The sequence below is a fragment of the Pleurodeles waltl genome, chromosome 12, assembly GCF_031143425.1.
Source record: "Pleurodeles waltl isolate 20211129_DDA chromosome 12, aPleWal1.hap1.20221129, whole genome shotgun sequence".
Taxonomy (NCBI): domain Eukaryota; kingdom Metazoa; phylum Chordata; class Amphibia; order Caudata; family Salamandridae; genus Pleurodeles; species Pleurodeles waltl.
In genome coordinates this window covers 672,063,711-672,352,068 of record NC_090451.1, presented here as the reverse complement: position 1 = coordinate 672,352,068, position 288,358 = coordinate 672,063,711, and the positions used below count along the sequence as shown (strand labels likewise).

Here is a 288,358-nt window from a genome sequence, read left to right as displayed (position 1 = left end):
CTGACGTTGAATGGGAATGTCAATTCATGAAGACAACTCTGTCAAACCATATGTTGATAAAAGAGCATGCTTGTAAGTTCACAAACTTCCTTGGTCCTTTGTTTGTGCTTGGCTTGTTGGCCAGATTCTAGTATGGTATACGGGTTGTAGTTCACTATGGCTGACGTCACTGGAAGCCTTCATCAGGCCCACAATGGGCATCATTAAACCACAGAGCTCAAGCCTTGGCCATGCCAATCATTCTCTTCAAATACTTGTTACCAAAGATGTATGCCCAATTACAAATGGTCACCTTTGGGTCATGGTTGTGACCCGCAAGAAATAAGTAAACATAGTGGCTAGGACCATTGACATACCCTTAACCCCATGCCCTCGTGAGAGGTACCTCTCCTTAACTGCTTACTTGCAAATGTTCTGAGATGTTACCAATTAACCCACTAATACATCATTTATTGTCAGTCCTCCACTTAACACAAACCTTAACGTCACAGGAAAAGAGATTTTAATTAGCCTAAAAGTGTCCTGTAATTTAATTAATTTCTCTTGAATTACTTGAATTAAGATGCCTGTAACAGCAGAATAGACCCACTCCAACCTATATTCGCCCCAGACTGTTATAAATGGTTTTTATTGTATGTAAATTACACCTACTAAAATACACAATCAGTCTGGGAAATGAAAGCAAATTACACTCCTTTTTTTTTATTGTCCAATAATCATTTCAGTAGCCTGAAGCACAATGGTATAGGCAAGCACGTCTTACATCCCAGTTCTGTGCATGATAAAATATCTACTAGGGAAAATAGTCTCTTTAGGAACAAACCAACAGAGAGAAAGGGAGTACGCTTACAGAAAGCATACACTCTTGGAGAAGTGCACTCTGACCAATATAGCGAACCGAAACTCAAGTCTTACGGATCAGACTCACATAGGTTTGATAGAAGGTAACGAGGCCCAACCCTTCACTCATACCAATAGATGTGAAGAAAAGTAGTTACATACTGAGAGACTCACAAAAGAAATCCCCAAATACCATAGAAATGGTATTAGCTGCATCATTCACCATCTTAAAAAAAAGCTGCATCATTTACAGAGCCATTACAACCAGCAGCCTGGCTTATCTTGCAGACAAATTTACTATCTCTGGTGGTTTTCGGCATACCTGCAACCAGGACACCGTCAGACTGCAGACTATAGAAAAATCATGGAGGCTGACTGTTTCGGTCTATGCAGCCAGGATCTCATGTAACATCCCCATGTCCATCAGGATCACCCACACATTGCTCCAATGTAGGAAAGAGCTGAAGAAGCACTCTTTAAAGAACACTTCATTGCAATGCATTACAGTCCACGACCTGGCTACCTCTCCTATCACTTGTTGACTTTAAGCTGGATATCGACCTTGTTCAGTGCCCTGCTGCCTATTGGCTAGGTTCACTCTATGAAAATGCCACATACCTATATACATACGTGTATATACACATACATATATTGTAATGTAAGGTGACACAAAATAAAAACAATTGCAATTCGATCTTGGTTATTCCTCTCATGGATGCTGAAGCCTGGTCATGCAGGCTAGGTAATTTCAATGTTATGAGTCTACCAAAGATACTAAAAGGATATGTGTCCCGGGACAGCAATGGTATCGGGTCTTTGGTTGAGGACAGATCTGTAACTAGCTTTTTACCAGCCCTGTAATTATGTTTCACTCCTTGCCCTAAACTAGAAATACATCAAAGGTGCCATGAAGGTATCTGATTTCTGACCACTGAAAAGAATACTTCAAAGAATAGGGTTAATTAAAATGCACAAGTCTTATTCACCTGAGAAGGCATGTATTCGGTGGTGCTGAGGAGACAGAATGAACCTATACCTTTACATGTGCAAAGAAATTCCTTTATTTTCTATGTCATAGAAGCAAAGGAAAAAAACACAGCATTTTAACACGGAGAAGAGATGCTATTAAGTGGTGAATTCAATGAGAGGTTAAGGAGTCTGTGTCAGCAGGACTCACGCCACCTCTGGAAGGCAAATTTTGCTTCCTGTTCTGTCTGGTCATTGCCAATTCTAATGCTAGGCCTGATTAGTACATGCACTTTCATGAGTGGGCTACCAGCTAACCAAATGTACAAACAAACAAAAAAAATACGTTTTCATTAAAAAAGAAAGTCCAGATTTATGGGGTGTCACACAGTTCGTGAAGTGGGGAGAAATGCGTTGATCTGGACGTGAGTGATGTATAGTATATCTACGCTTGTGAAATGCAATGATACCAAAAACACTGCTGAGTCTTCCATCCTATATGGACCTTTCATTCCAAATAGTCATAGTGCTGGTCGTAGGCAGGTGAAAATACCCATGTGGTGGACGAGTTATGATTTGTCCTAAACTGAAATATTGAGTTTACCCATCTACGTTTCACAGAGTGTATAACGTGCTCTGTATTGTGTTTTGGTCTTCTCCTGCCATTTGATTTCACTTGTTCTGTCTCTTTTTTTGCTTTTGACGTGAGTTCTTACTCATAATTTATGTGCAGAATAGTGTGTGTGTATGGTTATTCCTTTCCACTCCAAGCAGAATTTGAGGACTCAACGTCACCAGTTGCGGATCTGGAATGTTGTGGTGTCATCTAGGAACTCTGGATGGAAAAGATTCCACTGGGTGGCAGCAGTGGCATAGCGTGGGGGGTGCAGGGGGGGCCGGCCGCACCGGGCGCAACATCTTGGAAGAGACTAGAGTGCTAAAATCCACGGGTTAGGGGCGCAAATTACTTGCCTTGCCCCGGGTTAGGGGGCGCAAATTACTTGCCTTGCCCCGGGTGCTGACAACCCACGCTACGCCACTGGGTGGCAGTTGGGTGGCAGTTGGGCTGTGGAGCTGCCCTGTGCTCGTTGTTGTTGGAGTTTTCCTGGTAAATATCACTGGGACTTACCTGGAGTTGTTGCGTCTTCTTTCAGGTGCGATGTCACGACAAGACTTATTTTTCATCCTCAGACTTTGAACCACAGAAAGAGAAAGAAAGGAAAAAAGGTAGAAAGACGAAGAGAAAGTTAAGAAAACAGTAACAACGGGGTGTAGCGTGGTCAGTAGGATTGGGGAGGGTGAGATTCAGATTTTCCAACAATCACGCTGCCATTTAATGTTAAAATACATTATACGTCAAGGAGGGTGCATTAGAGGGCCTTAACGTGTAGCAGAAAGGGAGAGGGATGCGGTTTGGTGGGGGTACTAAGTGAGAGAAAATAGAATATTTGGTACGATAACAAACATATTTGAAGACATTGAAAACAAAGAGGGGGAGTGAGCGTGTGTGCGCGTTTTTGTCTGTGTGTGTGTACAAATATGACACACACCTGATCAAATCCAACTGAAATTACTTGCACCCAGATATTTACCAGAAAATAAATATATAAGGGGGGGGGAACCCCCCTCCCCGAGCTACACCCCTAAAATTGAGAAAACAGGAAGAGAAAGATTAGAAACAGTGACAAACTGATAAAGCAGGGAGTGAGATGATCCAGGACAAAGATCTGGGGGCTGGAAGAAAGACGCATGACATGGTATCCTTCATCCCTAGATATCCATGGCGTTGGCAGCCGTGGTGAGAATCGTCTAATAAAAACATGGGGCCTTCACATTGTCTTTTTTTATATATATATTCTTTTTACAAAATGGCAAGTGCTCTGTGGACACGCTGGAAGAAAGAAAACATATTAGTTATTTTTAGACACCTGAACCCAAGTTTGGCATGGGTATTTTTCTCATCGCCAGCCTACTGGGCATGATTAATAATTCACCTGCAGAGGCAGTCAGGAAGTAGCGAAAAGACTAAGATATATAGATATATAAATATGCAGATATTACAGCCCCCAGGCCTTGCGCGTGGTTGTGGCCTTGAGAGGAATTTAACTGCACGGAGAACAAAACACATTTACAATCTACCAAGGACCAGTGGCTACAGAATGGGGTCCTGACCCCCGACGGTGTTTGTGTAACTTACATTCCCCTGGAATCCCTACAGGACATCCATCCTCCCAAGGCCTGCTCCCTTCTGTGCAGAGTCCACCTGCTACGAGCGCCTCCGACAGCCCCCGAAGTGTCTTGTGACTGACTGCAACCAAATTAGCCCTTCTCGAGCATTGGCGGGCGCGCTGGGCTCGGAGGCAGAGCCTGGAGTCTCCGACACCAGGGCACGTGCCAGGGAAGAGGCCCGCCCTGGAGCTGTCAGCAGCAGGACACGTGAGGGTCCTCGTGCCAACAGCACAGCAGACACCCTCCTTGCCATCTAATTAGGACGCACTTGGGATAAAGTTTAACCCTAAGGTAACGGCAACCTTTTTACCCCCTATTGTCGTTTTCTGGGGACCATTTTTAAAATAATGATAAAAAAAGCTAGCTGCTGGTCACGTTAGACGACCTGCTTCTGTGTGTCGACGTCTGTGGCGTTTATGTTGGATAAAGTCCTTGGGTGGTATACAACATTGGTTCACGGTCCCACCCAACTTTCTACTTGTGTGAAAGGCACTTGTGTGCCACAGACTTTAATGTACCTCCCCATAGTTTAACTTCTAAAAAAATAAGCTCTGGTATCAAAAGAAGGGACATGTGTGATCCCAGATTTAGGCACTACTACTAAAATCGACAGCACTGCATAAAGGGTCAAAACTTACACAGCTGCGTAATCACTAAAAGCCACCGGCAATGCAGCGGTGTAACATTAGTCCCTGCAGCCCCAAGCATCCCCGGGGATGAAGGGGGACCTGGGAACACTACACCGGGTGGCGGGCCACCTGGCCCAAGAGCCCTTGACTTGGTCCAGAGGGTAGGGCCCCCTCCATGTACTTTGCAGGAACCCCCTCATGTACTTTGCAGTGGGGCCCCCAAGTTTTGTTACTCCTCTGGGGCACTTATGTCTTTGCCACCGCTCGTGCACAAAGTGGGTTGTATGTGATGCTGAGCATTGTGCGATGGTGCAAGGGTGAGCAAGCACTGTCTTGCATGAGATTGATCCTCAGGGACAACGCAGTACACATTTCTGCGTTTAGACAACCTACCATGGGTTAATCACGCTGTAGCGGTAACTTCATGAAACCACACAAATTGTGCATAGGAAATTGACATGAGCTTCCTTTTATCATTGTTTACACCCGCTTTCACCTAAATGCAACTCTGCCTTCGAATCCTAAGGGTGTTTGCACTTTTGCGCCCCATTGCTTTTCCTTTGCATAGGTTGAAAATGCTGCAGATAACTCAGAAGCTTTGCTGTGCACTCGTATCAACATTTTAGGTTGACAGGAATTGATTGACTCTGACATTTGCGCTGATCTGTGTCACACAATCTTGTGCTCAAAAGATCAGTTAATGTGGACCTTACTGTAGAGTTTCTTGTGTAATGAACATATCCCGGTGCATAATGCACTATGTTGATATAGCACATCAAATCAATTAGTTCCTTAGTTATTGTATTCAATTGTGCTATTGAAACCAGAGATCACCAATAATTCATTCAATCATGGTTTATTTGTATTTCATATATGGCCAAACTTTTTGAGTGCATTTTGTAATATATAACATTTTCTTGGAATGTCTGTTTTTCACGGCTGTCTCTGAATACCACGTATTTCAGGGATGACCAACCCTACTTCCCAAGACATTATTCCTAGGTTGAGTAAAGAATAAAACAACCAAATAACTGCTTTTTCTCCTGACTCGGGACCGTCACAGCAATGTATGTCTTTCTTCATTATTGCTGTGATTCAGTTGTGTATTTAGTGGCCACCATATATGAATGGAGTTCTCTGTATATAACATGAACTTCCATAGTGATGTCCAAACTTTCAGCAATCTTGATGTAGCTGCAGACATCAGAAAGCTGAGTGGAGAAAATGCTAAGATGAAGTTGCAGTGGTTGCATCTTTTTCTGGTAGCAGTATTGGTGGTCCTCAAGAGATTAATTACTTTTTAAAGGCCCAATCACTCTGGTTTCTTAATGTGAAAGTCTCAAACTTGGGGACTGATTCTTTTGCCCCAGTGATGGATTCTAGTTACAAGTGGTTTCAGCACAGCTCGGTTCAAGAGCACAGCATATAGTCACTTCCAATAGTTTGCTGGGATTTAAATTCAACAGCATTCTCCAGACACAGGGCTGGGTTTCCACAGGGATGGCAATACACATAGAAATGTCCAGCAACAACTGGTTGAGAAATGATGTTCCAGATAGGCCACAGAAAAAGGAGAGAAGTTCCACAGCTCTCAAAAAGCTTCCATAACCGGACATGGGCATCTGCTGCCGTTGGGTGGGAAAGATCCTTGGGGCAGGACTCTTAGAGGCAGCTTTGTGGACCCATACTCCCACCCTAAGCCACATCCCTCCTCTGCCAGGCATGCAGGAATTCTTCTCTGGAACAAGGAGGAAGTTTTTTCTTAATTTATTCCAGGTGGTCCACAGCTGGCAGTGGGATGAACACTATATTAATATAATTCAGTCTATGTGTGGAACGTTGCGTGTCCTTGCTTAAGGCTCTATCAATTAGGCTTTAGATTTGTCTGTGATATTTATGGAGGTGAGCAGAAATAAAGTTGATGCCCTGTCATAGTCCATAGTGCATGCACCCTAGCTCTCTCTTTCTGACACTTTACTATCAATAGCATTTGGACAGGAGTGTGGCTGCCATCACCAGAGTTCTTAACAGTTTTACTACCCACTTTCTCTGGGTAATTGCGCGCTTTACTCCTTTACCATCACCAGTTGCTTCTCTCACACCCATCACCATGGACTGTAGTGTGCGACTCTTCTTTCTGAGGGTATCATCTGATTCCTGTAACAGGTTTGTGATGCCACATGAATCTTTGTTGATGGAAGCCCACACAAGAGGGCTGCATCTGAGCTAATAACTCTTCTACAGTCTCTGCACTGGAAGGTTTTTCTTTCAAAAGCATTTGACTTGGCCAGTCACATGCCAAACCTGAAAACTAGGCAAGTGGTAAAATGATTGCTCAGTACTATTTCAACAAAAAGCTGGGGTCACAGCCACTAGAGGGACCTGCAAGCTACTACAGCATGTTGTAATGGTCAATGCATTGCAGTGCCCACTGGGTAAAGGCATGCGTGGTAAAGACATGTGTGGTATTAACCCATATGCGTCAGCACATTATTGTAGGAAGCTGTAAGGTGGTGATTAGCCCTAGTGCCACCAGGCCAGGCGGATCCTGAACAAGAGCCTCGGGAGCCAGGGTATCTGGTGCGTGTACTCCACCGTCCTGTTGTCCTTCCTTCAGCACAACGGCCAGCAGGTGACTGTCCTGGTAGCAGGGCATGACCATCATCTAGAGCCGGTTGCCTCTCCCTTGTTTTCAATAGCGCCTGAACAGCTCAAGTTCTAGTAAAGAACATTTGAAGGTTTTTCTGACTAATCTTGGCACGGGCGAGTTTGGGAAGTTGATGCTGAAAGCGTGCTATTCATTCTCTCGCTCTGAAGCACCACCTCAGAAATAAGCAGAGTTTGACTAAACAAATAAATACCCAAGTGTTTTGCTGGATATTGAAGGCGAGGGCTGCTTTCTGTTTCCAGCAGCATGACTCACTGCAAGAGACTTTCACAAGAGCTTCCGCCTTCCCCTCAGCACCACATGTAATCATCGCTGTGGGCGCCTCAGGATAGACAGCAGCAGCTGCTCTGAGTCAAAGCACCAAGAGGGCCACGGCTTACGAGTCAAAGGAAGCTCAGAGAAAGAGCAAGCACTAAATATAACCAGGAATAAAAAATTCAAGTTGTAGTCGAACATCTGATTCCCAGCTGGTTCTGGAGCAATACAAGGCAATGGTGCTCATTCTGAGTGGCCCTTTAATTCTGCCAGTAACTCCAACCCCATGAAAATACCGGGCACAGTTTACCAGTAACTCTTGGCACAGGACTTACCGTGAGATTAAACGAAGACTTAGGGTCTTATGGGGAAATCAGTCATTCCATGTTTGATTGCACAGTGATATATATATTTCTCCCTGGAGCTTTCAGCATCTGAAACTTTCAGGTTAAAATAAATACATCCACCATGTTTTTCTTTACTGTGGATCATAATTACTCGCCCCATCAGAAATAAGAGGCCACTCATAACAAAAACAAAATGTGAGAGGCTGAGGTGGAAGATGAAACCTGTAAGCAGCAAAGGTAACCCACAACAACAGGGGCAGGAGATGACACAATTACATTTTCTCAGTGGGGAACAAGGATCCTGGCACCAGCCCTGTACATTTTTTCTAGTCTCTGTGAATACTGCAGGCCTGAACAATGACACGGTGAGGTGCATTTTTCAGAGTGCCTAGGCAACTGCATACGTCTCATACACAAATGCTAATAGACAACAGGAACAATCTCCTTTCCAACAATTAATGGCTTGTGTTCTCATTTGAGATGGTTTGTTATTGCGCCGTTTGTCATCTAGGGACTACTAAATCCTTCTGAACCTATTTCTTAAAACAATTTTTATTCCTACCTCACCCTCTTTATTTACCTGGCCCTTCACCAGGTTGTTCAGACCGAAGACATAGTGGTGAAGCACCCACAAAATATATTTCAGCCTATTTTAGCACTAGCAGTAATTTATCACTGAGAAGAAGTTAATCTCCCTTAGAGGAAAAAAAATATATATATAGTAATAATTATTGGCAAAGCCAGATGGTTTCACCTATGGCACAGTGGTCAGGACCTCACTACTTTGCCAGCATCTTGTTTTTGCCATCATTTATAACAAACAACAATACAAAGTGACCTCTGTACATGGGTGCGCAGAGAAGACATCATATAATGTTTTTCCTAAGTTATATAAAAAAATACTGCACAATGGAGAACTTGCATAGGAGCTCATGTGAATGCAAGAACAGCCATCTTGGAATGATTTTTCAGAAAGCATGAGAAAAAACATTACAAAATGGCCACGGGGCAACCATCTTTTAATGTTGAAAACCTTTAAAAGGTGGGCATATGATAGTGTATCGGGGGCGGGCAGCAGACAGAAGAACAGGAGAGTGGAACAAGGAGGGGCAGAGCACAAGCAGGGAAGGTGGGGAAAGCAACAACATGAAGCATAGCAGCAACAACAGGAACCTCCTTGGGTTCTTTCTATTCAATAAACCAAGTCTTAGGGGCCTCTGTTAGAGGTGTTTATTACCTTATGTAGCTTCGGTGATTGCTGACTAGCTTGTGACCAGTATGTCAAAACATTGGTTGTGCCCTTCATTTTCTACTCTCCCAAATTCCTGGATATGCAGTAGCGTTTCTGTTTTCCATCCGGTCATGCCTACATTGTGCTGGCAGAGCTGTTGCTTGATACTGCATGCATGACATGGCCACCAGGGTGTGAAGGGGAGTCCTCCTGCCTTAGTCCTATTGCACAAGAGTCTTTTTTGGTCCTGGTTCTGTGTAAACAGGGGCTACTCCATCACTAGTCCAGTAGACTGCAGTGGAGTCATATTGCTTGCAATTCAACAGATCTTGCAGCTTTTTTTTCCTTCATCTCCAAATACATACACACTACTCAGAACAAGCTGGATGCCCTCTGCCGGGTCATGCCTGATTTTGCTGTGAGATCTGTCAGTTTGTCACACTTCGGCTTCAGTACTGACCTCGACATCTGCACAATTACTTCCATGTGCAAGGATGCCTTCGTAAACCTTCCTGAGAAGTCAGTCGGCTCTCTCTCTTACACTAGGTGTCAGCAGTCTTCCTTGAAGTCTTGTTGAAGTTTCCCAGCCTATGGTATCAACCTAGGCAAGAGAACATTTACAATGGTTTTCAGACCCCAGAGGACAAAAGGACAGTTACGCCTTCAACCCGTGGGCAAGGCCTTACCTAGAGAACTTGGTTAAGAAATTGTAAAGGGAAGTCCTTTGCTTCAGAGGGCTTCTTTATCCCCTCTCCTCTTCACCCAAAACGTCATAAAACATATTATGTGTTTTGGTAAACAAAATTGCCTGGGGGCTGAGTAGCAGATATTTACTATTATCCAACTCAATTGTACCATTTTATCATCTTAAAAGGATGCAAGTGGACCAACCAGGACTGAGCCTATGGCCGTGAAGACAAGCATCGGTCAATGCAGTGGATTCGTTAGTCCACTGATGCACCAGACCTGAAGGTCTGACCCAATGCCCCACATAAATGTGGAAAAAGACCATTTGCTGGAGAATGACAGACCAATTTTCAAAAAGGTTGGAAAGGAAACTCTCAGTAGCATGGCACATTAAAAGTCCTGCCGTTGCACTATAAACAGTATCCTGCAATCACTGTCGGTCCTGTACTGCCCGCAAGCTGGTGGTAGTCACACTCTGTGAAAGGAGACTGCACATCATGTGCCCCTCAAATCCAGAGAGGCACATCTTGGGTCTTAAACCATGTCCAAAAAAATACTTCTAAAATGCATGTGCATTGTGTGTTCAAGAGCCTTCAGCTTGCAATGATGAACTTGAGACGCATAGCGCATGCTCCCCCATTCCACGATGGGGTCCTTCTCTGCCCCAATAGGCACAAATAACCATTTGTACAAGCTATTGCCTATTTTTGCACAAATTTTAAAATCTCACCAGTTTTTCTCCACACTGTAAAGAAGTTATCTAGTTCAGATTTCAAAAGCACAATCTGTTTACCAAGCCCTGTGTAACTAAAAGTCACCAAATGTTACTTGGCTTGATGACTTCTGCTTGGGTTTTGAGACTTCTTGTGACATTATTATGCAGATGGAACATGGAAAGGAGCTTATACTGAGTCCTGCGCTAAATGTCTAATCTTTCATAATAATTTGTTTAATGCTATTGGAGTACAGCGTAATTCACGCTTACACCGTAATTGTGCACTGACTTTGTGCAATAATTTTTTCCTCCTGGTCCTGCAGTTTTTTTCTCGGATGTGCAATTGAATGGAACAATTACCTACTATTGGGCAGGGCTTTAAGTAGGCGGGGTCCTGCTGGTGTTTAACACCAGCAGTTCAAAAAAGCGGGTGCTGAGATGGGTCCCTATCAGGCTCTCGGATTTTGCCCTCACCCATTGCTTGACAAAGTCCTGGCATCTTGCAGGTGTAATGTTACTTGTTGTATTATATATCTGGATATGTTGACAGAAAGAAGCAGCAACATACCAATCGAATCGGGTGGCACACTACGCTAAGCTCACATTTTTAGCTTACGTGTTTTTAACCCACACCCATAATTCCATCGGCCACACCCCTTTCAGAGACCCACCAGTTTTTTCATCCTTTTTAAAGCCCTAGTATTGGGTGGTGACAGTTATGTTTTGTCAACATACATGCCAATAGACCTGATTCAGACTGGAGACTTCCAATTTTTGAAGCAAAAAAGGACTTTTTTTTGGCTTTCTCATCCCCGAAATTTCCTCTCCTTCAAAAGAAGTCAATGGGAGAAATTCATTCTCCCAATTAATTTTTTTAAATCTCCCTCTTGCCTCTTTTAACAAACACAAATGATGAACTAAAATGTTGGCATCTATGTTTTTAAACCATTAAGTGCACGAAACCAGTCTACACGCGGTTCAAGTTGCTGAGTGTAGATACTCATCTTACAAGACCAAACCTGTATGTCTTTTTTTTATGTCTCGAAGACCAAGCAATGGTTTGCTAATCTGGACAAGCACACTGGCACATAGGGCTGCACGCTGCTTTTCTTGGCGTCTCTTTAACTCAAGACATATGCCTGAAGAAGGGAAAAGTGATTTGATAATAATTGAATCCTTTCGGCCGCCCTGTTTTTGGAGCCTGGTGAAGTGCGTTAATAAGACCCGTCGTTGGGTATGCACACGAATTGTGTCTTACTCAACACTAAAATGCATCCAAATCCTGTGCAGGACAAAATAATGAGGAAAGGTGAGCTGGGATTGCATGCCAGGAGTGGTCTTGGCTCCCGCCCTTGTGCCCCGGCAAACCCTTACCCAGACTTTCCACTTAGTTAAAAGGTCTTGTAAGCATTTACGGTCATGTTCGCTTACTCTAAAAGTACATTTAAAAACTACATAAGAGCAACTTACAACGTTTTCCCACATGGAAGTTTGACGTATGACAGGACAAATTCATAATTTACACATGTATAACTTAAACTTCAGTCTCAAAACTAAAAATATCTAAGTGATGCTTGGGGAGACCCAAAAACACGTAAATTACTCATGCACTACTTACGCATAAGTAAGATATGAGTGAGCATGAAGAGTTCAGAGTTCTAGTGAGTGTCCCCATGAAGAAGGCATTGTGGCAGAAGACCTGCCAAGTACAGACATTGATAACGGTGAAACCCTAAGGAAATTAGTTTCATTTAAAGTTTTTACAGTGGAAAATCTATTACCGCAGCCTGATTTACAGGTTTCCCTATCGGTGGGAGAGCTTGGTAAATCCAACATTGAATCTATAGCCATATTGTTTGATTTCCCAGGTAAATTTGCCTGTTAGCCAGTGTCGAATGGCACTGACACGATTTCTGACCATATGATTTGATACCGAAAATGTAAGTCAAATGAGTGGGTGCATTGTGCGTATCCACATTCTTGGTTACATGAGCGTGTTGGATTTATTGCCCAGTAAGTTCTGAACCCCAAAATTAAATTATCCTTGCATTTATGCTGTATTTTCCACTCCAAAAGGAAAAATTTACAATCATGAATTTTGTACATTTACCTCTACTTGATCATAAAAACAAAGGCATCTGCAGAGGTCTTACCACAGAGAAATGTCTTTCCATCCAGTTTATTCTAAAATGTAAGAATCTCAGCAGATTCATCGCCTCTACCTGCATCTAAATCAGACCCTTAACTGGGCACAAACATAAGGCTACATTTAGGATTGTATAGATGCGGGACATCCGCCATAAACCCACATGTTCCTGTACTCAGAACAGCACAATTCCCCCGCCTCAGTTAGAGGTGATGACGGCCCTTGGGTACCAGTCATGAACAGTTGCCTGGCTCAGCTGTGAGAAACCCCTTGCCGACAATCTATCTGTCAAATGGCATCCAACATAGGAATTATGGAAGTCCCGCTATATTTATGGCGGGCCATCAACTGCTAATTTTTTCTTCCTAGATCCTCAATGTAAGACCAGGCAAAAAACAGAAGAAATTATCCCCCACCCCATCCTGAGCCAATAGAACATTCCCAGCATGTCAAGAATCCCACTTTGGGGATTTGCTTCGGTAAAATTAAAAAACAAGCAAGCAGCTGCCAATGCCCGGAACCTGTCCCAAAGTTCCTCCCAGCGCACCCATGAGAGCACTTGCAGCAAAAATGCCCTGCCAGAGGAACAGATAAGTCTGATTTTGGCATGTAGGCTTCCACTTGGATGGAAGAGGTGGCCCTCTACCACCCCAGTGGTTTAAATACATGTCCGTCAAACTCCCATAACCCTTTAGTTAACCCTCAGTTCTCTTTTCATCATTGTTTCTAAAGCGTCTTCCTATTTTTTTTTGTTAAAGCATATTTTCACTTGTATCTCTTCCATCTACTGGTTGACCCGCATCTTAACCAAGAGAGTTCCAATATCCTTTATATTAAACATCCTTGACTTATAACTTCACAAAAATACCTGTGAAGTCTTCATGAAGTCTCCTCTCTGAGAAATCGTGAGAACAGTCACGCTTGACAGTTTGATCGCTATCGCCTCAAAAATGCTCTACATTGACTTCTGCCAATCACTTCAGCCCATTAGTCTGCTTTTCCTTTTAACTTCATATTTTTTAAGATTTTAGGTTTTGAGTAAAATAGTGGCATTTTATTTTATTTGCAAACTTTCCAATGTTTCTGCAATATTTTCCTTTAAATGATCAGTAGAGAAAAACAACAGCAATTTGATTGGTTAAATATATAAATAATATCTCAAACTAATAGGTACCATTACTTTAAGTGGGATGTAAAGGTGGGAGAGGGGGGTCTCTAAAAGGGGTGCAGCCTAATAAGATTAGCACATATGAATAAGCAGTGGCAAAGCCTATCTTTTTTACCTTTGATATCTATTGGCTTTTGGTGATCCTATACAGCACCAGCAAAAAAAAAAAAAAACTCCCTGTGATGCAATGCACGCATAAGAGTCATGGTACTACAGTATGGGCAGGGATGTCATTCAGTAGATATGTGCATGCGTGATGTATGAGTGAGCACGCACCAACATGCGTCCACGCTTACTGAATGACTTCGGCTACATTAAAAAGAATATATACTCCAGCTGGCTCAGTAAGTAAAGAAAATAAATGTTAATTTGCAAGAAAGCACATTTCCTGCAGGAAGAGTGTCTTACCAGCAAATGGGTGTTATCAGGCCCTCCAAGTAAAGAAAAAAAGGAACAAGTAAAAGGAACACAAAGGGTGGATGAGCAGCAGTGGAGTGGATAGGAGGAAACAACAAGGAGTGGCTGGATGGGTGGGGGAAGAAGGGATTAAGATGGATGATACAAGCACCACACATTGAGAGAGCAACATGGAATCCAGAAGGGAATTGTTCAAGGAAACACACGAGACAGACAGAGCTGAACATGAGGGAGTTTTGGCAGGAGCAGTGCTTAATTTGAGCTGGTGGTTGCTGGTGGGCGTCACGGGCACTTATTTGTCGGGTCAGCACTTATAGTTTTGAGAGTGAGCTAAGGGGGCAGGGAGCGGCTGTAAATGGAAAAAGAGGCCCGAGATGGCTTGAGGATTAGGCTGCCTCAGTATTCTGTGCTTGAACATGTAACTGCTGCAGTCGCGTGTTTCAAAGGAGAGCTTTGGCCACCAGCACTTTTTTATTTACAAATTAAGCACACGAGGGAGAGAGCTGGAAACACCTGCACTTTCATGGGTCGAGCAGTGAAGAGATCCAAGTTAGCTAATCAAAAGAATGTCAAAGAGCTAGAGGAGGAACAAAACAAGAAGAAAAGGCAAGGGTTCAAGTAAGAAGCAAGCAAATGAGAGTGAAAAGAGGCCTTGTGACTCAATAGCTAAGTGCTGTCTGTAGGTGAGAATGGAAGGACACATCTTCATACATGCAAAATTGAATCCTTTGCTTGACAAATTCATGAACAGTCTTAATGGATGAAGAAAGAACAAATTCAGCAGACAACAAGATATTTATTTATAAGTTATATACCTCTGGTATCATAATCTATAAGCAATGGAAGACCAAACTTGGTGCATTGAGAGGTTAGTGGTGATAACCTTGTTAGTTAAATGGAATGAAATACCTTAGGCTCTGGATGCCAAAGGTAAAGAACAGTTTCCACCGTGTCAGTTCGCCCCTGAGCCACAAAGGTGGTGTCCAGTGGCACTGACTTGTGGCTTTGGTGTGTGACAGGCAAGCAAATAATTGTTTGCTCACAACCCCACGGAGAACACAAGTTAATAGAGGGCCTCTGAGGTCCCTGTTTCACACCACATTTTTAGCCACTCCAGGGCTCACCCTTGGCCCAATAAGAGCACCAACAAACACCATCTGAAACCAAAAGCAAACTCCACAATCCAGCTGGAATGTAATTCTACCACAACTCCTGATATTTCCAGGAACCCTTCACATCTCTGAAAATAGAAGAGTAGCAGCGATTTATATTTGGTCAACGGGACTTTCTAAGAGGGTCAACAGTCTCTTGGAAGGAAAACACAGACAGGAAACACCGCTCTTAGTCACAAGGTTGTCAGACGTTTGGAACATTTACAGAGCCAAGTCCTTGCCTCTACAAAATTCCCTCCCCCTGACGTGGATTAAATACTTTTTTAGCAACTAACAAAAACACAATGCACTTTTAATTGTCTGAGTTCACAGGGTTTAAAAGGGGCCGATCCCTGAAAAAATCATTAAGGATAAATAGAAACATTTGAATTTGTCAGTGTCTCATACTTTTTTACAAGTCCAGGCAATGTTATAGGGCATGATAAAAATGTACTAAACATGGTCAAACGAAAAAAGGCAATGACTAAAGTGACAACAAAATGTATGACAACAGTCAAGGTAACAAAAATGATGGCAAATATTTGTAGATGTTAGAGAACCTGTGGGGACAGCAGACTGGTACTATTGTCTCCCTGTGGGAAACGCCCTTGCTTAAATAGTTGTTACATTTGTGGGCTAACCTTAAGTTATACCTTTTTCACGAATGCTCAACTTTATCCTTGCTCCTTCCACCATACACCCTGCAGCACTAGCCTATCAGGCACACTGCCAGGGTCTATAAATGTTACTATATGAGGTATTAACTAAACTGTGGTGTCTGCAGCAGCAGGGGGCCTGCGCGCCTGGTGCTGACACGACTGCATGTCAAGGTAACCTAAACCCACACGAGTCCACATACACAGCCTCCTTTGTTAAACACAAAAACAAATGGGGGGAAATCAGCCCAAGAATGTGACTTCAGAGCTGCAGTGTTTCGGCCCAAATTAGAGATTGTTTCAAAAAGCATGAAAACCAATAATTAGGTTGCATACAATGAGAACAAAATAATGCCCTCCCTCAATCACTACAGCGCATGGTTGTATCAACCTGGTTAGATGCAGAGTGTATAACGGGTAACAAGGTAGTTATCCATGTAGGAAGAATTCTACTTACCAGCATTTAAAAGAAAAAAAAGAATAAGTCATATGAAGTATGTAAAAATCTGCCACAACTAAAGGTACCTCGTGTACATCACATCTCAACTAATTTAGGATGTGGGCAATGGAGTTGCTCGCTAGTGTATACACATGCAGTATTTAATTTATTAATTTATTTATGTTGGGATTTTCGTAAAGCGCCGCAAACCACTTGTCTAGCCTCTCACACCAGGTCAGATACATTGCTAGGGAAATCTACTCAGGACAAAGTTGAGAACTAGAACCATTGACCATGTTTTGCAAATAACAAGGTGATAAAGCAGAGGAGTCAATGGAATCTGAGAATTGACCTCACTGAGTGGAAGGTGGTTTAAGTCATCTAACTAGCAAGGCCAGATCTTAGTAGTAGAGAGGGTGATAGCTCACAAGAATGGCAACCATATGTCTGCCGGGATATGTAGCTATATAGCACTTTCTAAGTCTTCGAAAGCAAGTTTCCAGACTTAAAAGCATTATAGGTGAGTCCTATAGATACTGATTATCATTGCCTTGCAGTCATTATCATTGTGGTTGCTGTACACAGTAACTGTCGCTACTTGAAGGGGAATCATGGAGAATTGAGGGTGTAGATAGAATCCTGACTGTATTCCACTGAACAAACACTAGCTATTTTGGTATGAATGCCATATGGTGACTTTCACACATACGTACATGACCAGGTAGTAAGAGCTACTTGGGGCAGTAGCAGTGCTTAATTTGAGCCAGTGGTTTCCGGTGCTCTTCCCCATCCCTTCCATCACCTCCTGCAGCATTGTTGCTTGCCCCATCCCTCCTTCCCCCGCTTTGTCTTTGGTTGCACCGTATCTCCCACAGCCTCCTGGGACCTTGTTGCTTTCCCTGTCACCCCCTACCCCATCAGGCTCCGTCCTTGCTTACCAATATCCTTCCTACACCACCCCAAATCTTTCTTTCTTGCACCCCATCCGTCAGAATAAAACGCTATGTCGCGGCCAGCGTTGGCAGTGTCATATAACTTTTTTTCTCTACTTTAAGCTATGTTGCACAGCAGCTCACGCTTGTGCAACGTGTCTAAAAACATTGACAAAGCTAATAGATCTCACTTAGACAAAAACTATTGGCTTTGCGAATGTTTGTTTTAAAATATGATCTCAGCCCTGGTCCTTCAACATGATTGACCTGCATCTGGATTATTAGTGATGATTTATAGTTTTGACTGACAGCAGTAAAACAGCCTTGAAGTAATAAGTTTTAATGGAACCAAGACTTCTTCTCAAGTTGTGCGTTTCACCTCTGTGTTTGTCACCTCTGGCACCATGACTACAGGTGCCAACGACACCAAAAAGCAGTGTTTCAACTAGGCTAGCACTGTAATGTGTTCTCTTTCCAAATTAGTACCTTGACAAATTTCTCTAACCTTAAGCAGCGCTCACACAGGTCCCGCATGCATCAGCACCCTGTCAGACTGTTTAAAGTTCCCACTTCTGTGACACCGTTTACTGTAGTGCTGAATTTGTCTCTGAGGACTGACAGAGCCCTGTCATGGTAAGTGCGCCTCCAGCCCACTCTAAACTGGCTGCAGCCAGGCCTGCCTCACTCCCAGAGGATCCCTTGCCACTCAACAGGCTGTCTGACAGCACCAGGCCCAGGAGATGGGCAAGGAATAGCGCACGCTCTTCTCTGCAATCCGTGAAAGTAGAACTCCTACTGGTAGAGCCCTCTCCAAGAGCTAAATTGGGCCGAAGGCCTGGGGTTGTGTGTTTCTGAATCTGTGTCTCAGAGCAGATGTCTCTCCTCCCTGATAAGAAAGCTAATGTCTGATAATCCTCTTAACTCATTTGTTGTCATGTCTGACGCCTTCTGTCAGCCATGGACTTTAAACTAGGGACACTTTGCATGGATTTCTGTGTCCACGATTACAAAATTATAAGTAAAACTACACGCCCTAGAATGCAAAGAGCTATTGATTTTTTTATATAAAAACAAAAAAAAACATAAGTCAAACATACTGAATCAAGTACTTTGGAACATTATGAGACATTCATAATTTTAATGAAGAGTTCCCTAACAATGAATAGGAACATTTCAAATTGTCTAACTCATAGTTTCTTACAAGTTCAGTGTATGTTTTTGTATAACAAAAAAAAAACACTTCATTTGGTTGAACACAAAAAAAGCAATGACTTCATTGACACCATATTGAACGATAAGAGTCGATTCAACAAAATTATGTCAAATGTTTGTAGACGTTAGAGAACCAATGGGGGTAGTTGACACCCATGAGAATCTTTCCTGATCAAATTTTACTTATATTGCTAGCTTACTGACCAAAAGCTCTTCTATCCTCTTAACGAGTAGACACGCAAATCGGCAACCATGGTAGCGACTGCAACACTCCAGATAACTACCCCACAAGCGACTGGCGCACAACCAGGGACGGCCATTTTGGTTGACCTGGATGACGCATTTGACACAAATGGGTGAGTCCACATCCGTCTTTATATATTTCCCTTTAGGGATTTGTTGGGGGAACAACACTGGAGGGCTGATTAGATAGGGGAATATTCTCTTAATATATTTTATTTCAATAGGGATAGAGGCATTAGTTACTGTTCACCATTGTGTGCTGAAATCTGAAAAAACAGTAAATTACCAGGGTGAATGTTTTGGCAACATTCAGTAGACGTCTTCCCTTATGAATGTTGTGCTTAGATAAGACAGTGCATTAAGAACGCGCCGCACTTGAGCTTCAGCCAGACCTGTCTTAACAAATATAGAAGCATTTGTCTGTAATTACGAAAAGGATGTCATTAAGGAATATATAGATTTGAGCTGTCTTTATCCTTGATTGTACGTAATTACAGTGCGGTTTAGAGAGAATCAGAGCTTTGGCAGCAAGTTCCATGTGAGATGTCTGCCTCCATCACATCAGATCTGAGGAACAATGGAGGAGATTAAAGGCCTGATCTAGAGTTTGGGGGATGGTGTTATTCCTTCACAAATGTGATGGATATCCCATCCGTCATATTACGAGTTCATTGTATCCCAATGAGATTATAATATGACGGTCAGGATATATTAATCAGACCCTGAGTCTCAGCACACGATGGGCGGCCATCTTTTCTACAGTAAACCAAAGCGCTGGATGGAATAATTAAGAGGTTCAATCTTGAAGCCTGATGATCAATGTTGTTAGAACTTTTTCTGGGGGCCCAAACGTCCATGTCCAGTGATATATCCATGATTTCTTCACAAAAGAATTCAAGGTTAGAGTGACATTGTCATGATGTCAAGTCCAGAGTCATGTTTCCTGATTTGGACGTATTACCTTATGGGAGGTTGGCAATACCTTTTTAAAAACATCAGAAAATACTTAACATGATATCATAAGCAGAATGTAAATTCAGGAGTACATATTTGACCTGTGATTAATAACAAACAGGATGATGGGAGGTACAGTGTATCATTGGTGACAGTCTGAATAGTATGTGTGTGGGTATACGCTTGTATGTGCATGCATATGTGTCTGTGTTACTAGGGCGTTCAAACACTCTTTTCTAGTCAATATAGTGTTATAAAAATAATTTTCCTCTCACTTCTTATAAATGCTTCTGAGATCTGTAGGCAACTTGGATGTCTGCAGATTGAAACCCTATCACAGCGCAGGCTGTCTCAAACTTTCATCCTTGTGAAGTCGCTAAAGTGAGTGCCATTGAGTTGGATAGATTCGATTTTTCTATTATTGCAATGGTTAGATGTCAGATGAATTCTACGTGAAACCTCATATAGCAAAATTGAGTTCATAATCATCCCTTTATCATCCTGGAGTTCACGAGCTTCCCTTTATCATCATAGAGTTCACAAGCTTCCCTTTATCATCATGGAGTTCACAAGCTTCCATTTATCACTCTGGAGTTCACAAGCTTCCCTTTATCACCTTGGAGTTCACAAGCTTCCCTTTATCATCCTGGAGTTCACAAGCTTATTTTTATCACCCTGGAGTTCACAAGCTTCCTTTTATCGTCCTGGAGTTCACAAGCTTCCCTTACGAACCTGGAGTTCAAAAGCTTCCCTTTATCACCCTGGAGTTCACAAGCTTCCCTTTATTATTCTGGAGTTCACAAGCTTCCCTTTATTATCCTGGAGGGAAAAGGGAAGGGAAACCGCCTCAATTTTTTTGGGAGATAGATGATGAGCACGAGGGTTCTCCACGTGTAAAATATTTTTCTGGTGCAGGAAGAAAAATGAAAAGAACAAACGTGAACTTGCATACAGGTGCTGGCATTCTCCATTCAGAGTTATACTTTGTGTATAGCTCTTGGGAAATATGCCTTTCTAAGGTGATGGCCTGGAAAGCTGTGACTGGCACAACTTCCAGATGTACTACTGGGTAAATCTACACCCAAGATTAAAATGATGGTGTAGACTTGTAGTTCTATAATAAACCTTAACTTGAGGTCTCGCTCTACAAACCGCCCCCCCCCCCCCCCAAATTGTGAGTTTTGGTTTTAGAAAAGTAATACTGTCTGTTTTTAGGTGTTGCCTACAGACAGCTTTGATAACAGATGTATAGTGGCCAATTGACTCATATATGCATAGAAAGGCCTTTGTCTAGCCACCCTTTGCTCATGATTTGTTTGATTTCTTGTCTATCTCAGTTCCCTGTTCCTGATTTGATTTTTTTTCCTCCCTATTCTTATATTTGTCCTATCTAAGGAGCATTTCATTTTCACTGTATTTTGATTGGATAAACTGTATTATTCCGCAGCCGAGAACCATTGCATTGAGGTGCATGAGGTACCATGTCCTATCCTAATCTTCCCACTAGCGCCTGCATACCATTTCAGAAACTTCATGCTCCAGTTGCTGCCAGTGGGCTATCTTTAAATGTTTTTTAGTCTGTTGCAAGACAGCAGCCCATGCATGCATGTAAGACCCATGCATGCATGTAAAACAGCCATGTTGGAACAGTTTTTCGAAACGAAAAGAAATCCAAGACGACCACCATTCGTGCATGCACATCGCCATCTTTGAATGTTTTTTTTTTTTTGCCTTAAGATAAATCTTTCTAAGCTCGCTGCAATGCATGTTTGCTCCATGAGTATGGAATCTGCGGGAAAGAAAGCACTGGCAAAGCTAGAATGTCTGCTCCCCTGTGTCATGGGTGAGTCTAAAGCTTGCAAAAGCCTGTTTGCAGAAAGCTCCATCTTGGATCTCAAGACTAATGAACCGTCATTTTGTTTTTATTTTTGTATTCTGCATCCATTATAACTTAAAGTCCCACTGGAAAAACGTGTGTTTTTCCATTTGTAACTCAGTGGCTGAGTGGACAGATTTGGATGGATGGAAATGTAAATGGCTTGGTGGATGAGTTGCCGAACAGATATATCATTATGTACAGTTTGTGCCATAGGGCAAGAATAAAAATATACTATTTTTTAATTTAAGTGCATCAAGAAACCCACTGTAGTCATGAAGAGGGTGAAGAAGAAATGTGACCAGCAAGCCTGATAGTCAAAAAGAAAAAAAATATATCTGTATGACAAAAAAAGAAACCAGGAAAAGGCTGAAGTTAAAAGCAAGTTAATTTAAGTAGACATCCAATCGTTATCCGTGGTTTGTGTAATTCTGGAGCTATGACGTCTGTAGGGTGCTGGAAATAGTTATTCCCTTTCAAGTTTCTAGAAATTGCAACATATGAAAGAAAATAAGTTACATTTCAAAACATATCTGCAGCTATGGAGTTTTATCCTAGCAAGACGGCATACAAAGAAACCACACCAAACCCCAAATGTTTTGCTTAAGAGAGCCGCACCCAATTCCTTCGGCTGTTGTGGGGGTGTTTCCTCTCTCTGAAGATTTCACTCCCCGGCCATTGTCCCAGCGGGACCAGGATATTTCCCCCTGTGCCAAGGAAAAGACACTCTGAATGTATCCAAGGTTCAGTTATAACAAGGGCCACTGGACTTCTTCCACATAACTATGGAACGGTCTCATTTGCCACATAATCAATCATCAGCCGAATAATTGGCCAATTTTAACAGTATAAATGTTGTTTCTAGCTCAATCGGAGCAAAAGTCGCAGCTCCGCATATTGCAGCACAGATTTCATTTGCTTGTTTGGTTGTTAAACTAGTACTAAAGAGATGAAAACTTTGCTGACACTGTTAAGTGCAAAAAATGACAAAAAATAAAATAATAAAAATACAATAAGCGCGGCATGATTCATTTGGCTTTTCTTGGTACTCCTCCGAAGCATCATTTCACGTGCCCTAGGTTTACCTCTGTATAGGACTGTGTAGATTGAATTACCAGGCAAGGTAGTAAGATCTCTATATTGCATCAAAGTTTCATGCTTGTGATAGTGAGGTTGTTGCATGGTACACCGTTGAGCGTTCCCCAAAGATATTTGTAAATATGCACCAACAGTTTCACACAATCTCAGTGCAGATTTACAGATATCCTGAATTCACAAAAGTTCTAAAGAGTGTAACTAGAGATGTCAACAACTGCATTAGGGTGATGGACAAAACCATTTTGCAGTCGTAAACCATACGATTTGCAAAATTATATGGTTGGCTACCACAGAAAACACTTTTTACTATCTATGAAATTCATTTTACAAATTAGTAAAGCCTTTCTGAACCGCAATATGGGTTTATCAGTTTGTTTCGATTCACAATTAATAGGGGCATAAAGTGGGTGTTCCATCTTAATTGTGATACTTAATGAGATGTATCAAAGGTCCGTCACTGCCAATTTGGTGGCAAACTATATAAAAGTTCCTAACTCCTCAAAGCAGGATCAAGGTTATGTCATGCTCCCACCATGCACAGTTTTCTCCTCAATAATTTTACTGCAAATATTACATGGATATTATTAATGATGTTATCAAAGATGTCATGAGTGATGCAATATGTGGGGTAATTAGCAGTGCATGGTGAGGGAGCTAGTTATAGTTACCTTAGGGCACGACTTATAGTGACTTGAGAAAGTTCTAACTATAACAGCTGAATTTCTATGGTTTCGTACATTTAAAATGTGAGCCGAACTGTAACATCTCTGTAACCTTTGGTTACTTAAGTGAATTTCTATGTTTTTTTCATTCTATTTCCTAATGATAATGCCCCTGTAACCTTTGGTTATTTCAATGAATTTCCATGTTTTTTTAAACATATAGTAATTTTAATTACAGTAAGTTAATCAAACCACTGTGGCGCACTTTCCTATAACCACCCAAAGCCATGCACGGCCCTTGGCCGTGCGCGGCAGGGATTGGCCTGGGCCTCCAGCCAATTCCCTATAACCACGGAAGTCCGCGCCACTTAGAATTAGAAATGTATAAAGAGTGAAATCACCATTCTGTATGTACCCTAAATATATGAAGTTGAAAAAAATACCACACAAAGAATCGTAAAAAAAAATACCACAGGATTACTAAAACAGTTAGACTCTGATTTTGAGTTTCTTGGAATGAAGGTGCCCCTCACGCAACTGAAAAAAAACAATACCTGGGGTAAGTTGTTTATCAGGTGTCCCAAATAACACCTATCACAAGTTTTTCAGGAACAGTATGTTAATTTTGGTGCTTACTCTACCAAAATCTTAATGACACGCTAAATACCGTACACTTTTCCTCTGTTAAATTCTGGCAGGTTGGACCTGCCAATGTTTGACAATGTGTGAGACATTTAACGCAGTTGGTAATTTCCAAATACAACCAATACCACCCATCCGGAATTCCAGTCCTTGCACAAACAGGAGATCACGCAGAAGTCGGAAAATTCCAATCAACCTCTAATTAGGGTCCAAATTGGGAAAGTCTACTAAGCCCAAGAAGCTGGAATCGGTTACTATATGGGCGGGTTCAACCTGAGTGTTGGTTTCTAAATGTGCCTCTTCGGTCTCCAGCTCTGGAAATCCAGTCCTAAAAACTTTTCGGGGAAGTTGAAAATCCCCCAAGTATTTTTTTAAAGGGCTGAAAAGTTGGAAATTGGCATTGCTGACAAGTGCTGCCCTTAGGGAGCCACCCAAGGCAAAAAGCGAGAATGTAAACTGAAAGCGGAGAGGTCTGTTGGCCATAATTCCCAGCCTGGGCTATGCAGAACGGATCATTCAGCACTGGCTGCCCTCGTCCTGCCTGACACTGGACAAAGTTTTGGAATGTGGAAGTATTTATGAAAAAGCTAACAGAATACTTGGACAATGAGGCAAATCCAGCTTTAATCCGTGAATTGGCAACAGCAAGGAATGTTTGAGTTGTTCAGAACTGTCGTATTTGTTCTCATTGAGTTTATTTGTATCTTATTAAACTTCTATATTGTCCATAAAGAACAAGTAACTTTGTTTTGTGTTCTGCTGCTTGCTCCAGAATGTGAATTCCTTAGTCTAAAGGTTATTGTGCGTCTGAAAGTCATTTCCTGATCCTCATTTGTCCTGGTTGGGAGCCAGGATAGTAAGACTCTTCTGTGTTTTACAAAAGATTAGCAATAAGGAATGTTTTCTTGTGGTGACTGAGTGCCAGGTTCAAGAGGTCTTGGGTGACGTTATGTATTGTAATGACTAAGCGGGTGACTTAGACCCCAGCGGGATGTCCATCGAGGCTTCTGTACGCCAGAGGCCGTGACTCCTCCCACGCCATGGCAGACAGCCACCCAACTAGGAGTGAACCGCTGCATTGGTGGCGTTGTGCTTTTGCTGGAGCACTTTTGTAAGAAAGGAATGCCGGGCAGCCAAGCAGCTGGCCCGCTCAGGGTTCCTTTTGTTTTTCTGAAACAAAGTCCCAAAAGAAGGAGTGAGGTTGTTTTGAAAAATAAAATAAAAGTAGCCAGGATGCAATGGGAGTTTCCTTACTGGCATACAGGCTGATGTTCATTTTCTCTTCCATGATCCGCCAATTCTAGAACAGGGAAAATCTGCATGGGAGGATCTTCCTAAATGAGTTGCCCTCCTGAGGCACTGATTGTGTTGGCTTTCGGGTGGACAGGCTGCGGACAATGACTTTGCACTGGTGATGCCGGCAGAAGCTTCAAAATCCAATATGAACAATTCCTTTATCTCATCAGCTCTCCTGCCTCTAGACACTAAATAAGCCCCTTAAATTGTCAAATGTTGGCCCTCCGGCCAGGATTCAAAGATGGTTTCTACTTTTGATGAAACTGTATTATTCTATATATCGATATGTTGGTTGTTTGTACACAGGATTATGCCACTGTAGTCTGTCTCATTTTCTTGAGTATTAGAAAAAAAACAATGTGGAGGAAGAACTAAGAGAGACAATGCAGAAATGCAGACAAAAGACATTTTTGTTTTGCTGTTGATACATTTGAGGAAATTAATTTAGTGGCCCTTCATCAGTGCCTTTTTGTGGATTCCCATGTGCAAACTCTCGATTCATACACAAAACAGCCATCTCACTCCAGCTGCTGTCATTGTTTTATTTCATTTTCAGGCCCACTTCGGTGGCCAAGGAAGTAATTAGGATGAGACCTCTAGTATGTATTTTCTTGTGTACTCACTCCAGACACTTAGACACATTGGAGGTCATGTTGGAAGTCTTGGAACTATGCTGTCTCTGAAGGATTCTACTTTTGGAATTATGACACCCTACAGATTCAAGGTGAATCAGACTTCCCATCAGAAAGAATATCTGTCTGCTGAAGACATGGAGAGGCGTGGGGTTACTGGCTGCAAAGAGAAGGAATGCAAAGGACATACCACAACACAGTACACACAAGAATAATGGAAACAGGGGTGGCTCCTTTGCTATGGAGAAGGAGTGTCGCCCCACCCCCCTTCAGACTCAGCCAGCAAAAGAAAAATAAAACAATAGTTCACTATTGTTTTTATTTTCAATTTCAGGCACAGCCAGCATGTGGAGGGAGGGACTGGGCTGGGCTATGGAAGGGGGGAGACGGTAGGGGAAGTGGAGTGCACCGCACCTAAGTGCAACTGTTTGTTTTGCCGGCCGTCTCAGGCTGGCCAAACACACATGTGCACTTAGGTTTCTCCAACCCGGCTGTGTTGCTCAGATGGGCTGGAGAAGCTGCACAGACCCCTGGGCACTGTCTGAGCAGCAGGACAAGCCGCTCAGACCAATCCTGGCGTTGCTTTCATGCTAGGTTTAGCATGAAAGCAACACCAGGATTGCTGGGGAGCCTGTGCTTGTGTCCCAGTGACTGCTGGGACAGCACATGGAAGGAAGAGGAGCGACAAGCCAGGCGGCAGGAGATGGCGGCATCGTGGTGAGAGTTAAGCTTATTTTATATTTATTTTCAAACCCTTCTCCTCTGTCCCTCCGCCCCACACTTCCACGCCCCCCCTTATGATTTGCAGTGGCCGCTGCTGGATAGAAACCAAAAGTCAGAAGGGGAAGCGCAGTCCCAAGGTTGGTCCAAGTGCAGGCCTTTTTTAAGTTTATAAATCCACAAATGTATGCCTGCCGTTCTAGCACGCACAATCGAAAGCAGGCAACAGTTATTCTCCACAGCTTCTCCACCCCTGAGTTTTCCCTTTTCAGGCTCTTCAATTTTTACTCTGACTAAACCACTTTTTCAAAGCGTGTAATATGCAACGGCACTGTTTCGGGATTCATGTTAGGCTACCAGATTTGGCTCCACCAGGCGTCTTCCTAGGACTCCCTCAGACATCATTGGATGGAAGGGTTCAGTGAGGTAGTTACTTAGAGACCAGGGATCTGTAATATGGATACAATGCGCTTTGCCCACTCTATGCCATGGCATTCACTTTTCTCCCTGCAACGGGAGCAGAGTAGGATAGTGCTCCGTTCTTAATTTGTAAGTAAACATGTACCGGTGCCCAAAGCTCTCCCCGTAACACGCGGCTGCTGCATTTAAATGTGCAAGCACTGAATACTGAGACAGTGTAATCCTGAAGCCATCTCGGGCCTCTTTAATCCATTTACAGCCACTCCCGACCCTTCAGCTCACTCTTAAAGCTTTCTGTTTTCTCCCTTGTGACGCTTTTCGGGCTTTTCTTCTTCGTCTTTCCCATATGTGTCTTTTGGTCGCAATAAATGCCTAATGCAAACAAATAGTTGGTGGCCCTTAAAAATAAGTGCTGGGGCCCCTCACCCGCAAGCACCGGCTCAAATTAAGCACTGCAGTGCGCTCTATCACATTAAATGTTAGTGGAAAAGGGCCGTAGTTTGAAGCTGCTGGTCCGCCTTTGACTACGCCAGTGGCTTGAGTGACTGACTGTAGCAGACTGCAGAGGGATACCTAGAGGGGGGGTCCAAGGGACCTTCTTTCCACACCCTGCAAGGGACAGACACATTGTCACTTCAGTGAGACCCTGACAGTTCCATTTCATCTGCGCCCATGTCATATGGAGCGGGTGGAGGGGCAAAGTCTTCTCTCATGTGCATTGGGCTACGCCGCACTGCAAATGATTGAAAGTCCCCCGTGAGAGGACACCAACGCATGTGGACCACCGGCATATCTGTATAAAAGAAGGGGCTAGTTTCTTCACTTTCCTCAATGTCTTAATCTTACAGATCAACCTGGAACTCAAACACTCCAGGATCTCACACAGATCTGGCCAACCAAGAGCCTCCAAGTAACACGCGACTGAGCCCAACATTTTCATAAAAGACATAAATGAAACAGAAACGTACTCAGAGAAATTATCAGTTATTGTCAGTGAACTGAAATACGCTGCAATTCCATAACCCTCGGAGGGCAAACATGCAAAATTGTGTCTGCCAGAATGAAAACCTGTAACAAAAATGATTTCAGAGATGCCACAACCCTGACATATAGCAGAAGAGCCAAGTGACTGAGGAACTTTGAGCAGCAGAAACAGACTAACAGAACTATTAGGTACTTGGGTTTTAAAGGGTTAATCTAGTATATAAGAAGCAGTTGTCTGTACCCACACCTGTTGTTCTAGCAATCACTAACATTAGTCTAGAACATTCTTTTGTTTGATGATGTCAACCGCATTTGTGACATCATTATAAAATGGCCCCATTAACAAACACAGAGAAATAGTGAGGGTTCAATTGACATAGATGTTTGCTTGTGTAGCTGTAACCCTGGGACACAAATTGCCTTTTTAGGAGTAGAATCAGTTTGGCTGTTCACTCCCAAAAAATATCACAGAAAAATACGTTTTTGTGTGACTAAATCCACTCGCAACGGCGGCTGGAAATGCTTGTGCCTTTACTGCCAAAAAGCATTCAGCGATCCTTAGACCAAAGTCGGAGACATTCCTTTTAAAGATGTGTGGAGGTTTGTGGGGAGAGCAGTTGTAGACATCTTTACAGCTGTCATACTTCTGCCAGAGCGAATACAGGGCTGAGCCTTTCTCACTCTGCGTTCTGGCACCAGAGGGGTGTCAGGCTTAGGTCAGCCTGAACAGTTCACAGCTCACATCAGCCAGGAACAGACAGCATAGTCCTGTCCCCCAACTGGGATCCTCCAGCACAAATTGTTGTTTGTTTCACTTGTGCTGTGCTCAGATGAGCGATGTGGTGCCCAGAGGCCACAGTTTCTTCATCACCTTAAAAACAATGTCACTCCTCCACCCACTCACAGTTTTATCTACTTAAGGCTCACAAGTGCATCTGTTTAAAAACAACGCTAATCCTCCCCCCATGCACACAAGTGGATATTCCTCAAAACAGTGCAATCAGCCACCCATCTTCACACCTCCTTAAAAGGAGATACCAACATGACCACTCTCACAAGTTTAGCCTTCGCAAGGCGCCCACAACTCAAACACCTTCATAAAAAACACAAGCATTGCCCAAGCCAGCAGTTCTCAGCTTTGAAACCTATGGGCTTTGACTGTGCTTGTTGCAATCCTAAATAGATGCACGCGGCAGGGGAAAAGGCAATTGGCATTGCTTTTAAAATGTGACGTTTCAAGGAGGGTACAGGGATGAAGGTGAGTTTCAGCAGATAAAAGAATCCCCCCAAAATATCTTCCTTTTTACAGAGTGTGTCACAAGGCCTAAAACAATCACTGGCAAAGTTTGTTTTCTCATGTTTTTTTAAAGCTTTATTGCTAGGAGAGCTGCCTGCTCCTTGCCAATATATATATAAGGAAACAGTGGGTGAAAGGAAAAATAGTTTTAATTTTAAAAGCACACACCGCCAGTGTAGCTCCCGACACTGAAGGGAACCACTTTGTGTGCGGCGGTGCTCTTTGTGGTAGAGACAAATGCTGTCATTCACAATAAATTTAACCAATGTGGGGTGACCTGCATCCCTTGTTGAATGTTGCAGTGGGTGGAATAACTTTGTGAATGACACAACAAGAGAATAAATAAGGGATCAAGAGGGCTTGCTCAGAGCCCCTATAAGTAAGTATATTTTACTTCTAAGTTTGGCAAAATCATGCTAAAGCCAGACCTAATAAAAACAGTTATTTACCAGATGAAAACCACTCATGGCGAAGATATAAAAAAAAAGAGCAAGTCAATGCAATGGTTCACTCTTTTTCTTGTGGCTAGAATGTCACATTTGCGCTCTAATGCAGATTACGAAAACTTTTTCCACTTTGAAAAACACGAACCTGGCGACGTTTAAAACATGCGGGCAAAAAAAGGGCCACTGTGAACCAGCAGGAAATGGACCCGCTGCATTGTGGGTTGTCAGCATTCCATGCATCAGCCATTTAGCACTGGTGTCAGCAGCCCACTTAAACCCTCCGAGACCCGTCATATGAGGTTCAGGGTGAACGTTGAGGAACAGGAGATGCTGCGGCTTGCAAGAGGTGGGAATAATTGCTGTCATTTAGGACTAGGGAAGCCCTGAGTGACAGAGGATTGACACAGTTTCCTGTGACCTGGTGCCGCCTCTTGCTGGGTAGGACAGGCAGTCGCAGGGACCAAGTGTGTAAAGTGAAACTAACTCTGTTAGATGTTAGGGAACTTAGGGCCTGATATAGATGTCGGCGGAGGGGAATACTCCATCAAAAATGTGACGGCTATCCCGTCCGCCGTTTTACAATCCCATTCTACCCTATGGGGATCATAATATGGCAGACAAGCTATCCGTCACGTTTGTGATGGAGTATTCCCTCGGCCGACATCTAAAGCAGGCGCTTATCACGCTGAAATCTAAATACCATAGAAAACAATGGTATTTAGATTTCGCTGGGCAGGATATCCGTCACCGCTGCGGCAGAGTAACCCCTCCTCTGAAATATACATCAGGCCCATAAGTACTTTTTCATGAAGGATAAATTTGCCAGACGTTGCAGACGTAGAGGTTCACTTTGTACAGCCTTACTGAAGATATCCCCTGAACACAAATTGCCACAAGATAGGTCCCTTCCCTGAGTGATCATGGCCATAGCGCACTCTCTGCCTTTAACGCAGCCACACTCAGGCTCTAAAATCCTTAAGAGCTCTGGAGTGCACTACATATATTTATACGGAAAATTCTGATCACTTATACACTGCTGTATCTAATTGTGATACAGAACACCAGGCTGCATTCCATTCCAATCCCCCTAAATCCTCAGCTACAGTCTCTCATGCCTGCAGCCTTTCATTCCTGAGGAGTGTTTATGCTCACTTAAGTACTTAAATAAATACAGTGGAGAAATATTGTTTAGGAAAAAACAGGCAGCCTACAGCACCAATAATTGTGCAATGGTCGTCTGAATTTACAAATGTTTACAGGCCAACTTCTGTCTTCTATTTATTTTCTCTTTTTATAATATAGAAGTCAACTTACGATGTCTGGAGAAACTTTAGTGGTGTACAGTATTGCACATGTATTATATTTTATTCTCCAAGATATGATTTTGGTGCACTTCATCATAACAATACAGTTACCAACTATGCTTGTGTTAAATTTAAATTGCGCTAGCATAGTTTTATACAATTTACAAATTGTTATACTTTCTGAATTGTGTTCAGAAAGAGAAACAGTTTTCATAGAAAATTCTAATTTAAAAACTCACTGTAGGACTTTTCTCTTGGGAAAAAAAGATGTGTTAAACTGTTTTGCCACCTAAAAGATATTAGCTTTTTTTTTTCCATTCTTTGTAAAGTTCACAAAATATCTAAAGATGGCAGACGCAAAGTGCTATGTGTTCATCCACTTCTAGTATGAACTAGTTTTACAGTGGATGTAAAAGTGTACTACATTTCAAGTAATTCATAATTTGACTCCAGTAAATCAAAGATTACCATAGATTTGAGTCAGTGGTCTTTTTATTTTGCGTGATCATACCTAAATAGGAAGAAGAAGGCTGAGCGTAGTCGTAGAGAAGCCCACATTAAAGTGAGTTTGGGGCATTGTCACCATCTGCAGATGAACCTGTCATGCAGACTTGGACTGGCAAAGGTTTCTCTCTGAAAAAGCCACTGCTTGGAAAGAAGAGATGACTGCTGAAATTTGTCAATTTGACTGGTGGGAGAGCATGTGATTAACAAAATATTCGAGGTACCACAAGCCACCACAACAAGTGCTGTAGGTAAAGTAGGCTGAAAGTCAAATAGTCAAATAGTTTTCTGTGCATTTAGGAGAAGAAGGGGTCTTCCGCATGAAAATCGAAAATCCTGAGTCACTGAATCAGGGTATCTGCTCTGAAATCTATATGTTCCTGTGGCAAGGCACACCATCTAGAACAGTGATACTCAAAGTAAGGCCCAGGGGCTGCTTGCAGCCTCTTGACTTTTACAAGCAGCCCCCTGGTGAACAGCAGCATAGGTGCTGTTTACTTGCTGAGCACTAATATTCAGAAAAATTGTTAAATAAACGGGCAAGCATATATTTGCAGCTTAACTGAAGTTATGAAGTACCTAAGGTGGTGTCCTGCACCACTTAACTTTAGGAGTACATAAAATTTGTAAACACAGGATTACCTTTATACAAAACTCAAAAAAGTGTATTTCATTAACATGCAGAAGCCTTTTACCTTACCACTACATTGAAAGGATTTTTTTAGGTGATAGTTATCAAACATAAGTTTAGAAACATTCATTCTTCCCCACCCCACTCTGACAACAATGCTGGTGGCCTAGTTTGCTAATATATGTGGACAATATTATAATCAAACACAGGAGAAGGTGTTGTACAACACGCATTCTGAACTTATGTATTTTGAGGTCCTCTTCTATGCCATAATAAAGGAAAAGGTGGGAAAGTGGAAAAACTGCCTAGGATCAGACAGCTTGTTCAGAAGGAAAGACGGGATGGACCCCAGGTTTTATGGTTTCACATTGTGTAGTTTAGCCACTACATGTACATGATTTGCTTGCCCTATGACCACCTTAATCAATCCCTGACCCATCAGAACCCGCTACCGCCACCCCGCTGGCATCAGTGCAGACCTCGGTCACACCGAAGACCATACATTGTGGCCCCTGGGCACATGTTTGCGGGTACCATTGATCAAGAGGGGCTCTTCTGTAGAAGTAATTGAAGATAAAAGAGCTAAACACAAAAGTACCAAGAGTAACTAAAGTGCTTGTGAGTTAGCCCAGTAATTTCAGGAACATATAACACATATAAAAATTGTTGTCCTAAAAACAAAGCTCAAGAATGCCGACTCTGCTATAAGTAGAAAGAAACTTCCTCTTTCAGTTTGTAAATGTCAGTGTACAGAATACTAAGGCTGCGGAGCCTTCAATGCACTTCAAACCTATTTAATCCAGGGCACTAGTTGGGGGCACACAAAGGGGATGGTGCCCACCCACTGTTTTCACAGCGTGGACAGCATCCACCATACCAAGAAGTTGAGCCGTAGTAAAATATGGTGAATTCTTCACAGTGTTGCGGGACACCTTCAGCACCGCCTAGAGGTTGTATGCTTTTGTATGTTACGAACAGTAATCTGCAGGACAGGAGGGGGATTTCTTATTTTAAAATCCTGCTGGCCCAGGGCAAAGGCAGAAATTATGGGGCCATCAGGCCTCCTATTGTTTGATTATCCTGGCTGGGACCTCACACCTACCTGCACAGGAGGAAACAAAGGCACACAGCTTGTTATCACTTCACAGGCACTTAAGAGAGACATGGTTTTCACTTTGTTTAGTCCCTGTATATGAGAGATATGAATGCACTGTAAGAATGTCTGATTTGTTGGCCTTTCCCAGTATTTACACAGATAACAATTTAAATACCACTATTTTGTTTTATTTCTTTTATAACACTATTCATCCCAAAGCAGGGTGTCAGAGAGCTTTGCATTATATGTAAACATTATACATTGACAATAAATGATGTGTGTAAACCAATGTACCAGATGTGTGACATAATACAGTGAGGGTTACAAGGTGTAGGAGTCACATGTTCTTCATAGTTCCCTGTGCTATAATAGAAGGGTTATAAGTGTGAACTGCAAGTTACAAAATGATCTGTGTTAAAAGCAGTAACCCACTTACCTATCTACATGAAATAATGAAAATCTGGCATCTGCATGTTACATGATGTGCTTTGCAGAAGACATATTCACCCTCACATTGCTTGGATTTAAAACTGGGACTAGACAAAATACAGATCTCTTCAACAAATGTGTTCACCTGCACAGTTATCTTCCCATTACTATTAATCCCTGATATTTACTGGGTATACAAAAATCTCTGCCTGCAGCAGGTGCCTTAACCCCGTAAGATGTTGTAAAATGCAGACTTTGCAACCAACTAAGCAGAACTGATTCACTGCCACATTTCTCCTTGTTACAACTTATTTGTAGCAGAGTTTTTAAATATACATGTATAAACTGAGGTCCAGATTTTGTGTCTGGGTTGCCAAACTTTATTTGGCACAACCACAACACTAAATCTCACTTGTTAAATCTTGTAATGCACTTAAATATAGTCATGATACAACTGCTAAACATATGTCTGAGGTGTCTGATGTCACTTCCTGGGAGGTCTTGGATTGTGATGCAAAATGCGATGTCACTGCTGTGATATCATGCACCATGATGTCACTTGCATACAGCTTAACTTGGCTAGTCCTGACTTCTTTTTTTAGGACTTGCACCCTGTTTTAAACCACTGCCAGACACTCCATACCTCTTTAACTCATTCTTGCAGGAAAAATAAGCACCAGTCCGCAAAAATAAGTGTTGGTGGCCCCCATCGGCAACCTCCGGCTCAAATTAATTATTTCAATCACCCCAATAAACCAGGCAGAGTGGAAGGCCTAGAGACATAGGCTAGTTAATGAAAGAATTGCAGATAGGACTCTCAGCTAAGAAAGTACCACTAACAGAAGGTGACTTGAAACAATAACATTGCCCACAAAATAGTTAAGAAGCAGGGGTATCTAGGAGGAAGGGTAGTCCCGGCACAGATGTTGCAGCTGCTTAGAAATAGAAACAGGGTATCCCCGAACAAAGACAATAATATAGACTGGAACAGTCATTGTTATCAGTGCTTAATTTGTAATAAAAAAGAGGAAGGACTTGAATTTATTTTTACAATCTCCAGGAGTGTTCCGACTATCAAGGCTGTCTAGTGTTGATTCCACCTCTTTCTTCTACCACACTCCCCTTCATGTCTTGTTATATCTCTTTTAGGTTCTTTAACATCACTGCATTCCCTTGTTGTCCCCGTTTTATCATCTTTCGCTTTCCCTTCCTCCTTCTTTATCTCTCTTACTGCATTTCTCTCTCTGTTGTTCTGGATCAAAGCCTTATGTTGAAAAATAATCCCAGTCCACAAAAATGTGTACTGTGGACTACCATTGGCAACCACCAGCACAAATAAAGAACTGCCTTTAATGTGGAGAAGGCCACAAAGGATAGGAAGAGAAATGTTCTTGTTTGGGCAGAAGTGCCTTTGATGTAGTAACCATGGTCTGTTTTCGGTGACGCAGAATAAGCAAAAAAATAGTAAACTTCTCAGAAACATGAAAATTAAAAATTGTCCCGTCAGCACGAGGTTTTGGACAGAAGAGTAAGGGATGTGGTAACCAATAGGCTTGGGGTTGGCAAGGTTTTTTTTTTTGTTATTTTATTTTTTACTGCGACTTGGAATATGCAAAAAATTGTAAACATATATAAAATATAAAAATAAAGCACTGGCCTGGCAACCCAGAAGGTTGGACAGAAGTGCATAGGATGTGGTGAGCTTGGTATGTCATGAATCACTGCTGCTCCAGACAAAGACACAGTGATAAAAACCAACAGTCCCACATCACCTCTTATCCAGTCACTGTACAGTACAGTGCCCAGATTCACTGCAAGGCACAGATGCATCCATGATGCTTCACTGCAGAACAAGTACCCAGATAGGTCACAGGGAGTCCACAGACAGCCATGGCTGTAGTTGTAAACTCAAACCCAAATGCAGTGCTTTTTAGGTCGGGCCTAGGCAGCACACATGCGCTGTCTCTCGACATGTTGTAATCTATTCTGTGGGCTTTTGCCACGCCCATCACTTTCATTTGTTCCTTGACCTGCCTTTCAAAATTCCTGTGGTTTCTTTACTAAATGCTTTACTTTTGGCCTTCCTTTTGGTTCCTTTGTATCTGCCCTGGAGACTGAGCCTGTAACATGGATTATTGCACGATCGCCCATATAGGCTTGTGTCGGTGCACTACTTTTTTTCTTTTGCATCGGCTTTTTTTCGGGGCACTTGGCTCTTGTCTTCAAAATGCGCTCCTCTGACTCCATTTGCCAACCAGAACGTAGCTGTGTATGAGTGTGTAAACAAACTTTATTCCATGATTCATGTTTCATATTATTGTACTTTTTCAATTAACTGCTTCTTCGATTGAAACTTGCATTTTCTACTTTTTTAAACTGGACGGGAGAGTCGACCCCGAGACTCGAACCTGAAGGCGTGTAAAAGTACATAAAAGAGCACTTCTGAAGTAGTACTTCATGCATTTATAAATGCGTTTAAGATTCGGCCCATGGAGTGCAGCAGCTTTGTGATGAGGCGATGGAATATCACGAGGAAGACACATTAAATCCATTCAGCCCCAATTTCTGCAAATGCCACATGCAGCCAAGTCCTTGGACATCTCCCGATCTTTGCTGCATGCAAAATCAGAGTGAAACCACTCAGATTTTCACAGTGTGCATGGTTATCCCTAGTGGACGTAGGCGCTACCAGGCCTTATAGCTTGTGTCTTGCAAATAATTTACATCATTTATATAAATGTTAGTTATAAGATGCTAGTTTTAAAGGAAACCACTCAACAAGTAAAAGCCTCTGTAGTGGAAACCATACTGGCTGGTGCATCAGGCAGAATGAGTTGTCATTGCTTTGGAAAGATCAATGGGGCTGCGGCTGCGTGAGTCGCATTTCAGGCATTGAGTGAGTCTGCGGTCTCAACTGCTGAAGCTCTGTGAGTAAACCCTCTGCCCTGTGACTCTCAGAGGTCCATTGTGTTTGGGTTGGATGAAGGTCATTTCTTTTCAAGTAGTCATGCTCACTCGCTAAGGTCATTCATTCAACAGGGATTCATTGCACAACATTCGCCAGGCTACTTCTGGTTCCCTGATGATTCCTGCACAGAGTGAGTGTGGTGCCTCCACAGAGTGAATGAGGCAGCTGGAGGCCTGATAAGGTGTGAACAAACTAAGGAACCAGGCTGCAAGGATGATGCTTTCTGAAACTGAGGAACATGTGTTGCTCTATTGACCTTAGACAATATCAGCTCCTTCAGGGGTTAAATGTGCCACTCCAAGTTACAGATAAAAAAAATTCTTGAAATGGGAGGTGAGTGGTGCCTGAATGCCTTGTTGTATACAAAATGGAATTCTAGCCGTGTTGGCAAGAACATCATTTAGGATTGAGACCTATTGGGATTTTCTTTCCAACCATCTGAAGGCCGAAGGTCAATGTTTTCTATAAGTTGCCTGAGTGCTCAGTGCCAGAAGTTGGGAAATTACAACCACTCCATTATATGATACTCTAGTACTCATTACAACACACATAATACAAATGTCCATGAGAAGTGGTCGTGTCAGGTATGGTTCACGCCTAGCTCAGGCAGAATATCTGATTCTGCCTTTGGTACATTAGACTGAGGAGCCAAAATAGAGCCAGGCCAAAGATGCCTGACAGTGACCCTTCCCTCTAACCTCCCTAAAACAGTTTTTTTTTAAACAAAAAAACTGCCATCTGCTCCTCTGCATCAGCTTTTTCTTTTAATAAATGTCATTTAACAATCTGAAGTAAACTTTTTTTGGGTCAAAGCCTACCAAACAGCACAGCTGTCTGGTTCGCTGACAACTTCTTGGGCACATTCTGAAAGCTCCCCTGGGAATGCATTCCACCATTCCTTACCATTGGCTTTGTTCTTTAACTCACAGTTGCTTGTTTCTAGTTTCATTTGTTTTAGGCTGTCCATCTTGAGTTTGTCCCACTTGTGGAGCATAGTCTGTTTAATATATTCTTCCATGAGTGCTTGCTCTCTGTAACAGGCCTTTAAATCTTGTTCTTATCGTCTCACATTTGCTGTGTATTCAAAGACAGGCACTGTCTTCTGAGGGAGTTTGATGTTTAGTGAGAGGATTTATGTGACAATTGTTCTGTGAAAAGAAAGGCCTTTTATAGCACACATTAAATGAGCTGTGCAGACATTTCAGAATATATCAGAATTAGGAAAGCACAAATTAAGCAAATTATTTTGTTGTACTGAAGTGTAGTGGAATTAAATGTTTTTATACGATCAAAACAAATCAATGCACTAGTTGATGACATTACCACACATTATTGTTTATGCACTGTGTACTTTTGTCAGTAAAAATGTATGTCTGCACAAATATAATGGCCATTTCAATTGAAAAAGTGTTGTTTGTAAAGGCATTGGGCTGCTATATCATGCATGCGCCACACTACATCACTCTACTCCACTCTATGCCCCTCCACTCTACGCCACTCTACAACATGCCACCCATTCTATGTTACTCCACTCCTCTCTGCAACACACTGTTCATCTGTACAACACTCCACTCTACGCCACCCCGCTTCACGTCACTCTACTCTATGCTACTCTGTGACATGCCACTCCAATGTACAACACGCCACTCCACTCTATGCCACTTCTATCTATGCCACTCCAGTTTACGTCATGACACAAAACCCTCCACTCTGCCCTACAACATTCAATGCCACAACACTATACGCCCCTCCACTCTACGCCCTCAATTCTACTCCTCTCCACTCTACACCATGACACACTACAGTCCTCCACTCTACTCCATGACAATCTATGCCACAACACTCTACTCCACTCTAAGACACTACACTCTACGGTAACCCACTCAACAACACTTTACTCCTCTTTATGCCACTCCACAACACTGTACTCCACTCAACGACACTCTATGTCCCTCCACTCTACAACACTCTACTCCTCTTCGCAACACTCGACTGCACTCTGCCATTCTGTAACAATCTACTCCACTCTATGACACTCTACATTACTTCCCTCTATGCAACTCCACTTTCCTCAACTCTGTGCTACTCCACTCTACAACAATCAACTCCACTCTATGCCACTCCACTCTGCTCTATGACTCTTCACTATGACACTCCACTCAATGAAGCCCTACTTGATGACCCTCCACTGTACGGCACTTCATTCTACGGCACTCCACGCTATGACACTCCACTCTACTCTGTGACACTCTGCTTGACTCCAAAGCACTCTATGCCACTCCACAAAACTCGACTCCACCCTACACCCCTTCACTCTATGCATCTCCACTCTACTTCACTCTTTGACACTCTTCTCCCTACACGACACAACACTCCACTCCACTTCATTCTGATACGCTACTTCACTCTGTGCCACTCCACTCTATGACAATCTACCCCACTCTACACCACAACAATCTACTCCACTATACACAACTCCCTCTTTTCCACTCCACGCTAATTTCCTCCACTCTACGCAACTCCACTCCACTCGACAACACTATGCTGCACTCTGCCCCAGCCACTGTGTGGCACTCTACTCCGCTTTATGCCCCCTGACTCTACGCCCTTCCACTCTACTCCACTACCTTCACAAAACTCCACAACCCATTACGCCATTCCAGGACACGCTACGCCACTCCACTCCACTCCACAATACTCCAATCTACTCTATTCCACTCTATGCCATTCCACGACATTCTACGCCACTCCATGACACTCAATTCTATGCCACTCCACTTTATGACACTCCTCTCCATGCCACTAACAAGTAGCCATGATGACCAGCAGGCACGCTGGTGACCAACACAACTAAAACACTCTGGAAAAGCCAATAGCTCTCGCATACGTGTGGCCTGTTGGCTTTGCCAATGCTTGTCTTATTTGAAAAGTTAATTATCGTACTTTACATGACTTAATCGTCTAACTTTCCGATAGCCTGAGTCGTTCTTGGCTGTCAGATCCAAAGCTGTTTCTCGCCTCTCTATAAATTTGCTGGGTTTCCACCTCATTTTCTCGCCAGTCCCTGAGCAATGCAGCGGGAGAGATTCCTCCATTTTGCATTCACTGAGCCGAGGGAGGCCTATGTGGTCTTCCCTGTGACACAGTAACATTCGTGGGAGGTTCACAAGGCAGTGAACCCTTTATCAAGTTGGAACGCTTCTGTTCTTAGAAATTGCAAAATCTATATTTGGAATGCACATTCTGAACTAAGTCACTAGGACGAAAGTCGTTCACGAAATCGCAGCTGCGAGGGGGGTTTCTGCCTGTAACATGGCATTAGAAGAATGGGAGGGTCTTCCATTGATCTCGCCCTTCATGTCCTGAATGCTCGCCTCGCTGTAATGTCTTAATGCTCGGCTTTTCCCCCATCCCACCAGGTCAAGAGGAGTTCTCTCAGATAAGCTCCATTAGTTAATACAGCTGTTACCTAGGTGATGTTACTAAGATTAGCTCAGGACGCTGCTCCTCAGAGATTAGTGCAGGGGCTTCTTTGAAACATCACATTAAGGCTTCAAGGCAGTTACACCTCAGCCAGCTGGTGTCAGCTGCCTGGGTTCCAGGCCCGTGCTTGGCTACCTGCTCCAGTACAGGATTTGGCTTTGCATTTTGGTGTTTGTAGTCCTGGATATATAAGGTCATGCAAGCTCCCATTGAACTACAAGTCCTGGAATGCTGTCAAGCTGTCAAAAAGGGTCTCCTAACATACTGAAAGGCATAAACATTATTTTGAACACAGTTACTGGCAATTCACCAGTCTGTATTTTTTATCACACTGTGATCTTTGCTTCAGAATTAAATCCACCCACTCATGGTAATGCCTAATTACGCTATCGCCATCTTGGAAAGTGATTTTTGTTGGCAGACTTACGACTTTGTTTAATTACCTAAATTAAAGTTTTCTGAAAACGATAGCCTCAACCGTGTTTCCTATGCTGAGGAAAAATATATTTTGGGATACTGTTCACCAGAGTGCTGGTTCACTTCAATGCATATAATTCACCCTCTGGTATCACTGCTGCTCAACAGAAGTTGATAACTGTTTTCATCCGGTTCTATCTGGATTCACCATGGATCTCCTCTTGAATTGTGATTTTCTGTCACCTACCTTGTTCTGTTGGGTCCCTCTCAGGCTCTCTGGTATCCTTTGTCACCTAACTTCCCAGTTATCCCATTTCAAATGGTCATTTTGGCATGTACTAACAGTTTCTTTTTGCTTTTGCCTCTTCCATCCATATTATTTGTTATGTCCATTTTTACTTTATTTTGTATGTGTACTTTAATAGTTTAATAGACCTTGAGTGTCTCCTGTGTCAATAGGTGTACTGTAAAGTCTTTGCAGAGCTGCCATGTTCCCAACTGGACACTTTAAATCACTTGGACACATCATTTGAATTTAAAAGTTGCAGTTTAATAATAAATTGAGCCATGGAATTTCCAATGTCTATGCTTTAGTAATAAGTGGTAATCATGTAGGTTACCCATCTATGCATTCTGGTTATGTCCTAAAATGTTTGTAATTTGAGATAGCTACGGGAGGATGAAGAGTTGTCGCCAAAGTTCAGGGGGAAAGTGAAATTCAAATCCACACAAGACTTAGACGAGGTATTTATGTAAGTCTTTTTTTAGGTTGCAGCCAAATGGTTTGCCTTAGACGTCTTGGGAACATTCAGGAAGTTGACCCAGGATTTAATTCTGCCCGTTGCTTGCCATTGGCTTTGTGGTTAATAACCCACATTTTCTTGCTTTCCATTTGCTGGCCTTCTTTGTTTTAAGCTGTACAGCTTGAGTTTGGTTCTTCTCTTGCCAAGACATTAGTTACAGAATGCTTCAGGGTGCTCCTTTCGGCAAGCATGCCTATAAATCTTGTTCTTATCTCATCACAATTGCTGTGCATTCAAAGATCGAGGTCTAATGCCAGGCTCTGTCTTCTAAGGGTGTGTGTTTACTTTTCTTTGCCTGACTTTAAAGTGAGAGGATTTATGTAACAATCTTGTTGGATTCTGGGAATAAGAAAAAACGTTTGTTCTAGCATACAACATTTAAATGAACTATATAAGTATTTCAGAATATATCAGAATGATGAACATACAAATGAAGCACATTTTTTGTTATTTCTGAAGTGTGATGGAAACACATACTTTAATATGATCAGAACAAATCAATAAAGTAGGAGATGGAATTTCCACACATTTTCGTCTGTGCACTGGTCATTTCAATTGAAAATGTGTAGCCTGTAATGGCAGTGTGCTACCACACCATGAATACTACTCTCCACATCACTCTACTCTGTATACTCCACACCACTGCACTCTACTCTGCACCACTCCACGCTACTGCACTCTGTACCACTCCACTCTGTGCCACTGCACTCCATGCCTTTCTACTCTAGCCTGTATCACTCTAGTCCATGCCAATGCACTTGCCGCCACTCTACTCTACACCACTGCACTTGTTATCATTGCAATCTACACCACTCCAGTGTGGGCCACACCAATCTACTCTGCACAACTCCACTCTACGTCGCTGTACTCTATGACACTGCACTTTATGCCAATTCACTGTACACCACTCAAATCTACTTTGCACCACTGCACTCTACACAACTTTACTCTATGCCATTACACACAATGCCACTCTACACAACGGCACTCTAACGTGCACCACTCCACTATATGGCACGTCACTCTACTCTGAAACAATCTACTCTACACCACTGCACTCTGTCACTCTACTCCACTCCGCACCACTACATTCTACGCCACTCTGCTCTTAACCACTGTACTCTACGGTAATGCTCTCTACGCCACTGTACTACACTCTTCTGCACTGCACATTCTGACACTGGATTTTATGCCACCCTGCACTACTCCACTCCATGCTAATCAACTCTACGCCACTGCACTGTACGGCACTATACTCTGCACCACTCTATACTACTGCACTCTATGCCACTCAACTATAGTCTGCGCTCTAAGCCATTGCACTCTATGCCATCCAACTCTTCTCTGCACCATTGTCCTCTGCATCACTCAACTCACCGCCACTCCACTCTGCACCACTCTCTGATACTCTACTCTATGCCAATGCACTCTACGCCACCGCACTCAATCCACTCTACTCAAATCTGCACCACTGTTCTCTGTGCCACTCCACTCTACTCAGAGCCACTCCACTCTACTATGCACCACTCTAATCTACGCACTGCATGCAGCACTGCATTGTAGACTGCTGAATTCAATGCCACTGCACTCAATGCCACTGCACTCTACGCCAATGCACTCTACACCAGTCCACTCTACTTTATGCCACTCCAGTGTATGCCACTCTGTGCAACTTCACACTATGCCACTCCAATACACGACACTCTCTGCCACTCCACTCTAATCCACTCTTCACCATTCAACTCTGCGACACTCCACGCCACTCTTCTCCACACCACTCACGTTTAGCCATGCTGAACAGCAGTCACGCGGGTGTACAATCTGGCTAAAACACATTGGCAAAGCCAGTAGCTCTTACATAGGTGAGACCTATTGGCTTTGCCAATGCTTGTTGATTTTTGTTCTGCCTCAGATTTGGAAATTAGTATCTGTAGTCCCTCTCTTCATAAGTTGGCGTGTTGATTAGGATCATGGTAGGGGTTCAGTATGGTATCTGTAGGAATGAGGTGCTACGAAATTAACGGCAGGTGCATCTCTCTGTACTGGTATGGTTAAATCTTGTTACTGGGTCAAACAACTTTACTCATACGTTTATGCGAGTAGTTCGGTTTTTAGACGTTTTCTGGATTGCATGAGGGTTTAGACCATTCCACAGCTTCGTGATTTTACTTGTTCTTGGGCGGGATGTCAAGTGCCCGTTTGCCAATCTGAGGGCACAGCTTTGACTGTAGCACAAATATGTGACTTCGAAACACGCCAGGGCTCTTTCCAAAACTATTCTATGATTTGCCAGGAGGAGCTGCAGGGATTGTCATAGCATAATTAACCTGAAGTTAATACTTTTAATAACTTTGTTAGTTTGGGGCTAGAAGGACAGATAATAATAGAGACATCCAAATCAATATCTTTTTTGTGGTGCCTCCCAACGTCTTTGGTTTGTTAAAGTTTTGCTCCTGTGGCACATCATTAAAATATTTTAATGCAAACTGCTGACCTTAGGTCTTGAATGAAAGTTAAGCTCTTCCCCAAGCTAAACCATTTCTGGAGTCTAGGTACCGCAAGCCCATGGTCCATGCCTCGATTAGGACATGTAAGTTCTTCCAGTGCTTCCCTGGGGCTTAATATCTCCAATCCAGCCCTGTCAATCAAGCTGCAAAACTAATCAAGTTGTGACTCTGGTGTTGGCGACTGTGCTCTGTGCGCAGTTGGAGAAGTGAATAAATTTAACAAACTATTGTCTATATGACAAGGAATATAATAGTCAAATCTTATAATCTAGTTTACTGTCAACGTACAATTAGGCCTATAGGTCAAGTTTTAATTTCTCATTCATTGGGTAAAAGAAAGAACATTTATCCTATTTTCAATAGGCGACGATCAGCTTCCAAAAACCGTGCATCTGAAATGTGTTATTTTGCCCGGAATTAACCTCTGTTTGCTGATTAGTAAAAAATCCAGCAGCAGAGCCCATCACAACAATGAGGTAAGATAAGATAGTCCTGTCGAAAGGAAAGAGAAAACTGAATTCCAAAGCCAACAACTGGCAAAGCGTTTGACAAATTATCCTCTGTGAAGGTATGAAGTGGGGTTGGGTAAGCATCTAAGCCGAGGCCAAAAATATCACAGGATGTAGGAAAGGAATAATCTAGAGTGAGTGTTGGCCAGAGCCATGTTTGTCCAGTTAACAAAGAACACGGGCATGGGCAGGATCTCGCAACTGACTTACGTGTGTGATATACTATGTATGTAATAGCCTGGGGGGGTTAGATCCATTTTTTTGGAAATTCACATTGTTGCAAAATTAGACCAGTCTGCAAAGAGAATATAGAGCCTAAAGTGAGATTTCTGATGACTAACAGAAAGGGCTGGTAATAAGAAGTTGACTTGGGAGTAACATATCCTGTATAAACCGCGAGTGATACAGCCGTGAGGGATCAGTGGATCACAAACCTAAGTGTAATTTGGGAGCACTACAATTATGCTTCCCCAAGAAGTACCAAAGCTTTGTATTTTCGGAAGTATCCTAGCTTAGCGTGTTTCGATTATCACCATTTCTATTTATTTTCCGAAATAATATAGCTTTGCATGATCTGGAAGTAGCACAGTTGCATGCAATAGAGTACACCATTAAATCATGAGTCTAGAGTATCAAACTTTTGGATGAGTGAGGAGTTCTTTAGCTTTGCCATAGCTGTGCTGATCCAGAAGGACCATACCACAAATGTTCAGCAGTACTCCACTCATGGCATACCTAGACATGAAAAAGGGGAACTTAAGAGGAGGGATATGTGGCCTGAAGTAGTGTATGTTTTGTGCCCATGTTACCATTCCCGTAAGATGTAAGGTATTAGGACCATACTTAGTTCCAGAATGAAGCGTTATAGAGGAACACAGTGCTTTGGACCGAAATTCCATTTTAGAAATGTGGTTACAAAAAGTCCATACATTCCCTACCCCAACTGGGTGGGGGGGCACTTTGAACCAGAAGACAGCTGATTCACTTGTATGAGACCATTCAACAAGTCGAAGAAACACCTCACACACCAAAGCGCCTTCAGATACAAATAACCTGCCTATAGAGACATAGTAGAGCTGTGCACTCAAAGGGAATGTGCAGCTACACCAGTTGCCCTCGCACACTGCAAGGGGTGGTTAATCCACAGTTGTGTGTGGATGTTGTGCATCCACTATAGGGGCTGGTGCGTAACCAAGTGGTTGGTGGTGCAAATCTCAGTCATACACATAGGTTTTTATTGTTGCTACTATGATAAAATGACACCATAGGGTTGGACAAGAAAACCATCTGTCATCTCTTCCAGGAAAGAGCTTTGGTGATAATTTTGTGCTTTTTAAAAAACATTTTGGTTTTTTTTAGGTTTTTAACTTAGGTTTGCACTATACAGCGGTGGATGGCAGTAGAGAAATCAAGAGTCCAACCCAAGTAGCGCATGGATTCTGGTTTTCAGGTGACACCTAAGACGTACTGGTGACTGTTTACTTTTCAATGTAGTTGTGTGGTGCCTTTTTCTTTTGTGTTTTTTTCAGGGTCATATAAGGGTCAGTTCGTTATTTTAAGGTGAATGCATGCAGGCTTCTTTCCTTGAAGGAACCTGTTTGTCAGATTTTGTTATGGTTGCTTGGGCCATAGTACAAACTGGGGCTGCTTGTGGGCTGTGTTTTGGGATGGGAACTCCATGAGGTGTGCTCAACTTTACCTGAATGTTGCTAACTTAACACTATAGCCCAGACCGTGGTGTTAAGGGTATATAACATAGATCTTTTTGCCCTGAAAAGGGGGGTGAGGGGGTTGCATGGGGACTGGTTTTGTTGATTTACAGGCCATTATCAGTGCCTGCATGCTGTGGATTGCTCAGTTTTGGCCCCTTATATGCTGTTTGTTTGGTCTGCTTGGATGTCTGAGGTCATTATTGCCTGAGGGTGTAATGAGGCAAAATGGCATTGTAGGTGGTACTCACTGAGGTCTAGGCCATACATTGCCCATGGCATAGCTCTATTGTCGGAAGCAGCTATGGTGCCAATATCATCTCCTGAGTGCCCCTGATGGACAGCCTATTCGAAGGACAAGAATCATGCCATGGGCAGCTCAGTCAGTTGGATAAGCAGGCACAATAACTGAAGCATGTTTAGGTTCTCCTGGTGGCTATTAGTAAATTTGTGCCAGTGCTGGGACATCCTGGGAATCTTGAAGCGCATCCTTGGATGCAGGCATCGAATGCTGACCCGAGCATGCAAAAAGTGGTGCATTCCAAACGTGAGTGAGTGGGTCTTAAGCCTGAGATACATTGGCCTCTTTTGAAGTGCTTCCTGTTGTTTGCGTTTCATGCAGGTGTTGGCAGTTGAGATGATTGGCTCGGTGGTGATGTAAATGGTGCTCCGGCAGCATGTCGGGGCTTTGACTGACGCCCTTGTTGTCATTATCATGCTTGGAGGTGGGACAATAGTTATCATCAACAGGCATTCATCTATAAGGGCTTGTGGACCTGGACCTTTTGATCTCTAATTATTTCTTCTGACTTGTGACTGGTCCAAGGGATAGTTCAGAATGTGGAAAGAGTGAACTCCCATCAGTGAATTCCTTTTACTCATCTTGCATATTATTGGGAGTTTTGAGACAGTGATCATGTAATGCAAAGCGTCAAAAAGCATTGCATCGATTAACTTACCATTATGAAAGCCTGAAAGCTCAGTGCAAAATACGCAGTACCACATGAGCACCTGTGCAGTCCATGTTTTCCTTCTCAATATGTGCCTTGACCCCAGTGTCGGTGAGTCAAAGGATTACTGTTGCTGCATCCTCCAGCTACAATTCTTGCCTGTGGGTCACTGTGTCGCCTTCACTTGTACACTATGTTGTGCAATATTTTTCTCTGGAAAGGACCCACCCCCTCACACAATGCTCTGCTTAGGACAGTATCCATAACCTTTACAGAGTACACAATCACCCCCTCTTTTGTTGGTCAGGGCGCTTTGCTAGAGGCTGTGTAGGAATGTCTGAGAACATCAAAGACTCGAGAAACCTTTTGATGTCCCTGGAATTTCATGATTGGTGCGTACACGGCACAGTGCATATCTCTCTCACAGATGAGAGTAAGAGATATCTTATGGTAACAGTAAGACACTTGTGCAAAGAATGCTGCAACCAGCATGGCTGGTATCAACTTTTCATCACCTGTCCTAGGTTCCAGGACATGAGGGTCCTCTGATGGAAGTCTATAAAGCCCAATTGCATCATTAGATGCTTCAAAGGGCTCTGCTGTGTGATTTGCAGTGAAAATCCCGACAAATGATGATGTATGTTCGCCGATGAAGCATGCCGATAGCAGTCTACAGTAGGCGACTGTTGATGTATACATAGCTGGTGCATTCCTACATAGGCTAAACACTCAGCCATATGAACAACTAAAGAGAGTATACTTGTACACGTATGCATAGCGATAGATGGAGTATAAGAATATACATACCTGTAGCGAGTATACATATATATGCATACCTATAGAGTACGCTTGCACACATATCCATACTTAGAGTATACTTGTATGCATATGCATACATATCTATGCAAATTTATAGAGTTTATATGCATAACTATAGAGAGGGTATATGTGTGCACATATACATGCTAGAGCTATGGATCTACATATCTACAAAGTGACTATATGCATACTTATAGAATGTGTACATATAGGCATACTTATGGAGAGAGTAGGTGTGTGTGCATATATGTATCTAGAGAGTATACACATATAAGCATAACACTAGAGAGAGTATTGGCCTGATTCACAAGGGGCGTTCACACTTGTGGCGGAGACCCTGCAGCTGTGGTGGGGGCCCGCACTCACGGTGGGACCTATGTACTGCAGTTACCAATTGCGGAGGTCCCGCCATGAGTGTAGTATACACAGTTGTTGCAAATCTTGATAGAAGCAAATTCTTCTCTCCTTTGAGGGCTTGACTTGGCGGTGCATAATGTAGTGATAAAACCGCTCAAACTAATATATATTTATATATATATACATACATACACATATATATATATATAGGTTTGAAGGCAAAGCTTTATTCAGCCTGCCTCTGCATGACTTACAAATGCCAGCTACAACTCTCAACTGACATAGCAAGAATCCCACGCCCCAAACATCCCTTATGGAACCCACCAATGCAACATTCTACATATGTCATGAATACATCACACAACTTAATAGAGAGGCATAATTGCCAGTAGATGCAAGGCTTAGCTCTAGGAGTAGGTCACGTCATTTCTTGTTTTCCAAAAGACTTACACCAACCATATGCTTTTCTCTCGCAGCAAAGGGGACAAGGTATAGTCAAGATGGAATAGATGGTGAAAATTAGAATCTAGCAACGAAAAGCCTTCTGAAAGTAACATAACTTGCACTTTGTAGCCTCCAGGTGCTAGGCACATATTGCACTCTTCTATGAAAAGAGCTTTTCTGCACCTTGATTCCAGGTCTGTATAGTATAAATTCAACACATAAAATAAAAATACACATGCAACAAGCAGAAAAAGAGCAGGATTGGCGCTGACGGACGAGAGAGAAGCAGCTCGAGGTTGCCAGATGAAGGCATGTTCCCCTATACACAGTAGTCCAATCCTTTGCTTATTTTTAACAATGCATTCTGGAACATGAAATGTGGATTCCATAATGGAAAACAATGGGCTCAAACCCCAAGACTATGACGTTTTAGAAAAATAAAGTAAATGACTGAAGCATTCGAGTCATCTGGAAAGGTAATACGTGTTAAGACGCCAGTATTTACGTGTCTGCACAAAGACATGGAGGCAAATGTGCTATTGTTTCACACAATCAGCAACCAGAGTCATTGCGCTACACTGTGTGAAAGGAAGGACCGGAGAGTGCTGTAGCTACAAATATATGACACTTCTACTCGTCGTAGGAACTGGAACAAAATTGGGCTGCCTGCCGCCATGCACACACCCAACTTTGCACCATTGTGCACTTGTGTGCATCTTATGTACCATACATTTGGTACTGGAAGGTTATTTCACTAGTACTATGTGTGTACAGTGCAGCACATATGCAAAGTCTGAAAAATTTGGAAAAATAAACACATTCCTCCTCCGTTGTGCCTGCCTCAAATAAGCAGAATTCTTTGGCTCAAATCACTGTCTGCCATTTTTAGTAGAGCTTTGCATCAAAATCCATGGGTGCTAGCATGGAAACATCTATGCACCCCCAATGAGAAGTCCACCTGATGGAAACTACTGCAAATCACAACTTTGTGGTAATGGAGTACACACATGCGCATAGGCTACTAAACCTCCCCCGGTGGTAGCAATGGGAAGAGTTCCATATTCTTATCAATCATAATTAAAAATATATATAATGATGATATGTCAGATACACAACGATCTTCAGTCTCTAACACTGTAATCGTCTGTGTCATCCTTGCCTAACCCAGTGGTTCTAATTATGTCATAAAAAGGTGAGTCAGTGTTATTGGAAACTTTACACATCAAGTCCACGAGCAAAAGGAGAGAATGAGGGCACTACAAAACAACCATTGGCCAAGCCAATAGGTAATCCTTTGACAAGAAATCACTTCTTTTTAGCAAACATGCAATATACGGAAATGGCAAAAGTATACTTTTTTGAAGTGGCAAAGCAGCGCATGCACACCAGCCCCGGCACTGAATTAACTCTTTTTTAGGCAGCTTTGGGACCTATTGTCATGCTAAATGCTGACTCTTATGATGCAAAAGAGTAGAGAAGACTGACTCGTTGGTGCATACAGCATGTCGTGGTTGGTGGATGTAAAATTGCAACCATGCCTGAAAAGACCAGCGATGAAAATGCCTCCACAATAGCATGGATTTTTTTTTTTTTCGGAAACAGGAGTCTGGCATCACAAAAAAAAAAAACTCTCTCATTAAGCAAGACCTGAAAAGAGTTGTTGCATAATCTATGAAAAATTGTACTGTTATGCAAAATATCTTCCACAATCCATACTATGCTAGATACTAAATGTTGGAGATGTACAATGAGATGTAATCATTTTTGGTATACGAAGCCGTTACAGCACAGATTCTAACCTTGAAGCGTGAAGATGTGGAAAAATCCAAGCTGAGTCAAGGATAGGTGGTAGAAGTTAGGCACGAGAAAGGGAGAGTAATTAAGAACTGTAGAGTTTTTAGGCTTTTGCAGATCTTTTTGTGTAAGTGGTTACAGGTGCTGGGCACTGACACTCATTTTTTAGGCCCAAGACTTATTTTCATCATATAGGAAAAGATTGACAAAGGGTGAAAGCAAGAATGAAAAATAACCTGCAGGAGTGATATAAATTCACAGGTATTGTAGTGTGGTGAAAGAAAGAGGCATGAGGTGGAATAAAGTCAAGATAACCATGATATTCATCAAGCACAGCGTTCTGCAGTGTTGGTGGTGTGCCGCAAGAAAGACCTGGGGCCCTGCACTCATTCTTTTTTTATTTATTTATTTATTTACTTCTGTATTTATTTATTAAGAAATTAACCTCTCTCAAGACATGTTGCCAGTGGATAGCCTTTCTACAGCTTTATCTTCTCATAGAACAGACCTCTACCTCCTACTTTCAGCAGTTGATTTTGGAAGGAATAGTAAACTGCTAACAGTAAGGGCATCAGACTTGTCCGGAAGTGACGTAAATTGTTTACATCCTAGAAACACAGTTTAGTTAAAAAGCTGAGAGCCAATGTAAAAGAAAAAGTGGTTATTTTGTATTAGGAGCAACAGTAGGTATATAAAATTACAGATGCAACCACGGTTCTCAAAAGTGAGTACATTAGTTAAAAGGAAGATTGAAAGGAGGCCCAACAACCCGGAAAGTGACCCAAACATTTCTTTAAATAGGTCAGTGTGTTGCTTATCACAGAGAAAGGGATCACTGAAGTTGAAAGGTGAAGCCTATTACCTGCAGGCACAGGTGAAAAAAGAATGCCCACAGCGAGATGGGGAACGATGCCCCCAAGGGCATTCCAGGAGAGGGTGTTAGCGGGTAGGAAGAGGTCAGAGAACAGCTAGAAGTAATTACTGAAAAGTCATTCAGAGAAACAACTTTAAAGAAACTGAGTTTTTAATGAAAATGTGGTGAAATTGTGGGGTATTTGCAGCAGAAGTGCCCACCTACCACCTGCGGTGATGGGCCGGGACGCGCTCGCGCCGAAGCCTGCTCTCTGAGGCTCGGGGCGCGCGAGGGGCTGTGACGCACGTGCCTCAAGAGCCAGTGTTCAGTCTCCTCCTCAGCGGGGTAATGTCTCGGACATTTGTTTGACTGTTCCGCACAAGTGAATTATCACCAGGTTCCTTTTTTTATCCAAACTCTTTTAGGGTTTCAGAGAACACCGTGTGCTCTAAACACCAGTTTTTTTCAGGAACTGAGATCAGGCTTGCAAAAAAAGAGTCAACTGGAGTCCTAATTGGGTGGGGTGGGGGGGGGGGGGGGTGCTCCTGGAGGGATGGAGACAGCGCCGAGTATGGTGATTTGAAGCTCTCGAGGCGCTGCTGTTCCTTCTTTTTTCCATGGTGCGAGATTGTCAGCAGAAAGAAATGCAAAAGGAAGCGTGTTATTTCACTGTGGAATGTGAGCACTGAGGTGTGGGATGTAACCATTGCCTCTTGAAGTGCATTTTATTGTATTCGATGTGCTTGCTGTGTGCCATCTCATTTGTATAGCGCTGCCGTGACATATTCTGGCCCATATTTATGAAAAAGTGGCACATCAGAGCTGATGTGACACTTTTTGTGCGCCCCCTACCACCATGGCGGTCATTAGCACAATAGTGTCAACATTTCACGCTATTGCAGCATTTAGCTACACTATGTAGCAAAGTGCTAGGAGGCCTATAGGTTTCTATAGGTGGGTCATTTTAATGCCTGCTCTGAGCAGGCGTTAAAAATGGCGTAAAAAATGGCGCAGTGAAATCTGTTAACTTTCACGGCACCCTTTTTGCCGGCCTCCTAGCGCCAGTGCCTATGCATGCATTGCGCCACACTGAGGGGGCACAAGGGGATCTTAAATATGCCCCTTGGGGTAAAAACTGATAGGTTGGAATGCTACCAGAGCGATTACCAGTAGTTTAGACCAGATCTTCCCAAACATTTTAGAACCAGGACCCAATTTTCACAACAAGCTTTTGTGGCCCACCTGGCTTTATTAGACATGAGGTGGTGACATTTTAGTTGCATAGTAGTGCACTGTCATTTACATACAGAAGACTGTCCATTGAAATGACCACTAAATTTGCAGACACATACAGTTTTACTGATAAAATTATTTGGACACAAATAATAAGGTGTGGAAATCTGGTATCGGTGAGTATTTATCATTTGTGCATCACCAAGTAAAATGTATTCACTTGTTTCGATCCTGTTAAAATCTTTGCTTCCACCACACCTCAGAAAACTACAAAAAATGTGATTTATTTTTGCTTTCATAGCTGCTGATACAGTTCATTTACAGGTATTTACATTTTGTTGTGTCTTACAAAAAATGACACCCTACTGCCTTCCCTTTCACATAATACACGTTAATGTTCTTTTTCTAACAGCAAAATGAGAGGCGTTTCTAAAAAAACAGACACCACCTTAAAAAATTAGCAGCAATTTGTGAGAAGGCATAGCCTGACATTTGACCTTTGTACTTGAAGCAAAGCCTACAATAAGATAAATTCAGAATTGAAAGGCATCTTTATTGGTTGTATTTTGTGACCCACCAGTGGGGGCAACCCACAGTTTGCAAAACACTGGCTTAGAATATAACAGCATTTCACTTAAACTTATATGCATTTGATGACTGCCATGCTGAGCCACTTTAAGGATTGCTGCAAGAGAGTATTATGGTTTCCATGTTTTATGGTTGCCATGTATTATGGTTGTCATGGTGCTATCAGCCTTGTTGCCCACATGGTGGGTGTAGTACAGTAGCAGGTATCTGAACAGTGAAAACTGAAGCCTGTCCAATGTTTAAGCTGTAGGAAGATGTAGAAGTGTCCCTGTGAGCAGTGCAGAGCCAGCGTCAAATTAAGGCCTGATTTGAGTACTTACAGAGGATGCTCTGTATCATTCAATAATAGCACAAATCTACAATAGTGGACCAAAGATGCAGCGTGCACATGGCGGTTGAAGCTCTGTAGCCCATTCAGAAAATCTCACGCCAAGGAGTCTGCGTTTCTTCAGAAACATAAGCCAAGGCCTCTGAGCTGTTGCAAAACTCCCACAGTTCTGGCTTGAGGTCACTGGCCCATTGTGCCAGGGAAGGCAGCTTTTATGAGAAATGACGAGATGTGAGAAAAGCTATGTAAAACGGAGATATTCAAGTCTGTCATGAGAGTGATCTCCACAATGAAGCCATAGAGATGTTTCCTACTTGGAATAATGAGGCATTGTGGCATCTTAAATATCACTCTATGTGCTCTGAACAGAAGGTCGACGCAGGGCAAGAAGCGAAAAAGAAAATGACGAAATGCCCCCTATTTCCTATCAGTGACCCTTGATAGAACCACCCAGCTGAAGTTTCCCATAGATAGTGTTCAATGCCTTCATTCTAAAATCAAATTATCAAGTGATTAATAAAGTACATACTTTGAGTTTTAGCCAGTTTCTAACAGCCCTTCATTTAAGCGGATAAGGCAATCAAGGCCGAATGAGAAGAAGAGACTTGGCTTCATTTAAGATCAGTTTCAGGCAAATGAACTAATTGTATCTTCAGTTTGTTATGCTAGACTTAATGGTGATGTCATGCTGTTAGCATGTTTGTTTCAGTTCCCTACTTGTCTTATGGAAGACTTTGGTGCTATATTTGTAATTCAAATTAAAAATAGAAAACAAATCATGTTCAGTGTGCCAAATCATGAAAAGTCAAGCCTGCAGATTTGATGCTTCTATGTGAAAGCAAATTAAATCATTAAAGTCAGACCTATTAACTTTGTCCATGTTTGGTAGTGGTAGTGGTTGAGTATTGCTGGCACTGGTGAAATTGGTGGTAGTGTATTAGTGTGATTGTGGTAATGGTGGTGGTATTGGGAAGTGGTGATGTACTGGTGGTAACAGTTGCATTTGTGGAATGGTGGTTCTGTGATATTGGTATTGTTAGTGGTCTTTAGGTGGTAGTAGTATTGGTGTTATTATAGGCGGTATTGCTGGTGTATTAGTGGTGGTGCTGGTGGTTGTGATATTGGCACCAGTGGTTAATGATACTAGGTGAGTGTCTTTGAGATGGGTTTGGATGTATTATTGGTGCGTGGTGGCCTGGTATTAGCACTGGAATGGTATTGGTGTTGTTGGTGGTATTAGTAGTGGTATTAGCTTAAGAGCTGTTGATGATATGTGGTGATGGTGATGTGGTGGTAGTGCTAAGGGTAGAGGCATTAGTGGTGTTAATGGTATTGTGGTGGTGATAATCGCGGTTTTGATATTGTTGGTGTATTGGTGATAATGTGTGTGCTATTGGCGGCGGTATCATTATTCTTGTTGGTGTCATTGTTGGAGGTACTGGTGGGGCACTGGTGATCAAATGGTACTTTGAGGAGAGAAAGTAGCACATTTGCAACTTGAGGAAAGGCGATAAGACGTGGAGAGTGAGGAGCGGCAATTGCCTTTTGAACTCGATCCTAATTTTTTAAGATGCAAGAATTACTGTGTTAGGTGAGGTTTTCCGCTTTCCTCTAATATTGGTGGGGGGCTTACACCTACGAAGTGCTGTATAGTGAATCAGAGAGAGCAGGGGCAAAGGAATGCAATCTACAGTTTCCGGTTTTCTCACATCTGCCATCACTCAGGCATGGGTAGGCTACCAGGTTGGGAGAAATAAAGAAAACAGAAGATAGACTCTAGAATTTACTCTCAGGGCTGATTCCAAAATTGGCAGAACCACATTCAAACAGGGAAATTAGGTATTTTACTGAATCCTATAAATGACGATTCTCCGGGTGAGGTGTGGTAAATACCTCATATACCAAGTTAGAGAGTGGAGAGATGGAGAGGTTCATGCAGAAAGATATTCCTAATGCACCAAATTATAAAAGTATCAGTCTTTTCCACACTTTTTCAAAGGTAAATGTTAGTAGTTTTGCCCTGTCAAAAATCTATTGAGGGAAAGTTAGGGATTTATGGCAATCATGGCAAAAGTGATAACCTCAATCTTTGCATATACTTCTGTTTGAGAAGTGATCTGAATTATTTCACAAACTCTGAATCGGGGAGATAGCCTTTGTTGTGTAGATAGACCAACCGGCTTTGATTGAGACTGCCTCAAGGAGCGCTGGAAATATTACTAGGCAAGCTGTTGCATCAGCTTCGGGTTAGTTGTTCTGTTAATGAGAGACACTTTTCATTGGTGGATGACTCCATGGCCAACATGCAGCCTTATTTGTACCCAGTGTTTTTGAGATCTAATTGTATGGCGACAGAAGCAGAAGGGAATGATATTTCAAAGAGTTTTGGGAACAAGGCATGTGTCACTATCTACACCAGGCAGACTTATTTGGGGACCAACAAAAAAGATTATTATTCACAAAAAAGTACAATTGATTTGTAATATGAGATTTTTTTTTAAATGAAGCCGGTCAATAAAGTGTCTGATACCGCTTCAAGGTCATGACTTTGTTCTATGGACCAGATTGCATCAAAAATTCTCTTAGATTTCAAGTAAAGTATAGTAAATGCGTAGACACCACTGATTGTACATCATTATTTTACAACTCCTGGAATGTGAATATATTGATTAGGAAAAAATATGTACTTTTATGTGTTTAATTGTGTCATATAGCAGGCCCAGGCAAAACGTTGGTTTCACAGGCTTAATCTCCAGTAAATTCCCTAATTTCAGGTTATGCTTGTTACATGAAATTCATGAAATTATTTAAAGATTTCAGCACAAGAGAACAAACCAAACAACTAGGACACAAGTGGCCGCTGTTTGTGCCATGTTTGTTGTTTGCGCAATTTTTAAATGTAAAACAAGCCCCTACAAGAAAAACACAATCAAGGAAGCATTTTGTGCAAAAAACTACGCTAAATGTGTTTAGTATTTTACATAATTTCACATCTTTTTTCATAATTTTCCTACATTCTTGCAGAGTATTATGTAGTTATGCAAAAGTAATTTACATACATTTCCCACACTGCCAGTATATAGTTTGTTGCTCAAATGTTATTAAGATTATTCATGCTAGATGGAAATATACCATTACTTTTGAATATCTACTGTACTTTTCAGCTTTCATTCTGTTCAATCCTTTAAAGAGGATATTAAAAGTAAAAAGTAAAATACAACAAAAAAAAGAGGACAAGGGCTCTAAAAACACAAGTATAACTTCTTCACATGACAGTGCCAAACCCCAACAAATTCATGTGCAGTGGAAAAATGTTGGAAGTAAAAAACATTGTTGTCACTGTCAGCAAGGATGAAAACTGATGAGTTGCCTCCAAGGTCTCTGGACCAAGAACAGAAATGTTATTGGGCTAGTTGAAAAACAATTAAACATTGTCTTTCCAAATCTTAACACTTTAGCCACATATATCATCTTGTGGCTCATAATGAATTGTTACAGCTATAGGTCAATATATCCTCAGACTTTGTTTTACTACCATGATCAGTACCATAATTGGAATAGGATCCTTTCCGAAGATGTTGCATATGACAAAATTAATGGTCAACTTGTTCTGGGTATAAGTATAAGGTGAAATATACCTTAAAGACATGATTTAAGGTGGCTATGGTAAAGACTAAAATATAGAACATAAGGACATTTAAAGATAAGACTGTAAACTGAATTATCCAATTGAGGTTTAGAATTGGGTGATTAAAGTTGGATATTTTGAAGGCACTTGCTGAAATGCACACAAATAGTTAAATACTTTCTGAAGAGCTTCTTTCCTTCCCATCTCTTCAAATTCTCCATGTGTGGCTTTGCTAAATGAGAGGATATACTATTGTATCTTAATGTATATATGTGTGATGTGCCAGCCTATGTTATAAGGTGTTTTGTGTATGAAGAACTGGGAATGTGAAATATAAATGGAGATGGTAATTTGAAGATTATGTTGAAGATAGTTACTACCTGATCAAAGAAGCCATAATAAAGAACATATCTCTCCCCATTTTGGACTTTCAAGATATACTTTTGGCAAAGTATCTGTCTTGAGAAAGAGAAATCCTGAACTGAAGACTGTGCTATTTTTCTTACTTGTGTCCTCTTAAAAATGTATTTTGCTGAACCCACGTGTATATAAACCTTTCGATGCGTTAGACATACATCCTCCCTCCACTGGTCTATACCAGTTTTTTTCTGCTCGCTGGTGCCTTCTCCATGCGGGATGTCTTTATGGCACTATAACTGGCATGGAACTCCTTCGTGCAACTGACGTCACAATGAACACCAACTTCATAAACACCCACAAAAGCACACATACAACAGATACAACTCCACTAACATAACCCACTGATCCTCACTTTATTGGTATGTGCATCCCAGAACCATGCAGCAAGCCTCAGTTCAGGCAGCACAGAGAACTGCTGCAAAGCACACTGCAGGCAGCTCAGAGCCATGCCACACACACACTGCTCAAACAACAAAAACACACACGGTCCATTTACAACACAACCCAATGCATTTCCTTTGGAAGATGGGGCCTCGCTGTTCCCAGTGCTTACTTTAGTAATAAAGAAGTGCAGGTACTCACTCTGCAGAGTACCTGTTTGCTCCTGAGATGTGCAGGTACTCTCCTGAAATTGCAGCAGTACTCAGAAGTGCCAGTGTTTCAGAATAAAGAGGTGTAGGTACTCAGTACCAAACAGTACCTCCCATTTAAACTTTCCCTGTTTCTGACCCACAAGTTTCCCCTTCGCAGTTTCAAATGTTAAGAGGTGTGTGGAGCAAGGCCCAGTGGGTCTGCCTGGATCTAGTTTCAGCTGATTACATGATGTAAATGAAATTGCCATTAAATATTGGACAAGGTTTTCCAGTAGAATTGCCAAAAGACACTGTGAGCCTGGGTTCTGCTTTGTGCTTGGCCAAAGCACAGCATACTTTAGATAAGGCGTCGGGGGATGTTTTGGTTTCTCTTGGGCTCGTCCCTTGGGTGAGCAGCGCAGACACATCCAAATCCCTCTTCCATTAGCGCTTAGGAACCGTGTCAGGGCACTGAGGATGTGACGCAGCAACAAATAGTGACGCGATACAGGGGAAAGGGAGATAGCGGAGAGAGACAGCTGTAGGTGGAGAGGAGGCGAGTGAGGTGCGCTGAGAGAGCGACAAATGGAGAGCAAGACTGGCACAGATATGGAAAGTTTGGTAGAGGGGGCGGAGAGAGGGCGCGCATAGAGCGAGAGAGAAAGCGCCAAAGCGACGGTCACAGAGAGTTTGTGATGAGTGAGAGGGAGAATAAGAGAGAAAAAGACAGTGAAGAGAGAAAACACATGGAAAGAGGCAGAGATACCGATATAAAGGGGGAGAAAAGTTAGGGGAAGGAGAGAGGCTGCGTCGAGGAAGAGAAAGCCGGGTGGGTGGCGTTTAGTCCCTCCACTTGTTTTCGTCTCAAACAACAGTCTTGGGTAAGGGGCCACGGGCGCCTTTGAGTAATCTCAGCGGCTGTGGGTGACAGGCTGATCTTGTCCAGACAGGAGAGACGAGATCCCTCGACCGAGATGCTTCAATCACAGGAGCCGCTGATGACAAGGACCCCGGGGCCAGCATTCGAGGGATGGGGCATGCCCACTTTGTCTTTGTACCTTAGAAAGGAGATGGGACACTGTGACCCAACACTCCTGAAAAGCAGACGGTGAACGTCTCATGCCAATATCAACCTCCGGTAAATTATAGAGCGCTTGTCAAAGTATTCAGATCGTTTCGAAGCACCCAGTGATCTTTGCAAGCAGACATGTGGATGTTTGGGACTCTGTGTGCAATGCACACTGCGCTGTGTAAGTGAGGCTTGACAGGGACAAAGCCTCAACAGTACCAATATTAAGTCACACCATATAAGGATGGTCTCATTTGGCACCAGGGCGACTCCTGAGCCACCCACGGAGGGTACATGTGACAGTGGCATGGAATATGAGCCACAGAAGTATTTTAACAGGAGGTTTGAGCCATGCAAGAATTATCATGAAATGCTGGCTGGCATGGAGTCACCCCCTCCACCCGTTAGTAGCTACCTACGGCCAGAGAGTTTTTTTTCAATGGGCCTCTTCCGACTACAACTCAAACACATAAGTTCATAATTAACCAAAGAAAGATGGTTTATTGAAAAGGTTAATAGGGATGGAAGCAGTGTTTAATTTGAGTGGTGGCTTCTGGTGCTCGGCACCGGCACTTAATTGGCAACACCGGCACTGATGAGAGTCTGCCACATGGTGGCGATGTTTGTCCAATTTATAGATGCACACAACAACAGTTGTTTATTAAGTCTGTATAAAAAATTATTAATACCTGCCGCCCAAGCCATTCTTTTAGCTTTGAGGGCTTGGAATGATCTGACTGTCTCACTTGGAGGGTGATGCTTTGTAGTTGTGTTGGTGCTGTCATTGCCAGTGATGGTGGGGCAATGGGTGGGTGAGGTGCAGTGGGCTCTTGAGGCATGCTCTGGCACTATTCTTTACAAAATAAACACTGAATGGAAGGTTAAAAGGAAGGATCCGTGAAGGATGCATAGATGGGTGAAATGATGGCTGAAAGAATGCATGTGTGGGCGAAAGCTCTGGTGAGAGTGGATGGGTGAAAATATGTGTGTATGAGGGAAATTATGGGGTAAAGGATGCATAGGTTAGTGAAAGGATAGGTGAAATGGCTGGATGGGTGAAAAAAATGATGTGGGGGTAAAAGATTGGGTGAATGGGTGGATAGTTTAAAGGATTCATGGGTGAGTCAAAGGATGGATGAAAGAGTGAATGGGTGAAAGGATGGGTAGATGGGTGAAAGGATGCATGGGTGTGTGAAAGCTTGGGTCAACGGGTGAAAAGGTGAGTGGGTTGGTGAAAAGATGGGTGAAAGGGTGGATAGGTGAGTGAAAGAAAGGGTATGTGGGTGAAAAAGTGGACGGATAAAAGGGTGTATGGTTGGATGAAAGGATGAGTGGGTTAATGGGTGAAAGGATGGGTTAAAGGATACATGGGTAGATGAAAGGCCTTTTGGGTGGTAATGGAGAAAGGATGCATGGGTGGGTGAATGTGTGAAATGATGGATGGATGAAAGCATGGATGATGGGTGAAAGAATGGATGGATTGATGAATGGAATGGTGAAAGACTGAATTATGGTTTTAGTCTGACAATGACCTACAGTTTTAACACATTGTTTATTTATCATCCCTATATGGATTTGTTATTTACCATTTGGTCGCTTTAGCGTGTGCTTTTATGATCATTTATTTTAATGATCGAAAAAAAGCTATTGAATTGTATTGAATTGACTGAATGATGGATGAAAGAATGAATAGATGACAACATGTAAAGGTGAAATGGTGAATATCAGGGCGTGGACGGAAGGGTCAAGGGATACATGGATAGATGTTTGAATTGAAGAGACAAGGACGCTCTTCTAGGGAGGGACACACACATTTGGTCCCCTTTCATGGTTCCATCTGAGCTTCGGTCAGAGTGGGGGGTATTTTCATTTTACGGTTACTCCCTTGGTGTTAAGGGACTAGTCCCTCAGACCTGGAATGCCTGGGTTTTGGTTCTGAATCTGGAGCAGACATTCCTCTCAAGGGGTTCACGCAAACAATAAGTGTTGAGTTATAATCCTGGTGCTTGGAGGGTCCTTAATTTGTGAGGCATTACACATAGACTCTGAAGCCTTGGGTTTTGTCCATGGAGGGCAGCCCAGTTTGATGGGAGATGCAGAGGGACATTGGAAACAACAAGCTAGGGCAGCAGCTGTGGTCTACCGGCCAAAGCTGAGGATTTTGGATCTAGAGACCCTAGTTTGATTCTCGGCCCGGCTCATCATCATGTGATTTTAACTAAATCACTTCATCTTCACATGTTTAAAAAAAAAAATAGTAATAACATATTCTGGTTCACACGTAAAGAGATCTGATGCACTTGGACCAAGTTTGTGTAATATAAAAGTGAAAAAATAAACACACAAAAAGCAGTCCTTCATCTAGGATGGTAAGGACCAGAATTAAAGAGAAAGTGTCCCAAAATAATGGTTTGCAGTGGAGGCTGCCCCGCGCACATCCTGTCCAAGACTAAGATGGATGAAGAGGTGTGTGGTGCACAGAGAGGCCTGTCTTCATCTGAGTGTAGAGGGTATTGCTCATCCGTTTCCTTTAAATTATCAGTATTGACCCGCAGAGCCCCTGTGCGCATCACCTCAAGTGTTAACCAAAATTACAGGCGTTTGTCCAATAAGTACTTTTCCACCACTTATCAGAGTGAACTGCCAGAGAGTCTGGGAAAATAGCCTGGGAAGGGATCCTGGGCGCTGGGCGTGAGGCGGAGTTTGAGCCTCTTTTAAGTAAATTACAGGGGGCTTTGGCCGCTCCTCCCTCCACATTCCTGCAGGAAGTCCAGTGTGGATCAGGCAGGGAGTCAGAGCCGCAAAGCCTTCCTTCACCTCGTGACTGAGGGAAGCCAGGGCTGCAGATGGGGCCTCCCCACTGGCTGTACTGACCCTGCACTTAGAGTAAGAACTACAAGAAGAAGAATGGAAAACACCGCAGCAAGAAAATATGACTGATAAAATAACAACATGAATATAAAAATAATAACATTTTATGATGTTGTGTGTGTGTTTTAATAAAACAAACACACCACCAAAACAAGAAGATATAATGAAAATACAAACAAAACAAACACAATAATATTAATATTAAAAGTAATAACAATGATAAGAGGAATACTAATACTACTACTAAGAATACTATTAAGAATACTAATAAAACAAATAATGATACTAATACAAATGATACTGATAATAATAATGATAGCAACTATATTAACACTGAATAGTAATATTAATAGCAACGACAATAATAATGAAACAATTAAACAACAATAATAATATTAATGATAACAGCAGCACTGATAATAATAACCATCATTGTCATGATATCAGAATACCAAACAATATGCCAACATAAAATATTTGTTTGTCTTTCTTTCAAAGATTATTTTAACTTTTACCTTTGTATATATAATAATGAACTGTACTCCTTTTAACTGTGAAATTTGTATTAAGTATGATATTTTCAAACTCTGTGCGCTTCTATGGTTTGTTTCTAAGCCAAATTAAGCAGTTTTTGACTTCACTAATATTTGTACTGGCAAAGGGGTCATCTTTATTATTTACATTCATGATGAGGACGCGATTGCTGGTATATCATATGTCCTCCCCTTACACAAGGGAGGGGGGTAATTCTTAAAGTTTTACAAGGTGTAGAAATTGTGCACTGTTATTCATTTTAGCTACTTATGGAAGTGTAAACTTTTTGGGCCCCATGGATGTTGGTTACAACAAATTCACACCCAGGACGATGGAGTCCCTGGATATGTTGAGAACGCTGACAAACAAGACGTGGGGTGTAATATTAGTTAAGGACTGGACCACAACTGAGGTTCTTGCCAGATAAGTTCATGGTCCCTTGACTGTACCGGTAAACGGATGGAACATAATTCTGTACAATGCTAAAGTTCATCATTTCAGCGCAGTGTTTCGCGCTGTGACAATTACATGTCCACAGTGCTCCACTTTGTCACACCCTTAAAGCTGACATCTGATCTCAGCTGGACCCCATACACAAACCACTAGTCATATGCATCACCTAATGATGGAGAGACTCCGGCTCTAATTAAACTGTTCCTTGGAAATGCTCCTGTACACAATTGCAGGGGGTAGCTTCGTCAGTGAGGTTCAGGGGGTGTGGACCTCAAATTTCCCAACTACAACACAATGGGCTACAAGGTGAATAGATCAGGTGACCAAGGTTCAGTGTGGACTGTTTCCACGAGAAGCATGGTCAGGGCTGAATTGCAATAGTGGTCCTCTGTGACTGAATTCGAGTTTGGCAGACTGATACTATGTTGCATCGGCAACGAGGTACCCTATCAGTCAAACTCAAAGTTAGCCAACCCGATATTGAATCGGGTGGATCACACGTTTTACAGTGACAGAATAAAATGTATTGCGTCATCGTAGAACTTCCTCAGACGGCCCGAAGGAGGAGGCACCATAGGAGGTAATAACATCTAACCATCTGCCCAAATCAGACTGCATGGTCGGAAGCCTTATTTTTTCTTATCAGTCACCACCAGGATATACCTGAAGCAATAGTAAAAAAGAAAACTGAGGGCCACACTTTGGGAGAAAACTCCAATGTTTGGGTGTCATGTGCTTCGTTTTTTTTTTTTTTTTTAACTCCTACTTTGAGAGTTTGTTTTTCAAAAATAAAAATCTTTTGAAATGTTTGACAGCCAGAAGTCATGTTTGACGGGGCCATCCATTAAACTTTTCCTACACTTACAGAAACCACTATGACGACAGTTCCTGCCAACAATAAGCGATGTCAGTGATGCGATGGACGTTTCTAAATGTGGTGGACTGAGTAAAGGCAGCGTGACAGAGATGTAAAGTCCTCTCCCATCCTGTCTGCCTTTACTCTGTCTACCAAATCCTAAATCAGACTGTCAAAGAAGATATTCGAGAATATGTGCATTTGTTTGAGGTGTACTTGTGCAGATCAGTTTGGGGTGGTGAGGTAGGTAAACGAGAATACCGCCAACCACACTACAAAACGTGTTCCTGAAAAAGTTGAGAGGTGAGTAAACCGTGTAAATGGTTGGTGACACCACCCAATGTGGCTGAGATGAGAGGTGTGGCTTTGTTCACTACTGAGGTCTCTGTTTTTTGTTGCCTTCATTGCTGGCTCTCTATTCTTGTCTTGCTGCTTTGTTGTGCGATGTGTGTTCTATTCAGGGCTGTGGCTCCAGAGGGGTGTATGGGGTGTTACACCCTACTAATAAATGTATTTTCTGGTAAATAGTTGGGTTAGGGAGGCTTTCAGTGGGGTATGGTGAAGTGTCTGTCAGATGTCACCAGGACTTGTTTTACACACACAGAAAAAAACGCAGACACTTGCTCCCCTTCTCTGTTTTGAAAGCTTTCAAAAATGTTGGTAAGTGTACAAAACACTGTGTTTTCCCTCATTTAGTAGCCCCACTAATCTGAAGCTCGCACCCCTCCAATCTCACCGACCAAGCTGCGCCCCTGGGTCTAGTTTGCTGGGCGCTATGTTCAGTGCTGGTCGCCCTGCTTGGTGATAGGTGCTGTGATTAAGCTTCACTCTGTGGCTCTTCGCTGGTGGCTCTGCTGTGTTCATGTTCTGTTCAGTGCTGGGTGCCCTCAGCTGGACCTGAATGCTGCGCTCTTGCGGTGTGCTCTCGTCAGTGCTGCGTGTTCTGCTCAGTGTTACCTGCTCTGTTTGATGATATGTGTATCCAAAGCTGGGTACCGTGTTCGTTGCTGGGTCTTCTGTTTATTGTAGTTGCTCAGTTCAGTGGCTGCTGCTCTGTTCGCTGTTTGGTATTTCACTGCTGGGTTCTCAGATCAGTGCTGGTGCTCTGTTAGTGCTCTGTCTGATGTTCAGTCCTGTGTGATTTGTTGAGTGCTGGGCTTCTGATCCGCACTGGCTACACTGTTAACAATATGTGTTCGGATTAACTCTGGAAGCTCTCTTGGCTCACTTTTCAGTGATTTGTTAGCTGCTGTGTTCTCGTTGGATGCGGAGTGCTTTGTTGGTTACTGGGTGCTTTGATGGTTGCTAGATGCGTGTTACTCAGTGCTCTGCTTGAAGGTGGCTCTTCTGTTAGGTGGCGGCTCATCGGATCATTTCATAGTACTCGGTTTAGTGGTGACACTCACAGTGACTGAGTGACTGTCCGGATCATTCCCTAGTGCTGGGTTTAGCGTGTGCTCCCCTGTGTGGTGACACCCACAGTGATTGGGTGATTGATTGGATCATTTCACATTACAAGGTGTAGCGGTGTCACGCACGGTGATTGGGTGAATAGCCCTATTATTCCCTAGTGCTGGGTTTAGTGTGGTCTCCCTTGTGTGGTGACACGGTGATTGGGTGATTGCCCGGATCATCCCCTAGTGCCGGGTTGAGCGCGCGCTCTCCTGTGTGGTGATCGCCTGCAGGGCCTCCCTCCTGTTCGCAGGAAGCAGGCAGGGTGTGTATGTTTCGGGAGGGGGGATCCCAGCCCAGGAATCCGAGTACAGCAGGCTGCTGCTCACTTGTGCGGGCGCTGGTCCTCCCTCTTCCCTGACTGACGGCTCAGTCTTGGCTGCGGGCCCGGGGCTTGTGCAGCTCCCTGAGACGGTGCAGAGGCGCTGGGGATCTTGAGAGGGGGTCACGCTACATGCAAACACTCTATTTCCAGAGGCCACGCTGCCTTAAAGCCTCTCCGCCGAGGACAGTCTGCGTGGGACACGCCTGGCTTGCATGAAATCTCTAAGGACAGGCTTCTTGTGCAACCCCTGGTGAACACGCGCTTCTGGACAGCGTTATACTGGAGGACACGCTCCTGTGTATGTCTCTTAAGTACACCCGCCGGGATTAGCTTGTCCCCAGAGGACATGCTGCCCGCACACAGGATGTCTCTCAGGTGAACAGTCTCTGAAGAACTCGCTCCTCTATGAGCCTGTCCTGGGGGGCTCTCGCTGCCCTTGGGACCGTCTCCGCAGGGCACCCGGCGCTGCCGCCTCCCGCCGGATAGTGGGGTTCCTGTCTCCGGCTCGGGGTCCCTCGTCTGCTGCCCCCTCCTGGTGGTGGTGTCCGCTGCGGGTGCTCTCACGGGCACGCCAGGAGAAGCGCCGGATTGCGTGTGAGGAGAACGGGGCAGGCTGTCCACCAAGCGAGGTAAGCCGGGGCTCGGGGGAACGCTCTTATTTTGCAAACGTGTAAGTGAGGGCCCCAAAGTTTTCTGCCGAACGCTTGCTCAGTACCAAGGCTGATGGTGTTGAGTCTAACTCCTGCTTGTTTCTCCCACCACCTTCCTCTTCATGTCTTTATCTCTCTCTTGCACGTTATTTTTTTCACCCCCGCATTCTCCTTTTATCGTTGTTTTTGCATTTTTCTCTCATGGTCTAAATCAAAGTCTAATGATGAAATATAAACCTTGGTCCCTTAAAATGCGCGTCGGAGCCTAACAACTGCAAGCACCGGCATAAATTAAGCACTGCCCCATGTCCTGTACATTAGTAATATTGACATTAACGAGTCTGCAATAGGTTGCCAGTACTGTATCTGTATTGTAATGGAGTCAACAAACGTGACCGGTACGGTTCCACGCTTTATGTTAAATAAAAGACACCTACCACCCACCAGTGCTGTACATATCCACCTCGCTTTATGTTACTGTAAACAGTACTAGCCAGTACAATACAGCCCTGTACCTGTTTTATATTAATATGAACACCACAACTCAGAACAACACACTCAATCGCCTTTACGTATTGAATAATAATGCTGCCAGTACCGCATATACTGTGTTGCTAATGTGAACACAAATAACCAGTACTGGCCAGTATGTAACTGAGTAGTACCCTAGCTTAGTATTCACCTGCTCGGTATGTGCCTTATGCTTCCATGAATAGTACTGGTCAGTACCGGAGCATCTATAATTTGTTTTCAGCAGCAATGGTCCGTACCGAGGGGATCTATGCTTACATAGAAAACAGTTCTGATATATACCCAGTACTACCCACGTGCAATGATATTGTGTGTAATATTGGACATGTTTGCCATCAGGTTAACAATTCTAACTGGTAATGCCCAGTACAGTACTGACCAGTACACCACAAGGACAATGTTACTGACCATAACAACATTTGCTTTAGGCTTCTATGTATAACGTTTAATCACGGCCAGACTTGTGTGTAGCTCTACGCACCACCACCCAGCACTGTACGAGTGTTTGCCTGTGTGCACCACTATCCAGTATTGTACATGTCTGTAGCGGTACGCACCACAATTCAGTACTGTACATGTGTGTCACTGTGTGCACCATCGCCCAGTACTGTACATGTGTGTAGCTATGGGCACCACCTATCAGTACTGTACATGTGTGTGCCTGTGTGCACCACCATACAGTACTGTACAGGTGTGTGCCTGTGTGCACCACTATCCAGTACTGTACATGTCTGTAGCGGTACGCACCACAATTCAGTACTGTACATGTGTGTCACTGTGTGCACCATCGCCCAGTACTGTACATGTGTGTAGCTATGGGCACCACCTATCAGTACTGTACATGTGTGTGCCTGTGTGCACCACCATACAGTACTGTACAGGTGTGTGCCTGTGTGCACCACTATCCAGTACTGTACATGTCTGTAGCGGTACGCACCACAATTCAGTACTGTACATGTGTGTCACTGTGTACACCATCGCCCAGTACTGTACATGTGTGTAGCTATGGGCACCACCTATCAGTACTGTACATGTGTGTGCCTGTGTGCACCACCATACAGTACTGTACAGGTGTGTGCCTGTGTGCACCACCATCCAGTACTGTTCATGTGTGTAGCTATGGGCACCACCTATCAGTACCGTACATGTGTGCCTGTGTGAAACACTATCCAGTACTGTACATGTGTGTACCTATGGGCACCACCTATCAGTACCGTACATGTATGTAGCTGTGCGCACCATCGTCCAGGACTGAACATGTGTGTTGCTGTGTGCACCATCGTCAAGTGCTATACATGTGTGTAGGTATGGGCACCACAATACAGTACTGTATATGTGTGTGCTTGTGTGCACCACTATCCAGTACTGTACATGTGTGTAACTATGGGCATCACCATCCAGTACTGTACATGTATGTAGCTGTGCGCACCATCGTCCAGTACTGAACATGTGTGTTGCTGTGTGCACCATCGTCCAGTGCTATACATGTTTGTAGCTATGGGCATCACCATCCAGTACTGTACATGTATGTAGCTGTGCGCACCATCGTCCAGTACTGAACATGTGTGTAGCTCTGTGCACCATGGTCCAGTACTATACAGGTGTATAGATGCGCGCACCACCATCAAGGACTGTACATGTGTGTAGCTGCGCGCACCACCCAGAACTGTACATGTGTGTAGTTATGCGCACCATCGCGCACTACTGTACATGTATGCATCTGTGGGCACCATTGTCCAGTACTGTACACTATGTGCACCATCGTCTAGTAATGGACAAGTGTGTAGCTATGCGCACCATCGTCCAGTACTGTACACGTGTGTAGCTGTGCGCAACATCGTCCAGTACTGAACATGCTTTTATGTTGTACAACATCGACCAGTTCTGTGCCTAAAACATTAGACAGTTGCGTGGTTTGTATCACGACGAACAGTACAAAGTAATCCCATGGTTATTTAATGTGTACACGAACAGTGATGATAGATCTTGTACCTGGTGGATGGTAGTTTAAACATATGTTCCCACGAATGATCTGATCAATTGTAATAACCAGTCCTGTATCAAAGGAATGCTAATATGAAGAATATTGAGCATTAATGACCAGTACTGTACCAAAAGTATGCTAATATATATAATATTGAGCATTAATGGCCAGTACTGTATCAAACGTATGTTAATATATACAATATTGAGCATTAATGACCAGTACTGTACCGAAAGTATGCTAATATATACAATATTGAGCATTAATAACCAGTACTGTACCAAAAGTATATTAAAATATACAATATTGAGCATTAATAACCCTTATTGTAGCACATGTGCGTTAGTATAAATATTGAGCATCAGTGGCAAGTACTGAACCAAATTAATGTTAATATGTACACTATGAAGTTTTAATTACCAGTACTGTGCAAAAGTATGTTAATACAAAGAGCATTGAGCATCAATGCGTCCGCTCTACTGCAGTATGAACACTCCTGGCTACTAGTGCAGTACTCTCTTTACGTTCATACACACAGTGCTGCCCGGCGCTGCACCCACTCTCCTGTACTATCAAATACACTGGTGAGTAATGTACTGACCTTCTGTGCACATGAACAGTACTGACCCGTACTGTACCCACTTTATGACACTTTCAGCACTATTGACCCTGTCAGTACCTCACAGGCCGCATTTTCATACCGACAATGTTGACTGGTTCTGCGCTTGCTTTATGCTGTGGTATCATGGATATTCCTTAGGGATGTGTGTGGTTTTTTTAGGCAGTTTCTTTTCCACATTGGTGGTGGTGGTCTGTCCCGCGCTCCGGCCTAGTTTTGACTGAATATACCACCCAGGCATTGGCGCTTGGCACTCACACAGGCTTTTCGAGTTCTGTGTGCTGCGAACGATACAACATCTGGGCCTCATTTGAAGTTTTCTGGATCTGATACGTGTTTGCTTCTGGAACCATTTTATTGAATAAACAACCATATTTCCAGTAAAAAGTTGTATTTCATTACCTGAAAGTCAAAGCAGGTGTAATTTTATGTGATGGGGACTGGAGTGTTGCAGACGGTCTCTCTTCTGTGTAAACCATGCACGATTCTCAAGTCACCCTAATTTGGAAGGTTCCTTCTCCATCTAAGCCAGAGGTCTCCAAACTTTTTAATGCCGCGCCCCCCCAGTTGAAAAATAAAAATCATTGGGCCCCCCTCAGAATTTTTCACAATTATTCTATAAACATGGCAATGTTTAAATATGTCTAAACCTATTTAAACATTGCAGTTAAGTACTGTTACCTTTTTAAAACTGCAATAACATGCTTCTGCTTAAAACAAAAGCCTGTTATCTGTATAATATTTATTTTGCCCAGAGTCTGGGGCCCCCCCTGGGATCACTTCAGGCCCCCCTAGGGGGGCCCGCCCCCCAGTTTGAAGACCTCTGCTCTAAGCTGTACTGACGTTTCCAATATACTTCTGAGGGATCACCCGCCCTACAATCATTCCTTTAGTCAAGTTCAAATTCCTGTTTGCAAAACTAATTTTGGGGGTATTCATTTAGAACAAGGCAGTTTCTCTCAAGTCGAGTAGGTTTCTGAGTTTGTCTGATGTGCACAAATTAGTTACAAACACGGAGAAGAACATATCAATTTGTATGTGGTATGGTCCACCTTATAGCACAAGTGGGTGGAAAAACAAGCCTCACACACTGATCGCTCGGGATGTACCACCGAAAAGATTTCATCAGCCAGAACTTACAAGACCAGCACATGCGCAGCACCTCACAACACACACAGAACACGGGCAGCACAAACAGCAGTGCAAGCTTCTCACATACACACAAATCAGCTGTGTATAGCAACATACAAAGAAGGACAGCGCACACACGAGACATTTGGACAAATGCAACATTCCCCTACACACGCAGAACATTTAAAGTACCGAAAGCAGTAGTGTACATTTCCACACACATAATACATACATTACAACAAACTGTGAAAGCTTCCCCCACACTTTCATAGGAAACATCTTGCAGCACCATACGTACAACAGTTACAGCACGGGCCCCAGCAGCGTAGGACTACCTCACATATGGAACATTTTTAGAACACGGAGATGCAAAGGTCACTCACATGCATAGCATTGTCACAGCTGAGGTCACAAGAGTACATGACTCTCTCACATGGAACAATTAAAACACAGGCCACGACAGTGCAAGCCTCCCTCACATACACAGAGGCCACGACAGTGCAAGATTCCGTCACATACACAGAACCATTCCAGCACAGGCCACGACAGTGCAAGCCTCCCTCACATACACAGAACCATTCCAGCACAGGCCACGACAGTGCAAGCCTCCCTCACATACACAGAACCATTACAACATGAGCTACCAGACTGCACGACTCCCTCACATACAGAGCACCATTACAACACCAGTCACCATAGTGGAAGACACCCTCACACATACAGACGTGTTACAGTAGGGGCCACAACAGTGCAAACATCTCTCAGATACACACACGTGTACATCAAAGGCCGCTGGCATGCATGCGTCCCCACATGCACAGAACAATCACTCCTTAGCCCACATTGGTGGAAGACTCCTTACACATGCAGAGCTGTCAGAGTTCAGGCCACAGCAGTGCACGTCTCATGCGCACATGCAGGAGTGTAGCGGCGGAGGGCACAGGCGTGGAAGTCACCCTCACATACACAGACTGAACTGTTACAGCGTGGGCCACGACTGATCAAGTTTGTTTCACAAGTGCAGAACTGTCACTGCGGAGGCCAATGCAGGGCAAGCCTCGTCACATACTATACATGTCTGTTACAACACAGGGCACTGCAGTGCGTGCCCCGCTCACTGCCATGGAACAGGTACAGCGCCCGCCACAGCAGTGAAACCCTCCATCACATACACACAACACGTACAATGGAGACCAGAGGAGTGAACAAATCCCTTACATGCATGTAGCAGAGACCACAACAATGCAACCCTCCCTCACGTAAATAGAAAAGACACAGCAGGGACCACAGAAGTGCAACCCTCCCTAAACGGAAAAAGTGCAGTGGAGACCACAGCAGAGCAAACTTCTCTCACATACAGATAGCAGGTTCTAGTGGAGGTCACAGCAGTACAGCCCTCCCTCACATACACAGAACAGGTGCAGCGGAGACTAGAGCAGTGGAACCCTCCCTCACATACACAGAACAGGTGCAGCGGAGACTAGAGCAGTGGAACCCTCCCTCACATACACAGAACAGGTGCAGTGGAGACCACAGCAGTGCACACATCTCTCACATAAAACACAAACAGAGCAGACCACAGCTGTGCATCTGTCCCTCACATACACAGAACAGGTGCGGCGGAGACCACAACAGTGCAAATATCTCTCACATACAGAGAAAATGTGACAGTCCAGACCACAGTAGTGGAACCCTCCCTCACTTACACAGAACATGTGCAATGCAGACCACAGCAGTGCAGTCCTCCCTCACATACACAGAGAGGTGCAGCGGAGACCACAGCAGTGCAACCCTCCCTCACAAACACAGAGAGGTGCAGCGGAGACCACAGCAGTGCAGTCCTCCCTCACAAACACACAGAGGTGCTCCGGAGACCACAGCAGTGCAGTCCTCCCTCACTTACACAGAGAGGTGCAGCGGAGACCACAGCAGTGCAGTCCTCCCTCACAAACACAGAGAGGTGCAGCGGAGGCCACAGCAGTGCAGTCCTCCCTCACAAACACAGAGAGGTGCAGCGGAGACCACAGCAGTGCAACCCTCCCTCACAAACACAGAGAGGTGCAGTGGAGGCCACAGCAGTGCAGTCCTCCCTCACAAACACAGAGAGGTGCTCCGGAGACCACAGCAGTGCAACCCTCCCTCACAAACACAGAGAGGTGCAGTGGAGGCCACAGCAGTGCAACCCTCCCTCACTTACACAGAGAGGTGCTCCGGAGACCACAGCAGTGCAACCCTCCCTCACAAACATAGAGAGGTGCAGCGGAGGCCACAGCAGTGCAACCCTCCCTCACTTACACAGAGAGGTGCAGCGGAGACCACAGCAGTGCAACCCTCCCTCACAAACACAGAGAGGTGCAGCGGAGGCCACAGCAGTGCAGTCCTCCCTCACAAACACAGAGAGGTGCAGCGGAGACCACAGCAGTGCAGTCCTCCCTCACAAACACAGAGAGGTGCAACGGAGGCCACAGCAGTGCAACCCTCCCTCACAAACACAGAGAGGTGCTCCGGAGACCACAGCAGTGCAACCCTCCCTCACTTACACAGAACATGTGCAATGCAGACCACAGCAGTGCAGTCCTCCCTCACATACACAGAGAGGTGCAGCGGAGACCACAGCAGTGCAGTCCTCCCTCACAAACACAGAGAGGTGCAGCGGAGGCCACAGCAGTGCAACCCTCCCTCACAAACACAGAGAGGTGCAGCGGAGACCACAGCAGTGCAGTCCTCCCTCACATACACAGAGAGGTGCAGCGGAGGCCACAGCAGTGCAACCCTCCCTCACAAACACAGAGAGGTGCAGCGGAGGCCACAGCAGTGCAACCCTCCCTCACAAACACAGAGAGGTGCAGCGGAGACCACAGCAGTGCAGTCCTCCCTCACAAACACAGAGAGGTGCAGCGGAGACCACAGCAGTGCAACCCTCCCTCACATACACAGAGAGGTGCAGCGGAGGCCACAGCAGTGCAACCCTCCCTCACAAACACAGAGAGGTGCAGCGGAGACCACAGCAGTGCAGTCCTCCCTCACAAACACAGAGAGGTGCAGCGGAGACCACAGCAGTGCAACCCTCCCTCACAAACACAGAGAGGTGCTCCGGAGGCCACAGCAGTGCAACCCTCCCTCACAAACACAGAGAGGTGCAGCGGTGACCACAGCAGTGCAGTCCTCCCTCACATACACAGAGAGGTGCAGCGGAGACCACAGCAGTGCAACCCTCCCTCACTTACACAGAGAGGTGCAGCGGAGACCACAGCAGTGCAGTCCTCCCTCACAAACACAGAGAGGTGCAGCGGCCACAGCAGTGCAACCCTCCCTCACAAACACAGAGAGGTGCAGCGGAGGCCACAGCAGTGCAGCCCTCCCTCACAAACACACAGAGGTGCTCCGGAGGCCACAGCAGTGCAACCCTCCCTCACAAACACAGAGAGGTGCAGCGGAGGCCACAGCAGTGCAACCCTTCCTCACAAACACAGAGGTGCAGCGGAGGCCACAGCAGTGCAGTCCTCCCTCACAAACACAGAGAGGTGCAGCGGAGACCACAGCAGTGCAACCCTCCCTCACTTACACAGAGAGGTGCAGCGGAGACCACAGCAGTGCAACCCTCCCTCACACAGAGAGGTGCAGCGGTGGCCACAGCAGTGCAACCCTCCCTCACAAACACAGAGAGGTGCAGCGGAGGCCACCCACAGCAGTGCAACCCTCCCTCACACAGAGAAGTGCAGCGGAGGCCACAGCAGTGCAACCCTCCCTCACACAGAGAGGTGCAGCGGAGACCACAGCAGTGCAACCCTCCCTCACAAACACAGAGAGGTGCAGCGGAGGCCACAGCAGTGCAACCCTCCCTCACAAACACAGAGAGGTGCAGCGGAGGCCACAGCAGTGCAACCCTCCCTCACAAACACAGAGAGGTGCAGCGGAGGCCACAGCAGTGCAACCCTCCCTCACAAACATAGAGAGGTGCAACGGAAGCCACAGCAGTGCAACCCTCCCTCACTTACACAGAGAGATGCAGCGGAGACCACAGCAGTGCAACCCTCCCTCACAAACACAGAGAGGTGCAGCGGAGGCCACAGCAGTGCAGTCCTCCCTCACAAACACAGAGAGGTGCAGCGGAGACCACAGCAGTGCAGTCCTCCCTCACAAACACAGAGAGGTGCAGCGGAGGCCACAGCAGTGCAACCCTCCCTCACAAACACAGAGAGGTGCTCCGGAGACCACAGCAGTGCAACCCTCCCTCACTTACACAGAACATGTGCAATGCAGACCACAGCAGTGCAGTCCTCCCTCACATACACAGAGAGGTGCAGCGGAGACCACAGCAGTGCAGTCCTCCCTCACAAACACAGAGAGGTGCAGCGGAGGCCACAGTAGTGCAGTCCTCCCTCACAAACACAGAGAGGTGCAGCGGAGGCCACAGCAGTGCAACCCTCCCTCACATACACAGAGAGGTGCAGCGGAGACCACAGCAGTGCAACCCTCCCTCACAAACACAGAGAGGTGCAGCGGAGACCACAGCAGTGCAACCCTCCCTCACAAACACAGAGAGGTGCAGCGGAGGCCACAGCAGTGCAGTCCTCCCTCACAAACACAGAGAGGTGCAGCGGAGACCACAGCAGTGCAACCCTCCCTCACAAACACAGAGAGGTGCAGCGGAGACCACAGCAGTGCAGTCCTCCCTCACAAACACAGAGAGGTGCAGCGGAGGCCACCCACAGCAGTGCAAACCTCCCTCACACAGAGAGGTGCAGCGGAGGCCACAGCAGTGCAACCCTCCCTCACAAACACAGAGAGGTGCAGCGGAGGCCACAGCAGTGCAACCCTCCCTCACTTACACAGAACATGTTCAGTGCAGACCACAGCAGTGCAGTCCTCCCTCACAAACACAGAGAGGTGCAGCGGAGACCACAGCAGTGCAGTCCTCCCTCACAAACACAGAGAGGTGCAGCGGAGGCCACAGCAGTGCAACCCTCCCTCACAAACACAGAGAGGTGCTCCGGAGACCACAGCAGTGCAACCCTCCCTCACTTACACAGAACATGTGCAATGCAGACCACAGCAGTGCAGTCCTCCCTCACATACACAGAGAGGTGCTTCGGAGACCACAGCAGTGCAGTCCTCCCTCACAAACACAGAGAGGTGCAGCGGAGACCACAGCAGTGCAACCCTCCCTCACAAACACAGAGAGGTGCAGCGGAGGCCACAGCAGTGCAACCCTCCCTCACATACACAGAGAGGTGCAGCGGAGACCACAGCAGTGCAACCCTCCCTCACACAGAGAGGTGCAGCGGAGGCCACAGCAGTGCAGTCCTCCCTCACAAACACAGAGAGGTGCAGCGGAGGCCACAGCAGTGCAACCCTCCCTCACATACACAGAGAGGTGCAGCGGAGACCACAGCAGTGCAACCCTCCCTCACACAGAGAGGTGCAGCGGAGACCACAGCAGTACAACCCTCCCTCACAAAGACAGAGAGGTGCAGCGGAGGCCACAGCAGTGCAACCCTCCCTCACAAACACAGAGAGGTGCAGCGGAGACCACAGCAGTGCAACCCTCCCTCACAAACACAGAGAGGTGCAGCGGAGGCCACAGCAGTGCAGTCCTCCCTCACAAACACAGAGAGGTGCAGCGGAGACCACAGCAGTGCAGTCCTCCCTCACAAACACAGAGAGGTGCAGCGGAGGCCACAGCAGTGCAGTCCTCCCTCACAAACACACAGAGAGGTGCAGCGGAGGCCACAGCAGTGCAGTCCTCCCTCACAAACACAGAGAGGTGCAGCGGAGACCACAGCAGTGCAGTCCTCCCTCACAAACACAGAGAGGTGCAGCGGAGACCACAACAGTGCAGTCCTCCCTCACAAACACAGAGAGGTGCAGCGGAGGCCACAGCAGTGCAACCCTCCCTCACTTACACAGAGAGGTGCAGCGGAGACCACAGCAGTGCAGTCCTCCCTCACAAACACAGAGAGGTGCAGCGGAGGCCACAGCAGTGCAACCCTCCCTCACAAACACAGAGAGGTGCTCCGGAGACCACAGCAGTGCAACCCTCCCTCACTTACACAGAACATGTGCAATGCAGACCACAGCAGTGCAGTCCTCCCTCACATACACAAAGAGGTGCTTCGGAGACCACAGCAGTGCAGTCCTCCCTCACAAACACAGAGAGGTGCAGCGGAGGCCACAGCAGTGCAGTCCTCCCTCACAAACACAGAGAGGTGCAGCGGAGGCCACAGCAGTGCAACCCTCCCTCACATACACAGAGAGGTGCAGCGGAGACCACAGCAGTGCAACCCTCCCTCACACAGAGAGGTGCAGCGGAGGCCACAGCAGTGCAGTCCTCCCTCACAAACACAGAGAGGTGCAGCGGAGGCCACAGCAGTGCAACCCTCCCTCACATACACAGAGAGGTGCAGCGGAGACCACAGCAGTGCAACCCTCCCTCACACAGAGAGGTGCAGCGGAGGCCACAGCAGTGCAGTCCTCCCTCACAAACACAGAGAGGTGCAGCGGAGACCACAGCAGTGCAACCCTCCCTCACAAACACAGAGAGGTGCAGCGGAGACCACAGCAGTGCAGTCCTCCCTCACAAACACAGAGAGGTGCAGCGGAGACCACAGCAGTGCAGCCCTCCCTCACAAACACACAGAGAGGTGCAGCGGAGGCCACAGCAGTGCAGCCCTCCCTCACAAACACACAGAGAGGTGCAGCGGAGGCCACAGCAGTGCAGCCCTCCCTCACAAACACAGAGAGGTGCAGCGGAGACCACAGCAGTGCAGTCCTCCCTCACAAACACAGAGAGGTGCAGCGGAGACCACAGCAGTGCAGTCTTCCCTCACAAACACAGAGAGGTGCAGCGGAGACCACAGCAGTGCAGTCCTCCCTCACAAACACAGAGAGGTGCCGCGGAGGCCACAGCAGTGCAACCCTCCCTCACTTACACAGAGAGGTGCAGCGGAGGCCACAGCAGTGCAACCCTCCCTCACAAACACAGAGAGGTGCAGCGGAGGCCACAGCAGTGCAACCCTCCCTCACAAACACAGAGAGGTGCAGCGGAGGCCACAGCAGTGCAGTCCTCCCTCACAAACACAGAGAGGTGCAGCGGAGGCCACAGCAGTGCAGTCCTCCCTCACAAACACAGAGAGGTGCAGCGGAGGCCACAGCAGTGCAACCCTCCCTCACATACACAGAGAGGTGCAGCGGAGACCACAGCAGTGCAGTCCTCCCTCACATACACAGAGAGGTGCAGCGGAGACCACAGCAGTGCAGTCCTCCCTCACATACACAGAGAGGTGCAGCACTGGTAGAAGCAGGACAAGCTTCCACTTTTCTATATAATCTTTTAGTTCTCATGGTTTGAGGACATGTCGGGAGAAGTGCTAGAGAATGCGGCCTGCACACACTATCCGGGGACGCTGAGTACAGGATTGTGTGGAACTTGTGGCCCTGGAGGAGTCACGAGGCTTTCTCCGCACGTTTATGTGCAGACACTCATGTGCACGCATGTAACACGTCCGTCATCACGTCTGTGCGTCCGTCCTTCATTTTGTCACATCTTCCCTCCTCAGTGCTACTGCACTTAATTCTTGGCAGCAGGCCACCCTACATGTAGTCACAGCCGTCCACAGCTCAGGTCGCCCGGACCCTTCCAGCTGAGGCTTGCCTGTATTGACGTAGTTCCCATATCTCCCCCGCGCCTTTAAACTAGTGCCTTCTAAACTTGTTACAAGTTTTCAAACTTTCTCAGTGCAGGACGAGAAAATGTCCTGGATCATGTTCACAAAAGTCCTTGAACTCCACGGTGACTTCATTTCTCTCATAAACGGGCGACTAAGCACCAGGAAGGAAGCCGGAGCCCTTTAAATCACAACTGCGAGGTGGAATCCTCTGTTCGCTACCTATTGGTACAGCTGAAGTCAGAAACACAGCAACACACGGCTCTCTAAAGATGTCTTACCAGGGACCACAAAATGGAAGATAGCTCTACGCATCGAACTACAACTTACATAGTATTAGAAGTGCCCCAGTCCTCTGCAAACCCTGCCTAACTGGTCGGCTAGGGCCAAACTGTAAATGGTACAGCAGGTGCAGTGGCACCGTGGTCTACTGTACACCCATTATGGCTTTGTTTCTACTACCCAACTGGGCCCGGGTGGACCGGTTTGTTTTCTTGCATCAGGGCCCATGACATGGGGCCAGGCATCTCTGCTGCTTGGAGCTTTGAGCCTACAGTCCAGCGGTCCATGCCGGGGTGAATGTAGCGCTGCAGCCGGGGGGGGCAGTGGAAGGAGAGGCGGTGCTCTAATCGTGGAGCTGGTGGGCAGTGGCTCTCATTTTTGGGGAGCAGGACTTGCTTTTCATCAACAGTTTTTAACCCAGAGCAAAAGAGAGAGAAACACGAGGAACAGAAAAAGGTGAAAACGATTGTAAAGAGAAATAGATTAAAACGACTGTAGATTCGGGAGGGATGTAAAAGCCCACCCCGGAGTGAGAGACAGGGGTGGGAAGTGTAGGGTGTGAAGGAGCGAGGCATGAGGCGGGATCCAGGCCAGGCCGCCCCTGGCATCTGGCAGCACTGGGGAGACCTCCTAGGAACAACCTCGAGAAGTGAACCCGGGGGATACGGTGAAAGGGGGTGGGCTCTCCACCACAAAGCTGAGCATTGGTTCTGGCTAAGAGCAGGCCGGCTCACCCAGGCCCCCACAGCTGTACCAGAGGTGTAACACACACCCCGGCAGCCCCTCAACCATTAGGCCACTCCATTCAGGCCTAGGGCAATGAATATCTGTGAGATATGGGAGTCAGGAGGCCCTCAGGCCATCATATAGCGTCGTGGGATCAGTTTGCATTATGCGACTGGGCTGCACGCCAACAGAAATACACACTGGGTCTGCAGCCTCCAGTCTATGACATATTCCCATGAACTATGGCGGAGAACTAAGGTTGTCCCATCGTAGGCTTGAGTAGCCAATCCGATCCTGTTTATTGCTTTGCACTGTGGGACTTGTGGTGTTGTATTTATAATAAATACTAGCAGAATGTATAGGGTGCTCAACTTCTGCCATGTCTGGTTGGAGAAGTTCTCCAGTCCACCTTTCCACTTCTAAATGTAATGTAAGATGGATTTGTAGAGTGCTGACTAATACCAGTGAGGTTATCCAGGCCCTGAAAATGCAAGGTCCTTCTAAATGCTGGACTAAAAATCCCAGAATACACAGTAAAACAGGCCTGGAGTGAGTAGCCTAACATGCAGTCGGAGACCTTTGCCGCCATGATGTGGTGGACCTAGCAAAGGGCTCCTCACTCTTTCTTTTCGCACCCTCCTCTTGACATCTCTTAACTAATGTTGGGGTTACAGTAAACCTGATGGGTAAATTGCCTACATCTGTTTGGATGTATGACACGCTTAACTTGTGATTTCATCTGTAATACGTATATTGTTAAGAAGTAATTGATGTGAACAAGCCAGTGCTTAATTTGAGCTGGTGGTTTCCGGTCCTGGGCACCAGCACGTATTTTTGAAGGCCGGCAATTTTTTTCTCTCTCAAGCATTTACTGCGAGCAAAAAACACATATGGGAAAGACGGAGGAAGAGAAAAACAAAAAAGCGTCACATTATAGAAAGCAGCAAGCTGCAAGAGTGAGCTGAAGGGGCAAGGAGTGGCTGTAAATGGATTAAAGAGGCCTGAGATGGTTTTAGGATCATGCTGTTTCAGTATTCTGTGCTCGCACATTTAAATGCAGCAGCCATGTGTTTCAGAGGAGAGCTTTGGGTACCAGCACGTTTTTATTTACAAATAAACCACTGGAACAAATCAATGCCCACCATTCCAGCCAGGTGAGCAGATTGCTACTGTGTCTTTATGTTTCAGTATATGGCACTTCTCAGCTGTGGCACCGACAGCTTTCAGCATCCTCCGAGAGCTGCAGCTTTCCAAACACTCCCACATTAGAACAGAGCAGGGTCAAGGAGATGCATTCTAGGTCTATCTTACAGTGCAGTTCAGGCTTTTTGTGGTGGCCAGCTGAGTTCAAAACTAGGCTTTCTCGTGGAGAGGATATGCAGGGAAATTGGGAGAGTAACCACATTATCTCTTGTTTCTTAGAGGGGATCATGTGATGTGGAAATTACATCCACTTCAAAAAGGTTGTTCACCCAACATCATGATGATGAGGAGCCTGGTATACCAATGATCAGCTTGCGAAGGTTGGAATGGATTGTAGTGGAAAGTGGTGGGTCACCAGAGGGTCAGAGCGGGCAATGCATCGCAGTGCCGGGCTGCAAGTTGCCAAAATGCGGATGCTGTGTAGTCCCATAGTGAAGCATCGTCTTTCATAAAGGGGATCACGCGACCATGGTTACATTAACGCATGATGATGGAAGAATGCCTTTACCGGATGCAGTGACGCTTCCAATGTGTCATAGGTCCAAGCCAAGGATGGAAATGGCCCCTTGGTGGCTGCTTGAGCTGTGAAATACAGCAATAATCAGGTTTCAGTGGGCTCCACTGAGCCCTGGTGCAACTGCTCCGGCTTTGCCAATGGAAGCTACACCCATGGCTTGATGGCCTTAGTTAGAAAGAGCAATATGGCGGGAAAACTTGTCACATCAGTGCGGCTTGTCCTGCAGTCTTCAAACATCATTGCAACCACCGCACTGTTGGGACAGACGATGGTCTCCGGCATGGCTCTGAAGAGTGTGCCCCTCTGCCTCGAATTCACCACACTGATGGAGGAGGTTGGCTCTCCAGCTCTCCCCATCCCCACTTCTGCACAAGCACAGATGTCCCTACACTCATAGGTGAGCCAAGCCTGCGCCCACACCCGCCTCGCGAGGGACGCTGATGTTGTTACAGAGATTTCCTGCAGTCCTGGCTTGCAGGCCCATTCTTTACTGGAAGGCCTGGCGCGCCCCATTCCTGCTCCTCTGTCCTGCAGCCAAGACTGGCAGTGGATGTATCCAGAGGCGCAACAGGAAGCGCTGCTCCAGGGCGATAAGAGATCTGTGAAGGAAAGGCCCGTCGCCGTGCGTGCTGGGAATGATGTTGGAATCTCCCCCCGTCCTGCCTCCCTCATCTCTGAAAACGCTGGACAAGGTTTTCTCAGGAGCAAACTATGAGATTCACAACATCAGTACCGTTTTGTAGAAAGTTGGCACCAATGCCAAGGTGGTGATGCCTGAAACATATCTGAGACGTTCATGTGCAAATTGCCTTCACAAAGATTTACTTGAGATTGCTTCTATGCTGCCCTTCCCCAGGGGAATTTGTTTGCTTCCAGTGGCATCTTGGCAGTGATTGTTGATGTTGAACAGTGTCATTAGTTTTAGTTGATATATTTCCTCTTTTTTTTTTCTTAGTTCTGATCGAATTTAGTTAAATTCCCAAACCCTCATGTACTACTATTGGGTCCAGTGCAAACCAGTTGCAACTGGTGGACTAGGATTGCCATGGCTTTTAGGATAGTGGCAAGTCCTGTGCGTTCACTCAGTGAAGGAGGCAGGTGGGCGCCATGTTGGGTCCAAGCAGGAGAGTTTGAAGATACTATGACAATTCTTATTTGACTTTGTAATGTTGCATTGGCAAGTGGTGGCTCATCTCGTCAATGCACCAAAGAAAAAACAGGCATTGAAGGTTTGCGCTCTGTGCGTGAGTGCTTACTTCAGCTGCTCACCAAACAAAAACTACATCTAAAACCTTTGGGGGTTTCAAAAAGTTTTTCAAATAGCAAACACGCTAGTCGTTTGCAAGCTCCAAATCTCTACGAGTGAACATGGAACCTCCCCGGTATATGTGTAGCTAAACTTGAATCATGTCCTTTGACTGACCACCAAAGGAAATGACCAGCTTCAGGGATGTAGCTATCAATGGGTAAGCAGCTGCTGTGGCAGGAGCTCTAGTGGGCTCTCTGCATCCTCAATTATGAGTGTTCTTTCTACTAAATTAGGCCTAGAGTTCCATTTCCCATACTTGCATTGAGGCCCATGATACTCACCAGTGGACCTCAATGTTCAATAGGGACTCTAGGGGTGAGTGAGATCATTGAGTTCATTCTGTTTGTGTTTTGTGTTTACACTACTTTTTATTCCATCGAGCACTGATCGGCCACCAGAGCACTCAGTCTGGGCAGAGGCTTGAGTGGTGTCACCATAGTCTTTTCAGCATTTCTTACCAAGACTGACCTGGTGTCTACACTGATGGAGGCTCAGGAAAATCTGGCAAAATGTAGCCGGGGAAAAGGACCCAGTTTGGAGGGAAAATGTGGGTATGGTTTCAACATAATTTGATTCCAGTGATTTTTTAAATCCTAGTTTTTCTGCACATAACGGCGCAGTAATAGCGTTCCCTTGAATCAGGTCATCCAGCAGTTTGGAGACTCCTAGCTGTTTTGTTACAACATCAGGTGTTCAGGGTAATTATGATAAACCCAAAAGGGGCAGTGTGATATTAGAAGCTGTAGGAGCAGTCCTAAAATGCAGTGTTATTAGAACACACCGGAGTAAGTCGGTCACGTAAGCAGTCTTTGAACGAGGCAGGGCCACAAACAATGGCCACAAACATGTTTCACCATCATTAAGACACCTTAACTGCCTGGGTGTGTTTGAGGGCTTTAAAAAGCTTCATACATCCAGACCAATGACAATTCACCAAGGACCCCGCCAGCGCCAAGACCAACCTACAAGAGGGTATGAAGGACGTCGCAGATTGGATGAGGCTCAGCCGCCTAAAGCTGAACTCTGAAAAAACGGAAGTCCTCATCCTCGGCAACACCCCGTCCGCCTGGGACGACTCCTGGTGGCCCACGGCCCTCGGCACCGCACCGACCCCCGCAGACCACGCCCGCAACCTCGGCTTCATCTTGGACCCTCTTCTCACCATGACCAAGCAAGTCAACGCCGTGTCCTCCGCCTGCTTCCTCACTCTCCGCATGCTCCGTAAGATCTTCCGCTGGATCCCCGCCGACACCAGAAAAACCGTGACCCACGCCCTCGTCACGAGCCGCCTGGACTACGGCAACACCCTCTACGCCGGGACCACAGCCAAACTCCAAAACCGCCTGCAACGCATCCAAAACGCCTCGGCCCGCCTCATCCTCGACGTACCCCGCAACAGCCACATCTCCGCCCACCTGAGACACCTGCATTGGCTCCCAGTCAGCAAAAGGATCACCTTCCGTCTTCTCACCCACGCACACAAAGCCCTCCACAACAAGGGACCGGAATACCTCAACAGACGCCTCAGCTTCTACGTCCCCACCCGCCCCCTCCGCTCCGCTGGCCTCGCACTTGCTGCCGTCCCTCGCACCCGCCGCTCCACGGCGGGTGGGAGATCTTTCTCCTTCCTGGCGGCCAAGACCTGGAACTCCCTCCCCACCAGCCTCAGGACCACCCAGGACCACTCCGCTTTCCGGAGACTCCTAAAGACTTGGCTGTTCGAGCAGCGATAACCCCCCCTTTCCCCCCTAGCGCCTTGAGACCCGCACGGGTGAGTAGCGCGCTTTATAAATGTTAATGATTTGATTTGATTTGATTTGAATGGGCACAGTCAGTAGAAAGACGAACAAATAACAGAAGTCAAACTTTCCCATAAGTCAAAGTGAGTTTGCATGATGTATACCAAAGTCTTACTGAGTCTGAACTTGGTATGTTACCAGAGAAGGAACCCAAAGCTTAGGATATATATATATATTTACTCAAAGAGATATCTGTAATCATTGTCCTACTCAGCCCTCAATTGCTGTGCATCAAAGCATCCATGAAAATGCTCCACACATGCAGGACGGAAAGAGGTTGATCACTGTCTGCAGAATGGATTTCTACAGATTGAACAGTCATCTTATCCAGTAGGCTCCCTACAGCCATGGTACATGTGTGCAACAAGCCCCAGTTGGGTTTGCAGTTAGAGGAACATGGTTACGCACCTTCAAAAGTAGTAACTTTTAACCCAGAAGGTGCTAGTAGCAAACCATGTGATTTAACAATTTGGATTACTGTTTTTTTTAAACAGGTTCACCTCCAACTTTTGCTATTTGTTGTATCAGGCTGTTTGTGCCGGTTATCAATTATTGTTTTGGAACATTCTGCAGCCTCTGATTCAGAATTAAGACTTTAATTTCTACCAGTTTTGGCCGGGTATGTCCACACCACTGACCACGATACAGAATCCAGGGGATCCCATTGCCCGCATGCTGCCAGTTGGGATCAGTGAAAACTGCAGAGGATGGTCGGCGGCCTGAAGATCAATTAATTTGACTCAAATGACCTTTCTGAACTTGCCTTGAGAGCCAACTGTTTGAAATTAGATGATCAATAAGAATGAACTAGAAAACTGTGTTGGGCTATCTGATTGGTCGTAGTGCAGGAAATACGATTGCCCATAACATTTTACGGACTTTCTAGATTAGGCTGCATATTCTAGGTATTACAACCAGTCACTTTTGTCTGCAGGCGGTCAGCAAGATTGGTGAAACACCTTGGTCCGCAGGGCTCTTCATACCACGGTAGTCATCTTGATGGTGTATAAATGACAGCCCAGATGACAGCAGACCCTAGAAAAGCTTGGCACATTGACCAGCAATTAGCATAAACTCAATCTGGCCAAGGACATAATGCAGGTTTGGCCTCTGGTTTCAGAAATGTACGCCTAAAAAAATACAAAGGCCATTATCTTGGTCAAAGATTCTGTGATGTCAACACTTATGATATCATTGCAGGGTTAATGGACGTGTGATGTCAATTCCCCTACATATATTATTTTGTTGGATTTACACTACCAAAAAGCCACTAGAAGTGTTTTATTTAGACATAACAGAACCGGTCAGCAAAGTGATTCTCCCATTAAGGCATTCTTTGGAAAGGAAGTGATTTTGGTATGTACGATTTAAATGAGACCAACAAATGTTGCAATTAGCTTGTTCTATACTTGCAATTAATTAGCCAGCTTTCAAAAACTGGAAAAAGGCAACATGATGTACTTCATCTATATTAATGATGTAGCTGTGAACGTATGTGAAAAAGTTGGCGAATACAAGGACTTTCCAACAGTTGGCCCACTGTTGGAGTACCTGGCAAATCAGACTGGGGTGACCTAATTTGAGGGTGACAACTTTGTTGAGGGGTTGCCTGTCTGCCCTCCGCAGAGGTTAAGTGACATCAAGGAAACACACCGCTCTACTCATACAGGACACACCTTTATATTGTCAATCATGCCCAGGGGCACTGGAATTATGCAATTCTGTGATTGCAGCGATTTCTGCATAATTATGGATTTGCCGCATAATTCATCATCTGCTGCACAATCTGCAGATTTTAACCAGTAAAAATGTCTTTCATGCTCAAAGGGATCAAAAGTTAAAAAAATATGGCGACTGGCGTTCCTGCGCATCATAATGCTTTTTTGCTAAGTTTGACTGGTCATCTTTGTTTATTGCTGTAGGTCGGGGTTAAATTGTTATTAATAAGGAGAACTCTTTTCCCATACACTGCTACCAGGTGTCAAAAAAACGACAAAACAATGAAGTAATACTATTACAAAATGTGTCAAATTATGCTGTATAATTTGCCTTTTCTTGCCACATAATTTGCTCAACCCCGATGATTAATTTGGTCCACCCCTGCCGCTTGTTTTCAAGTGGTCCTGATCATTCCCCTTCGGTCCTAGTATGCGTTATTGGCCTATACCAACAAATAAAATGATGTGTATGTGTGGTGAGTGGATAACCTGCGCCTGGCCCAAGCCTTTCGCACTGCCAGGAAGTGTAGGCGCAATGCCTGCTGGGAGCAGTGATAAGAAATCCTGCCAGAGGCCTAGATTGTTTCACACCCTGTCTGTTTGAAGATCAGCAGAGACCGGTTCTGGCTTCAGGTTGCATATTCCACCCGAGCACAATGCGCCATGTCCCAGAGGATGGGGGCAGCAGGAGGTCTACTCTTCCGCAGGAAGCAGGTGACTGATCGCAGGGACAGATACTTCCTCTCTCTGAGGGTGGATCACGTGCTCACACCCTGTGGTACACGTGTCCTTCTGCACTTGTCATTTTAACTTGGGCCAGAGAGATGAGGCGTCAGGATCCTTTGAAGGAAGTGACTTAAAGCAATATGATAAGGCCTCCACATGCAATATGTGGCGAGGGGCCCCTGAAACAACTGTGCCTCACAATTATCGTAGGTCGTGGGCAGACTTGAGGACTTCTAGAATGGTAGGGGGCCACCATGGCCTGCAAGGGCCTGAGCGACACCCGCCTGCACTATAAGAAATAGACAACTCTGATTGTAATCAAAGATTATATTTAGGTGCTGAATTGTTGTCAAAACTAGTTCACTTCCGGAACAGACGTATTGTTTTTTTAAATTTTTTTTTATACATATTCAGGGGTGGCTCCTCCACAGTGGTGGAGGGGCGTCGCCCCGCTGGCTGAGAGCCAGCAGATGAAAAATAAAACGATAGCTTACTATTGTTTTATTTTTCATCTGCTGGCTCAGAAAGCAGTGCTGGGAGGGGTGAGGCTGGGCCACGGGAGGGGGGAGGGAGGAGATGGGGGGGGTAGAGTGCACTTAAGTGCACGTGTGTGTTTGGTTGGCTGTCTCAGGCCGGCCAAACGCAGAAGTGGACTTAGGTTTTTCCTGCCTGGCTGTGTTGAACATCTGGGCTGGAGAAACTGCACAGACCCCAGGGCTGTGTCTGAGCGGCAGTCCAAGCCGCTCAGACCAATCCTGATGCTGTTTTCATGCTAGCTTTAGAATGAAAGCTGAGCTAGGATTTGAGCCTGTGGTGGTGTCCCCGTGAATGCTGGGACACCAGAAAAAAAGTGAGGTGGCAGGAGGCGGCAGGCGGTGGTGGCAAAAACGTTTTTGTTTTTTTCAGTTCTTTCCCCAGTGCCTTTTGTGCCCCTCACCCCCACTTGACATTTGCAGCCACCACTGCTGTATTTGTTCCGAAAGTGAATTGGAGATATTTTGTGAATTACATAGAATTCCATAATGCTTGTTGGAATTTTGCACCACCATAACACCACGAATTTAGGAAATTGCATTTTTTAATGTTTTTTTTCAAGTTTGGACAAATGTGGTTCGTGGCACATTTCCTGTTTCACAAAATAAAAAATAAAAAAAACACAAAAAAATAATGGAGGCCCTAAAACATGGTGGCTCAACATCTTTGTTCTAGTTTGCTATGCGATTTTTGTAAGCTACGGTTTGCAAGAGGACCCCATTTCTCCTAAGACTAGTTATTTATGGCTAGGAGATGCTGTTCATGTTATTTTTATTTTGTTGATTCATGTTTTTCTCACACAGTTTTGTGCCTCCACACTACAGGCCAGAGAGCACAGCACAATATATATTTGTGAGTTGAGTTTAGTGTAAATACTATAATGCTGAGAGTGTTCAGTGAATAAGTGTATTCTAGACGCGTGGCTCTAGGTTCACCGTAATGTTTGATATATATATAGAATAAAACTGTTGGGCGCGTACATACTGGCTCCAGATTGGAGCTAGGGTTCCCAAGAGGGAAGGACTGAGTACTCCTGGAACTGGAACTATTCCTGGGAGCTGTTAAAACCCCCTAGGAAGGGCTACTGGTCACAACTACAGGCGGGTCTTGTGTGCCCACCTCAAGTCTCACTGAGATTCAACATCTCTTTGGTGTATTTTTGTAGCATTAAGCACATCTTACTTGCTTTATTGGCCCTGGCTGGTTTGACATGCTTCACACAGGATTAGAAATATTTTAGTTTTGAGGCTCAAAATATAAACTGCCAGTCATCAATATATTTAAATTTCGTCCAAGAGACATAAGATGTTTCCATTTATTGCAAGATTACTATTCAAAATTCGAGCATTTTATGTTCTTAAATAATGATTTCAACAGGCAGAAATATCCAGATGCTATCACTAGCAAAAGATACAAATGAAGGCTCAAAGTGATGCTGCATGTTTAGGAAGAAAGCCCTACAAGCGAAACACATCAACCGACCAATGACACACTTTCTGTCTTTGTGAGTAGTTTGTTTGTACTACTGTTGGCTGCGTAGCTCATATGTGGATTAAGCAACACTTTACGTAGAGCAAAACACATAAAGGGCTGAGCTTTGTTATTGAGGACTGATTATACATTTTTACTAATCCATGACCTTGGATGGTGAAGCTAGTGTTTTTGCTGGTGTAGGTGGTACCTTACTACATCAGTGCTTAAAGAATATGACAGAAGATAGATATTAAAACGCAAAATAAAGCTTTTTCGTTGTGGACTAATGCCCTCCTTTGTGTCACCGTCCACATATTAAAAGGAGCCTAAATGTCATTTTCTGTTTTTTTGTTATGAATAGTACAATACTGCACAGTTCCTATCACTCTTTGATCTGTTACTTTGGTCATCGTTTGAAGACCAACACTGAAAAACTCACTCCAGATTACTCTCAATTTTTGGTGCATGTATTGTATTGCCATTAACTATTCAATTATATTGGTACTAACTTCTGACGATGGTTCTTAAATAAAGATCACACAAGGCATTCTATTCTACACAACAAAAAGGATGTGATTGCAGGAGATTGTCTGTACCTAACAATTCTATCAGCTAATTGAAAAAGACACAAAACACTGATTTAGATTTTGTGGGACACGTTACACTGTCACAAATGTGAGGGCTATCGCCTTATGACAAGAGCATTAAATAGATGGCACTTGTAATGTGGCAGGTTGGATATCTGGTGGAGTAACCCATCCACCACACTAAATTACACCCTAAACTCTTCCACAGTTCTCCAGTCCTTAGCAAAGTTTACCGGCTTGTGAAATTCGGTAATGGTGATTCCACCTGCCACATCCACATCCACACAAAACAATCAGACCTTATGATGCCATCAAAAACCATCCAGTGTTCAGACACTTTGAAACTGAAGGGGCCACAAAGCTTCCAATAAAACCATAAAGGCAACAGCAGTAAAAGAATTCAACAGTTCCGGTGACACACAAAGATGAGCAATAAGGACCAGATGTGGGGAGTAATAGGTGGTGATAATGCTGGAAAAGTAGAGTTTCTGTTTCAAGCACTGGCAGGAACTTCTCCAGAAAGGTTGAGCTTGCACGTTGGTGTCTGCTTCTGTATTTCATTGCAATTACAACACCGTTATAGGGGATTTCTTTTATTTAGAGGTGCGAGTATGGGAAGGGACTCCACTAGGACAGTTCACACCTGGCCCCTTCTAGAATGTTGTCTTCCGGTTCCTTAGGGTGCCTTTATGGATTTCAGTTTGATGTTGATTTCTTGATGGGGAATGCCTCAAGATCCTGGTATGTGTCGGTATGTCTTGACAGTGCAGCTGTCACCAAACAATTATGTGAGCATCACTAGAGAGGGGCTTTGGCTTGGCCCATATGGTGGGAGCCAGGAATACAGGTTTTGATTGGGCAGAAGTTGTGTGCTTCCACAAAAAGTGCTTGCTTTCCACACAGCCGGGATCATTTTGTTTATTTATCCAGCTGCCTAAGCCTGAACATTCGGAGGCACACACATGACACTAATGCTATAGACGTGTCATAGGTAACTAGTTAATTTATGGTGTTTGACTCTCTGGCAGTACATATGGGAGGAGAGCAGTCATTAACCTACATGGATGTTTAGGTCCTGGTTTGACAGTGCAACTATCACCTGACCTTTTAAGCTACACCAATAGTATTACGTATCTATTCCCATGGTATTTACTGGTAATGCTTCACACTATACAACATATAGAGCATTAAAGAGGTACTTGTAGGTCCCAGCCACCCAACCCTTCTCACCTGGGTAAGCAGTTTGCGAGCTGACAAAAGAAACTTGATCATAGGCATGTGGAAGGCTGGTAGTGCAGGGAGACATTAGGAACACACGTGTACAGCTTTATCAGTCATTGAGAACTCAACAATTCTTCCTAAATGTTTACTTTTTGTAATTGTAGCAAGGGAATTGTCTTCAAAAGAGAGGAGATATGTTTTGGGGCAAGTATGGATACATCTGGCCACATATGGCAATATCTGGGCCTCCTATCGTTGAAAGGGACAAGTGTGAGGAGTATTTTGGAGCATTCAACGCACAGAGGAGTGAAAAGGATTCCTACGACCCCATAGGAAGAGGGCCATGCATCCTAAAGATGTCAGTGATAGCTGATTCTGAAAAATGAACCGTAAAAGAAACACTTTGATTAAAGACACTAAGTCAGGCTGCACAGGCGTTTTGTGGAATATTATTCTAATATTTGCATATCAATTCATTTATTCACTCAAACAAACTCTGCTCTCTGCATGCTGTAAAATATAATTTTTCTGCCATATACTGGATCACCCTCCAGGCACACGCGCTTGCATGTGAAGGGCAAAGGTGGGCAATTTTCAAGTGTCATGGATTCGTGAACTCAGAGCTATTTTTGACTGTTGTGGCTGTTCAGAAATAAATTGGGAGGTGCTGAAAACATCTGGCCTGGTCTTTAAGTGTATGAAAGGAGCGCATTTATTAGAAGGTTATGCCATGGTATAATATGTCCTGTCTGCGCTGGCAAATAAGTGCCGAAGTGTCTGTCTGGACCCGCGAGATGCTGCGGATGAGGGTCCCCCTGCCATTCTTCCCTGCCAGACACAAGGTTCCCATTGTTAGTATCAATGTGTCTGTGACATTCAGCCCTTCTTAGGAATTTTACTCAGCTGGAGCTTATGAACAGAGGCTCATTTCTACTCCAAAGGAAGCAGTCTACAAAAATAGTGGAATCCCTCCTCTCTTGACTCTACACGTGTGAATTCCGGACACAGAAATCTCTAGAGGACCAATCTTAGCCGAATTTCTGAAGCTGGTAGAGGGCCAATATGGTTAAATGAGTGGATCGATTTATGGGAAGAACGATGGATGGAATGATAGATGGGTGGAACGATGGGTGGATGGATGGATGGCCATTCATTTATGTACCTTCCTGATGAGAGCTTTAGGTTGATAAATGATAAGACCTAACCTTGCTTATCAGTGATCACTTTCATTCCTAGCAACATTTTAGGGCGCAGCACAGGAACAATTTAAACAACCAGAACACCAGTGCTTATTGTTCGGGCCTTGAATTTTTTTGTCCTTTTTTAGCATTTTGGACTAAAATGTAGCTCTAAATGCTGGTTTTGCATTTTGCGTAATTTCTCATAATTTGTTGAGATTTTTGCATAGTTTTGCGTTTCTATGCAAAAAGAAAATTAAATAAATTTCACACACCCCTACGAATAGTGTGCTCCACCAAAAGGTCATTTGGACTGCCAGGTTAAGTGTCTCATTCTGACATCCCCAGAACATGGCCCATTAACTCTGCTCCCCAGAGTTACATGCAATGGGGACATCAGTAATTCAGAATTATGTAGTATTGTGAATGGCACCCAAAGGGCTTCAAAAGAGAATAATATTCATAGAGGAATCAGTCAGTCAGTCTAAATAGTTTATTTGAAAAAAACGCATTATATATGTCAAGAAAATGAAAACTACATACAATGTAAAAGCTGGTTACTACACGGACAACACATGTAATTCATCATACGTTAAGCATTCCATAAAAGTAGACCTGTTCCTGAGAGCTGAAGTCCAATGACCACAAAATTACTGAATGGAGAGTTAATTTCCAATAAATTAAAAAACGTCAGTATACAATTTTGATGGCCTGTTGATATCATGAATGGTCTTAAAACTTTTTTTTATGGAGTACATAAATTATGCAAAAAAATGCTTATATGACAGAGTCGAAATCCCATCACAAAGACACAAAGGGCCTGATTTAAAGTTTGGTGAATGTGATGGATATCCCACCTGCCTTATTATACGTGTATTATATCCTATGGCACTTGTAATACGCTTTTAAAGAATCCTTCACAGCATAAGCTTTCCATTGCGACATGAACATAATGCACCCAAGGAATAGCATTGTGGGTAACCATCCTGAATATATCAGTCATAATCAATTCAGTCAATTCCTCAAAACAGTTTCATCACACTGAGACCCATAACACCAATAAAGGTGCACAATCTGTAATCCCAAACATCATAATCTTGAGGTATTATAAAGCGATCTCCTGGAGGGCAGATACAATGAAAGCTGGGAAAGACCTAGTAACCATAGAAGAAATCTCTTCTCCCACTTGCCGATGTTTGGCTCCCACATAACCTGATATGCCGGCACCATACACAGCGATGGGCACACTCGTGGCAGTGATGTAACAAATCTTGAGGAGGTCCCCCTTCAAAGTGCATGGAGGGCCCCCACCTCTGGACTCACTCAGGAACTCTGTTACCAGGGCACTGTGCAGAAGGGGCCCCCTGGAGCTCGGGCCCCCCGCCTGCACCACGGTGGCCTTTGTTACACCACTGACTCGGGGGCACATAAAAGTTAAGGAATATGCATTCACTCTTTAGTCTTTTAAAACTCAGAACATCACCATTGATTCTTGCTACAGAAGTGAATTTACTAGTTATTAGTGGCTAACAATTCTTCACTCCCAAATAGGAATAAACTTTGCACTATCTCTAATGAATCACTAATTTTGCATCTGATTCACCTAGGTTTTCCTCGTTTATCTACTATCTTTTATTCAGAGATTTGGGGTTCTTTTAGCACCCACAAAACAAATCTGGGAGAAATGCACTAGATGTGTAGTGTTCTAGCACAACTAGTAATTCCGACGGGAACAATGAATCGTGTTACCGTACTCATCCAATACCAGGGACCTCGTAATGGGGGCCTAAGTGAAAAGCATGGTGCAAACATTGAGGAGAACTCATTCCGAGTGAATCTACTCAGAAGGACCCAATAGTCCTTTAACGTGTGGTAACATGAGATGTGCCTGGAACACCCATACCAGATGTGGTGCTCGTCATGCTCCAGTGCTGGTATGCCCAGCAAACCATGATGCTGGAAAGACAAGGGTTTCCATCTCAAACTCCTACTCATATTCCTCCCAACGTAGCCGGAGTTCACGAGCCTGTCACACAACACAGTGCAGCACCCAAAGTTGCTTCACTGCAACGTGTGACACGGAGAGAGCAGGAAAACACCATATCTACAAAGATATGGTCCTATCCTGTTCTCTCCCTGGCGCACAATCAGGCTGCCGAGTTCCACACTTACACATCCGCATCATAGTGCAAATGTGTCTGCCTGAGTGTAGCATAGGTGTTGTACTGGAAAGGTACCTGTCCAATACAAAATACTATGCCTAGACAAATTTAAAAACTGTTCTCACTTTGGATGTGTGCTCTACAGTGCAGCACATATGCAATGTTATAAAAATTAGGAAAAATAAATGCATTTCTCCTTTTTCGAGCCTGCTTTGAAGTGGTGTTAACTTTCGGAGCAAAACTTTGTCCACTTTTGTTAGTAGATAGGATTTACCATCAAAAACCATGGGTGGTTGCACAGGAACACCATGTACCACCCATGGGATGCTCCCGTAACCAGTGGTGTAACAAAGGCCCCTGCAGCCCCCAGAGTGCGGGGGGCCCGAGCTTCAGGGGGCCCCTTCAGCACAGTAGTCTGACCTGCGAGCTCCTGCGTGAGTACAGAGGAGGGTCCATGTACTGTGCAAGGGGGGGGCCCTCAAGTTTCGTTATGCCACGGCCCTTGACATACAGTAATGTAAAGCAGTGTTTCACGTTAGTTTGTGTTACTTTCAACAACTTTCTAGTAAGTAAATCCAACAAAAACAATTGTACTATTTAGCTTCACTTTTGTGAAGTAAACTCAGAGTAAAAGCTTTGCAAATCCAGCTATTTGCATGAAAAAGGATAAATACCACTTTCCCATATTAAGTGCATATTTCTGTCTACATAATTGCATCAAAGAGCACCTCAGAGGGCTATATCGGGTGATGAAGGACCTCCAGGTGAGTTATAGGCCTTTGTCGCAGGTGAAGGATTTTAACAAGGGACATGGCCTTTTATCACTTGTGCAGACCGTGGCTGAAGGGCTCAAAGGCTATTGGAAAAGTCCACCCTCTCAAGGAACAATGTTCTAAATTAATCAGCAAGAAACACAATTGTTGGAATGTTGGAGCAGAAGTTCTTTAATAGCCATTATTGGCCCTGAGCCACTTCATTGTCTTCAATGGGGTTCTTTACATTTCAATGTTTGAATATACAATATGTTATTTACCTTTTACACTGCATATATTTACCATTTACGTTGTCTTTAGTCGAAGAGCCGGATTATGACTCAATCAGTAAAAAATGCAGTTGTGGTAGTAATAGCTTTACCCGCAGGCATTACTTGTCTTGGGCGTCTTGAGAGGCCCACGTAATGCAAATGGGACTTGCCAACTTATCCACCCCAGATAAGTGTATGTAAGAGGATCTGTGTTACCTCTGTCTCACAGCCCATTGACAAGTGTACGTAAGAGGATCTGTGATCCCTCGAAACCAGTGTAAGCTGTTCTTCGACAATATTGAGTTTTAATATTGACCGGCTCTTATATCGACTCCCTAATATTGAGTACCACTTTGAAAAAAAGCTGTGGCCTTAAAGAACATAGATAGTTTTCAGACAATTGCATACCTCCCTGCATGCAGACATTTGTGGAATAGAAACTTCACAGATCGGATGTGCAGGTTTGGTATAAAGAGAGTATAGGAATTTTTAAATCTAATTTAAATGAGGCTCCCAGTCTTCCATTTTCTGATGATTTTTGCATGTAAATTCAGACTGGATACAATGTGGGTTGCATAGCGTTTGGAAGAGTGAGATGTCCACCAAAAAGTGATGGATGACCAATCTGACATATAGAGGGTGCCACTGACAACAGTGTACCTGTAATACTGAAGAACGAGCATTTTCACATTTTTGACTGATGTCCTCTATCCAAACTCTAAATAACACCCCATGCTGTTTTCCTGTCTGCTTTTATTTATTTATAATGGAAAAATACAGATGTCTGGTTTTTTTGCGAGGTTCTCATGTTTTACCATGACCAGGGCCACTAGAAGTATTTGATTTTGCTGCTCTTTCTGCATGATAATGGATTTGCTGCATTTGCCAAATAATTTATCATCTGCTGCATAATCTGAAGATTTTAACAGAACCTACTTTCTTTCTCAAGTGGATCAAAAGTTACTAAAATGTAAAGCCCTTCACAAAGGTTGACTGGTCATCTCTCTGTTGCTTATTACAGTATTGGGGTGTCAGAATGGTACAAATTATGGCCAATCTTTTTTCAGATAGGGCTAACTTGTAAAAAAAAAAGATAAAATAATGTGGTATTATCATCACAAAATGTGCCACATTTTGAGGGTTAATTTGCCTGTTCTTGTCACAAAAATGTAGTAAATCCTGCTGCTTAATTTGGTCCCCCCTTTGGCACCAATTTAGTGTATTCAACATGCTTGACGGGCCAATAGCTATGCAGACTGACAGCATTTGGAGTTAAATAAAGGAATAAGATTTACTGAAGCAGCTGCAAATGTTTGTAAACCAATGTCAATATTTTCAGATAATTGTATTTCTGTATTTCATATTTGTGCTCAGTGAGTTGATACCTAAAGGATATCTACGTGTGGATATAAATGTATCAGATGAGTAACTAACAGGTAAAACTTAGTTTTTTCTAAGAACACAAAATAAACATGGAAGACTTTGGGTAATATGACTGAAGAATAAATATGAATAAAACCCACAGAAATGTTTAATAAACACCACAATACTGAGAGTTTTAATTGTAAAACGCAAGGCAATTATCAGGTTGTGTTCAAAATGTAAAAAACAAATACGGAAGCCAATTTTGGGGTTGGAACGAAAATACAAAGCCATCTTCATGTGAGGGCAGACTGGGCTGCGGGCCTTCTGTGAAATGATGTTTTAATAAGTGCATTTACTCATAACCTCCGTGGGATGTGAGTTTCTCTTCGCTTTAAAATTGCTGGTAAATGCTGTGTATTTAAAAGCTTATGGCAGCACTTGAGAGAACGTAGCTATTAAATGCACTTCAGTGTACAAAGACAAGGCAACCTGCAATTAAGTGTTCATCCCCCACACACGGAGACCAAACATAACGGAAGATTGTGCTGTCATTTTTACTGTTTACAGAATGTGGTTTTTGGGAACAATTAACGGCATTTTCAGACAAAGAGCCCAGTCTAAAAACAGAAAGGGCCTGTCATTTCTTTTATTAAAAGGAAAACATCTTGGAGGCGTGGCTGCGTGGGCCATGTGCGGCCCTCACAGTGCCTTGAAGTTCTCGGTCTCGCGAGGCGTGGGACTGTGGGAGTGGGGCACGTGGGCGCTCACGTGCTTTTAGTCACGCAGGTCGGCAGTGCTTTGTACTTGCATGTCCTTTCCCAGGGGCGTAGCTTCAGGAGGGGTGTTTGAGGTTTGACGACCGCCCCCCCCCCCCCCAAAAAAAAAATGCAGCTTTGGCTTGAGAATTGGGTCTGGGGTCCCTGAATGTGGTCTCCATTGCCTTTGCTGATTTTTCTCATTGCCCTTGTTTGACTGAAAGGTTTCAACTTTTTATTTTTTTAATTTTTTTATCAGGAGCCTAGACAGGGCACCACCAAATGCAAATCAGTATTGAACCTCATGAGAATAGTGCTCAAACCTTGGTCATCCCTTCACCCTTCCACGTACTGTTTTTCAGTTGCGAAATTTATGATCCACACCCCCGAATCTCACTGACTAAGCTACATCCCTGGTCTTCTCTCTGACTACAGTGACCATACATGCCAACGAGAATGATTCGGATCGGAGACTCACAATTTCTGAAGCAAAAAATGGTTTGTTTCAACTTTCTCCTGCCTGAAATTTTCTATGCTTCAATAGAAGTTCATGGGCAAAACACATTTCCCCAATTCATTTTAAATCTCCCACTTTCCTTTCCTACATTGTTGGCATGTAGAAATGACCAATGGGCCAAGGCCAATGCTCAGCTTTGGCTCCGACTGTGCTCCCGACAACAGGGTCAAGCTTGGTGATTTCTGTCATCCGATGCTAGATGCCTCAGCGGTGACATCTGTCGCCTGGGGTACTGCGCTAGCAGTTGAGATCTGTCACCTGATGCTGTGAATCTCACCGATGAGATCAATTGACTGCGATAGAGCAATACTTTGGAGAGATTTGTCACTATATTCGGAGTGGCCGAATGTCTGTCAGCTGAAGACGAGTGATTCACAGTAGAAATCAGTAACCTGGTGCAGAGTATCTCGCCAGTGAGATCTGACCCCTTAGAGTGGCTCTTGGATGTGATCTGTCCCCTGATACCGAGAGTCTCACCGGTGAGATCTGTCACCTGATAAAAAGCAGTTCACCTATAAGATTCAGCTCTTTATACAGATGGGTTCACCAGTGAGATCAGTCACCAGATCACAAGTTGTTGAAAAGTGAGACACGTCTGCTGATGCTGAGAGGCTCACAGGTGAGATCAGTCATCTGATGCATAGCTTCACAAGAGTGAGATCCAACACCTTACTTGAAGTAGTTGAAGGTGGCATTTGTCGTTGGACGCAAAGCAGCACACCAGCAACATCTGTAACTGGTTGCAGAGCAGCTCAACGTGAGATCGGTCACTTGATGCCGAGTGATTCACCAGTGGAACTCACTAGTGAGATCTAACTCCTGACGCAGAATGGCTCGTGGGTGAGATCTGTCTCTTGATGCAGTGTCCCATCGATGAGTCCTTCAACTAATGCAGTGTGGTCCTTTGGTGAGGTCCGACCATGTATACTGAAGGACTCACCGGTGAGATTAGTCACTAAGATCAACAATGGTAAATGGGTGAGATGTGCTCACTGATGCTGAGTGGTTCCCTCGTGACCTCTGTTGTGTCGCGACCGGTCAACAGCTGTAGATCGGTTCACCAGTGCAGAAGAGCTCTAAAACACTCCATCACATTACTCGAGATAGCTGCCTGGTCCCAATGTTTTACCCCTCTTGTCAAAGGTGAAAGAGTGCAACAGTGTTCCATGCTTGTGGTCAGGTACTGCCATCTGCACCAGACAACACATCCTTGAGGGGCTGGGGTTGATAAAAGGGAGGCTTCTTCAAGTATAATATGTTCAGATTATCTGGAATATAACTATCGCCTACACTAATGCGGCATCTAGCACACTCATTTATCTGGCATCTCTTTTGAAAAGTTGGAAAAGTTGCCACAAAAAGATACACAATAAGGTACAATAAGTATTTAATTAATTAATTAGTGTTGAACAAAATACTCTTGTATTGCAACTTTACAGCCACAATTAATAAAATGTCCTACTGCAAAACAATTCCTAATAGAGGGGGGAGGTTGTAAATATAAGAACACTGCACTACAAGAGGTTAACTGTTAGCTTCTTAACAATAGAACATGATGCTTATAAGAAGAAAACATAAAATGCATCGCAGGTTGCAGCTATCACACTGGCATGGTAGATCACGATGAACAAAAGCCCAACTGCACGAGGGGCTCCTTCACAAAATGCCTGTCACTCTCTACTGCTTTTGGCTGTCTTCTGGGTTCCTCACTCTAATGCCATGCTCATGCTTCATGCATTAACACATTAAACCAGACCCGTTGGCTTAGTTCGTTTTTTTTTGTTGCACTAATATTTTGTATAGAGTAAATGGTGTGTTTGATTTTGTCATGTGGGATTTTGTAATCGGTAAAAATACAGTTTACTAAGCTTTACTTGAACAGATGTTTAAAAACAAGGCTTAAGGAAGAGAAAGGGATTTTTTTTTTCATTTAGTAGGATCTGTGGGGTTCCAAATGTAAGCAGTGTGTAGTAGTCACTAAATGAACCATAATAACCTCTGTAAACAACACAGGGCACGGAAAGGGAGACGGAGTTTATTTTTGGTAAATGTATTTCATGTGAATACTTCGAGTACTGACAATAGCAGTTTGGCACGTCTTATTTTTAGCAAATGGTGTTAACACAGAAGGTAGTGCATATTAAATGGAACTTAGTCAATCTAACTAATATTTTTTTTCCAGAGTGTAAGTTTTGTATCTGCACATCATGTGGGCACATTTGAAATGATGGGAGTGTTTAAAAAAAATCTGTTTTTTTAATATCCTGAGAAAACTATTTACCAACTGGTTCTATACATTTTAGTGTTTTGTTCGGACTTGCTGGTCTTTCTCCATTTAAGTTGGATGTCACTCTCTACAACTGCCCTGTATCTCATTCACAGAGCATACTTCAGGTTTTGTTCACTGAAGACACTGGGCGGCCACCTTAGAATGGTCTAAAACAGCTTGTAAGGCTATGTAAGATTTTCTTTCAGTCAGGCCAGAAATCCAGTTTGCACCCACATAAGGTTACAGATTATGCAATTATTATGATTTCCACTGGTTTTACCATTCATGACTTTCAGCAGTTAAGGCCTGACAGAATTTGTATGATGAATAACCAAATTATCCTATGTTCTACATTGTTATCCTGCATACCAAGGTGCAAATCTCACAGTTATGTGCTATTAGTGCACCCAGTGCATACCACACCACAAAGTACTGATACTTAAGGATGTGTTATTAATTACGTGATTAATAGACCACTCACAATGAGGCCTACAGTGTCTCAAGAATGGGTGTAATCAATGAGATTGGTTGCATCTATGGTACAGTAAGATGGTTCTGGTGATGCATCCTTTGCATGCATGTGGGTCTAACCTCATGTTCACAGGTTTGAATCCCACTTGATCCACTCAGCCTTTCATCCTACTGAGGTCGATAAAATGATCACCATTGAGCTAGGTGACACGAAATATCTGTTGTTTCAACACCAAAATAACTTTCTGGATGTACATGTGTTTTACAAAGGCATGTTATATTGGATTAGATAGGCTTGGCAGACCAAATCCTTGACTCATTGCATGTACCAGTGAGTAAATCCTTCAATATCCATGTCATTCAATGGTTTGGGGCATTGTGTGTGAAGGACAAGGGAGGCAGTGAGTGACTGTGAGACTGAAGGGCGTGATACTGTTGCATCAGCATGTACTCCCTTCCATTTATTGAATGCTTCTAAATCACCATATTGTTTCCACCAGTGACATTGCATCCTGAAGGTCACGGGGGGATAGTTCTGAAATGTTGTTTTCCTTCTGCTAGGGGAGAGGGGCAAACAAATTCTACCCATCACTGAGGCTGGTACGCTGCCTCACCAGAATATGAAGAGAGGGTTGTTGGTGGCAGTAACTATTATAGTAGTGGTGGGGGGGGGGGGGGTTCAAGAGGCTTACCACCGGCATCTGAAGATAGTAGCTGACTGGTCTCTTGGAAAAAACAAAGCTGTTTCGTCCCAATAGCTGGGGCCCCGTAGTTCCAACAATAGTAATGAGCATGTGTGAATATGTGCACGCGAACACAACTGTTAGTACACTGCAGAAAAAAAAGTAATTATGTATATAAAAGTGGTTCCTCACACAGGAGACGTCATCCTTGGCACTGCAATTCAGTTTCTGTAGCAGCCTCAGAAAGGTTCCTTAGAAAATCCCCTTGTTATTTACCAGTCTGGCTTGGGATGCGGTACACAGCCAGGCAGCTCGGTCAAGTTCCGTCCTGCCCGTGCTCCCTTTTTTAGACTGAAAGCCTTGGAGTGAGCCTGTGAAAATGACTCTTTGTTCTAGTTGGCTGACTACTGAAACTTCAAAAGAAGCCTCTCTTCTGATTGGACTGTGGCCTTTTGCCTGCTGAAATTCAGACTATTTTAGACATATGTAAGAGAAGAGCATGTAAGGAACGGATCACTAGGTCAATGCCACCCTAGGCGGTAACCAACCCAGAGGATGTGTCAGAATGCTTCAGCCATTGGTGTCCATCTGCATGAGCTAGCCACTAGCCCAGAGGCTAATCTATAGCTGACCAGAGCATCACCAGAGTGAAACATGACAAGGGTGAGGGCCAGAAGAGCAGTGATGAGAAGTTCAGCATGCTGAGCTGGACAAGACAAGACATAGACCCCTGGACAACTTCAGGATTGGTGAACCTGCTTGCAAGCTTACTCCACTGTAGAGTGAAGAGTCTAGCCTATAGGAGAAAAAACAAGGTATTCTTCAAGTAGATAAACATCATGTATCTTGTATAATTTCAAACGTATTCCCTACCAGGCCCTCAAGAGCCACATGTTTACTACAATGTTAACTACCGGGCCCGCAAGGACCACATGTTTACTATAATACAATATAAAACAGTACAAACTATTTGTAATTGTCTACATTCCTAGGGGACAGCAGGTCCAAGTTTAATACAGCTTGTATTCAATATATGATTGTTTACATAGTAATTGTGAAAAATATTATCTATTGCGCCATATATTGAAGGTGAAGGACTACTAGAAGTCTCGTGGCAGAGAGCTACCATTTATTCCAGAGATTTCCAGAACGTCCTCCCTCGAGCGCGGGCGACGTGTGTTGCGTCATAGCATCCCCTGTGGGCACAACAATGCTAGTCTCCGCCCACTAGATCCCATCAAGGGTCAGATCTGGACACCCGATGATGTACAGCTTGTAGGCACTCCTGCGCAGCCATAAATAAGGACGTCATTTCCTGCCCGGTTTCCAAAACACAGCAGGTTCCCACACGAGGGAATGTGCGCATTCTATAAATTATCTCGAGTTTCTTTAATATCGGCTCCGTCTTCCTGACAGGAAATCCTGCCTCTGCTGGGCCCTTGGTTTTCCGAGCTGTGATTCTCGTCAGGCCACTTCAAATCGGCATTTATACTTCAGCTTGAAATCGCAAAGTGTTCATTAACTGGCTAGTTTAAACTTTTTTAATCCAGCTTTATGTTTGCTTTTTTTTCATACAACAATTTCGCTACTGACCTTACATTAAAAAGTGATAACTAACCTTGAATTGGAGAATTCTAGGTCAGTGTTGCAGCCACTGCAGTGGATTCAGTGCTATTCAGAGTTCTTAATATGTAAAAACACATAAGCGCCAGCACTCCTCAGGAGGCCGCTGCAGTTTGCACCACCCATTGGCCCTGCCAATGACAGTGCCCACACAACCACTACCCATCGCAAGTGTGGCAACACACAGTATTCCAGGCTCCCAAAGCTATAAGAATGGCTTGCGCAGCAGGCATTAGACATTATACAGACACACCATTTGGCACCCTGTTTTAAGTTCTGGGGTTGACAATTAAGGGCCGACGCTGAGCACCGGGAACCACCAGCTCAAATTAAGCACTGGTGCTATTACATTGGGTAAAGTCCAGTTGTAGAGTCTTTCCGGTGCAAAGGGTAAAGTGCATGCATGCCAACTTTACGGAACACTTAAGAGTTGGAGCAGTGGTCGCCTCGGGGGCTGCATGTGATGCCGTTGCACCACCTGTAAATGTGCTGCCTAATCCTTGCCCACAGTCAGCAAAAATATACATTGCCATTTCAGTATGGCAACCGTGATTTTGCTCCCTTATATATTTCACATTGTACTTGCTCTTACATTCTCTTAAGCAAATATAATTTTTCCAGGAAGTTGTGTTCCTGTTGTGTTTTAGGCAACATAATACTTGTTTATAGTCCACTTTGTCAAAAAAGTTGCTTCTATGTGGCTTTGTGAGTTCACGTTGTGGGCAGGCCATGATTGAGAGCTGTGAAGCTCTGGCTGAACGCAGTGCGAATTTATGACAGTGTCTGCCATTGGGTCAAAAAGGTGTTGGAAGTACATGTTCATACAATCCTAAGCCTCTTCACAGAGCAATATCCGGGTTTGCCAATTGTAATTGTGATTATATGAGAAAGAGTGTGCAGGAGGCACACGGCTGTCAAACTATGGACAGGTCGAAAGTTGAAGAAAATAAAGTGCCTACAGGTTAGTGGGTCTTTTGCGTGTAGGGGGATTAGTGAAGAGATGCGGGAATTACATTTAAGACAGTGAAAAGAGGAAACAGATGGGGTGTGAGATGTGCAGATTGAGTGTTTCAGAAAGATATGAGGAGTAAAAGAGCGAAATGGTTAACAAATAGACCACAGAAGAGGGTGGTGCGAAGAAGAGACCAAAAGTGACTAAGACAATCCGAAGAGCTTCCCGCTTTCGCAGTTTGCTTATGAGGTTTCCAGCGCAATGCCACATTACATGTCTTATGCAGTCTATTGTACCGTGAATATTCTAGTGGACAGTGTAAATAAAAATGTGACCCAGTTCTCCTGTGCATGACATAGGCAGTATTGTGACAACCTGGAGAAATTGATATGCTAAAAGTGTGTTGGTTTCTTTCTAAGAAACCTGAGATTTTTTTTTTTTTTTAAAGTTGGGAACCCAATGTTTGTAACCTTGAATGTGAAATTTTAAAAATTGAGCTGTGTAGTTCCACAGAATAAGTGTACTATGCAGCATAATAGATCTTTCATTAAAGCTTAGCTTAAGCTTTCCTACACACTTTGAACATCATTTACTGCATAATTTCGGTCGCTTTGATGAAAGTCCAGGAATGAAAACAGTGCACTGAGTTAGCCACCAGCCAAATAGTTTGCAACTGCCATCAATGGCTACCTCTACCAGAATCAATTTCTGTCGGGTTTTTTCAGTTCAAATCGACAAACTAGTTTGTGCCAGTCATAATTAAACAGTTTTGATTCTGCCCACGATTACTTCAGTTCTAGGCTACCAAAAAACACCCCAACACATTCAATGTCCCTCATTCAGAGATATTTAGAGGCATCAGAAATTTCTTGGGGCCTTCCTGTTTCAAGGGAAAGGGAACTTACGATTCAATATTCAATTGTGTTAGGCATCATGGGGCTTGAATTAGCAGAAAATATATGATACAATTTAAAGCTTTTCTGAGCAGCGGCACCAAATTATGTCTTGCCTCGGCCCCAAAAAATCCTTTCAGATGGCAGTGCCCTCAATTTCTGTACATAGAAGCCTGCCCTTGCCTTGGACAGGAATCCCTGCATGGGCAGGGAAGGCAGGTGTAGGCATCTTGTGAGAGGGTGCTGGCAGGAACAATGCTACAGTCAGGGTGTGGTGCTGGTTAATGAGCTCATTGTTACATTCCCTCTGATGGCACAGGCCCAGCACAACGCCTTTATGGCCCTGGGGAGATAACTTGGCCTAATTTTAATTGCAACTGTAAGAACTGTGTTTGTATTAAAAACGTTGAAGAATATCACTGTACACACTTTCAGAGCTCTCATGGTTCTCAGGGTTGTGTGTGAGTGGCTTATGCAGCCCAGGTTTTCACTGTGCATTCTGAGGTTTGTAGACCTGGTTTTATCAAGGAATAAAATAAACGAGAATCCATGTTGCAGATTTCAAAGCAAAAGCATGATCTAGATGAGCTACTTATGCATACACCTGGAAAACTTGAGGCCTCTGCACCTCAAACATTTTGCTTTGCTTTTTTCATGGCCTAGAGGTATTTTATAAGGTGTGGAAACTTGTAATTATGGAACACTTGTTTCTGCACAGGTGACAAACTGTACAACTATGTGTTAATGCAAAAGTTACCATTTTGTTCAGGCCTTCACTTACTGGCGAAATTTGTCAGATACATTTTGCAAAAACATTTTCTTTGCAGGATATTTTTCGCTTCAAGTGCTGCCATTTCACCAAAATCATATGTCTCAAGGAAGTGCCATCACAGGTACTCTGAACAACCATGACACCAGTGGAAAGATATTTGTATCCTTTTGATGGGCCTTTCTTCCTGTTTTAAACAAACGTTATTGAAGGGCCAATGCTTTTGCTCGTTAATAAACAACATTAAATATCACACCTAAGTAGATGGGGGCATGCAAGGGTAAAAATAAAAGCTCAAAAAAACAAAAAAACAGAAGATGGAACTTTGAGGGAAGCAGAGCACGAGCTGAGCGACAGCAACTCAGAAAGCAAGCATGGTAGAGAACTTGAGTGGAACACTAGCACTCATGGCAGAAGGCAACAAAACAAAAGAAAAATGGAGAAAAAAAAACATTTCCCTGATTGTAAACAGATGAAGATTACAAGTCATTCAGTTGAATGATGGTAAAGAACCTATGCTTCATGGGATGGACAAATACAAGAAGAGAATTAACTATAGTATTTAGAAGGAACAAATAAGATTGATATAAAAGACAATATTCCTGTGTAGAGTTTTGAGTCTGGGAAATGGGTAGGGTGTATATATGTATAGATGAATAGACAGACAAACAGATAGATAGATAGATAGATAGATAAATAGATTCTGTAGTTGGTATAAATCTAATTATGAGCAGTAGAATCCTGTAAAACCCATCTAAAGGAAACAATATTAGATCCTACGGGGGTAAGCAAAGATTCAGGACTGCATTCAGTAGGGAGCATACGAAGGCACATTGACTTGGGACTTGGTGTCCGTATCTATGACTGATGAGGGTCTCCTTAATACAGGTGGGTTATTTTCCAAGCTATGACTGTCCCAGAGCAAAACTGATTTACAGAGATCCGGGTTCAGACCAGTGCTTAATTTGTAAATAAAAACGTGCCGGTGCCCAAGGCCCTCCTCTAAAATATGCGGCTGCTGCAATTAAATGATTAAATGTGCGAGCACTGAATACTGAGGTTGCGTAATCCTGAAGCCCTATTGGGCCTCTTCAATCCATTTACAGCCACTCCCTGGCCCTTCAGCTCACTCTTGCAGCTTTCTGCTTTCTCCCATTGTGACTCTTTTTCGTTTTTCTCTTCCTCCGTCTTTCCCATATGTGTCTTTTGATCTCAATAAATGTTTGAGGCAGAAAATTAAGCGCCGGACCTCACAAATAAGTGCTGGTGCTCTGCACCAGAAACAACAAGCACAAATTAAGCTCTGGGTCAGACCCTGGGAACTTAAAACCAGTTTGTTAATCCTGGTCTTTTCTAATTGTTACATTTCTAGAGTCGAATATGACAGTTGAGACTCCCAGCGTGGGCTCCCTATGTTCTCTGGATTAAGGCAGATAATCTGATGTAGTAGCTGTTACTTCCTCACAGGTGGGGCCACTAGAAGTGAAGAACCAAATTAATCAGCAGAGCTGACTTAAGTAAGCGGCAGGGAGGGCAAATTACGCAGCACCTCCTCATTTAAACCAGCTCCGCAGAACAGTATAGTATATTTTGTATTTATGCAAGTGGCTCTAGGAGGGACTTTTGTATTCAATAATTGGGACCCTAAAAAGAGATAACAAATATTTCTAAATTTCTCTGAAGGGTGGGTGTCATGTTGAAATAACTGCAATGGAAGAACAGTGTGGTTTTTGTTTTCTGGCATTGGCAATAGCTCTTCCCCAGTTCATCAAATGAGGATGTTTATACTGTCAGAGACAAAGTACCAGCTCTGCAATTGGTTGAACTCTGCTCAGTTAAAGAGTTTAGCTTGATAGGAATCTAATTCTGATGGATTCCTGCTTGACCTTGGAAAGAAGTGACCTTTGGATAGTGTTACATTACAAGCGATTCTTCTGTGACACTAATTCTTACTGGGGTGGTTAGGGGCTGCATTTGAATTCTGTCTCCATAGCCAGGCTGTCACAAGCGTGTTTTTCTTCATAAGAAACTATTTTTTAAACAGTGTTACTAGGGCTTGTTAAACAATATATTGTATTATTGCCAAGTTTGAAGCTCAGTTTTCTTGGCCAGAGCTTAGTCCTTCAAAAACGCCTTAACAACAGAAAGTTTAGGTTATTCATTTTTGATATACCCTTAACTGTGTAAACTTATGCAATGGTTTCTCTGACAAATAGCCCAAGTAACCTGTGATACCTTCAGCTTCTCTGCCAACAACATGCTGCATTCTGGGGATTGTCTTTTTAAACGTTTCTAATCATGGACTAAAAATTCCCAATACACCCGATGCTCCCCGATGCTCTTGTACCACGTATCCTGACAGGTGGACATGTAAGACTGCATATGAATTCTTTGTGTCCATCCGTTGTCTCACAACAAGGGAACCCATATCCATGTTTCTTACATTCATGTTTGCCTGTACGTGTGTTGTGTGCGCTGTGCATGGGTGTCTCTTTAGCTCTTTGTGCAAAGTAGCCTGGCATGTCCTGCTCTCATTTCCTGCGTGCAAGTGTCTTCTGTATTCCTGCACTATAGAAAGTCAAGAGCTGTTGGTTTTGTCAGTGCTTGTTAGGCTTTGGAAGCTTTGCAAGCTTTCTGAAGTCTGTACTTTGGAAAAACCTACACTCTTCGTTTATAAAGCATTCCTTGGCACCGCTCAGCCAACAAATGCTTGTAATCTCAAGGATTCTAGCAGATGAAATATATATTCCTTCCAGTGATGCCAGCTGCCCCTGTGTTTACAAGGGGATAAGGAGAGGCATGCAATGTAGCGGTGGAGTTACGGGGCGATGATCTCCTTCCTCGACAAAAGCAAATAAAAAGCGCCTGGGAGACATCCAGGCACCAGACTAGAGTTTATGTCGCTCCAACCCGAATCCTGCCTTCTTCTGGTTTTCATTCATCATGTGTTATCTTGCTGGCGAGGAAGCCCGCGTACCCAGCCGGCTCGCACAGTCTTCATAGAAGGGCTGGTACCTGATCGAGGAAGTGGAGTGGCTTAGCAAGGGCTCCATGGACCCTAAAGCAAACAAAGAAATTGGACACGCCACCCCTTGGTTTTCTAATAAACAACCGCCATAAAATGGGGTGATTTGGGCTCCTCCGCCTCCTGGCCCCCGTAGCGCTGTACCACTGCACCTGCTGCACTATTTATAGGCATGCTACTGGTAAGTGCCCTATTTGTTTTCTTGTCCTGGGCTCCCTTCATGAACACCTGGGTTATCAAGAGCAGTGCCAGGGTATCAAAGGGTACGGTTGGAAAGTGACACCCAATAAAAGTTACTAGACTTCCTACAGACAGGTTTACTTCCGGTTCATGCTGCTGCCTTCAAACCACCCAGGTCAGGGTAAAGCAAGGGTGCATCCAGGCGTGTCAAAGGTAAAGTTGCCACCTTTCCAAGAGAAAAATACCAGTCATTTGTTGTTGTTTTAAGAGTCTACAGAAAAATTTAATATATTTCTTCATAACATGGCTTTTCTGGCTGTGTTTAGCTCAATTATTAGTCATGGATCATTAACACGGCACTAGACCACATTTAAAAGTGCTTTATATTTGCTGTTTGAAGTAGGTACATATAAGGACAAAAAATAGCAGCTTTAGGACTGGCGGTGCTGCTAGAAAAGCAGCTAGGTGGCATCCCTAATCAAGGGCAAGTTACGATTAAAGTTGCTATCCCAGTTATCACTGGTTCCATTCATGAAACTAAGCAAAGCTCCCAGGGCTATTTACTTCCTGTTGTTTTGTTCCTTGTTCTTATCCTAGCTCCTCAGCTGCAATTATGCGGCTATTGAGGAGCTAAGAGTGTGGCAAGGGATGACCGCTACAATATTATCAGTTCCATAAAGGATGCTTATTGTCTCTTCAACCACTGCCACCTGTATCTTTGGTGAACTGATGATTATGCACCAAAAAAAGTAAGAAACATAAGGGAAGATATCACCATTTCCGGCCAAATGTATTTTCCTAGTTTTTCCTATTCACAAACATTCGAAGGAATTGGCTTGGAAACCAGCGCCAGATGCTGCTTCCCAAGCACACCCTTGGCAAAGTCACGTGACTTTCTATCCGGGCTCTTATTCCAGATATTGAGGGTTCCCCATAGCGGATACCTTTTTACAAATAGAATAGAATTCGACTATTATCAGTGCAAATTGACTTTTTTTTTGTCCAAGAGAAAATATTTTCCCCCATGAAGAAAGGATTTTTCCCCACACTCTCATCAAATTTGTTACGATCCATTCCCCCTCATATCCTATAAAAGAATCTACGATTGCCTTCTATAGGAATTAATTTTTTATCCTTTTCAGGATGGGAAGTTGATGGATCAGAGTGGTCTCCAAACTTCCAATGCAAAACCACGGCTTGGAACACCCACTTTCCAACTCTTGATGGTGATTTATAGCTGCGGGATCCTTGCACTCCTTGCAACAATCTTCTCCTCATAAAAGGATTAACGCTTTCCAGGAATGCCTTTGTGAAATCCTGGCAGAATTTAAAAAGTTAAATTCTGTCATGGATGTACTTTTAGAACTGAATTTACCTCTGTGAATAGCCGCCATTGTGCTAGGCGGTAGCTTAGACTTTGGAATTAGTGTCATATGCTAGATTTCTACAAAGGTCCATGGCGTCCATCTTTTCCGAGGTGCTGTGGGGGTCAGGTCTAGTCAGTCACCTGCCCTGAGGGTACGCGGGAGACCACTCTGAAGTTCGACTTGCCTTGAACAGACCTCAGTGCGTAGCGTTATCGCAGCAGGGCGCTCTTCTTGCTGGGCCTATTTATATGGAAGGCCTTATTGGTTACCACATAAAGGGATGGCATTTGTATTTGAATCTGAAAGAAAATTTATAGAGTGCAATTTATGCTCAAAGCAAAGCTTCAAGGTGCTAAAAATCGTGCCTGTACGAAAAAAAAGTGGGAACGCAATGGTATATGAACTTCCTCATAGTAACTCATAGTTGCTGACCTGATGTCTGAGTTCAGAAAAAAATTGCATCACTTCTGCAAACGGTTTTGGGACTTCAAGCTGTGGTGCGAGTTTAATGATTAGTTTATTCACTTACTGCTGTTTTTGTAGTGTTTATTGTAGAATTTGCAATATTAACGAAATAAAGCCCTCTGGACGCCCTAATGCATGCAGTGAGAGCATGCTTTGTTCATGATGTGAGTGCTGGATTGTCTATATGTGTTTATATACTCGTGCTAACTTTGTCTATCTGTTTCAGGACAGCAACAAAAATTCAGACACTTATATTCACCTTCAGAGTGACTAGAATGGTCTAAAATAATTTTGGGCAGGAGTAAAAGTATAATTAAAATAATTACGTAAGGAACAACTCTGTGCATATAAGAAATTTCATTTAAGTCCAGCTTTTCCCAATTGTTCACATCAATAAAATATCGTACCTTGTTGCAAAAGCCAGAAACATCTTATGGAATGGCTTTTTAATGAACTGTGGGAACAGTCATTAAATCTAATTTATATTACATATACTTCCGGGGTAGTCACTGTATTCCAGGTGGTGAAGGAAAGTTTTATTTAAGCTTACTAAAAGGTGTATAAGAGCCAGTTTTAGAAACGCCTCTTAATGTTATTCTTAAGCAGCTGTATTTATGAAGCATACAAAATTGTGCTTACATTTAGAAATGTGTCCTAAATTATGCCTCATCAACAAATTTAGTAAAAGCTTATTTACGGTGGTTAAGTTGAAGTTTTGGTGAAACCTCAAAAAGGACACTCAAGCACTACTTTAATGAAGGTCTCATAGAGGATTAGGCCTCAGAAATTCTGCTCAATAGCACTTTTACTAAGGCCTCACAAATGGCCCAGATATGGGGAGGTTAGATCAAAGCACCGTCAGGGGTAGTAAGCACTATTTAAATGCCACGGCGTTCAAGCTGCTGCTTTAGGAAGGCCTCCTGGAATGGTGGTGAACTACCAAGGGGCACTGATTCCAGTGTGATCTTGTGCACGTCACGGTACTGGACTGTCCCCTGACCTACAAGATAAGGAGGTATCCACTATTATGAGGCATTCCAAGACTCACAACCCTCACACTTTGAGGAGGAACTGAAGTGTGAAAATGTCCTCTGATTTGTGGTTCAGTGGACATCGAAATATAACTTTCAGGCAGTTCAAACCATGGCAATGAGCTCGGCGAATCGTGCTTCAAGGTTTGCCTTAGACATAGTGCCTGCCCCTTTCCATTTCTAATAAACATTTTTTGCCACATGAATTTGGAATATATATATATTTGTAATGCCATTGGGTATGTGGCAGATTCTGTCATATGTCAGGGTCTCTAGGCGGAAGGTCAGTAAGGTTCGTCGTTGATGAGGTCACCAAATAAGAGCAGCACTACCTACCAAGTTACACAGGTCCATGCGTAATTTGCAGCCCCAGTCCAGGTTTTACCTTTGAATTCTGGGACTTATAGTTTTGTTAACTCTATTGTAAAACGGAACTACAGGTTCCAGAATTCAAAAGAAAGAAGCATGTACTTGAGCAGTACATTATGCATTGACCTGGGAAACTTGGCAGCCATGTAAGAGTGTCCGATCTAAAGCGTCCTACACCTGGGGAAGAGTCAGTCACATGTCGAGTTCTCTTTCCAAAAGCCCTGGGGCTACGGGGGGGTTAATTATGTGTCGGCCACTCCTTTGAAGCGCCTTAAGGCGAGGGAAGGGTTAGCCACAAGAAATGCTCTTCACTAAAAATCCCTAAGGCTGGGGAAGAGTCAGTCACTGCTCAAGCTACCCAATCAAAAGCCCAAAAGCTAGGGGGGAATCAGTCACAGGTCAGTCACCACTCCGAAATTACTCAGGGATAGGGAAGAGTCGGGGTCGTGTCAGGCTAAAAAAAAGCCAATGTGGCTGAGACGGAGTCAGTCGCGTGCCAGGCTCCTTTCAAAACACTTTCAGAAAAGAGTAAGCACCAACTACATACATGTCACGGTTACATCTAGAAGGGCAGTATGGGGGTAGTATGACCATGAAAGATCAGAGACTGGGCAGGATGTCTCTGGAAAAACACAATAGGCCTGTGGCCGAGTCAGTCAGACGTCAGCCTCGTCCAGAAACCCTCATGGATAGACCCAGACAGGCAGGCGACTTACTCCAGCCTTAAGAAGCTGCTCTGACGGAAAGGGCGAGCGGGCAAGCATAAACGTCGGGGAAGAAATCAGTGTCTTGCTAAGACCTTTGGGCACCCATGGACAGTGCGTGAACTGTGCTAGAGGTTAAGGTAAGCGGACACCGACAATCATTTTGCAAAATCGGACTTTGACTTGGAGCGGGAAAAAAAGGAAAAATCCCAGAAAAGGAGAAAAAAGGAAGATGGGAAACGGGTGACGAAAAATAAACCGCAAGAAGAGTGCGATAATTAAAAAAACAGGATAGTGGCGGGAAAACAGACGTGGATGAGGAGGCGGCCGTGTTATTCCGTATTCGCCCCACATTAGACAGCGCCGTCGGCGGCTCCTAAGAATAAATTGGCGCATTTGTAGTTAGTTAATTCGTTATTTTGTTTACAAATGAAGTCCCTAGCGCTTTGTGACATTTTGACGCACCCCCACCGCAACGTCAACATTTGTATTTACTACCTCAGAGGTGGAACCGGGTGGCCCCTGCTGGTGCTGCTAATGAGGTTCCCGGGGTTATCTAGCGCCGTGAGGTCACGTGTCCGTCCAGGGCTCTCAGCCCCTGTGGTTCCGGAGCCAATGCGGCCTCCCCTAGGCCGGTGCCACTTCCGGGGTAACCCCTGTCAGTGGGCTTGGAAAGGTGGCAGGCCCGCTGTGACGTCAGCCATGTCAAGTTTTCCAAGTGCATGAGTGACGCCCTGCTCCAGTCCAGGTTTTTCCTTTGAATTCTGGGACTTGTAGACTTGTTTCCATTATAAAACAGGACTACAAGTTCCATAATTGAAAGCAAAAGACTGGACTAGCCCACATCACTCATGGATCTGGGAACTTGGCAATTATGTGACGTCTTATTGAGAACGAGGGATTTCTTCTAGGGTCCCGGGGCAGTCGGGAACTGGGTCACGAGTGGGCCAGTTTTACTAGGGTCTCAGGTAACCTGCCCACAGAGCCTCACAGTCTGGCAGCCCCACCCCTCCCCTCCAGGCCACTGTAATGTGTATTCATCTTGGCCATGCCACCACCCACTGGAGCCGGCCCTGGGCTATTCTCACCTCAGGCCCCTATGTGACTGACCCAGCCCAGCAGCAGTTTTCCCCTGACACCTCCCTGGGCCACCACATTCTGGCCATGGTGAGCAGGGGAGGAAGGAGTATGCAGAGACAGTTTTCACCTTGTCCCTGGTGTCTTTTAGGCTAGTGGTGGGTGTGTGATTCCAAAGGCCTCACTATGAGGCTCCTTTCCCAGAGAGAAGGAAAAAATAGAAAGTCTGTAAAGCACTTTCCAGTCCCAGCAGTGCTCAGAATCATGTGCCTATGTGCAAATCAGTTACTTTCTCAAGGCCTAATAAAAATGAATTTAATCTTGTGCAGTGTAGCTAGTGCTCATGTAAATGGCTCCAATACTTTTGGGCAGAGTTCTTGCTATATAAAGCTACACAAACAAAAAATAAACAGCCCGATTCTGCAAGGGCCGGAGCCGTGATAAATGAGGAGGACTTGTTACATAAATCCATCCATATTCCTTTTTAAATTGGCTTTTCTGCCTTTGTTTAGAACTAGGTTTAACTCACCTTTAAGAAAATATTTTAATGTGCTTTTGCATTACCTTCGCTTTTAAAGTATGTAATGACCAGAGTTAAAAAAAATCAGCTTAGGTGATTTTCTTTATTTCTGTACCAGCTAGGACATTAAAATGCTGGTCTTGCTGGTAAAAAATAAAAGAGTCGGCTGGAAACCATTGTCAGAAATGTGGTTGTGGCTATTTAATTGAGCCTTTCCCAGCCTGGCCAAACTGCAGCCTTCTAGTTGTCACCAACGTTATCGGCTCTATAAGCTTTACAATGCCTAATTTAGCAGCATTTCTCTAAAAATGAGACCAATGAGACTAAGCAAATGGCAATCAATGAAAGGGGCAATCCAGGACCGTGGGTCAATTTTTGGGGGAGTGCCCGGGCCTAATTGTGATCCAAGTCCGACCCTGATTTCTACCCACTTATAAGCCCATTCTCTTCAGTGAAACATCGGCTCGCACTAACAACTAACCCACAGGGCCTGCATCGCCCATCTTTCGAGCCCGAGGGATCCGCGGATCACCTCTCTGCACCATGGCTGAGCGGGTTATCCTGCATCAAGAACACACAATGGAACAGGGGCCACGCCAGGATTTCCGCCAACCACGTCTGCCGCGGCGAGGCGCATTCATCATTGCTGAGGACTCTCTCCAGATGAAGGGAACTATTTAAAATAACCCTTCGGAATGTGTGGATACAGTTTTTTTTGGGGGTGTTTAGTCTGAGCTTGGTATTTTTGTGGTTAATATCCAGTCTGAAGTGCTTTCTGGTTGGATTTTGCAAGGAAGTGAGCCAAATAAATCTGTCCCGCTGCCAGGGTGTTCTCAGGCTGCAGCATCTCTCTTAGACTTGTTACTACTGGTATGAAGCAGAGCTGAATAAGTGCAGGCGGGTTGTTTCTGAACAGGAGGACCTATATTTAAGTTACACCACTTTATGGCTTGTTATGCCAGTTTACGTTGTGTCATGCAAGGCCTGTTTTGTTACAGAGCCAAAACCAAGCTTCTTGGCACTGTGAAGACAGAAACCAGCTTATTTCTATAGGATGAAATCAAATATACTGTGCAGAGGTTAGAAACAACTTTTAAAAAGATTCTTAAATTTCAGGAGTGGGGGTTCTCTTTGCAAGGCCAAGGATCACAGTTGCAGCTACAGTAAAAAGTCTGTCACTCATTTGACGTCTGGCAACTGGGGTATGTACCCGGGTGGTGGAGGTAAATCTCTAATATCTACAAGGCCATGGGAACCTCATGGGGGATGTGAGGCAAGGTGGAGCATGCACCTCATGTAGACAAGTGCTTCACAGCCTCTCGTGGCGGGACTAAGCGCTATATAAATTCACAATGTTCCCCGAATAGTGCTAAATCATTAATGAGAATTTGGAGAGAATGTACATATTTATAAAAAGTTGTTATAAAATTAAACTAAATAAAGACTTTTCCCCATAAAGCAGTGCAGTATGGTCGGTGCTAGAAGACGACCACCAGCCGACATATAATCAGTATTTCCTAAAGGCGTTACATATCACAAATACAAAGGAGTTATGGAACATGCAATTACCTTCCGCTTCATTCAGGAAAATAATAAACAAAGCTGTGAGACAACATTTCTTTGTGTTTGACAAAACTGCTTTCGCATTGTATCTTAGTCTGACTTTTCCAAAGTACATGAAAAGGAAACTATTTTCCATCTGATTCGGTCGTTGTCCAACATTGGCTGACCAACCATCTTGGAAATACAGTGGTGATGTCTCATGTAGACTCTGCGGTTATAAGCAAGAGGACTTCATACACCTGCTATGTATATGCTCCTATCTGCATGCGGCTCGCATTACATTACGAAAAACAAGGCCTTAAGGCTTGTGGTATCCGTACGTGTATGGAAGCTATAATAAGAAGTCTTGATCCAGCCAATCCACAACTGAATACAAAATTGGTGAATTTTATAAACATTACATGCACAAGTAAGTTCTAATCATAGTAAGGGCCTTTTATAGAGTGACAGGCAGAGTGCAGTTGGAGAATCCTCTATGGAGGTCATTTATTCACCGGCCACACTGTCAGTGCCTGTCTAGCTGTGCTGCCCATTTAATGCCAACCCTAGTACCAGCTTTGTCTTGTTGTATCTATACTTCACTGTGATGTTGTTTTATTTACTACTTAAATTACTGGTTATCCTCTTTAGGATTACAATTGTTTAGAAACGTATAATAACTGGAGGTTTATTTGATGGTATGCATTTTAATGAAGAATAACATTACCATGTTTTTGACATTTGAATGTAATGAGTTATTGTTATGGTTTTAATTCACTAAACAGTAAAGGAATTATAATAGCGCTAAATCATCTACACCATTGTGTTATCCTGAATGTGCATTATAGCAAGGGGAAGGAATCCTGCCTGCTCTTCTCAGAAGTATTGGTAATAGCTTACATGCTGGTCACGTGCCACCCAATGCCTCACCTTTGCCCTTCTTAAGTAAACATAAAAGATGTTACTTTGAGTCAATTTACAATAATCAGTATAGTAATCAGCCTGGAAGGATAATCCGTCTTTTAGTGCACAGACCCGTGACATTCAGACCACCATCATAGGTTATGGAGAACATTCAACTCACTGAGCCATCCTAGCTCCTATGCGTACACGAGATATGATACTGTTTTACCTACACAGATACACTTTAAACCAAGCTGAGTAAATGTAGCATTGATAATGGCACGTTTTGAAAAAGAGTCGGAGCATCGAGGCACAGGGCCAGCGCCTTGAGGCGAGAGTTATTGGATATCCAAGTCCCTGTATCTCTGACAGCTTGTAGCATGCGATGCTTTGTGGACACTGCGGTGTGATTTGTCACTGAACGTGTGCTCCTGTTGCACAAAAGTCTCTCCTGGGGCACTTCCGGCGCTGGCAGGCCTTGACATGGAGATGTGAAGGGCCTGGAATTCGCCTCAGGTGACACTGAAAATAGTTTAGGGAGATGGTGCACTCTGTTAGCCTCCAGTGGGAGGGGTACGGACAGCCTCAGTCACAGTGCTGCTTTTGTTTCTCTTTTGCAGGCGAACAATGAAGTGCTGGGTGTGAAGAAGTGCCACTTGAGGGGACATTACCCGCCCTGACCTCTGATGAGAGAAGAATGACCCTCTCAGCAGTGTGTGAAGTCAGATGACACCAAACAGCCAGCTGGCTCAGGTATGATCCAGAACCTGCCTGCATGGTAAAGAACAGCTGACTGCTACAATACTCTCGCTATAGGGCGACTTATAAAAGGCTAGCTTCACCACTTGGGGCATCTCAGCGCTACAGAGGTTGATGAATGGACAGGCCCATGTCACCAAACAATAGAGTGGCCAGGAATCCCGGATTTGCCGGGGCAGTCCCTGTTTTTCACCAGCTGTCCCAGCAGTTTGGGGCAAATTTAGCTCGTGTTCCAGTTTTTGGAGAGATTCGACTGAAAACAGAGGGAGGCTTGTTTTTGTGTGTTCCATAACCCCCCCAGACGGCCCATTCCCGCAAATACTTAAATAGTACAACAGTTGGTTATTTGGTTGGGAAATGTTGGCCGCAGTTTATTAGCATTGATTTACAGCATGTTTTCCCTGCTTTTATGAGGGCCATAAATCATTGTATCATATCACCATTATATGCAATAGAGGTTCTGAGGTTGTCATAGTTCAAGTTATCTCCCATGAGGTTGAAGGCCCATGGGTTTATGCTTACAATTGGTACATTTGGGTCATAAATCACTTTGCATCTTAACAACCCCATAAATTGTCAATATCTGCCTGTCACATGCCCATCAATCAATTCGCCACAAATCACTCTTTCGTTTAGTCCTTTGTGTATCTTGACCCTTGGCATTGGTGTTATTCCTTTTTATGTAGGAGAGTACTCATTTCCTTTTAGGCTTAACTTGCTTCCTTGTTTAGTTCTTGTGTCCAGCTCTCCAGCGGACCCGGGATGCGAGTGCCGTGTTTTCGTGTACCTTCCGTGACTGCCTTACCCTGCTGTGAGGCATTCCAAAGTAAGTAGCCCTGCCACCCACTGTGTTGGGTGTGGCCTTTGTTGTTCTTTATCTCTCCTTTTCCGCCTTATCCCTTTGACCCAGCCTGCGACGATCTGGGCACTTAGCGTTAGGTGTGGGAGGGTGGGTGTCCTCTTTGCGTCACTGCCCAGCCGCCCTGATAATGAAGAGGAGTTCCGTGCCGGGCAGCCTCCTTTTAAGCCCCCACCTATGCCCTTGGGGAATGGTGTGGGGAAAATCAAATGATGCATTGGCCCCCATTGGGCCATCCAGTTTTTTACTGCCCCCTTTCCGCTTCCGACCTGTGCCAAATTCTCGGCAGGGCGGGTGGGGGAGGACAGCGGGTGATTCGATCTGAGGGGAGACCACTTCCGGTCCTCCCTCCCTTTGTTTATGCACCCCATCAGGCGCGCTTTCGCTAGAAGGCCTTGGAGGGGTTTCCGCTCCGGCCCCTCGAGCTCCCTTCGGGTGCGGGCTTGGCCCAAAGCAGAGCTAGTTAACAGCTATTATAAGAAAGCAATTTAATTAAAATGTTTCTCAGCAGGTTTAAAAAAGCGCATTGTATTTATTTTATTAGTGCCTCTTCTGTGATTCTAGGTTGAAGAGGGCTATCATTCTGTGCCCCCCAGTTGATATAAAACTGTAGTCCTTCTTTTATTTTTACGAAATGTCCCAGTTTTTAAGGCTCAAAATCTGGTCACCCTACCAAACAATGAAGAAAACTTGCTAACTTTGTAACAGTCACACAAACTTGATGACCCTTGGTTTGTTTGTTACTCCACTGCTCCTCTTTCATGACACTCCTGGCGCATTTACAGTTTGGCGAAACAGGTGATCTGCCGGAAACTGTTGATTCTACCATCTCTCCAACCTTTCAGTTCACCCACCTCACTTACAGGTGGTGATACCACTTGGTTTCTGATGGCAGAGCCTCAGCCAAATTCAACATTAGAATCCTTTGACCGGGCTTACTGGCCAGCACAGGGCCACTAGGTCACTGTAGCTGTAGCCGTGCTCTATGTAGGGCCATTCACACGATGATGCCGGAAAGCATCACGTGACATACAGGGAGAAAAATCTGTATGTGCCATGGATATTTTTCTGCTGCTTTTCATCAACAACCCCTTTATTTGGCAGGTATTGCCAAAAATCGAAAAAAAAACATGGCGGCTGACTCAATACAGAAGAGTGACAAAAGTTCCTCCACTGTAGAGGCAGATGACATGTTTCTTCAGAGGTTCCTACCAGGCAGGTCTGAAGGTGGCCTCCACTATGCAGGCAAAGACGAGTGTCTTCGCTAACTTGGCGTGCCACCCACCATATAACAAATCAGTCCCTAACTCTACCCTGTTTGAATATTTCATACTCTGTAAATAGCCCAGCTACTTCTGAAGGCACTAGAATATTATCTTCTCTGACTATAAATTGTATATAGTCGGTATATAATCCTAATACTAAATGCAGTGCAAAACTTAAACAGTACTTTGAAGCCATGATCACAAGCATAGGGACGAAATTGAACATGAGCGGCGTTTGGCATGGCCAGACATATCAGAATTTTGACTCTTGCAGCAAACTCACACCATCCCCAATTTCCCTCATGTAAGTTTCAGCAGGTCGAACAAGAAATGAAATAAGTAAAGAAGAAAAAAACCCTATGAATGATCTCATATATTTGTGGGTGGGCCATTTTCTTTTGATAAGTAGTCACTATGCTCTCGCTCCTCAGACAGTGTCTTAGAACATAAAGATTACTGTCACGGAGAAATTACATCACTTCCTTTTCCTGCACTCCTTTCTGGATTGGTCAAGAACATGATACTGGCTTTTTGATGACCTGCACTGCTCAATATAGTAGAAAAAAGTTTGCACATTTTCCAAAATATGTTTGCTGAACATTTTCAGAAAGATGAATCAGAAACATTTGGCAGGCACTGGACGTAGTTACCATGAGTCATTTCAATAATAAAAGTAAACAGAGTAATGAAAGCAGAGAGAAGATACCCTGGTCTTAGTCCTAAAGTTTAAAATGAATTGTTTATTTTATATTAAAGTCTTCTGTAGGTAGGCCTGTATGGGAGATAGCGAGATTTCAAACCCCCACTTCGGTATGGAAACATTCAAGATTAGTTTGAGATCCTGCAGTAAACTTGAAGGGGCCACCTGCACAGTACTTCGAGGCCCCCTCTTTGGACTCACTCAGGAGCTCTCAGGTCAGGGTACTTCAGGGGCTGTGGGGGTCTTTGTTACGCCTCTGAGGTGCTAGCTTTCATTGTTTCTTTGTCATATTGATCTTCAAAAGCTGATAGTTAGTCATCAAATCAAAATGCAACCAGTTCTCTATCTTGGGACAAATCTTCCATGATATTGAAATCTGTCTTTCTTCATACCCAGTTCCCTCCCAAACCCAGGCATGCATTTATACCGTAACATGACTCAATTTTTGGTTCTCCAGTATGGCTTTGCTGGCCAGTTCATCTCTTTTTTAGAAAGACTTTATGTACATATCAGAGTCAGACCTTCCATTCTCAAGGTAAGACAACATTCGTCCCCACCTAGTGGTGGTGGTTACAACTCTATTGAAAACAGAACTTTTTTCTTTTTAAGAGGAGCGCTCCACCTGGTGAAATTGTATTTTGCCAGGAGAACAGAAAATATATCTGGGAAATACAATATGCAAATAAATGTGTTGCACTTCAAGGCATTGATTGTTTTCCGTTAAAAACAAATGTGGATGCAGTTTCAAGCTGCCAGGTAAATTTATTTTAGAAATAGCAATCTAAAATGTCTTCACAATCAGCAGGCAAGAATGTAGCTGGATATTTTGAACAGGGTAACATTGTATTGACTGCACAAATCTTAACTTTAATGAGTGTTTCAAACGATTTCAGTCATTCTTACTAATACAGCCATCGTAACGGCGCACTAGCTTTTGTTTCCTTGGGTTGCACAAATTCATTCTCAGATCTAAGAACACAACATAATCCTTAACACCATATAATAACAAGTGAAACAGCAAAGGGCTTAGTAAACATTTCATTTTCCAGAATGTTTAAAGAATCAACTCATAACTACCCTTTGTACCTTAGTGAAATTGCCATCAATTACTTTAACAAACAGTAATATATGGAAATGTCATATTTATTGAGTGAATGTGAATTTACCCTGGTAAAACTGATTGCATGCAGGGATCGGGTCCTGATGTTAACTTTCTGGTATGGATTAATTCTCATTTGAAATCAGGCCACCCTGCACTGTGTGTTTGATGAACGGGGACATATGGCAGAGAGATTGCAAATCAGAGCCTCCGTGTTACCCTTAAGGCAGGGATGTCCAGCATTAGACCACGAGGGACAGGGCCGGTCCGGATTTTCTTAATTACCGCTGACAATTGAATAATTTCCATTTTTATTAACCAAACATATTGTCCGTTTTAAAGTCTGGCTACAGGAAGCTTTTTGAAGACCTTATGTCACCAGTTCTTTAAAAAGTACAAGGATTACCCAGAAAGATGGCTTTGGGTCAGGCCCTTCGGCCATTAGCCTTCTTGTAATTTTCCTGATCTACTGCTGGATGCCTTGAGTCCCTCAGTGGTGATTTGCCACGCATTATAAAACCTGATCGATTAATTGATCAAGCCCGTATCTTTCCAAGATGGTTACATTATCCTTATTAGGTTTTATTAATGGGGCACTAAACAGTCCTTTTGTTAGTCTGCAGATAAGACACGACAAGTACCTTCTAAAGGGGAGACACAGCCTGTTCTCTGATGCATTTATTTGGCTGACTCAAGAACACAATGTACCACAAAACACCTGAACAAAACACACAAGCGTAATATAGTGCAGCACGGCAGAACGCAACCCAGCCTAACAGATCCTAGCATAGCATGGCACAAAATAGCACACCTAGCATAGAGGGCACAGTAGAACACAGCACAGTGCACCGTTACACAGCACAGCATAACACACCCTAATGCAAGGATGCAGAGCATCATACATTAGGACTCAGAGTTACATAGCATAATAAAGCATGACATAAGATAGAACAGCAACCACACTGTAAGCGGGCATAGCACAGAATGACAGAACATCATAGTACATCCTAAAATGACACAGCATGGTGTGCAACATGACACACCCATATATATAACAACATGAAACTACATAACCAACCCTTTCATAGCATAGCACAGCACAAACCAAGATACTACACACACCAAACCATAACACAATACAGTACTCCACAACAAACTATACCCAGGGCCACTGGAATTATGTGGCATGAAAGGACCAGATTATGCGGCAGGGTTTGGTAAATTATGCAGCAGGAAAAATCAAATTTTGCGGCATAATGCAGCACATTTTGTAATTATATTACTTCATTATCTCAACATGTTTAAACTTCATAACACTGTCTGGGCATTGGCTGCACCTCGTTAGTACCATTTTAATACCCAAACGTAGCAATAAGCAACAAAAAGATTACCCGTCCAGGTTTGCAAAGGGCCTTTCACTGACCGGCAACACGTGTTGCTGCAATTTTAGTAACTTTTGAACCTTTTGAGCTAGAAACAAAACTTTTTTGTTGTTAAAATCTGTAATTATGTGATAATCACTGCAGCCCTACAATTGTATAATTCCAGAAGCCGTGACCATTCCATAACACAGCATAGCAAAGCATCACTCAACAAAACGTTACCCAACAAAAGCTCAAGAGATGGCTGTGACGTGGTGAAAGATTTTTTTTCTCCAAACCTTTCTACTTTGCAGGTGTGTTGCACCGTACAGCACACATACAAAGTGTGATAACATTTAAACAATGTCCAAACATGATATTATGTCCCAGAAAAGTACCCTTCCAGTACAAAACCCATGCTAGACATCACATACACACGTGTTGCACAAGGTTTCCAAAAGTACACAAGTGCAGGTGTAGAAAGAAACAGGGTCATATCTTTATAGATCTGGGGCCGTGTTATCGATACAGCACACTTTCCATGTTTGCGCCACGGTGCACCTTTCTAAAGGCGTTCTGGGTGCAAATGTGGACAGTGCACTGTATTACAAAGAGTGTGTTGCCTCCAGCGCATCCGCAAATTCGCACTGGCCCCAGGGGAGCACATTCAAGTGAAATACAGAGCAGCTGTTTAAAAGCTGCTTCTTGTTCCACAGTGCAGGCGGCAACCCACCTGCATTTTCGAAAGGGGAGATAGATCTGCTTGCGGAGAGGTGCAGTGACTGCACCCACCTGCAAGGGGATGTCTGGGCGTCCACAGAACGCCCTTTCTCTACCCCAAAAGGCTGCCTTTACGAGGCACACTGAAAGTGTGCCATCTTCTTCTGCCTCCTAAATGCATGTTTTCCTCTGTGCCCGCATCCATAATATGGCATGGGTGAAAGGGCAAACAGATTCCCTCATTTGCATGGGGCCACAATCCTATGCAAATGAGGGTCATCCCTCTTATGATAGCTCTGGCACAACTTGTGCACCAGTGATACCTGTATTACAGAAGGGGCCACGCAAGCATCTGCGGCCCCTTTTGTAATACCAAAGTGCTCCGAGGGCACATAAAGCAGGGGCCCATGCCTTTGCAACCCCAAAGGCACTTTCTGTAATACGACCCCTGGTGCTGTTCAGCTCTCTCCATTTCACACAAAGCAGCCTGACAACTTTGGTTGCTCCTCTGCATTGTGTCACATTTATGTGAATATGCTCCATTGTTTATAACTTTACCTCCTTTAACTCTGTCATAGCTTTATCATTCACAAACTACCCTTGGACGCCCTCGATCGAAAAGAATGTCAAGCAAGCAGTAACTTTATGTGGCAAGAAACTTGCGGGCCAAACCACAAAAATTTGAGACATTCCATCTTCAGCAGTGAACTAATTTGGTTCCAAGAGGCCCAGGGTCATAAAGTAATGCAAATGTGCTCAATTCATGTAAGAAGTGTGGTTTTAATGAGCAACATTCCTGATATGAAGAAAGGTTCTTTGTGTCCAAGGGTCATATCAATGTGCCAAATCTATGTTAGGAAGTGGCACCCTCAATTGATTGTCATCACTTGTCTCGGGTATGTACTTGCCTTAAGATTATTGTTCTTCTAGAGCTTGGTTTTTCAACACCTTGCATAGGTGAAAAGTCATGAAAAGCGATGCAAACCAGCACAATGCTCTGATTTGTTATTTATTTTCAAGCCCAAATCTTTATATATGATGGAAAGGTGCCAAAGTAATGCGTTGTAGTGCTAGTCCTTCTTTGCATTACTTTACATCAAAGGGGTACATGGGCATTTCCATGCTACCACTCATGGTATTTGATGAAAAGCTGAATCTGCTAACATTTGTAGACCGGGCATTATGCCAAAAACTATGTCTAATTAGAGTAGCCGCAAAGTAGGAGAAAAGTTTATTTTCTCCAAAGCTTTCAAACTTTTCATGTGTGTTGCACTGTACAGCAAAACAAAGGACCTGATTTAGAACTTGGTGGACAGGTTACTCCATCAGAACAATAAAGTAGTCACAGGCACTGTACTTTAGGAGTAGCGCCCTTTCCCAAATGCTGTTCTGTAGAAACATTGAGCACACATATGTACTGTATTGCATGAGTAGTATATAGTTTCGGATGCAGTACTGTAGCGGTAGTGCACTTTCACAGACACTTTACTCTAGCAGTATCAGGTACTCACAGGCACTGTACTTTAGGAGTAGCACCCTTTCCCAGAAGCTAGACGCTGTTCTGCAGAGAAAGTAAGCACACACTTGCACTGTTCTCTATAAGTAATATGTAGTCTCACACACCCTACTGTAACAGTAGTGCACTTTCACAGACACTTTACTCTAGCAGTATCAAATACTCACAGGCACTGTACTTTAGGAGTAGCACGTTTTCCTAGACACTGTTCTCTAAGGACAGTGAGCACACATATGCACTGTATTGCATGAGTAGAATGTAGTCTCAGACATTATACTGTAGCAGTAGTGCACTTTCACAGACACTTTACTCTAGCAGTAGCAAATACTCACAGGCACTGTACTGTAGGATTTGCACCTTTCCTAGATGCTGTTCTGTAGAGACAGTGAGCACACACATGTACTGTATTCTATTGGTAGTATACAGTCTCAGGCACCGTGCTGTAGCAGTAGCGCACTTTCAAGGGTACTCACAGGCACTGTACTTTAGGAATAGCACCCTTTTCTAGACGCTGTTCTGCAGAGACAGTGAGCACACACATGCACTTACTCTATGAGTAGTATGTATAGTCTCAGACACTGTACTGTAGCACACTTTCACAGGTATTCACAGGCACTCTACTTTAGGAATAGCACCCTCTTCTAGACACTGTTCTCTAGAGGCAGCGAGCTACTGTAGGCACAGTATTCTTTTAGCAGTATAAACTCACAGATACTGTACTATACAGGCATTGAGCACACACAGACACTACTCCAGAGGTAGTGCACCTTCACACACGCTTTACAATAGATGCAGTGAGCCCACACAGAAACCGTACTCCCTTGGTGGCAGAATCCATGGAGAGTGAAGAGCCAGGAACTGATTTTTTAGGGCATTACTGTCAGTATGGGTTCTACCCATAACATTACAAAACTCTGGCATTAAATGGAGTATGATGCTTAAGTGATAATGCATTTGTCTGGTAAAATGAAGGTTTAATATGGCTGCACTTCTGACCACTACTCTATGCCCTGCCAGAGCTCTGACCTGTGCCTACTGGTAGAAGTACCTCCCTCAAGGTTGTGTCTCTCAGGATGAGAAAGAAGCGATGGAGACATTGCAGGCTAATGTGTGCCTGTGAAGACTCCATGTCTGTCTGTGAAGACTCCATGTCTGTCTGTGAAGACTCCATGTCTGTCTGTGAAGAATGCATGCCCGCCTGCTCACAGGATTCCCCAGAAGAACATTCACAGACTAAAGATTACCACATTCAGGAGGGTCGCTAGGGGGTTAAATCAAACTGTAAACTGTTCAAAGAGATCAGGGAAGATACAATATGTGCCAAAGTAAATAGAACTTGAATTAAAATAGAAGTAATATTTACAGGTGCTTGATAAATCAAATGCAAGATGAAAGGAAGTAAACCCTGCAATTATGTTCCTTTCATAGTGCTGAAAATAGCCTTCCCTTGGGCGCTCAGAGTCTGCGAGTATTAACAACCTCCTCCGTGGCCTGTCTTCACTGTACTAAAGTCTGTATGAGTGGTCTGTGCATGAAAACCGCCTTAGCTGTGACATGTTTAGTCTGTAAGCGAAAGCACGCACGCACGCACGCACACACACACACACACACACACACACATTTATATATATATATCTTCCACACTCTCCTCCAAATCAAAAGAACGGAAATCCGTGTGCATGCTACTCCAATCTTTATTTCACCATCAGCACATTACAGGGTACAACAGAACGTGTTTCGGCAGCGACCTGCATTTGTCAACCTGCAAGCCGCATATCTTGTGCCCCTAAATACCCGTGTATGAAGGAAAACTACATTTTTACAATGACAAAACCCATGCATCTTCACATTTAGTCTCATATTACAAATCCACTATACAAGCCATCTGCTCCAAATATAAGTGCAAATCTGTTTTAGACATACTTTCGTAGTCCTCCTACCTCTCACGTAACATTGTGGTGTGATTACACAAGAATCAACCAGCTACCAATATTGATCGCTACAACATATTATCTCTCAATCAAGTCCCAGTGGGCTACTAAACACAAATTAATAAACACTTAATACCGTAAAGGGGTGAAACATATTGGGTAAAAGGACCAGCTTCTTCTAAAGAATATCAGAATAGACAATAATAGCTCCACTGGTCCCAACCACCCGCAGAACACTCTGAAAAGATAAAAAAAACACTAATGGCCTCCCCTGCACAATATTTCATGCAGCTCAGAAGAACCTGTCAAGAATCGCAGCTCCACATTGAACCCATAATACTACGAGTGAGCCCGTATTCCTCCTCTACAGTACTAACGCATGCACACCAGCAACAGCTGTGAATGGCAACTCCAAATAATGCACAAGATGTTATAAGTGAACATGCATCTCTTCACTACTATTTAAACCATGTGGTTCCTTACTGACAAAGGACAAAATGTATTTGGATTCTAAGATCCTTTCCTGGTTGCCACCTCTCATATCCTTATTAATTCCATCTACAACACTATATTTCAGATCTTTCAGTTCCCCTCCATGAACTTCACGGCAGTGCACCTCTACCGGGTATGTGTTGTCGTGATTCCTTATGGCCCTTAAATGCTGTAACACTGTCTTGTGCACTTGAAAAATAGCACTGCCAGCATAAATCTCAGGGCAGCTGCATCTCAGTATGTACACCACATAGCCACTGTCGCATGTGAAGCGACCCCTGAGGTTATGCACCACTCCACCATCAATCTTCACTTCCATCATGTTTTTTCCATTTGTACAGGCTTTACATTTAGAACACTTCATAAAACCACCACCAGATGTTAACCACCGCTGGCGTTCTGGAGCAGTCCAACACAGCCACTTCGAGTGTGGATATATATATATATATGTATAATATAAATTATTTAAGAATAATTATTAACATGGAAATAACCTGGTATTTGGAAACAATAAAATAGAATTTTACAGCACGTTACTCCTCAAATGTGTATTGCACCATAAAGCATTTATATTACTTAGATTTAGAATTTTTTTAAACACTAACATTAGACATGAACTCATCCTCGATAACACTTGTATTTAATACTTTAAAATTAATTCATTGTAATGTGGTTAATTTTTATCTTTTAAGCCACATAGGTCAATTTGATGTGTATATTTGTTTTAATGTCTTTACAGCCACTATAATTTTACTTTAAAATAATTCCTACTAATTTATTAAAATTAATATTTTGTTAAGTTTGTAACTAAGTTCCATTTATACTTGCCCACCAGCTTGAGGCTTTGTCATGGAAAGTAATCTTCAAACACCTCACAGACAGAGGAGTGATCAGCTGAGGTGCTCCTATTCCTGTCCCCTCTTGATAAGAACCTGTTTTTAAACTCAATCTGTCAACATGTATGACAGAGGTACGGAAAAAAGTGACATGGCTACGTCCCAGAACAACCACAGCAGGCTCTCGAGGAGAGTCAGGAGTCTGTCCTTTCATCTTTTCAAGGTGACAACTGAGCTCTCCTCCTTCCACCAACCCCTCGTCCAGTCTACTCAGTATGGCAACCCAGAGCTCTGGCACTCCAGTGAAAATGGATGCGGCTTGGCACGGAACGTTAATTTGCCTTCCCATCAGCGCTTGTCCTGAGTTCTGACAGGAAGTGATGTACCTTAGAATGGAACCTTCCTTTGCCTTCCTATCAGCACTGGTCCTGAGTTCTGACAGGAAGTGTTGTAACTTAGCATGGAACTTCCTTCACCTGTCCTTCAGCACTGGTTCTTAGTTGTGACAGGAAGTGATGCATGGAACCAGCATTCTGCTTAGCATGACAGCTCTGAGCTCTGATATGAAGTGATATGTCTTAGCATGGAACCTACCTGCATCCCTAAGTTCAGTGTTTGAATTTTGAAGAAGCCTCTGTTGTACCATAGTGTAATTAGGCTAATTTTCTTTCGGATTCCTTTTCTTTTTCATGCATAGGCTTGAAGCATTTCTAGTCTGTAGGTTTTAAGACTTCCTGCATCAAGGTTCGCTATAGATGTACAAGGAATGAGAAGCACTAGTCCCCCCAGATGCACCCCCATACTCTGAGATTGGGTCTTATTGCAGGAGGGACTGCAGGACTCTCCGAGAGGGCTAACGACATGCTCATGGCCAATGGTGGTGTGATGCCAATACCTGCAGGGGGTTTCTGGTGGTCCACGTGGAGCTTTTGCTTATGTTTGGTGATGGCTGCATGGTTTTTGAAGGTCTGACCTCTCGCAGATTGGAATAGTGTCTAGAGGGCTGGAGCATAACCTTGATAGGCAGGATTGCATGGTTGCTCCTGGAGGACCAGACAATGGAATGATTGTATTTGTGTGGGCCTAAAAAGACTCCTGACAGGTTAAGGCAGGATTATGGCAGTGGAGTGAGACTGAGATGTCGAGACAGCCTTTCATCAGGATTATAAAGCATGTACCATACCATTAGACATTAGATCAACATGCTTTACTGGTGAAATATAATTTTGGTACAACATATTAGATCTTGGAACCACGTGTCTTATTTTTGGTGGAATAAGATGATTTAGACCCTTAGATATTGGCATCATAGGTCCATTCTTCTTTAATAGAAATAGGAAAATAGGATACAGAACTCTATATATTAGGACTGCTGGTCTTTTTCCTTGAAATGCAATTCAATGTATATTGTACATTGAATGCAGGTACCACAGCTCCTTTCCTCTGTGATAGAAATAGGGTACAGTACAGTAGGCATTAAGACTACAGTCCTTCCCTTTAAATGCAATGTGTTTTCTGTACATTAGATGATGGTACCGCAGGTCTTTTCTTCTGTGATAGAAATAGGGCACAGTGGGGTACAGGTCCTTCCCTTGAAATGCAAGGAGTTTACACTACAGACGAGAGGTCCTGTCTTCTGAACATAAAGTCAGTAATGCAGTGTAGTATACATCAGGACCACATATACTAAAATATTAAGATTGCAGAGTACACTAGATTTTGGGACCAATGCTATTGCATCTCCCATTCAGATATGATACAGTACATAGGGCTTTGGGAACACATATCCTTTCTTCTGAAACTGAAACATGGTACAGTTCCTGAGATTTTAGAAAAACAGGTCTATCAACTGCAATACGACAACAGTACTGTACTTCAGATGTACAGACAACAGTTCATACAGAGATGGTACAGAACATTGGACATTTGGACCACAGGTTTATCCTGCTGGAGTATAAATATGGTAAGGTACATTACGTGTTCTGTGTAGAGGTTCCTTAATGAAGTACCACCATGGTACTGTAAATTGGATTTTTGGACCACATTTATTTTGAAGTAAAAAGATTTAAAGTACAAAAGATCAAAGGTCTTCTCTGCTACAGTACAAAGACAACATTACTTGTTAGGTACAGGTACCTGCCCTGAGATACCACAGTGGTAGAATACAATGGGTTTTAGGACCACAGGTCCTTTATTCTGAAGTTTAAAGATGATACAGTACATAAAACCAGGTATCTTTTCTTCTACAGTACCAAGATGGCACAATACATTACTAGTTAGGTTACCAGCTAGGTGCCTGCAATTAACTACCACGATGGTACCGTACATTGGATGTTGGCATCACTGTCTTCATTTTAAGAATAAAGATACTACGGAACTTTAGACTTTGGGAACACGCGTCCTTTCTTCTGCAGCGTAAAGATGGTACATTAGGTGTTGGGAGCTCAAGGATGGAGAGCAGTAAGTGAGGTCATCTGCCGGGATGGAGAATAATCACCTGCTGCAGCAAGAGAGCACGGGTACTTGGTCCTTTTCTGAATGTGCTCGGCTCTACCACCTGACTAAGGTGTAGTGAAAAGAGCTCTCTATTCCCAGTAGGTACCTTTCTACGAACCTACACATTGTAAAGGCAAAGAAAACCATCCCTTATGAACAGTCACCTAGGTTAGTTAGTCCTGCTGGGTGGCTATCACACAACGCAGTTTCTCTAATTCTGACCTTCCATGTCACTCACAAATGCATTCTGGGAGTAGTAGGCTTTGGCCTCTTCAACTGAAGGGATTGGAGTAAAATAATATTGCTATGTAAAACGATAACTCCCGACTGGAGCCTGGTGTACTTGCACGACTGAGTTAACAGATGATCCTGCCACTAAGGGTTTATAAACCTCAACTTAAAACACTTTTTATGAATCAGTTTGCGAAAAAGGAATCACTTACACATCGCTTTCACATAACAAGCACTGGCAAAGTCAATAATCAGCCCGTGGCAAGGCTGCAATTTTTAAAATAAATTTGTGCAATACTAAAACATATGTTGGGGAAAATGATGCTAAAAATGGAGGCCAGACCAACCAGCACACTCCTTTTCAGACGGGTGCGTACCTGTGAATAGGAAAAATGCTGCCACTCACAGCGGAAGCAAGGCAATGGATAAAGTGGGCGGACCCATTGCAGAAATGTTGTAGGCATTGGTTTGCAGACGCAAAATACGAATGACATTTGAATAGATGAAAACATGAAAAAACTTGAAAGAAAGCCCATTTATTCGTGAATTTATGTATGTATTTTAAAATGATATTTTTTCAACATGAGGTTATAGAAAAAGGCAACGATGCCTCTAGGCCAGACCTAAAAGACTACCTTGCCCACGTACATCTCGCCGCAATATAGATTAGGCGTGGACGTCATTTTGGGGTTCCAGCTACGACCCTTGGCTTGGCCTTTGCGACCCTTAGCCTCATAGGTTGCAAATTCAGTGCTAGGAAGACAGTGGCACCTTGTCCTTATGTAAGTAATTCGGGGCTCCACTCTCTTTGTTTTCTTCATTTTTTAATCACACTAATATTCACTATTATTGTAATAAAAAGTGAGTATAATTAGCTGGAATATGCCCTTCTATGGCAGCTGAAGTAAGTAAAAAATGCTTTTAAATGTATGTTGTGTGTGTACTTGCAAGTGAGAGTGTGTTTATGTGAAAGAGAGTGTATGTAAGTGTGAATTTGTGAAGTTCCTCCGCTAAGGTGGAGTAGCATCGCCCCACTGCTCTAAGCAGTGCAAAAAAGGAAAAATAAAATGATAATAACACAATGTTATTATCATTTTATTTTTCATTGCGGACCGAGCTTAGGGTGGTGGGTGGGGCTAGGCTGGAGGAGGGGTAGAGGAGGAGTGGTATGTACACCAGAAGTGCGCATTACGGTTTGGCCAGCCATCTTGACCGGGCCCAAACAGACATGCACACTTAGCATTTCTCCACTCTGCTGTATTGCACAGCCGGGTGGAAAAAATGCCCAGGCTCCCACTTCCTGTCTGAGCGCCGAACCAGGCTGCTCAGACCAGCCATAATGCTGCCGTCATGATGGTGGCAGAAGCGTCATGATTGGCTTAGGGAGTCTGGGAGCCTGTGTGCTTTCGTGCAGCCGGGAGTCAGGAAGAGAAGAGGACGGAGGTGAGCCGCAGCCATACACAGGTAAGTGTTTTTTTTTTATCCCCCGCTACTCCTGTTCCGTAGCAGCCACCACTGGTAAGTATGTGTGTGAGTGAAAGTGGAGGTCACTTCTGCTACCCCTAGCATTTCAGCAAATTGAAGTCCATGGCCGCAGGTAGCTGGTATGGCTCCTGCACAGCTGTTGCTCGATGTGTTGTTTCCACAAGGACTCTCACATTTCCAGCTATTGACACCTCTAGGGACGGGCCTCCTCCCAGACACATCCCCTCCTGTCAGAGCCCCCAGGGCTGTGCGCTCCGAGCCCAGCAACAACCTCAGTGCACAGAGAAGGGCTAATTTGGGTGAAGTGATTCACTGGAAATAACAAAGCGACAATATTTACTGCAGTTGCCAGTGGTAGAAGGCAGCAAGCCCTGGGAAGAATGTCCTGTGAGTATTCACTGTCACTTTAAACTACTAATAAAACAAGCATTTGCAATGCAATGTGTCTCGCGTTTGCTTTAGGTAGAGATATTAGAGTTGTAAATTCCTAACTGGACTTTTCTTGCCACAGAAACTGGAAATAAAAAGTAAAACAGTTGACATAAGGAAGCCGATTCAAAGCACAAAGAGAGAGACAAAGGGAGAAAGAAGTTTGCTCGCAGTCAGTTATCGATAAAAGTGCAATTGTCCATGGAACAGGGTTGATGGCCAAGGCAGTAACAAAACCGCCATAAGGAGGGACAAACGTAAACCAGTTACCAATGAAAACAAATGATTTATATGAGGCAAGCCCATGAACTAGTGATATTGATGGGTGTGCAGTCGGTGTGGTTAAAAGCCCAGATACATACCAACACGTCGGGAGAAGGAGCGCTTGCGCGCTGCCATGCTTAACCTAAATAGTTTTTTTTTTTTAGATAGGCTAAAAATATTGCTTTTATAAAGTGGTTGTTTATGCTCCTTATGGTTGAGTTGTGCAGAGAGGAAGAAGACGCTTTATTACATCGCGTGACGTCACTTTAAGAGCCTTTGAGTCAGTTATTGTTGTGCGTTCCAGCTGCACCGTGGCTCTGAATCCCTGAGGTAAACATATTTGGTACATTCAGTTTCATCGGTAGACCCGCAGTACTTGAGTGAACGTGCATCTATCTCCGAGACATCATGACTTTGTAACATACACGGATCATGTGAAAACAGTGAAGGGACTGAATTGTTGACTGATATAGCTTTGTAATGAAAGTATACATATATTTTTTATACAGTTTTTTGTATTTCTGTGCAACACATTTTAATAAGGGCCTCAGGGAACAAACATGTCTATTCTCTAATCCATGGGTCTTCAAACCGGGGGGCGAGCTGCCTATGGGGACCTCAAGTGATCTCAGGGGGATGGCCAGGGTTTGGCCAAAAGAAGCATCATGCAGATAACAGAGCTTTGTTTTAAGCTGAAAAAAATGAGCAGCAGTAAACCCCTCTGTAATGGGTCATCACTAACACGTTGTGTCATTTATATCCAACCTGGGAGCATGTGGCAAAAGGGAAGGGACCCAAAATAATTTTCAAAACCCCCACACCCACTTCTACTAATCGCACTGTGGATACGGTTAAACATAGTAAGGCCTACCCGATCATAATAGTATGTTTGGCATCGTGTATTTGATTGCATTTTTAAAACAGTAACAGAACGGAACTGCAATGTTTAAATAAGTCTTCACATATTTAAAGTTTGCCAGTTTAAAAGAATAATTGTGACAAATTCGTAAGGGGGGGGCGCGGCTAATTTTTGTTTTCCCCACTGGGGGCTCTGCATTAAAAAGTTTGAAGACCACTGTTTTAATCTGTCAAACTTGAGCCTCTGTGATGCAGTGACAGCAGTGCTTAATTTGAGCCAGTAGTCATGGGTGGAGAGCCCAGGACTCTTTTTGTGGCACAGGATTTACCTTCTGTCATAAGCCTTCATCCCAGGGAAAGCCACAAAAGGGTGAAATACGTAGGAAGGTAAAAATAGGAAAACTGGGACAAAGGCAAAAAGCAAGGATGGAAAGACAACTACCACAGAAAGATAAAGAGACAGGAAGTGCAGGGTGGTAGAAGAAATAGGCAGAAGATGATCATAAGACCTGGCAGCCTTGGTATTTTACAACCATGGCATTCGGCCTCACCGATGACAGGCTTCTAAAAAAAAAAAAACTATTGGCCCATCACTTATTTTTAAGTGGTTTCTGCTCTAGCGAGATTTTGCGTAACTACACAATGCGTACCGCCACATCACCTTTCACATAAATACAGATACAGAAATAGGCTCTTGGGCAATTCTTTTCAGGTTTTCCACATTGGCGACTGTTTTCCAGCTGGCTTTAGGCATTTCCTTACAGGGTGCTTGATTAGCGATGGTGAAAAAAAAACACATTTCAAGATGCTCGCCATGTGTTGAGTAACTAGTACATGCGTTGTGACCCTTATGCTTGGATGTGTCACAATTCAGTGACAGACGTCTGGGCATTTGTTAAATTTACCATTCTTAGATGTCCGACAGCCATGTCAGAATGGAAAAAAAAAATAATGAAGAAAAGTGCTTGTAAGCCCACAAAACACAGGAAGTGGATAGCAGATTCCAGGCACCCAAAACAATAAAATAAATACCATGATATTATGAAAACCACGGAAATACCATGCTATCATGGCCATGGTATAAGAGTTGAAAAGGTGCCAAGTGGCACCATGTCATGTCTACACACACCTACTACCTCACATACCTGCCAAACCACTAGGGCACATGGCACACAATCATTAAATCGCAGAACATGGGACATACAGTTAAACAAATACATACAACATTAAAATGCAGGAATACTCAAACACTAAGCTGGTAAGAGGTTCAATTGGGTGTCCACTCTTCTGACTAGACACTAGCCCAACAAGGCAACTTGGATGTCTGGTGCCAGACAACAAATACATACGCATGGGACATACATGCAGCTAAACTGCTCTTATAGATATTATGGGCAGTACGTAGTATGGTCAGGATGGCACATAATAGGTTCAATGTATTACTATGCATGTCAGACTCTCCTTGTAACTCCTTCCCACAGATGCCCTAAACTGAAGCACCTAAGTTGTGAAAGACATCCTTGTGTTTGGATCTGCACAGCTTCTCGATCTACGATGGAGAGGTGACTCTCCCATTATCTCTCTCAGGAGCCCACATCAATATTAGGCTTTGAGGATCCCATGTCAGGATCTTATGGACAATCCTCATGGCAAAGGTTGTACCAACTTGGTAAGTGACTGCCAGTGCTTAACGCACCCAGAGCTTTGGTGGGCCTATGTGGGTCTGCCCAATTACTGCTGTTCTCCTGGAATCCAGTGTCCCTTTTTGCGCAGAGGGCCCAGACTAGTCCAACCCGAAGAGTGGATGTGGACAAGACTTCTCTTGCACACACTCTCCACTGCAACTTAGTAAAGTACACACGGGTCTAACGCTTGGATAAGTCTTTCTACCTTTCAGGGCACCCTTTTCAAGGGAACTTCCAAGAGATGCTCCTCTGTGTTGCTGAGTAGCTGTCATCTAAGGGAGAGCAACACACTCCAGACCTCCACTACTGACTCTCCGCTGTCTCAGCAAATTCTGGCCTGGGTTGGGTTCCACAAAACTCCCTCAAATTGAGGAGAATGGGACTGTCTCCATTTTGGAATCTGGTGACAATCCATCCAGTATTCCATATACACGTGTGCTACTGCCCATCCTAGAGGCGGGGTTTACCACAAGCTGTCCGAATTAGGTGGACTTTTTCCATCAAACCTTCATGTGTCTCTCCTTTGAGTATTTGTTAGTTCTTTTTTCTAAAGTTGGCTATGCACTAATAATAGGTGGTCTTCTTTCATAACATCATTATTTTTAATGAATATTTTATTTATTAGCTTGAGAGTGCAGTTGCGAAATCAACAGTTTCTCCACTGCAAACATTTGAGATATCCTAAAAATATTTAGAAAAATACATTTTGCAATAAGGGACATATCTGACTTTTGTATTATTGATAAATGAAATTGACTTTTTACAGCTTTGTAACCCCACGTAATGGAAACCTAATACAGCATCTGGGTTGGATACTCCTGTTCACAACTCCCCCTCCCTAACCAAATTTTGTTCCTGCCTCAATACAAAGAGGAGTTTTAGACAAGACTCTTAGAGTAATTTCTGTAGCAATCTGTGATACATTCCGAAATGAACCACAGATTGCCATGGTGCCACACCACATGTGCACAGGAGGATTCTAAGAGCAGGATGGATGGTTCAGCTCGGCTTCTAAACTGTTTAAAATATTAAATCATTAGAGCTTTATACGTTGCATAATTCGCAGAGAACTTCACTCAAGCAACAACTCTATTAGGTCTACCTGGCAGAGTTTCTAGCCCAGCATGTCACTTTCCTTTATCTAGGTCCCGCACAGCCCTGCATTGTCCGTAGGCCTTGAAAGCTTAGCACCTTTCCAGAGCCTTACATTGCCATGCATCGTTTTTAGGCCCTTCTAGTCTCTTTACCGTTTCTAGGTCCTACATCATCATACCCTGTACAGCCTCTGCATGGCCCTGCACCATTTAGAGGCCTGCATGACACTGGACCAGGTTTGGGCTCTTTATGGTCCTGCATCAGATCTAGGCCCAGTATGCCCTGCACTATTTGTAGGCTGAACATGGGCATGTACTATTTCTAGGCCCTGCTCGGCTCTCCACCAGTTCTAAGCCGTTCGTGGCTCAGCACTGTTTCTGAGCCCTGCACCAAATCTATGCCTACTTGGCACTTGACCTATCTTGGGCTCTTTATGGTCCTGCACCTTTGCTAGATCCTGCGTGCCCTGCACTATTTGTAGGCCGAACATGGCCATGTACCATGTCTAGGCCCTGCTCGGCCATACACCGTCTCTAGGTCCTTCTTGGCCACACCATTTTCAGGCATGAATCTGCACCATCTGTAGGCCCCACAAGGCACTGGACCGATCCCAGGCCCGGCATAGCCCGCACCAGTTCTAGCACACCCTGCATCATCTGTAGGCCGTGCATAGCCATGTACCATTTCTGAGCCCTGCCTGACTCTGCAGTTTCTAGGAACTGTATTGCTCTAGCTGATGGAAATAAAGGGTTTATTCTGTATCCTTATTTTCATTACTTGAGTATAAGGTAGGCAATGGACACGGATGAGCTGACACCTGAAATAAAGTGTGAGTCCAGAGTACATGGTGAGGGCGTGAGACAGATATTTGGATGTCAGCTACAGAGCAGTGTTAGTGAAATATCCAGATCAGGATAAGAAGTCTCCTAGGGAGTTAGTCTGATGGGTTGAGATGAGAGGACTAAGAACAGAAGCTTAAAGCCTCCCACGTGCAAGGGCTGGCGGATTACCAGCAAAGGGGGAATATCTGCCAGTGTGATATGATAAAGAACTTCTGGGTGCTGACCTTGTGATTACAACATACACATGTTTTCAGGAGCGTGCCGGCTCTACAGTACAGAAGGTGATAATGGCAAACGAGGAGGAGGCGGTGGTGGTTTCACACATGTTAACCAAGGACAGTTGTAGACAAAATAAAGATCAGAAATGTAATGAATAGACATCTGCTGCCAAAAACTCAAGCCTTTAAAGCTCTGCGGACAGAGATCTCCTTTGGAAAACAAGACTGTCTGAGAGATGCTTCATCTGTGGCTGCAGCTTAGAAGCACAAGCTAATGAGAGATACCGCTACTGTGGTTGTCCATTGCGAAATTTTGGCTTCTCTCAGTAGCCAGATAACTTTAACAGGATCTCTAGAGCCAAAGCCCACCTCTGTTCAGTCTCCTGATACGGAATAATGGGTGGTGCTCCTGTCCAGAGGCAACCAAGGGTTTAGATGTCTATAGACTCTTTGTTCAGTCAAAAACGAGCCTGGATAACATCAAAATTCAAACAAGAAAACGTACAGTGAGTTATCACATCTCTACTCAGACTGTAGGTCGCAAAAGGTCACTGCTTCTTTTGAAGAGTACAGAACACAACATACATTTATTTGCCTGTAGGGTAAAGGCTTGATGAGCCTCGCCCTGCAATTACAAACAATTTCCCTGACATAGGACTTTCAGTCCTGCTGTCCACATGCGCAAGTGCACAACTATGTGGTCACACAGACAGAGTACCTCATCCGCCAATATCTAAATCAGGCCCTTGATGTCTACAACTGCAAATGCACATGTGTGCAAATATACGCACAGTTTCCCAGGATTTCCAGACCTCAGGTCTACACATGCAAATTCACATGCATGCAGATACACGCACACTTTCATAGGATTTCAGACCTGCTGTCTACACATGCAAATGCATATGCCAGCAGACACATGCACAACTTCATAAGGCTTTCAGACTGGCTGCCTACACATGCAAAAGCACATATGGGCAGATACACGCAGAGCTTTATACGAATTTCTGGCCTTTGATCTACACATGCAAATACACAACCATGCAGATACATCCACAGCTTCATTGGACTTCATACCTGCTGTCTACACATGCAAATGCACATGCTGGCCGGCTAACACACAGCTTCATGGACTTCCAGACCAGCAGTCTACACATGCGAGATGACACGCACAGCTTCATAGAACTTCCAGATCTGCTGTCTACCCTTAAAAATTCCACAAGCATGCAAATACATGCACAGCTTCATAGGACTTCCAGACGTGATGTCTACACGTGCAAATGCACATGCATGCAGATACACACACAGCTTCATAGGACTTCATACCTGATGTCCACACATGCAAATACATATGCCAGCAGACACACGCACAGCTTTATAAGGCTTTCAGACCTGCTGCCTACACATGCAGATGCACATATGGTCAGATGCACGCACAGCTTCATAGGACTTCCAAGCCTGTAATCTACACATACAAGTACACACCCATGCAGATACATACACAGCATTATAGGACTTCATACCTGCTGTCTATACATGCTAATTCACATGCCGGCAGGCACATACACGCCTTCATAGGAGTTACAGAGCTGAGGACTACACATACGAGAAGACACACACACAGACTTCATAGAACTTCCAGATCTGCTGTCTACATTTAAAAATCCACATGCATGCAGATATACGCACAGCTTCATAGGACTTCCAGAGCTGTTGCCTACACATGCAAATGCACGAACATGCAGGCACACATATCTTCATTGTACTTCCAGACCTACATTTTATCCAGGCAAATGGGCGGGACAAACATGCAAACCCGTACAGCTTTGTAGGACTTCCAGAGCTGTTGCCTACAAATGCAAGTGCACATGCGGAAAGACTCACGCACAGCTTCATAGGACTTCCAAAACTGTTGCCTACAAATGCAAGTGCACATGCGGAAAGACTCACGCACAGCTTCATAGGACTTCATAGGACTTCCAGAACAAGTGCCTGAGTCACAAAGTGCTGTTTCAAGTAACAAAGGGGATTTGCTCACACAGAGGTTTATGCGTGATGATCTCTCCCATGGGAGTCAGTCGCCTCTCAGGTTTGCAATTGCCTGGAAGTTTGTGAACATCCACAAACTTACAGGGTTGAGTATAATCAAAAACCCCTTGTCACCACTTCCTACCTTTGAAATTGTCAAACATTTACCCCTTACAATGGCAGTAGATCACTTTATAAGTAGAAAGGGAATTCGGACACTCTCAAAATTGGTGGGGTGTGGGGAAATATCTACATAAAAATATCTGACCTACATAGTGAAGACATTTTTTTTGTACCTGCTATAATTTCATGCATGTATGTTACAAATTTATATCAAAAACTGAAATTGTGAAGCTTTTTTTCTTGAAAATTGCGAGCTACTCTTATTTCCAGCCATAAATTGGAAGCCTTTTGAGAATTCCAAAAAGTTGCAAATGTATCCCTCTATGAGTTACCAAAAAGTGGGTACAGAGACATTCCTTTATCACTGTACTGTTCATGCACCCACACACACAAACGCATTATGATGTATTTTGTGCACAAATGTTCAGTTTCAAAGTCCAATTTGAGAATGAGACTACATTCTTCAGGGAAACCTAAGAAAGGGTGCAGTGCACTGATCACTGTGAGTCACTGGCCTTTTTTTTAATCCTGTACAGGAGTCAAAAGATGTTACAGACTCAGGCCCTCTAAAATGATGTGGTCATTTTTCCAATATCATGCAATTTGACAGGCTTGAAAATATACACAAAGCCCCGGTTTTGGCAACGGAAATTGTATTGTTTAAAACTCCACCCCCCGTGGAACACATGAGCACGAGAATAAAACAAGACCTGCCCCTAATTGGAGGGAGGTGAGCCAGGGTTGTCCTCGTGCTAGCCCCCCAGGCAGAAAAGGAAGGAAGCCGTGTGTTCACACCCGTGCTTTTTCTGGGGAGCACTTGAAAGTTTTCTATACTTTATTTTCCTGTGCGGAGGTGGAATGTCTAAAGCTCATGCCAGCCTGGTATTTAACTGCTGACCTGGTTTTCCAGAGAGGAAATCCCGCGAACACTGCACATTCTACTGCAGCATCCCTGATCATTTTCAAACTGCAGAGAGTGTTGTGTGCATTGAGGTTTAGAACACATGCCCCCCTGAGGGGAGAGAGTGACCAAGATAGGGTTAAAGGCTTAGCTCTCGCTGGAAACACAGTAACAATCAAATCTTAGGCCAAACGTGAGCCCTGCCCCCCCCCCCCCTCCCCCCCGTGCTTAGGTACTCCATGCCACAACCCTGCCTCTGGGAGCTATGTCAGTGGTTGCCCACTCAACCTGTCATTGAAGAATGCCAAGTCTGGGTTCCTCCTATGTATCCGACTGGACTGTGCTCTCTGGGGGGCATGAACTCCCTAACTCTATATCATCCCGTTCGGTTCTCTGGAGTACCCCAGGTGACATGTAGCATTAAATGAAACTCCTAAGTACACACATACATTACACAATCAAGGTAATCACAGTGCACGAGTACATATTGCAAGATACAGATGAGACCTCCACCTGGACTGTGTTCACACCATAAGAGAGAGCACAGGAATTGTACCCTCACCCCCTCCCCTTCGCTTGTACACCATTCATCTGATCTGCAGATCTCCCGAGCCACCCCATCTCTGTTTGTAGATGTACACACCGTATGGATTTACTGAAAATGTAGCAGAGATCATGGTATCTCTGCGATGAACCTTTCTTAAAGACCTCATGTAAGGGTTTCCATCCTCCTCTGTGAGTGTCACAATCATCGCTCAATGCGCATTGCACCCAGGGCTTGCACTGCCAGTCCCTCTCATCCAGTGAGCAATACGGGCACCTTCCTAGTGCCCTTACCTTGTACACCTTGGCATTCGTACACCATCCCCTCCTTTCCTTGCTTTGTCCTCAGACTCATTGGCACTGAACAGAGCACCAGTGATGGATGAGAGGTACTCACGGGCACTGGACGAGAGTGAGGGACATGAGGGCCTCCTTGAACCTAGATTGAGTCCCAGTACGCAGTGCACCAGTGAGGGGCTGGATGTACTCGCTGGCACTAGAAGGAGCACAGGATGCCTCATTGGCAGTGATTTGGGTAACAGCAATTGACAGGAGTTACTCACCACACTGGACAGTGCACCCTTGCTAGACAAGATGTACTTATTGGTATCGGACAGCGCACGAGTGATAGAAACAGGGTGCTCACCAGCACTGGACAGGGTGTGAATGATAGGGGGCATCATTGACTCTGATGTAGGCCCCATCAAGAGCAAGAGAGGGAGCATTAGTCAGGCAGCCTGTTTGGCCAATAGTTAACACCAGCACATAACATTCATCAGCATCACTATGTGAGCGTTTAAGTAGCTAGGGTACCAATTGATAAGCAAAGAGGCAGACATTTCCTAATGAACATTACAAATCCCTCTTACACTAGTCCCTCACATATAAAAAAAAATCCCACTTTTCTGGAGTTGAAGAAACTCTGTGTATTATATGGGCAATATTTTAGGCAATCCGAGCTTCGTAGAATGAGTTCCGAGTCCAAACTGAATATTCCTGCGCTAGACAACAACTCAGAAAATATACTACATCACCATGTAAGAAAACAATTGTTTTCCACAGCTCTGAGATTATTACTTATAGTTCTATAAACTATATCAGGGCCACTAAGATCGACCTCCAGGTATATTGCATGAAGAATATTGCCTACAACCATATTCTCAATTCAAGTGCCTCATTATTACTACTATCTTTAAACAATGATGAACTTGTTTAATTAACCCTATCAACTATTCTATTAATCTATTGTACTGACCCATACTTACGTAGTGAGGTAGTGGTTGTGTCGAAGTTGAGGATGTAATATAATTGTTATGTGATAAAATGCATGCTATATAATGTGAATATACAATGGTCCTATCTGTCTTATCTAGTAAACAAGACCTAGATTAACACTGCAAGAGGATCTACTCTTAATCCCATCTCTCATCTGTCCTCAAACTCACCCGCTCAGCCCAACTGTCTGCATACTCCTTACGCACCTCCAACCCTGTTTACTGTAAAATACATTACTCTTTTGGATTATTTAAAATTGAAGGCAAGTCAAAAGAACTGTCTAGCATACAAGCCACAGAGAGATACCAGATTGGCTGTACACACATTCCATCTGGTCCCATTGGCCACGGTTGGAAGTGGTAAAATGTTGCTTGGCCCTGGGCAGCAAAAATCCTTCCCGCAGCCCTTCAACAATTTGTTCCAGGATGCTGAACTAAGACTAGAAAGGATGTGGTTAGGCTCAGTCTTTGGAAAAAAAACATTTCCTTACTCAACTGCTTTGAAATAAATTCTGAAATGTAATTGCAGCTGGGGATAATTTTAGAGCTGCTAGTCTGTGGAATGTTTCTGGCAAACATTGCAGAACACTTGAATATGCAGGATGCAGGTGTCAGAGTATTGTGCAGAGACTCTCCGTCTGCATCCTTCAGTACCAAAACTCTATACACACCAATAGAATGCCAAGCGTATGCTCTTGATGTTTATGTTTATGTAACACAATGGGATTTTAATTGCTGTAAATTTTTTGATTAGGAATTGCTTGTCTTTGGATAGCATAGCCTTTCATTATGGCATAATGCTATTCACATTATGCTTTAAGGTATAATACTAATCACTAACCACCATTCACATTCATTTCTCTCACTTTGCTCTCATAATAACATGTTGGACAAAACACTGTTTTGGTCCTGGAGTAAAATCTATGCACAAATAGGCATCCTTAAATCACCAGTCCTTTGTCAAAAGTTTCAACTATACAATACTTCACCTCCTGAGTTCATCATATACATTGCAACTCTCATTTTTCATAACATAGTATTTTAGCAACACGAAGAAAACTTAGCAGGACACCTTGGTTTGAGACGAAGGGCAGTCTAAGACTTGAGAATGCAGGAGGTGAATTGAACACACACATTAGCTTAGGGAAAGGGCATTGATATCGTCAGCCCTGGTGGTATGCGTCGGCAAGGATACGTTGTGGGTGGAGAGCTTTAGGGAGGCCAGAGAGAACAGATAGGTTCATGGAAGGTCTTGTAGGAAGTGCTGTTTCTGGTCCCTTTTAAAGGAGGAGGCTGATGTGGCCGTTCAGATGTGTGCCAGTATAGCATTCAGATACGTTCTGCACTCTTAGAGTATGATTATTGTTAAATCTGATTTAATACACAGGAGACCAACTTTGGTCAAAGGGAGAGCGGTCCATGCTAGAGTTTCAAGACAACCCCTTCATAAACTGTTTCCACTTAAATTCATTGTTTGGGAATGTACTAATATGGATATACTGAAAATGTAGCACAAACCTATCCCCCATATGACATCAACCTTGCTCTAAGTTATCCGATATCCACACAGAAATTATTAAAATATGAACAAGTTTTAGTGCGTAAAAATCACAAACAGTATTAACAATAAGGCAATAATATTTTCTTTTAATATCTTATTTTTGTTACATGTTAATTCTTTTCTTGTTATTGCTATAACAGTTTGCATACCATGTTTTCCAGGCATCCACCTGGGAGGTAAAGATACTCCTACTAAACTCCTTATACTATACAACTTCAGGTGTTACATGGGAACCTATACACTTTTCACTATCTAGGTATTTAAGTGTAAAATGAAAACATAGATGTACTGGGGTGGTAACTTAAGGGCCGCTAATGCATCCATACCCCCTCAGGTAAACTTCTGGATAACACTCCCTCTATTACTGAGCAGCAAAAATGGTGATGCTTTCCAGGTTGCCTTACTGTTTTCTAATTTACCAGTTGCCCGCGCTACATTCAAGGAGTTGGATAAATTATTTGGAGGGCTTGATATGGAGGTTAGCGGAGGACAAGAGTCTCATTAGCCAAGATGAAGGCACACATAGTGAAAAGAGGGCACAGGGTGCTCCTTAACAGTGCACATGTGTGTAATTTCTATTTAGCATTACCTTCCAGTACAATCCTATAACTAGACATTTTAAAAAAACGTGTTTCACACATTTCATATGCGAGGTGCAGCACACACGCTATCTGTGAAATATATAGAAAAATAAAAAACTTTTATCATACTTTGAGACACTCAGTTGGAAACGGTATTTTTATACTCACATCCAGGTCTAATCATTCCAGTACAAAGAGCTTTGTGTAAAAAACACTATGGGTGTTTGCACTGGAATGCCCAAGTACTATCCATGAAACACCTGCTGGAAGATAAGTATTGCAAAGTACTAATAAGCACTATTTGCAGCTCTTTGTGGGTACTTTTCCAGCACAAAACAATGTTTTGTGTTGAAAAATAAATACCTTGGGGTCTAATTGAGATTTTGCACTGTATTTACATCACCAAAGTGACGCAAATCAAATCAAAATCTTTTTTTACTAATTTACTTTCCAGAGCAAAACTTGTTATCCACTGGATAATCACTTGAAATTGGTGCATAGCGCTGCTTTGCATAACTTAATGGAGGCAGTCCAATGGTGGTGCAGGGGCGTTCCCATGCAACCACACAAGGTTTTTGCACAAAATCCCATTTACTCAAGCAAGTAGACAGGGTTTTGCGTCAAAAAATAGCATCCCTTTCAAATAGGCGCTATTACGGAGAAATGCTTTTATTTCTGCGCAGCACACATACAAGGTGGGAAAAGTTTTAAGTTAGTTTAAGCATAGTATTTTGTACTGGAAGGGTATCTTTTCAGTACAAAGCCTTCACTAGACTCATGTAGACACCTTTGAACTATGGTACAACGGTGCATGTGTGGCGCACGGCAGCACATTTCTGCTCCAGTGCCAAGGAAAGGGGAGGAGAGTGCAGTATTTCTGTAAATGTGATACTCCCCTGCTCTCTTCTTCTCATGCAGCATTTCTGTCTTCTGGCCTGTGCTGCATGGGAATTTAGTAAATCTGGGTCCTAATCTATAATTAATGCTGCTTTGCATCACTTTTTCTGATGTTGTTGCGGCACACAATCCCGATAAATGTGCCCCTAGAATTTAATGCAAATTCAGCAAAATAAAAAAGTGACCAAACTGTGTTTCCCTCACAACAGGGCCCAGATTTACAGAAAAGGTACGGAACGCAGAAGCCAAAAATGCTGCACTGCGTTGCGTGACAGGGAGGGAGAAGGAGAACGCCATATCTACAAACATATGGCACTCTCCCCCATTCTCCCTAGCACCAGCGCTGATTTCAGCTCCCTCGCTAGCATAGGTTTTGTACTGAATGTGTACCCTTCCAGTACAAAGTACTATGCTTAGATACCCTTTAAAAAGTGTCCTACTTTGTATGCGTGCTGCACAATGCAGCATACATGCAAAGTTGGAAAAGAAAGAAGAAATAAAAACATTTCTCCTTTTAAAGTCTGCTTTTGAATGGCTTTAACTTTCGGCGCAAAGCCCTACTATTGTTTGTAGATACAGTTTTGCATCAAAAGGCATGGGTGGTTGCATGGGAATGCCCATGTGCCACCCATGTAATACCTCCTTGGTGCTAAGTAATGCAAAGCAGTGCTTACATACAGGGGACTTTTACTGGAAAGTAAATGAGGAAAAAAACATTTTGTGTTGGTTAGCGTCACTTTTGTGATGCTAACCCAGTGCAAAATGTTTGTAAATCTCCAGTCTCCGACGTGGCAAGCACATGAAATACATGTGCTTTTTATCTAAGCATAGCAAATAATCGATAAGGTCTGCCCATACTGGAACAGTTTAGTGTAGAGTCAGTACCGTTGTACTATTCCTCATTACAGAAGCATAACAATGGTTTACTGAACGTGATTGATTGTTTCTGCACCAGGGAAATGTTATTGTCACGTGATCTCAGTAGTGAACTAAGAGCACAGAAAAATCTGTGAACCTACAAAAAAATCTTTAATTCATAACAGTTTGCATCTCTCCTGAGTCCGAATGAAAGTGGATTGATCATGTCACCTGCGCTACTGAAGTTGGCATAGGGGTTTTGCGTTTTTTTTTTTAACGTGTACCTGTTCCCATTCACAGATTTTGCCATCAACTGGATTCTTGCATCCTGTCTACATCAGAACCTGTCTATGGCTTTCTGACCATCTTTTAAAATGGCACAATCCGTACATCTTAATCAGAATCTGCCCGGTAAGTTTAAATTCTTACTACCTAAAACATAAAGGATGGACACATTTCTTATAATGCCAAAATCTTCCACTGAAATAAACTGACTGATGTGTGTGTTATATTATGTATGGCAGTGGTTCCAAATCCTGTGGCCTGGGGACCCATGGGGATCCGCAGAGGATCCGCGACTGCTTAGAAAATGAAATAATATTAACAGATAAGGTCCCCCGGCTTCGATTAATGATTCGGTGAGCTCCACGGATTCTAATAATAATTCAGTGGGGGGGTCCCCGGGTTCCAGTAATGATAAAGTGGGGTCCACAGAAGTCAAAAGGTTCGTAACCACTGATGTATTGCATTTCTACAGCGCTTTCTACCACAATGGCACTAGAGCACTGTTTTAGCTGCATCAATTCAGGTAGACATTAAGTGCCAGCAAGTAATTGTGAATGTTGCTTTTTGGTCCTACTTGACCTCACTGTAACACAAGGTACCGGTGCGTCATTTTACTGTAATGATTTGTAGTAGTGCAGAGCAAACTGTGAAGATTCCACCAGCAGAAACCTGGCCAAAGTAAAGTGCAAACTAATGGCGCAAATCATGTGGCGCGTACTGTTCCAGATATTGTGGCTATTTCTTTTCGCTTATTTACAGCGAGTTTTTAGCAATGCTACGTTAGGACAGCATGCTATGTTATACTTTTCTAGTGTAGAGTCCAGACCAGCTGCACGCCGTCCAGGTTATTATTGAGAAGCAAAGAAGAATGCAGTCCCACCTCTAGTTACACCCAAGTGATGGATGACAATTATATTGTAGGGTGAAAGGCTTTGATGTATCCCTGGCAGCCACTGGACTGACCGCTTCAGGTCAGAAAAATAGAGGAAAAAAAATTGATTTCAGTATACATAAAAGGCCCAACCAGGTAAGAAGACACTTTTAAGGGAGATGAATTGCAGCTGCAACCATCTCTGTGTGTTCTGCGGTCCGTGTTCTTTAAAGGAAAGGTATTCAGCTGGATGACATGAGGCGTCTGACAACACATCAAGAGGGAGCCTGAGGCATGGCAGCTCCTGCTTCCTTGGATTTCATGTTTTTCCACGTGCAGTGATCTTCACACTGTGATTTGTTTTGAGAGGACCTTCAAGGTAGATGAGGGGAAGGCGGCCCGGACAGCAAGGAATGCTTCAGTGGAATGTGTGATGTATGTCTACTTTACATATGTCGAACACCTTTTCCTGTCGCATAATTTACTAAATCCTGCCACATAATTTGGGCCTCTCATGCCCCATAATTCCAGTGACCCTGTGTATGCCTACTTCTTTACATATGTCTAACTCCTTTTCCTTCCTTCTCCAAACCATCCCTTCTACCCTTGGTTACTACAGCTACTTTGATTCGCCCTTACTCCTCTCCACTCCTCATCTATCTCTTAATCTTCTTGTTCCTCAGCTTCTTGCTCATTTTGGCCCTTTCTGGAACAAACTCAGGTGAACTCTACTCTATTTGTTTCGGCTTTTTAAATTGTTATTTTTCTATCCAGTGCGATTTAATTTGAAGCATGTCTTCTCCGGTGTCATGTAAAGCACTCTGACACCTCTGGGTTCAGTATGTTATATAAGAATGCATACATAAATAAATACATCACAAGAAACAATTACTACCTCGAGGCACCATCAGTACAGGTCCTTAAGAGAGTGTTAGTTCCACACCAGGTTAGTTCCAGGCTTTCACCTAAAGCAATGTTCAATTGGCCTGATGGACACTCTGGCAATCTAGCACTGGTCCCACAGGCTGTTACAGGAGCAAAACAAATGGACCATGGGTGGTACATCAGCGTTTCCATGCAATCAGCCATGGTTTCCGTGGCAAAGTCCCATCTACTAACTTTTGTAGACCAGGCCTGCATCAAAAATGTAGATCTCCTCCAGGAGGTAACATTCTTAACTTTGTTGTGTGCTGTATGTACAGCACACATACAAAGTAGAACAAGTTTTAACTATGCCTAGGCATAGTGTTCTGCACTAGAATGGTACCCATCCACTAAAAAAACCTATGCTAGACTCACTCAGGCACCTTCCCACTATTGTGCAAAGGTGTGTGCATGGCATTAGGTACCGAGAAAGTGACCAAAGCAGCACAGCAACCTTGGATGCTGCACTGGGACAAGTGAAAACGTAACACATTTGCCTCTGAATTTTAACTCTGGCTTGCAAACTGCACATGTGGAGTCCCTGGACAGCAAGAGAGAATATTAAATTCACCATGGCTCCCAACCCATTCATTCTTCCCCTGTCCCCTGACAACTGTGCCAAAAGTGAAGTAACAGGCCGGTCAGATGTTATGTGAACCCTTTGGGTGTCCTGGGGTCCATGAACAACAACATTGTTTATTAAAGCAAGCACATGAGAAGGGTTTGCACAGCACGCTTCCCCCTATACCCACCTCACTGCCAACTCCCTCCCCCAGAACCACCCCCAACTCCAGACCCGCCACCCTGCTGGCATCAATGCAGCCCTCGGTCACATCACAGAGCAAACCTTTTAGCTCCCGGGAAAAGTTTTGCGAGTATCCATGTTCTAAACAACAAAGGTAGCCTATTAAAGATCTTAAAATTGATAGGAAAATATAGGATACTGTGTGGAAACTGTCCATAGCAAAACTGCAAAAAATGAGACACGACCGTGAGGTCTAACAAATGTAAGTGAAGCATGTAGCCTGTAATGGGGCTGTTACATCTAAACATGAGAAACTAAGACATCCAATGGGATGTGAAGGGTTGTGGTTAAAGGAAGTGTGTGGGTTGGGGGAGTTTGTTAGTACAATTAAGAGTGCTGGAATTGTTTAGGGGGAAATTGTATTGTACTTATGTTTTAATACCTTGACTATGACATTTTGTATTAACAAGGCCAAGGTTCATTTGTAACCTTGCATGCTCATCCAAGTAAGTGCAGCCTTCTCATTTGTCAAGGTCTGTTCCCGGCTCCAGCCTTTATCTCAAACAAAAAAACCTGCAAAGCATTTCTTTTCAGTGGGTTATTTTGGATTATGTATCTGATGACCAGATTATATGTCTAGCAACCCACATATTTTAATCCTTTAATGTCCAGTTTTCATATTTTTAAGACTCCAGGTAGACAGTGGTGAAAATATTAAGCTGCCATCAAGGAATGTTGTTTCCAACCACGCAAATCTTGACTCTACACAACAATGTCATTTTTAACAGAGAGATGTTCAATGCACTATTCTGTGTTATGCGAGGAACAAAACTATACTTATTCATAAAATGTAATTTTTAGTATTTTGAGAATTAAAATGGTCATTCACTTCAAAAAATCAGAATGAGCAATGTAAAGCATATTTTTTAAAAAGCTAACATTTTAGATAGTTGTGGCATTCTCATAATAACACTTTTTTTCTTATTTTTTTCAGATTTAGGGGGCCCTTTCTTGTACAGGGACCAAGACGACAATGAGAAGACATCCTATTCTGTGGAAACGCCCTATGGCTTTCAGCTGGATCTGGATTTTCTCAAATACGTTGACGACATTCAAAGCGGCCAAACTCTACGAAAGGTTCCTGTCCATCGGAAACCCAAAACGACCAAACTATCCACATCCTCTCTAAGGAGCCCTAGCAGCCAAAACAGTGGGTGGACTTCAACAGAATCCTTAACTTCCACAACCAGTGAAGATGGCAAGGTTGGGCCTCCATTTTTGCCAAGGGTAAGAAGTCAGTCTAGCTCCTCCGAGGTGAGGGAGCTCCTGAGCGTCCATACATCCAACCCTGTCTCTCCAACGCCTATCATAAGTCTCCTTCCACCTCCATCTCCTAAGTCTTTCATAAGGAATCATCGTGTTGAGAAGACATTGCTAGAGACAAGTAAAAGGTTGGAGCAAGAACAGCTTGGTTTGCAGAATCCAAGGGAAGGAAGCAGCAGAGCCAGGTTACCAAGTGGTTCTTCGAAGGTCAATGCTACTCTTTCAACCCCAGGCTCTTCCAGTCTAAATCAGCTATGTACATCAATACCGCAGAATGGAGGTGGAGATGGTCCAATAATACTTAGCCCATCCTTCGCAGGTCAAGTAAGGACTAGTCCTTTAAATTCGGGTAGAAGTACCCCGGCAACCAACATCAGCCCTGCGCATTTGCAATATGTCCGTGAGCAGATGGCTGCCGCCCTGAGGCAACTCAAAGAATTAGAAGAACAGGTGAAGACCATCCCAATTTTACAAATGAAAATTTCCACGCTGAAGAAGCAGAAAGACAAGCTTCTGTCAGATCTACAGAAGAAGCGTGAGCAAGAGTTAGATGAAACTTCCGACTTTCGACAGCGATCTTACAGCGCAGGCAATATGGTGGAATCTGATGGAGATTCTAAGACCAGCCTGGAGTTTTTTGCTGAATCCGACAGCGAAGTTGAATCAGTGAAAACCAGAACAAGTAAGATTTCGGAGCTAAGGAAATTAACTGAAAAATTGGCGGTGTCAGAAAGGAGTGGCCGCAGCTCTAAACCTGGTAGCGCCAGAGAAATGAGCCCTTCTGCAATGCACAAAAATGAAAAGCTTTGCAAATCTGTTGGTGTAGGAGAGGAGATTGCAATGAACGATGCAGTTTTTTTCTACAGATCTCAGAAACCAAGCCAGGATGCCGCTGTTGGCAATGAAGTAGAAACCAAGCATGCTGAAGTGTGGGTCATGGAGTCTATGCTTGGTCTCGTCCCAGAAACAGAGAAGGAAATCAGTCTTTTGCAGCACACAATTGAACATCAGAGGGGAGTGATTTCTTTGCTTGAAGGGCACCTACGAGAGGCGACTCAAGAGCTTGAAAAGTTAAGAGTGGAGGTTTGTTGTAGAAGGTCAAAAGATCTGGTGGACCAAGAAGTTATGGCCATTCCTTTAATGCAGGATGCATACACGGATGCTGTAGTTGCTGTGTGCCATCAAGCAGTGGGCAACCATTTGGAACTCAGTGACATTGGAGTGCATTGCTTGCCACAGATGGCCAGTGTTGGAGTAAACAGTTATTCAGAATCAGTAGAGGTTGCAGCTGGTCCAGATTCACTGGTTGAATATCAGCACAAAGACACCCAAACTAACTTTAAAACAAGAAATGAAGTGCTCAATAACTCTACTGCATTATCAATAGACACAGTGAGTGAGCAGATAGATGGGTGCCCAACCCAATCAAAATTGGAAAGTATGGCACTGCCCAGAAAGGAACTAAAAGTGGAAGAGAACAAGCAGGACGTTCCGACGCAAGCAGCAAAATGTGAAAAGTCAAGAAAAATTACAATATCAGAAAAAAAGGTTGTAACTTTGAGTTCCTCACTTGGTGTTGCCAAAGATCAATGTTTGATAATCCAAAACTCAAGCAAAGCATTCCACAGTGTCAGCCACAAGGAAGTAGAGGTCAAGGAACTGGAAGATGCTTCTCCTTCGAGTCCTACTGCCAGTAAGATACCCCTTTTTTGCGGCTCATGTTCAAATAATATTGTGCAAACAGTGTATTACCATAGAAGACTTGCATACAACATGTAAGGTGGGTGTGCTCTTTGATCAATGAGAATAATTCAGTTGTGACAAAATATAATAGAATGCATGCTAGTTCCAATTTCTGTTGGTTGCAGCGTGTGCAGATATCCCCAACCTGTTGTTGACAGGTGAGCTTCAGGAAAAATGCTCCTGGTCAGACCCTGAGATCACAGATGCAGTTATAGCTTTTGAGGAAAATTGGCCCCTCGAAGAAGTATAATCTCAGAACATTAATAATGATTGCTGTGGGTCAAGGATTATGACTAGCTGTGGATAAAATTGTAATTAGAACATTGAAATTCCCTAACTTAGAGTCATACAAAAATTTCCGTTACACAAGTTTGCGTAAGTTAAGAATGCATCCTGTTTAAGAGAGATTTTCTGCTGGAGCCAGTCTACATTTGGTATCTCCTAAGACTTTTTTACAGGAGGTGTGCGCTGACTTAATAAAGGTCACATGAGATACCAACAAATGACATTTCACTCAGAATTAATTTCACACAAGTTGCAAAAAGTTCACAAAATATTATGATATACCAAAAAGCAAAGAAAATCAGTTTCACTTCCCTTCCCTAGTCCTGATAAGCCTTTTCCAAAGCAGGCCGAAGATCAGCGGCATGGGTGAAATCAGGTGTACTGGGCATATGCTCCTTGTTCATGAGGAAATGTCATGTGATGTCTGACAGGACTTAGGCAGCTTCATGGCCAAGCGTGCTGCTGTTGTGCCTGCCCTGGTGTGTATTTCCTCGTCATCTTGATGCTCATGCCTCTTTGCAGCTGAGGTCTGTACTTGAAAGTTGCGGTCCTGGTGGTCATGGAACAATGTTGAACACCAGTCCTAAAAGAAGTGTAACCTCAATGATAACATACTTACGTAGAATCAGAGGCACTTTGATTCAACCAGGACCACATGAACGAATAGACTTCCCAGAGAAAGCATGTAAGAACTTTGTAAGCAGCCATAGGGTTGACCAAGTGACATCACATCCTCGGCACAAAACAACATCAAAGCGCTGACCTTTTCTTGTTCAAATACTTCCTATATGTGGCTGAGAAGAGTTAAGGGGTGGCAGGGACTGGGAAACAGAGGGAGTATAAAGGGCTCTTTCAGACCTCTTTGATTTAGTTAGTACTAGCTGATATCATGAGCCCCGCGAAAATAGGCAACTAGGGCAGTGGCAGGGCTAGTAAAAGGGCAAGCAAGCGTGTAGCACTTACTATCTCTCCTAAACTTAATTGTTGTCCATGGAAAATACAGACGAAGGAACTCAGATTAGAACTTTACAATAAAAAGATACTCTTCACTTGCAATCCACTCGCCTTTCCAAGTTTAAGAAGCCTGGTTCTTACCAACAATCATTAGCCTCTCTTTGCCTTCCACCAGCCTCAGGCCAATAAAGTACTGGGCAAAACACAGACGGTGTGGACTCTCAAGCCACAGAACTTGGTATTCCTTTGAGTCCCTGAGTATGAGTGGCTTCGTAATTTCCCTTTGGCCCGAACAGATGTTTTGGTCCACATGAGAATTTTGAGTTGTGAAGTATTATGGCATGCAGTAACACAGAATGTGACACCGGGTACACATCCACCAGCTCAGACCTGGTGGAACATGTTCCTTTTAAAAAGGGTGGAATTTGTCAATTTCATTCAGAAGGTGGTGAGGTAACACCAATTTCCACGCTATTCCCCATTCCAGATGCTGCAATGGTAACAGTAATACCGGGTATGGTATGACTGCACCTTTGTGACTGGGACACTCTTAATCGAGGGCTTAAGTGCAGTAATTACATAGAGCATGGAGGCCTGCCACATCTGCTGTGCATCAGCGAGCTGGCAGGCAGCGCTGTGCCTAATGTGATGAGGGATGCGCGGGCATGGCCCGGTGCCCGCGGATGACTAGGAGCCGGAAACCATGTTTGCAGCTGCAGTGTCCTGCGATCTTTGCACCTGGCACCGCCTTCTCCATTGTTTGGACCTTTGGAAAGAATGTGCAGCACTTCCGCAGATGTGCTTGAGTCACTGAGGGTTGGTGAACTCTTGGTGTGAGCAGAGGTAAAGCCCTTCCCGCTCCCGCCTTTCCTTCTGTGGGAGTCTGGGGGGAAGGCCTTGGCAGGGCATCATATGACGTCCATTTGAGAACCAGATGGCTAAAGAGATTTTTCTGTCATTAGCCAGTGGATCGTGGTAGTGAGAGGTAGATACGGTGCGAAATGAGCAAGAAAAGCATGAGATACAGCTCATTACCCATGCAAAGTGAACTCTTCCCCCCGCCCAGTACCGACACCCCCCCAAGTGAGCTAAGGTATGACATGGGTCAAACTTCCTACCATGGGGTTGGAGCACAATAACTAGCTTAGTGAACACCCTTCTACCTTGGGGCACAGCAACACAAGCTAGCTCAATGAACTACTTTCTGCCATGGGTCGCAAGCTCTGTAACTCACTCAGTGGCGTCATTTCTGTCGTGGTACTGAAACTCACTAATTGTCTGGCAGGGTCATGCTCACAAGCTAGCTCAGTCGCCAACTCTTTGCCACAGTGCCTGAGTTCCCCAGCTAGATCAGGTGACCATTTTTCTGCCATGGGGCTCCATCTATCTAGCTATGCTCCTGACCCCCTTTCGGTAATGGGGCTCGAACTCACTAGCTGTCTCAGTGAGAACCTTTCTGCCACCAGGGTCTCGAAGTCAGTAGCCATGTCAGTGACCACCTTTCTGCAATGATGCTTGAGCTCTTCAGCTTTATCAGTGACCATATTTTTGCCGTGGGGCTCAAGCGCACTAGCTGGGCCTGTAACCCCCTTTTTTGTGATTTCTTTCTAGGGCTCGAGCTCAGTAGAAAGCTTAGTGACCACCTGTCTAGAATGGGGCTCGAGCTCACTAGCTAGCTCAGTGACCATCAATCTGCCATGGAGATAGAGCTCTTTTGAAAGCTCAGTGATTTTTTTTCCTGCCTTTATGCTTGAGCTCACCAGCTAAATCAGTGAGCAGCATTCTGCCATGGGGGTCGATCTCAGTAAGCCCCTTTTTTCAAATGGAGCTCGAGCTTACTAATTGTGACCCCCTTTCTGTCATTGGGCGTGAGGTCACCAGCTAACCCAGTAACCGACTTTCAACTTGAGCTCACTCACTATTAAGTGCCACCATTCTGCCAAGGGATTCAAGCACCCCTCCGTGCTCAGTGACTGCCTTCCTTCTGTGGTACTAGAGCTCACAAGTTAGGTCAGTGAACAGCTTTCCGTTGCGAGGCTCAAGCTCACTAGCTAACTCAGTGACACTCTTCTGCCATGAGGCTCAGGCTCACTAGCTAACTCAGTGACCACTCTCCTGCCATGAAGCTGAAGCCCACTAGCTAACTCAGTGACCACTCTCCTGCCATGAAGCTGAAGCCCACTAGCTAACTCAGTGACCACTCTTCTGCCATAAGGCTCAGGCGCTCTAGCTAACTCAGTGGCCACTCTTCTGCCCTGACGCTAAAGCTCACTAGCTAACTCGGCGACCACTTTACTGCCATTGGGCCCAAGCTCACTAGCTGAGTGACCACTCTTTTGCTATGAGGCTAAGGCTCACCAGCTACCTCAGCGGCCACTCCTCTGCCATGAGGCTCAGGCTCACTAGGTAACTTAGTGGCCACTCTTCTGCCAACGGACTCAAGCTCACTAGCTAACTCAGTGACCACTTTTCTGCCATGACGCTCAAGCTCTCTAGCTAACTCAGTGACCACCCTTCTGCCATAAGGCTCAGGTTCAGTGGCTAACTCAGTGACCACTCTTTTGCCGTGAGGTTCAAGCTCACTAGCGAACTCAGTGGCCACTCTTCTGCAATGAGGGTCAAGCTCACTAGCCAACTCTGTAACTCCCATTGACAATCAATATTCAATAGAGTACACGTGAAATGACATTGATCAATGAATAGGAGTAATGGGTCTCGCCTCTCAGAGGTCTGTGGGATGCCTGCCTCGAGGTGTGAGGGCCTGCCAGGTCCATGATTCGGTGCCAGGGCAGCCAACCTCGCACCACCTTCTAGAAGGAGTGGTGGTTTGTGTGGTGATCCACCGATGCAGATCACAGAGAGGCCACTTTTTGTTGGTCTTTAGGAGTAGATGGTCATCTCCCCAATGGACAATGCTTCCACGCCAGTGGGGATGGAGGGTACAGTCCATTCCGAAACATTAAATCAAACCAGGAACCATCACCTTCTCAGGCCTGAAACCTGTGTATTCATGAAACCCACTACGTTCCATTTATTAGGCTGCTTCAGTGCACTTTGAAGGGAATGATAAGTCCGAAACCATCACCAATACCTTATTAGAATGTGTCAACAATTACATGGCCAAACTGGACATATCATTGAAGGCTACAACTTCGGCTAGCACGTTTAGGTAGCCAATTCCAAGTTTTTCCTTAGCTTTGATGTGTTGATATCTAGACCTAGGGTCAATACAGTAATCGAATTACTGGCAGAGAGTTTGGAAGGCCTTTGTTTCAATAAAGTCATTAACCTTCAGGCATAGAAGAGCGGACAAGCCACAGACCACTGTAGCCACTGACTGCCAGATTTTTGTAGTCGCAAACACTCCAAATCGGAGTTTGCAACTGCAGAAATGCTTTTTACAATGTACTTAACCCATTTTAGGAGTCTGTAACATTTTTGTGACGCCTAAAATGTTTTTTGAAATAGATAAGGAATCGTTCTTTAAAAGCAGTGTATTGTAGGCATCTCTTCTTAAAAGTGCTTAAAGTCAATATGTATCAATAGTTTAGCACTGAAATACATGAAACATCGGTCATAAACTGTAGAAAAGTGACCGATCTGGAAGTTGGGGTACTAACCCATTCACAAAGTGTAAGGTGTCCCCCATAGGAACTCTTCTCCTTTGTGAATGTTTTAAAAAGTTTTTATTGGAACAAACTTTTCAAACATGTAAAAACTTTTTAAAACAAATACAGCCCAGTTTCCTTCAAGAAAAACAGGTTGTATTTAAAAGATAAAGAAAATATTTAAAATGCCAACACAGACACAGGGGGTTATTACAACTTTGGAGGAGGTGTTAATCCGTCCCAAAAGTGACGGATATACCACCAGCCGTATTACGAGTTTCATAGGATATAATGGACTCGTAATACGGCTGATGGTATATCCGTCACTTTACCGTCACTTTTGGGACGGATTACCACTTCCTCCAAAGTTGTAATAACCCCCACAGTCTGTTGTCCCCAGGACCCCACCATCCCACTGATGGCCATCAATCGCAGTGAGTCACAATTTGCAAACTACCTCTTCAATAGAGATGACGTCGGTCGAATTGCAACCCACTGGGATTTAGAATTTTGTGAACCGACCAATTAGTACTCAGGTCAGTTTGCAAATTCTGAACTGGTTGCAAACATACCGGTCACTATTTGCGATCAGTTTTTTGCGACCAGTGTTTTGTACATTTGTCCCTAAATCACAATTATCAAGTGTAACAAGTCTCTGTGTAACGCAGTCATTGACCTTTAGTTGTAGATAGTAAAATTGAGAAAAGAAGTCCTCGAAACTAAGACATATATTACAATAAATCTGTGTGCCTATACTTTGCTCAAAAACCTGTGCTTTAGAGCATGTGGTAGAAGTTTATGCCACACTCAGTAAATCTTGGGCATAATGTGAGTGACGGGCTCATGTTTCTGTGTCTTTCTCATTGTCACATATACTCAGGTGTAGAGTACGACAGGCCTATCCGTTAATGCCCCGGTCACTATTCCTCAGCCTTAGCACCTGTTCCATACTCATGTATTGGTACCACAGTAAGTAGCCCATGTGTCAAGGAAGTTACTAAATCACAGCTACATGGACTGTAACAGGTCCATTGTAGTCGCAGAACCTCAGGCACTGAATCAGTCATATATCGAATAGTCTTGAATCACCAGGGTAGGAAGTGCAACATTTCCACACATACTGAAACTCAAGCTTAGCACTTAACGTGCCCATTTGTCAAAGTCACACAAACTGAAACTTGAGCACAGAGTGTGACAGTTCCTTGTGGATATGGGACAATGCACTCACTTCTCCCCTTCCACTAAGGCCTGCTTGCACACCATATAGCTGTCTAAGGATTGAGAGTTGAGTAGCTTAAACTTCAAGTTAGTTTCTCATGTTGCATGTGTTCGTATATTAAGTAGTACATTTGATCATGCAATATGGCTACTGATTAATGTTATCTCATAAAAGATGTTTAAAATATTCCACTAAAGTAACTATTCTTCACAAAAATATGAAATACAAAAGGCTTTAACAACGGCTACTTCTATTCAGAATTTGCAAATTTGAGGGGATTTAAAGGAGTTAAACTTGGACTACTACGATGGTGCAATAGCGCTTCGGTAAAGGTCTTCTTCTACTTCTGCACCACGTGGTCCAGTTGATGGTCAATCAGATTCATCCAATGGTCATCATAGACGTGGCCAGTTGTGAACAAACTTAAAAGTCATGGTGCACAACCTTGGAAAGGCTTACACGAGCCCCATTACTAACAGCCTTTGGGTCTAGCACCTACTACTGAAACTCCAAGAGAAAACCCTTCGGTCCTCTGCTAGCACCAGTTCAGGAACTTAAAGGTGGCCCACTTGAAGAAATAATCAAGTTGCAATAACTTGATTGCGATTAAAGCTTGACAATAGCATCTGCTGATCTGAATGGACTTTAATAGTGTTACATAAACTCTTCGATTTGTTTCTTCCAGGTGCCCTGAAATCCATTATGAAGAGAAAAGACGGCTCGTCCAAAAGTGGATCCAGCACAGGGAAGAAAAGCCTACAGTTTGTGGGAGTTTTAAATGGAGAGTATGTTCTTTTGTTTTTAATTGGCATCATGTTTGAACATGGGGCTAGTGGGGCAGTATCTGTAGGAGTGTAAAAACATGGTCACAACCAATGCTTAGCATGGTGGGAGGAGTTTGGAAAGGATAGGTGAGACCCTAGATGTAAACAAGATGTCTTCAGATAGATGGAAGTGTGATATAAAAGCATTAGAAGGATCGTGACACCCAACACCTAAAAAAGAGTTCCGCGCATAGAAAGAAAATGGATTGAGAGGGTACACAGAAGATGGTGAAAACTAGTACCTAAATCAGGCTTCTTCTCATAGAAGGGAGTGGGATTTTGAGGAATTGAAGAGATGGTGTCATCCCACATATAAACAATGCTTCTTGAAAGGGAGTATTATAGAGTAGGTGTCATTGGGAGGATGGTGCCTCACCACATCTAAAGCAGACGTCTTCACATAGAAGGAAGAATAAAAGAAAAGGCAACAGAAGTATAGTGACACCTAACATCTAGCTGAACAAGTCTTCTGCACACATAAGAAAGTCTAATTGAGACAAGACTTCTGCACAAATAGATATCGACAAAAAATATACATTGCAAGTTTAATAAGACTTTTGGGGTATTTATGGTGTTGCTCGCCCTTTTGGAGCCACCAATGCACTCTACTTAGTGGGCTAAAAAGATGCATTTTTGAAGCAGGTATGAGACGTCCTCCAGTGAAGACTCCAGCGACAACGAGGACGAGGAGGATGATAGCTCTTCCGACAAGGTCTGTGGAGACAGCTCCGACAGCGACGTCCTGAACTACATTGACACGTCCGAGGAAGAGCTGAATGTGAACATGGACGACACAGACAGTGACACAGAACCTACAGCACCGGGGAAAGAAAAGAAAAAGAAAACCGAAAGACATGCCAAGAAGGAAGAGAGGGCATTGCTTGGCCCCGGGGAGGTGAAATCGAAGTGAGTGCACAACACACCATCTCTACTCAGTATGGGGTTGCACTTTGTTTTGGCATGATTTTTACATAATAGGGATATAATAGTGTTGAGCATTTATGTATATGTTCATACTTGTTTTATTTGTTTTATTAATAGGACATTTTACAACAGTCCAATATGAAATCAAATCAAATCAGGGATTATAAAGCACAACTACGCAGTAAGGGTCTAAAGGCACTAAGGGTGGGATTGCCCTTTGAGCTTCAGTTGAAGAGCCAGGCCTTAAGGTCCTTCCTGAATTGAGGAAGCGGTGGTGACTGCCCGAGGTGCAGGGGCAGGGTGTTCCAGCTCTTTGCTGCGAGGTATGCGAAGGCCCTTCCACCAGCCGAGGCCTTCCGTATGCTGGGTACAGTGGCTAGTGCTAGTTGGACAGAGCAAGGTGGGGGATTGACTTTATCAACACTTTGCAGCTCTCAAAAACCTGGGCCTTCAGAACATTTTATGCACCACTGGTTAATGCAGGAGAGTCCTCTGCAGAGGCGTGCCTATAAAGAGTGCAGCAGGTGAAGCAACATCAAAGCAGGGTGGTGTGAGGTGCTCAGTGCACCAACAATTTGGCAGCCTTCTACTAACCAACTGGAGTGATGGGTGGTCATTTTCCTTTCGTGACCCCCTTGTTACGTCATTGGCTACCTCATCTCACTAGGATTGGCTACCATGAATTTTGAAGGTTCTGCAAAAGCATTCTGTAGGATGCATCTCGTAAGTCAACTGCAGCAGAAAAAATTATGCCGATTGGGGCTTATGTGTCAAACATAAACCATATAGAAAAGTCAAAGCAGAAGTAAACACCAGCCTCTCATTGAAAAGTATATAACCACCACTCTAAAACCAAACTGTGATGTCTCTAGGGGCCAACCAATAATTGTTTACTCTAGGGTGGCAATTTAAATTACTCTTCAGAGGATGAATGATTATAGATTCGACTGAGATGAAAAACTGTAAACTTGATAGTATGTCATTAGCAGATACAATAGTCCACGGTGCTCTCTTATCAGCACAAAGTAACTTTTCAGAATCCACTCTTGCTGTTAAGAAGACTGGTTTTATTTTAAGCTCTTACAGAATAAAGATGTGCTTTGGTACAAGTTGTTTTTCCAATGGCTACCAGTTGGCCGATGAACCCATGATTGCATCCATCAACTCATTTCTCATTTGTGTGTCGATAAACAGAACTGAGCTTAGGTGGGTCACCCGCCTCTTACCCACCATGGCACTCTTCCTCTTCTCTCTGGATATCCAGTCTAGTTGGCATGTCAAGGTGTGAATGGTACATGAACTGCAACCATGTCACTGGAGAACTCCAGCATAGCAAATGAGAAGGTGGTGAAATGGCTGTATGAGGCTGGGGTTGAGGTCATGTGTTGCCCCAGAGTCCTTACTCTTTTGCCAGCAGAATACTACTCTTAAAAAGAATGTATTGTCTGGACTGCATGCCCACATTTCCCATTTCACATGGAATCATCTGCTAATTGTGCATTTTTGCCAGAGCAGCTCATGAGCAGAGGTACTATCTGTTTTTAATGTCCTGCAACATCCTGCCAGAGAAGCCTTCCGTCTACCACGCCTTGCGATACCTTTAAGTGTTGTGATGCTCTCAAAGCCATCACAGGTATTGTGACTTTGTGTGACTTACAAACTGAATTTATAAGAATGTCCTTGGTCTTGAACGGAATGACCTCCCTCCGAGAGGCACAGGGGCTGCGAGAGTCTGCGCGATGTGGACTATGAAATTGTTGTTAATGGTTCATGACAACCAGATGCCCTCTCTGAGTCTAGGATACAGAGGCTCCATGTTATGATGTTGTTTCACACTGTCATATGTGTGAAAGAAGGCCCTGTGTGCCTCCTATGTGTAACATCCTGTGATAAGGAGGCATGTATTAATTACTATGGTGATATTAAGCCACATTTAGTGACTGTACATTGAAATTCTGTAATAATCATAACCTTCAGAGCAATATTATGTGTATTGTAATATTATACATTCAGGACCTATATATGCAATTTGTGACATTTAAGTGCTGCACGGTGACACTGTGACATATATTGAGATATTACCACACGCCAGCCCAGTACTGCGAATGATGCCTTTGAGCCCATCTATTGTGATAGTGTTGCATTCTCAGACCCTGCATTGTAATATTGGTCCATTCAGACCTTCTATTGTGATTTTATGACTTTCAGGTTCTTAATTGTTGCATTGATACATTCAGGGCCTGATTTGGGATATTTTCTAATATTCATATTCTGTATTGTGACACTCTTTGACATACAAATCCCATGTGTGGGTGTTATGTACAGGTAGACAAAACTGTGGAGATTGCGTTATGTTCTGAGTGAGTGCAGCTGATGTCACACTGCCCTGCCCTTTTATAGTTATGAGCATCACACAAATGAATTGTAATCACCCAGACTGAGGTTAAAGTAATGGGCAAGACCAGCAGGCACCCTCCTCCAGTGAACTGTCAGTACCCTGTCTTGCCATTTGAGTCCTGGGATGCAGGTGTGAGGGACCATCCAGATGCATCAGGACTTGTTCCCTGACAGCAGCTCATAGGCCAAGTGCAGATAAAAAACCAACTCTTAATTCAAAACCGAAGTACCAAAACTAACTCACCGGGGTTCCGAGAGGCAAAACTTTCCCTGTATGAATCTTACCACTGTACCCAAACACCGAACACAAGCATAAGGGCATTTCATGCTCCTTTACCTCTCAGAGCATATCTTCAAAGGCCCCGTAGTTTATCTGAAATAGATTGCCAATATTCCCACTTCTTCTCTTGTGTTTGAGGGCCCTTCCTGCCATTTCACCCTACATTAAAGTCTGCCACCCTGTTTCTTTTGGTTGCTATGATAGGAGTGTTTTTAATTCCTGCTTATGAAAAGTATGTCTTACTCCTTTTTTATGACAGCCATGCAGCCTTTTCTCCATTTTGAGAAACATCTTCTCCCCAAACCTAACAGTGATGCCTGTTTATGTCATTCATGCTGTCTTTTGTCATGTTTTCCCAGCCATAGTCTGTCTTCTGCATGTTTAAGGGCTGGGCTCCTTCTTCTCCTTGCTTTTGACATCAATGCTCTCCATTTTCACTCCTTCAGCATCTATGCCTCGGCGTTTCTATGTTCATAGTGGAAGTGCTAGCTTTTCCTCTTAATTAGACCGACTATGCTGCCCTGTCCCTTTTGACGGCCGTACTGGCTGCTCTCTCTGTTTATGATGCCCACGCTCTCCTTTTTCCCAGTGTACGACAGCTCCGATGCAGTTTCTTTCAGTTTGCGATGGCCATGCCCATTCTGGGAATTGTTACTGACAACTCTGCTGCCTTGTCCCCGAGTTTGAAGGTCATGCCCTTGTCTTTCTTTGTCAACCACAGCCACACGTGGTCTTCTCCATATCTGAGGACCACAGCCCTGCTGCTACTTGATAATGACCAATTATGCTGCTGCATAATTATGCATTTGCCGCATAATTCATCTTCTGCATAATATACAGATTTAAACAAAAAAATGTTTCTGTCTCAAATGCTTCAGAAGTTACTAAAAACACAGCAACATCTGTTGCTGCGTAGTGAAGCCCTTTACAACGTTTGACTGGTCCCCTTTCTGTTGCTTATTGCTATATTTAGGTGTTACACGGGTACTAATGAGGTGCAACCAATGCCCAGACAGTGTTACCACGCGTAAACACGATAAAATAATGAAGCAATACTATCACAAAATGTGCCGCATTACGCCACATAATTTGCCTTTCTTGTTAAATAATGTAATTAATCCTGTTGCATAATTTGCCCCCCCTGCCGCATAATTCCAGTGACCCTGGTAATGACAGCCATGTTGCCCGTTTGCGTTTGTGCATGAGTAACAGGAATACAAGTGACAATGAACAATCTGTTTTGGTCATTCTGTTTCCGCAGGTTTGAACTGAGTCTAAAGATGAAAGAAGCTTGCTTGATTGTTAAGAAGCACCTCAGCGACCCCAGCGCCATGAAAACCAAGGAAGCTGTAAGTAGAAATAAATAATTTACAGCATGAAAAAGATTTTCTACCACGTTTCTGAGACGCCTAGCGGTTCTTGGTGGATCCAGGGCGTTTGCATTATTTAGATTGTCGTGAAAGCTCTGATTTTCAGGTGCAAGTTCTGGTGTATAGAAAAACGTCGTGCCATTCACAGAGTTTTTGGTGATGCAAGGTCGAGAGAAATAAACTGAACTCCACACAGCCAATGATTAATTATTTCTTTTTAGATGGAGAGGCTGTATTCCGCCTTCCTTTTAAGAATACACAGTCTTAACGATTCCTCCTTAGTATTAAATGAAAAAAAAAAACAATTTCACTTTATTACACAAATCTCTCTTGGTTTATCGATGAATATTTATAGTATTATGAACCTTTTCCTCAACCACTGCTGCATGGTGCCTCCATTGAAGGATGTTTCATCTCCAGTTCCTTCATTTTCCAAAGCTTAGACGCCTAGTAATGTAGGTGAATATCTACTGCCACTTAGTGGTACAAGCAAGTCAAACAGCTACTGTTATTAAATATGAAAGGTCTAGTTGAAAATGTAAGTTATCTATTTTTGCGATTGGGAAAGTTGCATTTAAATGTGTGGGTCATCCGCACTCCTAGGTCGCCTGCAATACTTTCAGAATAGGAGATCAAATTTCAAATTAAGGAGTTCGGCTGATTTATTTAGCTTTATACCACTCAGAAGCCTGACATTGACCAAAATTAAGTTTTGTAAGTGCCAGGGCGTGACCTGAGATAGATAATTATTACTTTTTGATAATATCAGAAATCATCGTGTTGCGTAAAGTAATAGTGAACGTAAAGAAACCTTATGTGGTGATGAAGGGTATGCATTTATTTCAGTGCCAATCTGTATACTTTGGACATTTATGAATGTATGCATTTTACTTTGGTGATTCGAAGTACCTAGACACAAAGGATGAAAACGGATGTGCGATTCTGCTTCACTGACCTTACGACTGTCTAATTTGTAAGAAATGAAGTACCAGAGCCCAAGATATTTGACACGGGTCAACTGCAGTTGGAAAAAAGAAACCCACATCGCTTTAAACCGCAGATTCAAGGCCGAATTATTAAAGGCTTCACAAATTATGTTTGCTTAAAAATACACACACTTCTCCACCGAATGGTGGATTCTTGTTGTTTACAAATAAGTGCCAGTGCCGAGCACCGGCAACCACCGGCACAAATTAAGTACAAAATCAAACTACTAAGACTGCCACCAAATCACAGAAACAAGGGGATGAGATGGCCATTTTGACCTACATATTCTGCTTTCTTCTTTCTAAAAACTAAACACGTCATTCAGGGACAGTGTTTACTAGCACCAGCCAAATCCCCTATGGAAGGAGATGCGATTCCTTAAAACATCTCTGTGAAGACGATTATGAACTGAGTGGACAACAGAAACTTCCTCGTACAACTTGAGTTCTTCCTCCGATTTACAAGAATAGTGGACATATGTCGACAAGGCTCAGGATAAAAATAGCTGGGAACATTTAACTTATAACTGGACTTCTTAGGATTCAAAGAGATGCATGAAATCTTAGAGGCTACTGTAACGTGTTTACAGGCACGCAAGACAATTGATTTCCTAAATATGAACATTAGCTGTTGCTGAGCTAATCTGTCTCAAGGGTTCAACTCCTTGCAGGCTGGGCTTATCCGACTCCAAAGGTGGACATGGTTCGATGTCATGTTTGCTAACTGTATCTTGCAATTTACTGCTCCTTTTAACCCCTAGTACTAAACACAGTAAACGGACTAAAATTGTATACAAAACAAAAGCAGGCCTTATGACAAACGTTTGGATATATAATGTTAAATCTAGTTAAACTCTGGTGGCCACCATTCACAAAAGAGATTACAACCACTCAGAGCAAGGTGGGAGGAGCTTGCAAGACATGAGTGAAGTAAGATGGACACTCTCCCAGGCAGCTGCTTTTTATGGTTCTTCTTGATTGTCAGTATTTAAGATGAGAGGTTGGAGAAAGAAGAATGGATGGGTTGGAGAACTATAAGAGGAGGAGGAGACCCTTGCACTTACTGCTTAACAGGAGGTTATGGTCACTGGCAGTGGTGTGTAGTTAGCTGGATGCCTGAGATGCTTATGGTCAGATCCACCTTGATGTAAAAAAAAAAAAATTCTGTATCTAAAATGTTTGTACCCAACGAATTTGTTATCTGAACCTAAGTCATTGGGTTTGGTTTTATTTGTTTTCACACACACTCCAAATTTTGCCTGGTAATTTTCACCTGTGTGATCACTGTAGGTACCAAGGACAGCATTTGGTGTCTTTTTTTTTTGGGATTAAGTTATTTGTATTTTTTTCCTGTGGAACTGGCTCACTATGATTCTGAATACATTACTAGTGCTGGCAACTTAGTAACCAGCATCCTTAAATACACATTTTAAATGTGTTCATAGAAGACCATTGTTTTCCATAGAACTTATTACCCAGGTTAGTAAGGCTTAGTGGGTCGCCCATGTTCTTTATATCAACGTGTGGTCTAGTAATGCTAAAATTAACTGAGAGTGGATTTTGTTCTGCATCATTGATTCAACAGTTCTTAATATTGAGGAAGGAGCCTATATGTACAATTCTACAATCATTTCACTTTGCATAGATGAATGCTGGAAATATTTCAAATTGGAGCATTATTTAGGAATAAAGTAATTTCTTCTTTCCTCAGATCTCGAGTACCCAGACTATTCAGCATGAGTGGTTCAGAGTGTCAAGTCAGAAGACCTCTCTTCCAGACACAGTAGCAAACTACTTGTCGGCATTTGCTGAGGTCTCAACCGCCATACTCAGCTTCGTGGTCAACCTCGCGGATGGAAACGGGAACACTGCTCTTCACTACAGCGTCTCGCACTCCAACTTTCAGATTGTAAAACTTCTCCTGGACACAGGTCAGTCACTAAATCGCGGATGCTGTGAAACGTTATATGAGAAATTCCGTACTCAAATTTTGTGAACTGCCAGTAACGTTGACCATTTTTAGATTTTTTTTTAGAAATGTTGCAATGAAAATGTGACCAAGTTGCCAAGGTTTTCTCAAACTTTACTTGTAAGGGAAGGCCCACCACCACCTCTAGAAAACCTAGTGCATGCAACCATTTAAACACTCATTAGTACAAATCCTGTGGCTGTTTGGTCCATTTATGTGAAAAATGTACAGTACAATGCTAATTTTTTCACATTGTTCTCATTGTGGAACAGTCCCAATAACTCCTGAACTGGCCCTCCCCGAAACTCACTTACAGGAAGTTAGCCTTGTCCTGAAATTCATGCTACATCTGTGTCACCAAGTAGTAGTGGAAAAGTGTTTTTGTTTTTTTGGATGGTGGCAGCAACAGAGTCCGAGGGTGGGAATCATTACAATGGGAGAAGGTGCTGGGAAGACTCATAGAGGATAGGGGTGGCCGAAAAAACATGGAGGGTGAAGGTGTGAGGAAACAACACAGAGGACGAGGGTGGTGGGAAGCAATACTGAGGGCGCAGGTGGTGGAAACAATACTGAGGGGGTGCAACACAGAAGCAACACAAAGGGCTGCATAGAAGCAATGGATGATGGAGGACATGGAGCAGTGGGTGGAGAAGCCCACGGTTAAGAAACTAACGTGGCTCGTGGGGAAAAGAGAGACGCACACGGGTGACAGAGAGCAAGATGGAGTGCAGCTGGGGGAGAGAAGAACAAGATGGAGACAGCTGAAAAATACATGCACTCTCCTGGAATGCTTAACCCAAATGAAAAAAGTAGTGGTTTAAAAGCAAGCAATTCATGTGTCCATGTTCCAGGGGAGGGACAAACACAACATGAAGAAGAAAAGTCTACTCAATTTAACAAATAAAAAACAAGAAATGAGAGTGACAGTAATGCCAACTAATGGTAAGCCATCGGAGGGCTTTAAGTCCACCGTAAGCTGATAATAGGCCTTTTAGCCAACAAAAAGCTTGTGTTTAAGTGAGATTAAAAATCACTAGACTCTTCTGAAGAACACCTCAGTGTACTGTAATTGTGGAGTGAAAAATAGCAGAGGGCTGTGAGTGATTGATTAACATTAGGCCAATCTTTCTAATGCAAAACAATGCACTAAACATGTGGGAGAAAGCAAAACTGAATGTGTGATTAATGTTCGACTGAATGAACTCTAATACAACACTGCCATCATGTGGATATTTAAGTGAACTACATAATGACTTTCAATTAGTTACAAGTTGACCACGCAAGAAGTATTTCAAAAAAGCCTACAGCATATAAATTTCTCGCAAACATTTAAATCACTTTATATATTATATGTCCTCAGTTAGAAACTTTTAGAGATGATGTCTTCAGATGTGCAGGTAAAGTATATGTGATAAAGGAAAGTTTAAGGATAGTTTTCCTTATTTTGGTGAACCAGAACCGGCTGATCAGATGGGGAAATGTATATGTGAGATAACCATGGCAGAGAAAAGCAGCTCACTACATTTTTGTAAACCCAGTGTAGAACGGACAAATTGATACCCTGTGGTAACATACAACTGGGCCTCCAAGGAAATGGAAATAGGTATGGACCACTATTCATTCCAAGGATGTTGTGCCTAGGATTCCTGCTGTTTTTTTTTCAATCAAGTGTCTCAGTGCTGTCATATTTAACATCCACAATCTTGTATATCTTTGCAGAAGTGTGTAATGTGGATAGGCAGAACAAGGCAGGCTACACCGCCATCATGCTTGCGGCTCTCGCTGCAGTGGAAATGGAAGAAGACATGAAGGTTGTGAGGAGACTGTTCAGCATGGGCAATGTCAACGCCAAGGCTAGCCAGGTGAGACTCCTCCTCATCTTAATGATCATCAGTACATTGGAGCTTTCTCAGGGAAAATGAGACCCAAAACTGTGTGACTAACGCATGACAACTGCGAATTCTCCATGACCCAGAGAAGCAAGCCTCGAGAACATACGATGCACTGTCACACCTTATAGCACGCCCATGTACAACATATGAGCGGTACCTGTGTGCTGAAAAGTTATTTCAGTAAAGCAAGATATATGTGGATGTAATAATACTCTAAGGGCCATCCTACGAGTTGGAAGGGATTCCATGAGATGTTCCAGCTTCTCGGAATCTCCAAATAGAATTCCTCCCAACTCAAAAACTGGCCCAAAGTGTTCAGATGCAATAATTGCACCAGTTTGAGTACAAATGAGGGTGTTGGGATAGATTTGAGAAGAAGACGTATATACATTTTACAAATTAAGTACTGCTCATAAGGGACTAGGGACTGTTCTCAGCCTTGAGTAGGAGACCAATTTGGGATGCTACTTACCAACTTCCATTTTATTTTAATTTCAGGCCGGCCAGACGGCATTAATGCTGGCCGTCAGCCATGGACGCCAGGAGATGGTGAAAGGTTTGCTGGCTTGCGGGGCCAATGTCAATATCCAGGATGATGAAGGTTCCACAGCACTAATGTGTGCCAGTGAGCATGGGCGAGTGGAGACAGTAAAAGTGCTCTTAGCGCAACCAGGGTGTGATGTTTCTATCACCGATAACGTAAGTCCTGCAAAGTGATGTCATAGTTACTAGTGTATATCATTATCACAGGCCACGTCAATCCAACAGTTCTTTTGCACAGAAATCCTGTAGTTATCAAGGGTCTTTAGTTAGCAGCTAAAGCCCCTGTGAACTTTGTTACTTAGTGGCTAATAGACCTACAGTGTGGAATGTTGGCAAACCGATTATTGAACGTTTTTATAGGGTTATGAATAGTTCATAGTTGGTTGGGAGACCATATTGGCCAATAAATACAATGTATCTAAAACACCATCCCTTTTTCTCTTGTTGCGATTGATTGCATAGGTACCACATCGTTTAATACAAATATCAAGCATTTACACAAAGTTTGGTTTCTGGTAGAAGGTATTCTACAGTCATTATTCATGTGTGGCCAGCCCACAACTTCTATAATATCCATAGAACTTGATGACAATAGACAAATTGATAATGTCAGTATTATCAAGAAGTGACCATAACTGTAGTTAGCTGCCATAACTTTTTCTTTTGAGATTTTATAAAATGTAAACATTACTAGGGTAAAGTGTTTTTTGCTATGTTACCCTACAATTATTGGCTAAATGGAAAGTTAAAAATTATCTTCAACATTTCTAAAATTTCTGAAACAAAACTGATAGCCCACTCAGAGTGTTTCTAATTTGTCACATAGCGAACGGAGACATACATGGTCCTACATTAACCTTAATTCACCAAATGCCAGGGGAAGCAGAAATGACATCAATCACCCTTTGCTGATGTTAACCCAAGGTGGACTCCTTGGCCCATCTGCACCACCTCAGCTGCCTTCTATTGGCTCTTGCAAAAAGAACAGACGATGGACGGAATGCTGAACAATGCAAACATTCACCCCCAGTCACAAAGATCTGGGTTTAATCCATTGTTTTTTTGCTCGCCACGCCACCCCAGTTTGGACCCAGCCATATGCAAATCAGTCTTGACCCTGTTCCTCGTGGGAACAGTCCTGCCCGAACTGCCAAGCCAGGTCCCCCCTGAACCGGAAACAAGCATCCTAGGACCAGTTTCAGGGTATCACCCTTCATCAGCTAGGCTAGCTTGAATCCAGTGGCGCATTGAGCACGGGACCCACATCTGGGAATACCCTTCCCACTTGGGGTGACAAATGCAAAAAGAACAGATGATGGACGGAGTGCTGAACAATGCAAACATTCACCCTCAGTCCAAAAATCTGGGTTTAATCCATAGTTTTTTTGCTCACCACACCACCCCAGTTTACACCCAGCCATATGCACATCAGTCTTGACCCTGTTCCTCATGGGAACAGTCCTCCCTGGACCTGAAACAAGCATCCTAGGACCGGTTTCAGGGTATCACCCTTCATCAGCTAGGCTTTTGCTTCCATTGGTTCTTAGGCACCGAAGGACAGGCAAATTGGTGTTTTCTCAATGGGCAATGAATACGAAATATTAATGGATGGGAGCAAGTTATTTGCATGTTTCATTCTTTCATTCCTAGGGCCAGTTTTAAAAAAAAAAGATCATCCGCCTCTGCCCTACCCTCAACTTTAATCTTTCTTCCAGAGCTCCCTTAATCTACTCTGGGATCTGGGTTACTGCCAAGTTGTTGACTACGAAAATTCAAAATTAACTGTGGTCTCTTTAACTTACCTCTAATGGACCAGAAAGTTGTTTTTTCAATTGTTTGTTTGAAAAACCTTTCTCGCTTTATACAAATGTTTGTGCTGGGTGTTATTTCTCATTGACCTATCTTTGGAGCAGAGGGACAACAGCTGGGAAATTGGACAGGTAGTCTGATCAAAAATATGTTCAATAAGAGGTGAGGTTCAATGCATTTCAATGATTAAAGCTTCGTTTTCAGATAATTCGTTTTCGGTGATCTTCAAGATTGAAATGTGCCAATTGCCTATTTATATCTTGTAGTCAACATTTTTCAAAGGTATAAAATACAGTTTGCTTTTCTGTAAAACATCAATTTTTTTAATCTTAACCATGTTCTATGCAAATGTAGGCTGTACAGCCCTGGTTTGTCACTGGGGCTTGAACTGTGGTGCCCGAAGTTGCAAACAATGTTCTCTACAAACTTTGTGAAGTTTTTCAAATTTTTGCCATTACTGTTTTAAAAGTTATAGGTGAAATAGGATAGTAAAAAATATATGTTCTGGTGGTGCCCATATAACAAATCCTCGGGAGATGCTTTCATATTAGAAAATAGAACTCTCAAGTCAAACTTGAATGATATAGAGAAGTGAATGGGAGTAGGGAATGGGATGATGCAACTTCTGTCAATTCCAGATGGACTACTTGATGAACAAAATAGGTTTGACTTTAAGTCTTCCTTCTTTCCTAGGACGGCAGCAGTGCCCTCTCCATTGCTTTGGAGGCTGCGCAGCATGACATTGCAGTATTGCTGTATGCACACTCAAATTTCTCAAAGGCACACTCACCAGTAAGTATTTTTCAATGTATTGCACTTTTCAGTATAGATTTTATACATTTTTATGCTGGTTTAAAAAAAAAATCAGTAATGGCTACAGATAAGAAAGTGTTGTTGCTACAAGTACTAAAAGGTTGATAGAACATCCAAAAGATTGAAAGATTAGAGATTTAAAAAAACTAGGAAAAAGTAGGGGATGGAGGAAAAGGCTGTATAGCACAACTAAAGGGGAATATTTTGGGTTCACACACAGAAGCTCCCAGGTCGAAATGCAGATGACAATCATAGTGGCACATTTATGAAAAAGTATTTTTGGGAAATACCAAATGACGATAAGCAGTGGATGGTGTTTTTGAGCACCACCATGGTGAAAAGGTGGGGTTGTACCATATTCAACTGCAGCATCTTCCTAAAATGGATGGACATGTAGACTAAACTGTTAATGTTCCCTTTTTTCAGCAAGCAACACCTGACCCTGGTATGAAGAACCTCACCAATCCGACAAAGCCAGAACCGTAAGACTAAAGGTGCTCTTGCAATCTTCGCCCGCTGCACTTCTTCACTCAGACACATTGGTTGCAACCTACTACAAATGGCCTTGAAGCACAGAACACAAAAACTTAAGCATGCTAGAGCCCATATGAAGAGCAAATCTGTTTCACATGAAGAACCACGGGGCCTTGTGAATTGAACTCGTTGCCCTTAGAGGGGGACAAGAGGCTACAGGTCAGGAGGAGACTTTATTTGAAGCCTGATTACACTGCTTGCTTGGGCATCTAATCACTCTGGCTGAGGAAGGAGCAAATAGAACACAGCAAACATTCCGAATGCTGAAATCGGAAGAATCAGGGCGAAGTTATTAGAGTGTGGTGTATACTTTGTCTGCAGACAAAGAAACAACAAATATATCAATGCTCAACCTCACTACCACCATATACCACACCGTCACCTACACAATGACACATGTAGAGGTGAAAAGCCACCCGTTAATAACAAGTGCACTAAAGACTTGAAAAGTACGAGCACTGCCAAGCACAGGTTGGCCTGGACGAGACATTTTTGAAGAAAGTTAATGAATTTGAGGAAAGTAGGGATCTGTGGATGCCACTGCTCTATGTCTTAGCCCTTTCAGGAACATTGAGTTGCTAAGATATCTCAGTTTCTGTTTTTTCCAGTGGACCACGCTCCCGCTGTTGCAGCACTCCGCACATTAGATCAATGTTCCAGTTTGATACAGGTTTTGTTAACTGCCTCTCGATGTGCTTTGAAATTATAACTGCGCATCTTGGCTTTTTTCAGCGCTTTACAGTTCAATGGTATATTTTAAATCTGATGGTTAGTATCTTCAGCATCATGGTTTATTTTGGTCCAGAAGGCGTGTGTGTCTGTCTATCCAGTGTATCTAGTGGCTCACACCTAAGGATGTACCAGGCGGTGTTAAAGAAAAGTACCATTGGATACGTTTATCTGTCTTGATCAAACTGTTGACTTTGCAGTGAAGAATACCAGGTGGGCCTGGTCATGCACATATTTCTTCTCTGACATTTGTGACGACAATCATTCATGAGCATTACAACATGTCTGATGTCATCCAAGCCAAAGTATTATTTCAAAGGATGGAGAGAGATGTTTTGGAACTACTTTGCAATATTTGAGGGAAAACGTATTTTTAAAGAGAACAACTCTTTCATCTAAACATATATTTTGGAGAGAATTGTAAAGAATGGCCAGAATAAGAAAGTTATTTCATGTTCATTCAGCGGACCAATAGCACAAACATTACCTGGTCCCAGTGGTATAAAGAAATCCTGGACAATTCTGGAAATGTGAAATGTTTGTAGAGGTTGATCTTTAGTTATATATCTGTGTGTGTGCTTCGGGGCAGCGCTGTATGTGCTTTGATGCAGCCTAAGCAAAAGTCCAAAAGCAGGTCTCGGATTAAGTAGGTCATCTGAGTAGCTGAACTGCCTGGACTTGTAAAGGCATTAAATGTAGATCTTGCATCCCTTGTCTTTCACATCCCTATTGTCCGGAAGAAGCCGTTGTAGATTTGATTTGTGCTGGTTCGAGTAATGTCGCGGGAAAGATTCCAAGCTGTGCTATCACCAGTTAGCGAGAATGCAGGTAACTGATGTCACAAGTGGTTACCCCTCATGTAGCATGCTACACGTATTAGATAAATCTGCTCTAGGGATCCATCGAAACATACCAGGCGATGCTTCACAATGGACTATAGTAGCTATAAGCATGGGCGTTTCAATTGGAGTCGCTTGCTCTCGTCACACAAAGAACTAGAAGTAGCCAGGTTCACTGGACCGACACACACGTGTGTACTTGTGAAGAGAAAACCACTGTTGGCAAGAGCATTGTGAAGGTTGTGTTACTTCAGTTGGACATTTTGATACTTTATTTGTATTGGTGACAATCATATGGCATCAGTGAATATACTTTCATTACTTAGAACACAGACTGATCTCAGCTCAGAGTCACCATACACCCTTTCTGTAGAGCTCCAGGGAAGTATCCCAAGAGGGCCACCAAGCACTGTTCTGGCTACCACAGTGTACACAACTTGCATTTAACCACTCTGTTTGTGCACATGAAAAAACAACATCAATTTCCTCCACAGAGTTGTACTTTGATGTGGGAAACCACTGAGAAGACAACCCACTTTCAACCTGTTACAGGTAACAAGTATCAAGATGACACAAACATGTTTTTTTATTTTATCTGTTTTTATCTACTGAAAGACTATAAAGGCAGAAGTTTAATAATTCAACACCGTTAAACAGTATTAAAATAACTTTACTAGCTCCTGGTCAAGTTGAAAACGATGTGCCAGGCTGTAAAAGGAGCAAGTTTGAGGAATTGTGTTTAACAAGGTAAGGTCAAAAAGACCAAAATGAAATCCATGGGGGCATTATGGCACCATTACTGATTCACACTATCTGGGGAGTGGGATTCTCAGTAAGCATTGATCACTTGGTTCCTTTTATTTGGGATGCCTTCTCTACGTCTGTTTCTGAATCACTCAAGATCTGTGACACGAACATGCACGGTGTGTTGATAGGTAAGAGCATCTAGTTATACTTCGCCTCTTCAGATAGGTTTTGATGGATCCGAAGATGGTGACAGGTAGAAATTATGGACAAGCACTCAGGGGTCTCAAATTTCGTCATTGCTAGGACGAAAAAAATAATGGAATTTAATTTCCACAAAAACTTGCATTTGAACTGAGACAATTTTAAGAGGGAGAATATGGTGCTCATAGAAGAGTGCACCACATGAAATAACTCACTCTGCTCAACAGTATAAATCAGGAGAAGCTCTATTCCAACAACATTCCTGCCAAGCCAAGCTTCCACTGACTTTCCACCACCCACATACATTATATATTGAATCACAGATGTACATATACCATTACATGCACCCTTGAATGTGCACATGCTGCTGGAGACCCTACACCAAAATCTTAAATAGTAACATTTTTAGCTAAAACAAAATTGTCATTCAATCGCCTGACTGAGGTGTGGTGGAATACATGTAGATAGCGGGGTACTTTGTGTGGTGCCAAGGGACCGAGGTGTCTGGCATCACAATCCCATGGTCCACATCCAAAGAATTTAAGACAGAGAAAAACAAGTGGTTATTCCAATCCCAATGAGTAGATGGAAGGATTATATATCTAGAGATGATACATGCTGCAGATCTACCTTTTAAAGGAAAACAACGTTTTTCTTTTGGGTGGTCCAGCTTTAACCTTATATTATTTGAGGTTTAGGACATAGTCCACAAGAAACTGTAGATTTTTATGTCCACCTAATACTTGGTCCGATCCAATTTCTCACAATACTTGTTTTTTGTATCACACGTTTTGGATCACAATACCGGAGGTTCTGAAGGATGAGAGCCCCTCCAGGTGAAGCAGACTAGGATTACTGTAAAGTAATTAAACTATTTATTTTTCGAAGTCCACTAATTTGCTGCTCTGGCATGAGTGTAGTGAAAAAAACTGTGCATTTACTGCTATGATGTTAAACAAATTCTAGAGAAAACCACGGCAACTAGGCTACACCACCTAATGGCAAAATGTTCCCCCATTTCTACAACACATGGACCGAGGCCTTTGATATAAAATAGCTTTTTTTCAAACAAAAAAAACTGAAAATCGCATAAAATAAACTCCTCTGGCAAAGAAAGAAACAAAATACTTTCAATCAAACGTTTGATTAAAAATGTTAAATTAACAAAATGCAATATATCCAAAACATTGTCAAAAATGTGGGACTAAAAGGCTGCAATTTCCTTAACAAACAATACAATGTTGGGCTTCATTTTTACCCCTAAATAAATAAAACTTTGAACTGTAAAATGTCTTCGTTAAAGCATCCTCAGCACGCATGTGTTTGTATAACTTAAACGTTAAAGGCTTCACCCTTGTCAGGTTACATTTATCATTCTAATGAGCAGTCCTCGTTAATCACGGCTTTACAGCTCTTTAAGGTTAGGACTTGGGAACTGGGAATCTCAGACTGAATTTGAAAAATAACAATGTAAACTCATTGAGGACTGTGCATGCTTAAAAAACAGGGGGAAGATCTCTCTTGACTGCCATCTGCTTCTTTGAATTTATAGTCATGCGATTCATGGCTTCAAACATTAACTTCTAAGAGTGTCAGTTTCATGCCCAATTATCAGAATAATCCATGACTATCTAAATAAGCTAGTATCATTAGGATTCCTGAAAATCTGTATTGATTTGGAACTCTTGGACCAACTGTGAACACCTTTGCTCTAGAAAACATAGGCTCTGCCAGGAGTGTTCTGAATTGAATGAACAATTAATCACAATATTTAAATGTTATGGGCTGAAATTCAGTTTACTTTAACAGATCTCGTCTGCAGTCCCTTCCGTAAAACTAAAGTGCCCTAGTTGTTCAGATGTAAATGCATGTTGCATCCCTGGGACACTACTTGGAATACCACCCCTCGAGTAGATGGCAAACGAGAAGCATGAGCAGTAGGGAACGTGGTTGATCAAGCAGGGAAGATCCAAACTGGCCAACAACAGTAGTAAGATGTAATTGATGGGATCCCCCTAAATTTACTTTGTCTGAACTTGTTTCAAATACACAATGACCTTGGGTTGAACTAGGGCCTTTCGAGGAATGCATCCACCCTCCAACACAGGATCTGCAGGTGAACATATTATGTCAATCGCAAAAAGAGATATAGTAGAAAGATAGAGGAGCTGAAAGACAAAGGAAGTAAATGAAGGGCGGAAACCAGAGTAAACAGACTAAATACCAGAAGAACTAGAAGTGAATAGAGAGAAAGCAAATGTATGTCTTAACCTGTGAAATGGGGAAAAATAGAAGCAAGGAGAAAGGTATGTGGCAGAATGTGGGGAAAGTATGTGCATGCAATCGCCCAAAACAAAGTGATGATCAAGAATATAAAAGTACTGAAGGGTTGAATGTGAGCGACTGGTGGAGCTTGTTATACTGCGATGACAGATACCAGAGTCTTCCAATGTTGGAGAGTCGAGTAATATTTCTATGTTGCTATGCTAAGGGATCAAATAGCTCTCATGCTACAGTCAAATCACTTTTTCATATGAAATCAAGGAACTTTCTTCATGCTAGGAGTTAAGTAAAGTTTGTATGCTGTGGGGTAAATGTCATTTTCTTATAGTAAGAGGGCAAGTCAGTTTCCCAAATAAAGGAGTTAACTTGTTGAGCTGAGGGATCACTTCAGCATCCCATGCCAAGCTAAGATGTCAAGTAACCTCATGATAAGGTGTCAACTAACATTCCATGATGAAATCTCAACCCGCTTCCTCGTATATGGGGTCCAGGAAGACTCGTTTCATGCTGAAAAGGAACCTTTTACGCTAAGGTGATAAGCAAAGTTCTAAAGTCACAGTAACAGTCTTGTGACCTCACGGGTATTGGTCTAAGTATTGAAGTAACCATTGCATGCTCAGCAGTGAAGGGATATGCTTGTCTTGCTGAACTACCCTCACCACTTCAAGCAAATTACCTTAAGTTAAGGACCTAGGATAAGGGATGGGGGTTTACAGAACACCAAGAAACCAATCTTTTAATGGTTAAAAATTATGCTAACTAGGTTTATGTGTAACACGTGACTGTAATAGTTGCCACATTGCTAAGAACAATACCAGTGGTTCTATCATCTAACTCAATAGCACTCATTACATTAATCTCAGAAGCATGAAAGGCCAACTCTGGTCTCCTACAATTTTAAACTCAGACCGTATGGATTCAGCACGGATCCTATAACACGCTTAGTTGGTTTCTCACCATGCTATTGCTTGTTGCATTCTATCATATTAGCAGCACTTGTGACATAAGTGGAGGACCCATGAAGCCTTTAGCATCTTTCTCTCTAGATATTACTACTGAGGAACTGTGTGTGGAAAGCCATGCTATTTCCCTTTATCTCTTTCCCTTTATGTCATGTCAACTTTTCTTCATGCTGGGATAGTCAACAGTGTTGCCCCTTCTGGCCCTCGACTATCAGTATCAGTGATTGTAGGCCATGTGTGCACATTTGCAGATGAGTTGTTCTACATAAGACCATGTTTTTCCTGTATACTGGTCTATGCTACTGGCTCTAATGCCCCACTTGGCAGTTGTTGTTTTACAGAATACTTTAGTGTGCCATTCTAGAAGGAATGTCCTGAGGCCCTGACCATCACTTGGTCAAGTTATATACACCATGTCCAGTTCCAGCTCTGTGGTTGCATGCAGTATCGTCTGTAGTGATACACCATCACGCTCACCGTACACTGTTGTCCACCTTCCTTAGGGCTGTAGTATGAGTGTGATCATCTGACATTGCCCTCTCGTTCGAGAAAGCAGCCGTCGTTCTTGTTTTGTATAGTCATTCTGAGTACATGGCAGAGTACCACATCTCACACTGGTGCTTTTGAGCATGTATCTATAATGCACCCTCTGCACACTTCTAGTCCATCCACAGACCACCAGTTTCACAAGACCAGTATTCTTTAAGATTTGATTAATTCACTCTGCATACTCAATCACTGACCTCCAAAATGTATGTGGCACCAATATCAGTATTATTGGTCAGTGCTTATCCTACTTCTCATTTTGAACACATCCCAATGGCTAGACCTAGGGTGAGTGAGACAATAGTCCCTATGTGGCTGGTCGGAGGAGTCACAGGCCAAATCAGGAATACCAAGTGCTTGGAGATGTATAAAATACTGGGAAATACATGGAAGAATCAACGTGGAAACACCAATGCCACGCTATCCCCAAATATTCTGTAAACTGGATTATTTCCTCCACTCCACCTCATTCAGAGTTACTGATACCCACGTTATCAGTAACCCCTGGGGGCATGAGTGGGCCTATTGGGCATACATTTACCTGAAATTTGAGCCACAGGACAAAACTGAGTTAAAAAGTGCATGAAGTTGCTTGGATAAAACAGGCAATGATGAAGTATCGAACAGTTGCTTGCACCTTTCCAGTGCACATCTTTAGAACAATTAAACCGATGCCTCCTAAAATGCAAAACCGAAATTAAAAAAAACACACATACATTTATTTCCTTCTTTTCCAATAAGGGAGGTACATTTGAGAGAAAGCTGGCGGTCAGTGCTTCTGTGTCCTTTGATTTCTATTGGGTAATTTAAATATGAGTTGGTGGGATATGGAAGATGTCCAAGTCTTGAGACTTGGTCATGCACCTTGAAGCTGGTCAGAGATCTCATTACCATGCTAGCCATCCAAGTGGCTCACCATTCCATCAACAATTGCCATTACTTTAACAATTTCTAGAATTAGAACAGTCAAATGGCCAGCAGGTTGAAGCAATAACTATGGTCGACACAATGGCTACACTGATGTAATGGCCGTTCTACCAAGGAGTCAAGCAGTGACATGTCTCCCCTTAACTTTCCATATAAAATGATTGATGTAGTGCACTGTTCTTTCTCTGACTGTACACACTGTTCTTGCACCAGATAGGTCAAGGATATATGGTCTTCAGTAGTTTAAGTTCCCTACGCGTCATTGTTACCCCCATTCGTCTTTCACACGTTCTTAAACAATGAGACCACTGTAGCCAAAATAGATTTTCCTTCCCAAGAAACTTGATTTTAAGCCTATTTTTCCACATATTTATTGTTCAGACCTTGGACTCTGGCACTGCATAGCCTAGAAAATTACTAAGACAAGAACATTTCAGTTCTGTTTAGTAATAGTCAATTGTACCTTCTGGATGCGTTTAGGTCTTTTACCAATCTGAAGCCCTCCTGCAAAGAGCTACAACTTATTTTTTAATATCAAAAACATGTTTTATATAAATTGTGCCTAAGTCTATATCACGACTGAATAATGCACGTGGACCTTTGTATTGAATACAATTATTTTCTACTAAATATCATAAATATTATATAAATGTGTTATATTTTTGTGATACTGCTGAATGCCTGATGTATGTACAAACTTGAATGTCGATCTGCCGGAATGGGTCTGTTCAGCTGAATTCACTCACTCTGACCTTAGCAGCATTCCTTGACGAATAAAACACTCACATTAAAGACTGACAGATCAGCACATTTGTCATGTGGTGTGTTTATTGTGATAATTAAAACATGTTCCAAATGATTTCAATTTCTTGGTGATGCCTTGGTTTATGTGTAGTATTACATACCTTTTTTTATCAATCGAAAACCTTTGAAAGGATATGATGTTTAAAGACAGTATTTCGCGACAGAGATCTGAGCTAGGCTCAGCACCAGGTTAGGTATGTAAACGTGGCTCAAAAAATCTGCAGCAAGAGAAACTTTTGGAGTAGAAGATTCCCCAGCGTCCTTTTTTAGGGTCGAGCCTGCGTTGCATGCGCTTGCGCATGCGTATCGCAGCGAGACGCTTTTGTATTTTGAAATGGGCTCGGAGCCCTGTCAACTTCACGTCAGTGTTTTTTATTGGTTCGTGGGCTTGCCTAATAAAATCTGTTTGCTTTCATTAGTCGAAGGCACGCATACATCATGCCTTTTCCGGTGGCTAGCCCTCCTCGAGCGCAGCGACTAAGTACAGAAAGCATGTGAGGCTCGCTGTTTTCAATCGGGCTCGTGGACTTCTTTTTCTCTAATTTACGAGCGCGATCTCACTTGGCAGAAGTCAAGCGCTTTACATAGTTAATTTCACTTTTTCGAGTTATGTACATAAATGCACTTTTGCCCGATAGGTGAAAAGTCGGGTTAGGAGTTTACAACGCGATCAGCTCTAACATGAGCAAACGCGAGACCCGTTGCATTGTAAATGCTGGTTTTGTTTGTTTTTTTGGCTGAGGACACAGCTACATTAAATTTAACATAAGACTTCAGTTGTAATATCCTTATTGGAATATGGTTTAATTAGTGCCTCAATCAAACGAAATGTAGACTACTTTTAAATGTGGGGGTAGCAGGATATTAGACTTTGTCCCTGAAGTTGACAAACTGAAAATTAAATTTCAAAAACGTTTTGCAGATGGTTTTTCAAATGTTTTCAGGAAAATATGGATTGACTTTGGCCCTGCATATCAATCGCCGTCCTTTATCTGGCTTTTTGCATGAGCTGTTTTGACCTTTTAAAAAATAAAAAATAGAGGCTAGCATTACGCTTCAGCTCCGTTTAATGGCACTCCAAAAGCAGCACCTAGAATCTTAAATCTTACAACAGTCCATACCCTTTTAAATCCTGCTTCTTTGGCTCTCCATACAATGTATTCTGCGAAAACCCAATGGATTTGTTAGTAGTTGTAGTCCCCTCAAGCTGGTCTCAGTGAAGGAAACTTTAGAGCTAATGTCCACATTCCATTGTGGAGATTCCCATCCCCTATCTCAGAATCATATAACATCCATCCATCTATCTACAACAGCCCCTTTGTAAATTGACAGTCTCAAAATACTAAACTAGTTTTTCCCATCACTGTACCCATTCACACCTTTTAACAGCCATCTATCGGAATGCCTTGACTCATATAATTCCACTCGTCAAGATGATGGCACACCTAAATTTTAATTTAAAGGACCACATCTAAGAAGACTCCTTTGGCACTCAATATTGGCTTTTTTTTTTTTTTTAAATAAAATAAAAACACCCGGTTTCCTTTCTTGGTTGCACTGGGCAGGTGTAGCATCAATAGCCAGGACATGATTCAGGATTTTGAGTGCTGGCCAACAGAGGATGCCTTGACACAAGGCAATGTGTATCCTAATAACTGGAATCTGCGAGCTGTTTGTTACTGCCATTTTTTCCTCAGAAATCCTAAAAGGAATAGAGTAGAGTTTGAAGCCTGCCCACTTTGTGTCCAACCACATTCCAATCTGTATAATGCACTGGTGCGCATGGACAGAAGTCACTCAGCAACCAAGTATGGTGGCTTGAGTTCTGACAAACGTGGCCCTGCTTCCTGCAATCGGTGTGTAAGGACTTGTCTTGGAGCAACTAAATGATGGCAAGCAACTCCGGCGCCCCGCTTCAAAAACCACAAACTGTTAAATGTCAACTGCAGCAACGAGCTCCGAAAATAGACCGTGCCAGTGACCACAAGTATGTAACGAATGGTGCCCCATCCTTTACAGAGCTCCGAGAACCAACCAGCATCATGGTAGAAAGTATTTTTTTTACCCACCAGATACTGGTAAAGTAGCACACAACTTCATCTGCCAGTAACTGCAGCCATTGGTGCTCCGTTGGTCTACAGAACAGAAACCCCTCATTTTCCATTGACAGATAAAATAAATACTTAATTGCTAAAGATCGCTGAGCTAACCTTTGCTTATGCACATCAAATCAAATCCATCAGAGCTGGCTGAGAGCCCAGTACAGACACCCATGCCACCACTCCATACACAATAGCTACAGCTATCCAGAATTGTCTTGCCAGCAAAGCACCCTTCTCAGCTGACCTGTCTGTCAAGAGGAAACTGGAAGGCTTAGGATTGTTGGGGAAGAGAACAGAAATGGCTCTGGCAAGAAAGGGAGACAAGGGTGAACAGAACTAAATAACAGACCATTATTAGGCCAGGAAACCTCAATACATCAAACAATAAGTGGCTTTTTAGCCCATGGCATTTTGCAGTCCGGGACGTCGATTTGATTTCATCAGAATAACAAAAAATAAAATCTCATTGCCCTGTTCGCCATGATGTAGTGGAGTGTGGACATATGGTGATGTGCAGCCAAAGGATTTAGGTTCCAAAAGGAAGCAAGACACTGCCACAAATACGGGCTGAAAGATAGCCATGACCTGTTTGCCCCCACATCTAACGAGTATTAGTCCTGTGTAAGAGTTACCCACCATTTGGCAGTTTCTTGCCATGGCATCACATAGCAATTAGCAATATACTTTCCAACCGCAACTGCCAAAGCTACTTTTAGGTCTCCGCTCTAGACAGCGCGCATGCACTCTCTCGAAAAGAGACCTGCTGCATGTGGTTTGAGCTCAGCCCATCCATAGAATTGCAATCTGCTAGATTACTCATCACGCCATTATTCGTACTTCCCATTTGTCCATGACATTCATGCCCCCTCCATTCTTTAGCCCTTCCCGAGAGCAGGGACTAAGTACTACTATTCATACACAGCAGACATTTTAGGAAATGGTTTCGGGACTACTTTTCTCTTTGGTTTAACAGCACTCTAGACAGTGCTTGTGCTTTTCACAGCTGCTCTTGCAATGTAATGCTTCATCATTAATCAAGTGCTTGCAAAACAACTGTGCACCGGGTGCAACTCAACATCCAAACATGCATTCAAAACAGTACTACAATTACAACTCCTCTCATTACTGTAGTCAAAGATTCACTGTGCTTTTCTGCAGCCTTCCAGTTTCCTGAGCACCGATAAACCCATTTTAATCAATAAAAGCTGCCGCCTGGCTGGCAGGCCCTGATAAGGAAGGCGCTCTGAAACCGGAAAACATTTTTCGCCACTCGCTTTTCCAAACCCCTGCATCATGTTTTCACCAGACTTTTCCCACAAACAGGCGGACTTCACAGAAGGCACTGGTGCTCCAGCTGAAATCTCATGGGTTAATTTGCTATCTTCTCAAAATACATCCATGTGTGCACGGTTTAGTAGTGTAGTGTTTCTCTAACATTGTAAGCAAAAGCTCACAATTACCATACATGTGCATAAGAGGCATCACCAACTTAAGTGATTATTGCACGCACATCAGTTTTACTTGGAAACCAACAGATGTCCGGGCAAGCTATAAAAAATAAATCCAATAGCTCGGGGAGGTGCTGAGACTTATTGGCCTCGCCAATGCTTGTTAACGTTTAACCGACATCTTGGTAATGGGACACTGGAAGTTACAGTGGTACATTTTGAGACTTTTGAAGAACAATTTTGGACTGGACATACTTTAATAGTTGACAGTGTGTGTGTGTAAATATATGTACATACACATCTGTAGTCTGCTCTTAAACATGCACTTGAAGCATTTTCATCCGCAGGTTTCAGTAATGTACGTTCACTGCTGCTTGATAATTCCGGATGCCTTGATCAAAGAGGTTCAGACTTGTAATTGTTGATAAAAATGAGCACTACTGTGGAATGAGTATTTCTAACGTTAATATTACAAACATAACAGATTAGGAAAGGATGTCGATGTCCTTTGAGTAAACACCTCATTTAGGTCAAGAATATTCAATATAAAGTTGACAATCGTGTTGTGTGGGCTCCAGTTATGAGCCAGTCACCCCAGGGCTAGTCCCTTGTTTAAAGTAAGGGGCTGTGGTAAGTCTGACCCATAAAGTAGAAGTTGCAATTGAACCTGCCCTTGAACACAACAAATGCCCTTATCAGGTTGGTAATTATTTAGAAAAGCAACTCAACTTAAACTGCCTGTTAAGATTTGCTTCTCAAATTATTCAATGTAGAAGAGAGATGCACACATCTAGGGAACCAGGGATGATAGTACACAAAAGACTTAAAGTGCCACAGGTAATATAGCCAGCAATAGGGCTGGTTGGCGTAATTTCACCATGGATTGTGTACTCGGTTTTTTACTTAGGAGAGGGGAAGAGACTGCTAATTACTTCGGAAAGCATCTTTTATCATACTAGAGAAAAGGATATCCCTTATAGAGGAAATCTGTAATGGACACTTAATGTTAATTTAATAGAAAATGATTAAATTAAGCATGTTCGGTTGCATAACTAGGCCACATCAGACTGCAGTGGCGTTCATGAAATGCTGCAGAAAAACTGCATTTTTGGGTTCATGAGGTCCTACACTTACACGTCCCTCAATTTCAGAATATCAGTAAAAATTGTCTGAGTTATGGTCTGGCTTACCGCAAATGTATAACTGTTCTTCTCTCCAGATAGATTTTTCTGTTACAAATTCAAAGTTACTTAGCCAGGTACCACTGTAGTTCAACGAGCTGTCTCAGCGACATACATTAAGTACAGTGGAAGATGCTTTATAAAGTAGGAGTTTGCAAAGTTGTTTTATAAACTAATTGTTTGTCATGAATGAAACCATATCCATTTAACTTTTCAAAGGTAATGTTATGAAAATACGCGCCTTCTGTCCCAATCATCATCATAGCCGTTTTATATTGGAGAAGAGCTGGTGATGTTTTGGCTTTTCTTTGGAGGCAGACTGTATAAGGCTATTTTGTAGATTTACTTATAATTATGCCAATTCTTTTGAAATATGAATCTTTCTGCGATGTTTTTTAAATAAACCAGCGTTGATCAGTTTAGAATCTTGTTGTGCAGGTTTTATCAATAGCCTTGGACTAGCTTTATGAGACTCAGTCCCATCCCACCTAAATACCATCTTACAGTCACCATCATACCATGAAGCATATGTGTTTGGTGTGGCACTATAGAGAATCCTGCAAGACTTAATTACAATTCAAAATGCTGCCCCATTCTAGTAACCTGACAAGACTTGCAGCACAGGTCAAAGTAATAGTAATCAGAACTCTTGTAAAGATCACTACTTAATGGATGTCACTTTTAAAATTATTTTGTTGCTTTCTCTAGATGGTTGCATTTAAAGTGCATGCATCTGTTATATCCAGTTTCCTTTCCATGTTGGTTTTTAGGTCAGGCGCACAAGCGCCCTGCCCTGTTGTAATACACCTGCAGGTTTTTAACCACGCCCACCCATCACTATCATTCTCAGGCTTGCCTTTCAAAAATCCTTTATCATAGGTAAACGCTTTATGTTTGTCCCTCCTTGGGGCAGTTTTGTTACCGCCTTAGCCATTGACCCTGTAACATGGATAATTGCACATTTGTCGATACTTTTGCCAGCGAGCAAACTTTTTTCCTTTTGTGGCTCCCCTTCATACTCCTACTGTCACATCAACAAAAGCTGTGAGCAGCCTGAAGAAGCAGCTCCGACTAAATTAATTTATAAAAAAAACTCTGAAACCGGATTCTACTCATTTTCAAAAGCATCAACACTACTATGTTAAGGTGCTCCCTACAGCTGAAAAGCATTAGACCTCCAACATTAGTGCTCCAACAGCAGACTCGCCTTTTTTTTAATGCAATATCAAATTTCCTTCTTACCACTTGTCTACCTCACTTCAGTAGTGGAATAAATTGTTATTCGTAGTTGCAGAGTGCCCCCTCCCTCCCCAGAATACCTCACTCAAACAATGGACTGTCATCACCCATTACTGCACATCATGGACACCTGACAGGATTCAGTTTCCTTTTCTCCACTTTAGTCCTTCAGCCACATTTCCCAATCCAGTTAAAACTCTTGTCTTGCCCTACCCAAGATTTCAGCAGACGTCGGATGCATTACTGCTCAAGACTATAGTATAGAGAAAGGCCAAGCACGATGCCCTACAGTAAGGAACAAACAGCAATGCATTCAGTGTGTTTCACTTCTGGGAGGATAATGCCCGACTATAGACTAGTGTGCTAGACACCACACAGGCTTGACTCACACTAATGGTTAGCAAGTATTCCATGCACTGAATGAGCAACCGCACTGCATATGGAGCTCGCACCCAATGAGAGAAACTGTGGTGCAACACTTGAAACTTGCACCTAAGATGCAAGGTCAACACCAACTGAATGAGGCCTACCATCCTAAGTACTACATGCCTCCCCCCTCTTTAATCATAGTATTATTTGTTTCAGTGGGCTTGATCAACTACACACCCCAGATACACATTCTCAACCATTACATTATTTCGTGCAGCTCTCAGTTCCACCAAGCTCAGTGCAGATGCTTTCCCTCAGTCCAGAGTTTGCAGCTTTACTTCCTGATAACCTCTGCTTCTGGAAGGTTTACTTCCAAGCACCCGCAGTACTACATTCTTGCCACACATTCCAGATAGCATGATATGGCCCCTTATTGGTTTCTAAACGCATGCTCGCCACAAAAATGTAAAGTGATTGAGTCAAATGTTTTCAGTTTCAAGTTTGAATACATTGACAAAAGCAGGAAGGTAATGAATCAATGCACACAAGTTAATTTACATCTCCAAACTGAAAAAGTTTATTCCCCCAAAAATGCTTTCAGCGTTTTGAATATCAAACGACCAGATGTTTCTTTCCATCGATGTTGGTGGCAGGATCTGGAGGGAAAAAAATAACAGAAGATCAAACACTAAATTATTCAAATCAATAATTACACAAACATTTGAGCAGCACTATCCGGTCAGCCTCACCACTATATCGACAAAACACTTCTTGCTCTGCACAAAGGCAGGACAAATGAAAACAGCGCTAAGTCTCTGGAAGAGAAGTCGAAATGATGATTTTACATTTCCTTTTATGAAATTTACGCCAGGGTGCCAAATGTGTGCCATAGGAACTAATTTCAACCTTTAAAAAAATAGTTCATGTTCAACTATTGTTCAAAGCAAAATAAAATTAAACAAGCAATCTGTACGTACCACTGAAATCAATGCAATGTTTTAGCGTAATCTTCTTGCTTCACGCTCAGATTCCAGTAACGTAAGGACATCTCCTTCCCGGACTGGTCCCTTCACATTACGAATGATTGATCGGTTGCTATCATCCATGAACTCAACTCGAACCTAATCAGAAAAGAAAATTACTCTGGTTCACAAATCGCAATGAAAGTGGGATTCATCTTGCAATTCATTAAAGTACTAAACATAAACCTTAGAGTACATTAAGGAAAGTTTTAACATTGGAATGCTGAGAGCACCAATGAGGACAATGGAGTAGCTCATCCAGGCTTATATATAATGGCTGGTAAAAGCCCAGAGAACCAACTTTCCAATTTTGGACTTCAAGTTTCTCCCTTTTTAATTTAGAACATTATACCCTTAGTGGGTGGAATGTTAACATTGAAATTCTTCTGGCTCCGGCTATATTCTATACAAACTGATTCAAGGCAATCCCTAATGAATACTACACATTTGAATAAGCATGAACAAAAAAAATCTTCATAAGTTCTTATTTTAGCATATACACATTTATTTGATATACATTTTGGTGGTTAAACTTATATAATCCACCTTCATACGAGGCATATCTATAGTGATGCCCATGGATCTTTTCGCTCCTAGGATAGTTTCATATCCTATGCTTTTTTGCCAGATGGTACAGCCCGTAAGATCAGTTCTCTTTATCACAGAGTGCCACCTTCTTAAGTTCAAACTAGTGAGCTCTTTAAATTTGCAATTTGGTCTTTATCTTTGCCATTCGAAGAACTTAAATTAAAGCGCAGCTACTCACAAGGGGGGGGGGGGGGGGGGGGAGTGTAGCATATACCGGTGAGGCAGTTTAGAAAAGCCAGGTTCAGTACCTTTGTGAAGCTGAGGGAGGTGGTTTGTCTGATGTGGATCAGTAGGGCGATCCAGGCAGTGGCTGCGAGGTAGGGGAAGGAGCGTCCTCCTGTTCTGGCTTTCCTGATGGGGTACTTCTGCGAGAGAGAGCTGGGCTGAGTGTAGGGCCCTGTAGGGTACGTGGAAGTTGAGTCTTTGGTTCGGTGTAGTGGAGGGCTGTGTGCGTGGGTGAGGATCTTAAGTGATTATTTTCTCTATGGGGAGCTAGTGTAGGTGTTGCGAGATGTGGCACTCTCAGGGTAGGTCAAGGATCAGTCTGGCGGCGTAGCGTGCGTTGCAGTAGTCCAGTCTGCTAGTGATGAGGGCATGTGTGACAGTCTTTCTATGTTCGAGGGAGATCTTTTTGAAGGTCTTGCGTAAGAGGCAGAAGCAGGTGGAGGTGACTGAGTTGATTCGCTGGTTCATGCTGAGGTCCAAGATGATTGAGGTTGCGGGCTACGCCGGCAGGGGTCGGTGGGTTTCCGAGGGTGGTTGGCCACCAGGAGTTGCTCCATGTGTTGGGTTGAGGACCCATAATGGGTACTTCTGTCTGGTTTGTACTGAGTTAATGGCAGCTGTTTCTCATGGAGTTGGCAACTGCTTCCATGCCTTTGTGGAAGTTGTCTGGCCTTGTTGGGTTCATTGGAGAGGATGAATTGGGTGTCAGCATAGGAGATGGGTATTCTATAGCTCCTGACAAGGTTGGCGATCGAGGCCTGTGGCACTCTGCCGGTGGTGGGTGTGGGGTCTGCAAGGAAGGGGGCAAGTCTCACTCGTAGCATTCTGCCAGAGAGGAAGGATTGGATCTAGTCGAGGGTCTTGTCTGATGCCAGCTTTGTGTAGTCTTATCAGTGTGTCATGGGAGACTGTCAAAAGCCGCCAAGGGGTCTAGTAGGGTGCGTGCCGTCATCTCTCCAATGTCCAGTAGGGAGTCAATGTCATCTGCTGCATCCAGGAGGGATGTTGCAGTGCTGTGGTTTGACCTGAATCCAGACTGGGAGAGGTTGAGGATACTGTAGTTTTCTATAAAATGTGGGGAGTTGGATGGTGACTGCTTTTTCAATGACTTTCGCAGGAAATTGAAGTAGGGTCTGAAGTTTTTGAGGTCGGGGTGGGGGGGGTCTGCAGAGGGTTGATCTTGTGTTTTCAGTTGTCGGGAGCTAGAGAGCGGTTGATGGTGAGGCGGAGCTTGGGGGTGATGGTGTCTGCAGCTCTGTTGAAGATGTGATGGGGGCCTGAGGTGGTGTTGGTCCAGGTCTCACGAGGAATGTGACATCCGGGTGGTGCTGTCCAGGAGGTCCCAGATTTCTGTGGTGAGTTTATAGAGGGAGCAGACGTTGAGGAACCTTCAGGGGTTTCGGGTTTGAAGAGTTGTTGTGGGTGGGTTGTGCTGGGTCCCGGATCTTGGTGGTGGTGCAGGTTTGGCAGCAGCTGAAGGGACAGTGTGTGTTGCTTGGAGATGCTTGCAGTTGTTGCATCCTGGATTCAGTGCAATGAGTTTTGCTGATGTGTAGCGGCTGCAGGACCAAGGGTCCTGGCGCTAGTTGTGGATAGGATTGCCTTAGGCGTGCCTTTAAAACGCCAGCGGCCGTTAAGTAAGAAGGGGAGGATAGGACAGCTGGGAGGCGGGAGCAGGAAATGGTGCAAAAAAGGGGTGGGGCTGCAGAGAGTGAGGGGGGAGAGAGCGAGATTGATGAGAGAACGGAGTGGGTGGAAAAAAACAAGGAAGAGGGGAAAAAGTACAGAAAGCGAAAGGCACAAAACAGCACACAAAGAATAAAAAGAGGGGGAAAAAAGAGGGGAAAAAAAAAAAAGAGGCAGAGGGCAGCCTAGCAGAAGAACAGAGCTCTCCCACTGGACACCAGGGATGAGGCGCAGGCAGAAGCCCAAGTGTGGAGGAGGGCCTCGAACTCCTGACAGAGGTCAGAGTTCAGGGACGAGCGTAGAAGAGTTGCGTGCTTGGTGTTACATAAGTGGAGGGAGTCTTGCCAAATAAAATCCCACTCTGTTAGTCTGTTGTACTACACAACACATGTACCCGAAATGTTTTTTTAGCTCCACACGACAACCTGAGAAAACCAGTCAATGGACTGGCTCAAATCCTTTGCAGGGAATGAACATTCCCAATAGTTTTCATGAATTTACAGGAATACATTGGGAAGATAAAATAAAAATCCAAATTAACTTCTGCATTCCAATATTCACAAATCTGTGAGGGACACACCATCTCAATCGAGGATGGCAACATGACGCTTCCACAGCAAAACCACCAGCACGTTCAAGATCCTTTTATCCTGCTTCATGACTAGATAAGATACTATCTTTCAATGTGATCATTCTAGTCCTCGAAGTTGTCTGCTTCACACCAGCCATTGAGAAAATGGGATTACACATTTCCTCAGAAATAGATTTTTTTTTTTTTTGCAAATCGTGCTTATTAATGCAGTTCTCACCTACTGCCATGGTTCTAGCCCTAGTATCTGTGTGTGAGTGGAAGAGAAGCAGTTGGTGCAACTGACTAGTGGTATCTTAGCACAACTTCTTAGTGAGCAAATTAAGGTTTACTTAGGATGACCATTACTTGCTAACGTGTTTAGGGATGGATGAATAAAAATCTTCCTTATATTAAGCTGCTGGCTCGTAATCATTCTTAAGACTTCAATACGTTAGTGCCCTTCGAAGCCGAATAACTGTCCTCTAAGATGTCTGAAACGCCAGTAGAAAAGAAGGGAGACAACCTCCATTCCTGCTATTCCAGAAAAATTACTGATTATGATTGAGAGGGAATTGTTGCCCCATATTTCAAATGAGCAAAGACATCTACAGTTTGTAAAAGTACATACCGATAATTAAGTTAGAAGCGCAAAGAGTAGCCAGCTTTCTATCATCACTTCACAGGACACTTTCCTGGAGCAGAGAGACTTTGATACACCCTAAAACAAGTTAGTCTACGAGGGTAAATCGCTGGGTGTATTTCTGGGGTTCCATTCATAGGTTCCTGCCTTAAATCAGGCCCTTCAAAAGATATAACTTCTGCTGGATATGCAAATACTGTCTCATTCTGTGTTTGAGTTCCAATTCCTTTACTATTTGCTGGAGTACGAATTAACTGCTTGCTACTGAAACCTGTGGCAAAACAAGTTTACAAAAACACTTGAGACCTATTGGTTTTTCCAGCATTTAGCAGTGCTGTCTGTGCACAATGACTAAATAGTAAACAAAAAAGGGCTATCCAATATTCGACTCATTTTGAAGGCATGTGCAACACATGACGCTAGTTCCCTTTTTCCCCACAGCAATCTGAGTTTTATTGGTAAATAAAACGTAAAAAGTAGCGCAAAAGCATTTTTTCTCGAGTGGTTGAAGTAGCACAGGGCAGTAGCAACATGGGCAACAGACGTTAACAGAGGGGGGGAATGAGAAGCACAGGCTAAAGAAACATGGAGCGGTTGTGGGAAGCAAACTGGGGAAAAGTACACAAGTGCAGGCACAACACTGGAGGTAATGCACATAAGCGAGATCAACTGAGCGCAGCACATAGGAGAAGAGCAGTACATGGAGATAGCTAGAAAATCAATGCACTTGTGGGCTCCTGAAGGACAAGTAATGCATACATGCTCCAAGAGAAGGACAAACAAGAGGAAGTAGAGCCCCTTCAAACTAAAATAAAAAAAAGGAAACACATAAGTAACATTAAACTCAACCAATAGTATGCAACTGGTAGACTACGAACCAACTGTAAGCTGCCAAAATGTCATTTTTGCCAAGAGCACATTGCTCTATACCCTAGTCAAGACCCAATAAAAGTAATCACAATGAAATACCCTTCAAAATAACAGGTGTTAAAAGTATTACCAAGGATTTTACTCAATAACAATTTACTTTCCAAAGACCCACATTACAACCTACTGCACCAAAATATATCATATTGACCAAATCATACTCTGTGCCCTAACGTGACAGTGGAATAAATGGAAAAATTAGACACCAAAGGCATAATCAATGGACTCTCCCAGCATGATTTCCGTTAAACACGTTCGATACTATTTAACTGCACGTGACACTGTCACTATATCTACAGGAAAACCCAAGTACAGGGATGTGTTTTTAAAGCTTGATTCTGCAGGACCTCTCCTGTGCTGAAGCTCCTGCCACTCTGATGGGAAGTAAACAAATGTTTGTTGCCGATGGCACCCCTTGGGAGCTCATGGAGGAGGGAAAGAGAGAAGACTGACAAGCAGCTCGTGGAGTCCCGCTGGGTGGCTTTAATATTCCTATTGAGATGTCTTGCTTTTGGCCAAACCATTAAAATGCAGACAAATTACTATACATCCAATGCTTTTCCAGCGCCACTTTCTACACTCCTCCCACCTAAACCGCATCAGATCATGAAAAGATCACTACTGATCTCGTGAAGCCCTCGTGTTTTTATCTCTACGCTAGTCTTCCTCTACCCGCACTGTTATCCGTACAGTTCTCACTTAACATCTCAAAGCGCTGTCTCTTAACTAAATAGTAACAGGCATACTATACGTAGATTACATTTTTTAATACAGTTCCTGCACTCGCCAACACAAACTAACCTTCCCCGTAGCCAATAAACGGAACAATATAATGGTGCTATACAGGCAGACTGCTATGACATGCGTCTAAGTTTTCAGCGGAAGCGTCAGGTCCCTTACCTGGGTGCACTGGCCCTGGGAGCCGGTTCTGCCGAGGACTTTGGTAACCTACAGAAGAAAGCACAGAGACGGTCAGGATGCAGGTGGCGACATCCATATAAACGTTTGTCCGGTACAGATCTAGAGGCACACACAGCCTGCCGGAAGAATCTGCACATAATCTAGACCGGCCGAGGCTCTCTGTTCAACAGAGACATTGCACTCTGAGCCGCTCGAGGAGGCCGCCTCAAACTCGGTGCCTCTCCCTTCCCCGCACATTATACTTCCAAGAGACCTCTCCTAGGCAGCCTCCCACTCTCCGGCCTCGCTCAGCGCGGACCACGGCAGAAGCGCCTGTACCCCCTTCGCATCCTGCTCGCTCACCCTGGCTAGTTTGATAGGCTGCACGCGGCTAGCTTCCATGATGGCGGCTGGAGGCAGAGAGAGGGTCACGTGGTCCTCGAAGGGATTTTATACCGTACGTAGCGCGCACTTTGACCTTTCTCCACGTTCCTGCACGCACGGGTGTGCGTATACCCCAATGGGCCGCCATATTGAACTGGTAATTGTAACATATCTTAGTGAATGAAAATACCATTGTAAGTAGATCGTAACTCTAAGAGAAATCAATAACACGAACGTTTTAACACAAATGCAGCGCCGGGAGGCCGAGGACAGGCAGTAGCAGCAGGCAAATATATATTTTGTCCATAAGGAGCGATATTTATTTGTCAGATATATGCCTGAAGCTACCTGAACCTGTTTTCAACTTTAAAAATCTGTGAATCTTGTCAATGCAGCTTTCACTCCCTTGGAAATCTTGAGTGTCTACACTTATATCATTTTAGACCTTCGAGTTGTGAATTTTTAAGTTTTCCAGTTTTTTCGTAGGACTTAACAAGGTGGGGGTGTTTGTTAGTGGGGGCATGGCCTAAAAAGATTACATAATAACTGTTTTATTAGAGGCAGAGCCAAGTAATGGCATGTCCTAAAATAAGCAGCACAGAATCACTTTTGGCAGCCCTGCCAAATGCCATGCACCACTGGTTCAAATAAAGCATGTTAAATCATTTCACGCATCACCACAGTCTTGGGGTTCCTATGAATGTAGATGATCAGGTCTGGCTGTATTTTTTTTTAAAGACATCTACCTTTTTATATTCTGATGTCATACATGCCAGCATTTTAGAAGATGAAAGTGGGAGATTTTGAAAAAACAGTAGGGAGAAGGGATTTCCCCCACTCACGTCCATGGGAAGCAAAGGCAATTTCAAGCGGGAGAGAGCCAAAATAAAGCAATTTTTGGCTTGTAGAACTGGGTCTCTCCCGCCTGAATCAGGTCTATTGCCATATATGTGATGTTCACCCCGTCCTGGTTGCCACAAAAGTTATCATACACATTGCTATGACGGCGAAGCCAGGCCCTATCCTACTGTGTATGCCTCAGATCCTGGGTTGTCATTATGAAGGCGCCACTTCTCCATGTCAATGAGACCTTCTTATTTTATTACTGTCAAAGATGGCACACCGCAGCCCGCACCTTGTCCATTTTGATTGAGCAGAGTAAGCATCACAGCGCCAGCAGTCCATAGAGCAACTTGATTCCCTCACTTTCCCCTTATTTCTACCTGACTTCCTGGGGTTACAGCAGGGCCGGACCTTCAGCCTGCCAGTTAGTTCCAGTCTCCAAACACTAGCCATGTGTGCCTCTAGGCTTCTGCCACTGCCTGTCAATTGAAAGTACAAAGAGATCCTCAAAGTGACCATCATGCATGGATGGAAACTGCGTACTTTATAGCCTCATACTCTGAGCTCATGTTTGTCAAGAGTATAGGCAGAGTACTCCTTGCTTGTCTTCCAGCTCTCATCAGGCACTGTCAAGTCCATAAGCGGGGATGCATCTCCCCAGCGAAGATGGAATTGATTTCAGCTGTGAGTGCCATGAATGAGTCCTTTCCCCTTTCACTTGCACTATCTAATTGCCTTCTCTGAGTCAGACTCTCATTACGGATGCCAAGTCACCAGCTACAGAAGAATGTTTATGTATGTTTGCATTTCTGTGGCTATTCTGTAGCATAAACATAGCCAAAAAGCAGTGGAGCATGGAACATGGTCAAAAACAAGCACAAAGTCGATAAGTAATATGAAAAGAAACTGGGTTGTGGAAAGTTGTGCTGTAGTCAGACCTTGAAAAAACAACCATTGGGGTTTTTACCACTACAGGATGTGATCATATCATATTTCTTCAGGCTGTGCATGACACATGCTGCAGAGTGTAGAATACCCGTAAAGGGTGTCAGTGTGGAGTCAGGGCATGGAGAATGAAAACCACCATCCAGATCTGAATATACAAGGGTTGGGACAACAGTTTGCCTTTCTTTGAAAGGGAGAGCTGGTACTAGGGCATATTTGTTTTTGGTACTATGGTCCTTGAGTGATGGGTTGTTGTCCAGGGGGAATCAAGTGGCTTTGCATTGGTAAAAATTGGGTCTCAAAGCAGTCAATTTCATGTCAATAAGCCAGGTTTGTACTGTTTCTTGTTTGTTGTTCTTGGTAAGCAGCAGGAATTATGTCTTGATTGGGTTGAGCTTTAGGTAGCCAATGATCATCCTTGTCTGAATGATGTGCAAGCAGTGGTTGCGGCGTATGATTTTTGAAGCCCATGTTTAAAGATCATGGAGTCATTTGTGTTAAACCAGCAGACAGATGAGGCAGACGAGCAAGTGGCCATTTCACAGACAGCAAGCTAGCAGTAGCCCAGTGGGTCCAATGCTGATTTTCTTGCTTGCCATAATGTATAAACGTCTTTCCTTGCATATTTGTATGTATGAATGAGGTCAACAAGTGGATGAGCCAGGACTGGCTAAAAATGAACAGAGAGAAAACTGAAATTTTGTTATTCATGCTAACAGATCTCTATGGAGAATGCGCTGGTGGCCACAATCTTGCAGTGACCTCTACCTCCTCCTTTACCTGTGGCGAGAAATGTAGAGATTTTGTTTGACAGCACCCTATCCTTTGATCCACAAATCAGTCATACTATTAAAAGCTGTTTTTGGTTGATTCATACTATTAAAAGCTGTTTCTGGTTGATTAGAACCCTTCAGAAAATTCTACCCTTTCATCCACAGGACCTCAGGATTTCTGTGATACTTGCTTTGATCATATCTAAACTTGATTACTGTAAGGCTTTAATGCTGAATAACAATCAAGGCTCTCTTCATAAGCTGCAACTTATACAGAACACCGCAGGTCACCTGATGTTGGAACTCCCGCAGGCGGGGTCTGCCAGTGAGAGCCTTAGGCGGCTGCATTGGCTGCCTGTGGGGAAGCATATTTTCTTTAAAGCTCTCTATATCACTCACAAGGCTTTACATTCCCAGGGCTCCAAATACCTTTGTTCCAATTTAAGATGGTATGCGCCTAGCCACCACTTAAGATCCACCAGTCTTAACCTGGCCTCAGTCCCCCATTGCAGTAAATCCAAATGGGCTGACAGAGTTTTTTCGGTGGCAGCAGCTAAGCTGTGGAATACTATCCTGCTCCATATCAGGAAAGTGGAAACGTTCATGCCTTTCTGGAAACAGCTTAAAACTTGTCTCTTTGCCCTATAACTTGCCCATATGAAGCTGCTTGCAGCATTTTGCTCTCTTACTACTTTCACTTGCATCTCTCTCCGCTCAGCGCTTTGATGCGTACGGCCAGAGCATGCTTTATAAATACACACAAATAAAAAAAAAAAACATTTATTCTTTTTGTTATATTCTGCATTTAGCCATATTTAGGTGTATGCAATGTTTGTATTAGACATAGTGAAACAATCTCACTTCTAATGATTTACATACACTGCTTATTAGGGACACCGTATAAAAGGGGGTCATCACAAGTAATAAAAGGAGGCTAGATATGGCTATGCAACCTATATTTGAGAGTGATTTATGCAACACTCTTAGATGTCAAGTGCAGATGTGAATATTCACCCAGATCTGGATTTTTAGCGTATTGAATTCTGGAGCTTGTAGTTTTACTTTAACTTTGTAAATAAACATGGTCTGTAAAATCCAGCTTGCAAAGTACTGTAAGGTAAAAAGCCAGGGCTATCTGAAGATGTCATACATAGCACTTGTTGGGACGGAAAAGCCCTCTGCATTGTAAAAGTCATTTACCCCTGCCCTGAGTGCCCAACTGTACAGTTGTCTGGATTCCTAATGCTGATTTTTGACATATGTGAACAGAGATCCTGCATGTGTGCCATGACATAACCTTGTTTCACGGATTGCGGTCTTGGACTGAGAGAGGGTTCCATACTGGTACCCTTCACTGAGAGTTAAGCAGCAGAAGCTTCGTAGTAGCAGCCTACCATGTAGTGATCAGTATTAGTGAACAGGTCCTTTTCACCCAGTGTCATTGTAGTGAGGCCTACAGGCTGACTCATCGTTTTAAAAGTTCTGCAGCTACATGCTTAACATATCCTCAGCCTACATCAGATAGGTGTGGAGTGCTGTGTAGGGCAGGAGTAGTGACTCTGCACTGGATGTATGTTTGCGTGGCAAAGGTATGGTATAGGGTAGAGAACTACATGTGTGGTTAGTGCATGTGTTGAGTGTATGTATGCCTGCAAGGAATCCATTACATGAGAGATGTACTGCTGTGCAGTGCACGCGCAATGGAGGTATCTACTGGGTGTATGTGTGCTGCATGAAGTGCAATGCATGAAGGGTGAAGTGTTGTGCAGCGCCCACATGGTAAGTGTGTGTGGTGGCAGTGTGGGTGCTTGCAGCTAGCACACTCTGGTACAATACAGAAATGCTGTAGTACTGAGCAGTGTGCACAGATTCAATGTATGTGCTGAATGCATGTGTGTGTCTGTAGCCGCACAATGTGTGGAGGTGACCGTACTGGAGAGTAAGTGTGCTGTGATATACATCAAGTGCAAGTGTGCCTGCATTGGTACATTACATGTAAGGCCCTGAGTTCCATTTTGGGAATCCCAGGCCTTACTGGTGGAGACATGAGTAGTATAGGAATCACCCAAGACAGATTTGTGTAGTGCTACATTCCTGTGAGCTGGGTGGGATACACAATGGAGGAAAGGAGGAAGAAACTTTCCCTTTACACTTCAAGATTCAGTGCTAGATCACAAGGAAGAGGCTTGGAAATATGTCAGGAGGGAGACGGGGTTGATAAGTGAATCATAAAGAGTAGGGCTTTGAGCCCAGGGTTGAGCTTTTGATGCACATATCACTGTGGCTGACATCCAAATGTGAACTCTGGTCACTCCCAGGAACTGTGTTGTGGGACAGTCAGCTTCAGAGTCATCCCTGCTCTGACAGACAGCCTTTTAAGATGAAAGAAGAAAAGGAAAGATGTACTTTTCAAAAGAAGTAGAATTACAACATAAAACTTCAAAAACTCAGACCCTAGATTACAACATTTGTCTTCTCTCAAGCAGCCAGACAAGCTGTGTGATAAGGAGAAGCTCTGCAAGACTTCTACCAGTGACCACAACTGGAGACAAAGGCCTGGTAGTCTTCCTGCTGGGTAAGGAGACATCACCCAGAGAAACCAAGATCACGTGCCCTGAAAACTGAAACACTGGTGCCTGCTTGCTTGGCAAGTCTAGAATGCCCTGTGAGGAAGAGGATAGTGTTGAAGGGAGCGAGGCCTAGTGGGGAGGTCTACCAAGAGGACAGCCCAAGTGAGGTGTGAGGGAATAGCTGAGCACCCATCAGGTGATTTCCTTTGTGCAGAAGTGATTCACTGATATGCCAAGAGAGGGCTGCCTTGATCTGAGACATGTCGCAAGTGCTGTGCGGGAACTGCTAGGCCTGCATCACCTGGTTGGGGTGATCCTTTACGCCAAAAGGGGCCACTGTTGAACTATTTGTTGCAAGAGTGTCAAGACTTGTGACTGCCTTAATCGTCGACTCTATATGGGGAGGGGGCCGGTCGGGTGTACAGAGGAGTCTGCGCTTCAGCAGGGAGTACTGTGGCAACCCCGTATGCCAGAAAGGGCTGCAGGTACCCATATTTACAGAAGTTCGGGTCATTACCCAGACGGAAGACTGCAGCTGTGCCCCGCAGGTCATGCCTGCACACCAAGGCCTGCACCTGACTGATTTGCCAAGGACTGTGAAGGACACCACATGAGACGTCACACCCTTCCTGGGCTCAATTAGAGAACCGAAGGATCAAATTCCTCACCTGTGAGGGAAAGAGTGATCAGTGGGACAAGCCGGCAGGCATAGCAGCTCAGGAGAGAGAGTCTGCGCCTGCTGCTTGCTGCCTTTTGTATCGCCGGCAGCCTGACTTCGCCAAACACGATCAGAACTGGTGAGTGACCGCAGAGAGGGCACTCACTGCACTGCTGAATGTTTTCATACCGCCAGAGAAGGTAAGACTAGATTTGGGCCTGTGAAGGGGCACTGGAATCAAAGGGGAACATTTGAGTACGCCTATTAGTGGGCATTCCCTGGATTTGCCACCAGTGAATTGGGGATAACCCTACCATGTTAAAAGGAAAAGGGTGGGATAGGGATTTACCTGACAACTACTAAAGCCCCCACCTGAAGGGCATTCTGTTTTTGTTAAATAATATTTCTATTCCTTTGCATGTGTAAAGTTAGAAATAAAATACTTGGACTGGACAGTGAGTTATTGTTCATACTGTGTGTACCCTGAGTTATGAGTCATGCTAGCCTACCTGTATCTACACTCCCGCCTTGAGGGAGTCTTTGACTGCTCGCCCACAGCTACCACTAAAACCCAAGTGCAGAAGGAGTACTTGGCACTGTTGCTGAGGGGCCATAGTAGGTCAGGGCCCAGGACATCAGGAGAAACAGCTTAAATCACCATGGTTAGGCCCAGTAGCCCCTGTGTGCCTGTGGCCTTCTGAAAGGGTTTCTGATAACATGCAACCACTTGCCAGTTATAAATGCCCTACCAGAATGGAATTTCAAAATAGTTGAAACAGAACTATACCGTGCTTTTTCTGTCAGGAAAGAGACAGCTGTTCTGATGTGAAGTGGGAAGTTGTTCTAAGCTTTAGGACAATGTATGCAAGTCTGGACTTTGAACCAAAGCAGCCCTGGCAAACTTTGTCAGACCAGTCCTCATAGAGTGCATAGCGAGCAAGCTTCACCTCTACAAAAGGGCTTGGGGATTCCGTCCACTCTAAGAAAAGTTAGGAAAAAATTACAAAAACAGTGCATTTGATAACACATTTTCATGAAATATTCACTTGTATTTATTTTTAAAGCATAGTAAATGATGAAGTTAGGGTGCACTAGGATACATCAGTTATTATTGGGACTCTTCAATGGTTCCCTCACTATCAGCTCTAACAGTGCCTCTCATCTTTCCATAGCCACTCTCTCACATGTATTTCATTTGTTTTTTTAGTGCCTCTCTTACCAGCGTATGGCATTGGAGCACTTTACATCACACACAAACGTACAGAGACAAGGAATCATATGTGTTTAAAACAGTGTGTAGAAAATGTTACGTAAGACAAAGGGGACAACAAGGTGTAGAATTTGCATGTCATTCATACTGGTAGGTATTTTTTAAGAGTGCTTCGTCTGGACAAACATAAACTCAGGATTCAGAATGTAACACAGTGGTTGGAGTTGACTTTACTAATAACAATTTATTTCAACCATTTTTAGCTAAATTATGATAATTAAAGACTGGAAAAAAACCATAAGTTTCTACCCAGTATCATGCAGTTTGCATGCAGGTCTTTGATGGCAGTTCACGGCTCACTGTGCTAGGTTATGATTGTAACTTATGAACTGCACAGTAACAACATTATCTCTGTGACAAAGGCAGTATCCTATTTAGCACTGCACATAAAACACTCTTCTGTGATCTGCATAGTACACTTTCTTTGCAGCAGGCACATTAACCCTCTGCTCTACCTTAGCTGAGTCAAAACTTTCACTAGCCAAAACTCGGATCTTTCTCCAGCAGGTACATTAATCACCAGAATTATCTTGGCACTTTTAGTGTTGCCCGAAAACTGTTGTATATACAAGGAACACTGCAATGCCTTTAAAACTGCTGCACTGCTACCAAACTGCTCCGTGCAGTACCAAAAGAAGCACCCCACCTTTTCAGCCTCCCAGGAAAATATCAGATGCCGAGGACGGCCAGAGCGGGCTTGAATGTATGAACAGGACCAACCTCCAGACCTGCCTTTGTGAGTGCATGGGACATGTGCTAGTAACACTCCGGCAGATCAGAGGTGCCTAGAGGGTTGGTAGAAATGTATGCTACTGTTCAAGTAGGCTGGGCCTGTGTTCTGTTGTGCTTTGAATGTGTGAATGATGAGTTTGACCTGTGCATGCATATCAGTTGGGTGCCAGTGGAGCTCCCACAGGTATGATGTGATGTGAGTCCACCGTGGGAGATTGAGAACTAGTCTCTCAGCTGCATTATGGATCGTCTGCAGTCTCTCCGTTAATTGCTTTGTGATTCCTGCACAGAGGGAGTTCCAATAGTACAGTCTGCTTGTGGTGAGGGCTTGGGTGATTGTCTTACTGATGTTGTCTGTTAGCCACTGGTAGATCTCTCTAAGCATCGTTTCCGAAGATCATCACTTCTGTCTTGCCTGTGTTCAGCTTAAGACAGTTGGACTTCATCCAAGTGGTCACTTTGGTCATGCAGGTGGTGAGTTGTAAATATTGGCAGGAATGCAGGCCGGCCAGGCATAGGCGAAAATGCTCAAGTAAGCTTGATTCCATTTCCTCATTCATGTGTGTGCCTGGACACACGGACACACACACACATTCACCCACCCACAAATCAGTAGATTAACATATGTATTGCACTCTTAACTAGAACCAATAGCAATTATAAATTTGGTAGACAGACACAGATGTTTATGGGTAAATATATCTACCCAGGGAGGACTGCTACCACTGCCACTCAAATGCACAAGGCATGAAGTAGGACAGTGAGCATAGAATGGGTCCTCAGTGAAATACATTTCTCCCTCTGTTGGCAGAGTGAGCCCATTTGTCATCAGAGTGAGCCAATGACGGCAATGTTTACTGTGGACAGTGGGACTGTCTCAAAAATAGTATATTCAACCTGCTTGTATGAAATTCCAACTAGTCTGAGTCATCTAACCCCCTTTATCATCCCAATTATTCTCTAAGTTCTCATTTTGGAAAACGATCTTAAAGAAACAGACAATATGATTCAGTCTGAAGAGGTCCTTTTTAGGTTTCAATAATAGAGTTGTAACTGACTATCAAGTTGAATCTGATATTGTTTATTTGTAAATATATAATGTCAGTGACATATTCGTATATCACAATGACTCTGTCATATGTCACGTCAATGTTCTGTTAGGGCACAATTCTTCTACATAGGTTCAAGAGCCCTACGGCCCTTGTCTTTCTAACCTACTTTATGTGAACTTGACAACCTTCAAGTTCACTGGGGTTACATAAATGCCAAGCATATTGAAATAAGATGTACTGTGTGCACCTCTTTGTTTTTTTTTTTTGCCACTATGGTCTTTGTCCAGGGGACTTTGCACTGGTCAAACTATACCACAACATACACGCCAGCAGACCCGATTCAGCTGGGAGACTCCTGATTTTTTAATCCAAAATGGCTTTATTTTAGCTGTCCGCCACCTAAAATTGCCTCTTCCTTAATATAAATGCATGGAGAAAAAACATTACCCCAATTTTGTTTTAAAAATCTCCCTTTTTCCTGTTCTAAAATGTCGCCATGTATTCCACAACTTTAATGGGATTAGCAACTGCATCCTCCAACCAGGCTAGGATGTGAAGGATGTTATTGGCTGTAGATACTCTACAGGGATACAGGCCTGTTTCCTTGCATCAGGTACAGAGGCTGCTTAAAGGCTCTCCGTTGAAAATGCCAGTCGTGTCTCACATTTCTGGCGCCCCCAAAGTTCCACTTCCATGTAGAATCTGCTTCATATGCATGCGTTAAGCAGTCAGTGGATTTCACTTTAGCCAGAGTGTGTTGATTTTTTCCCCTGCGCTTGCCAGATATCCAGGAATTAGCGATGCTAGTGCCTACGTGCCAACATTGTAGAACAGGAATGGAGATTTTGAAGCAAAAAAAAATCCGGGGAATATACTTCCCATTGATGTATCTTGAAGCAGGGGCAATTTCAGGAGGTAGGCAGCTAACATAATATGATTTTTGGCTCCGAAAATCGCGAGTCTCCTTCCTGAATGGGATCTTTTGGCATGTATGATAATAATAATATAATTTATTGTGGTTCAATTGACCGTTGTCTCTCTTCCATTGGTCCCCAGCCACAGCTACAGCGAGCCGTAGTCTTTCTTTCACATCTATGGCCCGTGAGCAGTGATATGGCACTAGTCCTTCGTTTGTTTCGACGCTGCTCGGCCGTCCTTGGCAGCAAAGATGGCGTCGGCCACTAAGTTGATCCAGAGGCTGCGAAATTGGTTTTCAGGGGTGAGAGCTGGCTTGTTGGGGTTGCAAAAAGCGGGAGTGGGAGAATGCAACGGGGGCATTAATTTCCCAGTAGCAAATTTGCTGTGAAACGTTTGCACCAACCTGCCGTCATTATTCTTTTGATGTCAGATGGTATCTTTTACTGTTTGGATATCATTCACCTGCTGGGTGGGTTTCTTCCTTCATCGCCCTCCAGAGAGCGGCTGTCCTGATATTATTATATATATAATATACGCAGGCATGTAGTTAGAGCAGGGCTGCTCGCCATTTAGTTTTCTAGAAACCTGGCAAAGACTGTCACTCATTGGGGTAGTTAACTCATTCACCTTTTAAGCATAACCTCACACTGAGTGAGTACCGTACATCGAATTACTGCCTCTCCAGGTGATGTTTTGCCATGGAGCATAGGACCATCCAGAGAAGGCGGGTCTCTCGGTTTATCATCCTAGCGTAGATATTCTCACCATCGCCGCAGGGTTTCTCAGTGGTATCTGGGGCCATATGTACGAACACTTTTCCCCATAGACACAGAATGGGTAAAAACCTTTGCTACATCTGTTCCCTGGTGTGATCTGCGTGTAAGGAAACGATATGCTGTCCAAAGACAAGAAAGGGACATAGCCGGTCTTACGGTGTGCAGTATGGTGTGGGGAGCATGGGCTAGTAGGTACAGGTGGTTTAGTGGGTATTTGTTGGAAGATTTGAAGTTGGAGAGAAAGTGGGGAAGAGTAGTGCCTTTTCACGTGTAGAATCATTTGACCATGTTGCTCCTTGAAGGTGCAGAAGTGGGGACGACTAGTAGCCTGTCGTGGTAGGTTACACGGTGGAATGTCCTACCCCATGATGGTGTGGCTGGTTCTACTTGAGCGTGCTGTGGGACCAGTCGGTATTGTGTGCGAATGGAAAGTGTGGTGCGACTTACAGATTTAGGTGATTTCTTCTGACTGGCATGTGTTCATGTTAGTTAGATGAGCCAGTATGACTGGGGGGTTGGTTGTGGTGGAGTAGTGGGCTGCAATTTGTGTACGTGCCAGAGACTCATGTGCTGTATGTGCGTGTGTGTGTGCACGCCAGAGTGTGATGGGTTTTGTTGTTGTTTTGAAAATTAGTGCAATGCTTGTGGACAAGGGAAAAGGTGCGAGTTTTTCTTGACTATTGTTGAATTGGTGTGACATTCTCAGTTATATAAAGAAAGAGGGTGATGATGTAAGGTGGCATGCCTGGTTTGTCCTGTATGAGGAAAGAGGATGTGTTTGAATCCATGGGCTGAGTGAGCTTGATGTAGTGATATGAGACATTGTCGTGAGAAAGTGATGATACATGGAATATTGTTGTCTTATGTGCTGAAAAAGCCTGGGAGGTGAGTACCGTTGGAGGTCTAAACGAAATCTAACAGGACCTATAAGGAAGTGCCTGTAACGTAAGTGCCTAACCTAACAAAAGAAAAAAAAGCCTGCTACATGATTGACTCCAGACTTTTGTATGAAGACCCTGTCCTCCAACTACAACACAGCTGAGACCAGATCTCCTGCTTGTTCCATCTTGTACTCAAGTGAACCTTTGAAGGTGTGAGGCAATTGTCTTGCCAGTGACTTTGTTATTGCCTAGTGAAAAGGTGAACAAGTGATTTGCATGAACAAAGGATAATATTATTTACAGCATATGCTGGTGACGTTGTGTGTTCTTACAGGGAAGTGGAGTGTATCTGTTGAAATCAAGTTCGACCCTCTGGGTTATTAAGGAGCCCCTGAATAGGCTGTCGTCTGGTTCGGGTATGAACATGAATCTGGTTATTAAAGGACTTTGGGCCATATGTACGAACACTTTTTCCCATAGACACAGAATGGGTAAAAACCTTTGCTACATCTGGCCCTTTATGTAGAGTCGTATCTATCAGTGAGCTAGGACAAGACATTTGGGGCACAAGAGTTGGTCGGGAAAGCACTAGATTGGATGGCTCAAGCTACTGGTGAGTACTGTGTGAGCACTTCTTTTGAGATGGCACATCTTCCTGGTAACTGACTGCATCTTAAGCAATGTTAATGGTGTGGCCTGAAATTGTGGGGACGCCATTGGAAACCCTATCACCTAGTCAAGCAATGCAATGATTGGTTGATGCAGGTGCTTCACTGTTCCAGAGCAATGTACCAGCCTAGGTGAGAGAGGGCTATATCTTGCTTCCCTAGTCTGTACATGTCCTGCCGATTACGTTTTGGAGATTACCATCTGCTAGGAACGAACAACAGATAAGAGTCCTAGACTCATCTCCAACACCTCTTAATTACATGAGGAAAATTAAGTATTCAATAGTTTTGACACAGTCATAAAACTGTACCCAAAGTATATATATCACTTCTAATTTAAGTTAAACAGGTCACATTGAGATCTTGTATATCTAGTACTTTTATGAAGTTACTTTGTTAAGTGGTAATTTGTTGATTTTTGAAGCAGTGTTTTACTGATTTAAGAGCCATGAAATTATCAGTTGAGACCAGTGTTTTTCAGAACTTTTCAGATAGGACTCTTATCTCTACTTAGTTTTAGTATAGGATCCTCTCTATAATTTTGAGAGGCTTATAGTAATGCTGCAGCCCATGACACAAAGGGGTGTAATGAAACGGAATGGTATTATCCCAGTTACAATGTTTACTGTGGTCCTGTAGGAGTAGCAGGATCAGGGGCGTAAGGAGTGGATTGATGCCCTGTCATATGAAATAATTATACCTTTACATAACTATGTACATTTGTATCTTGCCTAATGTAAGGAGAAAAGCTCTGTTTAGGATGTGATACTTTTAAGTAATAAACATATAGCTTTGCTCCTTTTTAAGTTATGTTGGGCATCTTTACATGTCACGTGTCAATGCAATTTAAACTGCTCCCTTTGATATTACACTCAGTTCCTTACTCAGGCCTCTAAAAATCTACTCTCCATCGCACATTTGGTCTGTGTTCAGAGACAGAGGTCAAGTCAGTTTATCTTACAATTAATTTTCATTCTGTCTGCAGAGTTTCAGAATTTTGTCAGGTTTTTCCTAACACACATTTAAATAGCTTAGTCAACTGTACAGACATTTTAAAATATATTTCATTACTTGTGAAAGACCAATGTTTTTACTTTGGTGTAATTAAAACAAATCGGACCACCTTACTTGGTGATGTGCAAAGAATAAATATGTTTTCTGAAGCTCGATTTTCACAGGTTGTTAATACATTATATAGTTAACAGTAAAGCTGCAAGTTAGCGAGAAGGCTTTTAGGCGTTTCTTGGAAGCATTCTGTCTGTAAATGACAGTGTGCAACTACATCATGCGTTAGTAATATATTTATTAAAAATGAGTGTTTAAACATAAACCTAGATACAATCCTGCCGTGGTAGAAATAATACTAGTAAACTAAGAGCCAAGTAATGGATCATATGTCCCCTATATGTGGGATAGGTTATTTTTATACATGGAGCAAACGTTTAGTCTGTTTATTAAAAAAATATATGTTTTTTTTGTACAGCAGAGATGCTGAGCTTACATATTTGAAGGTATACTCATATGTGAGAATGAAGAAAAAGGTGACTCTGTAAGCTAAAATATTTGCCTAGCATCACACAATTTGAGACCTGTTTATGGTTCAAGTACATTACAGTTCTGGTCAAGTAGATTATTCAAGTTACTCAACCTGCACGTGTAGTAACATATTAATGCTTTTTTTAGGCCTTTTGCTTATGTTTCTGGGGGAATGCTGATGTATATTAGAACATCCGCCAGATACTGTTTTGTGACACGTTGGGGCTTATCGCTGTTTTCATTCTACTTGAAACAGTGGATCTCATACTCCTATTTAGTGACTCTAACGCTGGTGTCTCCAACAAGTGGATCGCGAGCTACCAGCAGCTCCCAGGACCCTTCAGAGTAGCTTACATCCTTGAGTTCACTTTTTTAAATAAGTACAGGGTCCCAATTTTTCTTTTAAAGCTGAGGGAAGGCTGTGTTTATTTTACATTATTATCATCAGGCTTCAGTTAGCAGAGCCTGAAAAGGGGAAATGTTGGAGTCAGATTTATGACCCAAGGTGAGGCACAGGGGTGAAGAATTGGAGCACTAAGGTATTTAACTCTTAAAAGTCATTGTCAACTCAGAATTGGAGGTGAGAACAAAATGATTTTTCTCAATGCTTTTAAATCATAGAAAATTCAAATGAAAAGTTAACTTATGATTAAGTTAACTTTTCATTTGAATGTTCTCAATTGTTTTCAGTATTGCACTTACATACAGTTGGCCTTTTGCTCCTTGTGACCAGTAGAACACTGTCCTTCATTTATAACAAAAAATACAGTTATTTTTTAAATGGGAGAAATTTAAAGTGCAGACATTTTTTCCACATTATGAACATTCTTGCACTTTAAATTTCTCCCATTTAAAAATAAACATGGTTTTATGTTTGTGTTATACATGTAAAGGTTCTACATATGTGAAAAGTATGTCCTGTGCCACAAGTACATACAACACAGGCTCTCAGTTACCCATACACTTATAGCCCGTTCATATGCACACATGTTCATACATCCACAAAGACCATACTCTTACTGACACACATCACAGCCCTATTTTTAGTGCTCCTAGTTAAAGTATTTTGTTCGAACCAAAGTATCTGACTCTATGGACATTAGGCTTAAAGCCAAAGAAGCTGGGCTTGGGGGTGTTTGGTAATAATGCACAAGTTCTTTAGCCTTCAGTAGTTTACAATGATTTTCACTGATCAGAAGTAGCTCTTGCTACAGAAAAGGTTGGAGACCCCTGGTCTAACACTTTAAATTATGCTCAAACACTTGGGGCAAGTCCCACAAGCTAAAGCACAGCTCACTCATTGGATTTTTTCACAATGGTCACTTTCTCGAACATGGGGATACAGGCTTATCACATTTCAGAATAGTCTCATTTATCACGCCATTATGTCTCACTTTAAAGCCCAGGTTCTCTCTCCCTTATGAAAGCAGTATGGTTTCTGTTTAGACTCATATGCTAAAATGAGATTAACTTTGCAGTGAATCTTAGAGTTTGCATAGAGATTCACACGCAGATTTGGTATTTTGTATCACAGGCAAATGCCACTACTTGGAGAACAGTCTTCCCTTTGTGAATGTGATATTTTGGCCCTTCATGTTTATGTACAAGAGTACAGCCTCATTCATTGGGGCAACTAACACCTTGCAGAGACCAAGACCTAATATCAGGGACAGAGGAGCACCCTATGAGGCTGAGCCATCTTACCATTTGGAGTCCTTTCTTTCCAAAGAATGCAAATCACTATTCTTGGAGAATGGATTTGCTCACATGATTATTTAACTGAGGTCACAGTCCCACACCGACTCAGTTTTCTCCAGTCCCAGTGACACAATTGACTTTAACGGAGTCCATCAAGTCAGAGTTTTAGCTTCCTGGTTAAAATAATTTCCCAACATCTTCAAATTGTTCTACTGTGTACCCTGGAATCTTGAGAGCTCTAATTCAGAATTAAATTATACTATCACTCTTCTTGACATATGATGAAAGTTATTTGCAGCATTAGTGAAAATGCATCAACAGTAAAGTCACAGGCTACAAGACAAGGGTGCATAAGATAGTTTGTTTTTATAATTGTTAAACATGCAGCTTCACTCTCTACCCGCTATCCAGGTACAATTCTAGAAAAGTGTCATTGGCATCAGTCATGCTTTGATGCAGTCTTCACAAAAACCTTTCTAAAGTATAGTATTACTGCAGTTTTTGTAAACTAGATTCAATTTAATTCCTTTATTGTGATTTTATTCTTGCAGCGTGATCTTCAGTCTAAACTACAACTCAGATACACTGAAATATCAAAAAGGTAATTGTATCTTCGAGTCTGTCTTATTTATGGCTTCCAGATATATATGAATGTTTGTGCCTAGTGAAGTGGTAAATGTTATTATAGCAGCAACAGATTCCTTTGATTAGAAACAAGAATTTGTGACTTGTGTTTAATTAAAAAATTTCATTTATACTCCTGTTTATTTCAAAGTGCTTGAGTTGAAATTAATTGAGATAAATTTATTTTTGGAAAGCGCATTTTTTATTTATATATATTTTTGAATATGGTATGTATGTATATATCCAAATCTGCCTTGTGTTGAAACTGGCGTTTGTTTGCCGGTATGGTCCTTGAACCATACAGAACTAATTATTATTTTAGTCTTCAGTTTACGACCTAAAATGTGTGCAAAATGACTGTGGGTTATATTTAAATTATCTTCTGTATCAAATAAACATGCAGCATGTTGCCATTATGTCAAAGTTTCATGGGTTGAAAAGAGAACCGAGTAAAGGTTAAAAAATAGATGGATTAAGTTTAGATCCCTTCTTCTCTCCTCCTGGTGGCTGGAGAAATTATGCATGTCAATTTGAAATAGAGACTTTAGATATACCATCATGATGACATCTGCGCATATAGAGGCATTTCATGCCTCTCATAAATGTGAGTCCAGCCCAGGAGGCCATGAGCTGTGACAGAGTTTAAAGATCCTATGTACTGCTTTAAGTGGAAATAATTTGCATATTCTGTGGCTGTTCTGAAAATCTTGGCTGTCTACTGTACCTTTGTGTTACCCTGGTCATCTTCTTTTGGTAGCTTTTTCTGTCCCAATTGGTATGTTTACTTTACAGGACGAAACAAATTCATTCATAATGGTTACTTTAAAGGGTTCCTTAAAGAAAATGTTTTCATCACTTGTACCCAGCACAGCAAACTGCCCCAGGTTAATTAGTTACACTATAGAAAAATACCTATTTAGACTCTTACTTTGACCAGATAATAATTCATGTATATGGATTTTTTGGCTTGCATTTTAATTGTTCTCTCCAGTATTTTGTGGCATTAAGGATTTCTGATACCAGGCTTTTATTGACTTTGAAGGCTGTCTTTCAAGATATACTTTTCAGCAGTGGTATCAACCTTGAACCCGTAAAGGACTGAGGAACAAAGTGTTAAGTTATAGATTCCTTAATATAGCTCAAGTCATTAATCAAAAGAAGAAGCATTCTCTTGAAATGTTGTGGCAAGTATTATGTAGTGAGCTTGCATGTTATCAGACAGTGTAGATTTTTATGATGGTTAAGTTTTAAAAGAAGTGGAGTCGGGCTTAACTTTTTAAAGTAGCCTACTTCTGTGATCAGGATTTATATTTTAGGTCACTGTTTCTGTAGAAATAGCCTTTTTGTTTTGCTAATAACTTTGGTGCCTTTTGGCAAATCTTCACTAAACGTCCCCAAGAAACATCTGAGTAATATATTACTTTGTAATAAATTACACAAGTGTTCTTTGTAAAGAACCAAAGGTTGAAATGATGCTATATTTAGGTGTTGTAATAATATAAAAGTTAACATTTGAAACCACCAAAAATACTGATGTTCACCACTATTAGATTACTAAACTGACTATAACCTGTGCTAACGCCTTGGCCGCCTTATGACCTCACATATTATATCGCTCATGAAATGTTAGATAGCAGCATGATGACGTCACTGAGGATATCTCAAATGACATTGATGGCATTCCTGATGACATCATCCAAGCGACAGTTTCAGGTGAAAGCAGTACTTCATTAAAGTAAGGTAGCGATTGATCGTAACTAGTGTGAGTTATGGTAGTGCGATACTAATAGGTTGGGTCTAGATTCAAATGCCTGTTACAAAAAATATGTTTGAAATACTAAACTGTCTCCCTATAATACTTTGTTCCCCTGTAGATCTCTGTGCATACTAATATGAAAGAATTATCAAGAGTTGCCAGTATTAAAGGCTTATAGCAAAGTGTCATATCCATTGAATGATGTCGTCCATAATGTGTTCAGTGATATCATCAATTATGTTTTGTGAGATGTCATCAGTAATGTAATCTATGATGTCATTTAACATTTTGTGATTGATGTGATAAGTGAAGTCATAACCTGGGCATGGCGGGATCCAAGTTATAGCTAGCCAAGCAAACAATAAATGGTCAATTTCAGTGGTTTTAAACATTACTTTTATATGATATTACAACACCTAGCTTCACTTTAACCTTTGTTTTTTTATGTGTATTTTAAGGGTTCATTATATTAAAACTTAAATCTTATTACCTCATTTAACTATTCGGTCACTTAAACCTTTTTTCCCTTCAGTGATTTTTTTTTTTTTTTTACCATAAAGTAAGATCTTGACTATAATGTCTCTTTAACCTTGTTTTTTTTCAGTGATTGTTTTTTTTCTTTTTCCTGTGGCTTTTGATCATATCCTTCCAACTCTTCCGCTGAATACAGTTTTTGGCCACTCAGCAGGTGGTTGGCCACAGGGTCTAGCAGAGCCATGCAACCAACCCCATAGTGTTGGGCAAACCTCCACAGCACATGGTCTTTTGATGTGTGCAGTGGGGGATTGCCACAGGACTTTCCCTGTTCCCACCGACTGCAAACAGTAAACACTCATCCGCACACAGCCTTCAGCCATGTACAAAGGGATTGATGGCCAACACTCTGCAAACACCTAACTCTATTTGTAGAACAGAATGGATACCTTTTATTTTTTTCCCACATTGTTTTGTTCTTAATTTTTTTGTAATCTTTGACTATTTTTTTCAGTTTTTAACTACAGTTCGATTTTTTAAAATATTCTTTCTAGCTTTTTTATTCAACTTTTTTACACAAGTATTTGTGCTCTGTTTGCAGGTGCTGTTCTATGGCCCTTGAACTATTCTGTTTACTTCACAACAGACCACAACCGTTTGACTGTGTTTGCAGTATCTCCTGAAATTCTGCATGTTATCATCCTTATCTTCTTCTTGTTGCAGCACTTCCACTGAAGCAATTGTTTGCATTTCTACTGCTCGTTTCTTTTGTACTTCTACATGCACTATGGGGTGTGGGTGCCTAGCCCTCAAGTGCTTCTTCTAAATGGACTATGCTGTTTGGGTACATAGCCCCCAATTGTATCCTCACTGCAGTGGTTCCCATTGAATACTGGCCAGTCTTCAGTCTATGGAGTGCATTATGGCGCAAAGTGCATATCACCTCCTGCCCACTAATTTCTTTTTCTGCCAGATTAAAGGTAAAATAAAACTGCTTACCAGGGATTGTTTTGCCATCCTTGCTTCTTGTGCTGCTACATCTGATGGTGAACATTGCTTATGTGTGGTGTGGTGGAAGAGGCACTTGGTGTTTGCCAGTCTCCTGTTGTGTCTGAGGCCATGATGGCTTAGGATTGTGTGTAGTGTGAACTGTTTCTCTGAAACACAAATCCAATAACTAGCTAAATTATTCGAGATTGTTTTAAAAGAAGGTATATGTTTAGTAGTGTCTCCTGAGTGGCTGATCAAATGGCTGCTTTATTTATTTTTTTTTTTTTAATCGAGCCAGTAAGAGTGTCCTGTGGGAGTCCTGTGTGGGTTTTACTTCCTGATTCCAAAAGTTGTGCTCACTATCATAAATAGTTTTATTTAAACTTTGAGCCCAGAGCTTCCCCATGGGCTGAAATAACAAAGGTGCCTTTACAGGTGTTAGTTGAATTTTGGCATTTTTAAGTTCACCGTACATGAATATCTAACCAATACTGAGGTACCTCTGAGAGGCAAACAGAAAGTCATGTTCAAATACCATTAGTTTAAAGTGTAGATTGGAAGGTCCTGTGCCCAACTTCTCCACCGCCCAACCCCAATTTTTGAAAAATATTTTTTGGTATTGCAGTACTACAATAAGTGTCTGCTCCACTGGTACTGTGAAACCATTCAAGCTTCAGTTTGTGGAGCTTGCTTTGATCTTGCAGTACTGAGTCTTCCTTGCTACCAAACGGGAACTGCGCTGGATCCCACAGGGGTACCACTGTACATGCGCAATGAAAACTTGTTTTCTTTTTGGCCCTTGCAGGGTGTCACTTAGGGCCTCCGCAGAAGTGCCTATCGGTCTGAGTAGCACATCATCCCCTTTCCAGGACTGAGTCTCTGTGTCCTGTAATGGTAGTCACAACATTTCTCTTTATAGTGTGACAAGCTATTCAGATCTCTTGGTTCTGTAAGACCAGTACTTCTCCCTGGGACCAAGGGGGCTGACTGGAAAAAAAAAAAAGTCATCTCAGCCAGTTAGATTGCTCTCTCTTTTTTTAATTTGCGGTGCAGCGGGAGAACCTCAGTACTGCTGCAGGACCAACTGTCCAGATAGCACTACATTTTGATCCTTCAATTCTCAAACAGCTGAACAGCTTTACATCAAATCACAAAATGCAAACTTCCTCAGTGAAGACACAGCTTTCTGTCAAATTTGGTGTAATTCTTTTCAGCAGTTTTTTCTGTACTATGTCCCAAAGTTCCTTTGGGGAAATTGCACAGGAAGAAGACGTTTTTGGACCCGACCTTTTTCTCTGGCACCAATAAATGAATCGCTCCGAAGCTTTCCAGAAAGGAGCTCAGGTGGTTGAACTTTGATTTTTGGAAAAGATTTGTCATATTGTGCCAAAGTTATTAGCAAAAAAACAACTCCTCTTTCTATGGAAACTCTGAATTAACTAAAAATGCACAGTGGTGACAGTCTGTGTGTTATACTCTGAAATGTGGTATATTCTGCTCTCTCCATCAAACTGAGGCACAGAATTAATTTGGTGTTGTGCACTCCTAAACCTTGAACAGAAACTGTGTCTTTGGATTATTTTGCTAAATCTTTATTATTGAATGTAGTTTTGTTTATGCTTTGCAGGACTCAGCCTCCGCCAAAGCTACCACTTGGTCCTAGTCATAAGTTTGCAGACAATTATTATTGTACACGTGATGGACGTCGGGAAACTTACCCTCCAGTGATCATAATGTCACCTCACAAAGTTATCACTTCAGGTACTCAAGCTGAGAGGTAAGGGTGCTCTTCGTCTTTCGAACAAAATGTTATATGGTGAGTGAATTGCAGTTATAGGCTAAACTAATTATAGTTCTATATCGAGCTACTAAAATGGTGTGTGTGTGTGTATATATATATATATATATATATATATATGTCCTCCTATCTCTGCCAAGAACATTCATACGAACGAACTATAAGGTGCAGGCCTTACAAAATATTTAAATTACTAATAAAGCTAAACAAATTCACCAGAAAGTAGGTGCTCGTCATATTAGTGCCAAAAACCTTGTTGGGACGAGCTAAAGAGCGTCTAGTTTTACACAGAAACCTGATTCCACTTTAGACCAAAATAATGTGTTTAAAAAAAATAAAACATGATTGATATCTTTGTAAATATGTCAAAACGAGCAGTGTGTAATAAAGTAATACATTATTGACAAATTCACAAGGAAGAAACTTAAGAACAACACATTTATATTTAGGTACACATGAAGAAAAAGACGAATACTAAAATGTATAATGCGATGTGTTATTAACAAAGCAATGAAAGATTAAAAACAATGACAGATTAAGGGGGGGGGTCAAAGTAAAGTTTAGGAGAAGCTCTGAGAATGTTCTTTCATTTTCATAATTATTGAACTTTTTATTGAAGGTTTCTTTTTAAAGAACGCTCTGGGGTCAATAAAAAAAAGTCATTTTATACTTTGGATTTTGTTACTTGAAACCATGAATTGACTTGTTCACCATAACCTGCTGTTTGTAGTGCTATAGAATACCTGCTCAGCGTGGAAAAAACCTTTACGGACCAACACTGAATCTAGATGGAGCAGCCAAAACACCGCACCCATGCTTGATTACATGTGTCTGACAGTCGCTTCAGCAAAATGTTTCATGCTGACCAGTCGAGCACCTGTTTGCATTCATGTGCACAACAGTACGCCTTTGCATAGGGACGTACTCTGTTGTACGCGAATGTAAACAGCTATTTGATCGATCCGCATCAACTATTTTCACACATGACTAAGCCATGTCTGCGTGGCGCAGAGTGCAGACACGCTCAGAGGAGCACAGTCTGAGCACAAAGTGCACTGAGGTGGTGCTTCTGCAACGAGGTAGCCCGGCCAATCCATGGGCCCAAAAGTCACTGGCAGCAACGGAACTCACTAAAATCCTACACATATGTAAAACCTTATTGTGACTAAAGAGGACACCACATGCGTCCTCACACTGTCCCACGGTGTGTAGGAGCCCAGTCTCATCTGAATATAGAAGTTGCTCCCTTTTATGTTTGGGTCAGTCCCAGAGCATTAGTCTTCGAAAGCAGATCGATGAATAGCCACATGTTCAAGCCCCCATATTTCAGCATGAAATGCAAATCAAACTGAGAGCACCACATTTCTGAAGCAAATGAGGGCCAGCTTCCCAGAGTAGTTTTAACCTGTACTACCACTCAATCCCTTGATATGGAGTGTTATACTGGGCTCCAAAAAGACCACGTCTTCAAGTATAAATCATACTTACCATGTGCCTTGATTCTTGCTAGCTTGTGTCTCCTTCTTCAAGATAGTGAGTGCAGCTGATCCTGGGGCATCCCTTGCTCCGCACGGATATGGTCAGAATGTTCCCATGAAAAAAACTGTGCCTATCAGTGTCCCATACTTGTGAGGCCCATTTATCGCAGAGGGACACACAAGACAAAACAGAACTGGTTATGGATTCCTATATTAGGACCTCTGATTGGTGATTATAACTGAAGAGCAGCTAGATTCCTGTTAAAAGTGCGTACATCAACCTCATTTAGTTATCATGGTGATGAAGCTGTTGATGTGTCAATATCTGTGAGAATGAACCCTTTCAGGAGCCCAGAACACCATTTTTTTCTATTTTCATCTGTGCTTTTAGTAGGGCTGAGTTAACTTTATTGTGTATGTGTGAAGTTTCATGAGCAGGCTATTTAAAAAAACACCTAATGTACGCACAACACTTATTTGAAAAAGGGCATCAAAACAGATATGTTTATATTAATGGCCCTGTAAAATCTGAAGATGGCTATTCTTTGCTGGCATCAAAGAGTGGTGGGCGAAAACTCTGTCCTTCCTCATCATGCACCAAAAACCCTTGGCTGTTCTTGTTTCTTCTGTATCCCTGCCTTCTGCTTGTCCTGGGTCAACGTTATTCCCATACGAAGCGTTACTTAGCTCAACTCGAATGTTAATGCCCTCCATGGCCACTTTGTTCATACTTTCCTATTCTTGGGCATATAGGGACTTTGATGGTGTAGACTATATGTTTCATGTAAAGGGAAGGAGGTGGTCAGAGCTATGTGGGATATGGACGAGTAGAAGAACACAATGTATTTTCTTTGATTAGTACTGAGATGTTTAACTTGGGTGCACAAGGACAGATTTGTGCCACATGTTCAAGATGTAAGTGTGGCTATTTAAACGTTCTCTATTTAGATTCAATGTTGCCAAATGCATTATATATCCTGGAAAGACATCCGTCCTATAGCAATGAAAACACAATGCATACGTTGGAGAGTGTCTTAAATGTAGAGAACAGTCTTGGTCAAAGATTGCTAGTTTTCTTTATTAACTAGAACTGGTGTCTTTTGGAATTGGTTTCGGTCATTGATTTAATTCATATAGAATTGTTTGGTGGGAGACATCTTTGTTCTGGGAAGTAATGATTCTATGTAAATTACGAAGTGTATGTGAAATCCTCCATTTAAGGTTTTGATGTTTTTTAAAAAAAAATTATGGTTACTTTCTAATTGTAACTTCATTCTCTCGGCAGTGCGGATACTGCAGTTGCAAAAAGTGAAAAGAAGCCAGTCATACCAGGAATACCGCCTCGAAAATGGGAACTGTCCACAGACGAACCATATTTGTGAATTGAACGTTGTTGGAAATGTGTGCCTCTAAGTTAACAGCAGCGGAAAACAACTGTTATTCTGTTTTTTGAACGTTGAGAGACTCATTATACTTTGCGTAGAAATGTCATGTGAAAAAAACATAATCACTAAAAATAATATATAATAAACTTTTACAAATGATGTCTTTCGATCTTTCCTCTCTTGGCTAAGTCAGTACTTTATGCACCATAATTATGATTTTCTATGAATGCAGAATTGACGAGAAATCTATAGGATTTCATGTTGAATAGCAAAATCACCCTCAGCCTTACTATATCATTTCGCAGTTATTTGCACGTGGTTACAATCTGGCCCCCTTTCCACTGAAATGTGCCACTTTGTCTATTCTTGAGAGTTGATCAATGTTGTTTTTTGTGTAATGTTACTCAATATGTTTTTTGGCTAAATAGGCTTACATCCTTGATGAGGTATGTAAGGACTTTGCCTGTCTAGCTACTTCTAGATACTCCCGGGGCTTTCCGGACATTCCATTGGGTAGGTGACCATGATGGTCGAGGCTCACGTAGGCAGTCATCAAGGGCTCACGATTCAACTGGGCACACAGCGCTCAAGTGTGTGGGGGGTGGGGTGGGGGCAGAAAGAAAACAGAGCAGTCAGTATGCAAAGCAAACAACACTGTAAACATACACGCTACCACTACATGCAGGCAAAAGGGACTCGTGTCTTTGCTGCACATACAGCCCTCAAATGGATTAAATCAAAGAAAGTGAAGCACTCAGTTTACAAAATGAACAACACTGATAATATGTATAAAAACACAAAAAATAAATAGAGAGCTGACGTGTAATGATTTCTCATTTCATGATATGTGATTGCTAGTAAATTCTTTTCTGTATCACCTCACAAAGTCTATCCTGCTGGTACCTCCAAGTCGCTTAGAGGTTGTACAGCTCAAGTCAGCTGTGTCAAGTGAGGGCCAAGGAAGGCAGAGTGTTGTTCGGGCTGCCTCACAATCGCTCCTAAATAAGGTCAACGTCAACTACCCTCTGGGCTTACAGTCCAACATCCTTTGTTGCTCTCCTGATTAATTGAGGGTTGTGTCAATCAACGATCCACCTTCTCATTTACAATATCCATTTTCTACAAAGAGAATTTCAGGGTAATATACCCAGTCCTTCCCCTTGTGTTGAAGGATAAAGTGAATCTGGTGTTTCTAGTCTGCTAGTCTGACATTTGCTTTTTGTGCTTGCCACACTGGTGAAAGAACTTTGGGCCTGATTTAGAACTTGGTGGACAGGTTAACCCATCACAACCGGTATCCTGCCACCAAAATCTAAATCACATTATAGCCTATGGGATTTAAATGTCGGCGGATGGTATATCCATCACCGTTGTGATGGAGTAACATGTCTGCCAATTTCAAATCAGGCCCTTTTTTCATTCATACAAAAATTAAGCCAAACGTATTGTGTATGTGAACAATTTACAAAAAGGTGTGGCCAGCAATAATCCATAAATAATCATAATGTTAATATTCTTATTGTTAATCAGTTGCAGCATCAATATTAATTAAAGAATAAGTGCTTGATGTGCAGAGTGGGCACACAGTGCTCTTGAAATTTGTGTGGGGGGTGCAAAGTGATACACATAAAATGAAATAAAAGAGATAAGGAGCCTCTACTGTGCACTGTGTGGTACTGGATAAAAATAGATATCAAAACTTATTGTGTATACCGTTGTACAACATATGTTAATAAGTATCTTTTTCATCCTGGATTATGTCGAAGGCGTTTTTACCTTCTGTAATTTATCAAGCCCTCGTCAGGACTAAAAAAAAAAAAAAGCACACAAAAGGTTTGATTGACGCCTGTGTGAGTAGTCTGGTTTTGGGAATGCACGTTCAATGTAATTGTGTAGGCAAGAAAGCGCCTGTAAGTAAAAAGGGGGTAAAACCATCGCTGTCGTATAATATGAAATCTGTAGGTAAGAGTTCCTCTAACAGGAAAACAGTGCATCAAAGAGCGTTCTGACCTCCTGTCAGGAAGCAGAACCAAGATCTGGCATCACAACCACTTTGCATGATGAATTTGATGTTAATCACATCATCGGTGTGTGTTACATAACCAGATGTTGGAAATTGAATGAACAGGTGTCATAGCCATTCCACTGTGTTAGGTGGAGATAAAAATGAACACTCTTGAGTCCAAGGATTGTTGAATTTAATGCGCTAGCATAGTAGAGTCCTGCTCTGACAATGCTGACGAGCACAAAATGGAAATGGATCGGAAATGCTGTTTCTGTAGCAAGTGGAAGAGATTATCAGAGAAAACCGAGATGTGCGCAGCTTTGTTGGGAGCACCACAACGGAGACTGGAGCAGCTCTGGGAGCTGTTCCCAGGCAAGTCAGCAGCTGCAACTTGCAGCTCATTTAAGGTAGTACCCATCATCTTCATGGAGCCTCCCTGACTCCTTCCAAGTGTGGATTCACTTCGATTTAATCACAAGTACAACCAACTCTGACTAATAAATTATTGTTTCTATTGCTGCAGGCAGTCCAACTACTCCAGAGGAAAGTTACTGTGGTCAGAATGTTTTCCTTAGAATAGTACCATCTATTGTTTATTTTGGTTCCATGAACCCCCAAGTAATGGACTATTTTTTTACGCCAAACTATCAATCTAAAGAAACAAGTCTGAGGATCTTACTACAAGTACTTGTGAAAACCTCCAATACTGTTGTCAAGGAAGGTCTGAGGTTAGAACATGTCAGTCGTACACTCCAGGGGGTGTTAAAGACATAGAGGGCCTTTCTGCAATCGTTGGACCATATAAAAATAACTGACTGCACACAATGAGGACTTCCAGGTTATATCCTTGTCTGGGTTTTTTCTCCAGATTTTGTACTTTTTTTCTTCTTCTTAAATTCTTTTTATTGGTATAGAGTGTTGCTCACTACATAAGATTTAACACCAAGGTTTTGCAGAGGATCGAGCTTGGTTCTCGTATCTACATAGCAATAGTCAATGTATCATCAATACAATATCTCTTCTAAGAACGTATTCACCTCTCCCGGCCTACAATGCACAATATATTTATTACCCCACAATTTTAGTTAAAGATGGTAGGCCCATGCTTCTGCCCCATTAGTCCTTTCCATCAGCGCCATTCCATTACCAGTTTCTATAGGCCTCCCATTGAGACCAGGTTTTATTATATTTCCGGGGGCATCCACGGCTCAAATAAATCACCTGTTCTGCTCGTTGACACCAGTCCAAGTTATTTTCCCAGTCCTGTACCCCTGGTGGCTCGGTCGTTCCCCCTGTCCTCGCTATGTCTCTTTTAGCTGCACCTGCCACTAGCGTTAGCCACAACCACTGATATTGCGGCCACCGTTCTTCAACAGCTATGTGCAGTACTAACCACCGGGCCTCCAGAGAAACCACAAGTCCCGTGACTAGAGTCATAATGTGGACCGCTCGCTGCCAGAATTCCTGGATGATCGGGCGGCTCCACAGGATATGAAAGAATCAGCCCGCCATGTCACATCCGCTCTTACACAATGCTGACTCGCTGAAGCTAATACGATATAGTAGATATCTGGAGTAATATGATCTGTGTAGGATTCTAAGTTGCATTAGGTGGAACTGAGCACAAATTGCCACCTCTCGCAGACTCTTGAGGGCCTCCTGCCAGTCTTCCTCCTCCTCTATTGTTCCTAATTCGCTCTCCCAAGCCTCTCACAGAGAACGCCCTGGATCAGGGGAGTTATTCATACGTTTTTTGTACGTCAGGGAGATTGCCTTCGGCATTGGCTCTGACGGCAATCGGTCCTCCAGGGGAGCCGATTCCGGAAGCTGTTCGCCTACCTGGAAATGTTTCTTTAGTGCGTGTTTCAATTGAAGGTATTGGAAGTCAACAGTCACCCCCATTGCATAGTCCCTTCACAGGTCCTCGAGAGAAACCAGCTTCCTGGTTCTCCAGATGTCCCCCAGATGGTCAATTCCTATGAGGTCCCAGCGGCAGAGCCACTTTAAACTATGGAGCTAAGCTGATCACTTGTCCAGAAAGGGGTCATGTCTGTTAGCCTACCCTCCGATCCTAAGAATTTGGTGGCCTCCCTCTATGCTCTTACCACTATCTCTGTGTGGCATGGCAGCAGGCCTTTTTTTATTTATTTTTATTTTTATGTTTATTTTAGATAAAGCACTGATAGGTGCCCTCCCTCTCCCAAGGCTGCGTGATCCACCTCATAGGCTGGGTCCTCCCTGTCTGCAAATACCCACCCGTTCGCCGGGACCAGCTGTCACCCAGTACTATGCTTGGATGTTTGGTACTGCTAGGCCCCCCTCGAACACCCATCCCTGCAATCTACCCAGTGCTATGTGACTGCTGCCCCATCCCCCAGAAGCGTACGTAATTCCCTATTAACCTGGGCAAAAAAGCTCTGTGGTATTTTAAACGGTGTGTTCTGGAGCACATATAATAGATGTGGTAGGGACATCATTTTAAAAAGGGCGGCTGTGTCCGTCAGCGAAAGCAGCAGCCTCCACCAGTGCAATACATCTTCACAGAGGCAATCAAGTTGTGGGTATAGGTTCAGTCTGTGAAATTCCTCCGGGTTTCTTGTTACATATATTCCCAAATAGGAGAATCCCTGCCTTACTAGCGGGGCCACACATCTCACCAGAATGCTCAACTCACCGCCCGTTAGTGGGTAAGCTTTGGATTTCTCCCAGTTTATTTGGTAACCTGAGTATGTTCCAAAGAGCTGGAAGATGTGCAACAGTCTATCTATAAACAATGGGGTTTAGTGACGTATAGAAGGATGTCATCTGCATACAGGGAAATTCTAGCCTCCCATCAACCTCCTTCTGGAAAATCCCACACAGGAGGGTCCTGCCGCACCCAGGTGGCCAGCGGCTCCAGTGCTAGAGCAAACAGAGGACATCCCTGTCTCGGGCCCCTGTGTAAGGCAAAGGAGCGGAATGTCACCCCATTGACCCTCACACGTGCTCGGGGGTCACTGTACAGCAACTGGATCCATGTATATATATGAGGGCCGAAGCCCATTCTAGTTGGGACTGCCCAAAGATTTCCTCATTCAATACTTTCAAAGGCCATCTTCGCGTCAAGCGCCAGCAATGCCGCCTCCGGAGCACCTGTCACATGCAGGATCCCATATAGGCGCCTCAGATTCCGTCCGGTGTTCCTATGTGGCAAGAAACCTCTTTGGTCACGATTGATCAGGTAACTCATTACTGGTCGACGCCTATTTACCAGAATTTTAGCTAATACCTTAACCTCTAGGTTTAACAGCGATATGGGCCTGTGTGAGCTACACTCCATGTGTGGCTTGCCATCTTTGTGTATGACAACAATGGTTGCTATTCTTTGATCCAGAGTAATATACCTTCCGCCCTAGCTGCCTGGAACATTGCCAACAAATGTGGTGCCACAATATTTGCCATGCACTTGTATAGCTCTAGCGGGAGCCCATTAGGACCCACCGGCTTTCCTGACCGTGCCTCCATTATTGCCCCCTGCACCTCCTCTGCCTTTATGTCCTGGTCAAGAGCCTCTCTGTCCTCTACTCTGAGTTCCACCATTGGAAGGTCACTAAGGAGTTCCATATAATTCTCATCTATGTGGGCCATCTTGGGGGAATATACTTGTTCATACTAGGCGGCAAAGGCCTCGGCTATAGCGTGTCCTGTGGTATATCGCCTGCCTGTCTCGTCCCTTATCTCAGTCACCTAGCTCCTGCCCCGGTCTCTTCACGGGTTGACCGGAACCGCTGAGACGGCTCCTATGATGTGTCGAATAGTCTCATCCCTTAGTATCAATTTTAGTATGTAAAGCTTCCCACTCAATACCTGTAATGTTAGTCACTCATCTCCACCCCTCTCAAGGGGAAAATGTGCAGTTTAACATTTCATATGGCACCTTGTGCCCCCCTCCCAGCCTTGGTCCCCTCATCTCTTTGCCTTGTCACATGTGACACATCGTCGGTGGGCGGACGAGTCCACCCCCGGGTTTCCAACTTCGGGCCCTTTCAGGATCACTTCACTTCCTTTACCATAATGTCAGAATGGTCCAGTTCACTTTCCTGGAGCTTGTCCAGTAGCTGCGCCTTCACGTGTCCTCTTGACTCTCCTTCCCTGACTCGCTGGCCTACTGGGCACCAGCTCTCCATCCAATCCCGGGCCTCCTCCGGTGATGTGAAAAAACAGCATTTGCCCTCTGCTAGAACATGTAGTTTCGCCAGGAAAAGCATCATGGCATTGTCTAGATGCAGGTCTCCATGCGTACGGGCAGCTTGTAGTATAGCATCGCGATCTCTGTGGTTGAAAATTCTTGTGATGATCGTTCTTGGGGGGGGGGGGGGGTTTCAGTTGAGGAATCAGCACCCTATGTGCCCTCTCTACACAAAAGAATTTTGATTGGTGCTTTGGACGGAGAGCATTAACGATGAGGTCCTCCAGAAAGTGATCCACGCTAGGTCCTTCTGCCCCCTCCGGAACCTCAACTACTCTGTTGTTATTTCTTTGTGTCCTTCCTTCTTGGCCTTCCAGTCTGGCAGCCATCACCCCACTCTGCTTCGTGAGGTATTGCACTTGTTCTTCAAGTTTCTTAGAAGCGGCTTGCAATGCCTTAATATCAGGCTCAGCTCTCGATACCTTGTCGGACATATTTTGGAGGTCCGCTCATAAAAAGGAGACACAGCATCAAGTTTAGGGTCCAGCACGCTGTTCAAGTCCGATATCGCCGCCATGATGGCGCTCAATGAAGGCTCTCCTACCTCCAGCGTAGCCGCTTCTGATCCATTGGATGAGCGGAGCTGCTTTTGCACTGCATATTTGTCCATTTTATTTGATTGTGTTGGGGCCTGGCCTTTTGGTTTAATCTTGATGCACCAGCGACCGCTCCGGTCTCAGCAGGGGGTCAGGAGCCCTTCAATCGCCCCCCGCTCATGGACTTTGGTTCCTCACGATTCTTTATGGCTCACTGCCTACTTGGCCACTCTCTTCAGGCTCCACCAGGTCACCCCGCTCACCCCATGGACTCCATAGGGATGCGTTTTCCCAGACTCAGAGGTCAGTCCAGGGCCCCACTCCGTAGCCATTCGACCGCGGGCAAGCAGCACAGAAAGGCATCCTTCCCCACCAGGGCTTCCCCTCCATCGCGGAGCGCGACAGGGCAGGTAGACAGTAGCGAGTCCTCTCCCAAAGCGCTCCCGCAGGCGTAGCCAGCCCTCTCACCTCTTCCTCCACTCGGCTGGGGGTTCTCCGCTCTCCTCATTCTGTCAGCCCAGCCTGCAACCACTGTGACCCCCCTACTCCAGCAAGGGCCTCCTGTCTCCCTCCGATGATTCAGCTGATCCCACCATCTACTCTTCTTCTCCGCTGCTGCATCGTCTCAGGCCAGCCTCCGCACCGACCCGTCTGTGGGTGCAGCCGGCCTCCTTGCTTCCTCTCACACCTGGCCTTGGGGGCCGGTCTACGCTGTCTGTAGGCTCTCGTCACAGGGTCCGGGTCTCCAGGCTCCACCTCACTCTTTCACTTAGCCCCCAGGGGTCCTGCACCACCTCATCGGAGGTTGTGGTCTGTCCACGGCCCCGGCCGGCTGGGTCTCGCATGCAGCCCATCTCCAGAAGAGGGTGGCTTGCCTTTCTCACGTCCCCAGCCCGATCAGCCGAGGTGGCACCAGCATCGAAGGTCTCCTTGACCACAGCGGCTCGTCCCTCTCTTCTTACACTGTTACATTGTGGGAAGCTGTCGGGTTTTGTCAGTTGAAGGCTTTATTTGTTTAGGAGCCTCGGAGCTCCTTTAGATGGCAGCCATCTTCGCATGAGCATAGCCACGCAACCCAGATTTTGTACTTTTGAGTCTTGATGAACTCGGTATATAATATGATAATGAACACATCCTCACAACCCTACTTTAGGAACCTAGGCATTTAATGTACTTGCCTTCTATGTTTTAAGGACCCACGGCCTTTGCCTTTTTTTTTTTTTTTAACTATTTACTACGACGCTCAACACTCCAAACACAGGAAGAATGGGTGTTTTTCACAAAACGCAAGCTGTGAGGTGTCTTTTATTCACTATTGCTTATTTAGCAACTTGAATAACTTTGTGGTAGTTGAACTTTGCCATTTGTTTTTAATTAATTTGTGTACTATGGTAAGCAATGTTGTTCCAACACAAGCTGTGTGCTGTCTCTTAAGCACTATTGATTACTTGATAACTTTAGTAACTTTGTGGCAGCTGAAATCTGCCATTTGCTTTTCAATGAATTATTATAATATGATGATCGATGTTCTTCTGATGCCTCCTTTCATGAAAAGTTATTAATTATATTAGAAAGCAACTGAGAGTCGAAGTACTGAGGAATCCTGGGTGAAAGATATGTTCAGTCAATAGATATTTCAGATTTTTTTTTTTATTGTCTTTGTTTAATTGACTGATGCATCTTAATGGGTAAACCTGTCTTCCAAGATTTCTCAAGTGGGCTTCATCAGCAAAGCTCCCTGGCAAATACAGCATAGCAGTGAGTTTCGCTCCACTATTAATTGGCCTCACAACTGCTACTTTTCAACTTCCTACACAGGATCAATTCACCTGAAATGTCAATGCATAAACTTCCCCCACCCTCTTCCTTCACAGCAACTGCCGCACCTTTTGCAACTGCAACCAATAGGTGCATGTCATTCTGCTACTCGCCATATGCACAGAGCCTTTAGTGTAGGCCTACTTTTCACTTTCACTAAAGAAACATGCAACGCTTTCAGTCAGACTGCAAAGTCTCATAGCTAGGCCAAAGATGTTAGGTGTTCGATTAGTGAGCTCTAGAGATTATTATAGGAAGTCCTGATATAGGATTTAAGCACCTTAGTCAGCTGCCAAAAAGAAGGCAGACATATTCCTTCTATAAGACAGCCGTAAGCCCATCTGGACCTGGGCCTTATTTGGGCTCATGGAAGTAATGACAGTGAGAACATCATGTGCTTCAATGAGCTTATTCAACTCATCTGTTCACTGCGGCTTGATGGTGGTTGTTAGAGCTTGCTTAAGATTGCAATTGTAGTTATATAGCTACTACCCCTGACAAGGTGGTAAAGTGCTTTTTGGCTAGTAGCACGCTAATCCGGAACCCAAAGGGATTAGTGGTGGATTAGTATAGGGAAATATGAGTTAATTTAAGTGGTAGGCATGCAAGTCTGTTAGTTGGATTGAATAAGATAATGGAGGGATAGAAGAGGAAAGAGTTTAGAAAGTGTTATTTGGGGGATTGTCGTAAAATGAGATTTAGGATGAATAAAAAGGAGAGCTGGATTAGGTAAGAGTACGTAGAAAAAAATTAGGGAGATTATAGTAATAAAATATGGTTTGGGATGAGTCAAAGGAGGGCTACATAGTGTAGGAAGCTGGATCTGTATATACGATATCAAAATGAGATATAGTGTGCACAGAGTCCAGGGGTTCCCCAAGAGGATTGACAGAGGCAATAATAGATAATACGAATGCTCTATTTGTGGAAGGGCGGTCGAGCAGTTAGGCTTATCAGAGGGTAGTGTTAAGCATTTGTTGTACACACACAAGCAATAAGTGAAAACACACGCTCAATGACTTAACTCCAGACCAATAGGTTTTTATATAGAAAAATATGTTTTGGTAATTTATTTCTAGAACTACAAGATTTATCTAGCAGGTAAGTACATTAAGTGAAAGATACTTTGCATAGGTAAGTTCAACACTTTTAATTTAATCGACAGTACATACAGTTTTTGTTAAAATGGCAAAACGCTATTTTAAAAGTGGACACTGCAATTTACAACAGTTCCTGTGGGAGGTAAGCACAGTACAGTTTATAAGGTAAGTAACCAACTTACAAGTTCAGTCTCCGGGGTATAGGTAGCCCACCGTTGGGGGTTCAAGATAACCCCAAACACCCAGCACCAGCAACACAGGGCCAGTCAGGTACAGAGGTCAAACAGGAGCCAAAATAGCATGGGCGCCTATGGAGACAGGGGTACTTCGGTTCCAGTCTGCTTGCAGGTAAGTACCTGTGTTGTCAGAGGGAAGACCAGGGGTGTTTTGTAGAGTATCGGGTTGGCCCCAAGTAGGCACAGAAACCACACCCTCAGCGGCACATGGGCGGCCAGGTGCAGTGTGCAAACAGGGAGTCGGGTTCTTAATAGAACTCAATGGAGGGACCTGGGGGTCACCTAGACGCTGCAGGCAGGGTACAGGGTATCTTCCCGGGCCAGCCACTGACTGTGGAGGGAACAGGGTCGCCCGCTGGTCACTGCTGCACCGGGGATCGGTTTCTCTCGGGCCTGGAGGCTGCAGGTGCAGTGTTTCTCCAAGCGTCAAATATCTTCGTCCCGGGTAGTCGTGGTCAGGGGGGTCCTCTGGATCCTCTCTGCAGGCGTCATCATGGGCGTCCGGAGAGGTTGGCCCAGGGTGGACACGGAGTCGGGATCACCTGGGGGTCCTCTCTGGTTAGCTGGTTCCTCTGGACACAGGCCAGGCGCGTCGGGTGCAGAATAGTTTTGGACTCATGCTTCCGAAGTGAGGTGAGAGTCCCTTTAAAGATGGTTTATTCTTTCTTGTTGGGCAGGTCTGCTGCCCCACAGGAGTTATTTGTCTTTTCTGGGTGCAGGGCAGTCCTCTGACTCAGCAGAGGTTGCTGGGCCCGCTGGATGCATTGCTGTTTGTTTTGCAGGGTCTTTGAAGCAGGTGACTTCTCTGAGGGGTTTTTCTGGTCAGTAGTCCTTCTTCGTAGGTCATCAGGAATCTAAATCTCTTGGTTCATGGTCGCCCCTAAATACTAAATTTAGGGGTGTGTTTAGGTAAAGGGGCAGTAGCCAATGGCTACTTTCCCTGAGGGTGGCTACACCCTCCTTGTGCCCTCTCCCACTGCGGAGGGGAGCACATCCCTATCCCTATTGGGCCTAATCCTCCAAAGCAAGATGGAGGATTTCTCAAGGAAGGGATCACTTCAGCTCTGGTCCCCTTAGGGGTGGACCTGGCTGAGGGTGTGACTCCTCCTTGTTTTTCTCATTATCTCTCTGGACTTGCCGCCCAAAAGTGGGGTCTCATCCAGGGGGCGGGCATCTCCACTGGCTGGAGTGCCCTGGGGCATTGTAACACCAGGCTTGAGCTTTTGAGGCTCTCCTCCAGGTGTTACAGTTCTTGTGGGGGGAGGTGTGAAGCACCTCCACTCAGGACAGGCTTTGATTCTGACCACAGAGTGCACAAAGGCACTCACCCCATGAAGTCAGAAACTCGTCTGGAAGTGGCAGGCTGGCACAGACTGGTCAGTCACACACCAAAAGTAGGACTAACATACAGGGGGCATCTCTATTTTTTTTATAAATCCCACACTGGCATCAGTGTGGGTTTATTGTGCCGAGACGTTTCATACCAAACTTCTCAGTATTCAGTGTAGCCATTATGGAACTGTGGAGTTCGTTTTGACAAACTCCCAGACCATATACTCAATATGGCTACCCTGCACTTACAACATCTAAGAATGTACTTAGACACTGTAGGGGCATAGAGCTCATGCAGCTATGCCCTCACCTGTGGTATAGTGCACCCTGCCTTAGGACTGTAAGGCCTGCTAGAGAGGTGACTTACCTATGCCACAGGCAGTGGTTTGTGGCCATGGCACTCTAAGGGGAGTGCCATGTCGACTTCGTCTGTTTCTCCCCACCAGCACACACAAGCTGTGAGGCAGTGTGAATGTCCTGAGTGAGGGGTCCCCAGGGTGGCATAATACATGTTGCAGCCCTTAGAGACCTTTCCTGGCCACAGGGCCCTTGATACCAGCAGTGCCTTTTACAAGGGACTTAACTGTGTGCCAGGGCTGTGCCAATTGTGGAGACAAAGGTACAGTTTTAGGGAAAGAACACTGGTGCTGGGGCCTGGTTAGCAGGGTCCCAGCACACTTTCAATCAAAGTTGGTATCAACACTACTCTAAAAAAATTGGGGAGGTAACTATGCTAACAGTGGCATTTTCCTACACATAGCACAATAATTATTTTTGATATGCTGCCTCTGTCTAAATCTCTGTGCTCTCAGCTGCTGTGCTGAAAGCCTGTCTGCATTGTTGACTTTTTTGGAAGAGGTTTGCATTAGTTGGAACAATGCAAATGCCACTTTTTTCATTCTTAGATGTGTAGTTGGCCCCTAATCGTGAATGGCCGAGCAAGTTTGCTGGAAAGTGTTTGTTCTTACATCCCCCACTAGAGATGGATGAGCTAACCAATTAACAAGGAGAGTCGATCGAAGGGTCTGGCTCATATTGTAGAGCCCATGCATGAGCCAAGCCCCAAAAATATTTGCTATGTAAATCATACATCAACCATACTGCAAAATATGATAAAGTCTCTTCAAAATTCAAACATGTGTAGTTCTTTAACTCATGGAAGCTTTGACATTATAGGGCACATTATAGCACTGCACTGAGAAGTACTGAAAGTGATATTTTTGTACATCTGGTATTCTGAATTCAAATATTTGAAAGTGGTTCCGTACGCGATAATGAAGAATAAATAGTTTTGGTTAAGTAAAATATTTCTAACTCTAGAGTACCTCTCAAGATAAGAAATGTTAGAACGAAGGGGAAAGGTTGCGTGCTGCACCTGTACACCAAACCTATAGATGTAGGAAACAGAACAAATCTTTTTTCTTTAAAAAAAAAAAAAAAAAAACCTTGCCACACCCCAAGTTAGGAACGTTTCCCTAACTCTCCGGACTTTTGGTTGAGAAATAATAGATTTCCATAAGATCACATGATTTACACAGGGAAGCCGCGAGTTATACAGTTTTTCTGTTTCGCAAAGTTTAAATCAGCTAGTAAATGGAGAGCTATTCATCTTTCCTTATGTTATCATTTTTCTGTTGTTTTGAAATATAGTGCAAAGTCGACACGAAGGTCAGCCGCTTTACATGAGCATCCATTACATTACACAAGGTCACCTGCATTGTTTTAGGCTTGGGGAGATTGTGATTTGCCCAGAATCTCAGGATGAGCTGCTAACGCCAAGACTCAAACCTGGTTCCTCAGTTGTCTGCTCTGACAGTCACACATATTCTGAGAAGAGGGAGGGAGACAGGCAGAAGGAACATAAAAGCTTGGCTTGATGTTCCATCAGGACCTTAAGCTAAGCCACAGCCAGTCTTTAGGCTTGAGCCTGGCTGGAGCTTTCAGTGGCTCACCCTCCTCTACATTCAACCCTATCTACTTCCATGAACAACTGTGCTTTAATGAGTAGGGTTGCCATCAGACAGTTTTTTGGGGGGCATGGATAAGATTTTAATGACCCAGCAGGTACACAAATTAGAACAAGCATTTGAAATGCAATAGGTCTCACATTTGCTCAACTTAGAGCTATTAGCGTTGTAAAGTCTTAACCGGACTTTTATTGCCACATAAAATGAAAAGTAATACAGTTTTACATAAGCAAGCTGATGAAAGCGCCACACCATCAGCTTGAATGAGCACAAAATGAAACCGAAGTTTGCTCGCAGCCAAATGTATTGGCAAATATGCAGGAAGATCGCACTGCGTAGGAATTGAAAAAAAAAAGATGTCCATAAACCATGCTGAAAACACAGAGCCCTGTGTGTTTTCAGTAGTTGGCCTGTGCACTCGAGGAGGGCTAAACTCTGGAAAAGGCATGATGTAAGCATGCCTTTCACAAATAAAATCAAGCGATTTTTAAAAGGCAAGCCCACAAACCAACAAATTGATGGGTGTGCAGTGGGCTTGGTTAAAAGCTCACAGAGAGATTACAGCAAGCTAGAGCGCTTGCAAGCTCGACCCTAAAAATGACCTAAAGCTGGTATTTTTTTTTTGTTGCCCTTATTAGTACATACTTACAACAGTAATAATAATAAGAAAACACTTTAAACTGTGTTCTAAGGCTGCTTTATTGACCTCTGACAGATAAAGTAAACAAAATAGAAAGCCCATGTTGACAATAAAAACAGACAATGTTATTCATTTAAATGTAACTTTTGGATCTTTGCAGAAACTTAAAACATGGCTTGTATTTTCCTCTGGGAAAGTGGCAACGCTATTAATGAGCCTTTCCTCTCATGTTGTAGCCGTTAGGGCTATGGCCTTACCTCTAAAAAGTCACCTTGAAAGCATCTGAGTAATTGAGAGCATACGTAAAAACATAAACATATGAAATCTGGCAGCAGCGTATAACCAATGTGCAACATGTCAGCTCCAGGGGCCGCGTTGGGGCACTTTAGTAAAAAAAAAAAAAAAAAGTTGGTAAACTGTATTTGAGTCAGTATGCTAATAGTTGATAGAGTAATGGGAGGTAGTAAAAAAATATCTTAATTTTCTACATTGAATTGTTTTGATTTGGAGAGCTGAAATAAATCTAAGTTGTATATCAAAAATTGTGCGCCTGCCAATAAAACCAGGAATTATAGTTTTACGGCATCCTCCTTTGGTGGAGGTCAAAATTGTGGATGAACGCGGGTCGCGGACCAGTAATGGTAACGATATAAATGGAGCTCTCCTGCAGGTCAGCACGTTGGAAGCTTCCGCCTAATAAAGTGCGCTTGTATACAAGCTATTAGAATAAAGAGTACAATTTTGAAAGTATTCATCCTACATTAGGCATCCATATACACAATAAATCAAAATAAACCGTCGTTAAAATGTGCAGCTACAGACTTGTTCAGGCTACATTTGGATTTCATTATTATTCATTTTCTTTAGTTTGCAGATTGCAGGCGGCGTAGAGCTGTATTTTCCTACCCAAGTTGATATTACCAACAGGTATAAGAACTCCCTTTCAAGATGGCCGACCCCGTTCTGGCTTCTAATGGGTGTGTTTTTCGGCGCCTATCCACCAGTCTCTCTTTCATTTCCAAGGAGGCTTGTCCTTCCCAATCCAATGACTCTCGTGTCTGTCCACGCGCTGTGCCTGCAGCTGTCCTACTCCATGCTGTATTGTGTGCACCATGTGCAGGCTCGTGCAGCCCGGACTCGTGCTTTTTTTGGTGATGCGGTTGGTGCAAGGTAAGTACTGCTTCGTCCCCGTGACCTCGGGGAGGAGGCTATTTCATTCTGCATATTGACATGTGCCCCTTGGGTTTAATACGTTACTTTAAATTAAAAGCATAGAAGTGCAGGCGCTCACTATTTAGAGTAGCTGTTTGCGTCTGCAGGTAGTCTCCTATTAAATGTATTGTAGCAGTGTTGAGAAGTGCAAGTACGCTCCCTTGCAAATTAAACTACTGCAGACACTCCGTTCCCTTATGGTACCTGCCCATTTAAAGCACTCATTGTATGTATTGACTCCTTCAGCTGGTCTTGGCATTTAAGCACGTTTAATTGTGTCACTCTGCACCCCATAATGTAAAGAGAATACAAAGTTATTTTGGGTTTGAAGTTGCCTCACATGGCAAGGGTTACCAAACATTCACATCGTTTGAGTGGAGGATAAGGTTGACACTTTTTATTATTTTCGTGGAAACATGCATTTTGTAAAGACTTGTATTGGCAGGTTTGTTATGATATGCTAAGTGTGCTTGTAATGCGTCATATCACCCAGGAGGGTACCCCGGTGAAAATAAGTGGTAGGGGAGGGGTGGGTGCTGCTTCCCTGACAAGGCTCTATTTGAAAAGCCACACTCTGCATTTTTCTGAATTGTAGATTAGAGCTGGTGGCTCAATGCAGAGGTAAGGTCAGTTACAGGCTTTAGGATCTAAGTATGCAAAGATACGACTGCGTACTCTCCGAATGTGTAGGGCGGTGGTGAGCAGGAGGTTAGCTGAGAGGAGGTGTCTGATGGGTGTGTGCAAGATGATGAGGCTGTTCAGGTAGGTGGGGCCTAAGTAGCGTAGTGCTTTGTATGTATTGTATTGTAATTGTATTGTAATCGTATTTATATAGCGCTTACTACCTCTGACGAGGCGTCGAAGTGCTTTTTGATGAGTAGCACGCTACTCCGGAACCCAACAAGAATTAGTGATGGATTAGTATTGTTTAATAATGAGTACAGTTTTAGTATTATAATGAGTTAATTTGAGCCGCGGATATGAGAGTTTGTTAGTTAGATTGACTGGAGTAATGGAGGGGTGGAGGAGGAAAGAAATCCAGAAGTGTTAATTGGGAGTATATCCTTCATTTACTCAACCCAAAGGCTTGGGATGAATAAAGGGGGGCGGAGGGGGAAGAGTATGTGGAAGGATTAGGGAGAGCATAGTAGCAGGGTGAGATGAATTTAGTAGGGTTGTGTGGGAGGTCACAGAGGTAGAGTGAGGTTTGGTGAGTTAGATGTGGAGGTGGAGGGAAGAGCTTAGGCAGAGATATTTAGGAGATGAAAGTGGTAGAAGGGATTTGGGATGAGTCAGAGTGAGAATGGAGGATAGTTTGATAGAGACATGACATAAGAGTGATGAGTAGATAAGTGTGATAAGATGAGAGCAGGAATTCATAGATATCTAGTATAACAACCCAAAACCAGGAGCCATGCAATGATCCACGGACATGCCAAGCACAGAAACAACATATACACATACATACACACATATATATATATATATATATATATATGCACATACACACACATGAATACACACACATATGCACATACAATACATAATTAGAATCATGGGTAAAAAAAATACTTAGTCAGACAGGTTTAAAGAGTGTGTGTGTATTTTATTGTTATGACAGTAGCAATACATATTTTCCAAAGAAACTATAAATAAATAGAAATATACATATAATCTGAAAAAAATATTTATCCACATAGGCATATGCAGTTCATAGTTGTTTGAAAAAGGTGGTTATGAAGGAAAGAGCCAACTCTTGAGTAATTTTCTGAAGACAAGAAAGTTATCAGTGGCTCTTATAGTTGGGGGTAATGAATTCCATAGTTTGGCTGCTTGGACGGAGAAGGATGTACCACCTACAGTCTTTTTCTTGTATGGTGGTGTTCTAAGGCGGGGTGCCAGTCTTGAGCGGAGGGTTCTTTGTTGGATGTATTTGGTAATTTTCTTTCTGATAAAAAGCGGTCCTGTTCCATGTATAGCTTTGTGGGTGATACAAAGCAGCTTGAAAGTGCATCTTCTGGCAACGGGTAACCAGTGTAGTGCTCTCAAGGCAGGGGAGATGTGGGCTTGCGGCTTTATATGTAGTAGTAGCCTGGCTGCGGAATTCTGGATACGTTGTAGTTTTTTCATAACAGATAGAGATGATCCATGGTAGATGTGTGGGAGTAGTTCGAACAGAGCCCATTTGTGTATGGTGAGCCAGCGAAAGTGACTTAAGTTGAAGGAGACATGGATGTGTTCAGCGAGGTTTTGTGTGTGTCTGGTTGCTTTTTTTCTGACTGATCTGGAGTGGCACGGTGAGCTGGATGATGGCCCCAACACAGAGTGCTTTTCTGAAGTGCAGCGTGCTGGTGATGAGTGCTTGGGTGACTTGACATGCACCCGACAAACTTTGCTTGAGTGCTGGTGGTGACCTTGGAGAGGGTGAGGATGAATCTTGTGTAGTCAGCCTATGAGATGATGCTTATTCCACATGATCACAAAATGTTGGTAAATGGGGCCATCTAGGTATTGAATATCCCTGGCCATGAAGATCCCTGGGAGACTCACATATAAGCTCAGTTGGTTCCGTGGTGTTGGTGGCTAGGGAGACTTTATGCACGTGTCCTGTGAGGACGTATTTGATCCATTGAAGGGCTGTGCTGAATGCCTTTACAGTCCAGATGATTACCTTTGAGCTGTTGTTGCAGTATTCTCTCTGTTCTGTGAGGTCTGCTTTATATGTGGTATTGAATCATTGGTGGTATAGCCGGAGGGATGATTTGACAGTTTGGTTGTCAAGGATGTTGTGGGAGAGTCTTCATTTGCACTGGAGCTGCTTGTGGTGTTACTTCGTGCATCAAAGGAAGTCTTTGTAGCAGCTTGCTAGAGGTGTGGTTTTTGTGGCAAACGTACTCTGTAGAAGTGCCAGGACATCTGCATAGGAAGCTAGTCAGAGAATTCATTTAGAAATGGCACAAATGAGGTCACCTTGTTGCAGTCGGCAGTGGTGTTGCAGTTCTGTGGACCAGGTTTATTTGACAATAGTGTTCCAGTTGTACGTGGTGGTCTTGGGGCATTGGTGGTTGAAGTTTAGGTTTAAGAAGAAGTGCGACTGATCGGTCCGGATGACAGTTGTGGGTTGTCCACTGAGATGTTCTCAAAGTTGGCGAAGATGGGGTCTAGCTTAGCAGGTGTGTGGGATGTTTCACTCTTTGTGACAGACTATCCAATATACTGATGGCGTTGGGGTCAGAGCGGTCTTCAAGGTGAAAATTGAGGCTGCCTACTAAGATGACATGGTTGTAGTTGAGTATAAAGCGGGCAACTATTTCTGTGATAGAGTTTCTGAATTCTGCATTTGTCAAGGTGGTTGGTAGAGCAGAGCTCCAGCCAGGATGACTAAGATTGAATCCCAGGTTTTCCAGTTTGTTGCATGTGTTGGCTTTGGTGCGGGAGTAGCAGATGTCTCCTTTGTAGATGATTGCGATTCCTTCTCCAGGTTTGTTGGTCCTCTGTGGTGAGATTGTATCCCGGGGTGATAGCTGTTGCAATATGGGAGGCTGATGTAAGTCTGAGCCAGGTCTCTGTGAGAAAGAGTAGGTCCTGTAAGAGGTCATGTGAAACGTCCCAGATTTCAATAGCATGTTTGGCGAGGGAGCGGGTGATGAGGCACAAGTCATTTCGGAATTGGTGTTGTGTGTGTCTGTGTTGATGTATACAGGAGTGTGAATTTTCTGAGGGGGAAGTCTAGTGGTTTCCCATAACTGTTTTGCCATTTGTCGCTTAATGTTCAGTGTCATTTGTGTCCCTTTCATATTCACATTTATTACAAAATATTCTTAAAGTAGATTTTTAAAAGGGTGTGTGTGTGTATAACAAATGGAGGAGGGGGCCTGAATGTTTGAGGTCAACTGACTTTTTTGAGAGCCCATAGTTCTCAAGTGGTGCATATCACGTTGAATTTGTTTTGGTTAAAAACAATTATTGTGATCCCTCCAAATCATTCATTATGTTTATTGCATTTTAGGAAAAAAAATCAAATTGAAGCAACCACTTTTGAATGTCTGTGGACTGACAGTTTGAGAGATGTGCACGTGTGTGGGGCGAAACATGTTAGAAAATTTAGTAGGCAAGCCAGGCATTGCTACTCATAAACCGATGCAAGTGAATGTCAGCCCATCCCTTAACTGCAAAGCTGTGAAATTCAAGACACTAGCACACACTCCCTTTAAATGAGAGAGGGTGGACTTTATAGAGACGAGGTTAAATCCTCTCAACCTGTTCCTAGCACACACTGACTAGAATGGATTGTAGAGTTCCGTAGTAGAACAAAGTGTTCTCATTCAGCAGGGTAGAAAAAAAACGCATCCCCCCCGCAATGATATATGGATATCCGTGATATGCATATATGTTCTCGGCGTTACAATTACCACCAGGAGTGAAGCTGTTGTTCTTTTATATTAATTCAAACCGATAAGTTTCGTTCGGGAGACTCACAACCATGTAGTAAGTTTGGACTAAGGGAAACCAGGTGTATCACATAGTCTTGACAATTGTTTGCTCATTGTATCAATTCCAAAAGAGGTAAAGCAGGGAAATTAGTTACACAGATATATCTAGTAGTTGTGCAGTCTCTAATTCGGGCCAACATCCCAAGTTTGTGTTTCTGCCTCAATATTTGTACAAATCCTGTCTCTCCAAGTTCCACAGGCCCAATAGGAGAAATGTTTATTAGCCTGGGGAATTGGTTTCCACCAGAGGGTGGCAGAGTGATGCCAACTTCGTAACCTCCTATTGCACCATAAAAGCATGAGGGGGGCAGCAGATCAGATGAGAGGCCCGCCATCCATCAGAAGATCCAGGGGCTTGCAGAACATATGTGATAATTTCTCCTCGCTCCTCCGTTTAAACATATTTAAAACATTGACACGCCTAGTTTTTTAACACTCACATGTACTAGTAATGCATTTGTGTTTACCTGCAAAATTATGTTTTGTGGCTTTGGGAATCTGAAACGATGCGTCAGATTCTGCAATTATCAAGCAAAAAAGTTAAGTAGAAATCATCATTCGTGACAGGATTATGACTATCCTAAGGGTGCCTGCCCGCCAGAGGAAATATGTGGCTTTTCTTATATTCTTCTATGTTCTTTGGCTTTTGCCTAGCTTGAAAGAATGGTGAAACTAGTGATTGTGCCATAATTTAATGGTATGCATTAAATATAATTAAGTGCCTTTCCTGCATTGCAACATATTTTGAAGACTACACCCAGTTTGATATTGCCACATTTGGGATATTCACAACAATTTTTTCTTTTTGGCGTGCCCGTCTGGGTGTCAAATGTAAGAAAATATTGTTTAAAAAAAAAAAAGTGAAAACGTATTTTCCATTGCATATCTTAGGATAGGTAGATGGGGTGTGCAACGATCACTTTGGATGCGTCATTGAAAAAAGAAAGAAAGCTGCTTGTAGTTAGTAATTCAAAGGGGATAAACTTTTTGGAAAAGTACCAGGGAATATTGAAAAATGTCTATCGATGGGGTGCATGAGCACCGTCATGGAAGGGGTTAGTCTGTGCTCTATTTTTCTGTTGTGTGTTTCCAAAGAAACATTAATGACTGCTACATTGTGACAATTTTAACTGTGGTCCTGTGAACCCCTACACCAAAATCATTTAAAAACAGCCAATAGTGGCAATTAGCTCCATGTGGCCACCTCCTTGTTGGTATGGGCTGCCCCAACCTGATACTGCTCATTACCTGAATTTGAATGTTGCTTAGAATTAGAGGTGTCAACATTGTACTTTCTGTGCCAAATTACATTTTACAAGTTTTTTAATCTAGACAAATCTTATGCGTCTGGCATAAGATTAAGTCAGGAGCTGGTATGTTTTTCTTAGAAAACATTGTCAATCCCCATCTTCTTCTGCACACAGCTGTTCACTATTGGAAGATATACCTTTTTAATTTGAAAGGGTTAATCCTGTTCTAGGTGAGAAAGTATTAACATAATTTGTTATCATCCAGGTTTTGCATTTTTCCACTATTGATTCAGTTGCGTTCTGTTCCTTTTACTGCAGTTGCTGAGGTTTGGTTCACGGATAGGTGTGTTAAATAGATTCTGTTATAAACATCAGCCATTTACAGACAGGTGTGATATAATAAAAATCTGGGTAAATCATCAACTGAAGCAGAATTTCTCTGTGTCAAAGAGAATATAATGCCGTCACCTCTTACCTACTTGCCATTTCAGAGGCACCATGAAAACAGGTTCTTTTGTGCTGTTTTATATTTTATAGAGTATAAAAAGAGTAAGCTGTGAGTTATAGGGCCTCCTGTCTAGGAACATATTTATATCACTGGTTTCCAGCAACCGCATTTTCCATTAAGCCCATTTGTGGTTTATAAGAACACGTAAAGCAGAGAGCTAGTGAATAAGTGAATAATTTGACATTATTAATTATATGATTATGTCAAGTGTAATGATATTTTCTGACCACAACAATGTTCTGATGGCACATGCTGGTGATACGCAGCCATGCCAAGTGCCACACATCAGAGGATAGACCATGGTTACTCGCAAACATTTTCCCAGGGGCCACAAAATTTGGTCTGAAATGTGACAGAGGGCCGCATTGGTACCAGCAGGGTGGCGGACGTGGGTAAAGTAGGTGCAGGGGAAGCGAGGCATATACATCTAGTGTCTGAATTGCACAATGTTTAACCAATAACATGGGATTATTCCTGGCTTCTCCACTTAATCAAATTGTGTGATCCAGGCAATTGTTTTTATTTCACTTTCCTCTTTTTTTCTCATTTTTACATATGAGGACCTCAAAATACATGACTTCAAGATGTGTTTCTCATACTTTTACACTTTTGCTGCAAGATGTTTTTAAAAAATGAAGGTGTTTATAAAGTTAAATGGTGCACGATACCTTAGTTACTTTTCTTTAAATTCCGTTGACCTTTGACTAAACGCTTGATGTTTATTTAACATCATTTTAATGTTTGTAATCAGTCCAGTAAACAGTAGCCCAGTGCTGCTCTTGACCAGGGAGCCGCAGGTAAAGGTTCCCTGGGCCATACTTCGAATATCACTGAGTTAGACTAACGTATTTAAGTGTGGTGGTCCGCTGAGCCGCTCAAAAATGGATTAGTCACACTTTATTAGTGCCTTGAAACCACCTGCACGCTGCGAGGCACAAGCTGGGAGCGTGACTCATAACAGGAGCTGCATTAATAGCAGTGGGGCGATTGCTGTGAACACTGTGCTTCAGACGAGATCAACATTGCATACTAGAGTTAGTGTCTGAGTTTAAATTATTATTATGGCAAAATAAAATTTGGCACTAGTATAAGCTGCAACTGAACCCTCACAGTGGCGCCACATGGGCAGGGTACTCAGCTGACTGCACTTACTCAAGGTGAGACCCGGCTGCTGCCTCAGAGGCTGTACCATGTCTCGTGGCCCGCTTGTCACAACAAAAGATTATCCTATCCAAAGTGAATCATTACCCCGTTGTGAACCTCATGTGAATTGGGCTGGGGGGCTGGGGTACCTTGCCTATTGTTTGTGGCAACTACCCCAACCAGTGTAGTGTTTCTATTGGGCCTTAAAACTGGCGGGTATTCATAGGTAAAACTGTGTTCCTTCATCTTGTGTGGCTATTGGTGCCAGAGTGAGGCTTGGCACCTCAGGTCCTGCACGCTGTGTCCCTCTCACGGCAGTGCACCAGTGTAACCAACCGCCTGCCGACACGGAGAGCCTAAAGTTCTTGGAGTGCAGCTAGCTTCTCAGCCTTGCTGCAGCTGAAGGTAAGCAGAGCCTGACCTCAGCTCTCTGAACTGAGAGCTATGGCTGAACCTCAGAGCTTCATGCACATGGCATACACCGATTATTTCTCGATTTCCTTTCTAGAGGTCAGCCAAGCAGCTCTTAGACTCTCAGTGTTAACTGGATGACCTTCTATCATTTGCAAATAAACACACCAAAGTGTGACTGTCAAATACGGAAAGGAGCAAAATTGTTAATTTGAAGGTGTTAGTCCCTATAACTGGTAATGCAACATGAGACCAAAATAGAGAACAAATAGAACCTTCAAGCCAGACTACACAAGTGGACATCTGTCCTGCAGTGAAAGAGGGCATTTAGAGTTTATATTAAAAAATTTCTGCTTACATCACAAAACACTTGCAAACTCCTTCCTAGCACAGTTCGATTGATCAGACGCACCACAGAAAACCAGCTACTGATACAATAAGACATTAGATATTTTTGCAGTTTTCTAGATCATAGCTTTCAAGTTTCCGAAGTATATAGCTTAAAATAACAAAGGTACTACCCACAGATGACTTGTTTATTGTGGCACCACAATTATTTATACGGCCATATATAAGCAAGTAAGAGCTTTGGAGTTGTTTTAAGGCAGTTGCTTGATCAATACATATGATGAAAAGGGGTCATTTCTGCCATGTACTAGATTACTAATTTGTACATTGCTGCATTGTTCTACTCATGATAAAGGGCCTGATTAAGATCTTGGCGGAGGGGATTAGTCTTTAACAGATGTGACTGATACCCCGTCCGCTGTATTACAAGTTCCATAGGATATAATGGAACTGCAAAATTTCCTAGCTATCAAGTTTCAGTTCTATTAAGGACACAGAGGCGCAGATTATGCAGTTCTTTCTTCACTTTTTATTATACAGCAGGTTCAAAGTTCAACAAAAAAACACATCTGAACCACAAGTCCCATGAGTCTGCTGTCATAGCAACCATAGTCCAATGAGACTCCATTAACTCGAACAGTATAAATGCCTACAGACACGTCACTCCCCCTCGACTTCACTGCGAAGGGACATCCAATTCCTCAAGTGGCCGCTGCTTCCGAACCTACGAGAAACACATATTTAAGCCATGCGAAAACTCGAAGCATGAAGCAGCTGAAACATACTATTTCAAAGAAAACAAAGTTGTAGAGTATAAGAGAAAATCAATCTACAGAGTAGTGGCAGTACAGTTATACACACCAAGATGCAAGGTCAATACATATGAGCATGCATGTACAATATAACATAAGAATACCACCATCGTACCAATTCCAAACGACAGCTTCCGGGTGGGCAGGACACGCACTACGTGTGGGGCGGGATAATCCTCACCTCTGTGTCCTTAATAGAATTGAAACTTTCCTTCACGATAGCTAGGAAATTTCGCATTCTATGTCAGGTCCGGAGGCGAGGATTATGCAGGTTCAATGCTTACTCACCACCAGCGAGGCCTCCTCCTGAATCGGTTTAAAATATAATTTTTTAAAAACCGACTCCGAGGACCAATCCGCCGCATTCATTATGTCCTCCAATCTACCACCCATGTGAACAGCCTTGGAGGCCATGGTACCTCTTGTCGAATGAGCTCCAAAAACTTGTATGTCAATACCAGCTTCTGCTAAGATCCATCTGATCCACCTCGCAATGGTAGGGGAAGAGACCGCTTTAAAGGGCTTCTTCAATGAAATCAACAGCTGACCTTCACCCGAAGGACGAAGATCAGCAGTCATCTCCTCATACGCCTTTAAGCAATGTACTGTGCACAGCTTAGGAGCAAAAGGGAACGCCGGATAAGATACAGACCTGGTATTACATTTGGTCCTACGGGCAACTGTAAAAGTTACGCCATCTGGAGAAAACACTTCTACCTGAAACATCCAGGGCTCTGACATCCGAAACCCTTTTGCAGGATATAAGACACAACAACATTGCTAGTTTAGCTGACAACTCCTTTCTGGAGAGAAACTGTTTGTCCTGCCACGAGGATAACAGATGTAGAACCAGATTGACATCCCATAACTCCGAGTACCTGGGTTCCGGAAGATGGGAAAGTCTGATACCTTTGAGAAGTTTACACACCCAAGGATGAGCTCCTATGGGCTGATTATCGAGAAGGGGATGACCTGTCTTAATAGCCGACCAAAAGGAATTCACTGTACAATAAGACAGACCAGCAGCCGCCAGTTCTGCTAGGAAATTCATGATATCAGTAATGTGGGCCCCCATGGAATCTGTATGCCTGTTCATACACCAGCGAGCCCATCGAGACCATGCAGACCTGTATGGCTTACCAGTCCCTGGAGCCCAGGCCTGGGCGATGAAACCTTGAGCTTCCTGCGAAAGTCGGCGATCTTGCCATCGAGTCCTGAAATCTTCCAGGCCACCAGAGATAGATGGCCTTGAAGGACCAGAGGGTGGAACTGACCCATCGGATCCCGAAGGATCGAAGGAAAAACCGGAAGTCGGAGAGGCAAGTCGCACGAGAGTTCCAGAAGAGCTGGAAACCATGCTTGGGAGCACCACAGGGGGTCACTAGGATGACGGTCGCTCCCTGACGACGAACTTGGGCTGAAACCCTAGGAATCAGCAGGAAAGGAGGAAAAGCATACCCCTGGAGTGGGCCCCAGTCCTGCAGAAACGCATCCACGGCCTCCTTTCCCAGGTCCGGGCGCCAGCTGAAGTACCGAGGAAGATGGGTGTTCCACCTGGAAGCAAAGAGATCCTCTGAACAGGGACCCCCACTGAGCCATAATCGCCCGGAAGACCGTCGGGTCTAGCTGCCAATCGCTGGAATCCAGCAGGAACCTGGAGTTCCAATCCGCCAAAGCATTCGGAGAACCCAGCAGGTACTCCACTGTGACCGAAATCTGATGTGCAAGGCAAAAATGCCAAAAGTCTTTTGCTAGGTCCGCTAGGGCCCTCGACTGAGTGCCCTCTCCCCCCTCCCCCCCCCCCCCCCCCCCCCCCCCAGTCGGTTGATGTATTGTACCACCGACACGTTGTCCATCCGAAGAAGGACCACGCAAGAGACCCTGTCCCGAGCCAGGGATTTGATCGCAAACCAGCCTGCTAAAAGCTCTAGACAATTGATATGCATGTTGAATTCCTGAGGGGTCCAACGTCCCCCGAAGGATATGTCCCCGCAGCAGGCTCCCCATCCGTGTAGGCTGGCATCCAGCTCTATGACTAGGTCGAGGGAGGAACCAAATATGGCCCTGCCATTCCATGCCTCCATGTGGTCCAGCCACCATTGCAACTCCGTTCTTTCCTCCGGGTTGAGAGAGATCAGTTCTGAATATGTGAGACCGCGGCAAAGATGATGTGCTTTTGAGACCCTGGAGAGCCCTGTAGTAAAGGGGTCCTGGAAAAATGGCCTGAACAATGAGGAGAGTAACCCCACCACCCTGGTGAGCTGTCGAAGCGAGATCCTGTCGCGTCTCAAAACTATCCGCAACTCTTTCTTGAGTTTGGAGATCTTCTGCAGTGGGAGACTGAGGGATGCTGCCTTGGAGTCTATGAGGAAACCCAGAAAAACCATTGTCTGCGAAGGAAGCAGATTGGATTGCCGTTGGTTGATCCTAAACACCAGGTCCAGCAGAAGAGCAATAGTCATGCTCGCGTTGCATATGAGTTGCGACCTGGATTGATCCATTAAGAGGATATCGTCCAGGTAAATAATGAGGCAAACCCCATGGGAACGAAGGAATTCTATCACCGGTTTGAGGAGCTTGGTAAAACACCAAGGAGCTGACGACAGTCCGAACGGGAGAGAGGTGAATTCAAACACCTGATCCCTCCAAAGAAACTGCAGGAACCTGTGATGAGGGGGGAAAAATGGGCACCGTAAGGTACGCATCTTTGAGGTCCAGACGGACCATCCAATTTCCCGGCAGGAGGATATCTTGGAGCAAGTGTATACCTTCCATTTTGAAATGTCGATATACTACCCAATCGTTGAAAGAACGAAGGTTGATCACCGGGCGGAACCCTTTGTCCTTTTTCTCCACCAAAAAAAGGTTGCTGACAAAACCTCTTGGGTGTAGAAAAGAGGTGCAAATGGCGCCTTTGCGCAATAGTGCTTGAACCTCTGCATCTATGAGAGCGGAGTCTGTTGCTGAGAAGAGTAAAGGTCTGGGAAGTTCTTCCTGTACCGGAGTTCCGCAAAACTCTATGTGGAAACCCGATACAGTCTGCAGAACCCACGCATCTGAGGTTATGAGTTCCCAATTTCGTTTGAACAAACGTTAGCCCCCCGCCCCGATGTTGAGGGGGAAAAAGGGGTAATCCTTACCCAAAGTGCCTCTTGGGGCTTGGAAGCTCCTCAGGTGATCCTACTCGCTCTGCCTTTTCCTTTGCCCCTGTTGGGGAAGAAGGTTCCCTGGCGACCGTCCCGCCATCCAGATTGTATGTAGGAACCAGGGCCTTGCTGGAACTGTCGGCCGGAAGAGCGGCCCTTACCTCGTCCGGCCCCTCCAAAAACCTTGCCAGGAAAGATCTTTTTAATTGAAGATTGCGCCTTATCGAGGGCCGAAAACGTGGCCACAAATTTTCTGAGCTCCATGACAAAAGGATCTCCAAACAAATGACCCTGTGCCACCGCCCCTGCCTCCGAGGATGATAACTCCCTTAACTTGGGGTCAATTTTTATAAGCAAGGAGCGCCGTCTCTCGGCCGAGAAGGCGCAATTGGCGTTGCCCAATAGACAAATTGCTCTCTGGGCCCATCCTGCCACTACTTCGATTTGAAGTGGTGTATTTGACTGTTTTGCGCGTTCCGACGACTGTATAATCTGGGTTAGTGGTCCCACTACGTCCAGGAGCTTGTCCTGACACGCCCGCCAAGACTGATCTATCCCTTTGTTTGGATCCCTGACGTACTTTGCGAAAAAAGTACACCTCTTGGGATAGATTTCGGGAGTGGCCGCTACCTTGTCCGCACCCTACCTTGCCTGACATTCGGCCTTCAGCCGGGCCCGAACCTGTTTGTCCAGAGGCTGGCGGATCTTGCTTGCCACATAGTCAGCCACCTTGCTATTTGGCCACCATTCCGAGGAGCGAGGATGGTAAATCCCCTCCGGCTCAAACATATCCGAATCTGATTCCCTTGGATCCAGCGTATCCGGTATGGAGGCTCCCGGACGCCAAGGATGGCCAGATTCAAGCTCCTCAACCGAGGAAGAGTCCCCCTCAGAGTCCCCTGCAATGCCCGACTGTGACCCCACAAGAAGGTCCAATTTTTGGTGGAGCTTCCCACCTATTACTCTGGGTAAGGAGCCCTCCCGGCAGGGTAATTGGGTCTGCACGCGCACACTTTTGCTGGGAATGTCGGTTAAGGGCTCAAGGTCCCCGAGGTGTCCTGCAGCGCACTTGTGTGATTTCTTGGGTGATGCACAATGTGCAACCCCGTCAACCCAAACACGCCGGGCCCTTTGGAGACTTGCTACGCAAGCTGCGCCACGCTCTTGCATGCATACCGTGGACTCCGAGGAATATGACAGAAATAAACCCAGAATAATTAGGGCAGCCTCCCCCCAAATCTGTCAGGAAAAAAAAGTCCAAACTAGGACCACAAGCCTGCAAAAGCTAAAAAAAAATGCGTTAAAAACGCATTTGGAGGCTCTTAGAGCGTTCTTCTGCTCTAGGGTTTAATCAGACCGCAAACGCGGTGTAATTTGGGGGGTTGGAAGGGTAGAAGAAGAGCCTAGGCTCTTAAATAACCCCTAGCGCACTAAGGTTCAAAGCGCTGATTGCAAAGCGTTTCGCGCTACGAAAACTTGGCGAAATCGAGACACGCGCCCTCTAGAGGGACCGACGCGCCACCGCAAGAGAAAGCGCTCAAGCTTCAAAATAGCCTCCCGCGCTGCGGCAATGCGTCGTAGCAACAAGGTTGCTACAACAGACCAAACAAGTTAGCGAGCATATACGTTTGCACAGTCCCAAATAGCCAAATACACACTTCAAATCACAGAAGACGTGCACAGAGGCAGAAAGGCACTTATCTGTCACTAGGTGCAGTGAAGAAAGAGGAAGAGTGACGTGTCTGTGGGCATTTACACTGTTAGAGTTAATGGAGTCTCATTGGACTATGGTTGCTATGACAACGGACTCATGGGACTTGTGGTTTAGATGTGTTTTTTGTAAACTCTGAACCTGCTGTATAATAAAAAATGAAGAAAGAACTGCATAATCCTCGCCTCCGGTCCTGACATAGAATTGTAATACGGCAGCCAGGATATCCATCATGTTTGTGATGGAGTAATCCCATCCGTCAAGGTCGTAATCAGGCCCACAGTGTCAGAGTGTCACACATAAGGATTTGAAATGTCACACATGAGCACACTTAAGCCATGAATATGTCACACATAACCAAACGGAAACCGTGGCAGCTGCGAATACGTGATTAATGAGAAATGTTTGTTCAAATCAGTTATTTTTATTCCAAATAAACCTGTTTAAAAAACAATTACATTGACAAGACACAACTTAAAGAAAAACATTTAGAAAGGTAGGGACAGGGGTTGGTTTGGTGCCCCATGTGGGTGGTTGGCATAGTTAGGTATGGTAATAAAATCTTACTTTAGGTAAAAAAAAAAAAACATTAGAAAGTAATAGAACAAATTGAAGGTTAATGTGATATTATTGATATGTATGGTAATAGCTTATGTTACATTAAACCCTAGAAATTTACAGAAAAAATGGTTAAAGTGATGTTCTATTTAGGTGAAATGCCAATTACCATTTTAAACTAAGAAAAAACACTGAAATTTACCTGTTCTAATTAACGGAAGTAGCATAACTGGCGCATTTGCCATGTACTTTGTATGACCTCACATATTATATCACTCTTGTTATGTTGTGTGACATTATTATTGATAACATCACTGATAACATTTGAAATGACATAATTGATGGCAATGCTGTGGGTGGCGAGTGCAAGTTACATTTAATTAACAGGTGAATTTCATTGTTTTTTTAGTTTAAATTTGAATTTTAAACTGATATTTTCACGTAACTGAACGTCATTTTAAGCTTTGTTTTTTTCAGTGATACATACATGCACCTATTTATAGTGGGGTTTCACCTAGCTGTTTTGAACCATTGCTCTGCTGATGTGTATAAAAAAAAAATTTCTGCCCTTTACAGCTACTACAGCACAGAGAAGTGGTATTGACTAGAGTCCCAACAAAAGAGTTTTCCAAAAACCATGAGGGAAAAAAAATGCCAAAGTTAAAATGGGCTAGTAATCATCACCAGAAATATTGGCTTTCCCAGTGCTAGGCGGTGATTCCATATATTGACTTTAGGTACACTGCATCTTTGAAGGGTGCTGGGTAAGGGAACAAGGAGGTGAAAACCAGGCTATGATAGGGCAGTGCAGCAAGTTTTGTAGAGGAGGTTCTGGGATGTTGCTTGGCTGGAAAGTACAGCGGCAGAGAGGGACGTTCCATCCTGCATCTTTCAAAAACAATTAATTTAATTTCACCAATTTGCTATGCCCCAACAGGAAAGCTTTGCAATATTATGTTGCCTAACACAAAAAGGTGAATAATGTTTGTTTTGTTTGCATTTGTTTAACTAAATGCACACTTGTTCTCTAAAAGGGTCCTTTGAGGCATCATGTAATTCAAAGCAACATGTGTGCGGAAATGGGGATTGCATCCCACTGTCATGGAAGTGCGATGGAGATGACGACTGTCTGGATGGTGGTGATGAATTGGACTGTGGTAAGTTAACAAAACCAGCCCTGTACTTTGGTTTTATTCTATTGTTGGAGTACCATATGTGTCTCATCGTAGGACTCACATCATTCCTGTTTCTTTCTCTTTAATTTTTTAGCTTTAAGGGTTCGGCAAAATGAATTAATGTCTTGTTTTATTTCTTAGATTGCGGTGTTTTCCACAAGAATGATACACAATAAGAATAACTATAGAGCTCAGAATAGAAATGTGACATTGTTCCATAGACTTTACATTCTGAAGAGATTGCATTTATATAGGTCAGACATGCAATATACTTCCTACCAAGGGCAATTGGGAAGAGACTCTTGGTTTGACCAGATGATTTGGGAAAACACTGTTAAAAAGAGGGTTGTAGATTTCTCAGTGAGATAAACATTCCGTCTAATATGGCTGATTGATTTCTTTTTTATTTTTCTGACATTTTTCACCCTCTACCACACTTGGTCGCAGTCCTCTTTCTGAGAAATCTGTTCTTTGAGAGCATGTGGGAATCCCCCTGTTTAGGGACAAGTAGGTGTGAATAAAATCTTATTTATCCAAACCCAGAACTGTCTGAATCACAGTAGAACACATCTTAATGTCACAAAGGGAGATTTTATGATGATTGATTTTTCCTTCTTTTTTTGTTTTAGTTACCCCTCAGAAGTGGGGAGAGTGAGTCAAGGTCAGTGCACCCTGGTGAAAAGAATTTAGTGACTAGTGTTAGTGGTTAAAACTTCACCCTCAAAGTTGGATATATAGTTATTGTAGCCTCTGATTTTTTTCTCAATAAACATTGGTTTATCTTTATGGACTGGAGAGATTGTGGCCAGGAAAAGAATTTCATGTTGCGCAAAGATAAGTTTTGCATTGTTGACTATAAGGCATGTTGGCTTTCGTCCAGGTAGATCGACTGATATTACTTTGTATACCAATCACGATTTTAGTGGTACAAAGATGACCACACCAAACAGACCAAGTTGGTAAACAGGCTGCACCAAATGATCACCTAAGGACTCTCGCCCACAGAGTGCCTTCAAGATAACATGACTATCACTATGACATAGCAGATTACATAGATGCCTTCTACTAGAAACATTGATTCATGGGTATTGGTGGATTAGTGTGTGAGGGCAGACAGATGGTGTAACCCACAATGAGGGCACATGGATTGGTGGCAGGTGGGTGGATGCATGATTTTTGCTCAATGGACAGATGAAATTGTGTGTTCTGGGGCCTGTGTATGTGTGTGTACTTTTATACCTGTAATTGGAATTTGTGCTCTTTTTATCTCTCACATGCTTGGGATGTCCTTATGCCAACCCTGCCACAGGGATAGAAGCAGAGATTTCAGACTTGTCCGTTAATACATTTTCTGCAGAAAAGACTTGCCCGAATAGTTGCTACTTTAAACTGTCAGGAGACTGCATGTTGCCCGATGCTGTCATCAGAGTAGCATGATTTATCCTTCCAGAAGGTAAACACTGCAGAATGTGCCCTTTTTTCAATGAAATGAATGTCCGCTGCATAGTGACTGCACCCTTCACCCTTCTGTGAATAAGAAGCAGCATTTCTCTTTAGCTAGCAGATTTACACTAGTGCTTGCCTTTAAAGTGGCTACCGTGAAGGCGCCGAAATCTTCAGAGTTACCCTCAATAGTATGAGGAAATGATATTGTGTAATGGTATGGAAAAAGGTGTTGCAGTAGCTAAACTACACAAATCTTACAATTCAGCATAAATTGCTAACCATGTATTTTAGTCTAAAAGGTTTGACATGATTGGTACTAAATCCCGATTAAAGCGGAACCTACAAAGAGGTTATATATAGGTTCTGGGGTAATGTAGAAGTTAATTTCCTCTCTTCGAGCTAAGTAGTGTTTGTTTTTTAAAGTGTTTCAACTCTAGTAACCTGTACATAAGGCTGCACATGGTCAGCCTTTTATGTATTTTTATTTTAAGGTCAGTAACAATATTGAGTAAAGCAACCAAAGCTTGTATTTTTCTATCTTTGCAGCATAAACTAAAAAAATAACAAATATAGGAAGTTATCATATGAAAATAAAATAGATGTGCATATGCTTCCTAAACGATGAATAATGCAAACAGATGCAGAATAACCATATCAAAGACCTTAGTGTAATTTACAGAAAATTGTATTTAACTAAGCACCTTATTGCAACCAGCTGAGGCACGTACAGAATCTCCAAACATCCCCAAAATGGCAGGTATTATCAGCTGGGAAAGGTGGCAACGTTAGCTGCAAAGCTTAGTTGTTTACTCTCTAAGAGCCTGATTTAGAGTTTGGTGAATGGGGTCACTCCTTTACAAATGTTACGGATATCCCGTCTGCCGTATTATGATCCCATTATAGCCTATGGAGATCGTAATACTGCGGACGGGATATCCGTCATGTTTGTGACGGAGTTAACCCACCGCCAAACTCTAAATCAGGCCCACAATTCAATTCCTGAATTCTGTTACATCTTTACTGCAATACGAGTTTACACACTATTTACGGCAAAGCTTCTTTGAACTGAGAGACAGCAAGCACTGATTACTGCTCCCTCCCTAGTCTACTTATTGGTTGTGTAATATCTTGACATTTAGTTCTCAGTGCATAAAAACCTATGGCCAGGATTAGACAAGCCAAGATTGCATTAAGATCTGTGAACAGCACCTGTACTGTGGCTCCTAACACCCTCCTCCGCCAGGTCGCACAGCACTCCAGAATGCTTTGGGTCCTGCCTGGAATTCATTTTGAGTGTATGGTTAGACGAATGTTAAATGAGGCATGTCTCTTGCACGTGCCAGTTTGCTACAATACATTGTCCATTAGATCCTCACAGTGAAGGTGGGTTCATAATCCCTGATGCTACTTTTCCGGTGTGTATGAAATCCATTTATTAAGGATTCAGGCACTCCATGTTATGTCTGGTGTTGATGAAAGATGTCAGCTGTAGGTTGTGTCACTTACAGTGTTCGTTATGGAAAATATAAAACATAACAAAACAATTGGATAAGATATCCTGGAAGTCTGAGTTCGCTCTCAGTGCCCAAAGCATACACTCCGTAAAAACACGTGATATTTAGGGAGGACCAGACATCCTGTTGTCATGGTAATCAAGTGGAGGTAACGGTAAGCAAAGAGATAATTCACTGAGGTGTAATTTGGGCACACGTGATAAATTTCTTTTGCATGCACTCCAAGATGCTGCAGGATCGTGTTTGAATGATGTCGTTCTCATTTGTGAATGTTAAGGTTATGATTGGAGTTACATGCTTTCTACAAGTTAATATGTTATACATCTGCTTTCAGGCTACATCACTTGCAGTTCTACTGAGTTCAACTGCAGCAATTCTCGGTGTGTTCATAAAGGATTAGTTTGTGATGGCAGTGATGACTGTGGGGACCTTAGCGACGAAGCCGGCTGCCAGCGACCCGCTTGCGAGTCCCAAGAATTTTTCTGCAGCTCAGCTAACCTTTGCCTGCCTAACATTTCTGTCTGTGATGGGGAAAAGGACTGTCCAGATGGATCAGACGAAGCTGAAGAAAAATGTCAGCCCGCAACATTTGCTACCAGTAATTGTTCAGACTCTCATTTCCAGTGCTCATCTTCACAATGCATACCCCAATCATGGAGATGTGATGGACACCCGGACTGTGAGGACAGAAGTGATGAGAGCCATTGTGATGGTATGTTTTGTTATCTACGTTAGTTGTTTATATTTTTACATTCTTACTTCAGCATTCCTGGCTGGCGAGACCAGGTTAAGTTATGTCCCAGTTTTACTCTGATAAAATCTGGTGAGTGAATTAATGAGGAATTTTGATAAGTGAATTCAAGAGGAGAGGGACACGTGGCCTGTAGCAGCTGGCTTTAATGCTGTTTTCTGCCCCATATTATGGGATTGAAAACCCTCAAAGCGATCAGATGTTGGTGCACCCTGCTCTCGTAAAACATTGACATATTGATATAAAAAGAATAATGGTACAATGGTGAGGAGGGCTCTGTTGTAGGCTGGAGATCATTGAGTAGTGTTGATGACTGGGGCTGGTGATTGCCTTATTTAATCACAAAATACATGGGTTTCCAAACATGTTCAGAAGAATCCTGTGTTTGAGGTAATGCCTTACGGAAGGAAATTTCAAATTTCTTGCCACTTCAATAGAAAAATTTGTCTAGCGCCTTCTTTCATTAAAGAGTTGATTTTCCTGGTGCAAGGTGGCAGTAAGCATTTTGTAAATCGAAGTAACTTGGGCAGTAGGATGCAGATATTATATTGGTTGGTCTGTTTGTCTTTGAAGCCTCTGGGTTGTCACCGGGCCAGTTTTCTGTGCTTTGGTAATGTGTCAAACCAGCACAGAGCAAGCGAGCCATTTGCAAGGATATTTAGAAATCCAATATCATCAGTATTCATGATGCCGCTACCTTTTGCGGAACCATGCAGCTAGGTATTAGAGATGGATTCGCACAAGGGACAGCAGATATGCAATGTTGCATTTGCTTTTTCAGTGCTCGAAAAAGTGGCATGTTGGGATGTGGACATCCGACGGAGTATACAGCAGTACCTAGTGCTGCTGTCTGCTCTTCTTCCCCTTGGTTTGACTCATTTAGTTGAAGCTGTCCCCAGGAGACAACTTCCAATTTGGAGATAGCTACTGGCTGACATGGGAGCTGGTATTACCTTTTCACAAAGACTTGTACACTCTGTATTTAACTGGAAATATTAGTTACCTCCATGTATTACTGTGGTCTGTTACTAACCTTTAGACTTGCTTATTAGCCTGTGAAAAAGAAAATCATTATTAGGATTTTGCAAAAATCTGTGGTAAGTGGCAGGCTTTATCATAGGGGTTCTCCTTGGCCCGGAACATACTACTGCAGTGCAGGTTCATCTTGAGACCTTTTTAAAAACAAATTTGCAGGAGTGTTTTATTGCCCACAATGGGCAAGTTCGTGGAAAAAAAGGTTAAAATTGCACTGGGACTGGATGTTATTTCAGTAATTTATAATGAGTTAGTCCATTCCCGCACAAGACCAAAAAAACAATAAGGAGTGAGGTGTGTGGTAGTTATTAGAATGCCTCCCTCACTTTTTTGGTTAGTTCGCCATGTTTCGGCTCCTCCATTATAGTATTTCTACATCTGTGGGCCTTCCTCACGACCAGTGTCCCTACTCCCTTCCCTCGAGAATTCCTTCCAAGCTTAACAAACAAAAGGTTGATGGCAATACGACTTTTATAGATCCAGTATAATATCCTAACTCCCTGCATCCTTATTCCACTTTCGTCATGAAGGTAGAGCACTTGCCCTATTCCATGTTATACGTTGAAAGCGCTCATACAGTTTTCGTACAAGCTAGCTACCTGGGAGCGTCCCTTTGGTCTGTGTTTAGCTGACCGAAGGTTATACAACATTTTAACATGTATAACATAGAAAGTTCTAGGCGCTATACCTTTTTGTGCTATAAAATGCTATCACTTTACCACCCACATACTCTGTGACATTCACTGGCTTCCTATCCAAATCACCATTCATTTAAAGTTAGGTTTTATATACCTCTCCAGGCCAGCCATACTCCCAGGCAGCTTTATCAAGCTAATTTTTTGACAATCCATGTTGAATCAATAGTCCTAAAAAACAGACACGCTACTGGAAATCCTAGTGTTTAACACCAACTTAGCAGGCAACCAATCCTTCTGAGTCTGCGACCACACCTTATTTTACACCAAATTGCATTGATTAAATATTGTACTGTATAGTGCCCTACCAGCTCACGCTAGCATCTTATGGTCTTGGTGGGACATAAAATTGTTCATATGAAATAAATAAAATGGATACATTTGGTAATCATTAAATATCTGTTAATTTACTGTTTAGTTGACAAAATTATTCATCTCTGTAAAGTTCGGGAGGCTACCCTTTAGTTTAACCTCTCGGAGAGCAAGCTCTGCAGAAACTGTGGTAAGTACATCCCTTTTCAGGTAGATTGTATTTTAGTGAACCTATGTGGGTGTTCATGGTATTCACGGGAAAAAATTGCACAATGTATTATCCTTTTGTGTGACAACACTGACATCCAGTGGTATCAGTCATTAAGGTCAGCCATTGTACTATAAAGAGTGCTGAATGTAGAAAATAAATAGAAGAACTGAACCAGTGCGGACTGTGCTCGGCTTTTACAGAAACTATAGCAAGCGATTTAGGAAGACGCGTGAACTTCGGAAGACTCAAAAGAAAATTCCAAAGGCACAGAATATGCAACATTTTACACAAACTCTGCTTCAACACTGAAGATTCAAGATCGTGCTTCCTAATTAAGCAATAGGTATGGACTTGCTGCAGAAGTTTGATTAAATAATAAACATGGATTTACTGAAAGCAAGTTGAAGCAGGCCGAACACGTCCTCAAATCCTTACCTGTACATGAAATACGAACATAGGCGATGGACTTCTATGAAGGTGGCCCACTTGCATGTGCATATATATGCATGTGGCCCATAACATCTGTAAGTGTTGGAAACGGAGGGACGTCCACAAGATCAAGGTTCAGCTTTTGGGAAAAACGATCGGAAATGAAGAGTTAAATAATTGATGAACAGACTAAACCTTCGGTCCTGCTTGCCCGGTTCAGGGCAAGTGGCCTGGTCTGCCCTTTTGCCACCTGTCAGTAAATTGACCACTGTAGACCTCAGGAGAGATAAAAGTATGGTCCACATCGAGCTGGCTGTCTCCTCCATGCCTTATCCAAATTATATACTTACATGCCTTTTACTTTACCCATAGTCCTTCCGAAAAGCTTTCTGCCCACACTTGTTCTTTAGGTGTGATGACACGAAAAGTGATTTTATTTTTTTTCCACATGTCATTGGAATGTCCTTTTATAGTACAACACCGGTCTATGATTACTCACTTCTCTGTCTAGTTACTTTGGAAACCGATTGCCCCCTCCCCTTGCATTGCCATCTTAGGAATCCTAAAGGAGCAGGGACATAGATGGGTGAGCAAAAAATGGCGGCCTGAGGTCCTAGATTGCTCAAAGGGACATTGCTTTTCCGTGGCAGTGTGGTATAGGCCTATGAACAATTGTGCTAAACTGTAGGAACCTATGTACAAGGCCAGAGGATGCCCACAGAAGCATCTTAAAATGTGGGTGAGATGGTAAAAATATTCTGGAAGATTGGATAATTGACAAATATTGTGGTGTTTTAGTGACTTTCCTAATGAAATGTTCTACCCTGATTGCACTGTTTTTGTGGCCGTTTATGTTTATTGGTGTTTTTCAAAACAATAAAATATGGTTTATAAAAAAAAAAATGTAGTTGCAGTGACATGTCCTGCCAACCCCTTGAGGAGGCTTTAATTTGTGCTTTCCTGACAATCTAGAGTAAACCATGCACAGCAGAGTCACGGGTAGGACTGTCCATTTGATGGAGTCTTGAATAGTTTCCAATAACTCAAAACGACCTGCAATGAGCTTTTGGTTATAATATCTGTATTGGTAGAAAGTGGATGCATGGTGTGTGTTTTGAGCCCATCTGCAGTTTAGACCAGGGTTCAAAGTGGTTAAAAACGATGCAATTTACTGCTCTGCATGTATTTTAAACTTTTTTTTCACTCTGCTTTGTCCGGCTTTGAATCCAAACCGTCTTCATACAATGATTATACTCTAATAAAAGGACCCATTACCTCAGAAATAAGGATTCCAAGTAATCTTATTGACTGCTTGATGGTTATGACTGATTGGATCTGTCATAAGGCCAGGCATGTCGCCCTGTAACGTCTACAAGGGCGAGTTTTGTGAATCCCTCACAATTTATGATTTCTATTTTGCTGCTGTTGAACGAAAACTCACCAATGCATCTGCCAGCCTCGCCTCAGGAGGCTCTTCTCATTGCAGATGCTAGTGAGATTTTTTTTTGTACAATAAAAACATTTCTAGATTCACCCAAAAACTAAAATTTGAGTATTTCATTACAACTTCCTAGCCTGAGACCCTTTCTCTAACACCCTTAATCTGAAGAATTAGGGTTGGAGAAGTTCTGTTAGCTTTTGAAGAATGCATCTATTTTTTTTTTTTTTTTTTTTTTTTTTAAAACAAATACAAGTTAAGCACCTCGCTTATCGTCTACTTTTTACATGCTTTTGACTTTCTGGGTGAATGAGGAGATCTAGCATGGAGTGCTTTTTTCAAATGTTTCCATTGATAAGTGGTGATACTTTTGTTACGTTTAACTTGAAAGAAGTAAAGCGTTGGGAGGGTGTCTATGTTTCTTTGTGACCTGTGGAAGGAATACTTCAAGTGGAAGAAGGCCAGTGCATCTAGCGTCAAACAGATATGCCTTGACTTGCAAGATCCACATAAGTTTAGGAGCCTTTCTTTCAGAAGAAGGTCATGCTTATTCTATCAGTACTACATCGATAGTGTTGGCTTTCCAGAAGCAAGTCATTCTAATTAGTAAAATCTGCAGGTTTTCCACATGTTAGACTCTTCAGGCTCACTATAAAAATCATGGAGAATAATTGTTAAGGATGGCATTTTCTTAAAGTAAGTTCAAACTTTAAGACTGCTAGTCAATTGGAGATTTCTACCAAAAAGTTTCTTGTGAAGTAATTTGTCACTGAGTACTAGCTTTGTTTAAAGCTTTTGTTGGAAATGGCATCCAGGGACTGTTATAATTACTATTCTAGTGGTTAACCTATTTGCTATAAAAGACAGTAGTTCTGGCCTGCAAATGCTGGTGTAACTTTTTTTATTTTTATTGGAAGTGTATGCTACAAAATAAAATGAAGAAAAAATACAGCCACGCTACAAAAAAAGTTTAAATGAGAAAAAAAACCTTTACGTATAACTTAATAGAACTGTTTGGGTGCTTCCTAGCAGGCAGCTGTAATTGAATAGGTACAGACATCTTTGTTTTTTAGCTTAAATGCGCGTCACAGAAAAATTTAAACCTCATTGACTCTAAGGAAATATACTTGGCTTTGATTTACCCTAAAGACCTAGTTTAAATACAAACTTAGAACTAACAGCAAAACCAAGGATAAGAGGGTAAGGGAAAAAAAAAAAGCAGTGGCGTTGTTTTGTCCCATCGAACGTGGCACACTAGCGTACCTGTGATAAGGAAAAATGGGACTAATCACAGGCTTAACAGCAGGTGGGTGAATTGGGCTAAGTAAGCACTCCATGCTGTATGAGGTGGGCAGAAATTTCAAGTGAATGTCAGTTGACCCGTGGATAAAGGGCTAACAAAGTCCTTCGATGTATGCATTTATACGTGTTTTTTTTATTTTTATTGTATGAGGTTGATAAAACATCTAAAGCTGTTTTTAGGCTAAAATTAAAATGCATCTTTTCTGATACAGATTTTTTTCTTTTCTTGTAGGAAGTATAGTTACTTGTGGTGGTCATAATACCCTGTATTGGGCAATTGCTGTACCAGGTAGGCTGATATATTTAGCTTTTAAATGTCTTTATTTACTTTTCATTTTGTATGTATTCCTCATGTAAGAATTATCAATCATATGGTTAGCAATAAAACACTTTACAACTCCTTTTCAATTCAGTTGGAATGCTTAGGCCCATAGAAGTTAAACAATATTTCATGGTGACAGTGGAGTCTTCAGGGCACCACCGTAGCTTCCTTCGTTAGGATGTCCACATTTAAAATCTAGATGGAATTAGGGTCTATAATGTCAAATATCTGGGAGAAGTTATTTTTTCCAGTCTGAAATGATTATCTTTGAAAAACACAAGAGGTCCTAGGATAACTCGAGGAATATAGATTGCTAGCCTGAAAGCAATATTGTGCCAAATTCTTGTGAACATAAAGGTGGCTTTATCATCACGTAATTCCCACTGTAGGTGTTCATAGAACATTCATGTCCAACTAACTTTTACATTGAAAGTCTAGTGATATTGCTAAAAGTCTGGGAGCACCAAACCTTTCTTCAAAAGAGATTATCTTCTATTGCAACGTTTTATTGTGGGTTCCAAACTCTTAAAACTTGACATATAAATCAATGATGACTTTTTTTTGTTGCTGTTGTCGTAGTTTGGACTCTTGCTCTGAGCAAGACAGCTGGTTTAAGGATGACAGTACTTTTGTTTGTAGGCAACTACGCCTTTCCTACAACAAGTCGCAACTGTGGTCCCAACCTTACCGGCTCACTAGCAGCACCTCACCAGAAACACAATAGTAAAAGGTGATTTATGGCAGCCGTAACGCATGGACTCGAGAATATGATATCTCAGGGAGTGTCGTGGTTAAACTGAGATTACCCCTTTCTCACAGATATATCATGTCTCATACAAACACAGGCAATGACAAAGATGCAGTAGAGTTTCAATAGTTTTTATTTAACATAACTGCAATTTGCGATAAGTTGCATGGGCTGCAATGATTAGGATAATGAATAATGCAAGAAACAGAATTGTGAAGACGAGAGTCATTATTATAAAGACCCCCACCATCTTGCAATACGTAGAAAAGACATACAAGATGTAATATGCCCTAATACCCTGATGTGAAAGGCCTAACCTCCTACCTAAAGGAGAGCTGGGTTTGTTGACCCTAATCTGCCAACGCCATGTCCATGAGAGGAGCCCCCAACCCTCGTTACTTTGGAATGAGGTCTCTATCTCAGACTCCGCAGGGACACGAAGACTGGGTCAGCGTCAAGACGACTGCAGCATCGGTATCAGCGATGGTGGCGATGCCCTCTGGTCGGAATCCCTCTGATTATCTGTCTAAAGTGTGATGTATTTATACAGATCTACAAGGTCCCCTGACGTAGGTGTGTTCCTAAACAATAGATAACAGACATGCTTGGGACGGCAATTAATATAAACAATCCCTTGAAAGTATAGAGAGGGAAAATCCCTAAGTGTGAACACCTACTGTTTGTTTGTCTTTGGTGCTTGATTTTGACGCCTTGGTGCGGTGACACTGATAATTATACCCATAACAAGTGGCCTAACTATAAACAAGGCAGCCATCTTAGAAGAAATAAATAATAAAATGGGCTAAGACAGAGCAAGCTAAGTAGGTTAAAAGTCACTAGGTGACGGGGGCACGAGTCTGCAAGCCTGGGGCTAAGCTAACTCCTGTTATCCCATTAAAACGAACTAGGATTCACTACACTGTAAACCGGAATTGCTTCAAAAAGAGTTGATTGTAGGCAGAACTGTCATCTATTGTACTTTTATTAAAGCTGAAATTTATGTAGAATTGCGCATTGGCGGCAGCGTATCACAGCATACCATATATGTTAAAAAGGGTAATTCCTCATTGCTATCAGATTCCTAATGCTGATGGCTCTATATGGGGAGGCAGATGTTACAATGGCATATCATCATCCAGGACCCAGCACCATCATCAACTCAGGCTGGTGTCAGCCTGGCACACACCCAGCCCTAAAGAGCCTGAGATTGTGATAGGGATAACCCCGCCTCCTGATTGAGGCCAAGACCTTAGTGAGCATTTGTAGGGACATCTAGGGATGAAGCAAATATTCATGGTCACTCCTGACTTTCAGTCAGATCAAGCACTGAAATATGATAGTTATTGGTTAAACGCTGTACATCAAATTCTTTATTCATCATGACTTTACATGTGTTTTTTGGTTATATCAGAAAACATAGTTTGTACACATGTGTGTTCCAAAACTACACCTGCTGAAGGTTGCGCATCATTCTGCTGGTAGGCTGGTCTCTGGTACCAAACTTTACAAACTCTTCACATCTGTACTGAGCATGCTTAAACTGCTTTCTGTTGAGGGCAGAAACATATTCAAATTAGCCTGCAAAGTCTTTAAATATCTTCCCTCTACTAAATGTTACAAGAATTAATAGAAAGTACACCGCACCATAATTTATCATTGTCCGACTGCTTTAGTCTGATATTTATGCATGTTCAAAAGCATCTGGTATTTATGATGTCTGGTTTTTAAGCCATACAATATTCTGCTGATGATTTCCAGTGGAGTGTTCCTTTGGGAAGCAAATCTCAATCTGCTAATCCTTCTGACATACCTGCCTAATTTAGAGGAGCATATATACATTAAATCCCACAGTTTACTGTGAAGTTGTGTGTGGCAGTGGCTGGCACTTTCCTTGAGAACCCCATTAGTGTGCAAGTCCAGAGTAGCAGTATTTGCCCGACAACATATTTTCATCTAAAGCAGTAGTTACATTGGGGGCACAGTACGGAAACCGACCACAGTACAGAAACCTGATGTGTAACAAGGGCATTTTATTCCAAAAGATTTACTTCCAAGCTACAGTTGATAATGAGCGGTGCAGAAGCAGAATGCATTTGACAATATGATGTAAGAAAAAAACAGATTATTCTGCAATATTCTACACTGTCTGAGCAAACTTTAGTTAGATTAATACACCTGTTTAAATTAATGTACCGTGTTAAGTGAACGGACTTCTGTTAAGTGAACGCATATGATGTATACAGAAATCATTTATGTTAATATGTTTCGGACTAATTCTTATACTGATGCATATTAAACTAAAACTCGTGGGCTGCAAAACATAGGTGTGGGCTCCAAACTCTTTTCGGAGACCTTAACCATTCTGCACTGAAACTGGTCATTACTGGTGGACTCTTCATCTTCCTGGGCTCTGATTTACCACTCCTTCAAATCCTTCAAAATTAAGCTGACTCCAAAACAGTCTGTAACTTTATTCCACCTTTTACTGGGAGTACCCTGCTTTCAAATTTTTCAAAAAAGTCTTATTGCTTCAGTGTTCTTTCAAATGTTGTATCTATTTGTTTGTGCTATTATGATGTCTCTTTTCTCGGATTGAAATGTAACATTTGTTTGCCTGTGTCAAAACGTTTTGTATACACATCATATTGCAATGTTGTGACTCCCTATTATGCATAGATAATATAATCTGTTCACAGTATGCTGTTAAGTGTTTGAGTGGGCAGTGGCATGATACAAACAGCGAATTTGAGCATAGCTGAGGAAAAGTGAAAATAATGTAGTGGGCTCAGTTTAAAAAAAAAAAAAAGTTTTTATTAATACTAAGAGAAATCTCAGCCTTTACATTAATTAAAATATTACATTAATTTTCAGAATAAGCCAAAAATTACAGAAAACCTCTCTCCATCTGCCGATCAAATACTTCAAGATCATAAACCTTTATATCCATATATTTTTATACTTTTCAAAAGTCCATAATAATTTAACACATGACAAATCCAAGGGAATGTGTTGACCGAAATACTACAAAACCTCCCTTTTGAAATTCAATAAGTTCTACTTCCTTACACAAAAGTTTCCATAAAGCCAAAACATTTCATTAGTTATCCAGTTGCTAATACATATGACTTTTCACATTCTCTCACTTTTGCCATTTCATCTTTTCACCCTTCACTGTCTATTGTTCTTCAAACTTAAAATATTAAAGACCGTTCTATGAGTATTGCTGTATAAACATTCTTGCCATTCTTTTTAACTGCCCTCCTTTTGAGACTGATAGCCCAGCAAAATCAATTGAGGATCCTCTAATAGGTTTAAATCCAGAGTGATCAGACAAAATTTCAACATTGTGCAGAGTAATCCTCAGTTTCTGACATAACAATGTAAGATATGTCTAGTTATCTCCAACTGTGGTGCACAGCTATAATAATTTGATGGAATTTGTGAGTTAATTTTATTTAAAAATGCCAGCAGTACAGTAACCACTTAATAAAAAATTGCATTCTGCGAAACTCCTTTAAGCACAGAACAATGTATAGCAGTTTATTGTATTCCATGTCTAAACCGAAATAGCCAAGTTCCCAGCTGCTTGCCTGTTAGAAGCCATTCTTAGAAATGCACCTGTCTTCTTTATTTCATTGAAACAAATTTTTCCAAAATCTTACTGATCTATTTGAAGTTGTCTCTATGAGATCCTCAATTAATTTTGATCTAATTGTTACTAATTTTGGATCTGTTTTTTAACAAGTACAAAATTTGATTATAAGACCATAACACGCAGCCTTTAAAAAAAACTAATATGTGGTCCAATAATAGCCCATGTTTTCCATGCATCATTCCTTAAAAGTCCACCAAGTTAGAATGGCCATTCAGTCACCATCTTTGCAATATATTACTTTCGAAGTGTGGCTCTTGTTCTAGTGCAATACCCTTCAAGCGCATGGGCACGTTGAGACTTGGAACAGAGTAATGCCTCAATATGTAGTTTGTCTTCTTTAATGCCTGTAACAATGTTTTGGGTCGATCATTTTTGGTGATATAGTCAAAACCCAAGAAGTCTATAATTTTATATTCCTAGAGCATCTTGCACATAAAATCATTATCTGATATATTGTGCATGAAAAGTAAGTTACCAAAGCGGAAGGAAAAATGTGCAAAATAATATAATATTGGTTCACACCTGGCAGGGCTAACCCGCCCTCCTTTTGTTGGTTTATACAGTAAATTTATTGCCCAGTTAAGTGTTTTATTGGTGATAAAATGTAGATAGCAGCCCCTGAATGTTTCTAAAAAACTGGGTGCACAAGATACATGGAAGTGCAGCATACAAAAAATGTAATCAAGGTAAAATCTACATTTGAATGAAAATGATTCTGCCTATAATGGAGAGGGGAAGGGGACCCCATTTTGTGAGTAAAGATTTAATTATACGAGTTATTGGTGTATAATTTAACTCCAATAAAACATCCACCTTCATGGTTGTTTATATTCTCAATTACCGCTTTGGCCTCGAGTTAAACCACAGCTGTAGCGCTGGAACTAAAGTGTCTGTAGTGCATATCAAAAACTAGGTTTCAACTTATTTATCCTATATCCTCACATCGCCTGAAATAGTGTAAAGATATTAAACTGCTGAATATTCAGGGCAGGTCTTAAAAAGAGCATGGTGATATCAGCATACAACTTAATTGTGGACATTCTGTCACAGATAGCTTTCATTGACATATCGTTTCTTATAGCAATGGCAAGAGTTCCAATAAAGAAGACAAACATAATAGGAGATAATGGACATTTCTGCCTAGACCCCACTTAACTTTCAAATAGCTGATATCAGTAGAATTTTCAATTAGCCTAACCCTCTAACCTTAATAGATGTTGGAGAATACCCCAATATGCTGGGGATGAAACCAAATTGTGTTTAAAATAAAGAGGCTTTCCCAGTTTACATGATGAAATACCTTTTCTGAATACAGTAAACATAAAACATAGCTGGAATTTGTTTACTATTAATAAAATCTGATGCTCCAATTAAGTAATTTTGTATTAGTGGATGTTGTCTGCCAGCTGTAAAACCATTTTCACCTTTATTTATTAGCTGACCCGCACCTTCTGGTGGCCAGCAAATGGGCTCAGTTCTTGTAGCGATCTGAAATATCTTTCATGATGCACTCAAAGTGTATTTAGATGCAATCCATGCTGGTTGCAACCATTGCAGAGGAACTGCAATCACTACACAGTTACTAGACTTACAGAACAAATAGTCCCACAGTAAACTGTGACAAGTAAAGAGGAAATGCTCCAGTCAGTTCTCTTCTGCAAGTGGTACAGCGAATGAAGGCAAAGGTTGATGTCACTTGTCACATTGAATGGACTCGGGTATTGCAGAGAGGCATTAGTATTTTTACTTTCAACCCAGGCGACTTTACTCTAAATATTTGTAAAGGCAAAAGTATTGAGAACTATTGCAGTATAGGGCATGTATGGTTAGATCAGCAACGCCCCTGTCATACATCAAATTTGCCCTTGAGCATCTTGTGTGGGGTGATTTTACTGTGATTAATTGCACTGTATATTGACATTTCATGATGTTCGTTTACACTCAGTGGTATTACCTGTTCCACCAATACAAAGATCAACAGTAGAATGCATGAGTGTAAGTGTGGGACAAGATTTTTGCAGACATAGACAATTTGTTTGGTAAAATTTAGAGATTACTTAACATCTTGATGCTCCTGCCTTTTTTGGGGGGAACCAGCTAAATAATTACACCTGCTGACCAAGATTTGCTATTGAATTTGCATCATATTACGTTGGATAGCGTTCCGTGAATCCTATCAGTTGTAATATGAATTTCTTTTATTATAGTTTACTGCAGTCTTACTAATTATTTTCTTTTAGGTAACTTATATGTGTGCACATAGTACTTGTTTTCTTGAAAGTAAATTATTTTTAATGATAGGTTTATGGCCAAACAATTATTTATAGCTAAAAATGAATTTGATCTTGTTTACTTTGCAGTTCTCTCAATTCTTGCTATAACTTTTTGGGTCATAATGTGCTGTAAAACAAAAACAAAATGGACGTTTTCAAACTCCGATTTACTGGAAAAGTCAAAGAAATGCTTCATGCCAGAATGGAAACGAAAAGAAACTAACTCCACCTACATGGTGAGATGCTTTACAAACTGTACCTATCTTGAATTTCACTTGATTTTAGTTTATGTAATAAACCTGTTTTCTCTGATATTTTGTTTTACCTGATAAAAAGACTCTTAAAAAAGGGTGTTTAGCATAGTATTTATCAGGGTGCATGCATCGTTCCAGATGTACCTGGTGGTTCCTTGATAAAGAGCGACGTTTCTCCTTTTACAAACTGAATAGAAGAAGGTAATTTATTCACTTGAAATACGAGTACCATTGTCTATAACTACACTTATTGGATAAACACTTATAAATGTTTGTTCTTATTAAGAGCTTCTCCTTGTGTGGTTGGTAAAAAATTTGGACAGGCTTGGATGAAACCCTATTGTAAGAGGTGATTTAAGACAAAAATAAATAAAAAGTTAAATTATACTGAGAGGTGTATCATAATATACTGCCTGTTTTCCACCAGTCAATGTTCACAGGTTTCACCTGCTGAAATTGACAAACGGAAAATGGAGAAGGGTCATGAATTATCACAGTACTAAGAATTGAAGTTCCTGCCAGAGGGTGGGGGGAGGAGGGGTCCAGGGAACAGTTTGCTTTGGGATTGAAATGTATCCAGCAACTGTTAATTATGGCTTTTATTTAGAGGAGCGGGGATAAGCATGTCAAGGTTGTTGAGCGTAGTGACCTCTTTGAAAGAAAGGGTGAATTAGTAAAAACTATTTACAGGCTTTGGCGGGAAAGCAGAAGGATACTTGTGATGTAACAATGGAAAGATGTTTTCAGTTTAATTTGACTTGAACCAGCATCAAGTGAAGTTTTTTTTTTTTTCAGTGATTAGGATTGGTCATCTTTTTATCTCCACAGTGCTTGTCTGGTACCAGCATTTGCACGTTTTCAACATTGATTTATCATACCCTCGGTGTGTGACTTATAGGCCATTAGCATAGCCCAGTGGAGTTCATGAGTGCCATGCCTGCATCCAAGATTACACTGTCTATGTAGAAATACTTTCTTTTCAGAACAGCATCTGCTGTTCTAAAACCCTGCTTGGCACTGCATCTACTTGGTGAAGGTGAAAAGATCGGGCCCAAACCTTCCGTAGCCATGTAGAAGTAACTTTATGTTCGATGGCATCTGTCGCTGTAGATACGCATGTTATGCAATAGCTCGCCATCTGGTGTTGGGCCGGAGTGTTACAAGTTGTTTTTCTTCAAAGAAGTCTTTCGAGTCACGGGACCGAGTGACTCCTCCTTCTGTCTCCATTGCGCATGGGCGTCGACTCCATCTTCGATTGTTTTTTTTCCGCCATCGGGTTCGGACGTGTTTCTGTCGCTCCGAGTTTCGGAACGGAAAAATAGCTAAATTTCGGAAGATTTTCGTCGGTATTGTTGCATTCGGGTTCGGCGTAGTTAGATTCAACACCGCGTCGAAGGATCGAAGAGCTCCGGTGCCCTTCGGGGTAGTTTTTTCGATCCCCCGTCGGGGCCTGGTCGGCCCGACCGCGTGCTGAAGAACGCCGATGGAACGGACCCCGTTCCGTTTCTGCCCCAAATGCCACAATAAATACCCCTACACAGACCAACACTTGGTCTGCAACCTGTGCCTGTCACCTGAGCACAGCGAAGACACCTGCGAGGCCTGTCGTGCGTTCCGGTCCCGAAAAACACTCCGAGACCGTCGAGCCAGAAGACTTCAGATGGCGTCCGCACCGACAGCCCAACGGGAGTTCGAGGAACAAGAAGAGGAAGGTACCTTCTCGATTCAAGACTCGGACTCCGAAGGATTCGACGATACACAAACCGTGAGTAAGACGTCGAAATCCACTCAGAGGAACATTTACAAGGCCCAGGGGACGCCACTGCCACCAGGCCATGGCTCGACCCATAAATTCGGTGACCGACCGTCGGCACCGAAAAAGGCCCAAACAGTGCCGAGATCGTCCGACTCCGGTCGAGACACCGGCACACAGCCTTCTCGGGACCAAGAAAGTGCTGGAGACAAGCGTCGACACCGAGATGCCGGTGTTGACACGGCTCGACGCCGAGACAGCGGGCCCGACGAAGATCGGCGCCGAGAGGTTTCGGCCCCGAAAAAGAAAAAAGTCACCTCGGAGCCGAAAAAGGACGCTGACAGGGTTTCGGTACCGAAACAAGCTGCAACCGACCCAGCTTCAGGCTCTTATACAGAAGAGCACTCGCTAACCTCACAAATGCAAAAGCATAGGTTTGAGGAAGAGCTACAATCAACGGATGTGGACCATACGCAAAAGCGTATTTTCATACAGCAGGGGACAGGAAAGATAAGCACCCTTCCCCCTATTAGAAGAAAGAGAAGGTTGGAGTTCCAGACTGAACAGACACCACAACCAAAAGTGGTGAAAAGAGTTACTCCACCACCCTCTCCACCGCCCGTGATTAACGTCTCACCAGCACAAACTCCATCACACTCCCCAGCTCACACCACCATGAGCCAGGGTGACCAAGATCAGGACGCATGGGACCTATACGACGCACCAGTGTCAGATAACAGTCCGGAGGCATACCCTACGAAGCCATCTCCACCAGAGGACAGCACTGCGTACTCTCAAGTGGTGGCCAGAGCAGCACAATTACACAACGTAAGCCTCCACTCAGAACAGGTCGAGGATGATTTTTTATTCAACACACTCTCCTCCACCCACAGCTCATACCAAAGCCTGCCTATGCTCCCTGGTATGCTCCGGCACGCAAAAGAAATCTTTAAGGAGCCGGTCAAAAGTAGGGCAATCACACCAAGGGTGGAAAAAAAGTATAAAGCGCCTCCTACGGACCCGGTTTTCATCACTACACAGCTGCCACCAGACTCTGTCGTTGTAGGAGCAGCTAGAAAAAGAGCCAACTCCCACACATCTGGAGATGCACCACCCCCAGATAAAGAAAGCCGCAAGTTCGATGCAGCTGGTAAAAGAGTCGCAGCACAAGCTGCAAACCAGTGGCGCATCGCGAACTCCCAGGCACTACTTGCGCGCTATGACAGAGCCCATTGGGATGAGATGCAACATCTCATTGAACATCTGCCCAAGGATCTACAAAATAGGGCAAAACAGGTGGTTGAAGAGGGACAGACCATTTCTAACAACCAGATCCGCTCCTCCATGGACGCTGCAGATACAGCTGCACGGACAATTAATACATCTGTAACTATCAGAAGGCATGCATGGCTCAGAACGTCTGGCTTTAAACCAGAGATTCAGCAAGCAGTTCTCAATATGCCTTTTAACGAAAAGGAACTGTTCGGCCCAGAAGTGGACACAGCGATTGAGAAACTCAAAAAAGACAGACACTGCCAAAGCCATGGGCGCACTCTACTCCCCGCAGAGCAGAGGAAATTACAGCACGTTTCGTAAAACACCCTTTAGAGGGGGGTTTCGGGGTCAGAGCACACAAGCCAGCACCTCACAGGCAACACCGTCCAGTTACCAGGGACAGTATAGAGGAGGTTTTCGGGGACAATATAGAGGAGGGCAATTCCCTAGAAATAGAGGAAGATTTCAGAGCCCCAAAACCCCTACTACTAAACAGTGACTCACATGTCACTCACCCCCTCCACACAACACCAGTGGGGGGAAGAATAAGTCAGTACTACAAAGCATGGGAGGAAATCACTACAGACACTTGGGTTCTAGCAATTATCCAACATGGTTATTGCATAGAATTTCTACAATTCCCTCCAAACATACCACCAAAAGCACAGAATTTGACAAAACATCATTCCAATTGCCTGGAGATAGAAGTGCAGGCACTATTGCAAAAGAACGCAATCGAACTAGTGCCAAACACACAAATAAACACAGGAGTTTACTCACTGTACTTTCTGATACCAAAGAAAGACAAAACACTGAGACCAATCCTAGACCTCAGAGTAGTGAATACTTTCATCAAATCAGACCACTTTCACATGGTCACACTACAGGAAGTATTACCATTGCTAAAACTGCACGACTACATGGCAACTTTAGACCTCAAGGATGCTTATTTCCATATACCAATACACCCATCGCACAGGAAATACCTAAGGTTTGTATTCAAAGGGATACATTATCAATTCAAGGTACTGCCTTTCGGATTAACAACCGCACCAAGAGTCTTTACCAAATGTCTAGCGGTAGTCGCTGCACACATAAGAAGGCAGCAAATACATGTGTTCCCATATTTGGACGACTGGCTAATCAAGGCCCATTCGTTCATAGAGTGCTCAAATCACACAAATCAGATCATACAAACCCTCTTCAAACTCGGGTTCACCGTCAACTTCACAAAATCCAACATTCTGCCGCGCAAGGTACAACAATACCTAGGAGCCATAATAGACACATCAAAGGGAGTAGCCACTCCAAGTCCACAAAGAATTCTAAATTTCAACACCATCATACAACGCATGTATCCAACACAAAGGATACAAGCAAGGATGGTGTTACAACTCCTAGGCATGATGTCTTCATGCATAGCCATTGTCCCAAACGCAAGACTGCACATGAGGCCCTTACAACAGTGCCTAGCATCACAGTGGTCTCAAGCACAGGGTCACCTTCTAGATCTGGTGTTAATAGACCGCCAAACTTACCTCTCGCTTCTGTGGTGGAACAACATAAATTTAAACAAAGGGCGGCCTTTCCAAGACCCAGTGCCACAATACGTAATAACAACAGATGCTTCCATGACAGGGTGGGGAGCACACCTCGATCAACACAGCATACAAGGACAATGGAACGTACATCAAACAAAACTGCATATCAATCACCTAGAACTTCTAGCAGTTTTTCAAGCACTAAAAGCTTTCCAACCAATAATAGTTCACAAATACATTCTCGTCAAAACAGACAACATGACAACAATGTATTATTTAAACAAACAAGGGGGGACGCACTCCACGCAGTTAAGCCTGCTAGCACAAAAAATTTGGCGTTGGGCAATTCACAACCAAATTCGCCTAATAGCACAATTTATACCAGGGATCCAAAATCAACTCGCAGACAATCTCTCTCGAGATCACCAACAGGTCCACGAATGGGAAATTCACCCCCAAATTCTGAACACTTATTTCAAACTCTGGGGAACACCTCAGATAGACTTGTTTGCGACGAAGGAGAACGCAAAATGCCAAAACTTCGCATCCAGATACCCACACAAACAGTCCCAAGGCAATGCCCTATGGATGAACTGGTCAGGGATATTTGCTTACGCTTTTCCTCCTCTCCCTCTCCTTCCTTACCTGGTAAACAAACTCAGTCAAAACAAACTCAAACTCATATTAATAGCACCAACTTGGGCAAGGCAACCCTGGTACACAACGCTGCTAGACCTATCAGTAGTACCCTGCATCAAATTGCCCAACAGGCCAGATCTGTTGACACAACACAACCAAAAGATCAGACACCCAGATCCAGCATCGCTGAATCTAGCAATCTGGCTCCTGAAATCCTAGAATTCGGGCACTTACAACTTACCCAATAATGTATGGAAGTCATAAAGCAAGCCAGAAGGCCATCCACCAGGCACTGCTATGCAAGTAAATGGAAGAGGTTTGTTTGCTACTGCCATATTAATCAAATACAACCATTACACACAACTCCAGAACATGTAGTGGGTTACTTGCTTGACTTACAGAAATCTAACCTGGCTTTCTCTTCCATTAAATTACACCTTGCAGCAATATCTGCATACCTGCAGACTACCTATTCAACTTCCCTATATAAGATACCAGTCATTAAAGCATTCATGGAGGGACTTAGGAGAATTATACCACCAAGAACACCACCTGTTCCTTCATGGAACCTAAATGTGGTCCTAACTAGACTTATGGGTCCACCTTTTGAACCCATGCACTCCTGCGAAATACAGTTCCTAACCTGGAAGGTGGCATTTCTCATCGCCATTACTTCCCTAAGAAGAGTAAGCGAGATTCAGGCGTTTACTATACAAGAACCTTTTATACAACTTCACAAAAATAAGGTCGTCCTAAGGACCAATCCTAAATTTTTGCCAAAGGTTATTTCACCGTTCCATCTAAATCAAACAGTGGAACTTCCAGTGTTCTTTCCACAGCCAGATACCGTAGCTGAAAGGGCACTACATACGATAGATGTCAAAAGAGCATTGATGTACTACATTGACAGAACAAAGAACATCAGAAAGACTAAACAACTATTTATTGCATTTCAAAAACCTCATGCAGGAAACCCAATATCAAAACAAGGTATAGCCAGATGGATAGTTAAATGCATCCAGATCTGCTACCTTAAAGCTAAACGACAGCTGCCCATTACACCAAGGGCACACTCAACCAGGAAAAAAGGTGCTACCATGGCCTTTCTAGGAAACATCCCAATGCAAGAAATATGTAAGGCAGCCACATGGTCTACGCCTCACACATTCACCAAGCACTACTGTGTAGACGTGTTATCCGCACAACAAGCCACAGTAGGTCAAGCCGTATTAAGAACATTATTTCAAACTACTTCCACTCCTACAGGCTGATCCACCGCTTTTGGGGAGATAACTGCTTACTAGTCTATGCATAACATGCGTATCTACAGCGACAGATGCCATCGAACTGAAAATGTCACTTACCCAGTGTACATCTGTTCGTGGCATCAGTCGCAGTAGATTCGCATGTGCCCACCCGCCTCCCCGGGAGCCTGTAGCAGTTTGGAAGTTACCTTCAACTATTTGTATATGTATCATCTCAACCTTAAGTAGGTACATACTTAGTCACTCCATTGCATGGGCACTTTTACTACAATTCAACTCCTACCTCACCCTCTGCGGGGAAAAACAATCGAAGATGGAGTCGACGCCCATGCGCAATGGAGACAGAAGGAGGAGTCACTCGGTCCCGTGACTCGAAAGACTTCTTCGAAGAAAAACAACTTGTAACACTCCGGCCCAACACCAGATGGCGAGCTATTGCATAACATGCGAATCTACTGCGACTGATGCCACGAACAGATGTACACTGGGTAAGTGACATTTTCATTCCAATTGACCAGGATAGAGAGAAGCTGCCAACTCACACGACGGCAGTCGTGCTCCAGAATTCCCCACATCACAAAGTTCTATGATGAGAAGAATGCAACACAACTCCCTCCTTCATCATTTACAACAAAGGGAAAATGCAGATCTCCATAACAGCAATAAAAGACCAAAAGCAAGGAAATGTAATTAAGGCACATTACACACAACATTTTTTAAACAAAACATAAATTGCTCTGTCAAAAAGGGAAATGCAAATAATGCAACAATGTTAGATAGAAAACAATAACGTGGTTTCATTACAGTAAGTGGCACAGAGTTGTACAACACACCACTGCAACTTTACAGCAAGAACTCATCAAACCTCTTCGGAGTTCTGATTTCTCTGCGATTTCTAAGGGTTAAGGCATCACACAAAACCCTTCTGGAACATCATCATGTTTTTGCTTGTCTTTCGGTTTGATCGTGAATGGGGCTTTCACAACTTTATTACAATTCCACACATTACCATCACTCAGTAGAAGTGTGTACTTGTTCACATTTTCACTTGGAGAGGATCAGAATATTTAGCCTCATATTTGCTTACTTTGCATCCCTTCTGCACGCAGATCCAGTCTCCAGTCTTAAATCATCATCATGTTCATGCCATTCTCTCCCAAACTTGTCATACTCCAATCATTTGGACATCGGTGTTCTGGCTTTTCGACCCCCTCATCATCTCAAAAGGTGATCTCCCAGTCACACAATGTGGCTTGGTGCGATAAGACTCACCAACCTTCTCAATACTTCTCTCCAGTCTTCTTCTCTCAAGGCTAGCCTTAAACCATCTTTCAATGCCCTGTCCCACCTTTCCGCTAAACCATTTCTTTGAGGGTAGTATACCAATGAGCGAATATGCTGAACTCTCTGCTCTTAGAGAAAATCACTCATGAGCTCCAAAATAAATTGGACCCCATTGTCTGTTACAGTGATCTCTGATACACCTTCTCTCCTGAACAATTCACTGAGGAATCCTATCACCGTCTCGGAAGTGACTTCCCCTCGTAAATTTCACTTTGAGCCATCTAGTGAAATAATGCATTACTACTGTGGCATACTTGGGATAACTACCCATAACATGCAGTGGACCAGCGACCTCAATTCCAGTTTCCTTCTATTGACCATCTGATTTATGACCCATGACTGGGAGATAATTTATAGTTTCCTGTGACTTGTCACTCCATGCACAAGGTAGACATGCTCTAGTGCTCCTTCTTAGATCACAGTCAAGCCAGGCCACGAGTACTCCTCTCTGACCCGCCTCTTGGTGGCACTCAGTCCTATGTGTCCCTCATGCTAGTTTAACTACTCGCTCCCCCAGTACTGCTGGCACTACCAATAGACCACCCCCAAGACCTTCATCTGGCTAGCCACCCCTCACTGAGATACGTTTCAACTTCAAAAAATACATCCTGATCTGGTTTTATTCCTCACCACACAGCCAATGCTTTTCTCTCAGTGGTGGAGTAATTTCTCTCTGCATCCCTTAATGGCCTGGATGCACAGGCAATGGTGACATATTCGCCATTACTTCTCTGCAGCCACACTGAACCTAACCCACCCAGACTAGCATCAGTATTTTATTATTGAGGTATCATTGGTGTTAAAATGCTTGCACGCTGACCTGGATGTAATGTTTGCTTTCAGTTCACTCTTGCATTTCTCACACAAATGAATTTCTCACTCTTGAACATGAGTTTTAGTATATATTTGGTTTTATCTGCAAAGAAAGGGACAAATTGAGAATAATACTCAGCCAGCCGCAAAAATGATCTCTGGTCTTTCCATGTTGGGGAAGGTACCTTCTCTATTGCAGAAACTAATTCCAACTATGGAGCTATCCTATTACCACTGATCCAGTGACCCAGATACTCCACTCAGTCTAGTCTGAACTTGCACTTGTCCTTTTTGAGTGGCACACCACTTTGCTGCAACTCAGATTTCCATGTTTATCTTGGTCCATTACGTCTCTCCCAAATATCAGGCTATCATCCTGAAAATACATCGCATGACAAGTGCTTTTCTACAAATGGTGCATGGCTCTCTGAAACACCCCAGCTGCAGAGGCTAAACCGATCGGCATCCCCTTTTACCTGCATGTCCCCTCAGGTGTAACAAACCATTTTATTTGGCGAGAATCAGAGTGACGCACAATTTGGTGGTACAGCAGCACAATTTTGCTTTACATCAGGAATTTTGAATTCATGATTAGGAAATTCACTCAGATATTCCTCTCTGATAAGGGTATATCTGGCTCCAGAGACTGCCATCACCTTTACACTCACACCGTCAATCTTGATGGTACCGAAAGGATTTTCTTCAACATCCCTTCCGATTTGTTGAATTTCCAAAATGACATCTTGGCAGTTATCTTTATTTTCTCCCCCATCTACCATAGTCACTGAGGCTTTAGTTTCGTTTGCCTCCACCACGCATGGGTTCGGATTCCATCCTCGTTGCCAGTGAAAAGTTTGGGGCCAAACCTTCAGTGGATATATAGAGGTAAGCTTATTTCCAACTGACCATGAGGTAGACAACCTGCCAACTGCCGCAACAGCAATTGTGTTCCGAAATTCCCCACATCATAAAGTTTTATGATGATAAGAATGCAACAGAAGACATGACAAAAATTCAGTTAAAAATATTTCATGTTTTGATGTATAAAGTGAAGTTAATACCAGAGGTGAAGAACGGGATGGTTGGAGGCAGTTGTCGGGGGGACTGTAGCAGATGATGGTTGCAAAGAACAGATAATGTGTATTTCTCCATCAGCCTGCTCCTCTTGCTCCAATCTTCGATGATAACCCGACAGGTAAAAATGTAGGTAAGGTTATTAATCATTGAAGGTTTTAATTTAAGAACGAGTTGTGCATTGTCTGCTTTGGAATTAAGAGAGCCCTAAGGTTCATAGAGGGGTCAGTAATCACTGTAATTACTGTTTTTAATTGTGGAGACTGGGGGAACGAGAGTTGATAATTAGTAAATGGTACCTAACGTGTTTGACCTTGAGTTATCGAAAAGAGTTTCCAGAGATTTTTTTGAAGATCTGAAGATTTTGTATGTGACAAAGTATAGGATGTAAGAAACAAGGTTAAGGCTGTCAGTTTGTCATAGAACAAAGATTTCCTCTTAATTTCTTTGACCTACGTTATTACTCCAGATAATAATTGATTTAATGGTCATATTTGTTTATTGGTGTTATTGAGTTATTTATTTTATTTGCCTAATTTGTTTATATAGATGTATGGCTGTGTAAATTAAATCTATACACGGGTATTGACAACATATGTTGGGAACAGACTGCAGCATGCTGCTCTGCTCATAATTTATATGATCTGCGTGCTAAATTAAGAATCCAAATTTCAACTAAGGTTGATGATCAGGTAGGCATTTGCAAAAAAAAACACATATCCCTTTAGCACTGGTCCATGTTTCTGTACCTCTGGCCATAAACGTGGGTTGCTGGGTGTAGAGGGAAAGTTAATTTGTGGAACACTCTTCCCACTAAACCATTCCTAGCTTTTCAGTGTCCGCCAAACTTGTATTTGAATATTTCATTTTCATATACATCCTCTCATACATGACAGTATCAGTCTTCGGCTCTGTCATCTAAGCTTTGTGAGTTGTTTGATTCTTGTCTGAATTGCCAAAAATGAGCTGGCATTAAACTCCTTAGCTGCTTCTTAATCAGCCATGACCTCAAACGTTGCTACCATCTTTATGTTCTGATTTTGCCTTATCGCTATATTGGCACCTGGGTTAAAATATGCATGGCATCTGGCTATGATGTGTTTAGTGAATTAGTATTGTAAAAACAAAAATATACTTTGGCCACTGACCCCCTATAATAGACCTCTATGTTAAAAACAGACCACTCACCATACTTCACCATTACTGTTGAGTTGCCATGGTCGAGTACAAAGGTGGTGGTAAGAAACGTGGATGCCTTTAACATCTCAAGTTGGAAACTATGTAGTAGAGGGTACCTTTTCTTCCTAGAAGTTGGACTTTTCTCATCCTTTTTCTTGAAGAAAATCTCATGTATTAAGATGTCAGAGAATCTTCCTGTCCGTTTGGAAATTTTGAAGACTATTATGCATGTTTATATTAGGATTATTTCTAATTCATGTTTTATTTGTGTTTTTCTTTTGCAGCTGACAGACTTAACCAACGTGGACAATGTTGCCTGAAATATTGCACTTATCAATGAGGCATTGAGAGGGAAAAGAATGCTATGAAGGTGCCAGCACTATTGACAATGCTTTATCTGGAAGTACTTGAAGGGAACTGAAGACTAGTGGTTATACATTTTTTTTCCACAAACGCACATCGTCTAATCATTTGGTGGTGGTAAAGTGAATGCTTACTTAACAGTAAGCTGTTCTAGCTGTAAATGATTAGATTTAATATTTTAAAGACAAAGGTTTTCTTTCAAAGTTGCTATACAGAAATATTTATTTTCCTTAAAAATATTTTCTATAAATAATAGTGCTCATGCCACAAAAATTGCACTTCTCCTTTATTAAAAACTGAAGCTTTTGTTTCAGAATAACAGTACCTCCAAGTCCCTGGAGCAGTTTTATATGTGTATATAACAATATTTTTTATTTTAAATCACCCTTACTCTGAGCATGTTCCAACCATTTCCTGGTCTTGTTCACCCCGGTCTTGTGTTGACGGTAGTGGGTTTAGTTACTTTTTATCTGGGTGTAGCAAATCATCTTTTCAGCTATTCTTCTCTTTTAGGTCAGGCTTGAGGTAGTCAGATGCAGAACTATATGATGGTGTGTGTTGCTAGAAAGTGGCAAGTTTAGTGTTAGAGTTTTTCTTTTTGTTTGGGTCTCACTCCCAGTCATATCAAGTATGAATCTATAATCAAAGTCCTAAATGAAGTAAGTTGCAATGATGTCAAGTGATCACCACCTTGCTGGTCATGGGTAAGCTGTAAATTTTCAGACCGGCATCCCACAACTCCAGCAGACAGTAAGCATAATCTTCATATCTCTCCTGCAAGCTATTGGCTACTTCTTCAATAGACAAATGCACTGATGTGTATTTTTTTGTTCTCCTGTATCAAAGGATGGTTGGTTCCAAAGGGCTTTTGTAGCTCTCCACGTTGACCTGGCAGGAGAATGTCAGTTATGCAAAACCAAAATAAAATCTGCCTCATCTCTATAAATTTCAAAATGAAGCCCAAGTGCATTAGAGCCTTTGATCTTTAAACTTAAGCACAGTTGAGGCTTTTAGGCAAGAAAGACACTAGTTGCATTATCAGGACTAGCGACCCAAGGTCTCAGCGAGCTGCCTCACCACCAGACACTCCTCCCACATGCACCAGTTTTGCTTACACGATATGGCAACATTCCCCTGTATGAATGTAAACAGCCTGTCATATCTCTTATGCCATTTCATTGTTCATTCAAAGCTTTCTGCCAGCTTTTAAGAAACTCTAGTATAACACCTGGCCTTTCCATCTCAATAGTTTTTGTGGCTAAAATTTTCAAAGTGGTTGAGCAGGCCTTGTTCCAAAATCATGAATCAAATGACTGTGTGGTCCCAATTAACTGATATGTCTTATCTGTTTGTAGCTAAACTCAATGTGTCGTAAAAGTCTATTAGTAAAATCTGCAGCTGTGAAAACATCTCTCTTTTTGCTTCCGTAGAGCTTCTCCCATGTAGTTTCTTCATTGATGTTTTAGGTTCTTCTCCATATGGCACTAAAAACGGTCCTCTGTCTGCTTCAGAATTGTGCATCATGTTCAAGCTCATAGTCCTAAAGTCTTCTAAGAAAATGACTTTTACTAACTTTTCTGTAGGTGCAGCCAAGGACAGTGAGAGTTGCATAAGCTCACACACATGGGCGCTGTAACCGTCACTGCATTTCAGGTCAGACAATCATTTTGTGACATTGCTGTAAAACGCTGCACTTCTTGCTGTTCCCAAATTCCCGATTCCATTTACTTAAATTCGTCAACTGAGGGTGTTTAAAAGTATGTTTGCTGGTACAGTTTTCTGAGTAATAGTATACCAATTACTCTCCCCCCTCCCCCCAGTTAGAAATGCATGTATAATTTTTTTTCCAGCTGATTTACACGTACTACAAACGTTAACAACATCTGCCAATGGAAGTTCCTGGGAAAAAAAAGCTTCTGCAAGTGATGTTTCTTGCAAAAATATTATTAATGGGATTATAGTTTTTTCTTTTGCAAATTTGTGGGGTTTCTACCTCATGTGTTCGTTTTTTTTTTTTTTTTGTTCCCCTCCCCCCCCCCCCCACAAAAAAAAATAGGAAGAGTTTTTTAAAACAAACTTCAGAATTGGCAAAACTCACCTAAGGAGACTATGCCCACCCATATTTAACCTGCTAGGAAAATGCACACAGTGGCCTCTTACTATGCTACCCTATTCAACAGTTTCCCAAACCGGCATACTTTAGAATAACTGGCAGAACTGAATTGTAGGACATGATATAGTGGCTCTTTGTTTTACAGGAGCACGTTGGCATTAAGCACTGGCACTAAGTTTGTAAAGCTCTGACATACAGTGTAGGTGTACCATTAAATGCGTCCATTCACCTTTTACTGAACAATCACATTACTGCTGTACCCATAACCTAATTTACTTTACCAAAAGTGAGACCGCATTTTACTGTCATAGATTTGGGTATTATTCATTCGTCCCCACTGACACATGTTGTACTTGTACTGTTAATGAATGCATGTAAAACACATGGTGCTAATATGGTGTAATAGGAGCCTCTCTGTGGGCACAGAAAGTGTTATGGGTAATTTTTTTTTTTAACAGAAAATACGTTTTCGTAACTACTGATAACCTTTATAAGCTATTTGCACTTAATGCACTGCCTTCTTGAATTGTAGTTTTTATTGTATTACAGCATTAAAGCACTTAATAGTAAAGGTAATAAACCTATCAACAATGGACAGCTATGACTGATTTCTTCGACATTGGCTCTTTATATTAAATTTTGCATTTAAAGTCAAGTTAAGCAATAAGAAAGTTAAACATGCTTTTAGCTGTTACCTCCATTTTTATTGTGGATTTTTTTTTTTTTTTAAGTATCTTGTTTTTTTTGGGAGGCATTAAAAAAAACCTTTTGGGGAAGCATTTGTCAGATCTGAATATATGAATAAAGAAACATTATTTTATACGTTCTTTCTTTGATAATGCTTACTTGTGGACCTGAGTTTTTGTTAATAACCTTCGACATCACAAAGTACTTGAAGTGAAGGTTTTGAAATATATGGACATATTTGGCTGATCACAGTTGTAAAAATGTATTCTTTGGGGGAGACTTTCTTGTAAGACGTGATTTGGATAAATTCATCAAACATCAATGGTGGTACTTGCAAAATGCTTGTAAATGTATTTAGTTTTGCTATTTCGTCTTCAATAAATAAAAACCATGCATAATTGATTATCTACATTTCAGTAGGTCACAGGAACTCTTATGAAAAACAGTTTTGAGACTTTGCTCGTGGGCAATGTGAGTCATTGATATTTTTGTTACATTGCTTATAGATCTGTTTTCTATATTTTGTTTAAGATATTTCTTCTGCACAAATTTAATAACATTAAAAATACCTGGTTCTTTTTCTTTCCCTGTTCTCATCTGTTGTGTTTCTTAAAGGTACACCGAAAAACAGTATTGCAAACTGATTATTCCTGTGTTTAAAAATAATTGTAATGTTAGTTCTGTTGCATTTGTGTAGTATCAGCCATCATTTCTATAATATGATGTCATAAGGAACAAAGGTAAAACATTGGCAGTAAAATCTGTGCAGTGTCAAATTTATTTTGAATTTGACATATACCGGTAGTTTGGCTTTCCCCAGGAAAGTGATTGTACCATACGAATGGGGGGGAGGGGGGAGAGCAAACACTTATTTCTTGAGTTACATTGTACTGTTGTAGTGGCATCCCGTTTGACCTTTGCCTTGTAGTAATAAATGGATAAATTTACATTTTAGAAAAGTTTCTCCAGCAGTATTTTTTTGAGCCGCATTCATTTTCATGTATTTTTGCCTTGCCAGTGATAATAAATGTGGTCTGCATTGTGTACTAATAAACACAAATTCACGTGTATTACTATAGTACAGATATCCGATGGACTGCAATTAATGAAGTACAGGCTTAAATTTGCAGAATGTGTGCGATACATTTTGGCTATGGCTTCTTCCTAATTGAGGATGATTGGTGAATTCAGTAGGAACGGGAATACTTGCTAATATTTTAGTTGGTCATTATCCTGTGTTTGTAATGTAAAATCACCTTGTCACTTCAGCACTGCATTTTGCAGCCTGAAATCAGCACCTTTCACAATACAGCTCCGTTTGTTAATATTTGATAGAGCAGCCTTAAAATATGGTACATCCGGTAGCTACCTCTGACTAGTGTGTGTCAGCTTTTTTTAATATGAAAGATAAAGTGCATATTCAGGTACATTCACTTTTGCCATCATAATGTTTTTTAAATACAGTGATTGAATAATTTTGCATTAATCTGAAGTCAAACAAACCATCACTTTTACTTCTGATAAACTCTTCTCTATATGCTGTAATAAAAGCAGTACATTATTCCAAAAACATTGAAAATGTTCTTTTTATTCAGCCATGGTGCAGTAGTGTCCAATTAATTTCGGCTGGAATGGTGGTTGCAGAAAAATATTCTTCATCAGTTCTACTAATGTATCATTCATAGACCTTTCTCCAGCTCGAGGAAAATATTATCCCTTTGCAGAGTTATATTAAAAGGGTTAGAACTTTCCTTAAATTGCATCTTGGAAAAAAGTGGGTTGTACTTAGTAAATTGTATTGTTAATGGCAACGAAGGAGAAATAATCATAATAGTAATTCGCTGCTGAGGCATGGTTTCTCCACCCAATCATAGTTTGTTCTCATTCTTGGCAGAGCACCACGTGTCACCCTGTTTCAGAAACCCTGAAAGCTTCAATAGATTTTAATTGTCACCATCCACCTGAAAAAAGATGTAGAAAGCATCTTTAAGGTCGCGAATTGGGCAATTTGCAACCACAAAAATGCTTTTATTAAATGTACGAACACAGAATTGTGATTCAGTAACTTGTTACCAAATTGTGGTTTTGGGTCGTGACTATTCAGATTTGGAAGGAACGTGTTTGGGGTGTCACTTCCTAATTTTGAATCATAGTAGTATGTTTTATTGTTTGGAGACAGAAATGCAGGTGCAAAACATTAATATTTTACTGAGACCTCAAAGGAGGTGGGAACCCGTTCTCAAATGGAAAAAGTCCCCCAGAGGACCCCTATCCTTTTGTGAATGTCAAAAAAAAAAAAATCAAAATACAAAAAAATACTTTACTTAAAAGCAGTCACTGATACGGTGGTCTGCTAACCTTAGCATTCTGTGGCTGTGATTCCTAGTTGGTCACAATTTGCAACCTATCTCACTGATCATGTGGTTGGTCAGATTGTGACACTCTATGAATTGGTAATTTGCAAAATGACCTGTTAGTACATAGGCCTCTGTGCAAATTACCACATTGGCGGCAAAACTACTGGTCGCAAATTGTGTTCTACATACATCTGGCCCCAAGTGTTGATCTTTGAGGCTGTATTGAATCAAGCACTGCCATTTAGAGAAATCTCCAAATTGACTTTTCCTTTCCATATGTCATCAGGCACTTTGGCACACATCTGTGTACATCCATGGTTCCCAGGTGGATGTACTACCACATCACTGGGTGTGCTGCTTCTAGTTAAATACCCTAATTTTTAATAAATACAAATAGAAAAACTGGACATATTCCAGATATGCGTATCTGGCATGAGTAACAGTGTCGGTAAGGGAGCCGTAATTCTCAAGAGGCTATGCCTCTTGCTTATTAATGTATGTGTTTTAAAAAAACTATGTGGTACAAGTTTACTACCTGGCCTGAGGTCATTGGAAACTAGAATTCCATTGTGGTTATTATATGTGGAATATTCAATGTACGTGTTGAAGTCTCAGAATAGAGGTCAATGCAGAAAATCAGTAAACATTGTTCGACCAATAAGAATTTTCGGTACATATGATGGAACAGAGTTGATAAATACACAAAAACAAATGAAACCTTGTCGGTATGGAAGTCTGTTATATTTTTCCTATGTATTTTAGAATCCAGGTTTATGACCCTGTCGAATTGGAACCTCCTCAAAGACTGCACAGGTCCCTGGAATCAGTTCAGATCTGCATGCCCAAGATTCTACATATCGTCGAGAGTACAATTCTCAATTTAAAATGAGTATTGAGGTACAAATTGGACATGCAGCTTTTAAATAGATGACTGCTAGTTGTGCAACATGATATAAAATTGATGTTTTTCATGTAGTGTCAGTAGATCTTCGCCAGCTTGCCTTTGGCTTTGTAACCCTTGAAAGCTGGTGTGTCTTGCCCTGTTTACTTTTTAGGATTTTTAGGATTTTCACTCTTCCTGTTTGCCACAATTTCTTTGACCAATTCTGTTCTTTTGCACCTAAACTCATCTCCAAAAATAAAAGATAATAAGGTGTAAATCAGCAAACAATAACATTCTTACTACATAAATTCATATGCAAAGATGTGATAGAAGGCAATCAAATGGGTAGCAGTGGCAGGTTTCACACTCTTTACTGCATTCATAATGCTGTGTGTTGCCGCTTTGACATTTTCATACTTCTCAATTTCTTCATATTAAATATTAACATTTTCTTTATTGATTCAAAGAAGTGGTATCTAAAAGGGCTGATAAAAATTATACTTAAAATCTATATATAGAAGGGCAACAGGGAGTCCAGTAGGAATAGAGTTATTACATAAATATTAAAGAATAGTGCATAAGAAACAATGTGTAGCAAGAGTCTTAAAGAATAGACTTCTTAGAAATTCCCTTAAATATTCCATATTAAAGGTTTTGGGCGGGCGGGTATTTAGCAGGTGTATTCTTCTCCGCTGTCTTTGCTTCTGTTGGTTGTCTGTGATTGGACTTTCTACTTTGGGTAATGTAATTGCAAACATATCTTTTAGCCAATTCTGTTCAGGGCATTCGTAGAAGTGAAAGCTATGCACCCTTAATTGGGGGGTTATCACTAATTGAAAATCTCACTGAGTGCTGCAGAAATGTTGATGCTTGTTTGGTTAGTGTGCACGTTTGTAGCTGCGCCAGTCTATCCCTTTGAGAGCTCTATCTGCATCCACACCCGTTCTCTCTTATAAGAAGGTGGACTGGCACAAAGGCTATGCATATTTTTACTGATCACATTATCTTCCAAACTAAGACCCTCTTTCTGAATCCTGTTGGTACTGTAATCAATCACTGATTGATTCGCGTCTCTAATGCACAGCCACTCAGAGGTGTCATGGCTCTTTTTTTGTTTGCATATGGAAGAATAAAGTATTGAACATTTTTCGGAAGGCAAGGTGCTCAAGGTTAAGAGGATATCTCTTTATACAATGGGGATAACAAGAAGTCAGGCTAGGGAAGCTGCAAAGGGTGGAAGGGTTGGGTTGTCAATAACACCTGTTCTTTAGGTTTCAGTTAAAATGAGCCTCAATCTGAGGTATTGCCTTCTTCTACACATGGGTGCAACCCTTCCAATAAATAGTGAAATGCACAATGAGTACTAATAGCAGCCTGGCTCCTTCTACATTCTTGCTTCACCACCTAACCACAGCCACTGTGATGTGGCTTTTGCAGCAGACGTTAGATGTAAAACCTTATGGGCAGAGATCGAGGTTGAGGGTCACCTCTGGGGAGTAAGGAAGCTGCCAGAATGAAGTGTCTTTGAAGAAATTGGTAATTTGTAATCTAAGGGATTAGTGAAAGCACTAATGTGTACATATTGCAAGTTTTTTTTTGTTTCTTTTTTTTTTAACTGCCCTGCTTGTTTCCTTTGAGGTATAGTGTAGACTGGATGGGTTCAGTGATTTGAGAATGCTGATAACTTCTGAGATCCACAGTCCACTAGTTTGAATAGTGGTGAGGATAACTAAGGCATATCTTCAGAGGTTGGTATTCTGAGCCCCAATGGAACTTTGATAAAGCAGCCCTTGATATTTATCTGGCTTAAAAATGACAAACGTGGTGTACAAAATGCCTGTAAAAAAAGTATTCTTGCTATTCCTGCGCTAATAAATTGGTTGGGAGAATATTACACAAACTAGGTAATAACATGCTTCATTTCATCCCTGGTATTTGATAAGTAAATAGGGTCTAAAAGTTACCATTCTCATCTCGCCATCAATGTTGGATTTCCCTTTTTATTATATGTGTAGAGTGCTTCCTGTTGCTACTTCTTCATCTTCTAGGAGAATGTAACTTCAAGTTAAGGGTTGACAATATTTCCCGTCCATCCTCTTTTAATCTGATTTTAGTATAGAGGCTCAAGATTTCAACTGCACTCTTGTATCCAGAATTATGGATGTACACAACCATCTCTCTTTCCTTTTTCTCTTATTATTTCTGGAGGTTCTGACCTATTGCTAGTCAAAGCTAAAATATTTTGCAATTCCTGATGGCAATTTTTTACTTATGCCATTTGTACTTTACCACTAGTGTGTTTTTTTTTTTTTTAAATATATTTTTATTAACAGTTTGCTGTTTACATTCCACAGATACATTGATGGGAACATCTGATTCTTGTTATGCACAATATTTAAAAGGATACATCTCTTTACATGCGTTCACATATATCTTGTGTCATGTCTTAACGTACATCTATGTCTTTATCTGAATTCTGTTATCTGTTAGCACTAGAGTTCTAGTGTTGTTTTCCTTGAGTGTCTAGTTCCTTGTCGCTCTGTTACCCATCTGTTTTATATGCTCTCATAACAGCTTCAACTTAAAATTAAACTATGTACACATTTGGTGGCTTTTTGTGGGTGATTTTAGTGTTGGGTAGTGAGGGTCATTCCTTAAGGGAGCTATACTTGGGGGGACAGCCATCTAACCACATGTATTTTCCTACTGCCTTTTGCAGGTGAGTGCACTCAACTCCTCGCTGCCCCTTGTGGCTTATCCTGAGCTGTCAGAGTTCTCGTCTAGCTGTTTCATTGATGTTATTTCCTCACCCCCATAGGTGGTATTGTTGGGCGTATCCCTTATCTCCTTTCTATATTCACTCAGAGTTCTGCTTCTGCTGGTGCTGTATTGGGAGTTGATGGCCTTTTCCCTGTGCTATCCCAGCTCATCATTAGTTCTTCTCACCCTGGGGCCATGGGGGTCCGTCGGATAACCTTTTACTTCTTCGGTCTTTAAGACCTGTAGTTCCGCCCTGGCCCACCCCACCGACGTCGCTTTTCCATTCAGCAAGTGAGAGGTGGCTAGAAGCCTTCCAACCCCTCATAATTAATCTCTTGTAGAGGGCTAGCGCGAGATCTAGGAAGCGACTCCTAATCTTCCCTCTCGGGATATCCGTCTTTAGGCCCAGCAGACAGACATCTGGGGTGAACGATAGTTCCGTATCATATAGCCCTGACATGCGCTCTATCACTGCCCTCCAGCCCAACTGTAACACTGCGCATTTCCACATCATGTGGTCGAAGTCTGCCTCGCCCTCACCACACCTGGGGCACGTCATGGGGGTCCCCCCATATATACGGAACAGTCGGTGAGGGGTAAGATTCTATGCAGGTAGTTATATTGGATATATTGTAGCCGGGTATTATGCGAGATCCTCCGGGGATAAGACAGAGCTCTGTTCCAGTCTGTCTCAGACATTACATGCCCAATCATTTTCTCCCACCTCTCCCTTAGTGAGTGCACGGGATCCAATGCAGCTTCTATCTGGGCTCGGTATATTTTCGTAATCAAGTGGGGTTCTTCCCCCGAAGTCAGGAGGAGGCGCAATACTCCGTGGACCCCGGGTTCCGCATTAATCGTATCCAAATGGTCTTTCAGAGCATGCACTAACCTCCTGTACATCAAAAATTGACCCTGAGGGGACCCCCCCCCCTTCCCACCAAGTCAACGAAGCTCTGCAATATACTTTCCCTAAAAAGCTCCCCCACCGTCGTCACTCCTGCACCCCTCCATGGGCCCAGCCCTCAGCCCCTGGAACTGGTTCCCTTCGGTTCTACCACTAAGACCGAAAGTGGTAGCGCCGGTGAGTAGGGTGGACTAACTCCAGTTCTACTCATACATTTTTTCCAGCACGTCGTCGCAGCGTTAGTCATTAGGTTGTCTCCGAGGGGGGAAACCCTCTTCCCTATCATACGTGTTATTATTCGGTCTATGTCCAACGAACCATGGGAAGTAGACCGGTCCAGTTGCCCTTTGCCCACCATCCAGCCGGCCACCCACTGCAGTTGGGATGCCAAATAATATGCCTCAAAGTCAGGAGCCCCTAGACCGCCCGCTTGTGTCGGTCTGCACATAGTAGACAGTGCTGTGCGCATACGACCCTCGTCCCATATCAGTTCCCGAAGCAGAGCGTTCAATTCACGGAACCACGCAGGGGGGGATCTATAACGGTAGGTTAGCAAAGAAGTAGAGGAGGCGGGGCAGCATCACCATTTTAGACAATGCCACTCTGGCCATTACTGTTAGCTTCAGTGATCGCCAGAACTCGACCGAGGAGCGCAGAGACCGGAGTGCCCCACCCAAGTTGCCATCTCGGAGGTCAGCCAGCTCATGAAATATTTGGATCCCCAGATATTTGAATGTCTGCGGGGCCCAGTTCACATCTCTTGGACACGTTTCGGGGCACATGTAGTTTGTTAGCACGGGGAATACAAATGTTTTGCCTCGGTTAAGGTGAAGACCCAACAGTTCCCCGAAGTCCTCTAGAATCTTTCAAACCCACAGGAGACCACTGGTTCCATCTCTCAGGTACACCAGAATATCGTCCGCATATAGGGAAATAATATGTTCGCTTGGACCCCAGTTAATTCCCTTACTGACTCCTTCCTGTCGCAGCTGGGCCGCTAGAGGCTCAATTGCCGGGGCAAATAGCAGCGGGGATAGGGGACATCCCTGTCTGGTTCCTCGATATACCGGGTATGTATTAGATATTGTTCTGCCCGTCTTCACCCTAGCTAGCGGGGAGAAATACAGTAGGTCCACCCATTTCACACAGCTTTCACCTAGTCCCATCTTTAGCATCATAGCCCTGAGGTAGTCCCACCTAATCGAGTCAAAGGCCTTTTCGAAGTCCACTGCTAACAAGACCCCTGTAGGAGGTTTCTCTGCTGCTGGCATGTGTAAGATAGCAAAGATCCGCCTTAAGTTCAGCGATGTGCTGTGGCCAGGGACGAAACCATTCTGGTCTGTATGCACCAGTGTGGTCATTAGGGGGAGCAGCCCGTTAGCCATGATCTTACTGAGGATCTTAAAGTTGCTGTTCAGCATTGATAAAGGGCGGAAGTCGGTCACTGGTGCTTCCCTGTTTTTTGTTTTAGGTAGCGGCACCAGCAAAGCCTCACGTAGTGTGCCTTGTAGTTCTTCTCGGCGCAATGCCTCCGCATATACCTCAGCCAGCTGGGGCACCATCAAAGTCCTATATTTTTTGTAAAAGTCCATTGGGAGGCCAACGGTACCGGGAGTCTTTCCGGGAGCCAACTGCGATATGGCCTCGCTTATCCCCTCCGCTGATACAGGACCCCCTAGGCTATCCCTCCCCTCTGGGTCTACGGCCGGGAGAGTGATTCGCTGCAGGAAGTCCTGAAAGGCCTCCACCCCCAGGTCGTTGGGTTTCCTGTACAAGTGCATGTAATATCCCCTAAAAGCTTCATTAATTGGGCCTGGGCTTCGCCTGCAAAGCCCCTCTTTGTCTTGTACACTTGTGATGGGTTTTCCCCCTCCGCCTAGGCGTACCAGCCAGGCTAGCAGTCTTCCTGATCTACCCTCCTCTGATTGTACTGATGCCAGGTATTTTTGTGTGTTGTGGCACCTGAGCTGAGCCTCGATCTGGGAATGTTCTCTACGGGCACGATTATATTCCTCATTCTCTTGGGCTCCAGAATCCTGTCTCACTTCCCACTCATGTATTTTCTTCTCTAAGGAGGTCAATTCCCTTTCAAGTGTGCATTTCACCCCCACCGATTGACCCAGGCAGAAGCCCCTCGCTACCACCTTAAGTGTTTCCCATTCTATGGCTCTAGACGTGGTGGATCCACTATTAATCCTGATATGTTCTGTCAAGTGGCAACGAAGGGCCTCTCTATACGACTGATCCTCCAACGCAGCGGGGGACAGTCTCCATGATGGGATTGGGGGTCTGTCCTCTAATATACTCTGTGTCACCAGCAAGGGGTTATGGTCTGACAGTGTGCGGCCAAGATACTCTGAGTGGGTCACATAACGCGCAAGGCCCGCAGTGCATGTCATTCTATCAATTCTAGTGTGCAGCCGGTGGAGGCCTGAATAGTAAGAGTAGTCACTGTCTTTTGGGTGCTGTTCCCGCCAGATATCCACTAGCCCCCATGTATCCAGCCATTCACAGAGCTTTTTGGCTATTCTAGTGGACACTGCGCCCCGCAGCGGCGGGGTCGATCTGTCCATGTTAATGTCCAATATTGCATTGAAGTCCCCTCCCACTAGCAATTCTCCTGTGCATTGGTGGGTGAGGTGGCTCGATAATTTGGTCA

The 288,358-nt window shown here is 43.1% G+C and overlaps 4 protein-coding genes across 5 annotated transcripts; 3 read left to right on the top strand and 1 right to left on the bottom strand.

Annotated features, from left to right (window-relative positions):
• The first annotated feature begins 65,459 nt into the window (after positions 1-65,459).
• LOC138268689 (KN motif and ankyrin repeat domain-containing protein 1-like) lies at positions 65,460-176,212 on the top strand. 2 transcript variants are annotated; one of them, XM_069218595.1, is made up of 12 exons: positions 65,460-66,493; positions 117,006-117,138; positions 146,590-146,700; positions 150,109-152,130; positions 158,932-159,031; positions 159,713-159,976; positions 163,933-164,020; positions 166,739-166,958; positions 168,716-168,858; positions 169,387-169,587; positions 171,934-172,032; positions 172,480-176,212. In XM_069218595.1, the coding sequence occupies exons 3-12, from the start codon at positions 146,664-146,666 to the stop codon at positions 172,537-172,539; spliced, it is 3,234 nt and encodes a 1,077-aa protein (XP_069074696.1). In that variant the 5' UTR covers positions 65,460-66,493; positions 117,006-117,138; positions 146,590-146,663; the 3' UTR covers positions 172,540-176,212. The 2 variants fall into 2 exon arrangements, with proteins under 2 accessions (XP_069074696.1, XP_069074695.1); XM_069218594.1 differs by having other exon boundaries at positions 65,674-66,493; positions 159,710-159,976.
• Positions 176,213-187,517: 11,305 nt separating this feature from the next.
• RPS28 (ribosomal protein S28) lies at positions 187,518-193,989 on the bottom strand. The gene is made up of 4 exons (XM_069218596.1): positions 193,887-193,989; positions 193,524-193,571; positions 187,942-188,085; positions 187,518-187,620 (listed from the first exon to the last, which is right to left on the bottom strand). The coding sequence occupies exons 1-3, from the start codon at positions 193,923-193,925 to the stop codon at positions 187,963-187,965; spliced, it is 210 nt and encodes a 69-aa protein (XP_069074697.1). The 5' UTR covers positions 193,926-193,989; the 3' UTR covers positions 187,518-187,620; positions 187,942-187,962.
• Positions 193,990-203,848: 9,859 nt separating this feature from the next.
• On the top strand, positions 203,849-217,891 carry NDUFA7 (NADH:ubiquinone oxidoreductase subunit A7). The gene is made up of 4 exons (XM_069218593.1): positions 203,849-203,969; positions 209,779-209,828; positions 214,699-214,848; positions 217,633-217,891. The coding sequence occupies exons 1-4, from the start codon at positions 203,919-203,921 to the stop codon at positions 217,727-217,729; spliced, it is 348 nt and encodes a 115-aa protein (XP_069074694.1). The 5' UTR covers positions 203,849-203,918; the 3' UTR covers positions 217,730-217,891.
• Positions 217,892-232,616: 14,725 nt separating this feature from the next.
• LOC138268687 (very low-density lipoprotein receptor-like) lies at positions 232,617-279,745 on the top strand. The gene is made up of 6 exons (XM_069218591.1): positions 232,617-232,764; positions 248,221-248,343; positions 251,656-252,033; positions 257,727-257,783; positions 264,580-264,728; positions 275,914-279,745. The coding sequence occupies exons 1-6, from the start codon at positions 232,707-232,709 to the stop codon at positions 275,947-275,949; spliced, it is 801 nt and encodes a 266-aa protein (XP_069074692.1). The 5' UTR covers positions 232,617-232,706; the 3' UTR covers positions 275,950-279,745.
• Positions 279,746-288,358: the final 8,613 nt, after the last annotated feature.

Excerpts from the sequence above, each read along its gene's own strand:
- LOC138268689 (XM_069218594.1), top strand. The coding sequence starts at position 146,664 with ATGGCACAATCCGTACATCTTAATCAGAATCTGCCCG. Across the intron at positions 152,131-158,931 it reads TCCTTCGAGTCCTACTGCCA|GTGCCCTGAAATCCATTATG; the intron begins GTAAGATACCCC and ends TGTTTCTTCCAG. Across the intron at positions 168,859-169,386 it reads TCAACGCCAAGGCTAGCCAG|GCCGGCCAGACGGCATTAAT; the intron begins GTGAGACTCCTC and ends TTTTAATTTCAG.
- LOC138268687 (XM_069218591.1), top strand. The coding sequence starts at position 232,707 with ATGTGCAGGCTCGTGCAGCCCGGACTCGTGCTTTTTTTGGTGATGCGG. Across the intron at positions 252,034-257,726 it reads TGATGAGAGCCATTGTGATG|GAAGTATAGTTACTTGTGGT; the intron begins GTATGTTTTGTT and ends CTTTTCTTGTAG. Across the intron at positions 264,729-275,913 it reads AAACTAACTCCACCTACATG|CTGACAGACTTAACCAACGT; the intron begins GTGAGATGCTTT and ends TTTCTTTTGCAG.
- RPS28 (XM_069218596.1), bottom strand. The coding sequence starts at position 193,925 with ATGGAAGCTAGCCGCGTGCAGCCTATCAAACTAGCCAGG. Across the intron at positions 193,572-193,886 it reads AGCCTATCAAACTAGCCAGG|GTTACCAAAGTCCTCGGCAG; the intron begins GTGAGCGAGCAG and ends TTTCTTCTGTAG. Across the intron at positions 188,086-193,523 it reads CCCAGGGCCAGTGCACCCAG|GTTCGAGTTGAGTTCATGGA; the intron begins GTAAGGGACCTG and ends TTTTCTGATTAG.
- NDUFA7 (XM_069218593.1), top strand. The coding sequence starts at position 203,919 with ATGGCGTCGGCCACTAAGTTGATCCAGAGGCTGCGAAATTGGTTTTCA. Across the intron at positions 209,829-214,698 it reads TACACTGAAATATCAAAAAG|GACTCAGCCTCCGCCAAAGC; the intron begins GTAATTGTATCT and ends TATGCTTTGCAG. Across the intron at positions 214,849-217,632 it reads TCAGGTACTCAAGCTGAGAG|TGCGGATACTGCAGTTGCAA; the intron begins GTAAGGGTGCTC and ends TTCTCTCGGCAG.